We start from the raw sequence: 287,597 nt of genomic DNA on the forward strand, positions 1-287,597 counted from the left end.
CAGACTCGGAGGGCGGAGTTCCAGAGCGGTAAGTATATAAAAAAACTTATCTCGGGGATTCTCGGAGCAGACTCGGAGGGCGGAGTTCCAGAGCGGTGAGTATATAAAAAAACTTATCTCGGGGATTCTCGGAGCAGACTCGGAGGGCGGAGTTCCAGAGCGGTGAGTATATAAAAAAACTTATCTCGGGGATTCTCGGAGCAGACTCGGAGGGCGGAGTTCCAGAGCGGTGAGTATATAAAAAAACCTATCTCGGGGATTCTCGGAGCAGACTCGGAGGGCGGAGTTCCAGAGCGGTGAGTATATAAAAAAACTTATCTCGGGGATTCTCGCAGCAGACTCGGAGGGCGGAGTTCCAGAGCGGTGAGTATATAAAAAATCTTATCTCGGGGATTCGCGGAGCAGACTCGGAGGGCAGAGTTCCAGAGCGGTGAGTATATAAAAAAACTTATCTCGGGGATTCTCGGAGCAGACTCAGAGGGCGGAGTTCCAGAGCGGTAAGTATATAAAAAAACTTATCTCGGGGATTCTCGGAGCAGACTCGGAGGGCGGAGTTCCAGAGCGGTGAGTATATAAAAAAACTTATCTCGGGGATTCTCGGAGCAGACTCGGAGGGCGGAGTTCCGGAGCAGTGAGTATATATAAAAACCTATCTAGGGGATTCTCGGAGCAGACTCGGAGGGCGGAGTTCCAGAGCGGTGAGAAGATAAAAAAACCTATCTCGGGGATTCTCGGAGCAGACTCGGAGGGCGGAGTTCCAGAGCGGTGAGTATATAAAAAAACTTACCTCGGGGATTCTCGGAGCAGACTCGGAGGGCGGAGTTCCAGAGCGGTGAGTATATAAAAAACTTATCTCGGGGATTCTCGGAGCAGACTCGGAGGGCGGAGTTCCAGAGCGGTGAGTATATAAAAAAACCTATCTCGGGGATTCTCGGAGCAGACTCGGAGGGCGGAGTTCCAGAGCGGTGAGTATATAAAAAAAACGATCTCGGGGATTCGTGGAGCAGACTCGGAGGGCGGAGTTCCAGAGCGGTGAGTATATAAAAAAACCTATCTCGGGGATTCTCGGAGCAGACTCGGAGGGCGGAGTTCCAGAGCGGTGAGTATATAAAAAAACCTATCTCGGGGATTCTCGGAGCAGACTCGGAGGGCGGAGTTCCAGAGCGGTGAGAAGATAAAAAAACTTATCTCGGGGATTCTCGGAGCAGACTCGGTGGGCGGAGTTCCATAGCGGTGAGTCGATAAAAAAAGTTATCTCGGGGATTCTCGGAGCAGACTCGGAGTGCGGAGTTCCAGAGCGGTGAGTATATAAAAAAACCTATCTCGGGGATTCTCGGAGCAGACTCGGAGGGCGGAGTTCCAGAGCGGTGAGTATATAAAAAAACCTATCTCGGGGATTCTCGGAGCAGACTCGGAGGGCGGAGTTCCATAGCGGTGAGTATATAAAAAAACGTATCTCAGGGATTCTCGGAGCAGACTCGGAGGGCGGAGTTCCGGAGCGGTGAGTATATAAAAAAACTAATCTCGGGGATTCTCGGAGCAGACTCGGAGGGCGGAGTTCCAGAGCGGTGAGTATATAAAAAAACTTATCTCGGGGATTCTCGGATCAGACTCGGTGGGCGGAGTTCCAGAGCGGTGAGTTTCTAAAAAAACTTATCTCGGGGATTCGCGGAGCAGACTCGGAGGGCGGAGTTCCAGAGCGGTGAGTATATAAAAAACTTATCTCGGGGATTCGCGGAGCAGACTCGGAGGGTGAAGTTCCAGAGCGGTGAATATATAAAAAAACTTATCTCGGGGATTCTCGGAGCAGACTCGGAGGGCGGAGTTCCGGAGCGGTGAGTATATAAAAAAACCTACCTCGGGTATTCTCGGAGCAGACTCGGAGGGCGGAGTTCCAGAGCGGTGAGTATATAAAAAAACCTATCTCGGGGATTCTCGGAGCAGACTCGCAGGGCGGAGTTCCATAGCGGTGAGTATATAAAAAAACTTATCTCGGGGATTCTCGCAGCAGACTCGGAGGGCGGAGTTCCAGAGCGGTGAGTATATAAAAAATCTTATCTCGGGGATTCGCGGAGCAGACTCGGAGGGCAGAGTTCCAGAGCGGTGAGTATATAAAAAAACTTATCTCGGGGATTCTCGGAGCAGACTCAGAGGGCGGAGTTCCAGAGCGGTAAGTATATAAAAAAACTTATCTCGGGGATTCTCGGAGCAGACTCGGAGGGCGGAGTTCCAGAGCGGTGAGTATATAAAAAAACTTATCTCGGGGATTCGCGGAGCAGACTCGGAGGGCAGAGTTCCAGAGCGGTGAGTATATAAAAAAACTTATCTCGGGGATTCTCGGAGCAGACTCAGAGGGCGGAGTTCCAGAGCGGTGAGAAGATAAAAAAACCTATCTCGGGGATTCTCGGAGCAGACTCGGAGGGCGGAGTTCCAGAGCGGTGAGTATATAAAAAAACCTATCTCAGGGATTCTCGGAGCAGACTCGGAGGGCGGAGTTCCGGAGCGGTGAGTATATAAAAAAACTTATCTCGGGGATTCTCGGAGCAGACTCGGAGGGCGGAGTTCCAGAGCGGTGAGTGCATAAAAAAACCTATCTCGGGGATTCGTGGAGCAGACTCGGAGGGCGGAGTTCCAGAGCGGTGAGTATATAAAAAAACCTATCTCGGGGATTCTCGGAGCAGACTCGAAGGGCGGAGTTCCAGAGCGGTGAGTATATAAAAAAAACTTATCTCGGGGATTCGCGGAGCAGACTCGGAGGGTGAAGTTCCAGAGCGGTGAATATATAAAAAAACTTATCTCGGGGATTCTCGATGCAGACTCGGAGGGCGGAGTTCCAGAGCGGTGAGTATATAAAAAAACCTATCTCGGGGATTCTCGGAGCAGACTCGGAGGGCGGAGTTCCAGAGCGGTGAGTATATAAAAAAACCTATCTCGGGGATTCTCGGAGCAGACTCGCAGGGCGGAGTTCCATAGCGGTGAGTATATAAAAAAACTTATCTCGGGGATTCTCGTAGCAGACTCGGAGGGCGGAGTTCCAGAGCGGTGAGTATATAAAAAATCTTATCTCGGGGATTCGCGGAGCAGACTCGGAGGGCAGAGTTCCAGAGCGGTGAGTATATAAAAAAACTTATCTCGGTGATTCTCGGAGCAGACTCGGAGGGCGGAGTTCCAGAGCGGTAAGTATATAAAAAAACTTATCTCGGGGATTCTCGGAGCAGACTCGGAGGGCGGAGTTCCAGAGCGGTGAGTATATAAAAAAACATATCTCGGGGATACTCGGAGCAGACTCGGAGGGCGGAGTTCCAGAGCGGTGAGTATATAAAAAAACTTATCTCGGGGATTCTCGGAGCAGACTCGGAGGGCGGAGTTCCAGAGCGGTGAGTATATAAAAAAACCTATCTCGGGGATTCTCGGAGCAGACTCGGAGGGCGGAGTTCCAGAGCGGTGAGAAGATAAAAAAACCTATCTCGGGGATTCTCGGAGCAGACTCGGAGGGCGGAGTTCCAGAGCGGTGAGTATATAAAAAAACCTATCTCGGGTATTCTCGGAGCAGACTCGGAGGGCGGAGTTCCAGAGCGGTGAGTATATAAAAAAACCTATCTCGGGGATTCTCGGAGCAGACTCGCAGGGCGGAGTTCCATAGCGGTGAGTATATAAAAAAACTTATCTCGGGGATTCTCGCAGCAGACTCGGAGGGCGGAGTTCCAGAGCGGTGAGTATATAAAAAATCTTATCTCGGGGATTCGCGGAGCAGACTCGGAGGGCAGAGTTCCAGAGCGGTGAGTATATAAAAAAACTTATCTCGGGGATTCTCGGAGCAGACTCAGAGGGCGGAGTTCCAGAGCGGTAAGTATATATAAAAACTTATCTCGGGGATTCTCGGAGCAGACTCGGAGGGCGGAGTTCCAGAGCGGTGAGTATATAAAAAAACTTATCTCGGGGATTCTCGGAGCAGACTCGGAGGGCGGAGTTCCGGAGCAGTGAGTATATAAAAAAACCTATCTCGGGGATTCTCGGAGCAGACTCGGAGGGCGGAGTTCCAGAGCGGTGAGAAGATAAAAAAACCTATCTCGGGGATTCTCGGAGCAGACTCGGAGGGCGGAGTTCCAGAGCGGTGAGTATATAAAAAAACCTATCTCGGGGATTCTCGGAGCAGACTCGGAGGGCGGAGTTCCGGAGTGGTGAGTATATAAAAAAACTTATCTCGGGGATTCTCGGAGCAGACTCGGAGGGCGGAGTTCCAGAGCGGTGAGTATATAAAAAAACCTTTCTCGGGGATTCTCGGAGCAGACTCGGAGGGCGGAGTTCCAGAGCGGTGAGTATATAAAAAAACCGATCTCGGGGATTCGTGGAGCAGACTCGGAGGGCGGAGTTCCAGTGCGGTGAGTATATAAAAAAACCTATCTCGGGGATTCTCGGAGCAGACTCGGAGGGCGGAGTTCCAGAGCGGTGAGTATATAAAAAAACCTATCTCGGGGATTCTCGGAGCAGACTCGGAGGGCGGAGTTCCAGAGCGGTGAGAAGATAAAAAAACTTATCTCGGGGATTCTCGGAGCAGACTCGGTGGGCGGAGTTCCATAGCGGTGAGTCGATAAAAAAAGTTATCTCGGGGATTCTCGGAGCAGACTCGGAGGGCGGAGTTCCAGAGCGGTGAGTATATAAAAAAACCTATCTCGGGGATTCTCGGAGCAGACTCGGAGGGCGGAGTTCCAGAGCGGTGAGTATATAAAAAAACCTATCTCGGGGATTCTCGGAGCAGACTCGGAGGGCGGAGTTCCATAGCGGTGAGTATATAAAAAAACGTATCTCGGGGATTCGCGGAGCAGACTCGGAGGGCGGAGTTCCAGAGCGGTGAGTATATAAAAAACTTATCTCGGGGATTCGCGGAGCAGACTCGGAGGGTGAAGTTCCAGAGCGGTGAATATATAAAAAAACTTATCTCGGGGATTCTCGGAGCAGACTCGGAGGGCGGAGTTCCAGAGCGGTGAGTATATAAAAAAACCTACCTCGGGTATTCTCGGAGCAGACTCGGAGGGCGGAGTTCCAGAGCGGTGAGTATATAAAAAAACCTATCTCGGGGATTCTCGGAGCAGACTCGCAGGGCGGAGTTCCATAGCGGTGAGTATATAAAAAAACTTATCTCGGGGATTCTCGCAGCAGACTCGGAGGGCGGAGTTCCAGAGCGGTGAGTATATAAAAAATCTTATCTCGGGGATTCGCGGAGCAGACTCGGAGGGCAGAGTTCCAGAGCGGTGAGTATATAAAAAAACTTATCTCGGGGATTCTCGGAGCAGACTCAGAGGGCGGAGTTCCAGAGCGGTAACTATATATAAAAAAACATATCTCGGGGATTCTCGGAGCAGACTCAGAGGGCGGAGTTCCAGAGCGGTGAGTATATAAAAAAACTTATCTCGGGGATTCGCGGAGCAGACTCGGAGGGCAGAGTTCCAGAGCGGTGAGTATATAAAAAAACTTATCTCGGGGATTCTCGGAGCAGACTCGGAGGGCGGAGTTCCAGAGCGGTGAGTATATAAAAAAACCTATCTCGGGGATTCTCGGAGCAGACTCGGAGGGCGGAGTTCCAGAGCGGTGAGTATATAAAAAAACCTATCTCGGGGATTCTCGGAGCAGACTCGCAGGGCGGAGTTCCATAGCGGTGAGTATATAAAAAAACTTATCTCGGGGATTCTCGTAGCAGACTCGGAGGGCGGAGTTCCAGAGCGGTGAGTATATAAAAAATCTTATCTCGGGGATTCGCGGAGCAGACTCGGAGGGCAGAGTTCCAGAGCGGTGAGTATATAAAAAAACTTATCTCGGGGATTCTCGGAGCAGACTCGGAGGGCGGAGTTCCAGAGCGGTAAGTATATAAAAAAACTTATCTCGGGGATTCTCGGAGCAGACTCGGAGGGCGGAGTTCCAGAGCGGTGAGTATATAAAAAAACTTATCTCGGGGATTCTCGGAGCAGACTCGGAGGGCGGAGTTCCAGAGCGGTGAGTATATAAAAAAACTTATCTCGGGGATTCTCGGAGCAGACTCGGAGGGCGGAGTTCCAGAGCGGTGAGTATATAAAAAAACCTATCTCGGGGAATCTCGGAGCAGACTCGGAGGGCGGAGTTCCAGAGCGGTGAGAAGATAAAAAAACCTATCTCGGGGATTCTCGGAGCAGACTCGGAGGGCGGAGTTCCAGAGCGGTGAGTATATAAAAAAACCTATCTCGGGTATTCTCGGAGCAGACTCGGAGGGCGGAGTTCCAGAGCGGTGAGTATATAAAAAAACCTATCTCGGGGATTCTCGGAGCAGACTCGCAGGGCGGAGTTCCATAGCGGTGAGTATATAAAAAAACTTATCTCGGGGATTCTCGCAGCAGACTCGGAGGGCGGAGTTCCAGAGCGGTGAGTATATAAAAAATCTTATCTCGGGGATTCGCGGAGCAGACTCGGAGGGCAGAGTTCCAGAGCGGTGAGTATATAAAAAAACTTATCTCGGGGATTCTCGGAGCAGACTCAGAGGGCGGAGTTCCAGAGCGGTAAGTATATAAAAAAACTTATCTCGGGGATTCTCGGAGCAGACTCGGAGGGCGGAGTTCCAGAGCGGTGAGTATATAAAAAAACTTATCTCGGGGATTCTCGGAGCAGACTCGGAGGGCGGAGTTCCGGAGCAGTGAGTATATAAAAAAACCTATCTCGGGGATTCTCGGAGCAGACTCGGAGGGCGGAGTTCCAGAGCGGTGAGAAGATAAAAAAACCTATCTCGGGGATTCTCGGAGCAGACTCGGAGGGCGGAGTTCCAGAGCGGTGAGTATATAAAAAAACTTACCTCGGGGATTCTCGGAGCAGACTCGGAGGGCGGAGTTCCAGAGCGGTGAGTATATAAAAAACTTATCTCGGGGATTCTCGGAGCAGACTCGGAGGGCGGAGTTCCAGAGCGGTGAGTATATAAAAAAACCTATCTCGGGGATTCTCGGAGCAGACTCGGAGGGCGGAGTTCCGGAGTGGTGAGTATATAAAAAAACTTATCTCGGGGATTCTCGGAGCAGACTCGGAGGGAGGAGTTCCAGAGCGGTGAGTATATAAAAAAACCTTTCTCGGGGATTCTCGGAGCAGACTCGGAGGGCGGAGTTCCAGACCGGTGAGTATATAAAAAAACCGATCTCGGGGATTAGTGGAGCAGACTCGGAGGGCGGAGTTCCAGAGCGGTGAGTATATAAAAAAACCTATCTCGGGGATTCTCGGAGCAGACTCGGAGGGCGGAGTTCCAGAGCGGTGAGTATATAAAAAAACCTATCTCGGGGATTCTCGGAGCAGACTCGGAGGGCGGAGTTCCAGAGCGGTGAGAAGATAAAAAAACTTATCTCGGGGATTCTCGGAGCAGACTCGGTGGGCGGAGTTCCATAGCGGTGAGTCGATAAAAAAAGTTATCTCGGGGATTCTCGGAGCAGACTCGGAGGGCGGAGTTCCAGAGCGGTGAGTATATAAAAAATCTTACCTCGGGGATTCGCGGAGCAGACTCGGAGGGCAGAGTTCCAGAGCGGTGAGTATATAAAAAAACTTATCTCGGGGATTCTCGGAGCAGACTCAGAGGGCGGAGTTCCAGAGCGGTAACTATATATAAAAAAACATATCTCGGGGATTCTCGGAGCAGACTCAGAGGGCGGAGTTCCAGAGCGGTGAGTATATAAAAAAACTTATCTCGGGGATTCGCGGAGCAGACTCGGAGGGCAGAGTTCCAGAGCGGTGAGTATATAAAAAAACTTATCTCGGGGATTCTCGGAGCAGACTCAGAGGGCGGAGTTCCAGAGCGGTGAGAAGATAAAAAAACCTATCTCGGGGATTCTCGGAGCAGACTCGGAGGGCGGAGTTCCAGAGCGGTGAGTATATAAAAAAACCTATCTCGGGGATTCTCGGAGCAGACTCGGAGGGCGGAGTTCCGGAGCGGTGAGTATATAAAAAAACTTATCTCGGGGATTCTCGGAGCAGACTCGGAGGGCGGAGTTCCAGAGCGGTGAGTGCATAAAAAAACCTATCTCGGGGATTCGTGGAGCAGACTCGGAGGGCGGAGTTCCAGAGCGGTGAGTATATAAAAAAACCTATCTCGGGGATTCTCGGAGCAGACTCGAAGGGCGGAGTTCCAGAGCGGTGAGTATATAAAAAAAACTTATCTCGGGGATTCGCGGAGCAGACTCGGAGGGTGAAGTTCCAGAGCGGTGAATATATAAAAAAACTTATCTCGGGGATTCTCGGAGCAGACTCGGAGGGCGGAGTTCCAGAGCGGTGAGTATATAAAAAAACCTATCTCGGGGATTCTCGGAGCAGACTCGGAGGGCGGAGTTCCAGAGCTGTGAGTATATAAAAAAACCTATCTCGGGGATTCTCGTAGCAGACTCGCAGGGCGGAGTTCCATAGCGGTGAGTATATAAAAAAACTTATCTCAGGGATTCTCGTAGCAGACTCGGAGGGCGGAGTTCCAGAGCGGTGAGTATATAAAAAATCTTATCTCGGGGATTCGCGGAGCAGACTCGGAGGGCAGAGTTCCAGAGCGGTGAGTATATAAAAAAACTTATCTCGGGGATTCTCGGAGCAGACTCGGAGGGCGGAGATCCAGAGCGGTAAGTATATAAAAAAACTTATCTCGGGGATTCTCGGAGCAGACTCGGAGGGCGGAGTTCCAGAGCGGTGAGTATATAAAAAAACTTATCTCGGGGATTCTCGGAGCAGACTCGGAGGGCGGAGTTCCAGAGCGGTGAGTATATAAAAAAACTTATCTCGGGGATTCTCGGAGCAGACTCGGAGGGCGGAGTTCCAGAGCGGTGAGTATATAAAAAAACCTATCTCGGGGATTCTCGGAGCAGACTCGGAGGGCGGAGTTCCAGAGCGGTGAGAAGATAAAAAAACCTATCTCGGGGATTCTCGGAGCAGACTCGGAGGGCGGAGTTCCAGAGCGGTGAGTATATAAAAAAACTTACCTCGGGGATTCTCGGAGCAGACTCGGAGGGCGGAGTTCCAGAGCGGTGAGTATATAAAAAACTTATCTCGGGGATTCTCGGAGCAGACTCGGAGGGCGGAGTTCCAGAGCGGTGAGTATATAAAAAAACCTATCTCGGGGATTCTCGGAGCAGACTCGGAGGGCGGAGTTCCGGAGCGGTGAGTATATAAAAAAACTTATCTCGGGGATTCTCGGAGCAGACTCGGAGGGCGGAGTTCCAGAGCGGTGAGTGCATAAAAAAACGTATCTCGGGGATTCGTGGAGCAGACTCGGAGGGCGGAGTTCCAGAGCGGTGAGTATATAAAAAAACCTATCTCGGGGATTCTCGGAGCAGACTCGGAGGGCGGAGTTCCAGAGCGGTGAGAAGATAAAAAAACCTATCTCGGGGATTCTCGGAGCAGACTCGGAGGGCGGAGTTCCAGAGCGGTGAGTATATAAAAAAACTTACCTCGGGGATTCTCGGAGCAGACTCGGAGGGCGGAGTTCCAGAGCGGTGAGTATATAAAAAACTTATCTCGGGGATTCTCGGAGCAGACTCGGAGGGCGGAGTTCCAGAGCGGTGAGTATATAAAAAAACCTATCTCGGGGATTCTCGGAGCAGACTCGGAGGGCGGAGTTCCGGAGCGGTGAGTATATAAAAAAACTTATCTCGGGGATTCTCGGAGCAGACTCGGAGGGCGGAGTTCCAGAGCGGTGAGTGCATAAAAAAACGTATCTCGGGGATTCGTGGAGCAGACTCGGAGGGCGGAGTTCCAGAGCGGTGAGTATATAAAAAAACCTATCTCGGGGATTCTCGGAGCAGACTCGGAGGGCGGAGTTCCAGAGCGGTGAGTATATAAAAAAACCTATCTGGGGGATTCTCGGAGCAGACTCGGAGGGCGGAGTTCCAGAGCGGTGCGTATATAAAAAAACCTATCTCGGGGATTCTCGGAGCAGACTCGGAGGGCGGAGTTCCAGAGCGGTGAGTATATAAAAAACTTATCTCGGGGATTCTCGGAGCAGACTCGGAGGGCGGAGTTCCAGAGCGGTAAGTATATAAAAAAACTTATCTCGGGGATTCTCGGAGCAGACTCGGAGGGCGGAGTTCCAGAGCGGTGAGTATATAAAAAAACTTATCTCGGGGATTCTCGGAGCAGACTCGGAGGGCGGAGTTCCGGAGCAGTGAGTATATAAAAAAACCTATCTCGGGGATTCTCGGAGCAGACTCGGAGGGCGGAGTTCCAGAGCGGTGAGAAGATAAAAAAACCTATCTCGGGGATTCTCGGAGCAGACTCGGAGGGCGGAGTTCCAGAGCGGTGAGTATATAAAAAAACTTACCTCGGGGATTCTCGGAGCAGACTCGGAGGGCGGAGTTCCAGAGCGGTGAGTATATAAAAAACTTATCTCGGGGATTCTCGGAGCAGACTCGGAGGGCGGAGTTCCAGAGCGGTGAGTATATAAAAAAACCTATCTCGGGGATTCTCGGAGCAGACTCGGAGGGCAGAGTTCCAGAGCGGTGAGTATATAAAAAAACTTATCTCGGGGATTCTCGGAGCAGACTCAGAGGGCGGAGTTCCAGAGCGGTGAGTATATAAAAAAACCTTTCTCGGGGATTCTCGGAGCAGACTCGGAGGGCGGAGTTCCAGAGGGGTGAGTATATAAAAAAACCGATCTCGGGGATTCGTGGAGCAGACTCGGAGGGCGGAGTTCCAGAGCGGTGAGTATATAAAAAAACCTATCTCGGGGATTCTCGGAGCAGACTCGGAGGGCGGAGTTCCAGAGCGGTGAGTATATAAAAAAACCTATCTCGGGGATTCTCGGAGCAGACTCGGAGGGCGGAGTTCCAGAGCGGTGAGAAGATAAAAAAACTTATCTCGGGGATTCTCGGAGCAGACTCGGTGGGCGGAGTTCCATAGCGGTGAGTCGATAAAAAAAGTTATCTCGGGGATTCTCGGAGCAGACTCGGAGGGCGGAGTTCCAGAGCGGTGAGTATATAAAAAAACCTATCTCGGGGATTCTCGGAGCAGACTCGGAGGGCAGAGTTCCAGAGCGGTGAGTATATAAAAAAACTTATCTCGGGGATTCTCGGAGCAGACTCAGAGGGCGGAGTTCCAGAGCGGTAACTATATATAAAAAAACATATCTCGGGGATTCTCGGAGCAGACTCAGAGGGCAGAGTTCCAGAGCGGTGAGTATATAAAAAAACTTATCTCGGGGATTCGCGGAGCAGACTCGGAGGGCAGAGTTCCAGAGCGGTGAGTATATAAAAAAACTTATCTCGGGGATTCTCGGAGCAGACTCGGAGGGCGGAGTTCCAGAGCGGTGAGTATATAAAAAAACCTATCTCGGGGATTCTCGGAGCAGACTCGGAGGGCGGAGTTCCAGAGCGGTGAGTATATAAAAAAACCTATCTCGGGGATTCTCGGAGCAGACTCGCAGGGCGGAGTTCCATAGCGGTGAGTATATAAAAAATCTTATCTCGGGGATTCTCGTCGCAGACTCGGAGGGCGGAGTTCCAGAGCGGTGAGTATATAAAAAATCTTATCTCGGGGATTCGCGGAGCAGACTCGGAGGGCAGAGTTCCAGAGCGGTGAGTATATAAAAAAACTTATCTCGGGGATTCTCGGAGCAGACTCGGAGGGCGGAGTTCCAGAGCGGTAAGTATATAAAAAAACTTATCTCGGGGATTCTCGGAGCAGACTCGGAGGGCGGAGTTCCAGAGCGGTGAGTATATAAAAAAACTTATCTCGGGGATTCTCGGAGCAGACTCGGAGGGCGGAGTTCCAGAGCGGTGAGTATATAAAAAAACTTATCTCGGGGATTCTCGGAGCAGACTCGGAGGGCGGAGTTCCAGAGCGGTGAGTATATAAAAAAACCTATCTCGGGGATTCTCGGAGCAGACTCGGAGGGCGGAGTTCCAGAGCGGTGAGAAGATAAAAAAACCTATCTCGGGGATTCTCGGAGCAGACTCGGAGGGCGGAGTTCCAGAGCGGTGAGTATATAAAAAAACCTATCTCGGGTATTCTCGGAGCAGACTCGGAGGGCGGAGTTCCAGAGCGGTGAGTATATAAAAAAACCTATCTCGGGGATTCTCGGAGCAGACTCGCAGGGCGGAGTTCCATAGCGGTGAGTATATAAAAAAACTTATCCCGGGGATTCTCGCAGCAGACTCGGAGGGCGGAGTTCCAGAGCGGTGAGTATATAAAAAATCTTATCTCGGGGATTCGCGGAGCAGACTCGGAGGGCAGAGTTCCAGAGCGGTGAGTATATAAAAAAACTTATCTCGGGGATTCTCGGAGCAGACTCAGAGGGCGGAGTTCCAGAGCGGTAAGTATATAAAAAAACTTATCTCGGGGATTCTCGGAGCAGACTCGGAGGGCGGAGTTCCGGAGCGGTGAGTATATAAAAAAACTTATCTCGGGGATTCTCGGAGCAGACTCGGAGGGCGGAGTTCCGGAGCAGTGAGTATATAAAAAAACCTATCTCGGGGATTCTCGGAGCAGACTCGGAGGGCGGAGTTCCAGAGCGGTGAGAAGATAAAAAAACCTATCTCGGGGATTCTCGGAGCAGACTCGGAGGGCGGAGTTCCAGAGCGGTGAGTATATAAAAAAACTTACCTCGGGGATTCTCGGAGCAGACTCGGAGGGCGGAGTTCCAGAGCGGTGAGTATATGAAAAACTTATCTCGGGGATTCTCGGAGCAGACTCGGAGGGCGGAGTTCCAGAGCGGTGAGTATATAAAAAAACCTATCTCGGGGATTCTCGGAGCAGACTCGGAGGGCGGAGTTCCGGAGTGGTGAGTATATAAAAAAACTTATCTCGGGGATTCTCGGAGCAGACTCGGAGGGCGGAGTTCCAGAGCGGTGAGTATATAAAAAAACCTTTCTTGGGGATTCTCGGAGCAGACTCGGAGGGCGGAGTTCCGGAGCGGTGAGTATATAAAAAAACCGATCTCGGGGATTCGTGGAGCAGACTCGGAGGGCGGAGTTCCAGAGCGGTGAGTATATAAAAAAACCTATCTCGGGGATTCTCGGAGCAGACTCGGAGGGCGGAGTTCCAGAGCGGTGAGTATATAAAAAAACCTATCTCGGGGATTCTCGGAGCAGACTCGGAGGGCGGAGTTCCAGAGCAGTGAGAAGATAAAAAAACTTATCTCGGGGATTCTCGGAGCAGACTCGGTGGGCGGAGTTCCATAGCGGTGAGTCGATAAAAAAAGTTATCTCGGGGATTCTCGGAGCAGACTCGGAGGGCGGAGTTCCAGAGCGGTGAGTATATAAAAAAACCTATCTCGGGGATTCTCGGAGCAGACTCGGAGGGCGGAGTTCCAGAGCGGTGAGTATATAAAAAAACCTATCTCGGGGATTCTCGGAGCAGACTCGGAGGGCGGAGTTCCATAGCGGTGAGTATATAAAAAAACGTATCTCGGGGATTCGCGGAGCAGACTCGGAGGGCGGAGTTCCAGAGCGGTGAGTATATAAAAAACTTATCTCGGGGATTTGCGGAGCAGACTCGGAGGGTGAAGTTCCAGAGCGGTGAATATATAAAAAAACTTATCTCGGGGATTCTCGGAGCAGACTCGGAGGGCGGAGTTCCAGAGCGGTGAGTATATAAAAAAACCTACCTCGGGTATTCTCGGAGCAGACTCGGAGGGCGGAGTTCCAGAGCGGTGAGTATATAAAAAAACCTATCTCGGGGATTCTCGGAGCAGACTCGGAGGGCGGAGTTCCGGAGCGGTGAGTATATAAAAAAACTTATCTCGGGGATTCTCGGAGCAGACTCGGAGGGCGGAGTTCCAGAGCGGTGAGTGCATAAAAAAACCTATCTCGGGGATTCGTGGAGCAGACTCGGAGGGCGGAGTTCCAGAGCGGTGAGTATATAAAAAAACCTATCTCGGGGATTCTCGGAGCAGACTCGAAGGGCGGAGTTCCTGAGCGGTGAGTATATAAAAAAAACTTATCTCGGGGATTCGCGGAGCAGACTCGGAGGGTGAAGTTCCAGAGCGGTGAATATATAAAAAAACTTATCTCGGGGATTCTCGGAGCAGACTCGGAGGGCGGAGTTCCAGAGCGGTGAGTATATAAAAAAACCTATCTCGGGGATTCTCGGAGCAGACTCGGAGGGCGGAGTTCCAGAGCGGTGAGTATATAAAAAAACCTATCTCGGGGATTCTCGTAGCAGACTCGCAGGGCGGAGTTCCATAGCGGTGAGTATATAAAAAAACTTATCTCAGGGATTCTCGTAGCAGACTCGGAGGGCGGAGTTCCAGAGCGGTGAGTATATAAAAAATCTTATCTCGGGGATTCGCGGAGCAGACTCGGTGGGCAGAGTTCCAGAGCGGTGAGTATATAAAAAAACTTATCTCGGGGATTCTCGGAGCAGACTCGGAGGGCGGAGATCCAGAGCGGTAAGTATATAAAAAAACTTATCTCGGGGATTCTCGGAGCAGACTCGGAGGGCGGAGTTCCAGAGCGGTGAGTATATAAAAAAACTTATCTCGGGGATTCTCGGAGCAGACTCGGAGGGCGGAGTTCCAGAGCGGTGAGTATATAAAAAAACTTATCTCGGGGATTCTCGGAGCAGACTCGGAGGGCGGAGTTCCAGAGCGGTGAGTATATAAAAAAACCTATCGCGGGGATTCTCGGAGCAGACTCGGAGGGCGGAGTTCCAGAGCGGTGAGAAGATAAAAAAACCTATCTCGGGGATTCTCGGAGCAGACTCGGAGGGCGGAGTTCCAGAGCGGTGAGTATATAATAAAACTTACCTCGGGGATTCTCGGAGCAGACTCGGAGGGCGGAGTTCCAGAGCGGTGAGTATATAAAAAACATATCTCGGGGATTCTCGGAGCAGACTCGGAGGGCGGAGTTCCAGAGCGGTGAGTATATAAAAAAACCTATCTCGGGGATTCTCGGAGCAGACTCGGAGGGCGGAGTTCCGGAGCGGTGAGTATATAAAAAAACTTATCTCGGGGATTCTCGGAGCAGACTCGGAGGGCGGAGTTCCAGAGCGGTGAGTGCATAAAAAAACGTATCTCGGGGATTCGTGGAGCAGACTCGGAGGGCGGAGTTCCAGAGCGGTGAGTATATAAAAAAACCTATCTCGGGGATTCTCGGAGCAGACTCGGAGGGCGGAGTTCCAGAGCGGTGAGAAGATAAAAAAACCTATCTCGGGGATTCTCGGAGCAGACTCGGAGGGCGGAGTTCCAGAGCGGTGAGTATATAAAAAAACTTACCTCGGGGATTCTCGGAGCAGACTCGGAGGGCGGAGTTCCAGAGCGGTGAGTATATAAAAAACTTATCTCGGGGATTCTCGGAGCAGACTCGGAGGGCGGAGTTCCAGAGCGGTGAGTATATAAAAAAACCTATCTCGGGGATTCTCGGAGCAGACTCGGAGGGCGGAGTTCCGGAGCGGTGAGTATATAAAAAAACTTATCTCGGGGATTCTCGGAGCAGACTCGGAGGGCGGAGTTCCAGAGCGGTGAGTGCATAAAAAAACGTATCTCGGGGATTCGTGGAGCAGACTCGGAGGGCGGAGTTCCAGAGCGGTGAGTATATAAAAAAACCTATCTCGGGGATTCTCGGAGCAGACTCGGAGGGCGGAGTTCCAGAGCGGTGAGTATATAAAAAAACCTATCTGGGGTATTCTCGGAGCAGACTCGGAGGGCGGAGTTCCAGAGCGGTGCGTATATAAAAAAACCTATCTCGGGGATTCTCGGAGCAGACTCGGAGGGCGGAGTTCCAGAGCGGTGAGTATATAAAAAACTTATCTCGGGGATTCTCGGAGCAGACTCGGAGGGCGGAGTTCCAGAGCGGTGAGTATATAAAAAACTTATCTCGGGGATTCTCGGAGCAGACTCGGAGGGCTGAGTTCCAGAGCGGTGAGTATATAAAAAAACCTATCTCGGGGATTCTCGGAGCAGACTCGGAGGGCGGAGTTCCGGAGCGGTGAGTATATAAAAAAACTTATCTCGGGGATTCTCGGAGCAGACTCGGAGGGCGGAGTTCCGGAGCGGTGAGTATATAAAAAAACCTATCTCGGGCATTCTCGGAGCAGACTCGGAGGGCGGAGTTCCAGAGCGGTGAGTATATAAAAAAACCTATCTCGGGGATTCTCGGAGCAGACTCGGAGGGCGGAGTTCCGGAGCGGTGAGTATATAAAAAAACTTATCTCGGGGATTCTCGGAGCAGACTCGGAGGGCGGAGTTCCAGAGCGGTGAGTGCATAAAAAAACGTATCTCGGGGATTCGTGGAGCAGACTCGGAGGGCGGAGTTCCAGAGCGGTGAGTATATAAAAAAACCTATCTCGGGGATTCTCGGAGCAGACTCGGAGGGCGGAGTTCCAGAGCGGTGAGAAGATAAAAAAACCTATCTCGGGGATTCTCGGAGCAGACTCGGAGGGCGGAGTTCCAGAGCGGTGAGTATATAAAAAAACTTACCTCGGGGATTCTCGGAGCAGACTCGGAGGGCGGAGTTCCAGAGCGGTGAGTATATAAAAAACTTATCTCGGGGATTCTCGCAGCAGACTCGGAGGGCGGAGTTCCAGAGCGGTGAGTATATAAAAAAACCTATCTCGGGGATTCTCGGAGCAGACTCGGAGGGCGGAGTTCCGGAGCGGTGAGTATATAAAAAAACTTATCTCGGGGATTCTCGGAGCAGACTCGGAGGGCGGAGTTCCAGAGCGGTGAGTGCATAAAAAAACGTATCTCGGGGATTCGTGGAGCAGACTCGGAGGGCGGAGTTCCAGAGCGGTGAGTATATAAAAAAACCTATCTCGGGGATTCTCGGAGCAGACTCAGAGGGCGGAGTTCCAGAGCGGTGAGTATATAAAAAAACTTATCTCGGTGATTCGCGGAGCAGACTCGGAGGGCAGAGTTCCAGAGCGGTGAGTATATAAAAAAACTTATCTCGGGGATTCTCGGAGCAGACTCAGAGGGCGGAGTTCCAGAGCGGTGAGAAGATAAAAAAACCTATCTCGGGGATTCTCGGAGCAGACTCGGAGGGCGGAGTTCCAGAGCGGTGAGTATATAAAAAAACCTATCTCGGGGATTCTCGGAGCAGACTCGGAGGGCGGAGTTCCGGAGCGGTGAGTATATAAAAAAACTTATCTCGGGGATTCTCGGAGCAGACTCAGAGGGCGGAGTTCCAGAGCGGTGAGTATATAAAAAAACTTATCTCGGGGATTCGCGGAGCAGACTCGGAGGGCAGAGTTCCAGAGCGGTGAGTATATAAAAAAACTTATCTCGGGGATTCTCGGAGCAGACTCAGAGGGCGGAGTTCCAGAGCGGTGAGAAGATAAAAAAACCTATCTCGGGGATTCTCGGAGCAGACTCGGAGGGCGGAGTTCCAGAGCGGTGAGTATATAAAAAAACCTATCTCGGGGATTCTCGGAGCAGACTCGGAGGGCGGAGTTCCGGAGCGGTGAGTATATAAAAAAACTTATCTCGGGGATTCTCGGAGCAGACTCGGAGGGCGGAGTTCCAGAGCGGTGAGTGCATAAAAAAACCTATCTCGGGGATTCGTGGAGCAGACTCGGAGGGCGGAGTTCCAGAGCGGTGAGTATATAAAAAAACCTATCTCGGGGATTCTCGGAGCAGACTCGAAGGGCGGAGTTCCAGAGCGGTGAGTATATAAAAAAAACATATCTCGGGGATTCGCGGAGCAGACTCGGAGGGTGAAGTTACAGAGCGGTGAATATATAAAAAAACTTATCTCGGGGATTCTCGGAGCAGACTCGGAGGGCGGAGTTCCAGAGCGGTGAGTATATAAAAAAACCTATCTCGGGGATTCTCGGAGCAGACTCGGAGGGCGGAGTTCCAGTGCGGTGAGTATATAAAAAAACCTATCTCGGGGATTCTCGTAGCAGACTCGCAGGGCGGAGTTCCATAGCGGTGAGTATATAAAAAAACTTATCTCAGGGATTCTCGTAGCAGACTCGGAGGGCGGAGTTCCAGAGCGGTGAGTATATAAAAAATCTTATCTCGGGGATTCGCGGAGCAGACTCGGAGGGCAGAGTTCCAGAGCGGTGAGTATATAAAAAAACTTATCTCGGGGATTCTCGGAGCAGACTCGGAGGGCGGAGATCCAGAGCGGTAAGTATATAAAAAAACTTATCTCGGGGATTCTCGGAGCAGACTCGGAGGGCGGAGTTCCAGAGCGGTGAGTATATAAAAAAACCTATCTCGGGGATTCTCGGAGCAGACTCGGAGGGCGGAGTTCCAGAGCGGTGAGTATATAAAAAAACTTATCTCGGGGATTCTCGGAGCAGACTCGGAGGGCGGAGTTCCAGAGCGGTGAGTATATAAAAAAACCTATCTCGGGGATTCTCGGAGCAGACTCGGAGGGCGGAGTTCCAGAGCGGTGAGAAGATAAAAAAACCTATCTCGGGGATTCTCGGAGCAGACTCGGAGGGCGGAGTTCCAGAGCGGTGAGTATATAAAAAAACTTACCTCGGGGATTCTCGGAGCAGACTCGGAGGGCGGAGTTCCAGAGCGGTGAGTATATAAAAAACTTATCTCGGGGATTCTCGGAGCAGACTCGGAGGGCGGAGTTCCAGAGCGGTGAGTATATAAAAAAACCTATCTCGGGGATTCTCGGAGCAGACTCGGAGGGCGGAGTTCCAGAGCGGTGAGTATATAAAAAAACTTATCTCGGGGATTCGCGGAGCAGACTCGGAGGGCAGAGTTCCAGAGCGGTGAGTATATAAAAAAACTTATCTCGGGGATTCTCGGAGCAGACTCAGAGGGCGGAGTTCCAGAGCGGTGAGAAGATAAAAAAACCTATCTCGGGGATTCTCGGAGCAGACTCGGAGGGCGGAGTTCCAGAGCGGTGAGTATATAAAAAAACCTATCTCGGGGATTCTCGGAGCAGACTCGGAGGGCGGAGTTCCGGAGCGGTGAGTATATAAAAAAACTTATCTCGGGGATTCTCGGAGCAGACTCGGAGGGCGGAGTTCCAGAGCGGTGAGTGCATAAAAAAACCTATCTCGGGGATTCGTGGAGCAGACTCGGAGGGCGGAGTTCCAGAGCGGTGAGTATATAAAAACACCTATCTCGGGGATTCTCGGAGCAGACTCGAAGGGCGGAGTTCCAGAGCGGTGAGTATATAAAAAAAACTTATCTCGGGGATTCGCGGAGCAGACTCGGAGGGTGAAGTTCCAGAGCGGTGAATATATAAAAAAACTTATCTCGGGGATTCTCGGAGCAGACTCGGAAGGCGGAGTTCCAGAGCGGTGAGTATATAAAAAAACCTATCTCGGGGATTCTCGGAGCAGACTCGGAGGGCGGAGTTCCAGTGCGGTGAGTATATAAAAAAACCTATCTCGGGGATTCTCGTAGCAGACTCGCAGGGCGGAGTTCCATAGCGGTGAGTATATAAAAAAACTTATCTCAGGGATTCTCGTAGCAGACTCGGAGGGCGGAGTTCCAGAGCGGTGAGTATATAAAAAATCTTATCTCGGGGATTCGCGGAGCAGACTCGGAGGGCAGAGTTCCAGAGCGGTGAGTATATAAAAAAACTTATCTCGGGGATTCTCGGAGCAGACTCGGAGGGCGGAGATCCAGAGCGGTAAGTATATAAAAAAACTTATCTCGGGGATTCTCGGAGCAGACTCGGAGGGCGGAGTTCCAGAGCGGTGAGTATATAAAAAAACTTATCTCGGGGATTCTCGGAGCAGACTCGGAGGGCGGAGTTCCAGAGCGGTGAGTATATAAAAAAACTTATCTCGGGGATTCTCGGAGCAGACTCGGAGGGCGGAGTTCCAGAGCGGTGAGTGCATAAAAAAACGTATCTCGGGGATTCGTGGAGCAGACTCGGAGGGCGGAGTTCCAGAGCGGTGAGTATATAAAAAAACCTATCTCGGGGATTCTCGGAGCAGACTCAGAGGGCGGAGTTCCAGAGCGGTGAGTATATAAAAAAACTTATCTCGGGGATTCGCGGAGCAGACTCGGAGGGCAGAGTTCCAGAGCGGTGAGTATATAAAAAAACTTATCTCGGGGATTCTCGGAGCAGACTCAGAGGGCGGAGTTCCAGAGCGGTGAGAAGATAAAAAAACCTATCTCGGGGATTCTCGGAGCAGACTCGGAGGGCGGAGTTCCAGAGCGGTGAGTATATAAAAAAACCTATCTCGGGGATTCTCGGAGCAGACTCGGAGGGCGGAGTTCCAGAGCGGTGAGTGCATAAAAAAACGTATCTCGGGGATTCGTGGAGCAGACTCGGAGGGCGGAGTTCCAGAGCGGTGAGTATATAAAAAAACCTATCTCGGGGATTCTCGGAGCAGACTCGGAGGGCGGAGTTCCAGAGCGGTGAGAAGATAAAAAAACCTATCTCGGGGATTCTCGGAGCAGACTCGGAGGGCGGAGTTCCAGAGCGGTGAGTATATAAAAAAACTTACCTCGGGGATTCTCGGAGCAGACTCGGAGGGCGGAGTTCCAGAGCGGTGAGTATATAAAAAACTTATCTCGGGGATTCTCGGAGCAGACTCGGAGGGCGGAGTTCCAGAGCGGTGAGTATATAAAAAAACCTATCTCGGGGATTCTCGGAGCAGACTCGGAGGGCGGAGTTCCGGAGCGGTGAGTATATAAAAAAACTTATCTCGGGGATTCTCGGAGCAGACTCGGAGGGCGGAGTTCCAGAGCGGTGAGTGCATAAAAAAACGTATCTCGGGGATTCGTGGAGCAGACTCGGAGGGCGGAGTTCCAGAGCGGTGAGTATATAAAAAAACCTATCTCGGGGATTCTCGGAGCAGACTCGGAGGGCGGAGTTCCAGAGCGGTGAGTATATAAAAAAACCTATCTGGGGGATTCTCGGAGCAGACTCGGAGGGCGGAGTTCCAGATCGGTGCGTATATAAAAAAACCTATCTCGGGGATTCTCGGAGCAGATTCGGAGGGCGGAGTTCCAGAGCGGTGAGTATATAAAAAACTTATCTCGGGGATTCTCGGAGCAGACTCGGAGGGCGGAGTTCCAGAGCGGTGAGTATATAAAAAACTTATCTCGGGGATTCTCGGAGCAGACTCGGAGGGCTGAGTTCCAGAGCGGTGAGTATATAAAAAAACCTATCTCGGGGATTCTCGGAGCAGACTCGGAGGGCGGAGTTCCGGAGCGGTGAGTATATAAAAAAACTTATCTCGGGGATTCTCGGAGCAGACTCGGAGGGCGGAGTTCCGGAGCGGTGAGTATATAAAAAAACCTATCTCGGGCATTCTCGGAGCAGACTCGGAGGGCGGAGTTCCAGAGCGGTGAGTATATAAAAAAACCTATCTCGGGGATTCTCGGAGCAGACTCGGAGGGCGGAGTTCCGGAGCGGTGAGTATATAAAAAAACTTATCTCGGGGATTCTCGGAGCAGACTCGGAGGGCGGAGTTCCAGAGCGGTGAGTGCATAAAAAATCGTATCTCGGGGATTCGTGGAGCAGACTCGGAGGGCGGAGTTCCAGAGCGGTGAGTATATAAAAAAACCTATCTCGGGGATTCTCGGAGCAGACTCGGAGGGCGGAGTTCCAGAGCGGTGAGAAGATAAAAAAACCTATCTCGGGGATTCTCGGAGCAGACTCGGAGGGCGGAGTTCCAGAGCGGTGAGTATATAAAAAAACTTACCTCGGGGATTCTCGGAGCAGACTCGGAGGGCGGAGTTCCAGAGCGGTGAGTATATAAAAAACTTATCTCGGGGATTCTCGGAGCAGACTCGGAGGGCGGAGTTCCAGAGCGGTGAGTATATAAAAAAACCTATCTCGGGGATTCTCGGAGCAGACTCGGAGGGCGGAGTTCCGGAGCGGTGAGTATATAAAAAAACTTATCTCGGGGATTCTCGGAGCAGACTCGGAGGGCGGAGTTCCAGAGCGGTGAGTGCATAAAAAAACGTATCTCGGGGATTCGTGGAGCAGACTCGGAGGGCGGAGTTCCAGAGCGGTGAGTATATAAAAAAACCTATCTCGGGGATTCTCGGAGCAGACTCGGAGGGCGGAGTTCCAGAGCGGTGAGTATATAAAAAAACCTATCTGGGGGATTCTCGGAGCAGACTCGGAGGGCGGAGTTCCAGAGCGGTGCGTATATAAAAAAACCTATCTCGGGGATTCTCGGAGCAGACTCGGAGGGCGGAGTTCCAGAGCGGTGAGTATATAAAAAACTTATCTCGGGGATTCTCGGAGCAGACTCGGAGGGCGGAGTTCCAGAGCGGTGAGTATATAAAAAACTTATCTCGGGCATTCTCGGAGCAGACTCGGAGGGCTGAGTTCCAGAGCGGTGAGTATATAAAAAAACCTATCTCGGGGATTCTCGGAGCAGACTCGGAGGGCGGAGTTCCGGAGCGGTGAGTATATAAAAAAACTTATCTCGGGGATTCTCGGAGCAGACTCGGAGGGCGGAGTTCCGGAGCGGTGAGTATATAAAAAAACCTATCTCGGGCATTCTCGGAGCAGACTCGGAGGGCGGAGTTCCAGAGCGGTGAGAAGATAAAAAAACCTATCTCGGGGATTCTCGGAGCAGACTCGGAGGGCGGAGTTCCAGAGCGGTGAGTATATAAAAAAACTTACCTCGGGGATTCTCGGAGCAGACTCGGAGGGCGGAGTTCCAGAGCGGTGAGTATATAAAAAACTTATCTCGGGGATTCTCGGAGCAGACTCGGAGGGCGGAGTTCCAGAGCGGTGAGTATATAAAAAAACCTATCTCGGGGATTATCGGAGCAGACTCGGAGGGCGGAGTTCCGGCGCGGTGAGTATATAAAAAAACTTATCTCGGGGATTCTCGGAGCAGACTCGGAGGGCGGAGTTCCAGAGCGGTGAGTGCATAAAAAAACCTATCTCGGGGATTCGTGGAGCAGACTCGGAGGGCGGAGTTCCAGAGTGGTGAGTATATAAAAAAACCTATCTCGGGGATTCTCGGAGCAGACTCGGAGGGCGGAGTTCCAGAGCGGTGAGTATATAAAAAAACCTATCTCGGGGATTCTCGGAGCAGACTCGGAGGGCGGAGTTCCAGAGCGGTGAGTATATAAAAAAACCTATCTCGGGGATTCTCGGAGCAGACTCGGAGGGCGGAGTTCCAGAGCGGTGAGTATATAAAAAACTTATCTCGGGGATTCTCGGAGCAGACTCGGAGGGCGGAGTTCCAGAGCGGTGAGTATATAAAAAACTTATCTCGGGTATTCTCGGAGCAGACTCGGAGGGCTGAGTTCCAGAGCGGTGAGTATATAAAAAAACTTATCTCGGGGATTCTCGGAGCAGACTCGGAGGGCGGAGTTCCGGAGCGGTGAGTATATAAAAAAACTTATCTCGGGGATTCTCGGAGCAGACTCGGAGGGCGGAGTTCCAGAGCGGTGAGTGCATAAAAAAACCTATCTCGGGGATTCTCGGAGCAGACTCGCAGGGCGGAGTTCCAGAGCGGTGAGAAGATAAAAAAACCTATCTCGGGGATTCTCGGAGCAGACTCGGAGGGCGGAGTTCCAGAGCGGTGAGTATATAAAAAAACTTACCTCGGGGATTCTCGGAGCAGACTCGGAGGGCGGAGTTCCAGAGCGGTGAGTATATAAAAAACTTATCTCGGGGATTCTCGGAGCAGACTCGGAGGGCGGAGTTCCAGAGCGGTGAGTATATAAAAAAACCTATCTCGGGGATTCTCGGAGCAGACTCGGAGGTCGGAGTTCCGGAGCGGTGAGTATATAAAAAAACTTATCTCGGGGATTCTCGGAGCAGACTCGGAGGGCGGAGTTCCAGAGCGGTGAGTGCATAAAAAAACCTATCTCGGGGATTCGTGGAGCAGACTCGGAGGGCGGAGTTCCAGAGCGGTGAGTATATAAAAAAACCTATCTCGGGGATTCTCGGAGCAGACTCGGAGGGCGGAGTTCCAGAGCGGTGAGTATATAAAAAAACCTATCTCGGGGATTCTCGGAGCAGACTCGGAGGGCGGAGTTCCAGAGCGGTGAGTATATAAAAAAACCTATCTCGGGGATTCTCGGAGCAGACTCGGAGGGCGGAGTTCCAGAGCGGTGAGTATATAAAAAACTTATCTCGGGGATTCTCGGAGCAGACGCGGAGGGCGGAGTTCCAGAGCGGTGAGTATATAAAAAACTTATCTCGGGTATTCTCGGAGCAGACTCGGAGGGCTGAGTTCCAGAGCGGTGAGTATATAAAAAAACCTATGTCGGGGATTCTCGGAGCAGACTCGGAGGGCGGAGTTCCGGAGCGGTGAATATATAAAAAAACTTATCTCGGGGATTCTCGGAGCAGACTCGGAGGGCGGAGTTCCAGAGCGGTGAGTGCATAAAAAAACTTATCTCGGGGATTCTCGGAGCAGACTCGCAGGGCGGAGTTCCAGAGCGATGAGTATATAAAAAAACCTATCTCGGGGATTCTCGGAGCAGACTCGGAGGGCGGAGTTCCAGAGCGGTGAGTATATAAAAAAACTTATCTCGGGGATTCTCGGAGCAGACTCGGAGGGCGGAGTTCCAGAGCGGTGAGTATATAAAAAAACTTATCTCGGGGATTCTCGGAGCAGACTCGGAGGGCGGAGTTCCAGAGCGGTGAGTATATAAAAAAACCTATCTCGGGGATTCTCGGAGCAGACTCGGAGGGCGGAGTTCCAGAGCGGTGAGTATATAAAAAACTTATCTCGGGGATTCTCGGAGCAGACTCGGAGGGCGGAGTTCCAGAGCAGTGAGTATATATAAAATCTTATCTCGGGGATTCGCGGAGCAGACTCGGAGGGCAGAGTTCCAGAGCGGTGAGTATATAAAAAAACTTATCTCGGGGATTCTCGGAGCAGACTCGGAGGGCGGAGTTCCAGAGCGGTAAGTATATAAAAAAATTATCTCGGGGATTCTCGGAGCAGACTCGGAGGGCGGAGTTCCAGAGCGGTGAGTATATAAAAAAACCTATCTCGGGGATTCTCGGAGCAGACTCGGAGGGCGGAGTTCCAGAGCGGTGAGCATATAAAAAAACTTATCTCGGGGATTCTCGGAGCAGACTCGGAGGGCGGAGTTCCGGAGCGGTGAGTATATAAAAAATCCTATCTCGGGGATTCTCGGAGCAGACTCGGAGGGCGGAGTTCCAGAGCGGTGAGAAGATAAAAAAACCTATCTCGGGGATTCTCGGAGCAGACTCGGAGGGCGGAGTTCCAGAGCGGTGAGTATATAAAAAAACTTACCTCGGGGATTCTCGGAGCAGACTCGGAGGGCGGAGTTCCAGAGCGGTGAGTATATAAAAAACTTATCTCGGGGATTCTCGGAGCAGACTCGGAGGGCGGAGTTCCAGAGCGGTGAGTATATAAAAAAACCTATCTCGGGGATTCTCGGAGCAGACTCGGAGGGCGGAGTACCAGAGCGGTGAGTATACAAAAAAACTTATCTCGGGGATTCTCGGAGCAGACTCGGAGGGCGGAGTTCCAGAGCGGTGAGTGCATAAAAAAACCTATCTCGGGGATTCGTGGAGCAGACTCGGAGGGCGGAGTTCCAGAGCGGTGAGTATATAAAAAAACCTATCTCGGGGATTCTCGGAGCAGACTCGGAGGGCGGAGTTCCAGAGCGGTGAGTATATAAAAAAACCTATCTCGGGGATTCTCGGAGCAGACTCGGAGGGCGGAGTTCCAGAGCGGTGAGTATATAAAAAAACCTATCTCGGGGATTCTCGGAGCAGACTCGGAGGGCGGAGTTCCAGAGCAGTGAGTATATAAAAAACTTATCTCGGGGATTCTCGGAGCAGACTCGGAGGGCGGAGTTGCAGAGCGGTGAGTGTATAAAAAACTTATCTCGGGGATTCTCGGAGCAGACTCGGAGGGCTGAGTTCCAGAGCGGTGAGTATATAAAAAAAACTATCTCGGGGATTCTCGGAGCAGACTCGGAGGGCGGAGTTCCGGAGCGGTGAGTATATAAAAAAACTTATCTCGGGGATTCTCGGAGCAGACTCGGAGGGCGGAGTTCCGGAGCGGTGAGTATATAAAAAAACCTATCTCGGGGATTCTCGGAGCAGACTCGGAGGGCGGAGTTCCAGAGCGGTGAGAAGATAAAAAAACCTATCTCGGGGATTCTCGGAGCAGACTCGGAGGGCGGAGTTCCAGAGCGGTGAGTATATAAAAAAACTTACCTCGGGGATTCTCGGAGCAGACTCGGAGGGCGGAGTTCCAGAGCGGTGAGTATATAAAAAACTTATCTCGGGGATTTTCGGAGCAGACTCGGAGGGCGGAGTTCCAGAGCGGTGAGTATATAAAAAAACCTATCTCGGGGATTCTCGGAGCAGACTCGGAGGGCGGAGTTCCGGAGCGGTGAGTATATAAAAAAACTTATCTCAGGGATTCTCGGAGCAGACTCGGAGGGCGGAGTTCCAGAGCGGTGAGTGCATAAAAAAACCTATCTCGGGGATTCGTGGAGCAGACTCGGAGGGCGGAGTTCCAGAGCGGTGAGTATATAAAAAAACCTATCTCGGGGATTCTCGGAGCAGAATCGGAGGGTGGAGTTCCAGAGCGGTGAGTATATAAAAAAACCTATCTCGGGGATTCTCGGAGCAGACTCGGAGGGCGGAGTTCCAGAGCGGTGAGTATATAAAAAACTTATCTCGGGGATTCTCGGAGCAGACTCGGAGGGCGGAGTTCCAGAGCGGTGAGTATATAAAAAACTTATCTCGGGGATTCTCGGAGCAGACTCGGAGGGCTGAGTTCCAGAGCGGTGAGTATATAAAAAAACCTATCTCGGGGATTCTCGGAGCAGACTCGGAGGGCGGAGTTCCGGAGCGGTGAGTATATAAAAAAACTTATCTCGGGGATTCTCGGAGCAGACTCGGAGGGCGGATTTCCAGAGCGGTGAGTGCATAAAAAAACCTATCTCGGGGATTCTCGGAGCAGACTCGCAGGGCGGAGTTCCAGAGCGATGAGTATATAAAAAAACCTATCTCGGGGATTCTCGGAGCAGACTCGGAGGGCGGAGTTCCAGAGCGGTGAGTATATAAAAAAACCTATCTCGGGGATTCTCGGAGCAGACTCGGAGGTCGGAGTTCCGGAGCGGTGAGTATATAAAAAAACTTATCTCGGGGATTCTCGGAGCAGACTCGGAGGGCGGAGTTCCAGAGCGGTGAGTGCATAAAAAAACCTATCTCGGGGATTCGTGGAGCAGACTCGGAGGGCGGAGTTCCAGAGCGGTGAGTATATAAAAAAACCTATCTCGGGGATTCTCGGAGCAGACTCGGAGGGCGGAGTTCCAGAGCGGTGAGTATATAAAAAAACCTATCTCGGGGATTCTCGGAGCAGACTCGGAGGGCGGAGTTCCAGAGCGGTGAGTATATAAAAAAACCTATCTCGGGGATTCTCGGAGCAGACTCGGAGGGCGGAGTTCCAGAGCGGTGAGTATATAAAAAACTTATCTCGGGGATTCTCGGAGCAGACGCGGAGGGCGGAGTTCCAGAGCGGTGAGTATATAAAAAACTTATCTCGGGTATTCTCGGAGCAGACTCGGAGGGCTGAGTTCCAGAGCGGTGAGTATATAAAAAAACCTATGTCGGGGATTCTCGGAGCAGACTCGGAGGGCGGAGTTCCGGAGCGGTGAATATATAAAAAAACTTATCTCGGGGATTCTCGGAGCAGACTCGGAGGGCGGAGTTCCAGAGCGGTGAGTGCATAAAAAAACTTATCTCGGGGATTCTCGGAGCAGACTCGCAGGGCGGAGTTCCAGAGCGATGAGTATATAAAAAAACCTATCTCGGGGATTCTCGGAGCAGACTCGGAGGGCGGAGTTCCAGAGCGGTGAGTATATAAAAAAACTTATCTCGGGGATTCTCGGAGCAGACTCGGAGGGCGGAGTTCCAGAGCGGTGAGTATATAAAAAAACCTATCTCGGGGATTCTCGGAGCAGACTCGGAGGGCGGAGTTCCAGAGCGGTGAGTATATAAAAAACTTATCTCGGGGATTCTCGGAGCAGACTCGGAGGGCGGAGTTCCAGAGCAGTGAGTATATATAAAATCTTATCTCGGGGATTCGCGGAGCAGACTCGGAGGGCAGAGTTCCAGAGCGGTGAGTATATAAAAAAACTTATCTCGGGGATTCTCGGAGCAGACTCGGAGGGCGGAGTTCCAGAGCGGTAAGTATATAAAAAAATTATCTCGGGGATTCTCGGAGCAGACTCGGAGGGCGGAGTTCCAGAGCGGTGAGTATATAAAAAAACCTATCTCGGGGATTCTCGGAGCAGACTCGGAGGGCGGAGTTCCAGAGCGGTGAGCATATAAAAAAACTTATCTCGGGGATTCTCGGAGCAGACTCGGAGGGCGGAGTTCCGGAGCGGTGAGTATATAAAAAATCCTATCTCGGGGATTCTCGGAGCAGACTCGGAGGGCGGAGTTCCAGAGCGGTGAGAAGATAAAAAAACCTATCTCGGGGATTCTCGGAGCAGACTCGGAGGGCGGAGTTCCAGAGCGGTGAGTATATAAAAAAACTTACCTCGGGGATTCTCGGAGCAGACTCGGAGGGCGGAGTTCCAGAGCGGTGAGTATATAAAAAACTTATCTCGGGGATTCTCGGAGCAGACTCGGAGGGCGGAGTTCCAGAGCGGTGAGTATATAAAAAAACCTATCTCGGGGATTCTCGGAGCAGACTCGGAGGGCGGAGTACCAGAGCGGTGAGTATACAAAAAAACTTATCTCGGGGATTCTCGGAGCAGACTCGGAGGGCGGAGTTCCAGAGCGGTGAGTGCATAAAAAAACCTATCTCGGGGATTCGTGGAGCAGACTCGGAGGGCGGAGTTCCAGAGCGGTGAGTATATAAAAAAACCTATCTCGGGGATTCTCGGAGCAGACTCGGAGGGCGGAGTTCCAGAGCGGTGAGTATATAAAAAAACCTATCTCGGGGATTCTCGGAGCAGACTCGGAGGGCGGAGTTCCAGAGCGGTGAGTATATAAAAAAACCTATCTCGGGGATTCTCGGAGCAGACTCGGAGGGCGGAGTTCCAGAGCAGTGAGTATATAAAAAACTTATCTCGGGGATTCTCGGAGCAGACTCGGAGGGCGGAGTTGCAGAGCGGTGAGTGTATAAAAAACTTATCTCGGGGATTCTCGGAGCAGACTCGGAGGGCTGAGTTCCAGAGCGGTGAGTATATAAAAAAAACTGTCTCGGGGATTCTCGGAGCAGACTCGGAGGGCGGAGTTCCGGAGCGGTGAGTATATAAAAAAACTTATCTCGGGGATTCTCGGAGCAGACTCGGAGGGCGGAGTTCCGGAGCGGTGAGTATATAAAAAAACCTATCTCGGGGATTCTCGGAGCAGACTCGGAGGGCGGAGTTCCAGAGCGGTGAGAAGATAAAAAAACCTATCTCGGGGATTCTCGGAGCAGACTCGGAGGGCGGAGTTCCAGAGCGGTGAGTATATAAAAAAACTTACCTCGGGGATTCTCGGAGCAGACTCGGAGGGCGGAGTTCCAGAGCGGTGAGTATATAAAAAACTTATCTCGGGGATTTTCGGAGCAGACTCGGAGGGCGGAGTTCCAGAGCGGTGAGTATATAAAAAAACCTATCTCGGGGATTCTCGGAGCAGACTCGGAGGGCGGAGTTCCGGAGCGGTGAGTATATAAAAAAACTTATCTCAGGGATTCTCGGAGCAGACTCGGAGGGCGGAGTTCCAGAGCGGTGAGTGCATAAAAAAACCTATCTCGGGGATTCGTGGAGCAGACTCGGAGGGCGGAGTTCCAGAGCGGTGAGTATATAAAAAAACCTATCTCGGGGATTCTCGGAGCAGAATCGGAGGGTGGAGTTCCAGAGCGGTGAGTATATAAAAAAACCTATCTCGGGGATTCTCGGAGCAGACTCGGAGGGCGGAGTTCCAGAGCGGTGAGTATATAAAAAACTTATCTCGGGGATTCTCGGAGCAGACTCGGAGGGCGGAGTTCCAGAGCGGTGAGTATATAAAAAACTTATCTCGGGGATTCTCGGAGCAGACTCGGAGGGCTGAGTTCCAGAGCGGTGAGTATATAAAAAAACCTATCTCGGGGATTCTCGGAGCAGACTCGGAGGGCGGAGTTCCGGAGCGGTGAGTATATAAAAAAACTTATCTCGGGGATTCTCGGAGCAGACTCGGAGGGCGGATTTCCAGAGCGGTGAGTGCATAAAAAAACCTATCTCGGGGATTCTCGGAGCAGACTCGCAGGGCGGAGTTCCAGAGCGATGAGTATATAAAAAAACCTATCTCGGGGATTCTCGGAGCAGACTCGGAGGGCGGAGTTCCAGAGCGGTGAGTATATAAAAAAACTTATCTCGGGGATTCTCGGAGCAGACTCGGAGGGCGGAGTTCCAGAGCGGTGAGTATATAAAAAAACCTATCTCGGGGATTCTCGGAGCAGACTCGGAGGGCGGAGTTCCAGAGCGGTGAGTATATAAAAAAACCTATCTCGGGGATTCGTGGAGCAGACCCGGAGGGCGGAGTTCCAGAGCGGTGAGTATATAAAAAAACCTATCTCGCGGATTCTCGGAGCAGACTCGGAGGGCGGAGTTCCAGAGCGGTGAGTATATAAAAAAACCTATCTCGGGGATTCTCGGAGCAGACTCGGAGGGCGGAGTTCCAGAGCGGTGAGTATATAAAAAAACTTATCTCGGGGATTCTCGGAGCAGACTCGGAGGGCGGAGTTCCAGAGCGGTGAGTATATAAAAAAACCTATCTCGGGGATTCTCGGAGCAGACTCGGAGGGCGGAGTTCCAGAGCGGTGAGTATATAAAAAAACCTATCTCGGGGATTCGTGGAGCAGACCCGGAGGGCGGAGTTCCAGAGCGGTGAGTATATAAAAAAACCTATCTCGGGGATTCTCGGAGCAGACTCGGAGGGCGGAGTTCCAGAGCGGTGAGTATATAAAAAAACCTATCTCGGGGATTCTCGGAGCAGACTCGGAGGGCGGAGTTCCAGAGCGGTGAGTATATAAAAAAACCTATCTCGGGGATTCTCGGAGCAGACTCGGAGGGCGGAGTTCCAGAGCGGTGAGTATATAAAAAAACCTATCTCGGGGTTTCTCGGAGCAGACTCGGAGGGCGGAGTTCCAGAGCGGTGAGTATATAAAAAACTTATCTCGGGGATTCTCGGAGCAGACTCGGAGGGCGGAGTTGCAGAGCGGTGAGTGTATAAAAAACTTATCTCGGGGATTCTCGGAGCAGACTCGGAGGGCTGAGTTCCAGAGCGGTGAGTATATAAAAAAACCTATCTCGGGGATTCTCGGAGCAGACTCGGAGGGCGGAGTTCCGGAGCGGTGAGTATATAAAAAAACTTATCTCGGGGATTCTCGGAGCAGACTCGGAGGGCTGAGTTCCAGAGCGGTGAGTATATAAAAAAACCTATCTCGGGGATTCTCGGAGCAGACTCGGAGGGCGGAGTTCCGGAGCGGTGAGTATATAAAAAAACTTATCTCGGGGATTCTCGGAGCAGACTCGGAGGGCGGAGTTCCGGAGCGGTGAGTATATAAAAAAACCTATCTCGGGGATTCTCGGAGCAGACTCGGAGGGCGGAGTTCCAGAGCGGTGAGAAGATAAAAAAACCTATCTCGGGGATTCTCGGAGCAGACTCGGAGGGCGGAGTTCCAGAGCGGTGAGTATATAAAAAAACTTACCTCGGGGATTCTCGGAGCAGACTCGGAGGGCGGAGTTCCAGAGCGGTGAGTATATAAAAAACTTATCTCGGGGATTCTCGGAGCAGACTCGGAGGGCGGAGTTCCAGAGCGGTGAGTATATAAAAAAACCTATCTCGGGGATTCTCGGAGCAGAATCGGAGGGCGGAGTTCCGGAGCGGTGAGTATATAAAAAAACTTATCTCAGGGATTCTCGGAGCAGACTCGGAGGGCGGAGTTCCAGAGCGGTGAGTGCATAAAAAAACCTATCTCGGGGATTCGTGGAGCAGACTCGGAGGGCGGAGTTCCAGAGCGGTGAGTATATAAAAAAACCTATCTCGGGGATTCTCGGAGCAGACTCGGAGGGCGGAGTTCCAGAGCGGTGAGTATATAAAAAAACCTATCTCGGGGATTCTCGGAGCAGACTCGGAGGGCGGAGTTCCAGAGCGGTGAGTATATAAAAAACTTATCTCGGGGATTCTCGGAGCAGACTCGGAGGGCGGAGTTCCAGAGCGGTGAGTATATAAAAAACTTATCTCGGGGATTCTCGGAGCAGACTCGGAGGGCTGAGTTCCAGAGCGGTGAGTATATAAAAAAACCTATCTCGGGGATTCTCGGAGCAGACTCGGAGGGCGGAGTTCCGGAGCGGTGAGTATATAAAAAAACTTATCTCGGGGATTCTCGGAGCAGACTCGGAGGGCGGATTTCCAGAGCGGTGAGTGCATAAAAAAACCTATCTCGGGGATTCTCGGAGCAGACTCGCAGGGCGGAGTTCCAGAGCGATGAGTATATAAAAAAACCTATCTCGGGGATTCTCGGAGCAGACTCGGAGGGCGGAGTTCCAGAGCGGTGAGTATATAAAAAAACTTATCTCGGGGATTCTCGGAGCAGACTCGGAGGGCGGAGTTCCAGAGCGGTGAGTATATAAAAAAACCTATCTCGGGGATTCTCGGAGCAGACTCGGAGGGCGGAGTTCCAGAGCGGTGACTATATAAAAAAACCTATCTCGGGGATTCGTGGTGCAGACCCGGAGGGCGGAGTTCCAGAGCGGTGAGTATATAAAAAAACCTATCTCGGGGATTCTCGGAGCAGACTCGGAGGGCGGAGTTCCAGAGCGGTGAGTATATAAAAAAACCTATCTCGGGGATTCTCGGAGCAGACTCGGAGGGCGGAGTTCCAGAGCGGTGAGAAGACAAAAAAAACTTATCTCGGGGATTCTCGGAGCAGACTCGGTGGACGGAGTTCCATAGCGGTGAGTCGATAAAAAAACTTATCTCGGGGATTCTCGGAGTAGACTCGGAGGGCGGAGTTCCAGAGCGGTGAGTGTATAAAAAAACTTATCTCGGGGATTCTCGGAGCAGACTCGGAGGGCGGAGTTCCGGTGCGGTGAGTATATAAAAAAACCTATCTCGGGGATTCTAGGAGCAGACTCGGAGGGCGGAGTTCCAGAGCGGTGAGAAGATAAAAAACCTATCTCGGGGATTCTCGGAGCAGACTCGGAGGGCGGAGTTCCAGAGCGGTGAGTATATAAAAAAACGTACCTCGGGGATTCTCGGAGCAGACTCGGAGGGCGGAGTTCCAGAGCGGTGAGTAGATAAAAAAAAACTATCTCGGGGATTCGTGGAGCAGACTCGGAGGGCGGAGTTCCAGAGCGGTGTGTATATAAAAAAACCTATCTCGGGGTTTCTCGGAGCAGACTCGGAGGGCGGAGTTCCAGAGCGGTGAGTATATAAAAAAACTTATCTCGGGGATTCTCGAAGCAGACTCGGAGGGCGGAGTTCCAGAGCGGTGAGTATATAAAAAAACCTATCTCGGGGATTCTCGGAGCAGACTCGGATGGCGGAGTTCCAGAGCGGTGAGTATATAAAAAAACCTATCTCGGGGATTCTCGGAGCAGACTCGGAGGGCGGAGTTCCATAGCGGTGAGAAGATAAAAAAACTTATCTCGGGGATTCTCGGAGCAGACTCGGTGGACGGAGTTCCATAGCGGTGAGTCGATAAAAAAACTTATCTCGGGGATTCTCGGAGCAGACTCGGAGGGCGGAGTTCCAGAGCGGTGAGTATATAAAAAAACATATCTCGGGGATTCTCGGAGCAGACTCGGAGGGCGGAGTTCCGGTACGGTGAGTATATAAAAAAACCTATCTCGGGGATTCTAGGAGCAGACTCGGAGGGCGGAGTTCCAGAGCAGTGAGAAGATAAAAAAACCTATCTCGGGGATTCTCGGAGCAGACTCGGAGGGCGGAGTTCCAGAGCGGTGAGTATATAAAAAAACGTACCTCGGGGATTCTCGGAGCAGTCTCGGAGGGCGGAGTTCCAGAGCGGTGAGTGCATAAAAAAACCTATCTCGGGGATTCTCGGAGCAGACCCGCAGGGCGGAGTTCCAGAGCGATGAGTATATAAAAAAACCTATCTCGGGGATTCTCGGAGCAGACTCGGAGGGCGGAGTTCCAGAGCGGTGAGTATATAAAAAAACTTATCTCGGGGATTCTCGGAGCAGACTCGGAGGGCGGAGTTCCAGAGCGGTGAGTATATAAAAAAACCTATCTCGGGGATTATCGGAGCAGACTCGGAGGGCGGAGTTCCAGAGCGGTGAGTATATAAAAAACTTATCTCGGGGATTCTCGGAGCAGACTCGGAGGGCGGAGTTCCAGAGCGGTGAGTATATAAAAAATCTTATCTCGGGGATTCGCGGAGCAGACTCGGAGGGCAGAGTTCCAGAGCGGTGAGTATATAAAAAAACTTATCTCGGGGATTCGCGGAGCAGACTCGGAGGGCAGAGTTCCAGAGCGGTGAGTATATAAAAAAACTTATCTCGGGGATTCTCGGAGCAGACTCGGAGGGCGGAGTTCCAGAGCGGTAAGTATATAAAAAAACTTATCTCGGGGATTCTCGGAGCAGACTCGGAGGGCGGAGTTCCAGAGCGGTGAGTATATAAAAAAACTTATCTCGGGGATTCTCGGAGCAGACTCGGAGGGCGGAGTTCCAGAGCGGTGAGTATATAAAAAAACTTATCTCGGGGATTCTCGGAGCAGACTCGGAGGGCGGAGTTCCGGAGCGGTGAGTATATAAAAAAACCTATCTCGGGGATTCTCGGAGCAGACTCGGAGGGCGGAGTTCCAGAGCGGTGAGAAGATAAAAAAACCTATTTTGGGGATTCTCGGAGCAGACTCGGAGGGCGGAGTTCCAGAGCGGTGAGTATATAAAAAAACTTACCTCGGGGATTCTCGGAGCAGACTCGGAGGGCGGAGATCCAGAGCGGTGAGTATATAAAAAACTTATCTCGGGGATTCTCGGAGCAGACTCGGAGGGCGGAGTTCCAGAGCGGTGAGTATATAAAAAAACCTATCTCGGGGATTCTCGGAGCAGACTCGGAGGGCGGAGTTCCGGAGCGGTGAGTATATAAAAAAACTTATCTCGGGGATTCTCGGAGCAGACTCGGAGGGCGGAGTTCCAGAGCGGTGAGTGCATAAAAAAACCTATCTCGGGGATTCGTGGAGCAGACTCGGAGGGCGGAGTTCCAGAGCGGTGAGTATATAAAAAAACCTATCTCGGGGATTCTCGGAGCAGACTCGGAGGGCGGAGTTCCAGAGCGGTGAGTATATAAAAAAACCTATCTCGGGGATTCTCGGAGCAGACTCGGAGGGCGGAGTTCCAGAGCGGTGAGTATATAAAAAAACCTATCTCGGGGATTCTCGGAGCAGACTCGGAGGGCGGAGTTCCAGAGCGGTGAGTATATAAAAAACTTATCTCGGGGATTCTCGGAGCAGACTCGGAGGGCGGAGTTGCAGAGCGGTGAGTGTATAAAAAACTTATCTCGGGGATTCTCGGAGCAGACTCGGAGGGCTGAGTTCCAGAGCGGTGAGTATATAAAAAAACCTATCTCGGGGATTCTCGGAGCAGACTCGGAGGGCGGAGTTCCGGAGCGGTGAGTATATAAAAAAACTCATCTCGGGGATTCTCGGAGCAGACTCGGAGGGCGGAGTTCCGGAGCGGTGAGTATATAAAAAAACCTATCTCGGGGATTCTCGGTGCAGACTCGGAGGGCGGAGTACCAGAGCGGTGAGAAGATAAAAAAACCTATCTCGGGGATTCTCGGAGCAGACTCGGAGGGCGGAGTTCCAGAGCGGTGAGTATATAAAAAAACTTACCTCGGGGATTCTCGGAGCAGACTCGGAGGGCGGAGTTCCAGAGCGGTGAGTATACAAAAAACTTATCTCGGGGATTCTCGGAGCAGACTCGGAGGGCGGAGTTCCAGAGCGGTGAGTATATAAAAAAACCTATCTCGGGGATTCTCGGAGCAGACTCGGAGGGCGGAGTTCCGGAGCGGTGAGTATATAAAAAAACTTATCTCAGGGATTCTCGGAGCAGACTCGGAGGGCGGAGTTCCAGAGCGGTGAGTGCATAAAAAAACCTATCTCGGGGATTCGTGGAGCAGACTCGGAGGGCGGAGTTCCAGAGCGGTGAGTATATAAAAAAACCTATCTCGGGGATTCTCGGAGCAGACTCGGAGGGCGGAGTTCCAGAGCGGTGAGTATATAAAAAAACCTATCTCGGGGATTCTCGGAGCAGACTCGGAGGGCGGAGTTCCAGAGCGGTGAGTATATAAAAAAACCTATCTCGGGGATTCTCGGAGCAGACTCGGAGGGCGGAGTTCCAGAGCGGTGAGTATATAAAAAAACTTATCTCGGGGATTCTCGGAGCAGACTCGGAGGGCGGAGTTCCAGAGCGGTGAGTATATAAAAAAACTTATCTCGGGGATTCTCGGAGCAGACTCGGAGGGCGGAGTTCCGGAGCGGTGAGTATATAAAAAAACCTATCTCGGGGATTCTCGGAGCAGACTCGGAGGGCGGAGTTCCAGAGCGGTGAGAAGATAAAAAAACCTATTTCGGGGATTCTCGGAGCAGACTCGGAGGGCGGAGTTCCAGAGCGGTGAGTATATAAAAAAACTTACCTCGGGGATTCTCGGAGCAGACTCGGAGGGCGGAGATCCAGAGCGGTGAGTATATAAAAAACTTATCTCGGGGATTCTCGGAGCAGACTCGGAGGGCGGAGTTCCAGAGCGGTGAGTATATAAAAAAACCTATCTCGGGGATTCTCGGAGCAGACTCGGAGGGCGGAGTTCCGGAGCGGTGAGTATATAAAAAAACTTATCTCGGGGATTCTCGGAGCAGACTCGGAGGGCGGAGTTCCAGAGCGGTGAGTGCATAAAAAAACCTATCTCGGGGATTCGTGGAGCAGACTCGGAGGGCGGAGTTCCAGAGCGGTGAGTATATAAAAAAACCTATCTCGGGGATTCTCGGAGCAGACTCGGAGGGCGGAGTTCCAGAGCGGTGAGTATATAAAAAAACCTACCTCGGGGATTCTCGGAGCAGACTCGGAGGGCGGAGTTCCAGAGCGGTGAGTATATAAAAAAACCTATCTCGGGGATTCTCGGAGCAGACTCGGAGGGCGGAGTTCCAGAGCGGTGAGTATATAAAAAACTTATCTCGGGGATTCTCGGAGCAGACTCGGAGGGCGGAGTTGCAGAGCGGTGAGTGTATAAAAAACTTATCTCGGGGATTCTCGGAGCAGACTCGGAGGGCTGAGTTCCAGAGCGGTGAGTATATAAAAAAACCTATCTCGGGGATTCTCGGAGCAGACTCGGAGGGCGGAGTTCCGGAGCGGTGAGTATATAAAAAAACTTATCTCGGGGATTCTCGGAGCAGACTCGGAGGGCGGAGTTCCGGAGCGGTGAGTATATAAAAAAACCTATCTCGGGGATTCTCGGAGCAGACTCGGAGGGCGGAGTACCAGAGCGGTGAGAAGATAAAAAAACCTATCTCGGGGATTCTCGGAGCAGACTCAGAGGGCGGAGTTCCAGAGCGGTGAGTATATAAAAAAACTTACCTCGGGGATTCTCGGAGCAGACTCGGAGGGCGGAGTTCCAGAGCGGTGAGTATATAAAAAACTTATCTCGGGGATTCTCGGAGCAGACTCGGAGGGCGGAGTTCCAGAGCGGTGAGTATATAAAAAAACCTATCTCGGGGATTCTCGGAGCAGACTCGGAGGGCGGAGTTCCGGAGCGGTGAGTATATAAAAAAACTTATCTCAGGGATTCTCGGAGCAGACTCGGAGGGCGGAGTTCCAGAGCGGTGAGTGCATAAAAAAACCTATCTCGGGGATTCGTGGAGCAGACTCGGAGGGCGGAGTTCCAGAGCGGTGAGTATATAAAAAAACCTATCTCGGGGATTCTCGGAGCAGACTCGGAGGGCGGAGTTCCAGAGCGGTGAGTATATAAAAAAACCTATCTCGGGGATTCTCGGAGCAGACTCGGAGGGCGGAGTTCCAGAGCGGTGAGTATATAAAAAAACCTATCTCGGGGATTCTCGGAGCAGACTCGGAGGGTGGAGTTCCAGAGCGGTGAGTATATAAAAAACTTATCTCGGGGATTCTCGGAGCAGACTCGGAGGGCGGAGTTCCAGAGCGGTGAGTATATAAAAAACTTATCTCGGGGATTCTCGGAGCAGACTCGGAGGGCTGAGTTCCAGAGCGGTGAGCATATAAAAAAACCTATCTCGGGGATTCTCGGAGCAGACTCGGAGGGCGGAGTTCCAGAGCGGTGAGTATATAAAAAAACTTATCTCGGGGATTCTCGGAGCAGACTCGGAGGGCGGAGTTCCAGAGCGGTGAGTGCATAAAAAAACCTATCTCGGGGATTCTCGGAGCAGACTCGCAGGGCGGAGTTCCAGAGCGATGAGTATATAAAAAAACCTATCTCGGGGATTCTCGGAGCAGACTCGGAGGGCGGAGTTCCAGAGCGGTGAGTATATAAAAAAACTTATCTCGGGGATTCTCGGAGCAGACTCGGAGGGCGGAGTTCCAGAGCGGTGAGTATATAAAAAAACCTATCTCGGGGATTCTCGCAGCAGACTCGGAGGGCGGAGTTCCAGAGCGGTGAGTATATAAAAAAACCTATCTCGGGGATTCGTGGAGCAGACCCGGAGGGCGGAGTTCCAGAGCGGTGAGAATATAAAAAAACCTATCTCGGGGATTCTCGGAGCAGACTCGGAGGGCGGAGTTCCAGAGCGGTGAGTATATAAAAAAACCTATCTCGGGGATTCTCGGAGCAGACTCGGAGGGCGGAGTTCCAGAGCGGTGAGTATATAAAAAAACTTATCTCGGGGATTCTCGGAGCAGACTCGGAGGGCGGAGTTCCAGAGCGGTGAGTATATAAAAAAACCTATCTCGGGGATTCTCGGAGCAGACTCGGAGGGCGGAGTACCAGAGCGGTGAGAAGATAAAAAAACCTATCTCGGGGATTCTCGGAGCAGACTCGGAGGGCGGAGTTCCAGAGCGGTGAGTATATAAAAAAACTTACCTCGGGGATTCTCGGAGCAGACTCGGAGGGCGGAGTTCCAGAGCGGTGAGTATATAAAAAACTTATCTCGGGGATTCTCGGAGCAGACTCGGAGGGCGGAGTTCCAGAGCGGTGAGTATATAAAAAAACCTATCTCGGGGATTCTCGGAGCAGACTCGGAGGGCGGAGTTCCGGAGCGGTGAGTATATAAAAAAACTTATCTCAGGGATTCTCGGAGCAGACTCGGAGGGCGGAGTTCCAGAGCGGTGAGTGCATAAAAAAACCTATCTCGGGGATTCGTGGAGCAGACTCGGAGGGCGGAGTTCCAGAGCGGTGAGTATATAAAAAAACCTATCTCGGGGATTCTCGGAGCAGACTCGGAGGGCGGAGTTCCAGAGCGGTGAGTATATAAAAAAACCTATCTCGGGGATTCTCGGAGCAGACTCGGAGGGCGGAGTTCCAGAGCGGTGAGTATATAAAAAACTTATCTCGGGGATTCTCGGAGCAGACTCGGAGGGCGGAGTTCCAGAGCGGTGAGTATATAAAAAACTTATCTCGGGGATTCTCGGAGCAGACTCGGAGGGCTGAGTTCCAGAGCGGTGAGCATATAAAAAAACCTATCTCGGGGATTCTCGGAGCAGACTCGGAGGGCGGAGTTCCGGAGCGGTGAGTATATAAAAAAACTTATCTCGGGGATTCTCGGAGCAGACTCGGAGGGCGGAGTTCCAGAGCGGTGAGTGCATAAAAAAACCTATCTCGGGGATTCTCGGAGCAGACTCGCAGGGCGGAGTTCCAGAGCGATGAGTATATAAAAAAACCTATCTCGGGGATTCTCGGAGCAGACTCGGAGGGCGGAGTTCCAGAGCGGTGAGTATATAAAAAAACTTATCTCGGGGATTCTCGGAGCAGACTCGGAGGGCGGAGTTCCAGAGCGGTGAGTATATAAAAAAACCTATCTCGGGGATTCTCGCAGCAGACTCGGAGGGCGGAGTTCCAGAGCGGTGAGAATATAAAAAAACCTATCTCGGGGATTCGTGGAGCAGACCCGGAGGGCGGAGTTCCAGAGCGGTGAGAATATAAAAAAACCTATCTCGGGGATTCTCGGAGCAGACTCGGAGGGCGGAGTTCCAGAGCGGTGAGTATATAAAAAAACCTATCTCGGGGATTCTCGGAGCAGACTCGGAGGGCGGAGTTCCAGAGCGGTGAGAAGATAAAAAAACTTATCTCGGGGATTCTCGGAGCAGACTCGGTGGACGGAGTTCCATAGCGGTGAGTCGATAAAAAAACTTATCTCGGGGATTCTCGGAGCAGACTCGGAGGGCGGAGTTCCAGAGCGGTGAGTATATAAAAAAACTTATCTCGTGGATTCTCGGAGCAGACTCGGAGGGCGGAGTTCCGGTGCGGTGAGTATATAAAAAAACCTATCTCGGGGATTCTAGGAGCAGACTCGGAGGGCGGTGTTCCAGAGCGGTGAGAAGATAAAAAAACCTATCTCGGGGATTCTCGGAGCAGACTCGGAGGGCGGAGTTCCAGAGCGGTGAGTATATAAAAAAACGTACCTCGGGGATTCTCGGAGCAGACTCGGAGGGCGGAGTTCCAGAGCGGTGAGTAGATAAAAAAAAACTATCTCGGGGATTCGTGGAGCAGACTCGGAGGGCGGAGTTCCAGAGCGGTGTGTATATAAAAAAACCTATCTCGGGGTTTCTCGGAGCAGACTCGGAGGGCGGAGTTCCAGAGCGGTGAGTATATAAAAAAACTTATCTCGGGGATTCTCGAAGCAGACTCGGAGGGCGGAGTTCCAGAGCGGTGAGTATATAAAAAAACCTATCTCGGGGATTCTCGGAGCAGACTCGGAGGGCGGAGTTCCAGAGCGGTGACATATAAAAAAACCTATCTCGGGGATTCTCGGAGCAGACTCGGAGCGTGGAGTTCCAGCGCGGTGAGAAGATAAAAAAACTTATCTCGGGGATTCTCGGAGCAGACTCGGTGGACGGAGTTCCATAGCGGTGAGTCGATAAAAAAACTTATCTCGGGGATTCTCGGAGCAGACTCGGAGGGCGGAGTTCCAGAGCGGTGAGTATATAAAAAAACTTATCTCGGGGATTCTCGGAGCAGACTCGGAGGGCGGAGTTCCGGTACGGTGAGTATATAAAAAAACCCTATCTCGGGGATTCTAGGAGCAGACTCGGAGGGCGGAGTTCCAGAGCGGTGAGAAGATAGAAAAACCTATCTCGGGGATTCTCGGAGCAGACTCGGAGGGCGGAGTTACAGAGCGGTGAGTATATAAAAAAACGTACCTCGGGGATTCTCGGAGCAGACTCGGAGGGCGGAGTTCCAGAGCGGTGAGTAGATAAAAAAAAACTATCTCGGGGATTCTCGGAGCAGACTCGGATGGCGGAGTTCCAGAGCGGTGTGTATATAAAAAAAAAACCTATCTCGGGGTTTCTCGGAGCAGACTCGGAGGGCGGAGTTCCAGAGCGGTGAGTATATAAAAAAACTTATCTCGGGGATTCTCGAAGCAGACTCGGAGGGCGGAGTTCCAGAGCGGTGAGTATATAAAAAAACTTATCTCGGGGATTCTCGGAGCAGACTCGGAGGGCGGAGTTCCAGAGCGGTGAGTATATAAAAAAACTTATCTCGGGGATTCTCGGAGCAGACTCGGAGGGCGGAGTTCCAGAGCGGTGAGTATATAAAAAAACCTATCTCGGGGATTCTCGGAGCAGACTCGGAGGGCGGAGTTCCAGAGCGGTGAGTATATAAAAAAACCTATCTCGGGGATTCGCGGAGCAGACTCGGAGGGCGGAGTTCCAGAGCGGTGAGTATATAAAAAAACTTATCTCGGGGATTCTCGGAGCAGACTCGGAGGGCGGAGTTCCAGAGCAGTGAGTATATAAAAAAACTTATCTCGGGGATTCTCGGAGCAGACTCGGAGAGCGGAGTTCCAGAGCGGTGAGTATATAAAAAAACTTATCTCGGGGATTCTCGGAGCAGACTCGGAGGGCGGAGTTCCAGAGCGGTGAGTATATAAAAAAACTTATCTCGGGGATTCTCGGAGCAGACTCGGAGATCGGAGTTCCAGAGCGGTGAGTATATAAAAAACTTATCTCGGGGATTCTCGGAGCAGACTCGGAGGGCGGAGTTCCGGAGCGGTGAGCATATAAAAAACTTATCTCGGGGATTCTCGGAGCAGACTCGGAGGGCGGAGTTCCAGAGCGGTGAGTATATAAAAAAACCTATCTCGGGGATACTCGGAGCAGACTCGGAGAGCGGAGTTCCGGAGCGGTGAGAAGATAAAAAAACCTATCTCGGGGATTCTCGGAGCAGACTCGGAGGGCGGAGTTCCAGAGCGGTGAATATATAAAAAAACTTATCTCGGGGATTCTCAGATCAGACTCGGAGGGCGGAGTTCCGGAGCGGTGAGTATATAAAAAAACCTATCTCGGGGATTCTCGGAGCAGACTCCGAGGGCGGAGTTCCAGAGCGGTGAGTATATAAAAAACTTATCTCGGGGATTCTCGGAGCAGACTCGCAGGGCGGAGTTCCAGAGCGGTGAGAAGATAAAAAAAACCTATCTCGGGGATTCTCGGAGCAGACTCGGAGGGCGGAGTTCCGGAGCGGTGAGTATATAAAAAAACTTATCTCGGGGATTCTCGGAGCAGACTCGGAGGGCGGAGTTCCAGAGCGGTGAGTGCATAAAAAAACCTATCTCGGGGATTCTCGGAGCAGACTCGCAGGGCGGAGTTCCAGAGCGATGAGTATATAAAAAAACCTATCTCGGGGATTCTCGGAGCAGACTCGGAGGGCGGAGTTCCAGAGCGGTGAGTATATAAAAAAACTTATCTCGGGGATTCTCGGAGCAGACTCGGAGGGCGGAGTTCCAGAGCGGTGAGTATATAAAAAAACCTATCTCGGGGATTCTCGCAGCAGACTCGGAGGGCGGAGTTCCAGAGCGGTGAGTATATAAAAAAACCTATCTCGGGGATTCGTGGAGCAGACCCGGAGGGCGGAGTTCCAGAGCGGTGAGAATATAAAAAAACCTATCTCGGGGATTCTCGGAGCAGACTCGGAGGGCGGAGTTCCAGAGCGGTGAGTATATAAAAAAACCTATCTCGGGGATTCTCGGAGCAGACTCGGAGGGCGGAGTTCCAGAGCGGTGAGTATATAAAAAAACTTATCTCGGGGATTCTCGGAGCAGACTCGGAGGGCGGAGTTCCAGAGCGGTGAGTATATAAAAAAACCTATCTCGGGGATTCTCGGAGCAGACTCGGAGGGCGGAGTACCAGAGCGGTGAGAAGATAAAAAAACCTATCTCGGGGATTCTCGGAGCAGACTCGGAGGGCGGAGTTCCAGAGCGGTGAGTATATAAAAAAACTTACCTCGGGGATTCTCGGAGCAGACTCGGAGGGCGGAGTTCCAGAGCGGTGAGTATATAAAAAACTTATCTCGGGGATTCTCGGAGCAGACTCGGAGGGCGGAGTTCCAGAGCGGTGAGTATATAAAAAAACCTATCTCGGGGATTCTCGGAGCAGACTCGGAGGGCGGAGTTCCGGAGCGGTGAGTATATAAAAAAACTTATCTCAGGGATTCTCGGAGCAGACTCGGAGGGCGGAGTTCCAGAGCGGTGAGTGCATAAAAAAACCTATCTCGGGGATTCGTGGAGCAGACTCGGAGGGCGGAGTTCCAGAGCGGTGAGTATATAAAAAAACCTATCTCGGGGATTCTCGGAGCAGACTCGGAGGGCGGAGTTCCAGAGCGGTGAGTATATAAAAAAACCTATCTCGGGGATTCTCGGAGCAGACTCGGAGGGCGGAGTTCCAGAGCGGTGAGTATATAAAAAACTTATCTCGGGGATTCTCGGAGCAGACTCGGAGGGCGGAGTTCCAGAGCGGTGAGTATATAAAAAACTTATCTCGGGGATTCTCGGAGCAGACTCGGAGGGCTGAGTTCCAGAGCGGTGAGCATATAAAAAAACCTATCTCGGGGATTCTCGGAGCAGACTCGGAGGGCGGAGTTCCGGAGCGGTGAGTATATAAAAAAACTTATCTCGGGGATTCTCGGAGCAGACTCGGAGGGCGGAGTTCCAGAGCGGTGAGTGCATAAAAAAACCTATCTCGGGGATTCTCGGAGCAGACTCGCAGGGCGGAGTTCCAGAGCGATGAGTATATAAAAAAACCTATCTCGGGGATTCTCGGAGCAGACTCGGAGGGCGGAGTTCCAGAGCGGTGAGTATATAAAAAAACTTATCTCGGGGATTCTCGGAGCAGACTCGGAGGGCGGAGTTCCAGAGCGGTGAGTATATAAAAAAACCTATCTCGGGGATTCTCGCAGCAGACTCGGAGGGCGGAGTTCCAGAGCGGTGAGAATATAAAAAAACCTATCTCGGGGATTCGTGGAGCAGACCCGGAGGGCGGAGTTCCAGAGCGGTGAGAATATAAAAAAACCTATCTCGGGGATTCTCGGAGCAGACTCGGAGGGCGGAGTTCCAGAGCGGTGAGTATATAAAAAAACCTATCTCGGGGATTCTCGGAGCAGACTCGGAGGGCGGAGTTCCAGAGCGGTGAGAAGATAAAAAAACTTATCTCGGGGATTCTCGGAGCAGACTCGGTGGACGGAGTTCCATAGCGGTGAGTCGATAAAAAAACTTATCTCGGGGATTCTCGGAGCAGACTCGGAGGGCGGAGTTCCAGAGCGGTGAGTATATAAAAAAACTTATCTCGGGGATTCTCGGAGCAGACTCGGAGGGCGGAGTTCCGGTGCGGTGAGTATATAAAAAAACCTATCTCGGGGATTCTAGGAGCAGACTCGGAGGGCGGTGTTCCAGAGCGGTGAGAAGATAAAAAAACCTATCTCGGGGATTCTCGGAGCAGACTCGGAGGGCGGAGTTCCAGAGCGGTGAGTATATAAAAAAACGTACCTCGGGGATTCTCGGAGCAGACTCGGAGGGCGGAGTTCCAGAGCGGTGAGTAGATAAAAAAAAACTATCTCGGGGATTCGTGGAGCAGACTCGGAGGGCGGAGTTCCAGAGCGGTGTGTATATAAAAAAACCTATCTCGGGGTTTCTCGGAGCAGACTCGGAGGGCGGAGTTCCAGAGCGGTGAGTATATAAAAAAACTTATCTCGGGGATTCTCGAAGCAGACTCGGAGGGCGGAGTTCCAGAGCGGTGAGTATATAAAAAAACCTATCTCGGGGATTCTCGGAGCAGACTCGGAGGGCGGAGTTCCAGAGCGGTGACATATAAAAAAACCTATCTCGGGGATTCTCGGAGCAGACTCGGAGCGTGGAGTTCCAGCGCGGTGAGAAGATAAAAAAACTTACCTCGGGGATTCTCGGAGCAGACTCGGTGGACGGAGTTCCATAGCGGTGAGTCGATAAAAAAACTTATCTCGGGGATTCTCGGAGCAGACTCGGAGGGCGGAGTTCCAGAGCGGTGAGTATATAAAAAAACTTATCTCGGGGATTCTCGGAGCAGACTCGGAGGGCGGAGTTCCGGTACGGTGAGTATATAAAAAAACCCTATCTCGGGGATTCTAGGAGCAGACTCGGAGGGCGGAGTTCCAGAGCGGTGAGAAGATAGAAAAACCTATCTCGGGGATTCTCGGAGCAGACTCGGAGGGCGGAGTTACAGAGCGGTGAGTATATAAAAAAACGTACCTCGGGGATTCTCGGAGCAGACTCGGAGGGCGGAGTTCCAGAGCGGTGAGTAGATAAAAAAAAACTATCTCGGGGATTCTCGGAGCAGACTCGGATGGCGGAGTTCCAGAGCGGTGTGTATATAAAAAAAAAACCTATCTCGGGGTTTCTCGGAGCAGACTCGGAGGGCGGAGTTCCAGAGCGGTGAGTATATAAAAAAACTTATCTCGGGGATTCTCGAAGCAGACTCGGAGGGCGGAGTTCCAGAGCGGTGAGTATATAAAAAAACTTATCTCGGGGATTCTCGGAGCAGACTCGGAGGGCGGAGTTCCAGAGCGGTGAGTATATAAAAAAACTTATCTCGGGGATTCTCGGAGCAGACTCGGAGGGCGGAGTTCCAGAGCGGTGAGTATATAAAAAAACCTATCTCGGGGATTCTCGGAGCAGACTCGGAGGGCGGAGTTCCAGAGCGGTGAGTATATAAAAAAACCTATCTCGGGGATTCGCGGAGCAGACTCGGAGGGCGGAGTTCCAGAGCGGTGAGTATATAAAAAAACTTATCTCGGGGATTCTCGGAGCAGACTCGGAGGGCGGAGTTCCAGAGCAGTGAGTATATAAAAAAACTTATCTCGGGGATTCTCGGAGCAGACTCGGAGAGCGGAGTTCCAGAGCGGTGAGTATATAAAAAAACTTATCTCGGGGATTCTCGGAGCAGACTCGGAGGGCGGAGTTCCAGAGCGGTGAGTATATAAAAAAACTTATCTCGGGGATTCTCGGAGCAGACTCGGAGATCGGAGTTCCAGAGCGGTGAGTATATAAAAAACTTATCTCGGGGATTCTCGGAGCAGACTCGGAGGGCGGAGTTCCGGAGCGGTGAGCATATAAAAAACTTATCTCGGGGATTCTCGGAGCAGACTCGGAGGGCGGAGTTCCAGAGCGGTGAGTATATAAAAAAACCTATCTCGGGGATACTCGGAGCAGACTCGGAGAGCGGAGTTCCGGAGCGGTGAGAAGATAAAAAAACCTATCTCGGGGATTCTCGGAGCAGACTCGGAGGGCGGAGTTCCAGAGCGGTGAATATATAAAAAAACTTATCTCGGGGATTCTCAGATCAGACTCGGAGGGCGGAGTTCCGGAGCGGTGAGTATATAAAAAAACCTATCTCGGGGATTCTCGGAGCAGACTCCGAGGGCGGAGTTCCAGAGCGGTGAGTATATAAAAAACTTATCTCGGGGATTCTCGGAGCAGACTCGCAGGGCGGAGTTCCAGAGCGGTGAGAAGATAAAAAAAACCTATCTCGGGGATTCTCGGAGCAGACTCGGAGCGCGGAGTTCCAGAGCGGTGAGAAGATAAAAAAAACCTATTTCGGGGATTCTCGGAGCAGACTCGGAGGGCGGAGTTCCGGTGCGGTGAGTATATAAAAAAACCTATCTCAGGGATTCGCGGAGCAGACTCGGAGGGTGAAGTTCCAGTGCGGTGAGTATATAAAAAAACCTATCTCGGGGATTCGTGGAGCAGTCTCGGAGGGCGGAGTTCCAGAGCGGAGAGTATATAAAAAAACCTATCTCGGGGATTCTCGGAGCAGACTCGGAGGGCGGAGTTCCAGAACGGTGAGTATATAAAAAAACCTATCTCGGGGATTCTCGGAGCAGACTCGGAGAGCGGAGTTCCAGAGCGGTGAGTATAAAAAAAAAACTATCTCGGGGATTCTCGGAGCAGACTCGGAGGGCGGAGTTCTGGAGCGGTGAGTATATAAAAAAACTTATCTCGGGGATTCTCGGAGCAGACTCAGAGGGCGGAGTTCCAGAGCGGTGAGTGCATAAAAAAACCTATCTCGGGGATTCGTGGAGCAGACTCGGAGTGCGGAGTTCCAGAGCGGTGAGTATATAAAAAAAACATATCTCGGGGATTCTCGGAGCAGACTCGGAGGGCGGAGTTCCAGAGCGGTGAGTATATAAAAAAACCTATCTCGGGGATTCTCGGAGCAGACTCGGAGGGCGGAATCCAGAGCGGTGAGTATATAAAAAAACCTATCTCGGGGATTCTCGGAGCAGACTCGGAGGGCGGAGTTCCAGAGCGGTGAGTATATAAAAAACTTATCTCGGGGATTCTCGGAGCAGACTCGGAGGGCGGAGTTCCAGAGCGGTGAGTATATAAAAAAGTTATCTCGGGGATTCTCGGAGCAGACTCGGAGGGCGGAGTTCCAGAGCGGTGAGTATATAAAAAAACCTATCTCGGGGATTCTCGGAGCAGACTCGGAGGGCGGAGTTCCGGAGCGGTGAGTATATAAAAAAACTTATCTCGGGGATTCTCGGAGCAGACTCGGAGGGCGGAGTTCCAGAGCGGTGAGTGCATAAAAAAACCTATCTCGGGGATTCTCGGAGCAGACTCGCAGGGCGGAGTTCCAGAGCGATGAGTATATAAAAAAACCTATCTCGGGGATTCTCGGAGCAGACTCGGTGGGCGGAGTTCCAGAGCGGTGAGTATATAAAAAAACTTATCTCGGGGATTCTCGGAGCCGACTCGGAGGGCGGAGTTCCATAGCGGTGAGTATATAAAAAAATCTATCTCGGGGATTCTCGGAGCAGACTCGGAGGGCGGAGTTCCAGAGCGGTGAGTATATAAAAAAACCTATCTCGGGGATTCGTGGAGCAGACTCGGAGGGCGGAGTTCCAGAGCGGTGAGTATCTCAAAAAACCTATCTCGGGGATTCTCGGAGCAGACTCGGAGGGCGGAGTTCCAGAGCGGTGAGTATATAAAAAAACCTATCTCGGGGATTCTCGGAGCAGACTCGGAGGGCGGAGTTCCAGAGCGGTGAGAAGATAAAAAAACTTATCTCGGGGATTCTCGGAGCAGACTCGGTGGACGGAGGTCCATAGCGGTGAGTATATAAAAAAACCTATCTCGGGGATTCGTGGAGCAGACTCGGAGGGCGGAGTTCCAGAGCGGTGAGTATCTCAAAAAACCTATCTCGGGGATTCTCGGAGCAGACTCGGAGGGCGGAGTTCCAGAGCGGTGAGTATATAAAAAAACCTATCTCGGGGATTCTCGGAGCAGACTCGGAGGGCGGAGTTCCAGAGCGGTGAGAAGATAAAAAAACTTATCTCGGGGATTCTCGGAGCAGACTCGGTGGACGGAGGTCCATAGCGGTGAGTCGATAAAAAAACTTATCTCGGGGATTCTCGGAGCAGACTCGGAGGGCGGAGTTCCAGAGCGGTGAGTATATAAAAAAACCTATCTCGGGGATTCTCGGAGCAGACTCGGAGGGCGGAGTTCCATAGCGGTGAGTATATAAAAAAACTTATCTCGGGGATTCTCGGAGCAGACTCGGAGGGCGGAGTTCCGGAGCGGTGAGTATATAAAAAAACTAAACTCGGGGATTCTCGGAGCAGACTCGGAGGGCGGAGTTCCAGAGCGGTGAGTATATAAATAAACTTATCTCGGGGATTCTCGGATCAGACTCGGTGGGCGGAGTTCCAGAGCGGTGAGTATATCAAAAAACGTATCTCGGGGATTCGCGGAGCAGACTCGGAGGGCGGAGTTCCAGAGCGGTGAGTAGATAAAAAACTTATCTCGGGGATTAGCGGAGCAGACTCGGAGGGTGAAGTTCCAGAGTGGTGAATATATAAAAAAACCTATCTCGGGGATTCTCGGAGCAGATTCGGAGGGCGGAGTTCCATAGCGGTGAGTATATAAAAAAAACCTATCTCGGGGATTCTCGGAGCAGACTCGGAGGGCGGAGTTCCAGAGCGGTGAGTATATAAAAAATCTTATCTCGGGGATTCGCGGAGCAGACTCGGAGGGCGGAGTTCCAGAGCGGTGAGTATATAAAAAAACTTATCTCGGGGATTCTCGGAGCAGACTCGGAGGGCGGAGTTCCAGAGCGGTAAGTATATAAAAAAACTTATCTCGGGGATTCTCGGAGCAGACTCGGAGGGCGGAGTTCCAGAGCGGTGAGTATATAAAAAAACTTATCTCGGGGATTCTCGGAGCAGACTCGGAGGGCGGAGTTCCAGAGCGGTGAGTATATAAAAAAACTTATCTCGGGGATTCTCGGAGCAGACTCGGAGGGCGGAGTTCCGGTACGGTGAGTATATAAAAAAACCCTATCTCGGGGATTCTAGGAGCAGACTCGGAGGGCGGAGTTCCAGAGCGGTGAGAAGATAAAAAAACCTATCTCGGGGATTCTCGGAGCAGACTCGGAGGGCGGAGTTACAGAGAGGTGAGTATATAAAAAAACGTACCTCGGGGATTCTCGGAGCAGACTCGGAGGGTGGAGTTCCAGAGCGGTGAGTAGATAAAAAAAAACTATCTCGGGGATTCTCGGAGCAGACTCGGATGGCGGAGTTCCAGAGCGGTGTGTATATAAAAAAAAAACCTATCTCGGGGTTTCTCGGAGCAGACTCGGAGGGCGGAGTTCCAGAGCGGTGAGTATATAAAAAAACTTATCTCGGGGATTCTCGAAGCAGACTCGGAGGGCGGAGTTCCAGAGCGGTGAGTATATAAAAAAACTTATCTCGGGGATTCTCGGAGCAGACTCGGAGGGCGGAGTTCCAGAGCGGTGAGTATATAAAAAAACTTATCTCGGGGATTCTCGGAGCAGACTCGGAGGGCGGAGTTCCAGAGCGGTGAGTATATAAAAAAACCTATCTCGGGGATTCTCGGAGCAGACTCGGAGGGCGGAGTTCCAGAGCGGTGAGTATATAAAAAAACTTATCTCGGGGATTCTCGGAGCAGACTCGGAGATCGGAGTTCCAGAGCGGTGAGTATATAAAAAACTTATCTCGGGGATTCTCGGAGCAGACTCGGAGGGCGGAGTTCCGGAGCGGTGAGCATATAAAAAACTTATCTCGGGGATTCTCGGAGCAGACTCGGAGGGCGGAGTTCCAGAGCGGTGAGTATATAAAAAAACCTATCTCGGGGATACTCGGAGCAGACTCGGAGAGCGGAGTTCCGGTGCGGTGAGAAGATAAAAATACCTATCTCGGGGATTCTCGGAGCAGACTCGGAGGGCGGAGTTCCAGAGCGGTGAATATATAAAAAAACTTATCTCGGGGATTCTCAGATCAGACTCGGAGGGCGGAGTTCCGGAGCGGTGAGTATATAAAAAAACCTATCTCGGGGATTCTCGGAGCAGACTCCGAGGGCGGAGTTCCAGAGCGGTGAGTATATAAAAAACTTATCTCGGGGATTCTCGGAGCAGACTCGCAGGGCGGAGTTCCAGAGCGGTGAGAAGATAAAAAAAACCTATCTCGGGGATTCTCGGAGCAGACTCGGAGCGCGGAGTTCCAGAGCGGTGAGAAGATAAAAAAAACCTATTTCGGGGATTCTCGGAGCAGACTCGGAGGGCGGAGTTCCGGTGCGGTGAGTATATAAAAAAACCTATCTCAGGGATTCGCGGAGCAGACTCGGAGGGTGAAGTTCCAGTGCGGTGAGTATATAAAAAAACCTATCTCGGGGATTCGTGGAGCAGTCTCGGAGGGCGGAGTTCCAGAGCGGAGAGTATATAAAAAAACCTATCTCGGGGATTCTCGGAGCAGACTCGGAGGGCGGAGTTCCAGAGCGGTGAGTATATAAAAAAACCTATCTCGGGGATTCTCGGAGCAGACTCGGAGAGCGGAGTTCCAGAGCGGTGAGTATAAAAAAAAAACTATCTCGGGGATTCTCGGAGCAGACTCGGAGGGCGGAGTTCTGGAGCGGTGAGTATATAAAAAAACTTATCTCGGGGATTCTCGGAGCAGACTCAGAGGGCGGAGTTCCAGAGCGGTGAGTGCATAAAAAAACCTATCTCGGGGATTCGTGGAGCAGACTCGGAGTGCGGAGTTCCAGAGCGGTGAGTATATAAAAAAAACATATCTCGGGGATTCTCGGAGCAGACTCGGAGGGCGGAGTTCCAGAGCGGTGAGTATATAAAAAAACCTATCTCGGGGATTCTCGGAGCAGACTCGGAGGGCGGAATCCAGAGCGGTGAGTATATAAAAAAACCTATCTCGGGGATTCTCGGAGCAGACTCGGAGGGCGGAGTTCCAGAGCGGTGAGTATATAAAAAACTTATCTCGGGGATTCTCGGAGCAGACTCGGAGGGCGGAGTTCCAGAGCGGTGAGTATATAAAAAACTTATCTCGGGGATTCTCGGAGCAGACTCGGAGGGCGGAGTTCCAGAGCGGTGAGTATATAAAAAAACCTATCTCGGGGATTCTCGGAGCAGACTCGGAGGGCGGAGTTCCGGAGCGGTGAGTATATAAAAAAACTTATCTCGGGGATTCTCGGAGCAGACTCGGAGGGCGGAGTTCCAGAGCGGTGAGTGCATAAAAAAACCTATCTCGGGGATTCTCGGAGCAGACTCGCAGGGCGGAGTTCCAGAGCGATGAGTATATAAAAAAACCTATCTCGGGGATTCTCGGAGCAGACTCGGAGGGCGGAGTTCCAGAGCGGTGAGTATATAAAAAAACTTATCTCGGGGATTCTCGGAGCCGACTCGGAGGGCGGAGTTCCATAGCGGTGAGTATATAAAAAAACCTATCTCGGGGATTCTCGGAGCAGACTCGGAGGGCGGAGTTCCAGAGCGGTGAGTATATAAAAAAACCTATCTCGGGGATTCGTGGAGCAGACTCGGAGGGCGGAGTTCCAGAGCGGTGAGTATCTCAAAAAACCTATCTCGGGGATTCTCGGAGCAGACTCGGAGGGCGGAGTTCCAGAGCGGTGAGTATATAAAAAAACCTATCTCGGGGATTCTCGGAGCAGACTCGGAGGGCGGAGTTCCAGAGCGGTGAGAAGATAAAAAAACTTATCTCGGGGATTCTCGGAGCAGACTCGGTGGACGGAGGTCCATAGCGGTGAGTATATAAAAAAACCTATCTCGGGGATTCGTGGAGCAGACTCGGAGGGCGGAGTTCCAGAGCGGTGAGTATCTCAAAAAACCTATCTCGGGGATTCTCGGAGCAGACTCGCAGGGCGGAGTTCCAGAGCGGTGAGAAGATAAAAAAAACCTATCTCGGGGATTCTCGGAGCAGACTCGGAGCGCGGAGTTCCAGAGCGGTGAGAAGATAAAAAAAACCTATTTCGGGGATTCTCGGAGCAGACTCGGAGGGCGGAGTTCCGGTGCGGTGAGTATATAAAAAAACCTATCTCAGGGATTCGCGGAGCAGACTCGGAGGGTGAAGTTCCAGTGCGGTGAGTATATAAAAAAACCTATCTCGGGGATTCGTGGAGCAGTCTCGGAGGGCGGAGTTCCAGAGCGGAGAGTATATAAAAAAACCTATCTCGGGGATTCTCGGAGCAGACTCGGAGGGCGGAGTTCCAGAGCGGTGAGTATATAAAAAAACCTATCTCGGGGATTCTCGGAGCAGACTCGGAGAGCGGAGTTCCAGTGCGGTGAGTATAAAAAAAAAACTATCTCGGGGATTCTCGGAGCAGACTCGGAGGGCGGAGTTCTGGAGCGGTGAGTATATAAAAAAACTTATCTCGGGGATTCTCGGAGCAGACTCAGAGGGCGGAGTTCCAGAGCGGTGAGTGCATAAAAAAACCTATCTCGGGGATTCGTGGAGCAGACTCGGAGTGCGGAGTTCCAGAGCGGTGAGTATATAAAAAAAACATATCTCGGGGATTCTCGGAGCAGACTCGGAGGGCGGAGTTCCAGAGCGGTGAGTATATAAAAAAACCTATCTCGGGGATTCTCGGAGCAGACTCGGAGGGCGGAATCCAGAGCGGTGAGTATATAAAAAAACCTATCTCGGGGATTCTCGGAGCAGACTCGGAGGGCGGAGTTCCAGAGCGGTGAGTATATAAAAAACTTATCTCGGGGATTCTCGGAGCAGACTCGGAGGGCGGAGTTCCAGAGCGGTGAGTATATAAAAAACTTATCTCGGGGATTCTCGGAGCAGACTCGGAGGGCGGAGTTCCAGAGCGGTGAGTATATAAAAAAACCTATCTCGGGGATTCTCGGAGCAGACTCGGAGGGCGGAGTTCCGGAGCGGTGAGTATATAAAAAAACTTATCTCGGGGATTCTCGGAGCAGACTCGGAGGGCGGAGTTCCAGAGCGGTGAGTGCATAAAAAAACCTATCTCGGGGATTCTCGGAGCAGACTCGCAGGGCGGAGTTCCAGAGCGATGAGTATATAAAAAAACCTATCTCGGGGATTCTCGGAGCAGACTCGGAGGGCGGAGTTCCAGAGCGGTGAGTATATAAAAAAACTTATCTCGGGGATTCTCGGAGCCGACTCGGAGGGCGGAGTTCCATAGCGGTGAGTATATAAAAAAACCTATCTCGGGGATTCTCGGAGCAGACTCGGAGGGCGGAGTTCCAGAGCGGTGAGTATATAAAAAAACCTATCTCGGGGATTCGTGGAGCAGACTCGGAGGGCGGAGTTCCAGAGCGGTGAGTATCTCAAAAAACCTATCTCGGGGATTCTCGGAGCAGACTCGGAGGGCGGAGTTCCAGAGCGGTGAGTATATAAAAAAACCTATCTCGGGGATTCTCGGAGCAGACTCGGAGGGCGGAGTTCCAGAGCGGTGAGAAGATAAAAAAACTTATCTCGGGGATTCTCGGAGCAGACTCGGTGGACGGAGGTCCATAGCGGTGAGTATATAAAAAAACCTATCTCGGGGATTCGTGGAGCAGACTCGGAGGGCGGAGTTCCAGAGCGGTGAGTATCTCAAAAAACCTATCTCGGGGATTCTCGGAGCAGACTCGGAGGGCGGAGTTCCAGAGCGGTGAGTATATAAAAAAACCTATCTCGGGGATTCTCGGAGCAGACTCGGAGGGCGGAGTTCCAGAGCGGTGAGAAGATAAAAAAACTTATCTCGGGGATTCTCGGAGCAGACTCGGTGGACGGAGGTCCATAGCGGTGAGTCGATAAAAAAACTTATCTCGGGGATTCTCGGAGCAGACTCGGAGGGCGGAGTTCCAGAGCGGTGAGTATATAAAAAAACCTATCTCGGGGATTCTCGGAGCAGACTCGGAGGGCGGAGTTCCATAGCGGTGAGTATATAAAAAAACTTATCTCGGGGATTCTCGGAGCAGACTCGGAGGGCGGAGTTCCAGAGCGGTGAGTATATAAATAAACTTATCTCGGGGATTCTCGGATCAGACTCGGTGGGCGGAGTTCCAGAGCGGTGAGTATATCAAAAAACTTATCTCGGGGATTCGCGGAGCAGACTCGGAGGGCGGAGTTCCAGAGCGGTGAGTAGATAAAAAACTTATCTCGGGGATTAGCGGAGCAGACTCGGAGGGTGAAGTTCCAGAGTGGTGAATATATAAAAAAACCTATCTCGGGGATTCTCGGAGCAGATTCGGAGGGCGGAGTTCCAGAGCGGTGAGTATATAAAAAAACCTATCTCGGGGATTCTCGGAGCAGACTTGGAGGGCGGAGTTCCATAGCGGTGAGTATATAAAAAAACTTATCTCGGGGATTCTCGGAGCAGACTCGGAGGGCGGAGTTCCAGAGCGGTGAGTATATAAAAAATCTTATCTCGGGGATTCGCGGAGCAGACTCGGAGGGCGGAGTTCCAGAGCGGTGAGTATATAAAAAAACTTATCTCGGGGATTCTCCGAGCAGACTCGGAGGGCGGAGTTCCAGAGCGGTAAGTATATAAAAAAACTTATCTCGGGGATTCTCGGAGCAGACTCGGAGGGCGGAGTTCCAGAGCGGTGAGTATATAAAAAAACTTATCTCGGGGATTCTCGGAGCAGACTCGGAGGGCGGAGTTCCGGAGCGGTGAGTATATAAAAAAACCTATCTCGGGGATTCTCGGAGCAGACTCGGAGGGCGGAGTTCCATAGCGGTGAGAAGATAAAAGAACCTATCTCGGGGATTCTCGGAGCAGACTCGGAGGGCGGAGTTCCAGAGCTGTGAGTATATAAAAAAACTTACCTCGCGGATTCTCGGAGCAGACTCGGAGGGCGGAGTTCCAGAGCGGTGAGTATATAAAAAAAACCTATCTCGGGGATTCGTGGAGCAGACTCGGAGGGCGGAGTTCCAGAGCGGTGAGTATATAAAAAAACCTATCTCGGGGTTTCTCGGAGCAGACTCGGAGGGCGGAGTTCCAGAGCGGTGAGTATATAAAAAAACTTAACTCGGGGATTCTCGGAGCAGACTCGGAGGGCGGAGTTCCAGAGCGGTGAGTATATAAAAAAACTTATCTCGGGGATTCTCGGAGCAGACTCGGAGGGCGGAGTTCCAGAGCGGTGAGTATATAAAAAAACTTATCTCGGGGATTCGCGGAGCAGACTCGGAGGGCGGAGTTCCAGAGCGGTGAGTATATAAAAAAACTTATCTCGGGGATTCTCGGAGCAGACTCGGAGGGCGGAGTTCCAAAGCGGTGAGTATATAAAAAACTTATCTCGGGGATTCTCGAAGCAGACTCGGAGGGCGGAGTTCCAGAGCGGTAAGTATATAAAAAAACTTATCTCGGGGATTCTCGGAGCAGACTCGGAGGACGGAGTTCCAGAGCGGTGAGTATATAAAAAAACTTATCTCGGGGATTCTCGGAGCAGACTCGGAGGGCGGAGTTCCAGAGCGGTGAGTATATAAAAAAACTTATCTCGGGGATTCTCGGAGCAGACTCGGAGGGCGGAGTTCCGGAGCGGTGAGTATATTAAAAAACCTATCTCGGGGATTCTCAGAGCAGACTCGGAGGGCGGAGTTCCAGAGCGGTGAGAAGATAAAAAAAACCTATCTCGGGGATTCTCGGAGCAGACTCGGAGGGCGGAGTTCCGGAGCGGTGAGTATATAAAAAAACTTATCTCGGGGATTCTCGGAGCAGACTCGGAGGGCGGAGTTCCAGAGCGGTGAGTGCATAAAAAAACCTATCTCGGGGATTCGTGGAGCAGACTCGGAGGGCGGAGTTCCAGAGCGGTGAGTATATAAAAAAAACCTATCTCGGGGATTCTCGGAGCAGACTCGGAGGGCGGAGTTCCAGAGCGGTGAGTATATAAAAAAACCTATCTCGGGGATTCTCGCAGCAGACTCGGAGGGCAGAGTTCCAGAGCGGTGAGTATATAAAAAAACCTATCTCGGGGATTCTCGGAGCAGACTCGGAGGGCGGAGTTCCAGAGCGGTGAGTATATAAAAAAACCTATCTCGGGAATTCTCGGAGCAGACTCGGAGGGCGGAGTTCCGGAGCGGTGAGAAAATAAAAAAACTTATCTCGGGGAATCTCGGAGCAGACTCGGAGGGCGGAGTTCCAGAGCGGTGAGTATATAAAAAAACCTATCTCGGGGATTCTCGGAGCAGACTCGGAGGGCGGAGTTCCAGAGCGGTGAGTATATAAAAAAACCTATCTCGGGAATTCTCGGAGCAGTCTCGGAGGGCGCAGTTCCAGAGCGGTGAGTATATAAAAAAACTTATCTCGGGGATTCTCGGAGCAGACTCGGAGGGCGGAGTTCCAGAGCGGTGAGTATATAAAAAAACCTATCTCGGGAATTCTCGGAGCAGTCTCGGAGGGCGGAGTTCCGGAGCGGTGAGTATATAAAAAAACTTATCTCGGGGATTCTCGGAGCAGACTCGGAGGGTGGAGTTCCAGAGCGGTGAGTATATTAAAAAACCTATCTCGGGGATTCTCGGAGCAGACTCGGAGGGCGGAGTTCCAGAGCGGTGAGAAGATAAAAAAAACCTATCTCGGGGATTCTCGGAGCAGACTCGGAGGGCGGAGTTCCGGAGCGGTGAGTATATAAAAAAACTTATCTCGGGGATTCTCGGAGCAGACTCGGAGGGCGGAGTTCCAGAGCGGTGAGTGCATAAAAAAACCTATCTCGGGGATTCGTGGAGCAGACTCGGAGGGCGGAGTTCCAGAGCGGTGAGTATATAAAAAAACCTATCTCGGGGATTCTCGGAGCAGACTCGGAGGGCGGAGTTCCAGAGCGGTGAGTATATAAAAAAACCTATCTCGGGGATTCTCGCAGCAGACTCGGAGGGCGGAGTTCCAGAGCGGTGAGTATATAAAAAAACCTATCTCGGGGATTCTCGGAGCAGACTCGGAGGGCGGAGTTCCAGAGCGGTGAGTATATAAAAAAACCTATCTCGGGAATTCTCGGAGCAGTCTCGGAGGGCGGAGTTCCAGAGCGGTGAGTATATAAAAAAACTTATCTCGGGGATTCTCGGAGCAGACTCGGAGGGCGGAGTTCCAGAGCGGTGAGTATATAAAAAAACCTATCTCGGGAATTCTCGGAGCAGTCTCGGAGGGCGGAGTTCCGGAGCGGTGAGTATATAAAAAAACTTATCTCGGGGATTCTCGGAGCAGACTCGGAGGGTGGAGTTCCAGAGCGGTGAGTATATTAAAAAACCTATCTCGGGGATTCTCGGAGCAGACTCGGAGGGCGGAGTTCCAGAGCGGTGAGAAGATAAAAAAAACCTATCTCGGGGATTCTCGGAGCAGACTCGGAGGGCGGAGTTCCGGAGCGGTGAGTATATAAAAAAACTTATCTCGGGGATTCTCGGAGCAGACTCGGAGGGCGGAGTTCCAGAGCGGTGAGTGCATAAAAAAACCTATCTCGCGGATTCGTGGAGCAGACTCGGAGGGCGGAGTTCCAGAGCGGTGAGTATATAAAAAAACCTATCTCGGGGATTCTCGGAGCAGTCTCGGAGGGCGGAGTTCCAGAGCGGTGAGTATATAAAAAAACCTATCTCGGGGATTCTCGCAGCAGACTCGGAGGGCGGAGTTCCAGAGCGGTGAGTATATACAAAAACCTATCTCGGGGATTCTCGGAGCAGACTCGGAGGGCGGAGTTCCAGAGCGGTGAGTATATAAAAAAACCTATCTCGGGAATTCTCGGAGCAGACTCGGAGGGCGGAGTTCCGGAGCGGTGAGAAAATAAAAAAACTTATCTCGGGGAATCTCGGAGCAGACTCGGAGGGCGGAGTTCCAGAGCGGTGAGTATATAAAAAAACCTATCTCGGGGATTCTCGGAGCAGACTCGGAGGGCGGAGTTCCAGAGCGGTGAGTATATAAAAAAACCTATCTCGGGAATTCTCGGAGCAGTCTCGGAGGGCGGAGTTCCGGAGCGGTGAGTATATAAAAAAACTTATCTCGGGGATTCTCGGAGCAGACTCGGAGGGCGGAGTTCCAGAGCGGTGAGTATATAAAAAAACCTATCTCGGGGATTCTCGGAGCAGACTCGGAGGGCGGAGTTCCAGAGCGGTGAGTATATAAAAAAACCTATCTCGGGGATTCGTGGAGCAGACTCGGAGGGCGGAGTTCCAGAGCGGTGAGTATATAAAAAAACCTATCTCGGGGATTCTCGGAGCAGACTCGGAGGGCGGAGTTCCAGAGCGGTGAGTATATAAAAAAACCTATCTCGGGGATTCTCGGAGCAGACTCGGAGGGCGGAGTTCCAGAGCGGTGAGAAGATAAAAAAACTTATCTCGGGGATTCTCGGAGCAGACTCGGTGGGCGGAGTTCCAGAGCGGTGAGTATATAAAAAAACTTATCTCGGGGATTCTCGGAGCAGACTCGGAGGGCGGAGTTCCAGAGCGGTGAGTATATAAAAAAACTTATCTCGGGGATTCTCGGAGCAGACTCGGAGGGCGGAGTTCCAGAGCGGTGAGTATATAAAAAAACTTATCTCGGGGATTCGCGGAGCAGACTCGGAGGGCGGAGTTCCAGAGCGGTGAGTATATAAAAAAACTTATCTCGGGGATTCTCGGAGCAGACTCGGAGGGCGGAGTTCCAAAGCGGTGAGTATATAAAAAACTTATCTCGGGGATTCTCGGAGCAGACTCGGAGGGCGGAGTTCCAGAGCGGTAAGTATATAAAAAAACTTATCTCGGGGATTCTCGGAGCAGACTCGGAGGACGGAGTTCCAGAGCGGTGAGTATATAAAAAAACTTATCTCGGGGATTCTCGGAGCAGACTCGGAGGGCGGAGTTCCAGAGCGGTGAGTATATAAAAAAACTTATCTCGGGGATTCTCGGAGCAGACTCGGAGGGCGGAGTTCCGGAGCGGTGAGTATATTAAAAAACCTATCTCGGGGATTCTCAGAGCAGACTCGGAGGGCGGAGTTCCAGAGCGGTGAGAAGATAAAAAAAACCTATCTCGGGGATTCTCGGAGCAGACTCGGAGGGCGGAGTTCCGGAGCGGTGAGTATATAAAAAAACTTATCTCGGGGATTCTCGGAGCAGACTCGGAGGGCGGAGTTCCAGAGCGGTGAGTGCATAAAAAAACCTATCTCGGGGATTCGTGGAGCAGACTCGGAGGGCGGAGTTCCAGAGCGGTGAGTATATAAAAAAAACCTATCTCGGGGATTCTCGGAGCAGACTCGGAGGGCGGAGTTCCAGAGCGGTGAGTATATAAAAAAACCTATCTCGGGGATTCTCGCAGCAGACTCGGAGGGCGGAGTTCCAGAGCGGTGAGTATATAAAAAAACCTATCTCGGGGATTCTCGGAGCAGACTCGGAGGGCGGAGTTCCAGAGCGGTGAGTATATAAAAAAACCTATCTCGGGAATTCTCGGAGCAGACTCGGAGGGCGGAGTTCCGGAGCGGTGAGAAAATAAAAAAACTTATCTCGGGGAATCTCGGAGCAGACTCGGAGGGCGGAGTTCCAGAGCGGTGAGTATATAAAAAAACCTATCTCGGGGATTCTCGGAGCAGACTCGGAGGGCGGAGTTCCAGAGCGGTGAGTATATAAAAAAACCTATCTCGGGAATTCTCGGAGCAGTCTCGGAGGGCGCAGTTCCAGAGCGGTGAGTATATAAAAAAACTTATCTCGGGGATTCTCGGAGCAGACTCGGAGGGCGGAGTTCCAGAGCGGTGAGTATATAAAAAAACCTATCTCGGGAATTCTCGGAGCAGTCTCGGAGGGCGGAGTTCCGGAGCGGTGAGTATATAAAAAAACTTATCTCGGGGATTCTCGGAGCAGACTCGGAGGGTGGAGTTCCAGAGCGGTGAGTATATTAAAAAACCTATCTCGGGGATTCTCGGAGCAGACTCGGAGGGCGGAGTTCCAGAGCGGTGAGAAGATAAAAAAAACCTATCTCGGGGATTCTCGGAGCAGACTCGGAGGGCGGAGTTCCGGAGCGGTGAGTATATAAAAAAACTTATCTCGGGGATTCTCGGAGCAGACTCGGAGGGCGGAGTTCCAGAGCGGTGAGTGCATAAAAAAACCTATCTCGGGGATTCGTGGAGCAGACTCGGAGGGCGGAGTTCCAGAGCGGTGAGTATATAAAAAAACCTATCTCGGGGATTCTCGGAGCAGACTCGGAGGGCGGAGTTCCAGAGCGGTGAGTATATAAAAAAACCTATCTCGGGGATTCTCGCAGCAGACTCGGAGGGCGGAGTTCCAGAGCGGTGAGTATATAAAAAAACCTATCTCGGGGATTCTCGGAGCAGACTCGGAGGGCGGAGTTCCAGAGCGGTGAGTATATAAAAAAACCTATCTCGGGAATTCTCGGAGCAGTCTCGGAGGGCGGAGTTCCAGAGCGGTGAGTATATAAAAAAACTTATCTCGGGGATTCTCGGAGCAGACTCGGAGGGCGGAGTTCCAGAGCGGTGAGTATATAAAAAAACCTATCTCGGGAATTCTCGGAGCAGTCTCGGAGGGCGGAGTTCCGGAGCGGTGAGTATATAAAAAAACTTATCTCGGGGATTCTCGGAGCAGACTCGGAGGGTGGAGTTCCAGAGCGGTGAGTATATTAAAAAACCTATCTCGGGGATTCTCGGAGCAGACTCGGAGGGCGGAGTTCCAGAGCGGTGAGAAGATAAAAAAAACCTATCTCGGGGATTCTCGGAGCAGACTCGGAGGGCGGAGTTCCGGAGCGGTGAGTATATAAAAAAACTTATCTCGGGGATTCTCGGAGCAGACTCGGAGGGCGGAGTTCCAGAGCGGTGAGTGCATAAAAAAACCTATCTCGCGGATTCGTGGAGCAGACTCGGAGGGCGGAGTTCCAGAGCGGTGAGTATATAAAAAAACCTATCTCGGGGATTCTCGGAGCAGTCTCGGAGGGCGGAGTTCCAGAGCGGTGAGTATATAAAAAAACCTATCTCGGGGATTCTCGCAGCAGACTCGGAGGGCGGAGTTCCAGAGCGGTGAGTATATACAAAAACCTATCTCGGGGATTCTCGGAGCAGACTCGGAGGGCGGAGTTCCAGAGCGGTGAGTATATAAAAAAACCTATCTCGGGAATTCTCGGAGCAGACTCGGAGGGCGGAGTTCCGGAGCGGTGAGAAAATAAAAAAACTTATCTCGGGGAATCTCGGAGCAGACTCGGAGGGCGGAGTTCCAGAGCGGTGAGTATATAAAAAAACCTATCTCGGGGATTCTCGGAGCAGACTCGGAGGGCGGAGTTCCAGAGCGGTGAGTATATAAAAAAACCTATCTCGGGAATTCTCGGAGCAGTCTCGGAGGGCGGAGTTCCGGAGCGGTGAGTATATAAAAAAACTTATCTCGGGGATTCTCGGAGCAGACTCGGAGGGCGGAGTTCCAGAGCGGTGAGTATATAAAAAAACCTATCTCGGGGATTCTCGGAGCAGACTCGGAGGGCGGAGTTCCAGAGCGGTGAGTATATAAAAAAACCTATCTCGGGGATTCGTGGAGCAGACTCGGAGGGCGGAGTTCCAGAGCGGTGAGTATATAAAAAAACCTATCTCGGGGATTCTCGGAGCAGACTCGGAGGGCGGAGTTCCAGAGCGGTGAGTATATAAAAAAACCTATCTCGGGGATTCTCGGAGCAGACTCGGAGGGCGGAGTTCCAGAGCGGTGAGAAGATAAAAAAACTTATCTCGGGGATTCTCGGAGCAGACTCGGTGGGCGGAGTTCCATAGCGGTGAGTCGATAAAAAAAGTTATCTCGGGGATTCTCGGAGCAGACTCGGAGTGCGGAGTTCCAGAGCGGTGAGTATATAAAAAAACCTATCTCGGGGATTCTCGGAGCAGACTCGGAGGGCGGAGTTCCATAGCGGTGAGTATATAAAAAAACGTATCTCGGGGATTCTCGGAGCAGACTCGGAGTGCGGAGTTCCGGAGCGGTGAGTATATAAAAAAACTAATCTCGGGGATTCTCGGAGCAGACTCGGAGGGCGGAGTTCCAGAGCGGTGAGTATATAAAAAAACTTATCTCGGGGATTCTCGGATCAGACTCGGTGGGCGGAGTTCCAGAGCGGTGAGTTTCTAAAAAAACTTATCTCGGGGATTCGCGGAGCAGACTCGGAGGGCGGAGTTCCAGAGCGGTGAGTATATAAAAAACTTATCTCGGGGATTCGCGGAGCAGACTCGGAGGGTGAAGTTCCAGAGCGGTGAGTATATAAAAAAACCTATCTCGGGAATTCTCGGAGCAGTCTCGGAGGGCGGAGTTCCGGAGCGGTGAGTATATAAAAAAACTTATCTCGGGGATTCTCGGAGCAGACTCGGAGGGCGGAGTTCCAGAGCGGTGAGTATATAAAAAAACCTATCTCGGGGATTCTCGGAGCAGACTCGGAGGGCGGAGTTCCAGAGCGGTGAGTATATAAAAAAACCTATCTCGGGGATTCGTGGAGCAGACTCGGAGGGCGGAGTTCCAGAGCGGTGAGTATATAAAAAAACCTATCTCGGGGATTCTCGGAGCAGACTCGGAGGGCGGAGTTCCAGAGCGGTGAGTATATAAAAAAACCTATCTCGGGGATTCTCGGAGCAGACTCGGAGGGCGGAGTTCCAGAGCGGTGAGAAGATAAAAAAACTTATCTCGGGGATTCTCGGAGCAGACTCGGTGGGCGGAGTTCCATAGCGGTGAGTCGATAAAAAAAGTTATCTCGGGGATTCTCGGAGCAGACTCGGAGGGCGGAGTTCCAGAGCGGTGAGTATATAAAAAAACCTATCTCGGGGATTCTCGGAGCAGACTCGGAGGGCGGAGTTCCATAGCGGTGAGTATATAAAAAAACGTATCTCGGGGATTCTCGGAGCAGACTCGGAGTGCGGAGTTCCGGAGCGGTGAGTATATAAAAAAACTAATCTCGGGGATTCTCGGAGCAGACTCGGAGGGCGGAGTTCCAGAGCGGTGAGTATATAAAAAAACTTATCTCGGGGATTCTCGGATCAGACTCGGTGGGCGGAGTTCCAGAGCGGTGAGTTTCTAAAAAAACTTATCTCGGGGATTCGCGGAGCAGACTCGGAGGGCGGAGTTCCAGAGCGGTGAGTATATAAAAAACTTATCTCGGGGATTCGCGGAGCAGACTCGGAGGGTGAAGTTCCAGAGCGGCGAATATATAAAAAAACTTATCTCGGGGATTCTCGGAGCAGACTCGGAGGGCGGAGTTCCAGAGCGGTGAGTATATAAAAAAACCTATCTCGGGGATTCTCGGAGCAGACTCGGAGGGCGGAGTTCCAGAGCGGTGAGTATATAAAAAAACCTATCTCGGGGATTCTCGGAGCAGACTCGCAGGGCGGAGTTCCATAGCGGTGAGTATATAAAAAAACTTATCTCGGGGATTCTCGTAGCAGGCTCGGAGGGTGGAGTTCCAGAGCGGTGAGTATATAAAAAATCTTATCTCGGGTATTCGCGGAGCAGACTCGGAGGGCAGAGTTCCAGAGCGGTGAGTGTATAAAAAAACTTATCTCGGGGATTCTCGGAGCAGACTCGGAGGGCGCAGTTCCAGAGCGGTAAGTATATAAAAAAACCTATCTCGGGGATTCTCGGAGCAGACTCGGAGGGCGGAGTTCCAGAGCGGTGAGTATATAAAAAAACCTATCTCGGGGATTCGTGGAGCAGACTCGGAGGGCGGAGTTCCAGAGCGGTGAGTATATAAAAAAACCTATCTCGGGGATTCTCGGAGCAGACTCGGAGGGCGGAGTTCCAGAGCGGTGAGTATATAAAAAAACCTATCTCGGGGATTCTCGGAGCAGACTCGGAGGGCGGAGTTCCAGAGCGGTGAGAAGATAAAAAAACTTATCTCGGGGATTCTAGGAGCAGACTCGGTGGGCGGAGTTCCATAGCGGTGAGTCGATAAAAAAAGTTATCTCGGGGATTCTCGGAGCAGACTCGGAGGGCGGAGTTCCAGAGCGGTGAGTATATAAAAAAACCTATCTCGGGGATTCTCGGAGCAGACTCGGAGGGCGGAGTTCCATAGCGGTGAGTATATAAAAAAACGTATCTCGGGGATTCTCGGAGCAGACTCGGAGTGCGGAGTTCCGGAGCGGTGAGTATATAAAAAAACTAATCTCGGGGATTCTCGGAGCAGACTCGGAGGGCGGAGTTCCAGAGCGGTGAGTATATAAAAAAACTTATCTCGGGGATTCTCGGATCAGACTCGGTGGGCGGAGTTCCAGAGCGGTGAGTTTCTAAAAAAACTTATCTCGGGGATTCGCGGAGCAGACTCGGAGGGCGGAGTTCCAGAGCGGTGAGTATATAAAAAACTTATCTCGGGGATTCGCGGAGCAGACTCGGAGGGTGAAGTTCCAGAGCGGCGAATATATAAAAAAACTTATCTCGGGGATTCTCGGAGCAGACTCGGAGGGCGGAGTTCCAGAGCGGTGAGTATATAAAAAAACCTATCTCGGGGATTCTCGGAGCAGACTCGGAGGGCGGAGTTCCAGAGCGGTGAGTATATAAAAAAACCTATCTCGGGGATTCTCGGAGCAGACTCGCAGGGCGGAGTTCCATAGCGGTGAGTATATAAAAAAACTTATCTCGGGGATTCTCGTAGCAGGCTCGGAGGGTGGAGTTCCAGAGCGGTGAGTATATAAAAAATCTTATCTCGGGTATTCGCGGAGCAGACTCGGAGGGCAGAGTTCCAGAGCGGTGAGTGTATAAAAAAACTTATCTCGGGGATTCTCGGAGCAGACTCGGAGGGCGCAGTTCCAGAGCGGTAAGTATATAAAAAAACTTATCTCGGGGATTCTCGGAGCAGACTCGGAGGGCGGAGTTCCAGAGCGGTGAGTATATAAAAAAACTTATCTCGGGGATTCTCGGAGCAGACTCGGAGGGCGGAGTTCCAGAGCGGTGAGTATATAAAAAAACTTATCTCGGGGATTCTCGGAGCAGACTCGGAGGGTGGAGTTCCGGAGCGGTGAGTATATAAAAAAACCTATCTCGGGGATTCTCGGAGCAGACTCGGAGGGCGGAGTTCCAGAGCGGTGAGAAGAAAAAAAAACCTATCTCGGGGATTCTCGGAGCAGACTCGGAGGGCGGAGTTCCAGAGCGGTGAGTATATAAAAAAACTTACCTCGGGGATTCTCGCAGCAGACTCGGAGGGCGGAGTTCCAGAGCGGTGAGTATATAAAAAAACCTATCTCGGGGATTCGCGGAGCAGACTCGGAGGGCGGAGTTCCAGAGCGGTGAGTATATAAAAAAAACCTATCTCGGGGATTCTCGGAGCAGACTCGGAGGGCGGAGTTCCGGAGCGGTGAGTATATAAAAAATCTTATCTCGGGGATTCTCGGAGCAGACTCGGAGGGCGGAGTTCCAGAGCGGTGAGTGCATAAAAAAACCTATCTCGGGGATTCGTGGAGCAGACTCGGAGGGCGGAGTTCCAGAGCGGTGAGTATATAAAAAAACCTATCTCGGGGATTCTCGGAGCAGACTCGGAGGGCGGAGTTCCAGAGCGGTGACTATATAAAAAAACCTATCTCGGGGATTCTCGGAGCAGACTCGGAGGGCGGAGTTCCAGAGCGGTGAGTATATAAAAAAACCTATCTCGGGGATTCTCGGAGCAGACTCGGAGGGCGGAGTTCCAGAGCGGTGAGTATACAAAAAACTTATCTCGGGGATTCTCGGAGCAGCCTCGGAGGGAGGAGTTCCAGAGCGGTGAGTATATAAAAAACTTATCTCGGGGATTCTCGGAGCAGACTCGGAGGGCGGAGTTCCAGAGCGGTGAGTATATAAAAAAACCTATCTCGGGGTTTCTCGGAGCAGACTCGCAGGGCGGAGTTCCAGAGCGGTGAGTATATAAAAAAACTTATCTCGGGGAATCTCGGAGCAGACTCGGAGGGCGGAGTTCCAGAGCGGTGAGTGCATAAAAAAACCTATCTCGGGGATTCTCGGAGCAGACTCGCAGGGCGGAGTTCCAGAGCGGTGAGTATATAAAAAAACCTATCTCGGGGATTCTCGGAGCGGACTCGGAGGGCGGAGTTCCAGAGCGGTGAGTATATATAAAAACTTATCTCGGGGATTCTCGGAGCAGAATCGGAGGGCGGAGTTCCAGAGCGGTGAGTATATAAAAAAACCTATCTCGGGGATTCTCGGAGCAGACTCGGAGGGCGGAGTTCCAGAGCGGTGAGAAGATAAAAAAACTTATCTCGGGGATTCTCGGAGCAGACTCGGTGGGCGGAGTTCCATAGCGGTGAGTCGATGAAAAAAGTTATCACGGGGATTCTCGGAGCAGACTCGGAGGGCGGAGTTCCAGAGCGGTGAGTATATAAAAAAACCTATCTCGGGGATTCTCGGAGCAGACTCGGAGGGCGGAGTTCCAGAGCGGTGAGTATATAAAAAAACCTATCTCGGGGATTCTCGGAGCAGACTCGGAGGGCGGAGTTCCATAGCGGTGAGTATATAAAAAAATGTATCTCGGGGATTCTCGGAGCAGACTCGGAGGGCGGAGCTCCGGAGCGGTGAGTATATAAAAAAACTAATCTCGGGGATTCTCGGAGCAGACTCGGAGGGCGGAGTTCCAGAGGGGTGAGTATATAAAAAAACTTATCTCGGGGATTCTCGGATCAGACTCGGAGGGCGGAGTTCCAGAGCGGTGAGTATATAAAAAAAACCTATCTCGGGGATTCTCGGAGCAGACTCGGAGGGCGGAGTTCCGGAGCGGTGAGTATATAAAAAATCTTATCTCGGGGATTCTCGGAGCAGACTCGGAGGGCGGAGTTCCAGAGCGGTGAGTGCATAAAAAAACCTATCTCGGGGATTCTCGGAGCAGACTCGGAGGGCGGAGTTCCAGAGCGGTCACTATATAAAAAAACCTATCTCGGGGATTCTCGGAGCAGACTCGGAGGGCGGAGTTCCAGAGCGGTGAGTATATAAAAAAACCTATCTCGGGGATTCTCGGAGCAGACTCGGAGGGCGGAGTTCCAGAGCGGTGAGTATATAAAAAACTTATCTCGGGGATTCTCGGAGCAGACTCGGAGGGCGGAGTTCCAGAGCGGTGAGTATATAAAAAACTTATCTCGGGGATTCTCGGAGCAGACTCGGAGGGCGGAGTTCCAGAGCGGTGAGTATATAAAAAAACCTATCTCGGGAATTCTCGGAGCAGACTCGGAGGGCGGAGTTCCAGAGCGGTGAGTATATAAAAAAACTTATCTCGGGGAATCTCGGAGCAGACTCGGAGGGCGGAGTTCCAGAGCGGTGAGTGCATAAAAAAACCTATCTCGGGGATTCTCGGAGCAGACTCGCAGGGCGGAGTTCCAGAGCGGTGAGTATATAAAAAAACCTATCTCGGGGATTCTCGGAGCAGACTCGGAGGGCGGAGTTCCAGAGCGGTGAGTATATAAAAAAACTTATCTCGGGGATTCTCGGAGCAGACTCGGAGGGCGGAGTTCCAGAGCGGTGAGTATATAAAAAAACCTATCTCGGGGATTCTCGGAGCAAACTCGGAGGGCGGAGTTCCAGAGCGGAGAGAAGATAAAAAAACTTATCTCGGGGATTCTCGGAGCAGACTCGGTGGGCGGAGTTCCATAGCGGTGAGTCGATAAAAAAAGTTATCTCGGGGATTCTCGGAGCAGACTCGGAGGGCGGAGTTCCAGAGCGGTGAGTATATAAAAAAACCTATCTCGGGGATTCTCAGAGCAGACTCGGAGGGCGGAGTTCCATAGCGGTGAGTATATAAAAAAACGTATCTCGGGGATTCTCGGAGCAGACTCGGAGGGCGGAGTTCCGGAGCGGTGAGTATATAAAAAAACTAATCTCGGGGAATCTCGGAGCAGACTCGGAGGGCGGAGTTCCAGAGCGGTGAGTATATAAAAAACTTATCTCGGGGATTCTCGGAGCAGACTCGGAGGGCGGAGTTCCAGAGCGGTGAGTATATAAAAAACTTATCTCGGGGATTCTCGGAGCAGACTCGGAGGGCGGAGTTCCAGAGCGGTGAGTATATAAAAAAACCTATCTCGGGAATTCTCGGAGCAGACTCGGAGGGCGGAGTTCCAGAGCGGTGAGTATATAAAAAAACTTATCTCGGGGAATCTCGGAGCAGACTCGGAGGGCGGAGTTCCAGAGCGGTGAGTGCATAAAAAAACCTATCTCGGGGATTCTCGGAGCAGACTCGCAGGGCGGAGTTCCAGAGCGGTGAGTATATAAAAAAACCTATCTCGGGGATTCTCGGAGCAGACTCGGAGGGCGGAGTTCCATAGCGGTGAGTGCATAAAAAAACCTATCTCGGGGATTCTCGGAGCAGACTCGGAGGGCGGAGTTCCAGAGCGGTGAGTATATAAAAAAACCTATCTCGGGGATTCTCGGAGCAGACTCGGAGGGCGGAGTTCCATAGCGGTGAGTATATAAAAAAACGTATCTCGGGGATTCTCGGAGCAGACTCGGAGGGCGGAGTTCCGGAGCGGTGAGTATATAAAAAAACTAATCTCGGGGATTCTCGGAGCAGACTCGGAGGGCGGAGTTCCAGAGCGGTGAGTATATAAAAAAACTTATCTCGGGGATTCTCGGATCAGACTCGGTGGGCGGAGTTCCAGAGCGGTGAGTTTCTGAAAAAACTTATCTCGGGGATTCGCGGAGCAGACTCGCAGGGCGGAGTTCCAGAGCGGTGAGTATATAAAAAAACTTATCTCGGGGATTCGCGGAGCAGACTCGGAGGGTGAAGTTCCAGAGCAGTGAATATATAAAAAAACTTATCTCGGGGATTCTCGGAGCAGACTCGGAGGGCGGAGTTCCAGAGCGGTGAGTATATAAAAAAACCTATCTCGGGGATTCTCGGAGCAGACTCGGAGGGCGGAGTTCCAGCGCGGTGAGTATATAAAAAAACCTATCTCGGGGATTCTCGGAGCAGACTCGCAGGGCGGAGTTCCATAGCGGTGAGTATATAAAAAAACTTATCTCGGGGATTCTCGGAGCAGACTCGGAGGGCGGAGTTCCAGAGCGGTGAGTATATAAAAAATCTTATCTCGGGGATTCGCGGAGCAGACTCGGAGGGCAGAGTTCCAGAGCGGTGAGTATATAAAAAAACTTATCTCGGGGATTCTCGGAGCAGACTCGGAGGGCGGAGTTCCAGAGCGGTAAGTATATAAAAAAACTTATCTCGGGGATTCTCGGAGCAGACTCGGAGGGCGGAGTTCCAGAGCGGTGAGTATATAAAAAAACTTATCTCGGGGATTCTCGGAGCAGACTCGGAGGGCGGAGTTCCAGAGCGGTGAGTATATAAAAAAACTTATCTCGGGGATTCTCGGAGCAGACTCGGAGGGCGGAGTTCCGGAGCGGTGAGTACATAAAAAAACCTATCTCGGGGATTCTCGGAGCAGACTCGGAGGGCGGAGTTCCAGAGCGGTGAGAAGATAAAAAAACCTATCTCGGGGATTCTCGGAGCAGACTCGGAGGGCGGAGTTCCAGAGCGGTGAGAATATAAAAAAACTTACCTCGGGGATTCTCGGAGCAGACTCGGAGGGCGGAGTTCCAGAGCGGTGAGTATATAAAAAAAACCTATATCGGGGATTCGTGGAGCAGACTCGGAGGGCGGAGTTCCAGAGCGGTGAGTATATAAAAAAAACCTATCTCGGGGATTCTCGGAGCAGACTCGGAGGGCGGAGTTCCGGTGCGTTGAATATATAAAAAATCTTATCTCGGTGATTCTCGGAGCAGACTCGGAGGGCGGAGTTCCGGAGCGGTGAGTATATAAAAAAACCTATCTCGGGGATTCTCGGAGCAGACTCGGAGGGCGGAGTTCCAGAGCGGTGAGAAGATAAAAAAACCTATCTCGGGGATTCTCGGAGCAGACTCGGAGGGCGGAGTTCCAGAGCAGTGAGTATATAAAAAACATACCTCGGGGATTCTCGGAGCAGACTCGGAGGGCGGAGTTCCAGAGCGGTGAGTATATAAAAAAAACCTATCTCGGGGATTCGTGGAGCAGACTCGGAGGGCGGAGTTCCAGAGCGGTGAGTATATAAAAAAAACTATCTCGGGGATTCTCGGAGCAGACTCGGAGGGCGGAGTTCCGGAGCGGTGAGTATATAAAAAATCTTATCTCGGGGATTCTCGGAGCAGACTCGAAGGGCGGAGTTCCAGAGCGGTGAGTGCATAAAAAAACCTATCTCGGGGATTCGTGGAGCAGACTCGGAGGGCGGAGTTCCAGAGCGGTGAGTATATAAAAAAACCTATCTCAGGGATTCTCGGAGCAGACTCGGAGGGCGGAGTTCCAGAGCGGTGACTATATAAAAAAACCTATCTCGGGGATTCTCGGAGCAGACTCGGAGGGCGGAGTTCCAGAGCGGTGAGTATATAAAAAAACCTATCTCGGGGATTCTCGGAGCAGACTCGGAGGGCGGAGTTCCAGAGCGGTGAGTATATAAAAAACTTATCTCGGGGATTCTCGGAGCAGACTCGGAGGGCGGAGTTCCAGAGCGGTGAGTATATAAAAAACTTATCTCGGGGATTCTCGGAGCAGACTCGGAGGGCGGAGTTCCAGAGCGGTGAGTATATAAAAAAACTTATCTCGGGGAATCTCGGAGCAGACTCGGAGGGCGGAGTTCCAGAGCGGTGTGTGCATAAAAAAACCTATCTCGGGGATTCTCGGAGCAGACTCGCAGGGCGGAGTTCCAGAGCGGTGAGTATATAAAAAAACCTATCTCGGGGATTCTCGGAGCAGACTCGGAGGGCGGAGTTCCAGAGCGGTGAGTATATAAAAAAACTTATCTCGGGGATTCTCGGAGCAGACTCGGAGGGCGGAGTTCCAGAGCGGTGAGTATATAAAAAAACCTATCTCGGGGATTCTCGGAGCAGACTCGGAGGGCGGAGTTCCAGAGCGGTGAGAATATAAAAAAACTTACCTCGGGGATTCTCGGAGCAGACTCGGAGGGCGGAGTTCCAGAGCGGTGAGTATATAAAAAAAACCTATCTCGGGGATTCGTGGAGCAGACTCGGAGGGCGGAGTTCCAGAGCGGTGAGTATATAAAAAAAACCTATCTCGGGGATTCTCGGAGCAGACTCGGAGGGCGGAGTTCCGGTGCGTTGAATATATAAAAAATCTTATCTCGGTGATTCTCGGAGCAGACTCGGAGGGCGGAGTTCCGGAGCGGTGAGTATATAAAAAAACCTATCTCGGGGATTCTCGGAGCAGACTCGGAGGGCGGAGTTCCAGAGCGGTGAGAAGATAAAAAAACCTATCTCGGGGATTCTCGGAGCAGACTCGGAGGGCGGAGTTCCAGAGCAGTGAGTATATAAAAAACATACCTCGGGGATTCTCGGAGCAGACTCGGAGGGCGGAGTTCCAGAGCGGTGAGTATATAAAAAAAACCTATCTCGGGGATTCGTGGAGCAGACTCGGAGGGCGGAGTTCCAGAGCGGTGAGTATATAAAAAAAACTATCTCGGGGATTCTCGGAGCAGACTCGGAGGGCGGAGTTCCGGAGCGGTGAGTATATAAAAAATCTTATCTCGGGGATTCTCGGAGCAGACTCGAAGGGCGGAGTTCCAGAGCGGTGAGTGCATAAAAAAACCTATCTCGGGGATTCGTGGAGCAGACTCGGAGGGCGGAGTTCCAGAGCGGTGAGTATATAAAAAAACCTATCTCAGGGATTCTCGGAGCAGACTCGGAGGGCGGAGTTCCAGAGCGGTGACTATATAAAAAAACCTATCTCGGGGATTCTCGGAGCAGACTCGGAGGGCGGAGTTCCAGAGCGGTGAGTATATAAAAAAACCTATCTCGGGGATTCTCGGAGCAGACTCGGAGGGCGGAGTTCCAGAGCGGTGAGTATATAAAAAACTTATCTCGGGGATTCTCGGAGCAGACTCGGAGGGCGGAGTTCCAGAGCGGTGAGTATATAAAAAACTTATCTCGGGGATTCTCGGAGCAGACTCGGAGGGCGGAGTTCCAGAGCGGTGAGTATATAAAAAAACTTATCTCGGGGAATCTCGGAGCAGACTCGGAGGGCGGAGTTCCAGAGCGGTGTGTGCATAAAAAAACCTATCTCGGGGATTCTCGGAGCAGACTCGCAGGGCGGAGTTCCAGAGCGGTGAGTATATAAAAAAACCTATCTCGGGGATTCTCGGAGCAGACTCGGAGGGCGGAGTTCCAGAGCGGTGAGTATATAAAAAAACTTATCTCGGGGATTCTCGGAGCAGACTCGGAGGGCGGAGTTCCAGAGCGGTGAGTATATAAAAAAACCTATCTCGGGGATTCTCGGAGCAGACTCGGAGGGCGGAGTTCCAGAGCGGTGAGAATATAAAAAAACTTACCTCGGGGATTCTCGGAGCAGACTCGGAGGGCGGAGTTCCAGAGCGGTGAGTATATAAAAAAAACCTATCTCGGGGATTCGTGGAGCAGACTCGGAGGGCGGAGTTCCAGAGCGGTGAGTATATAAAAAAAACCTATCTCGGGGATTCTCGGAGCAGACTCGGAGGGCGGAGTTCCGGTGCGTTGAATATATAAAAAATCTTATCTCGGTGATTCTCGGAGCAGACTCGGAGGGCGGAGTTCCGGAGCGGTGAGTATATAAAAAAACCTATCTCGGGGATTCTCGGAGCAGACTCGGAGGGCGGAGTTCCAGAGCGGTGAGAAGATAAAAAAACCTATCTCGGGGATTCTCGGAGCAGACTCGGAGGGCGGAGTTCCAGAGCAGTGAGTATATAAAAAACATACCTCGGGGATTCTCGGAGCAGACTCGGAGGGCGGAGTTCCAGAGCGGTGAGTATATAAAAAAAACCTATCTCGGGGATTCGTGGAGCAGACTCGGAGGGCGGAGTTCCAGAGCGGTGAGTATATAAAAAAAACTATCTCGGGGATTCTCGGAGCAGACTCGGAGGGCGGAGTTCCGGAGCGGTGAGTATATAAAAAATCTTATCTCGGGGATTCTCAGAGCAGACTCGAAGGGCGGAGTTCCAGAGCGGTGAGTGCATAAAAAAACCTATCTCGGGGATTCGTGGAGCAGACTCGGAGGGCGGAGTTCCAGAGCGGTGAGTATATAAAAAAACCTATCTCAGGGATTCTCGGAGCAGACTCGGAGGGCGGAGTTCCAGAGCGGTGACTATATAAAAAAACCTATCTCGGGGATTCTCGGAGCAGACTCGGAGGGCGGAGTTCCAGAGCGGTGAGTATATAAAAAAACCTATCTCGGGGATTCTCGGAGCAGACTCGGAGGGCGGAGTTCCAGAGCGGTGAGTATATAAAAAACTTATCTCGGGGATTCTCGGAGCAGACTCGGAGGGCGGAGTTCCAGAGCGGTGAGTATATAAAAAACTTATCTCGGGGATTCTCGGAGCAGACTCGGAGGGCGGAGTTCCAGAGCGGTGAGTATATAAAAAAACTTATCTCGGGGAATCTCGGAGCAGACTCGGAGGGCGGAGTTCCAGAGCGGTGTGTGCATAAAAAAACCTATCTCGGGGATTCTCGGAGCAGACTCGCAGGGCGGAGTTCCAGAGCGGTGAGTATATAAAAAAACCTATCTCGGGGATTCTCGGAGCAGACTCGGAGGGCGGAGTTCCAGAGCGGTGAGTATATAAAAAAACTTATCTCGGGGATTCTCGGAGCAGACTCGGAGGGCGGAGTTCCAGAGCGGTGAGTATATAAAAAAACCTATCTCGGGGATTCTCGGAGCAGACTCGGAGGGCGGAGTTCCAGAGCGGTGAGTATATAAAAAAACATATCTCGGGGATTCGTGGAGCAGACTCGGAGGGCGGAGTTCCAGAGCGGTGAGTATATAAACAAACCTATCTCGGGGATTCTCGGAGCAGACTCAGAGGGCGGAGTTCCAGAGCAGTGAGTATATAAAAAAACCTATCTCGGGGATTCTCGGAGCAGACTCGGAGGGTGGAGTTCCAGAGCGGTGAGAAGATAAAAAAACTTATCTCGGGGATTCTCGGAGCAGACAAGGTGGGCGGAGTTCCATAGCGGTGAGTCGATAAAAAAACTTATCTCGGGGATTCTCGGAGCAGACTCGGAGGGCGGAGTTCCAGAGCGGTGAGTATATAAAAAAACCTATCTCGGGGATTCTCGGAGCAGACTCGGAGGGCGGAGTTCCAGAGCGGTGAGTATATAAAAAAACTTATCTCGGGGATTCTCGGAGCAGACTCGGAGGGATGGAGTTCCAGAGCGGTGAGTATATAAAAAAACTCATCTCGGGGATTCTCGGAGCAGACTCGGAGGGCGGAGTTCCGGAGCGGTGAGTATATAAAAAAACTAATCTCGGGGATTCTCGGAGCAGACTCGTGGGGCGGAGTTCCAGAGCGGTGTGTATATAAAAAAACTTATCTCGGGGATTCTCGGATCAGACTCGGAGGGCGGAGTTCCAGAGCGGTGAGTATATAAAAAAACTTATCTCGGGGATTCTCGGAGCAGACTCGGAGGGCGGAGTTCCAGAGCGGTGAGTATATAAAAAAACTTATCTCGGGGATTCTCGGAGCAGACTCGGAGGGCGGAGTTCCGGAGCGGTGAGTACATAAAAAAACCTATCTCGGGGATTCTCGGAGCAGACTCGGAGGGCGGAGTTCCAGAGCGGTGAGAAGATAAAAAAACCTATCTCGGGGATTCTCGGAGCAGACTCGGAGGGCGGAGTTCCAGAGCGGTGAGAATATAAAAAAACTTACCTCGGGGATTCTCGGAGCAGACTCGGAGGGCGGAGTTCCAGAGCGGTGAGTATATAAAAAAAACCTATATCGGGGATTCGTGGAGCAGACTCGGAGGGCGGAGTTCCAGAGCGGTGAGTATATAAAAAAAACCTATCTCGGGGATTCTCGGAGCAGACTCGGAGGGCGGAGTTCCGGTGCGTTGAATATATAAAAAATCTTATCTCGGTGATTCTCGGAGCAGACTCGGAGGGCGGAGTTCCGGAGCGGTGAGTATATAAAAAAACCTATCTCGGGGATTCTCGGAGCAGACTCGGAGGGCGGAGTTCCAGAGCGGTGAGAAGATAAAAAAACCTATCTCGGGGATTCTCGGAGCAGACTCGGAGGGCGGAGTTCCAGAGCAGTGAGTATATAAAAAACATACCTCGGGGATTCTCGGAGCAGACTCGGAGGGCGGAGTTCCAGAGCGGTGAGTATATAAAAAAAACCTATCTCGGGGATTCGTGGAGCAGACTCGGAGGGCGGAGTTCCAGAGCGGTGAGTATATAAAAAAAACTATCTCGGGGATTCTCGGAGCAGACTCGGAGGGCGGAGTTCCGGAGCGGTGAGTATATAAAAAATCTTATCTCGGGGATTCTCGGAGCAGACTCGAAGGGCGGAGTTCCAGAGCGGTGAGTGCATAAAAAAACCTATCTCGGGGATTCGTGGAGCAGACTCGGAGGGCGGAGTTCCAGAGCGGTGAGTATATAAAAAAACCTATCTCAGGGATTCTCGGAGCAGACTCGGAGGGCGGAGTTCCAGAGCGGTGACTATATAAAAAAACCTATCTCGGGGATTCTCGGAGCAGACTCGGAGGGCGGAGTTCCAGAGCGGTGAGTATATAAAAAAACCTATCTCGGGGATTCTCGGAGCAGACTCGGAGGGCGGAGTTCCAGAGCGGTGAGTATATAAAAAACTTATCTCGGGGATTCTCGGAGCAGACTCGGAGGGCGGAGTTCCAGAGCGGTGAGTATATAAAAAACTTATCTCGGGGATTCTCGGAGCAGACTCGGAGGGCGGAGTTCCAGAGCGGTGAGTATATAAAAAAACTTATCTCGGGGAATCTCGGAGCAGACTCGGAGGGCGGAGTTCCAGAGCGGTGTGTGCATAAAAAAACCTATCTCGGGGATTCTCGGAGCAGACTCGCAGGGCGGAGTTCCAGAGCGGTGAGTATATAAAAAAACCTATCTCGGGGATTCTCGGAGCAGACTCGGAGGGCGGAGTTCCAGAGCGGTGAGTATATAAAAAAACTTATCTCGGGGATTCTCGGAGCAGACTCGGAGGGCGGAGTTCCAGAGCGGTGAGTATATAAAAAAACCTATCTCGGGGATTCTCGGAGCAGACTCGGAGGGCGGAGTTCCAGAGCGGTGAGAATATAAAAAAACTTACCTCGGGGATTCTCGGAGCAGACTCGGAGGGCGGAGTTCCAGAGCGGTGAGTATATAAAAAAAACCTATCTCGGGGATTCGTGGAGCAGACTCGGAGGGCGGAGTTCCAGAGCGGTGAGTATATAAAAAAAACCTATCTCGGGGATTCTCGGAGCAGACTCGGAGGGCGGAGTTCCGGTGCGTTGAATATATAAAAAATCTTATCTCGGTGATTCTCGGAGCAGACTCGGAGGGCGGAGTTCCGGAGCGGTGAGTATATAAAAAAACCTATCTCGGGGATTCTCGGAGCAGACTCGGAGGGCGGAGTTCCAGAGCGGTGAGAAGATAAAAAAACCTATCTCGGGGATTCTCGGAGCAGACTCGGAGGGCGGAGTTCCAGAGCAGTGAGTATATAAAAAACATACCTCGGGGATTCTCGGAGCAGACTCGGAGGGCGGAGTTCCAGAGCGGTGAGTATATAAAAAAAACCTATCTCGGGGATTCGTGGAGCAGACTCGGAGGGCGGAGTTCCAGAGCGGTGAGTATATAAAAAAAACTATCTCGGGGATTCTCGGAGCAGACTCGGAGGGCGGAGTTCCGGAGCGGTGAGTATATAAAAAATCTTATCTCGGGGATTCTCGGAGCAGACTCGAAGGGCGGAGTTCCAGAGCGGTGAGTGCATAAAAAAACCTATCTCGGGGATTCGTGGAGCAGACTCGGAGGGCGGAGTTCCAGAGCGGTGAGTATATAAAAAAACCTATCTCAGGGATTCTCGGAGCAGACTCGGAGGGCGGAGTTCCAGAGCGGTGACTATATAAAAAAACCTATCTCGGGGATTCTCGGAGCAGACTCGGAGGGCGGAGTTCCAGAGCGGTGAGTATATAAAAAAACCTATCTCGGGGATTCTCGGAGCAGACTCGGAGGGCGGAGTTCCAGAGCGGTGAGTATATAAAAAACTTATCTCGGGGATTCTCGGAGCAGACTCGGAGGGCGGAGTTCCAGAGCGGTGAGTATATAAAAAACTTATCTCGGGGATTCTCGGAGCAGACTCGGAGGGCGGAGTTCCAGAGCGGTGAGTATATAAAAAAACTTATCTCGGGGAATCTCGGAGCAGACTCGGAGGGCGGAGTTCCAGAGCGGTGTGTGCATAAAAAAACCTATCTCGGGGATTCTCGGAGCAGACTCGCAGGGCGGAGTTCCAGAGCGGTGAGTATATAAAAAAACCTATCTCGGGGATTCTCGGAGCAGACTCGGAGGGCGGAGTTCCAGAGCGGTGAGTATATAAAAAAACTTATCTCGGGGATTCTCGGAGCAGACTCGGAGGGCGGAGTTCCAGAGCGGTGAGTATATAAAAAAACCTATCTCGGGGATTCTCGGAGCAGACTCGGAGGGCGGAGTTCCAGAGCGGTGAGAATATAAAAAAACTTACCTCGGGGATTCTCGGAGCAGACTCGGAGGGCGGAGTTCCAGAGCGGTGAGTATATAAAAAAAACCTATCTCGGGGATTCGTGGAGCAGACTCGGAGGGCGGAGTTCCAGAGCGGTGAGTATATAAAAAAAACCTATCTCGGGGATTCTCGGAGCAGACTCGGAGGGCGGAGTTCCGGTGCGTTGAATATATAAAAAATCTTATCTCGGTGATTCTCGGAGCAGACTCGGAGGGCGGAGTTCCGGAGCGGTGAGTATATAAAAAAACCTATCTCGGGGATTCTCGGAGCAGACTCGGAGGGCGGAGTTCCAGAGCGGTGAGAAGATAAAAAAACCTATCTCGGGGATTCTCGGAGCAGACTCGGAGGGCGGAGTTCCAGAGCAGTGAGTATATAAAAAACATACCTCGGGGATTCTCGGAGCAGACTCGGAGGGCGGAGTTCCAGAGCGGTGAGTATATAAAAAAAACCTATCTCGGGGATTCGTGGAGCAGACTCGGAGGGCGGAGTTCCAGAGCGGTGAGTATATAAAAAAAACTATCTCGGGGATTCTCGGAGCAGACTCGGAGGGCGGAGTTCCGGAGCGGTGAGTATATAAAAAATCTTATCTCGGGGATTCTCAGAGCAGACTCGAAGGGCGGAGTTCCAGAGCGGTGAGTGCATAAAAAAACCTATCTCGGGGATTCGTGGAGCAGACTCGGAGGGCGGAGTTCCAGAGCGGTGAGTATATAAAAAAACCTATCTCAGGGATTCTCGGAGCAGACTCGGAGGGCGGAGTTCCAGAGCGGTGACTATATAAAAAAACCTATCTCGGGGATTCTCGGAGCAGACTCGGAGGGCGGAGTTCCAGAGCGGTGAGTATATAAAAAAACCTATCTCGGGGATTCTCGGAGCAGACTCGGAGGGCGGAGTTCCAGAGCGGTGAGTATATAAAAAACTTATCTCGGGGATTCTCGGAGCAGACTCGGAGGGCGGAGTTCCAGAGCGGTGAGTATATAAAAAACTTATCTCGGGGATTCTCGGAGCAGACTCGGAGGGCGGAGTTCCAGAGCGGTGAGTATATAAAAAAACTTATCTCGGGGAATCTCGGAGCAGACTCGGAGGGCGGAGTTCCAGAGCGGTGTGTGCATAAAAAAACCTATCTCGGGGATTCTCGGAGCAGACTCGCAGGGCGGAGTTCCAGAGCGGTGAGTATATAAAAAAACCTATCTCGGGGATTCTCGGAGCAGACTCGGAGGGCGGAGTTCCAGAGCGGTGAGTATATAAAAAAACTTATCTCGGGGATTCTCGGAGCAGACTCGGAGGGCGGAGTTCCAGAGCGGTGAGTATATAAAAAAACCTATCTCGGGGATTCTCGGAGCAGACTCGGAGGGCGGAGTTCCAGAGCGGTGAGTATATAAAAAAACATATCTCGGGGATTCGTGGAGCAGACTCGGAGGGCGGAGTTCCAGAGCGGTGAGTATATAAACAAACCTATCTCGGGGATTCTCGGAGCAGACTCAGAGGGCGGAGTTCCAGAGCAGTGAGTATATAAAAAAACCTATCTCGGGGATTCTCGGAGCAGACTCGGAGGGTGGAGTTCCAGAGCGGTGAGAAGATAAAAAAACTTATCTCGGGGATTCTCGGAGCAGACAAGGTGGGCGGAGTTCCATAGCGGTGAGTCGATAAAAAAACTTATCTCGGGGATTCTCGGAGCAGACTCGGAGGGCGGAGTTCCAGAGCGGTGAGTATATAAAAAAACCTATCTCGGGGATTCTCGGAGCAGACTCGGAGGGCGGAGTTCCAGAGCGGTGAGTATATAAAAAAACTTATCTCGGGGATTCTCGGAGCAGACTCGGAGGGATGGAGTTCCAGAGCGGTGAGTATATAAAAAAACTCATCTCGGGGATTCTCGGAGCAGACTCGGAGGGCGGAGTTCCGGAGCGGTGAGTATATAAAAAAACTAATCTCGGGGATTCTCGGAGCAGACTCGTGGGGCGGAGTTCCAGAGCGGTGTGTATATAAAAAAACTTATCTCGGGGATTCTCGGATCAGACTCGGTGGGCGGAGTTCCAGCGCGGTGAGTATATAAAAAAACTTATCTCGGGGATTCGCGGAGCAGACTCGGAGGTCGGAGTTCCAGAGCGGTGAGTATATAAAAAACTTATCTCGGGGATTCGCGGAGCAGACTCGGAGGGGGAAGTTCCAGAGCGGTGAATATATAAAAAAACTTATCTCGGGGATTCTCGGAGCAGACTCGGAGGGCGGAGTTCCAGAGCGGTGAGTATATAAAAAAACCTATCTCGGGGATTCTCGGAGCAGACTCGGAGGGCGGAGTTCCAGAGCGGTGAGTATATAAAAAAACCTATCTCGGGGATTCTCGGAACAGACTCGCAGGGCGGAGTTCCATAGCGGTGAGTATATAAAAAAACTTATCTCGGGGATTCTCGTAGCAGACTCGGAGGGCGGAGTTCCAGAGCGGTGAGGAGATAAAAAATCTTATCTCGGGGATTTGCGGAGCAGAATCGGAGGGCAGAGTTCCAGAGCGGTGAGTATATAAAAAAACTTATCTCGGGGATTCTCGGAGCAGACTCGGAGGGCGGAGTTCCAGAGCGGTAAGTATATAAAAAAACTTATCTCGGGGATTCTCGGAGCAGACTCGGAGGGCGGAGTTCCAGAGCGGTGAGGAGATAAAAAAACTTATCTCGGGGATTCTCGGAGCAGACTCGGAGGGCGAAGTTCCAGAGCGGTGAGTATATAAAAAAACTTACCTCGGGGATTCTCGGAGCAGACTCGGAGGGCGGAGTTCCAGAGTGGTGAGTATATAAAAAAACCTATCTCGGGGTTTCTTGGAGCAGACTCGGAGGGCGGAGTTCCAGAGCGGTGAGTATATAAAAAAACTTATCTCGGGGATTCTCAGAGCAGACTCGGAGGGCGGAGTTCCAGAGCGGTGAGTATATAAAAAAACCTATCTCGGGGATTCTCGGAGCAGACTCGGAGGGCGGAGTTCCAGAGCGGTGAGTATATAAAAAAACTTATCTCGGGGATTCGCGGAGCAGACTCGGAGGGCGGAGTTCCAGAGCGGTGAGTATATAAAAAAACTTATCTCGGGGATTCTCGGAGCAGACTCGGAGGGCGGAGTTCCAGAGCGGTGAGTATATAAAAAAACTTATCTCGGGGATTCTCGGAGCAGACTCGGAGGGCGGAGTTCCAGAGCGGTGAGTATATAAAAAACTTATCTCGGGGAGTCTCGGAGCAGACTCGGAGGGCGGAGTTCCAGAGCGGTAAGTATATAAAAAAACTTATCTCGGGGATTCTCGGAGCAGACTCGGAGGGCGGAGTTCCAGAGCGGTGAGTATATAAAAAAACTTATCTCGGGGATTCTCGGAGCAGACTCGGAGGGCGGAGTTCCAGAGCGGTGAGTATATAAAAAAACTTATCTCGGGGATTCTCGGAGCAGACTCGGAGGGCGGAGTTCCAGAGTGGTGAGTATATAAAAAAAATTACCTCGGGGATTCTCGGAGCAGACTCGGAGGGCGGAGTTCCAGAGCGGTGAGTATATAAACAAAACCTATCTCGGGGATTCGTGGAGCAGACTCGGAGGGCGGAGTTCCAGAGCGGTGAGTATATAAAAAAACCTATCTCGGGGTTTCTCGGAGCAGACTCGGAGGGCGGAGTTCCAGAGAGGTGAGTATATAAAAAAACTGATCTCGGGGATTCTTGGAGCAGACTCGTAGGGCGGAGTTCCAGAGCGGTGAGTATATAAAAAAACTTATCTCGGGGATTCTCGGAGCAGACTCGGAGGGCGGAGTTCCAGAGCGGTGAGTATATAAAAAAACTGATCTCGGGGATTCTCGGAGCAGACTCGGAGGGCGGAGTTCCAGAGCGGTGAGTATATAAAAAACTTATCTCGGGGATTCTCGGAGCAGACTCGGAGGGCGGAGTTCCAGAGCGGTAAGTATATAAAAAAACTTATCTCGGGGATTCTCGGAGCAGACTCGGAGGGCGGAGTTCCAGAGCGGTGAGTATATAAAAAAACTTATCTCGGGGATTCTCGGAGCAGACTCGGAGGGCGGAGTTCCAGAGCGGTGAGTATATAAAAAAACTTATCTCGGGGATTCTCGGAGCAGACTCGGAGGGCGGAGTTCCAGAGCGGTGAGGACATAAAAAAACTTACCTCGGGGATTCTCGGAGCAGACTCGGAGGGCGGAGTTCCAGAGCGGTGAGTATATAAACAAAACCTATCTCGGGGATTCGTGGAGCAGACTCGGAGGGCGGAGTTCCAGAGCGGTGAGTATATAAAAAAACATATCTCGGGGTTTCTCGGAGCAGACTCGGAGGGTGGAGTTCCAGAGCGGTGAGTATATAAAAAAACTTATCTCGGGGATTCTCGGAGCAGACTCGGAGGGCGGAGTTCCAGAGCGGTGAGTATATAAAAAACTTATCTCGGGGATTCTCGGAGCAGACTCGGAGGGCGGAGTTCCAGAGCGGTAAGTATATAAAAAAACTTATCTCGGGGATTCTCGGAGCAGACTCGGAGGGCGGAGTTCCAGAGCGGTGAGTATATAAAAAAACTTATCTCGGGGATTCTCGGAGCAGACTCGGAGGGCGGAGTTCCAGAGCGGTGAGTATATAAAAAAACTTATCTCGGGGATTCTCGGAGCAGACTCGGAGGGCGGAGTTCCAGAGTGGTGAGTATATAAAAAAACTTACCTCGGGGATTCTCGGAGCAGACTCGGAGGGCGGAGTTCCAGAGCGGTGAGTATATAAACAAAACCTATCTCGGGGATTCGTGGAGCAGACTCGGAGGGCGGAGTTCCAGAGCGGTGAGTATATAAAAAAACCTATCTCGGGGTTTCTCGGAGCAGACTCGGAGGGCGGAGTTCCAGAGAGGTGAGTATATAAAAAAACTTATCTCGGGGATTCTTGGAGCAGACTCGTAGGGCGGAGTTCCAGAGCGGTGAGTATATAAAAAAACTTATCTCGGGGATTCTCGGAGCAGACTCGGAGGGCGGAGTTCCAGAGCGGTGAGTATATAAAAAAACTGATCTCGGGGATTCTCGGAGCAGACTCGGAGGGCGGAGTTCCAGAGCGGTGAGTATATAAAAAACTTATCTCGGGGATTCTCGGAGCAGACTCGGAGGGCGGAGTTCCAGAGCGGTAAGTATATAAAAAAACTTATCTCGGGGATTCTCGGAGCAGACTCGGAGGGCGGAGTTCCAGAGCGGTGAGTATATAAAAAAACTTATCTCGGGGATTCTCGGAGCAGACTCGGAGGGCGGAGTTCCAGAGCGGTGAGTATATAAAAAAACTTATCTCGGGGATTCTCGGAGCAGACTCGGAGGGCGGAGTTCCAGAGCGGTGAGTATATAAAAAAACTTACCTCGGGGATTCTCGGAGCAGACTCGGAGGGCGGTGTTCCAGAGCGGTGAGTATATAAACAAAACCTATCTCGGGGATTCGTGGAGCAGACTCGGAGGGCGGAGTTCCAGAGCGGTGAGTATATAAAAAAACATATCTCGGGGTTTCTCGGAGCAGACTCGGAGGGTGGAGTTCCAGAGCGGTGAGTATATAAAAAAACTTATCTCGGGGATTCTCGGAGCAGACTCGGAGGGCGGAGTTCCAGAGCGGTGAGTATATAAAAAACTTATCTCGGGGATTCTCGGAGCAGACTCGGAGGGCGGAGTTCCAGAGCAGTGAGTATATAAAAAAACCTATCTCGGGGATTCGCGGAGCAGACTCGGAGGGCGGAGTTCCAGAGCGGTGAGTATATAAAAAAACCTATCTCGGGGATTCTCGGAGCAGACTCGGAGGGCGGAGTTCCAGAGCGGTGAGTATATAAAAAAACTTATCTCGGGGATTCTCGGAGCAGACTCGGAGGGCGGAGTTCCAGAGCAGTGAGTATATAAAAAAACTTATCTCGGGGATTCTCGGAGCAGACTCGGAGGGCGGAGTTCCAGAGCGGTGAGTATATAAAAAACTTATCTCGGGGATTCTCGGAGCAGACTCGGAGGGCGGAGTTCCGGAACGGAGAGTATATAAAAAACTTATCTCGGGGATTCTCGGAGCAGACTCAGAGGGCGGAGTTCCAGAGCGGTGAGTATATAAAAAAACCTATCTCGGGGATTCTCGGAGCAGACTCGGAGGGCGGAGTTCCAGAGCGGTGAGTATATAAAAAAACCTACTCGGGGATTCTCGGAGCAGACTCGGAGAGCGGAGATCCGGAGCGGTGAGAAGATTAAAAAATCCTATCTCGGCGATTCTCGGAGCAGACTCGGAGGGCGGAGTTCCAGAGCGGTGAATATATAAAAAAACTTATCTCGGGGATTCTAGGAGCAGACTCGGAGGGCGGAGTTCCGGAGCGGTGAGTATATAAAAAAACCTATCTCGGGGATTCTCGGAGCAGACTCCGAGGGCGGAGTTCCAGAGCGGTGAGTATATAAAAAAACTTATCTCGGGGATTCTCGGAGCAGACTCGCAGGGCGGAGTTCCAGAGTGGTGAGAAGATAAAAAAACCTATCTCGGGGATTCTCGGAGCAGACTCGGAGGGCGGAGTTCCAGAGCGGTGAGAAGATAAAAAAACCTATTTCGGGGATTCTCGGAGCAGACTCGGAGGGCGGAGTTCCAGAGCGGTGAGTATATAAAAAACTTATCTCGGGGATTCTCGGAGCAGACTCGGAGGGCGGAGTTCCAGAGCGGTGAGTATATAAAAAAACCTATCTCGGGGATTCTCGGAGCAGACTCGGAGGGCGGAGTTCCAGAGCGGTGAGTATATAAAAAAACCTATCTCGGGGATTCTCGGAGCAGACTCGGAGAGCGGAGTTCCGGCGCGGTGAGAAGATAAAAAAACCTATCTCGGGGATTCTCGGAGCAGACTCGGAGGGCGGAGTTCCAGAGCGGTGAATATATAAAAAAACTTATCTCGGGGATTCTCGGAGCAGACTCGGAGGGCGGAGTTCCAGAGCGGTGAGTATATAAAAAAACCTATCTCGGGGATTCTCGGAGCAGACTCCGAGGGCGGAGTTCCAGAGCGGTGAGTATATAAAAAAACCTATCTCGGGGATTCTCGGAGCAGACTCGGAGAGCGGAGTTCCGGAGCGGTGAGAAGATAAAAAAACCTATCTCGGGGATTCTCGGAGCAGACTCGGAGGGCGGAGTTCCAGAGCGGTGAATATATAAAAAAACTTATCTCGGGGATTCTCGGAGCAGACTCGGAGGGCGGAGTTCCGGAGCGGTGAGTATATAAAAAAACCTATCTGGGGGATTCTCGGAGCAGACTCCGAGGGCGGAGTTCCAGAGCGGTGAGTATATAAAAAAACTTATCTCGGGGATTCTCGGAGCAGACTCGCAGGGCGGAGTTCCAGAGTGGTGAGAAGATAAAAAAAACCTATCTCGGGGATTCTCGGAGCAGACTCGGAGGGCGGAGTTCCAGAGCGGTGAGAAGATAAAAAAACCTATTTCGGGGATTCTCGGAGCAGACTCGGAGGGCGGAGTTCCAGAGCGGTGAGTATATAAAAAACGTATCTCGGGGATTCTCGGAGCAGACTCGGAGGGCGGAGTTCCAGAGCGGTGAGTATATAAAAAAACCTATCTCGGGGATTCTCGGAGCAGACTCGGAGGGCGGAGTTCCAGAGCGGTGAGTATATAAAAAAACCTATCTCGGGGATTCTCGGAGCAGACTCGGAGAGCGGAGTTCCGGCGCGGTGAGAAGATAAAAAAACCTATCTCGGGGATTCTCGGAGCAGACTCGGAGGGCGGAGTTCCAGAGCGGTGAATATATAAAAAAACTTATCTCGGGGATTCTCGGAGCAGACTCGGAGGGCGGAGTTCCAGAGCGGTGAGTATATAAAAAAACCTATCTCGGGGATTCTCGGAGCAGACTCCGAGGGCGGAGTTCCAGAGCGGTGAGTATATAAAAAAACCTATCTCGGGGATTCTCGGAGCAGACTCGGAGAGCGGAGTTCCGGAGCGGTGAGAAGATAAAAAAACCTATCTCGGGGATTCTCGGAGCAGACTCGGAGGGCGGAGTTCCAGAGCGGTGAATATATAAAAAAACTTATCTCGGGGATTCTCGGAGCAGACTCGGAGGGCGGAGTTCCGGAGCGGTGAGTATATAAAAAAACCTATCTCGGGGATTCTCGGAACAGACTCCGAGGGCGGAGTTCCAGAGCGGTGAGTATATAAAAAGCTTATCTCGGGGATTCTCGGAGCAGACTCGCAGGGCGGAGTTCCAGAGCGGTGAGAAGATAAAAAGACATATTTCGGGGATTCTCGGAGCAGACTCGGAGGGCGGAGTTCCAGAGCGGTGAGAAGATAAAAAGACATATTTCGGGGATTCTCGGAGCAGACTCGGAGGGCGGAGTTCCGGAGCGGTGAGTATATAAAAAACTTATCTCGGGGATTCTCGGAGCAGACTCGGAGGGCGGAGTTCCAGAGCGGTGAGTATATAAAAAACCTATCTCGGGGATTCTCGGAGCAGACTCGGAGAGCGGAGTTCTGGAGCGGTGAGAAGATAAAAAAACCTATCTCGGGGATTCTCGGAGCAGACTCGGAGGGCGGAGTTCCAGAGCGGTGAATATATAAAAAAACTTATCTCGGGGATTCTCGGAGCAGACTCGGAGGGCGGAGTTCCAGAGCGGTGAGTATATAAAAAACTTATCTCGGGGATTCTCGGAGCAGACTCGGAGGGCGGAGTTCCAGAGCGGTGAGTATATAAAAAAACCTATCTCGGGGATTCTCGGAGCAGACTCGGAGGGCGGAGTTCCGGAGCGGTGAGAAGATAAAAAAACCTATCTCGGGGATTCTCGGAGCAGACTCGGAGGGCGGAGTTCCAGAGCGGTGAATATATAAAAAAACTTATCTCGGGGATTCTCGAAGCAGACTCGGAGGGTGGAGTTCCGGAGCGGTGAGTATATAAAAAAACCTATCTCGGGGATTCTCGGAGCAGACTCCGAGGGCGGAGTTCCAGAGCGGTGAGTATATAAAAAACTTATCTCGGGAATTCTCGGAGCAGACTCGCAGGGCGGAGTTCCAGAGCGGTGAGAAGATAAAAAAACCTCTCTCGGGGATTCTCGGAGCAGACTCGGATGGCGGAGTTCCAGAGCGGTGAGATGTTAAAAAGACCTATTTCGGGGATTCTCGGAGCAGACACGGAGGGCGGAGTTCCGGAGCGGTGAGTATATAAAAAACTGATCTCGGGGATTCTCGGAGCAGACTCGGAGGGCGGAGTTCCAGAGCGGTGAGTGTATAAAAAAACCTATCTCGGGGATTCTCGGAGCAGACTCGGAGAGCGGAGTTCCGGAGCGGTGAGAAGGTAAAAAAACCTATCTCGGGGATTCTCGGAGCAGACTCGGAGGGCGGAGTTCCAGAGCGGTGAATATATAAAAAAACTTATCTCGGGGATTCTCGGAGCAGACTCGGAGGGCGGAGTTCCAGAGCGGTGAGTATATAAAAAACTTATCTCGGGGATTCTCGGAGCAGACTCGGAGGGCGGAGTTCCAGAGCGGTGAGTATATAAAAAAACCTATCTCGGGGATTCTCGGAGCAGACTCGGAGAGCGGAGTTCCGGAGCGGTGAGAAGATAAAAAAACCTATCTCGGGGATTCTCGGAGCAGACTCGGAGGGCGGAGTTCCAGAGCGGTGAATATATAAAAAAACTTATCTCGGGGATTCTCGGAGCAGACTCGGAGGGCGGAGTTCCGGAGCGGTGAGTATATAAAAAAACCTATCTCGGGGATTCTCGGAGCAGACTCCGAGGGCGGAGTTCCAGAGCGGTGAGTATATAAAAAACTTATCTCGGGGATTCTCGGAGCAGACTCGCAGGGCGGAGTTCCAGAGCGGTAAGTAGATAAAAAAACCTATCTCGGGGATTCTCGGAGCAGACTCGGAGGGCGGAGTTCCAGAGCGGTGAGAAGATAAAAAAACCTATTTCGGGGATTCTCGGAGCAGACTCGGAGGGCGGAGGTCCGGAGCGGTGAGTATATAAAAAACTTATCTCGGGGATTCTCGGAGCAGACTCGGAGGGCTGAGTTCCAGAGCGGTGAGTATATAAAAAAACCTATCTCGGGGATTCTCGGAGCAGACTCGGAGAGCGGAGTTCTGGAGCGGTGAGAAGATAAAAAAACCTATCTCGGGGATTCTCGGAGCAGACTCGGAGGGCGGAGTTCCAGAGCGGTGAATATATAAAAAACTTATCTCGGGGATTCTCGGAGCAGACTCGGAGGGCGGAGTTCCTGAGCGGTGAGTATATAAAAAAACCTATCTCTGGGATTCTCGGAGCAGACTCCGAGGGCGGAGTTCCAGAGCGGTGAGTATATAAAAAACGTATCTCGGGGATTCTCGGAGCAGACTCGGAGGGCGGAGTTCCAGAGCGGTGAGAAGATAAAAAAACCTATCTCGGGGATTCTCGGAGCAGACTCGGAAGGCGGAGTTCCAGAGCGGTGAGAAGATAAAAAAAACTATTTCGGGGATTCTCGGAGCAGACTCGGAGGGCGGAGTTCCGGAGCGGTGAGTATATAAAAAAACCTATCTCAGGGATTCGCGGAGCAGATTTGGAGGGTGAAGTTCCAGAGCGGTGAGTATATAAAAAAACCTATCTCGGGGATTCATGGAGCAGACTCGGAGGGCGGAGTTCCAGAGCGGTGAGTATATAAAAAAACCTATCTCGGGGATTCTCGGAGCAGACTCGGAGGGCGGAGTTCCAGAGCGGTGAGTATATAAAAAAACCTATCTCGGGGATTCTCGGAGCAGACTCGGAGAGCGGAGTTCCGGAGCGGTGAGAAGATTAAAAAATCCTATCTCGGGGATTCTCGGAGCAGACTCGGAGGGCGGAGTTCCAGAGCGGTGAATATATAAAAAAACTTATCTCGGGGATTCTAGGAGCAGACTCGGAGGGCGGAGTTCCGGAGCGGTGAGTATATAAAAAAACCTATCTCGGGGATTCTCGGAGCAGACTCCGAGGGCGGAGTTCCAGAGCGGTGAGTATATAAAAAAACTTATCTCGGGGATTCTCGGAGCAGACTCGGAGGGCGGAGTTCCGGAGCGGTGAGTATATAAAAAAACCTATCTCGGGGATTCTCGGAGCAGACTCCGAGGGCGGAGTTCCAGAGCGGTGAGTATATAAAAAACTTATCTCGGGGATTCTCGGAGCAGACTCGCAGGGCGGAGTTCCAGAGCGGTAAGTAGATAAAAAAACCTATCTCGGGGATTCTCGGAGCAGACTCGGAGGGCGGAGTTCCAGAGCGGTGAGAAGATAAAAAAACCTATTTCGGGGATTCTCGGAGCAGACTCGGAGGGCGGAGGTCCGGAGCGGTGAGTATATAAAAAACTTATCTCGGGGATTCTCGGAGCAGACTCGGAGGGCTGAGTTCCAGAGCGGTGAGTATATAAAAAAAGCTATCTCGGGGATTCTCGGAGCAGACTCGGAGAGCGGAGTTCTGGAGCGGTGAGAAGATAAAAAAACCTATCTCGGGGATTCTCGGAGCAGACTCGGAGGGCGGAGTTCCAGAGCGGTGAATATATAAAAAACTTATCTCGGGGATTCTCGGAGCAGACTCGGAGGGCGGAGTTCCTGAGCGGTGAGTATATAAAAAAACCTATCTCTGGGATTCTCGGAGCAGACTCCGAGGGCGGAGTTCCAGAGCGGTGAGTATATAAAAAACGTATCTCGGGGATTCTCGGAGCAGACTCGCAGGGCGGAGTTCCAGAGCGGTGAGAAGATAAAAAAACCTATCTCGGGGATTCTCGGAGCAGACTCGGAAGGCGGAGTTCCAGAGCGGTGAGAAGATAAAAAAACCTATTTCGGGGATTCTCGGAGCAGACTCGGAGGGCGGAGTTCCGGAGCGGTGAGTATATAAAAAAACCTATCTCAGGGATTCGCGGAGCAGATTTGGAGGGTGAAGTTCCAGAGCGGTGAGTATATAAAAAAACCTATCTCGGGGATTCATGGAGCAGACTCGGAGGGCGGAGTTCCAGAGCGGTGAGTATATAAAAAAACCTATGTCGGGGATTCTCGGAGCAGACTCGGAGGGCGGAGTTCCAGAGCGGTGAGTATATAAAAAAACCTATCTCGGGGATTCTCGGAGCAGACTCGGAGAGCGGAGTTCCGGAGCGGTGAGAAGATTAAAAAATCCTATCTCGGGGATTCTCGGAGCAGACTCGGAGGGCGGAGTTCCAGAGCGGTGAATATATAAAAAAACTTATCTCGGGGATTCTAGGAGCAGACTCGGAGGGCGGAGTTCCGGAGCGGTGAGTATATAAAAAAACCTATCTCGGGGATTCTCGGAGCAGACTCCGAGGGCGGAGTTCCAGAGCGGTGAGTATATAAAAAAACTTATCTCGGGGATTCTCGGAGCAGACTCGCAGGGCGGAGTTCCAGAGCGGTGAGAAGATAAAAAAACCTATCTCGGGGATTCTCGGAGCAGACTCGGAGGGCGGAGTTCCAGAGCGGTGAGAAGATAAAAAAACCTATTTCGGGGATTCTCTGAGCAGACTCGGAGGGCGGAGTTCCAGAGCGGTGAGTATATAAAAAACTTATCTCGGGGATTCTCGGAGCAGACTCGGAGGGCTTAGTTCCAGAGCCGTGAGTATATAAAAAAACCTATCTCGGGGATTCTCGGAGCAGACTCGGAGGGCGGAGTTCCAGAGCGGTGAGTATATAAAAAAACCTATCTCGGGGATTCTCGGAGCAGACTCGGAGAGCGGAGTTCCGGCGCGGTGAGAAGATAAAAAAACCTATCTCGGGGATTCTCGGAGCAGACTCGGAGGGCGGAGTTCCAGAGCGGTGAATATATAAAAAAACTTATCTCGGGGATTCTCGGAGCAGACTCGGAGGGCGGAGTTCCAGAGCGGTGAGTATATAAAAAAACCTATCTCGGGGATTCTCGGAGCAGACTCCGAGGGCGGAGTTCCAGAGCGGTGAGTATATAAAATAACCTATCTCCGGGGATTCTCGGAGCAGACTCGGAGAGCGGAGTTCCGGAGCGGTGAGAAGATAAAAAAAACCTATCTCGGGGATTCTCGGAGCAGACTCGGAGGGCGGAGTTCCAGAGCGGTGAATATATAAAAAAACTTATCTCGGGGATTCTCGGAGCAGACTCGGAGGGCGGAGTTCCGGAGCGGTGAGTATATAAAAAAACCTATCTCGGGGATTCTCGGAGCAGACTCCGAGGGCGGAGTTCCAGAGCGGTGAGTATATAAAAAGCTTATCTCGGGGATTCTCGGAGCAGACTCGCAGGGCGGAGTTCCAGAGCGGTGAGAAGATAAAAAAACCTCTCTCGGGGATTCTCGGAGCAGACTCGGAGGGCGGAGTTCCAGAGCGGTGAGAAGATAAAAAGACATATTTCGGGGATTCTCGGAGCAGACTCGGAGGGCGGAGTTCCGGAGCGGTGAGTATATAAAAAACTTATCTCGGGGATTCTCGGAGCAGACTCCGAGGGCGGAGTTCCAGAGCGGTGAGTATATAAAAAAACCTATCTCGGGGATTCTCGGAGCAGACTCGGAGAGCGGAGTTCTGGAGCGGTGAGAAGATAAAAAAACCTATCTCGGGGATTCTCGGAGCAGACTCGGAGGGCGGAGTTCCAGAGCGGTGAATATATAAAAAAACTTATCTCGGGGATTCTCGGAGCAGACTCGGAGGGCGGAGTTCCAGAGCGGTGAGTATATAAAAAACTTATCTCGGGGATTCTCGGAGCAGACTCGGAGGGCGGAGTTCCAGAGCGGTGAGTATATAAAAAAACCTATCTCGGGGATTCTCGGAGCAGACTCGGAGGGCGGAGTTCCGGAGCGGTGAGAAGATAAAAAAACCTATCTCGGGGATTCTCGGAGCAGACTCGGAGGGCGGAGTTCCAGAGCGGTGAATATATAAAAAAACTTATCTCGGGGATTCTCGGAGCAGACTCGGAGGGTGGAGTTCCGGAGCGGTGAGTATATAAAAAAACCTATCTCGGGGATTCTCGGAGCAGACTCCGAGGGCGGAGTTCCAGAGCGGTGAGTATATAAAAAACTTATCTCGGGGATTCTCGGAGCAGACTCGCAGGGCGGAGTTCCAGAGCGGTGAGAAGATAAAAAAACCTCTCTCGGGGATTCTCGGAGCAGACTCGGAGGGCGGAGTTCCAGAGCGGTGAGAAGATAAAAAGACCTATTTCGGGGATTCTCGGAGCAGACACGGAGGGCGGAGTTCCGGAGCGGTGAGTATATAAAAAACTTATCTCGGGGATTCTCGGAGCAGACTCGGAGGGCGGAGTTCCAGAGCGGTGAGTGTATAAAAAAACCTATCTCGGGGATTCTCGGAGCAGACTCGGAGAGCGGAGTTCCGGAGCGGTGAGAAGATAAAAAAACCTATCTCGGGGATTCTCGGAGCAGACTCGGAGGGCGGAGTTCCAGAGCGGTGAATATATAAAAAAACTTATCTCGGGGATTCTCGGAGCAGACTCGGAGGGCGGAGTTCCAGAGCGGTGAGTATATAAAAAACTTATCTCGGGGATTCTCGGAGCAGACTCGGAGGGCGGAGTTCCAGAGCGGTGAGTATATAAAAAAACCTATCTCGGGGATTCTCGGAGCAGACTCGGAGGGCGGAGTTCCAGAGCGGTGAGTATATAAAAAAACCTTTCTCGGCGATTCTCGGAGCAGACTCGGAGAGCGGAGTTCCGGAGCGGTGAGAAGATAAAAAAACCTATCTCGGGGATTCTCGGAGCAGACTCGGAGGGCGGAGTTCCAGAGCGGTGAATATATAAAAAAACTTATCTCGGGGATTCTCGGAGCAGACTCGGAGGGCGGTGTTCCGGAGCGGTGAGTATATAAAAAAACCTATCTCGGGGATTCTCGGAGCAGACTCCGAGGGCGGAGTTCCAGAGCGGTGAGTATATAAAAAACTTATCTCGGGGATTCTCGGAGCAGACTCGCAGGGCGGAGTTCCAGAGCGGTAAGTAGATAAAAAAACCTATCTCGGGGATTCTCGGAGCAGACTCGGAGGGCGGAGTTCCAGAGCGGTGAGAAGATAAGAAAACCTATTTCGGGGATTCTCGGAGCAGACTCGGAGGGCGGAGGTCCGGAGCGGTGAGTATATAAAAAACTTATCTCGGGAATTCTCGGAGCAGACTCGGAGGGCGGAGTTCCAGAGCGGTGAGTATATAAAAAAACCTATCTCGGGGATTCTCGGAGCAGACTCGGTGAGCGGAGTTCTGGAGCGGTGAGAAGATAAAAAAACCTATCTCGGGGATTCTCGGAGCAGACTCGGAGGGCGGAGTTCCAGAGCGGTGAATATATAAAAAAACTTATCTCGGGGATTCTCGGAGCAGAGTCGGAGGGCGGAGTTCCTGAGCGGTGAGTATATAAAAAAACCTATCTCTGGGATTCTCGGAGCAGACTCCGAGGGCGGAGTTCCAGAGCGGTGAGCATATAAAAAACGTATCTCGGGGATTCTCGGAGCAGACTCGCAGGGCGGAGTTCCAGAGCGGTGAGAAGATAAAAAAACCTATCTAGGGGATTCTCGGAGCAGACTCGGAAGGCGGAGTTCCAGAGCGGTGAGAAGATAAAAAAACCTATTTCGGGGATTCTCGGAGCAGACTCGGAGGGCGGAGTTCCGGAGCGGTGAGTATATAAAAAAACCTATCTCAGGGATTCGCGGAGCAGATTTGGAGGGTGAAGTTCCAGAGCGGTGAGTATATAAAAAAACCTATCTCGGGGATTCATGGAGCAGACTCGGAGGGCGGAGTTCCAGAGCGGTGAGTATATAAAAAAACCTATCTCGGGGATTCTCGGAGCAGACTCGGAGGACGGAGTTCCAGAGCGGTGAGTATATAAAAAAACCTATCTCGGGGACTCTCGGAGCAGACTCGGAGGGCCGAGTTCCAGAGTGGTGAGTATATAAAAAAACCTATCTCGGGGATTCTCGGAGCAGACTCGGAGGGCGGAGTTCCAGAGCAGTGAGTATATAAAAAACTTATCTCGGGGATTCTCGGAGCAGACTTGGAGGGCGGAGTTCCAGAGCGGTGAGTATATAAAAAACTTATCTCGGGGATTCTCGGAGCAGACTCGGAGGGCGGAGTTCCAGAGCGGTGAGTATATAAAAAAACCTATCTCGGGGATTCTCGGAGCAGACTCGGAGAGCGGAGTTCCGGAGCGGTGAGAAGATAAAAAAACCTATCTCGGGGATTCTCGGAGCAGACTCGGAGGGCGGAGTTCCAGAGCGGTGAATATATAAAAAAACTTATCTCGGGGATTCTCGGAGCAGACTCGGAGGGCGGAGTTCCTGAGCGGTGAGTATATAAAAAAACCTATCTCTGGGATTCTCGGAGCAGACTCCGAGGGCGGAGTTCCAGAGCGGTGAGTATATAAAAAACTTATCTCGGGGATTCTCGGAGCAGACTCGCAGGGCGGAGTTCCAGAGCGGTGAGAAGATAAAAAAACCTATCTCGGGGATTCTCGGAGCAGACTCGGAAGGCGGAGTTCCAGAGCGGTGAGAAGATAAAAAAACCTATTTCGGGGATTCTCGGAGCAGACTCGGAGGGCGGAGTTCCAGAGCGGTGAGAAGATATAAAAACCTATTTCGGGGATTCTCGGAGCAGACTCGGAGGGCGGAGGTCCGGAGCGGTGAGTATATAAAAAACTTATCTCGGGGATTCTCGGAGCAGACTCGGAGGGCGGAGGTCCAGAGCGGTGAGAAGATAAAAAAACCTATCTCGGGGATTCTCGGAGCAGACTCGGAGGGCGGAGTTCCAGAGCGGTGAGAAGATAAAAAAACCTATCTCGGGGATTCTCGGAGCAGACTCGGAGGGCGGAGTTCCAGAGCGGTGAGAAGATAAAAAAACTTATCTCGGGGATTCTCGGAGCAGACTCGGAGGGCGGAGTTCCAGAGCGGTGAGTATATAAAAAAACTTATCTCGGGGATTCTCGGAGCAGACTCGGAGGGCGGAGTTCCAGAGCGGTGAGTATATAAAAAAACTTATCTCGGGGATTCTCGGAGCAGACTCGGAGGGCGGAGTTCCGGAGCGGTGGGAAGATAAAAAAACCTATCTCGGGGATTCTCGGAGCAGTCTCGGAGGGCGAAGGTCCAGAGCGGTGAGTATATAAAAAAACCTATCTCGGGGATTCTCGGAGCAGACTCGGTGAGCGGAGTTCTGGAGCGGTGAGAAGATAAAAAAACCTATCTCGGGGATTCTCGGAGCAGACTCGGAGGGCGGAGTTCCAGAGCGGTGAATATATAAAAAAACTTATCTCGGGGATTCTCGGAGCAGAGTCGGAGGGCGGAGTTCCTGAGCGGTGAGTATATAAAAAAACCTATCTCTGGGATTCTCGGAGCAGACTCCGAGGGCGGAGTTCCAGAGCGGTGAGCATATAAAAAACGTATCTCGGGGATTCTCGGAGCAGACTCGCAGGGCGGAGTTCCAGAGCGGTGAGAAGATAAAAAAACCTATCTAGGGGATTCTCGGAGCAGACTCGGAAGGCGGAGTTCCAGAGCGGTGAGAAGATAAAAAAACCTATTTCGGGGATTCTCGGAGCAGACTCGGAGGGCGGAGTTCCGGAGCGGTGAGTATATAAAAAAACCTATCTCAGGGATTCGCGGAGCAGATTTGGAGGGTGAAGTTCCAGAGCGGTGAGTATATAAAAAAACCTATCTCGGGGATTCATGGAGCAGACTCGGAGGGCGGAGTTCCAGAGCGGTGAGTATATAAAAAAACCTATCTCGGGGATTCTCGGAGCAGACTCGGAGGACGGAGTTCCAGAGCGGTGAGTATATAAAAAAACCTATCTCGGGGACTCTCGGAGCAGACTCGGAGGGCCGAGTTCCAGAGTGGTGAGTATATAAAAAAACCTATCTCGGGGATTCTCGGAGCAGACTCGGAGGGCGGAGTTCCAGAGCAGTGAGTATATAAAAAACTTATCTCGGGGATTCTCGGAGCAGACTTGGAGGGCGGAGTTCCAGAGCGGTGAGTATATAAAAAACTTATCTCGGGGATTCTCGGAGCAGACTCGGAGGGCGGAGTTCCAGAGCGGTGAGTATATAAAAAAACCTATCTCGGGGATTCTCGGAGCAGACTCGGAGAGCGGAGTTCCGGAGCGGTGAGAAGATAAAAAAACCTATCTCGGGGATTCTCGGAGCAGACTCGGAGGGCGGAGTTCCAGAGCGGTGAATATATAAAAAAACTTATCTCGGGGATTCTCGGAGCAGACTCGGAGGGCGGAGTTCCTGAGCGGTGAGTATATAAAAAAACCTATCTCTGGGATTCTCGGAGCAGACTCCGAGGGCGGAGTTCCAGAGCGGTGAGTATATAAAAAACTTATCTCGGGGATTCTCGGAGCAGACTCGCAGGGCGGAGTTCCAGAGCGGTGAGAAGATAAAAAAACCTATCTCGGGGATTCTCGGAGCAGACTCGGAAGGCGGAGTTCCAGAGCGGTGAGAAGATAAAAAAACCTATTTCGGGGATTCTCGGAGCAGACTCGGAGGGCGGAGTTCCAGAGCGGTGAGAAGATATAAAAACCTATTTCGGGGATTCTCGGAGCAGACTCGGAGGGCGGAGGTCCGGAGCGGTGAGTATATAAAAAACTTATCTCGGGGATTCTCGGAGCAGACTCGGAGGGCGGAGGTCCAGAGCGGTGAGAAGATAAAAAAACCTATCTCGGGGATTCTCGGAGCAGACTCGGAGGGCGGAGTTCCAGAGCGGTGAGAAGATAAAAAAACCTATCTCGGGGATTCTCGGAGCAGACTCGGAGGGCGGAGTTCCAGAGCGGTGAGAAGATAAAAAAACTTATCTCGGGGATTCTCGGAGCAGACTCGGAGGGCGGAGTTCCAGAGCGGTGAGTATATAAAAAAACTTATCTCGGGGATTCTCGGAGCAGACTCGGAGGGCGGAGTTCCAGAGCGGTGAGTATATAAAAAAACTTATCTCGGGGATTCTCGGAGCAGACTCGGAGGGCGGAGTTCCGGAGCGGTGAGAAGATAAAAAAACCTATCTCGGGGATTCTCGGAGCAGTCTCGGAGGGCGAAGGTCCAGAGCGGTGAGTATATAAAAAAACCTATCTCGGGGATTCTCGGAGCAGACTCGGAGGGCGGAGTTCCAGAGCGGTGAGTATATAAAAAAACCTATCTCGGGGATTCTCGGAGCAGACTCGGAGGGCGGAGTTCCAGAGCGGTGAGAAGATAAAAAAACCGATCTCGGGGATTCTCGGAGCAGACTCGGAGGGCGGAGTTCCAGAGCGGTGAGTATATAAAAAAACTTATCTCGGGGATTCTCGGAGCAGACTCGGAGGGCGGAGTTCCAGAGCGGTGAGTATATAAAAAAGCTTATCTCGGGGATTCGCGGAGCAGACTCGGAGGGCGGAGTTCCGGAGCGGTGAGAAGATAAAAAAACCTATCTCGGGTTTCTCGGAGCAGACTCGGAGGGCGGAGTTCCAGAGCGGTGAGTATATAAAAAAACTTATCTCGGGGATTCTCGGAGCAGACTCGGAGGGCGGAGTTCCAGAGCGGTGAGTATATAAAAAAACTTATCTCGGGGATTCTCGGAGCAGACTCGGAGGGCGAAGGTCCAGAGCGGTGAGAAGATAAAAAAACTTATCTCGGGGATTCTCGGAGCAGACTCGGAGGGCGGAGTTCCAGAGCGGTGAGAAGATAAAAAAACTTATCTCGGGGATGTGCAGACTCGGAGGGCGGGTTCCAGAGCGGTGAGTATATAAAAAAAACTATCTCGGGGATTCTCGGAGCAGACTCGGAGGGCGGGTTCCAGAGCGGTGAGTATATAAAAAAAACTATCTCGGGGATTCTCGGAGCAGACTCGGAGGGCGGAGTTCCAGAGCGGTGAGAAGATAAAAAAACCTATCTCGGGGATTCTCGGAGCAGACTCGGAGGGCGGAGTTCCAGCGCGGTGAGTATATAAAAAAACTTATCTCGGGGATTCTCGGAGCAGACTCGGAGGGCGGAGTTCCAGAGCGGTGAGTATATAAAAAAGCTTATCTCGGGGATTCGCGGAGCAGACTCGGAGGGCGGAGTTCCGGAGCGGTGAGAAGATAAAAAAACCTATCTCGGGTTTCTCGGAGCAGACTCGGAGGGCGGAGTTCCAGAGCGGTGAGTATATAAAAAAACTTATCTCGGGGATTCTCTGAGCAGACTCGGAGGGCGGAGTTCCAGAGCGGTGAGTATATAAAAAAACTTATCTCGGGGATTCTCGGAGCAGACTCGGAGGGCGAAGGTCCAGAGCGGTGAGAAGATAAAAAAACTTATCTCGGGGATTCTCGGAGCAGACTCGGAGGGCGGAGTTCCAGAGCGGTGAGAAGATAAAAAAAACTTATCTCGGGGATGAGCAGACTCGGAGGGCGGGTTCCAGAGCGGTGGGAAGATAAAAAAACCTATCTCGGGTTTCTCGGAGCAGACTCGGAGGGCGGAGTTCCAGAGCGGTGAGTATATAAAAAAACTTATCTCGGGGATTCTCGGAGCAGACTCGGAGGGCGGAGTTCCAGAGCGGTGAGTATATAAAAAAACTTATCTCGGGGATTCTCGGAGCAGACTCGGAGGGCGAAGGTCCAGAGCGGTGAGAAGATAAAAAAACTTATCTCGGGGATTCTCGGAGCAGACTCGGAGGGCGGAGTTCCAGAGCGGTGAGAAGATAAAAAAAACTTATCTCGGGGATGAGCAGACTCGGAGGGCGGGTTCCAGAGTGGTGGGAAGATAAAAAAACTTATCTCGGGGATTCTCGGAGCAGACTCTGAGGGCGGAGTTCCAGAGCGGTGAGTATATAAAAAAACTTATCTCGGGGATTCTCGGAGCAGACTCGGTGGGCGGAGTTCCAGAGCGGTGAGTATATAAAAAAACTTATCTCGGGGATTCTCGGAGCAGACTCGGAGGGCGGAGTTCCAGAGCGGTGAGTATATAAAAAAACCTATCTCGGGGATTCTCGGAGCAGACTCGGAGGGCGGAGTTCCAGAGCGGTGAGTATATAAAAAAACCTATCTCGAGGATTCTCGGAGCAGACTCGGAGGGCGGAGTTCCGGAGCGGTGAGAAGATAAAAAAACCTATCTCGGGGATTCTCGGAGCAGACTCGGAGGGCGGAGTTCCAGAGCGGTGAGAAGATAAAAAAACCTATCTCGGGGATTCTCGGAGCAGACTCGGAGGGCGGAGTTCCAGAGCGGTGAGAAGATAAAAAAACTTATCTCGGGGATTCTCGGAGCAGACTCGGAGGGCGGAGTTCCAGAGCGGTGAGTATATAAAAAAACTTATCTCGGGGATTCTCGGAGCAGACTCGGAGGGCGGAGTTCCAGAGCGGTGAGTATATAAAAAAACTTATCTCGGGGATTCTCGGAGCAGACTCGGAGGGCGGAGTTCCAGAGCGGTGAGTATATAAAAAAACTTATCTCGGGGATTCTCGGAGCAGACTCGGAGGGCGGAGTTCCGGAGCGGTGAGAAGATAAAAAAACCTATCTCGGGGATTCTCGGAGCAGACTCGGAGGGCGGAGTTCCAGAGCGGTGAGTATATAAAAAAACATATCTCGGGGATTCGCGGAGCAGACTCGGAGGGCGGAGTTCCAGACCGGTGAGTATATAAAAAAACCTATCTCGGGGATTCTCGGAGCAGACTCGGAGGGCGGAGTTCCAGAGTGGTGAGTATATAAAAAATCCTATCTCGGGGATTCTCGGAGCAGACTTGGAGGGCGGAGTTCCAGAATGGTGAGTATATAAAAAAACCTATCTCGGGGATTCTCGGAGCAGACTCGGAGGGCGGAGTTCCGGAGCGTTGAGAAGATAAAAAGACCTATCTCGGGGATTCTCGGAGCAGACTCGGAGGGCGGAGTTCCAGAGCGGTGAGTATATAAAAAAGCTTATCTCGGGGATTCGCGGAGCAGACTCGGAGGGCGGAGTTCCGGAGCGGTGAGAAGATAAAAAAACCTATCTCGGGTTTCTCGGAGCAGACTCGGAGGGCGGAGTTCCAGAGCGGTGAGTATATAACAAAACTTATCTCGGGGATTCTCGGAGCAGACTCGGAGGGCGGAGTTCCAGAGCGGTGAGTATATAAAAAAACTTATCTCGGGGATTCTCGGAGCAGACTCGGAGGGCGAAGGTCCAGAGCGGTGAGAAGATAAAAAAACTTATCTCGGGGATTCTCGGAGCAGACTCGGAGGGCGGAGTTCCAGAGCGGTGAGAAGATAAAAAAACTTATCTCGGGGATGTGCAGACTCGGAGGGCGGGTTCCAGAGCGGTGAGTATATAAAAAAAACTATCTCGGGGATTCTCGGAGCAGACTCGGAGGGCGGAGTTCCAGAGCGGTGAGAAGATAAAAAAACCTATCTCGGGGATTCTCGGAGCAGACTCGGAGGGCGAAGGTCCAGAGCGGTGAGAAGATAAAAAAACTTATCTCGGGGATTCTCGGAGCAGACTCGGAGGGCGGAGTTCCAGAGCGGTGAGAAGATAAAAAAACTTATCTCGGGGATGTGCAGACTCGGAGGGCGGGTTCCAGAGCGGTGAGTATATAAAAAAAACTATCTCGGGGATTCTCGGAGCAGACTCGGAGGGCGGGTTCCAGAGCGGTGAGTATATAAAAAAAACTATCTCGGGGATTCTCGGAGCAGACTCGGAGGGCGGAGTTCCAGAGCGGTGAGAAGATAAAAAAACCTATCTCGGGGATTCTCGGAGCAGACTCGGAGGGCGGAGTTCCAGCGCGGTGAGTATATAAAAAAACTTATCTCGGGGATTCTCGGAGCAGACTCGGAGGGCGGAGTTCCAGAGCGGTGAGTATATAAAAAAGCTTATCTCGGGGATTCGCGGAGCAGACTCGGAGGGCGGAGTTCCGGAGCGGTGAGAAGATAAAAAAACCTATCTCGGGTTTCTCGGAGCAGACTCGGAGGGCGGAGTTCCAGAGCGGTGAGTATATAAAAAAACTTATCTCGGGGATTCTCTGAGCAGACTCGGAGGGCGGAGTTCCAGAGCGGTGAGTATATAAAAAAACTTATCTCGGGGATTCTCGGAGCAGACTCGGAGGGCGAAGGTCCAGAGCGGTGAGAAGATAAAAAAACTTATCTCGGGGATTCTCGGAGCAGACTCGGAGGGCGGAGTTCCAGAGCGGTGAGAAGATAAAAAAAACTTATCTCGGGGATGAGCAGACTCGGAGGGCGGGTTCCAGAGCGGTGGGAAGATAAAAAAACCTATCTCGGGTTTCTCGGAGCAGACTCGGAGGGCGGAGTTCCAGAGCGGTGAGTATATAAAAAAACTTATCTCGGGGATTCTCGGAGCAGACTCGGAGGGCGGAGTTCCAGAGCGGTGAGTATATAAAAAAACTTATCTCGGGGATTCTCGGAGCAGACTCGGAGGGCGAAGGTCCAGAGCGGTGAGAAGATAAAAAAACTTATCTCGGGGATTCTCGGAGCAGACTCGGAGGGCGGAGTTCCAGAGCGGTGAGAAGATAAAAAAAAACTTATCTCGGGGATGAGCAGACTCGGAGGGCGGGTTCCAGAGTGGTGGGAAGATAAAAAAACTTATCTCGGGGATTCTCGGAGCAGACTCTGAGGGCGGAGTTCCAGAGCGGTGAGTATATAAAAAAACTTATCTCGGGGATTCTCGGAGCAGACTCGGTGGGCGGAGTTCCAGAGCGGTGAGTATATAAAAAAACTTATCTCGGGGATTCTCGGAGCAGACTCGGAGGGCGGAGTTCCAGAGCGGTGAGTATATAAAAAAACCTATCTCGGGGATTCTCGGAGCAGACTCGGAGGGCGGAGTTCCAGAGCGGTGAGTATATAAAAAAACCTATCTCGAGGATTCTCGGAGCAGACTCGGAGGGCGGAGTTCCGGAGCGGTGAGAAGATAAAAAAACCTATCTCGGGGATTCTCGGAGCAGACTCGGAGGGCGGAGTTCCAGAGCGGTGAGAAGATAAAAAAACCTATCTCGGGGATTCTCGGAGCAGACTCGGAGGGCGGAGTTCCAGAGCGGTGAGAAGATAAAAAAACTTATCTCGGGGATTCTCGGAGCAGACTCGGAGGGCGGAGTTCCAGAGCGGTGAGTATATAAAAAAACTTATCTCGGGGATTCTCGGAGCAGACTCGGAGGGCGGAGTTCCAGAGCGGTGAGTATATAAAAAAACTTATCTCGGGGATTCTCGGAGCAGACTCGGAGGGCGGAGTTCCAGAGCGGTGAGTATATAAAAAAACTTATCTCGGGGATTCTCGGAGCAGACTCGGAGGGCGGAGTTCCGGAGCGGTGAGAAGATAAAAAAACCTATCTCGGGGATTCTCGGAGCAGACTCGGAGGGCGGAGTTCCAGAGCGGTGAGTATATAAAAAAACATATCTCGGGGATTCGCGGAGCAGACTCGGAGGGCGGAGTTCCAGACCGGTGAGTATATAAAAAAACCTATCTCGGGGATTCTCGGAGCAGACTCGGAGGGCGGAGTTCCAGAGTGGTGAGTATATAAAAAATCCTATCTCGGGGATTCTCGGAGCAGACTTGGAGGGCGGAGTTCCAGAATGGTGAGTATATAAAAAAACCTATCTCGGGGATTCTCGGAGCAGACTCGGAGGGCGGAGTTCCGGAGCGTTGAGAAGATAAAAAGACCTATCTCGGGGATTCTCGGAGCAGACTCGGAGGGCGGAGTTCCAGAGCGGTGAGTATATAAAAAAGCTTATCTCGGGGATTCGCGGAGCAGACTCGGAGGGCGGAGTTCCGGAGCGGTGAGAAGATAAAAAAACCTATCTCGGGTTTCTCGGAGCAGACTCGGAGGGCGGAGTTCCAGAGCGGTGAGTATATAAAAAAACTTATCTCGGGGATTCTCGGAGCAGACTCGGAGGGCGGAGTTCCAGAGCGGTGAGTATATAAAAAAACTTATCTCGGGGATTCTCGGAGCAGACTCGGAGGGCGAAGGTCCAGAGCGGTGAGAAGATAAAAAAACTTATCTCGGGGATTCTCGGAGCAGACTCGGAGGGCGGAGTTCCAGAGCGGTGAGAAGATAAAAAAACTTATCTCGGGGATGTGCAGACTCGGAGGGCGGGTTCCAGAGCGGTGAGTATATAAAAAAAACTATCTCGGGGATTCTCGGAGCAGACTCGGAGGGCGGAGTTCCAGAGCGGTGAGAAGATAAAAAAACCTATCTCGGGGATTCTCGGAGCAGACTCGGAGGGCGGAGTTCCAGCGCGGTGAGTATATAAAAAAACTTATCTCGGGGATTCTCGGAGCAGACTCGGAGGGCGGAGTTCCAGAGCGGTGAGTATATAAAAAAGCTTATCTCGGGGATTCGCGGAGCAGACTCGGAGGGCGGAGTTCCGGAGCGGTGAGAAGATAAAAAACCTATCTCGGGTTTCTCGGAGCAGACTCGGAGGGCGGAGTTCCAGAGCGGTGAGTATATAAAAAAACTTATCTCGGGGATTCTCGGAGCAGACTCGGAGGGCGGAGTTCCAGAGCGGTGAGTATATAAAAAAACTTATCTCGGGGATTCTCGGAGCAGACTCGGAGGGCGAAGGTCCAGAGCGGTGAGAAGATAAAAAAACTTATCTCGGGGATTCTCGGAGCAGACTCGGAGGGCGGAGTTCCAGAGCGGTTAGAAGATAAAAAAAACTTATCTCGGGGATGAGCAGACTCGGAGGGCGGGTTCCAGAGCGGTGGGAAGATAAAAAAACTTATCTCGGGGATTCTCGGAGCAGACTCTGAGGGCGGAGTTCCAGAGCGGTGAGTATATAAAAAAACTTATCTCGGGGATTCTCGGAGCAGACTCGGTGGGCGGAGTTCCAGAGCGGTGAGTATATAAAAAAACTTATCTCGGGGATTCTCGGAGCAGACTCGGAGGGCGGAGTTCCAGAGCGGTGAGTATATAAAAAAACCTATCTCGGGGATTCTCGGAGCAGACTCGGAGGGCGGAGTTCCAGAGCGGTGAGTATATAAAAAAACCTATCTCGAGGATTCTCGGAGCAGACTCGGAGGGCGGAGTTCCAGAACGGTGAGTATATAAAAAAACCTATCTCGGGGATTCTCGGAGCAGACTCGGAGGGCGGAGTTCCGGAGCGGTGAGAAGATAAAAAAACCTATCTCGGGGATTCTCGGAGCAGTCTCGGAGGGCGGAGTTCCAGAGCGGTGAGAAGATAAAAAAACCTATCTCGGGGATTCTCGGAGCAGACTCGGAGGGCGGAGTTCCAGAGCGGTGAGAAGATAAAAAAACTTATCTCGGGGATTCTCGGAGCAGACTCGGAGGGCGGAGTTCCAGAGCGGTGAGTATATAAAAAAACTTATCTCGGGGATTCTCGGAGCAGACTCGGAGGGCGGAGTTCCAGAGCGGTGAGTATATAAAAAAACTTATCTCGGGGATTCTCGGAGCAGACTCGGAGGGCGGAGTTCCAGAGCGGTGAGTATATAAAAAAACTTATCTCGGGGATTCTCGGAGCAGACTCGGAGGGCGGAGTTCCGGAGCGGTGAGAAGATAAAAAAACCTATCTCAGGGATTCTCGGAGCAGACTCGGAGGGCGGAGTTCCAGAGCGGTGAGTATATAAAAAAACATATCTCGGGGATTCGCGGAGCAGACTCGGAGGGCGGAGTTCCAGAGCGGTGAGTATATAAAAAAACCTATCTCGGGGATTCTCGGAGCAGACTCGGAGGGCGGAGTTCCAGAGTGGTGAGTATATAAAAAATCCTATCTCGGGGATTCTCGGAGCAGACTTGGAGGGCGGAGTTCCAGAACGGTGAGTATATAAAAAAACCTATCTCGGGGATTCTCGGAGCAGACTCGGAGGGCGGAGTTCCGGAGCGTTGAGAAGATAAAAAAACCTATCTCGGGGATTCTCGGAGCAGACTCGGAGGGCGGAGTTCCAGAGCGGTGAGAAGATAAAAAGACTTATCTCGGGGATTCTCGGAGAAGACTCGGAGGGCAGAGTTCCAGAGCGGTGAGTATATAAAAAAACTTATCTCGGGGATTCTCGGAGCAGACTCGGAGGGCGGAGTTCCAGAGCGGTGAGTATATAAAAAAACTTATCTCGCGGATTCTCGGAGCAGACTCGGAGGGCGGAGTTCCAGAGCGGTGAGAAGATAAAAAAACCTATCTCGGGGATTCTCGGAGCAGACTCGGAGGGCGGAGTTCCAGAGCGGTGAGTATATAAAAAAACCTATCTCGGGTATTCTCGGAGCAGACTCGGAGGGCGGAGTTCCAGAGCGGTGAGTATATAAAAAAACCTATCTCGGGGATTCTCGGAGCAGACTCGGAGGGCGGAGTTCCAGAGCGGTGAGTATATAAAAAAACCTATCTGGAGGATTCTCGGAGCAGACTCGGAGGGCGGAGTTCCGGAGCGGTGAGAAGATAAAAAAACCTATCTCGGGGATTCTCGGAGCAGACTCGGAGGGCGGAGTTCCAGAGCGGTGAGAAGATAAAAAAACCTATCTCGGGGATTCTCGGAGCAGACTCGGAGGGCGGAGTTCCAGAGCGGTGAGAAGATAAAAAAACTTATCTCGGGGATTCTCGGAGCAGACTCGGAGGGCGGAGTTCCAGAGCGGTGAGTATATAAAAAAACTTATCTCGGGGATTCTCGGAGCAGACTCTGAGGGCGGAGTTCCAGAGCGGTGAGTATATAAAAAAACTTATCTCGGGGATTCTCGGAGCAGACTCGGAGGGCGGAGTTCCAGAGCGGTGAGTATATAAAAAAACTTATCTCGGGGATTCTCGGAGCAGACTCGGAGGGCGGAGTTCCGGAGCGGTGAGAAGATAAAAAAACCTATCTCGGGGATTCTCGGAGCAGACTCGGAGGGCGGAGTTCCAGAGCGGTGAGTATATAAAAAAACATATCTCGGGGATTCGCGGAGCAGACTCGGAGGGCGGAGTTCCAGAGCGGTGAGTATATAAAAAAACCTATCTCGGGGATTCTCGGAGCAGACTCGGAGGGCGGAGTTCCAGAGTGGTGAGTATATAAAAAATCCTATCTCGGGGATTCTCGGAGCAGACTTGGAGGGCGGAGTTCCAGAACGGTGAGTATATAAAAAAACCTATCTCGGGGATTCTCGGAGCAGACTCGGAGGGCGGAGTTCCGGAGCGTTGAGAAGATAAAAAGACCTATCTCGGGGCTTCTCGGAGCAGACTCGGAGGGCGGAGTTCCAGAGCGGTGAGTATATAAAAAAGCTTATCTCGGGGATTCGCGGAGCAGACTCGGAGGGCGGAGTTCCGGAGCGGTGAGAAGATAAAAAAACCTATCTCGGGTTTCTCGGAGCAGACTCGGAGGGCGGAGTTCCAGAGCGGTGAGTATATAAAAAAACTTATCTCGGGGATTCTCGGAGCAGACTCGGAGGGCGGAGTTCCAGAGCGGTGAGTATATAAAAAAACTTATCTCGGGGATTCTCGGAGCAGACTCGGAGGGCGAAGGTCCAGAGCGGTGAGAAGATAAAAAAACTTATCTCGGGGATTCTCGGAGCAGACTCTGAGGGCGGAGTTCCAGAGCAGTGAGAAGATAAAAAAACTTATCTCGGGGATGTGCAGACTCGGAGGGCGGGTTCCAGAGCGGTGAGTATATAAAAAAAACTATCTCGGGGATTCTCGGAGCAGACTCGGAGGGCGGAGTTCCAGAGCGGTGAGAAGATAAAAAAACCTATCTCGGGGATTCTCGGAGCAGACTCGGAGGGCGGAGTTCCAGCGCGGTGAGTATATAAAAAAACTTATCTCGGGGATTCTCGGAGCAGACTCGGAGGGCGGAGTTCCAGAGCGGTGAGTATATAAAAAAGCTTATCTCGGGGATTCGCGGAGCAGACTCGGAGGGCGGAGTTCCGGAGCGGTGAGAAGATAAAAAAACCTATCTCGGGTTTCTCGGAGCAGACTCGGAGGGCGGAGCTCCAGAGCGGTGAGTATATAAAAAAACTTATCTCGGGGATTCTCGGAGCAGACTCGGAGGGCGGAGTTCCAGAGCGGTGAGTATATAAAAAAACTTATCTCGGGGATTCTCGGAGCAGACTCGGAGGGCGAAGGTCCAGAGCGGTGAGAAGATAAAAAAACTTATCTCGGGGATTCTCGGAGCAGACTCGGAGGGCGGAGTTCCAGAGCGGTTAGAAGATAAAAAAAACTTATCTCGGGGATGAGCAGACTCGGAGGGCGGGTTCCAGAGCGGTGGGAAGATAAAAAAACTTATCTTGGGGATTCTCGGAGCAGACTCTGAGGGCGGAGTTCCAGAGCGGTGAGTATATAAAAAAACTTATCTCGGGGATTCTCGGAGCAGACTCGGTGGGCGGAGTTCCAGAGCGGTGAGTATATAAAAAAACTTATCTCGGGGATTCTCGGAGCAGACTCGGAGGGCGGAGTTCCAGAGCGGTGAGTATATAAAAAAACCTATCTCGGGGATTCTCGGAGCAGACTCGGAGGGCGGAGTTCCAGAGCGGTGAGTATATAAAAAAACCTATCTCGAGGATTCTCGGAGCAGACTCGGAGGGCGGAGTTCCAGAACGGTGAGTATATAAAAAAACCTATCTCGGGGATTCTCGGAGCAGACTCGGAGGGCGGAGATCCGGAGCGGTGAGAAGATAAAAAAACCTATCTCGGGGATTCTCGGAGCAGACTCGGAGGGCGGAGTTCCAGAGCGGTGAGAAGATAAAAAAACCTATCTCGGGGATTCTCGGAGCAGACTCGGAGGGCGGAGTTCCAGAGCGGTGAGAAGATAAAAAAACTTATCTCGGGGATTCTCGGAGCAGACTCGGAGGGCGGAGTTCCAGAGCGGTGAGTATATAAAAAAACTTATCTCGGGGATTCTCGGAGCAGACTCGGAGGGCGGAGTTCCAGAGCGGTGAGTATATAAAAAAACTTATCTCGGGGATTCTCGGAGCAGACTCGGAGGGCGGAGTTCCAGAGCGGTGAGTATATAAAAAAACTTATCTCGGGGATTCTCGGAGCAGACTCGGAGGGCGGAGTTCCGGAGCGGTGAGAAGATAAAAAAACCTATCTCAGGGATTCTCGGAGCAGACTCGGAGGGCGGAGTTCCAGAGCGGTGAGTATATAAAAAAACATATCTCGGGGATTCGCGGAGCAGACTCGGAGGGCGGAGTTCCAGAGCGGTGAGTATATAAAAAAACCTATCTCGGGGATTCTCGGAGCAGACTCGGAGGGCGGAGTTCCAGAGTGGTGAGTATATAAAAAATCCTATCTCGGGGATTCTCGGAGCAGACTTGGAGGGCGGAGTTCCAGAACGGTGAGTATATAAAAAAACCTATCTCGGGAATTCTCGGAGCAGACTTGGAGGGCGGAGTTCCGGAGCGTTGAGAAGATAAAAAAACCTATCTCGGGGATTCTCGGAGCAGACTCGGAGGGCGGAGTTCCAGAGCGGTGAGAAGATAAAAAAAACTTATCTCGGGGATTCTCGGACAAGACTCGGAGGGCAGAGTTCCAGAGCGGTGAGTATATAAAAAAACTTATCTCGGGGATTCTCGGAGCAGACTCGGAGGGCGGAGTTCCAGAGCGGTGAGTATATAAAAAAACTTATCTCGCGGATTCTCGGAGCAGACTCGGAGGGCGGAGTTCCAGAGCGGTGAGTATATAAAAAAACTTATCTCGGGGATTCTCGGAGCAGACTCGGAGGGCGGAGTTCCGGAGCGGTGAGAAGATAAAAAAACCTATCTCGGGGATTCTCGGAGCAGACTCGGAGGGCGAAGGTCCAGAGCGGTGAGTATATTAAAAAACCTATCTCGGGGATTCTCGGAGCAGACTCGGAGGGCGGAGTTCCAGAGCGGTGAGTATATAAAAAAACCTATCTCGGGGATTCTCGGAGCAGACTCGGAGGGCGGAGTTCCAGAGCGGTGAGAAGATAAAAAAACCTATCTCGGGGATTCTCGGAGCAGACTCGGAGGGCGGAGTTCCAGCGCGGTGAGTATATAAAAAAACTTATCTCGGGGATTCTCGGAGCAGACTCGGAGGGCGGAGTTCCAGAGCGGTGAGTATATAAAAAAGCTTATCTCGGGGAATCGCGGAGCAGACTCGGAGGGCGGAGTTCCAGAGCGGTGAGAAGATAAAAAAACCTATCTCGTGTTTCTCGGCGCAGACTCGGAGGGCGGAGTTCCAGAGCGGTGAGTATATAAAAAAACTTATCTCGGGGATTCTCGGAGCAGACTCGGAGGGTGGAGTTCCAGAGCGGTGAGTATATAAAAAAACCTATCTCGGGGATTCTCGGAGCAGACTCGGAGGGCGAAGGTCCAGAGCGGTGAGAAGATAAAAAAACTTATCTCGGGGATTCTCGGAGCAGACTCGGAGGGCGGAGTTCCAGAGCGGTGAGAAGATAAAAAAACTTATCTCGGGGATGAGCAGACTCGGAGGGCGGGTTCCAGAGCGGTGGGAAGATAAAAAAACTTATCTCGGGGATTCTCGGAGCAGACTCTGAGGGCGGAATTCCAGAGCGGTGAGTATATAAAAAAACTTATCTCGGGGATTCTCGGAGCAGACTCGGTGGGCGGAGTTCCAGAGCGGTGAGTATATAAAAAAACTTATCTCGGGGATTCTCGGAGCAGACTCGGAGGGCGGAGTTCCAGAGCGGTGAGTATATAAAAAAACTTATCTCGGGGATTCTCGGAGCAGACTCGGAGGGCGGAGTTCCGGAGCGGTGAGAAGATAAAAAAACCTATCTCAGGGATTCTCGGAGCAGACTCGGAGGGCGGAGTTCCAGAGCGGTGAGTATATAAAAAAACATATCTCGGGGATTCGCGGAGCAGACTCGGAGGGCGGAGTTCCAGAGCGGTGAGTATATAAAAAAACCTATCTCGGGGATTCTCGGAGCAGACTCGGAGGGCGGAGTTCCAGAGTGGTGAGTATATAAAAAATCCTATCTCGGGGATTCTCGGAGCAGACTTGGAGGGCGGAGTTCCAGAACGGTGAGTATATAAAAAAACCTATCTCGGGAATTCTCGGAGCAGACTCGGAGGGCGGAGTTCCGGAGCGTTGAGAAGATAAAAAAACCTATCTCGGGGATTCTCGGAGCAGACTCGGAGGGCGGAGTTCCAGAGCGGTGAGAAGATAAAAAAACTTATCTCGGGGATTCTCGGACAAGACTCGGAGGGCAGAGTTCCAGAGCGGTGAGTATATAAAAAAACTTATCTCGGGGATTCTCGGAGCAGACTCGGAGGGCGGAGTTCCAGAGCGGTGAGTATATAAAAAAACTTATCTCGCGGATTCTCGGAGCAGACTCGGAGGGCGGAGTTCCAGAGCGGTGAGTATATAAAAAAACTTATCTCGGGGATTCTCGGAGCAGACTCGGAGGGCGGAGTTCCGGAGCGGTGAGAAGATAAAAAAACCTATCTCGGGGATTCTCGGAGCAGACTCGGAGGGCGAAGGTCCAGAGCGGTGAGTATATTAAAAAACCTATCTCGGGGATTCTCGGAGCAGACTCGGAGGGCGGAGTTCCAGAGCGGTGAGTATATAAAAAAACCTATCTCGGGGATTCTCGGAGCAGACTCGGAGGGCGGAGTTCCAGAGCGGTGAGAAGATAAAAAAACCTATCTCGGGGATTCTCGGAGCAGACTCGGAGGGCGGAGTTCCAGCGCGGTGAGTATATAAAAAAACTTATCTCGGGGATTCTCGGAGCAGACTCGGAGGGCGGAGTTCCAGAGCGGTGAGTATATAAAAAAGCTTATCTCGGGGAATCGCGGAGCAGACTCGGAGGGCGGAGTTCCAGAGCGGTGAGAAGATAAAAAAACCTATCTCGTGTTTCTCGGGGCAGACTCGGAGGGCGGAGTTCCAGAGCGGTGAGTATATAAAAAAACTTATCTCGGGGATTCTCGGAGCAGACTCGGAGGGTGGAGTTCCAGAGCGGTGAGTATATAAAAAAACCTATCTCGGGGATTCTCGGAGCAGACTCGGAGGGCGAAGGTCCAGAGCGGTGAGAAGATAAAAAAACTTATCTCGGGGATTCTCGGAGCAGACTCGGAGGGCGGAGTTCCAGAGCGGTGAGAAGATAAAAAAACTTATCTCGGGGATGAGCAGACTCGGAGGGCGGGTTCCAGAGCGGTGGGAAGATAAAAAAACTTATCTCGGGGATTCTCGGAGCAGACTCTGAGGGCGGAATTCCAGAGCGGTGAGTATATAAAAAAACTTATCTCGGGGATTCTCGGAGCAGACTCGGTGGGCGGAGTTCCAGAGCGGTGAGTATATAAAAAAACTTATCTCGGGGATTCTCGGAGCAGACTCGGAGGGCGGAGTTCCAGAGCGGTGAGTATATAAAAAAACCTATCTCGGGGATTCTCGGAGCAGACTCGGAGGGCGGAGTTCCAGAGCGGTGAGAAGATAAAAAAACCTATCTCGGGGATTCTCGGAGCAGACTCGGAGGTCGGAGTTCCAGAGCGGTGAGAAGATAAAAAAACCTATCTCGGGGATTCTCGGAGCAGACTCGGAGGGCGGAGTTCCAGAGCGGTGAGAAGATAAAAAAACTTATCTCGGGGATTCTCGGAGCAGACTCGGAGGGCGGAGTTCCAGAGCGGTGAGTATATAAAAAAACTTATCTCGGGGATTCTCGGAGCAGACTCGGAGGGCGGAGTTCCAGAGCGGTGAGTATATAAAAAAACTTATCTCGGGGATTCTCGGAGCAGACTCGGAGGGCGGAGTTCCGGAGCGGTGAGAAGATAAAAAAACCTATCTCGGGGATTCTCGGAGCAGTCTCGGAGGGCGAAGGTCCAGAGCGGTGAGTATATAAAAAAACCTATCTCGGGGATTCTCGGAGCAGACTCGGAGGGCGGAGTTCCAGAGCGGTGAGTATATAAAAAAACCTATCTCGGGGATTCTCGGAGCAGACTCGGAGGGCGGAGTTCCAGAGCGGTGAGTATATAAAAAAACTTATCTCGGGGATTCTCGGAGCAGACTCGGAGGGCGGAGTTCCAGAGCGGTGAGTATATAAAAAAGCTTATCTCGGGGATTCGCGGAGCAGACTCGGAGGGCGGAGTTCCGGAGCGGTGAGAAGATAAAAAAACCTATCTCGGGTTTCTCGGAGCAGACTCGGAGGGCGGAGTTCCAGAGCGGTGAGTATATAAAAAAACTTATCTCGGGGATTCTCGGAGCAGACTCGGAGGGCGGAGTTCCAGAGCGGTGAGTATATAAAAAAACTTATCTCGGGGATTCTCGGAGCAGACTCGGAGGGCGAAGGTCCAGAGCGGTGAGAAGATAAAAAAACTTATCTCGGGGATTCTCGGAGCAGACTCGGAGGGCGGAGTTCCAGAGCGGTGAGAAGATAAAAAAACTTATCTCGGGGATGTGCAGACTCGGAGGGCGGGTTCCAGAGCGGTGAGTATATAAAAAAACCTATCTCGGGGATTCTCGGAGCAGACTCGGAGGGCGGAGTTCCAGAGCGGTGAGAAGATAAAAAAACCTATCTCGGGGATTCTCGGAGCAGACTCGGAGGGCGGAGTTCCAGCGCGGTGAGTATATAAAAAAACTTATCTCGGGGATTCTCGGAGCAGACTCGGAGGGCGGAGTTCCAGAGCAGTGAGTATATAAAAAAGCTTATCTCGGGGATTCGCGGAGCAGACTCGGAGGGCGGAGTTCCGGAGCGGTGAGAAGATAAAAAAACCTATCTCGGGTTTCTCGGAGCAGACTCGGAGGGCGGAGTTCCAGAGCGGTGAGTATATAAAAAAACTTATCTCGGGGATTCTCGGAGCAGACTCGGAGGGCGGAGTTCCAGAGCGGTGAGTATATAAAAAAACCTATCTCGGGGATTCTCGGAGCAGACTCGGAGGGCGAAGGTCCAGAGCGGTGAGAAGATAAAAAAACTTATCTCGGGGATTCTCGGAGCAGACTCGGAGGGCGGAGTTCGAGAGCGGTGAGAAGATGAAAAAACTTATCTCGGGGATGAGCAGACTCGGAGGGCGGGTTCCAGAGCGGTGGGAAGATAAAAAAACTTATCTCGGGGATTCTCGGAGCAGACTCTGAGGGCGGAGTTCCAGAGCGGTGAGTATATAAAAAAACTTATCTCGGGGATTCTCGGAGCAGACTCGGTGGGCGGAGTTCCAGAGCGGTGAGTATATAAAAAAACTTATCTCGGGGATTCTCGGAGCAGACTCGGAGGGCGGAGTTCCAGAGCGGTGAGTATATAAAAAAACCTATCTCGGGGATTCTCGGAGCAGACTCGGAGGGCGGAGTTCCAGAGCGGTGAGTATATAAAAAAACCTATCTCGGGGATTCTCGGAGCAGACTCGGAGGGCGGAGTTCCAGAACGGTGAGTATATAAAAAAACCTATCTCGGGGATTCTCGGAGCAGACTCGGAGGGCGGAGTTCCGGAGCGGTGAGAAGATAAAAAAACCTATCTCGGGGATTCTCGGAGCAGACTCGGAGGGCGGAGTTCCAGAGCGGTGAGAAGATAAAAAAACTTATCTCGGGGATTCTCGGAGCAGACTCGGAGGGTGGAGTTCCAGAGCGGTGAGTATATAAAAAAACGTATCTCGGGGATTCTCGGAGCAGACTCGGAGGGCGGAGTTCCAGAGCGGTGCGTATATAAAAAAACTTATCTCGGGGATTCTCGGAGCAGACTCGGAGGGCGGAGTTCCGGAGCGGTGAGAAGATAAAAAAACCTATCTCGGGGATTCTCGGAGCAGTCTCGGAGGGCGAAGGTCCAGAGCGGTGAGTATATAAAAAAACCTATCTCGGGGATTCTCGGAGCAGACTCGGAGGGCGGAGTTCCAGAGCGGTGAGTATATAAAAAAACCTATCTCGGGGATTCTCGGAGCAGACTCGGAGGGCGGAGTTCCAGAGCGGTGAGAAGATAAAAAAACCGATCTCGGGGATTCTCGGAGCAGACTCGGAGGGCGGAGTTCCAGAGCGGTGAGTATATAAAAAAACTTATCTCGGGGATTCTCGGAGCAGACTCGGAGGGCGGAGTTCCAGAGCGGTGAGTATATAAAAAAGCTTATCTCGGGGATTCGCGGAGCAGACTCGGAGGGCGGAGTTCCGGAGCGGTGAGAAGATAAAAAAACCTATCTCGGGTTTCTCGGAGCAGACTCGGAGGGCGGAGTTCCAGAGCGGTGAGTATATAAAAAAACCTATCTCGGGGATTCTCGGAGCAGACTCGGAGGGCGGAGTTCCAGAGCGGTGAGTATATAAAAAAACTTATCTCGGGGATTCTCGGAGCAGACTCGGAGGGCGAAGGTCCAGAGCGGTGAGAAGATAAAAAAAATTATCTCGGGGATTCTCGGAGCAGACTCGGAGGGCGGAGTTCCAGAGCGGTGAGAAGATAAAAAAACTTATCTCGGGGATGTGCAGACTCGGAGGGCGGGTTCCAGAGCGGTGAGTATATAAAAAAACCTATCTCGGGGATTCTCGGAGCAGACTCGGAGGGCGGAGTTCCAGAGCGGTGAGAAGATAAAAAAACCTATCTCGGGGATTCTCGGAGCAGACTCGGAGGGCGGAGTTCCAGCGCGGTGAGTATATAAAAAAACTTATCTCGGGGATTCTCGGAGCAGACTCGGAGGGCGGAGTTCCAGAGCAGTGAGTATATAAAAAAGCTTATCTCGGGGATTCGCGGAGCAGACTCGGAGGGCGGAGTTCCGGAGCGGTGAGAAGATAAAAAAACCTATCTCGGGTTTCTCGGAGCAGACTCGGAGGGCGGAGTTCCAGAGCGGTGAGTATATAAAAAAACTTATCTCGGGGATTCTCGGAGCAGACTCGGAGGGCGGAGTTCCAGAGCGGTGAGTATATAAAAAAACTTATCTCGGGGATTCTCGGAGCAGACTCGGAGGGCGAAGGTCCAGAGCGGTGAGAAGATAAAAAAACTTATCTCGGGGATTCTCGGAGCAGACTCGGAGGGCGGAGTTCGAGAGCGGTGAGAAGATGAAAAAACTTATCTCGGGGATGAGCAGACTCGGAGGGCGGGTTCCAGAGCGGTGGGAAGATAAAAAAACTTATCTCGGGGATTCTCGGAGCAGACTCTGAGGGCGGAGTTCCAGAGCGGTGAGTATATAAAAAAACTTATCTCGGGGATTCTCGGAGCAGACTCGGTGGGCGGAGTTCCAGAGCGGTGAGTATATAAAAAAACTTATCTCGGGGATTCTCGGAGCAGACTCGGAGGGCGGAGTTCCAGAGCGGTGAGTATATAAAAAAACCTATCTCGGGGATTCTCGGAGCAGACTCGGAGGGCGGAGTTCCAGAACGGTGAGTATATAAAAAAACTTATCTCGGGGATTCTCGGAGCAGACTCGGAGGGCGGAGTTCCAGAGCGGTGAGTATATAAAAAAACTTATCTCGGGGATTCTCGGAGCAGACTCGGAGGGCGAAGGTCCAGAGCGGTGAGAAGATAAAAAAACTTATCTCGGGGATTCGCGGAGCAGACTCGGAGGGCGCAGTTCCAGAGCGGTGAGTATATAAAAAAACCTATCTCGGGGATTCTCGGAGCAGACTCGGAGGGCGGAGTTCCAGAGCGGTGAGTATATAAAAAAACTTATCTCGGGGATTCTCGGAGCAGACTCGGAGGGCGGAGTTCCAGAGCGGTGAGTATATAAAAAAACTTATCTCGGGGATTCTCGGAGCAGACTCGGAGGGCGAAGGTCCAGAGCGGTGAGAAGATAAAAAAACTTATCTCGGGGATTCTCGGAGCAGACTCGGAGGGCGGAGTTCCAGAGCGGTGAGAAGATAAAAAAACTTATCTCGGGGATGTGCAGACTCGGAGGGCGGGTTCCAGAGCGGTGAGTATATAAAAAAACCTATCTCGGGGATTCTCGGAGCAGACTCGGAGGGCGGAGTTCCAGAGCGGTGAGAAGATAAAAAAACCTATCTCGGGGATTCTCGGAGCAGACTCGGAGGGCGGAGTTCCAGCGCGGTGAGTATATAAAAAAACTTATCTCGGGGATTCTCGGAGCAGACTCGGAGGGCGGAGTTCCAGAGCAGTGAGTATATAAAAAAGCTTATCTCGGGGATTCGCGGAGCAGACTCGGAGGGCGGAGTTCCGGAGCGGTGAGAAGATAAAAAAACCTATCTCGGGTTTCTCGGAGCAGACTCGGAGGGCGGAGTTCCAGAGCGGTGAGTATATAAAAAAACTTATCTCGGGGATTCTCGGAGCAGACTCGGAGGGCGGAGTACCAGAGCGGTGAGTATATAAAAAAACCTATCTCGGGGATTCTCGGAGCAGACTCGGAGGGCGAAGGTCCAGAGCGGTGAGAAGATAAAAAAACTTATCTCGGGGATTCTCGGAGCAGACTCGGAGGGCGGAGTTCGAGAGCGGTGAGAAGATGAAAAAACTTATCTCGGGGATGAGCAGACTCGGAGGGCGGGTTCCAGAGCGGTGGGAAGATAAAAAAACTTATCTCGGGGATTCTCGGAGCAGACTCTGAGGGCGGAGTTCCAGAGCGGTGAGTATATAAAAAAACTTATCTCGGGGATTCTCGGAGCAGACTCGGTGGGCGGAGTTCCAGAGCGGTGAGTATATAAAAAAACTTATCTCGGGGATTCTCGGAGCAGACTCGGAGGGCGGAGTTCCAGAGCGGTGAGTATATAAAAAAACCTATCTCGGGGATTCTCGGAGCAGACTCGGAGGGCGGAGTTCCAGAGCGGTGAGTATATAAAAAAACCTATCTCGGGGATTCTCGGAGCAGACTCGGAGGGCGGAGTTCCAGAACGGTGAGTATATAAAAAAACCTATCTCGGGGATTCTCGGAGCAGACTCGGAGGGCGGAGTTCCGGAGCGGTGAGAAGATAAAAAAACCTATCTCGGGGATTCTCGGAGCAGACTCGGAGGGCGGAGTTCCAGAGCGGTGAGAAGATAAAAAAACTTATCTCGGGGATTCTCGGAGCAGACTCGGAGGGCGGAGTTCCAGAGCGGTGAGTATATAAAAAAACGTATCTCGGGGATTCTCGGAGCAGACTCGGAGGGCGGAGTTCCAGAGCGGTGCGTATATAAAAAAACTTATCTCGGGGATTCTCGGAGCAGACTCGGAGGGCGGAGTTCCGGAGCGGTGAGAAGATAAAAAAACCTATCTCGGGGATTCTCGGAGCAGTCTCGGAGGGCGAAGGTCCAGAGCGGTGAGTATATAAAAAAACCTATCTCGGGGATTCTCGGAGCAGACTCGGAGGGCGGAGTTCCAGAGCGGTGAGTATATAAAAAAACCTATCTCGGGGATTCTCGGAGCAGACTCGGAGGGCGGAGTTCCAGAGCGGTGAGAAGATAAAAAAACCGATCTCGGGGATTCTCGGAGCAGACTCGGAGGGCGGAGTTCCAGAGCGGTGAGTATATAAAAAAACTTATCTCGGGGATTCTCGGAGCAGACTCGGAGGGCGGAGTTCCAGAGCGGTGAGTATATAAAAAAGCTTATCTCGGGGATTCGCGGAGCAGACTCGGAGGGCGGAGTTCCGGAGCGGTGAGAAGATAAAAAAACCTATCTCGGGTTTCTCGGAGCAGACTCGGAGGGCGGAGTTCCAGAGCGGTGAGTATATAAAAAAACTTATCTCGGGGATTCTCGGAGCAGACTCGGAGGGCGGAGTTCCAGAGCGGTGAGTATATAAAAAAACTTATCTCGGGGATTCTCGGAGCAGACTCGGAGGGCGAAGGTCCAGAGCGGTGAGAAGATAAAAAAAATTATCTCGGGGATTCTCGGAGCAGACTCGGAGGGCGGAGTTCCAGAGCGGTGAGAAGATAAAAAAACTTATCTCGGGGATGTGCAGACTCGGAGGGCGGGTTCCAGAGCGGTGAGTATATAAAAAAACCTATCTCGGGGATTCTCGGAGCAGACTCGGAGGGCGGAGTTCCAGAGCGGTGAGAAGATAAAAAAACCTATCTCGGGGATTCTCGGAGCAGACTCGGAGGGCGGAGTTCCAGCGCGGTGAGTATATAAAAAAACTTATCTCGGGGATTCTCGGAGCAGACTCGGAGGGCGGAGTTCCAGAGCAGTGAGTATATAAAAAAGCTTATCTCGGGGATTCGCGGAGCAGACTCGGAGGGCGGAGTTCCGGAGCGGTGAGAAGATAAAAAAACCTATCTCGGGTTTCTCGGAGCAGACTCGGAGGGCGGAGTTCCAGAGCGGTGAGTATATAAAAAAACTTATCTCGGGGATTCTCGGAGCAGACTCGGAGGGCGGAGTTCCAGAGCGGTGAGTATATAAAAAAACTTATCTCGGGGATTCTCGGAGCAGACTCGGAGGGCGGAGTTCGAGAGCGGTGAGAAGATGAAAAAACTTATCTCGGGGATGAGCAGACTCGGAGGGCGGGTTCCAGAGCGGTGGGAAGATAAAAAAACTTATCTCGGGGATTCTCGGAGCAGACTCTGAGGGCGGAGTTCCAGAGCGGTGAGTATATAAAAAAACTTATCTCGGGGATTCTCGGAGCAGACTCGGTGGGCGGAGTTCCAGAGCGGTGAGTATATAAAAAAACTTATCTCGGGGATTCTCGGAGCAGACTCGGAGGGCGGAGTTCCAGAGCGGTGAGTATATAAAAAAACCTATCTCGGGGATTCTCGGAGCAGACTCGGAGGGCGGAGTTCCAGAACGGTGAGTATATAAAAAAACCTATCTCGGGGATTCTCGGAGCAGACTCGGAGGGCGGAGTTCCGGAGCGGTGAGAAGATAAAAAAACCTATCTCGGGGATTCTCGGAGCAGACTCGGAGGGCGGAGTTCCAGAGCGGTGAGAAGATAAAAAAACCTATCTCGGGGATTCTCGGAGCAGACTCGGAGGGCGGAGTTCCAGAGCGGTGAGTATATAAAAAAACCTATCTCGGGGATTCTCGGAGCAGACTCGGAGGGCGGAGTTCCAGAACGGTGAGTATATAAAAAAACCTATCTCGGGGATTCTCGGAGCAGACTCGGAGGGCGGAGTTCCGGAGCGGTGAGAAGATAAAAAAACCTATCTCGGGGATTCTCGGAGCAGACTCGGAGGGCGGAGTTCCAGAGCGGTGAGAAGATAAAAAAACCTACCTCGGGGATTCTCGGAGCAGACTCGGAGGGCGGAGTTCCAGAGCGGTGAGAAGATAAAAAAAACTTATCTCGGGGATTCTCGGAGCAGACTCGGAGGGCGGAGTTCCAGAGCGGTGAGTATATAAAAAAACTTATCTCGGGGATTCTCGGAGCAGACTCGGAGGGCGGAGTTCCAGAGCGGTGAGTATATAAAAAAACTTATCTCGGGGATTCTCGGAGCAGACTCGGATGGCGGAGTTCCAGAGCGGTGAGTATATAAAAAAACTTATCTCGGGGATTCTCGGAGCAGACTCGGAGGGCGGAGTTCCGGAGCGGTGAGAAGATAAAAAAACCTATCTCGGGGATTCTCGGAGCAGACTCGGAGGGCGAAGGTCCAGAGCGGTGAGTATATAAAAAAACCTATCTCGGGGATTCTCGGAGCAGACACGGAGGGCGGAGTTCCAGAGCGGTGAGTATATAAAAAACCTATCCCGGGGATTCTCGGAGCAGACTCGGAGGGCGGAGTTCCAGAGCGGTGAGAAGATAAAAAAACCTATCTCGGGGATTCTCGGAGCAGACTCGGAGGGCGGAGTTCCACAGCGGTGAGTATATAAAAAAAACTTATCTCGGGGATTCTCGGAGCAGACTCGGAGGGCGGAGTTCCAGAGCGGTGAGTATATAAAAAAGCTTATCTCGGGGATTCGCGGAGCAGACTCGGAGGGCGGAGTTCCGGAGCGGTGAGAAGATAAAAAAACCTATCTCGGGTTTCTCGGAGCAGACTCGGAGGGCGGAGTTCCAGAGCGGTGAGTATATAAAAAAACTTATCTCGGGGATTCTCGGAGCAGACTCGGAGGGCGGAGTTCCAGAGCGGTGAGTATATAAAAAAACTTATCTCGGGGATTCTCGGAGCAGACTCGGAGGGCGAAGGTCCAGAGCGGTGAGAAGATAAAAAAACTTATCTCGGGGATTCTCGGAGCAGACTCGGAGGGCGGAGTTCCAGAGCGGTGAGAAGATAAAAAAACTTATCTCGGGGATGAGCAGACTCGGAGGGCGGGTTCCAGAGCGGTGAGAAGATAAAAAAACTTATCTCGGGGATTCTCGGAGCAGACTCTGAGGGCGGAGTTCCAGAGCGGTGAGTATATAAAAAAACTTATCTCGGGGATTCTCGGAGCAGACTCGGTGGGCGGAGTTCCAGAGCGGTGAGTATATAAAAAAACTTATCTCGGGGATTCTCGGAGCAGACTCGGAGGGCGGAGTTCCAGAGCGGTGAGTATATAAAAAAACTTATCTCGGGGATTCTCGGAGCAGACTAAGAGGGCGGAGTTCCGGAGCGGTGAGAAGATAAAAAAACCTATCTCGGGGATTCCCGGAGCAGACCCGAAGGGCGAAGGTCCAGAGCGGAGAGTATATAAAAAAACCTATCTCGGGGATTCTCGGAGCAGCCTCGGAGGGCGGTGTTCCAGAGCGGTGAGTATATAAAAAAACCTATCTCGGGGATTCTCGGAGCAGACTCGGAGGGCGGAGTTCCAGAGCGGTGAGTATATAAAAAACCTATCTCGGGGATTCTCGGAGCAGACTCAGAGGGCGGAGTTCCAGAGCGGTGAGTATATAAAAAAACTTATCTCGGGGATTCGCGGAGCAGACTCGGAGGGCGGAGTTCCGGAGCGGTGAGAAGATAAAAAAACCTATCTCGGGGATTCTCGGAGCAGACTCGGAGGGCGGAGTTCCAGAGCGGTGAGTATATAAAAAAACTTATCTCGGGGATTCTCGGAGCAGACTCGGAGGGCGGAGTTCCAGAGCGGTGAGAATATAAAAAAACTTATCTCGGGGCTTCTCGGAGCAGACTCGGAGGGCGAAGGTCCAGAGCGGTGAGTATATAAAAAAACTTATCTCGGAGATTCTCGGAGCAGACTCGGAGGGCGGAGTTCCAGAGCGGTGAGAAGATAAAAAAACTTATCTCGGGGATGAGCAGACTCGGAGGGCGAAGGTCCAGAGCGGTGAGTATATAAAAAAACCTATCTCGGGGATTCTCGGAGCAGACTCGGAGGGCGGAGTTCCAGAGCGGTGAGTATATAAAAAAATCTATCTCGGGGATTCTCGGAGCAGAATCGGAGGGCGGAGCTCCAGAGCGGTGAGTATATAAAAAAAACTATCTCGGGGATTCTCGGAGCAGACTCGGAGGGCGGAGTTCCAGAGCGGTGAGTATATAAAAAAACCTATCTCGGGGATTCTCGGAGCAGACTCGGAGGGCGGAGTTCCAGTGCGGTGAGTATATAAAAAAATTTATCTCGGGGATTCTCGGAGCAGACTCGGAGGGCGGAGTTCCAGAACGGTGAGTATATAAAAAAACCTATCTCGGGGATTCTCGGAGCAGACTCGGAGGGCGGAGTTCCGGAGCGGTGAGAAGATAAAAAAACCTATCTCGGGGATTCTCGGAGCAGACTCGGAGGGCGGAGTTCCAGAGCGGTGAGAAGATAAAAAAACCTATCTCGGGGATTCTCGGAGCACACGGAGGGCGGAGTTCCAGAGCGGTGAGAAGATAAAAAAACTTATCTCGGGGATTCTCGGAGCAGACTCGGAGGGCGGAGTTCCAGAGCGGTGAGTATATAAAAAAACTTATCTCGGGGATTCTCGGAGCAGACTCGGAGGGCGGAGTTCCAGAGCGGTGAGTATATAAAAAAACTTATCTCGGGGATTCTCGGAGCAGACTCGGATGGCGGAGTTCCAGAGCGGTGAGTATATAAAAAAACTTATCTCGGGGATTCTCGGAGCAGACTCGGAGGGCGGAGTTCCGGAGCGGTGAGAAGATAAAAAAACCTATCTCGGGGATTCTCGGAGCAGACTCGGAGGGCGAAGGTCCAGAGCGGTGAGTATATAAAAAAACCTATCTCGGGGATTCTCGGAGCAGACACGGAGGGCGGAGTTCCAGAGCGGTGAGTATATAAAAAAACCTATCCCGGGGATTCTCGGAGCAGACTCGGAGGGCGGAGTTCCAGAGCGGTGAGAAGATAAAAAAACCTATCTCGGGGATTCTCGGAGCAGACTCGGAGGGCGGAGTTCCACAGCGGTGAGTATATAAAAAAAACTTATCTCGGGGATTCTCGGAGCAGACTCGGAGGGCGGAGTTCCAGAGCGGTGAGTATATAAAAAAGCTTATCTCGGGGATTCGCGGAGCAGACTCGGAGGGCGGAGTTCCGGAGCGGTGAGAAGATAAAAAAACCTATCTCGGGTTTCTCGGAGCAGACTCGGAGGGCGGAGTTCCAGAGCGGTGAGTATATAAAAAAACTTATCTGGGGGATTCTCGGAGCAGACTCGGAGGGCGGAGTTCCAGAGCGGTGAGTATATAAAAAAACTTATCTCGGGGATTCTCGGAGCAGACTCGGAGGGCGAAGGTCCAGAGCGGTGAGAAGATAAAAAAACTTATCTCGGGGATTCTCGGAGCAGACTCGGAGGGCGGAGTTCCAGAGCGGTGAGAAGATAAAAAAACTTATCTCGGGGATGAGCAGACTCGGAGGGCGGGTTCCAGAGCGGTGAGAAGATAAAAAAACTTATCTCGGGGATTCTCGGAGCAGACTCTGAGGGCGGAGTTCCAGAGCGGTGAGTATATAAAAAAACTTATCTCGGGGATTCTCGGAGCAGACTCGGTGGGCGGAGTTCCAGAGCGGTGAGTATATAAAAAAACTTATCTCGGGGATTCTCGGAGCAGACTCGGAGGGCGGAGTTCCAGAGCGGTGAGTATATAAAAAAACTTATCTCGGGGATTCTCGGAGCAGACTAAGAGGGCGGAGTTCCGGAGCGGTGAGAAGATAAAAAAACCTATCTCGGGGATTCTCGGAGCAGACCCGAAGGGCGAAGGTCCAGAGCGGAGAGTATATAAAAAAACCTATCTCGGGGATTCTCGGAGCAGCCTCGGAGGGCGGTGTTCCAGAGCGGTGAGTATATAAAAAAACCTATCTCGGGGATTCTCGGAGCAGACTCGGAGGGCGGAGTTCCAGAGCGGTGAGTATATAAAAAACCTATCTCGGGGATTCTCGGAGCAGACTCAGAGGGCGGAGTTCCAGAGCGGTGAGTATATAAAAAAACTTATCTCGGGGATTCGCGGAGCAGACTCGGAGGGCGGAGTTCCGGAGCGGTGAGAAGATAAAAAAACCTATCTCGGGGATTCTCGGAGCAGACTCGGAGGGCGGAGTTCCAGAGCGGTGAGTATATAAAAAAACTTATCTCGGGGATTCTCGGAGCAGACTCGGAGGGCGGAGTTCCAGAGCGGTGAGAATATAAAAAAACTTATCTCGGGGCTTCTCGGAGCAGACTCGGAGGGCGAAGGTCCAGAGCGGTGAGTATATAAAAAAACTTATCTCGGAGATTCTCGGAGCAGACTCGGAGGGCGGAGTTCCAGAGCGGTGAGAAGATAAAAAAAACTTATCTCGGGGATGAGCAGACTCGGAGGGCGAAGGTCCAGAGCGGTGAGTATATAAAAAAACCTATCTCGGGGATTCTCGGAGCAGACTCGGAGGGCGGAGTTCCAGAGCGGTGAGTATATAAAAAAATCTATCTCGGGGATTCTCGGAGCAGAATCGGAGGGCGGAGCTCCAGAGCGGTGAGTATATAAAAAAAACTATCTCGGGGATTCTCGGAGCAGACTCGGAGGGCGGAGTTCCAGAGCGGTGAGTATATAAAAAAACCTATCTCGGGGATTCTCGGAGCAGACTCGGAGGGCGGAGTTCCAGTGCGGTGAGTATATAAAAAAATTTATCTCGGGGATTCTCGGAGCAGACTCGGAGGGCGGAGTTCCGGAGCGGTGAGAAGATAAAAAAACCTATCTCGGGGATTCTCGGAGCAGACTCGGAGGGCGAAGGTCCAGAGCGGTGAGTATATAAAAAAACCTATCTCGGTTATTCTCGGAGCAGACTCGGAGGGCGTGTTCCAGAGCGGTGAGTATATAAAAAAACCTATCTCGGGGATTCTCGGAGCAGACTCGGAAGGCGGAGTTCCAGAGCGGTGAGAAGATAAAAAAACCTATCTCGGGGATTCTCGGAGCAGACTCGGAGGGCGGAGTTCCAGAGCGGTGAGAAGATAAAAAAACTTATCTCGGGGATTCTCGGAGCAGACTCGGAGGGCGGAGTTCCAGAGCGGTGAGTATATAAAAAAACTTATCTCGGGGATTCTCGGAGCAGACTCGGAGGGTGGAGTTCCAGAGCGGTGAGCATATAAAAAAATTATCTCGGGGATTCTCGGAGCAGACTCGGAGGGCGGAGTTCCAGAGCGGTGAGTATATAAAAAAACTTATCTCGGGGATTCTCGGAGCAGACTCGGAGGGCGGAGTTCCGGAGCGGTGAGAAGATAAAAAAAACCTATCTCGGGGATTCTCGGAGCAGACTCGGAGGCCGAAGGTCCAGAGCGGTGAGTATATAAAAAAACCTATCTCGGGGATTCTCGGAGCAGTCTCGGAGGGCGGAGTTCCAGAGCGGTGAGTATGTAAAAAAACCTATCTCGGGGATTCTCGGAGCAGACTCGGAGGGCGGAGTTCCAGAGCGGTGAGAAGATAAAAAAACCTATCTCGGGGTTTCTCGGAGCAGACTCGGTGGGCGGAGTTCCAGAGCGGTGAGTATATAAAAAATCTTATCTCGGGGATTCTCGGAGCAGACTCGGAGGGCGGAGTTCCAGAGCGGTGAGTATATAAAAAAGCTTATCTCGGGGATTCGCTGAGCAGACTCGGAGGGCGGAGTTCCAGAGCGGTGAGTATATAAAAAAACTTATCTCGGGGATTCTCGGAGCAGCCTCGGAGGGCGAAGGTCCAGAGCGGTGAGAAGATAAAAAAACTTATCTCGGGGATGAGCAGACTCGGAGGGCGGAGTTCCAGAGCGGTGAGTATATAAAAAAACATATCTCGGGGATTCTCGGAGCAGACTCGGAGGGAGGAGTTCCAGAGCGGTGAGAATATAAAAAAACTTATCTCGGGGGTTCTCGGAGCAGACTCGGAGGGCGAAGGTCCAGAGCGGTGAGTATATAAAAAAACTTATCTCGGGGATTCTCGGAGCAGACTCGGAGGGCGGAGTTCCAGAGCGGTGTGAAGATAAAAAAACTTATCTCGGGATGAGCAGACTCGGAGGGCGAAGGTCCAGAGCGATGAGTATATAAAAAAACCTATCTCGGGGATTCTCGGAGCAGACTCGGAGGGCGGAGTTCCAGAGCGGTGAGTATATAAAAAAATCTATCTCGGGGATTCTCGGAGCAGAATCGGAGGGCGGAGTTCCAGAGCGGTGAGTATATAAAAAAAACTATCTCAGGGATTCTCGGAGCAGACTCGGAGGGCGGAGTTCCAGAGCGGAGAGTATATAAAAAAACCTATCTCGGGGATTCTCGGAGCAGACTCGGAGGGCGGAGTTCCAGAGCGGTGAGTATATAAAAAAACTTATCTCGGGGATTCTCGGAGCAGACTCGGAGGGCGGAGTTCGAGAGCGGTGAGTATATAAAAAAACTTATCTCGGGGATTCTCGGAGCAGACTCGGAGGGCGAAGGTCCACAGCGGTGCGTATATAAAAAACCTATCTCGGGGATTCTCGGAGCAGACTCGGAGGGCGGAGTTCCAGAGCGGTGAGTATATAAAAAAATCTATCCCGGGGATTCTCGGAGCAGAATCGGAGGGCGGAGTTCCAGAGCGGTGAGTATATAAAAAAACCTATCTCGGGGATTCTCGGAGCAGACTCGGAGGGCGGAGTTCCAGAGCGGTGAGTATATAAAAAAACCTATCTCGGGGATTCTCGGAGCAGACTCGGAGGGCGGAGTTCCAGAGCGGTGAGTATATAAAAAAACCTATCTCGGGGATTCTCGGAGCAGACTCGGAGGGCGGAGTTCCAGAGCGGTGAGTATATAAAAAAACCTATCTCGGGGATTCTCGGAGCAGACTCGGAGGGCGGAGTTCCAGAGCGGTGAGTATATAAAAAAACCCATCTCGGGGATTCTCGGAGCAGACTCGGAGGGCGGAGTTCCAGAGCGGTGAGAAGATAAAAAAACTTATCTCGGGGATGAGCAGACTCGGAGGGCGAAGGTCCAGAGCGGTGAGTATATAAAAAAACCTATCTCGGGGATTCTCGGAGCAGACTCGGAGGGCGGAGTTCCAGAGCAGTGAGCATATAAAAAAACTTATCTCGGGGATTCTCGGAGCAGACTCGGAGGGCGGAGTTCCAGAGCGGTGAGAATATAAAAAAACTTATCTCGGGGATGAGCAGACTCGGAGGGCGAAGGTCCAGAGCGGTGAGTATATAAAAAAACCTATCTCGGGGATTCTCGGAGCAGACTCGGAGGGCGGAGTTCCAGAGCGGTGAGTATATAAAAAAATCTATCTCGGGGATTCTCGGAGCAGAATCGGAGGGCGGAGTTCCAGAGCGGTGAGTATATAAAAAAAACTATCTCGGGGATTCTCGGAGCAGACTCGGAGGGCGGAGTTCCAGAGCGGTGAGTATATAAAAAAACCTATCTCGGGGATTCTCGGAGCAGACTCGGAGGGCGGAGTTCCAGAGCGGTGAGTATATAAAAAAACTTATCTCGGGGATTCTCGGAGCAGACTCGGAGGGCGGAGTTCCAGAGCGGTGAGTATATAAAAAAACTTATCTCGGGGATTCTCGGAGCAGACTCGGAGGGCGGAGTACCGGAGCGGTGAGAAGATAAAAAAACCTATCTCGGGGATTCTCGGAGCAGACTCGGAGGGCGAAGGTCCAGAGCGGTGAGTATATAAAAAAACCTATCTCGGGGATTCTCGGAGCAGACTCGGAGGGCGGACTTCCAGAGCGGTGAGTATATAAAAAACCTATCTCGGGGATTCTCGGAGCAGACTCGGAGGGCGGAGTTCCAGAGCGGTGAGAAGATAAAAAAACCTATCTCGGGGATTCTCGGAGCAGACTCGGAGGGCGGAGTTCCAGAGCGGTGAGAAGATAAAAAAACTTATCTCGGGGATTCTCGGAGCAGACTCGGAGGGCGGAGTTCCAGAGCGGTGAGGAAATAAAAAAACTTATCTCGGGGATTCTCGGAGCAGACTCGGAGGGCGGAGTTCCAGAGCGGTGTGTATATAAAAAAACTTATCACGGGGATTCTCGGAGCAGACTCGGAGGGCGGAGTTCCAGAGCGGTGAGTATATAAAAAAACTTATCTCGGGGATTCGCGGAGCAGACTCGGAGGGCGGAGTTCCAGAGCGGTGAGAAGATAAAAAAACTTATCTCGGGGATTCTCGGAGCAGACTCGGAGGGCGAAGGTCCAGAGTGGTGAGAAGATAAAAAAACTTATCTCGGGGATTCTCGGAGCAGACTCTGAGGGCGGAGTTCCAGAGCGGTGAGAAGATAAAAAAACTTATCTCGGGGATGAGCAGACTCGGAGGGCGGAGTTCCAGAGCGGTGAGTATATAAAAAAACCTATCTCGGGGATTCTCGGAGCAGACTCGGAGGGCGGAGTTCCAGAGAGGTGAGTATATAAAAAAACTTATCTCGGGGATTCTCGGAGCAGACTCGGAGGGCGGAGTTCCAGAGCGGTGAGTATATAAAAAAACTTATCTCGGGGATTCTCGGAGCAGACTCGGAGGGCGAAGGTCCAGAGTGGTGAGAAGATAAAAAAACTTATCTCGGGGATTCTCGGAGCAGACTCTGAGGGCGGAGTTCCAGAGCGGTGAGAAGATAAAAAAACCTATCTCGGGGATGAGCAGACTCGGAGGGCGGAGTTCCAGAGTGGTGAGTATATAAAAAAACCTATCTCGGGGATTCTCGGAGCAGACTCGGAGGGCGGAGTTCCAGAGCGGTGAGTATATAAAAAAATCTATCCCGGGGATTCTCGGAGCAGAATCGGAGGGCGGAGTTCCAGAGCTTTGAGTATATAAAAAAACCTATCTCGGGGATTCTCGGAGCAGACTCGGAGGGCGGAGTTCAAGAGCGGTGAGTATATAAAAAAACCTATCTCGGGGATTCTCGGAGCAGACTCGGAGGGCGGAGTTCCAGAGCGGTGAGTATATAAAAAAATCTATCTCGGGGATTCTCGGAGCAGACTCGGAGGGCGGAGTTCCAGAGCGGTGAGTATATAAAAAAACCTATCTCGGGGATTCTCGGAGCAGACTCGGAGGGCGGAGTTCCAGAGCGGTGAGTATATAAAAAAACCTATCTCGGGGATTCTCGGAGCAGACTCGGAGGGCGGAGTTCCAGAGCGGTGAGAAGATAAAAAAACTTATCTCGGGGATGAGCAGACTCGGAGGCCGAAGGTCCAGAGCGGTGAGTATATAAAAAAACCTATCTCGGGGATTCTCGGAGCAGACTCGGAGGGCGGAGCTCCAGAGCGCTGAGTATATAAAAAAATCTATCTCGGGGATTCTCGGAGCAGAATCGGAGGGCGGAGTTCCAGAGCGGTGAGTATATAAAAAAACCTATCTCGGGGATTCTCGGAGCAGACTCGGAGGGCGGAGTTCCAGAGCGGTGAGTATATAAAAAAACCTATCTCGGGGATTCTCGGAGCAGACTCGGAGGGCGGAGTTCCAGAGCGGTGAGTATATAAAAAAACTTATCTCGGGGATTCTCGGAGCAGACTCGGAGGGCGGAGTTCCAGAGCGGTGAGTATATAAAAAAACTTATCTCGGGGATTCTCGGAGCAGACTCGGAGGGCGGAGTTCCGGAGTGGTGAGAAGATAAAAAAACCTATCTCGGGGATTCTCGGAGCAGACTCGGAGGGCGAAGGTCCAGAGCGGTGAGTATATAAAAAAACCTATCTCGGGGATTCTCGGAGCAGACTCGCAGGGCGGACTTCCAGAGCGGTGAGTATATAAAAAAACCTATCTCGGGGATTCTCGGAGCAGACTCGGAGGGCGAAGTTCCAGAGCGGTGAGAAGATAAAAAAACCTATCTCGGGGATTCTCGGAGCAGACTCGGAGGGCGGAGTTCCAGAGCGGTGAGAAGATAAAAAAACTTATCTCGGGGATTCTCGGAGCAGACTCGGAGGGCGGAGTTCCAGAGCGGTGAGTATATAAAAAAACTTATCTCGGGGATTCTCGGAGCAGACTCGGAGGGCGGAGTTCCAGAGCGGTGAGTATATAAAAAAACTTATCACGGGGATTCTCGGAGCAGACTCGGAGGGCGGAGTTCCAGAGCGGTGAGTATATAAAAAAACTTATCTCGGGGATTCGCGGAGCAGACTCGGAGGGCGGAGTTCCAGAGCGGTGAGAAGATAAAAAAACCTATCTCGGGGATTCTCGGAGCAGACTCGGAGGGCGGAGATCCAGAGCGGTGAGTATATAAAAAAACTTATGTCGGGGATTCTCGGAGCAGACTCGGAGGGCGGAGTTCCAGAGCGGTGAGTATATAAAAAAGCTTATCTCGGGGATACGCGGAGCAGACTCGGAGGGCGGAGTTCCGGAGCGGTGAGAAGATAAAAAAACCTATCTCGGGGATTCTCGGAGCAGACTCGGAGGGCGGAGTTCCAGAGCGGTGAGTATATAAAAAAACTTATCTCGGGGATTCTCGGAGCAGACTCGGAGGGCGGAGATCCAGAGCGGTGAGTATATAAAAAAACTTATCTCGGGGATTCTCGGAGCAGACTCGGAGGGCGAAGGTCCAGAGTGGTGAGAAGATAAAAAAACTTATCTCGGGGATTCACGGAGCAGACTCTGAGGGCGGAGTTCCAGAGCGGTGAGAAGATAAAAAAACTTATCTCGGGGATGAGCAGACTCGGAGGGCGGAGTTCCAGAGTGGTGAGTATATAAAAAAACCTATCTCGGGGATTCTCGGAGCAGACTCGGAGGGCGGAGTTCCAGAGCGGTGAGTATATAAAAAAATCTATCCCGGGGATTCTCGGAGCAGAATCGGACGGCGGAGTTCCAGAGCGGTGAGTATATAAAAAAACCTATCTCGGGGATTCTCGGAGCAGACTCGGAGGGCGGAGTTCCAGAGCGGTGAGTATATAAAAAAACCTATCTCGGGGATTCTCGGAGCAGACTCGGAGGGCGGAGTTCCAGAGCGGTGAGTATATAAAAAAACGTATCTCGGGGATTCTCGGAGCAGACTCGGAGGGCGGAGTTCCAGAGCGGTGAGTATATAAAAAAACTTATCTCGGGGATTCTCGGAGCAGACTCGGAGGGCGAAGGTCCAGAGTGGTGAGAAGATAAAAAAACTTATCTCGGGGATTCTCGGAGCAGACTCTGAGGGCGGAGTTCCAGAGCGGTGAGAAGATAAAAAAACTTATCTCGGGGATGAGCAGACTCGGAGGGCGGAGTTCCAGAGTGGTGAGTATATAAAAAAACCTATCTCGGGGATTCTCGGAGCAGACTCGGAGGGCGGAGTTCCAGAGCGGTGAGTATATAAAAAAACCTATCTCGGGGATTCTCGGAGCAGACTCGGAGGGCGGAGTTCCAGAGCGGTGAGTATATAAAAAAACCTATCTCGGGGATTCTCGGAGCAGACTCGGAGTGCGGAGTTCCAGAGCGGTGAGTATATAAAAAAACCTATCTCGGGGATTCTCGGAGCAGACTCGGAGGGCGGAGTTCCAGAGCGGTGAGAAGATAAAAAAACTTATCTCGGGGATGAGCAGACTCGGAGGCCGAAGGTCCAGAGCGGTGAGTATATAAAAAAACCTATCTCGGGGATTCTCGGAGCAGACTCGGAGGGCGGAGTTCCAGAGCGCTGAGTATATAAAAAAATCTATCTCGGGGATTCTCGGAGCAGAATCGGAGGGCGGAGTTCCAGAGCGGTGAGTATATCAAAAAAACTATCTCGGGGATTCTCGGAGCAGACTCGGAGGGCGGAGTTCCAGAGCGGTGAGTATATACAAAAACCTATCTCGGGGATTCTCAGAGCAGACTCGGAGGGCGGAGTTCCAGAGCGGTGAGTATATAAAAAAACCTATCTCGGGGATTCTCGGAGCAGACTCGGAGGGCGGAGTTCCAGAGCGGTGAGTATATAAAAAAACTTATCTCGGGGATTCTCGGAGCAGACTCGGAGGGCGGAGTTCCGGAGCGGTGAGAAGATAAAAAAACCTATCTCGGGGATTCTCGGAGCAGACTCGGAGGGCGAAGGTCCAGAGCGGTGAGTATATAAAAAAACCTATCTCGGGGATTCTCGGAGCAGACTCGGAGGGCGGAGTTCAAGAGCGGTGAGTATATAAAAAAACCTATCTCGGGGATTCTCGGAGCAGACTCGGAGGGCGGAGTTCCAGAGCGGTGAGTATATAAAAAAACTTATCTCGGGGATTCTCGGAGAAGACTCGGAGGGCGAAGGTCCAGAGTGGTGAGAAGATAAAAAAACTTATCTCGGGGATTCTCGGAGCAGACTCTGAGGGCGGAGTTCCAGAGCGGTGAGAAGATAAAAAAACTTATCTCGGGGATGAGCAGACTCGGAGGGCGGAGTTCCAGAGTGGTGAGTATATAAAAAAACCTATCTCGGGGATTCTCGGAGCAGACTCGGAGGGCGGAGTTCCAGAGCGGTGAGTATATAAAAAAACCTATCTCGGGGATTCTCGGAGCAGACTCGGAGGGCGGAGTTCCAGAGCGGTGAGTATATAAAAAAACCTATCTCGGGGATTCTCGGAGCAGACTCGGAGGGCGGAGTTCCAGAGCGGTGAGTATATAAAAAAACCTATCTCGGGGATTCTCGGAGCAGACTCGGAGGGCGGAGTTCCAGAGCGGTGAGAAGATAAAAAAACTTATCTCGGGGATGAGCAGACTCGGAGGCCGAAGGTCCAGAGCGGTGAGTATATAAAAAAACCTATCTCGGGGATTCTCGGAGCAGACTCGGAGGGCGGAGTTCCAGAGCGCTGAGTATATAAAAAAATCTATCTCGGGGATTCTCGGAGCAGAATCGGAGGGCGGAGTTCCAGAGCGGTGAGTATATCAAAAAAACTATCTCGGGGATTCTCGGAGCAGACTCGGAGGGCGGAGTTCCAGAGCGGTGAGTATATACAAAAACCTATCTCGGGGATTCTCAGAGCAGACTCGGAGGGCGGAGTTCCAGAGCGGTGAGTATATAAAAAAACCTATCTCGGGGATTCTCGGAGCAGACTCGGAGGGCGGATTTCCAGAGCGGTGAGTATATAAAAAAACTTATCTCGGGGATTCTCGGAGCAGACTCGGAGGGCGGAGTTCCGGAGCGGTGAGAACATAAAAAAACCTATCTCGGGGATTCTCGGAGCAGACTCGGAGGGCGGAGTTCCGGAGCGGTGAGAAGATAAAAAAACCTATCTCGGGGATTCTCGGAGCAGACTCGGAGGGCGAAGGTCCAGAGCGGTGAGTATATAAAAAAACCTATCTCGGGGATTCTCGGAGCAGACTCGGAGGGCGGAGTTCCAGAGCGGTGAGTATATAAAAAAACCTATCTCGGGGATTCTCGGAGAAGACTCGGAGGGCGAAGGTCCAGAGTGGTGAGAAGATAAAAAAACTTATCTCGGGGATTCTCGGAGCAGACTCTGAGGGCGGAGTTCCAGAGCGGTGAGAAGATAAAAAAACTTATCTCGGGGATGAGCAGACTCGGAGGGCGGAGTTCCAGAGTGGTGAGTATATAAAAAAACCTATCTCGGGGATTCTCGGAGCAGACTCGGAGGGCGGAGTTCCAGAGCGGTGAGTATATAAAAAAACCTATCTCGGGGATTCTCGGAGCAGACTCGGAGGGCGGAGTTCCAGAGCGGTGAGTATATAAAAAAACCTATCTCGGGGATTCTCGGAGCAGACTCGGAGGGCGGAGTTCCAGAGCGGTGAGTATATAAAAAAACCTATCTCGGGGATTCTCGGAGCAGACTCGGAGGGCGGAGTTCCAGAGCGGTGAGAAGATAAAAAAACTTATCTCGGGGATGAGCAGACTCGGAGGCCGAAGGTCCAGAGCGGTGAGTATATAAAAAAACCTATCTCGGGGATTCTCGGAGCAGACTCGGAGGGCGGAGTTCCAGAGCGCTGAGTATATAAAAAAATCTATCTCGGGGATTCTCGGAGCAGAATCGGAGGGCGGAGTTCCAGAGCGGTGAGTATATCAAAAAAACTATCTCGGGGATTCTCGGAGCAGACTCGGAGGGCGGAGTTCCAGAGCGGTGAGTATATACAAAAACCTATCTCGGGGATTCTCAGAGCAGACTCGGAGGGCGGAGTTCCAGAGCGGTGAGTATATAAAAAAACCTATCTCGGGGATTCTCGGAGCAGACTCGGAGGGCGGATTTCCAGAGCGGTGAGTATATAAAAAAACTTATCTCGGGGATTCTCGGAGCAGACTCGGAGGGCGGAGTTCCGGAGCGGTGAGAACATAAAAAAACCTATCTCGGGGATTCTCGGAGCAGACTCGGAGGGCGAAGGTCCAGAGCGGTGAGTATATAAAAAAACCTATCTCGGGGATTCTCGGAGCAGACTCGGAGGGCGGAGTTCAAGAGCGGTGAGTATATAAAAAAACCTATCTCGGGGATTCTCGGAGCAGACTCGGAGGGCGGATTTCCAGAGCGGTGAGTATATAAAAAAACTTATCTCGGGGATTCTCGGAGCAGACTCGGAGGGCGGAGTTCCGGAGCGGTGAGAACATAAAAAAACCTATCTCGGGGATTCTCGGAGCAGACTCGGAGGGCGGAGTTCCGGAGCGGTGAGAAGATAAAAAAACCTATCTCGGGGATTCTCGGAGCAGACTCGGAGGGCGAAGGTCCAGAGCGGTGAGTATATAAAAAAACCTATCTCGGGGATTCTCGGAGCAGACTCGGAGGGCGGAGTTCCAGAGCGGTGAGTATATAAAAAAACTTATCTCGGGGATTCTCGGAGAAGACTCGGAGGGCGAAGGTCCAGAGTGGTGAGAAGATAAAAAAACTTATCTCGGGGATTCTCGGAGCAGACTCTGAGGGCGGAGTTCCAGAGCGGTGAGAAGATAAAAAAACTTATCTCGGGGATGAGCAGACTCGGAGGGCGGAGTTCCAGAGTGGTGAGTATATAAAAAAACCTATCTCGGGGATTCTCGGAGCAGACTCGGAGGGCGGAGTTCCAGAGCGGTGAGTATATAAAAAAACCTATCTCGGGGATTCTCGGAGCAGACTCGGAGGGCGGAGTTCCAGAGCGGTGAGTATATAAAAAAACCTATCTCGGGGATTCTCGGAGCAGACTCGGAGGGCGGAGTTCCAGAGCGGTGAGTATATAAAAAAACCTATCTCGGGGATTCTCGGAGCAGACTCGGAGGGCGGAGTTCCAGAGCGGTGAGAAGATAAAAAAACTTATCTCGGGGATGAGCAGACTCGGAGGCCGAAGGTCCAGAGCGGTGAGTATATAAAAAAACCTATCTCGGGGATTCTCGGAGCAGACTCGGAGGGCGGAGTTCCAGAGCGCTGAGTATATAAAAAACTCTATCTCGGGGATTCTCGGAGCAGAATCGGAGGGCGGAGTTCCAGAGCGGTGAGTATATCAAAAAAACTATCTCGGGGATTCTCGGAGCAGACTCGGAGGGCGGAGTTCCAGAGCTGTGAGTATATACAAAAACCTATCTCGGGGATTCTCAGAGCAGACTCGGAGGGCGGAGTTCCAGAGCGGTGAGTATATAAAAAAACCTATCTCGGGGATTCTCGGAGCAGACTCGGAGGGCGGATTTCCAGAGCGGTGAGTATATAAAAAAACTTATCTCGGGGATTCTCGGAGCAGACTCGGAGGGCGGAGTTCCGGAGCGGTGAGAACATAAAAAAACCTATCTCGGGGATTCTCGGAGCAGACTCGGAGGGCGGAGTTCCAGAGCGGTGAGTATATAAAAAAACTTATCTCGGGGATTCTCGGAGAAGACTCGGAGGGCGAAGGTCCAGAGTGGTGAGAAGATAAAAAAACTTATCTCGGGGATTCTCGGAGCAGACTCTGAGGGCGGAGTTCCAGAGCGGTGAGAAGATAAAAAAACTTATCTCGGGGATGAGCAGACTCTGAGGGCGGAGTTCCAGAGTGGTGAGTATATAAAAAAACCTATCTCGGGGATTCTCGGAGCAGACTCGGAGGGCGGAGTTCCAGAGCGGTGAGTATATAAAAAAACCTATCTCGGGGATTCTCGGAGCAGACTCGGAGGGCGGAGTTCCAGAGCGGTGAGTATATAAAAAAACCTATCTCGGGGATTCTCGGAGCAGACTCGGAGGGCGGAGTTCCAGAGCGGTGAGTATATAAAAAAACCTATCTCGGGGATTCTCGGAGCAGACTCGGAGGGCGGAGTTCCAGAGCGGTGAGAAGATAAAAAAACTTATCTCGGGGATGAGCAGACTCGGAGGCCGAAGGTCCAGAGCGGTGAGTATATAAAAAAACCTATCTCGGGGATTCTCGGAGCAGACTCGGAGGGCGGAGTTCCAGAGCGCTGAGTATATAAAAAAATCTATCTCGGGGATTCTCGGAGCAGAATCGGAGGGCGGAGTTCCAGAGCGGTGAGTATATCAAAAAAACTATCTCGGGGATTCTCGGAGCAGACTCGGAGGGCGGAGTTCCAGAGCGGTGAGTATATACAAAAACCTATCTCGGGGATTCTCAGAGCAGACTCGGAGGGCGGAGTTCCAGAGCGGTGAGTATATAAAAAAACCTATCTCGGGGATTCTCGGAGCAGACTCGGAGGGCGGATTTCCAGAGCGGTGAGTATATAAAAAAACTTATCTCGGGGATTCTCGGAGCAGACTCGGAGGGCGGAGTTCCGGAGCGGTGAGAACATAAAAAAACCTATCTCGGGGATTCTCGGAGCAGACTCGGAGGGCGAAGGTCCAGAGCGGTGAGTATATAAAAAAACCTATCTCGGGGATTCTCGGAGCAGACTCGGAGGGCGGAGTTCAAGAGCGGTGAGTATATAAAAAAACCTATCTCGGGGATTCTCGGAGCAGACTCGGAGGGCGGAGTTCCAGAGCGGTGAGAAGATAAAAAAACCTATCTCGGGGATTCTCGGAGCAGACTCGGAGGGCGGAGTTCCAGAGCGGTGAGAAGATAAAAAAACTTATCTCGGGGATTCTCGGAGCAGACTCGGAGGGCGTAGTTCCAGAGCGGTGAGTATATAAAAAAACTTATCTCGGGGATTCTCGGAGCAGACTCGGAGGGCGGAGTTCCAGAGCAGTGAGTATATAAAAAAACTTATCTCGGGGATTCTCGGAGCAGAGCCGGAGGGCGGAGTTCCAGAGCGGTGAGTATATAAAAAAACTTATCTCGGGGATTCTCGGAGCAGACTCGGAGGGCGGAGTTCCGGAGCGGCGAGAAGATAAAAAAACCTATCTCGGGGATTCTCGGAGCAGACTCGGAGGGCGAAGGTCCAGAGCGGTGAGTATATAAAAAAACCTATCTCGGGGATTCTCGGAGCAGACTCGGAGGGCGGAGTTCCAGAGCGGTGAGTATATAAAAAAACCTATCTCGGGGATTCTCGGAGCAGACTCGGAGGGCGGAGTTCCAGAGCGGTGAGAAGATAAAAAAACCTATCTCGGGGATTCTCGGAGCAGACTCGGAGGGCGGAGTTCCAGAGCGGTGAGTATATAAAAAAACTTATCTCGGGGATTCTCGGAGCAGACTCGGAGGGCGGAGTTCCAGAGCGGTGAGGATATAAAAAAGCTTATCTCGGGGATTCGCGGAGCAGACTCGGAGGGCGGCGTTCCGGAGCTGTGAGAAGATAAAAAAACCTATCTCGGGGATTCTCGGAGCAGACTCGGAGGGCGGAGTTCCAGAGCGGTGAGTATATAAAAAAACTTATCTCGGGGATTCTCGGAGCAGAGCCGGAGGGCGGAGTTCCAGAGCGGTGAGTATATAAAAAAACTTATCTCGGGGATTCTCGGAGCAGACTCGGAGGGCGGAGTTCCGGAGCGGCGAGAAGATAAAAAAACCTATCTCGGGGATTCTCGGAGCAGACTCGGAGGGCGAAGGTCCAGAGCGGTGAGTATATAAAAAAACCTATCTCGGGGATTCTCGGAGCAGACTCGGAGGGCGGAGTTCCAGAGCGGTGAGTATATAAAAAAACCTATCTCGGGGATTCTCGGAGCAGACTCGGAGGGCGGAGTTCCAGAGCGGTGAGAAGATAAAAAAACCTATCTCGGGGATTCTCGGAGCAGACTCGGAGGGCGGAGTTCCAGAGCGGTGAGTATATAAAAATACTTATCTCGGGGATTCTCGGAGCAGACTCGGAGGGCGGAGTTCCAGAGCGGTGAGGATATAAAAAAGCTTATCTCGGGGATTCGCGGAGCAGACTCGGAGGGCGGAGTTCCGGAGCGGTGAGAAGATAAAAAAACCTATCTCGGGGATTCTCGGAGCAGACTCGGAGGGCGGAGTTCCAGAGCGCTGAGTATATAAAAAAACTTATCTCGGGGATTCTCGGAGCAGACTCGGAGGGCGGAGTTCCAGAGCGGTGAGTATATAAAAAAACTTATCTCGGGGATTCTCGGAGCAGACTCGGAGGGCGATGGTCCAGAGCGGTGAGAAGATAAAAAAACTTATCTCGGGGATTCTCGGAGCAGACTCGGAGGGCGGAGTTCCAGAGCGGTGAGAAGATAAAAAAACTTATCTCGCGGATGAGCAGACTCAGAGGGCGGAGTTCCAGAGCGGTGAGTATATAAAAAAACCTATCTCGGGGATTCGCGGAGCAGACTCGGAGGGCGGAGTTCCAGAGCGGTGAGTATATAAAAAAACCTATCTCGGGGATTCTCGGAGCAGACTCGGAGGGCGGAGTTCCAGAGCGGTGAGTATATAAAAAAATCTATCCCGGGGATTCTCGGAGCAGAATCGGAGGGCGGAGTTCCAGAGCGGTGAGTATATAAAAAAACCTATCTCGGGGATTCTCGGAGCAGACTCGGAGGGCGGAGTTCCAGAGCGGTGAGTATATAAAAAAACCTATCTCGGGGATTCTCGGAGCAGACTCGGAGGGCGGAGTTCCAGAGCGGTGAGTATATAAAAAAACCTATCTCGGGGATTCTCGGAGCAGACTCGGAGGGGGGAGTTCCAGAGCGGAGAGTATATAAAAAAACCTATCTCGGGGATTCTCGGAGCAGACTCGGAGGGCGGAGTTCCAGAGCGGTGAGTATATAAAAAAATCTATCTCGGGGATTCTCGGAGCAGACTCGGAGGGCGGAGATCCAGAGCGGTGAGTATATAAAAAAACCTATCTCGGGGATTCTCGGAGCAGACTCGGAGGGCGGAGTTCCAGAGCGGTGAGTATATAAAAAAACTTATCTCGGGGATTCGCGGAGCAGACTCGGAGGGTGGAGTTCCAGAGCGGTGAGTATATAAAAAAACTTATCTCGGGGATTCTCGGAGCAGTCTCGGAGGGCGGAGTTCCAGAGCGGTGAGAAGATAAAAAAACCTATCTCGGGGATTCTCGGAGCAGACTCGGAGGGCGGAGTTCTAGAGCGGTGAGTACATAAAAAAACTTATCTCGGGGATTCTCGGAGCAGACTCGGAGGGCGGAGTTCCAGAGCGGTGAGAAGATAAAAAAACCTATCTCGGGGATTCTCGGAGCAGACTCGGAGGGCGGAGTTCCAGAGCGGTGAGTATATAAAAAATCTTATCTCGGGGATTCTCGGAGCAGATTCGGAGGGCGGAGTTCCAGAGCGGTGAGTATATAAAAAAACCTATCTCGTGGATTCTCGGAGCAGACTCGGAGGGCGGAGTTCCAGAGCGTTGAGTATATAAAAAAATCTATCTCGGGGTTTCTCGGAGCAGACTCGGAGGACGGAGTTCCAGAGTGGTGAGTATATAAAAAACCTATCTCGGGGATTCTCGGAGCAGACTCGGAGGGTGGAGTTCCAGAGCGGTGAGTATATAAAAAAACTTATCTCGGGGATTTTCGGAGCAGAATCGGAGGGCGGAGTTCCAGAGCGGTGAGTATATAAAAAAACTTATCTCGGGGATTTTCGGAGCAGACTCAGAGGGCGGAGTTCCAGAGCGGTGAGTATATAAAAAAATCTATCTCGGGGATTCTCGGAGCAGACTCGGAGGGCGGAGTTCCAGAGCGGTGAGAAGATAAAAAAAACCTATCTTGGGGATTCTCGGAGCAGACTCGTAGGGCGGAGTTCCAGAGCGGTGAGTATATAATAAAACTTATCTCGGGGATTCTCGGAGCAGACTCGGAGGGCGGAGTTCCAGAGCGGTGAGTATATAAAAAAATCTATCTCAGGGATTCTCGGAGCAGACTCGGAGGGCGGAGTTCCAGAGCGGTGAGAAGATAAAAAAACCTATCTCGGGGATTCTCGGAGCAGACTCGGAGAGCGGAGTTCCAGAGCAGTGAGTATATAAAAAAACTTATCTCGGGGATTCTCGGAGCAGACTCGGAGGGCGGAGTTCCAGAGCGGTGAGTATATAAAAAAACTTATCTCGGGGATTCTCAGAGCAGACTCGGAGGGCGGAGTTCCAGAGCGGTGAGAAGATAAAAAAACCTATCTCGGGGATTCTCGGAGCAGACTCGGAGGGCGGAGTTCCAGAGCGGTGAGTATATAAAAAAACTTATCTCGGGGATTCTCGGAGCAGACTCGGAGGGCGGAGTTCCAGAGCGGTGAGAAGATAAAAAAACCTATCTCGGGGATTCTCGGAGCAGACTCGGAGGGCGGAGTTCCAGAGCGGTGAAAAGATAAAAAAACCCTATCTCGGGGATTCTCGGAGCAGACTCGTAGGGCGGAGTTCCAGAGCGGTGAGTATATAAAAAAACTTATCTCGGGGATTAGCGGAGCAGACTCGGAGGGCGGAGTTCCGGAGCGGTGAGAAGATAAAAAAACCTATCTCGGGGATTCTCAGAGCAGACTCGGAGGGCGGAGTTCCAGAGCGGTGAGTATATAAAAAAACTTATCTCGGGGATTCTCGGAGCAGACTCGGAGGGCGGAGTTCCAGAGCGGTGAGAATATAAAAAAACTTATCCGGGGATTCTCGGAGCAGACTCGGAGGGCGAAGGTCCAGAGCGGTGAGTATATAAAAAAACTTATTTCGGGGATTCTCGGAGCAGACTCGTAGGGCGGAGTTCCAGAGCGGTGAGTAGATAAAAAAATCTATCTCGGGGATTCTCGGAGCAGACTCGGAGGACGGAGTTCCAGAGCGGTGAGTAGATAAAAAACCTATCTCGGGGATTCTCGGAGCAGACTCGGAGGGTGGAGTTCCAGAGCGGTGAGTACATAAAAAAACTTATCTCGGGGATTTTCGGAGCAGACTCGGAGGGCGGAGTTCCAGAGCGGTGAGTATATAAAAAAATCCATCTCGGGGATTCTCGGAGCAGACTCGGAGGGCGGAGTTCCAGAGCGGTGAGAAGATAAAAAAAAACCTATCTCGGGGATTCTCGGAGCAGACTCGTAGGGCGGAGTTCCAGAGCGGTGAGTATATAAAAAAACTTATCTCGGGGATTCTCGGAGCAGACTCGGAGGGCGGAGTTCCAGAGCGGTGAGTATATAAAAAATATCTATCTCGGGGATTCTCGGAGCAGACTCGGAGGGCGGAGTTCCAGAGCGGTGAGAAGAAAAAAAAACCTATCTCGGGGATTCTCGGAGCAGACTCGGAGGGCGGAGTTCCAGAGCGGTGAGTATATAAAAAATCTTATCTCGGGGATTCTCGGAGCAGATTCGGAGGGCGGAGTTCCAGAGCGGTGAGTATATAAAAAAACTTATCTCGTGGATTCTCGGAGCAGACTCGGAGGGCGGAGTTCCAGAGCGTTGAGTATATAAAAAAATCTATCTCGGGGATTCTCGGAGCAGACTCGGAGGACGGAGTTCCAGAGCGGTGAGTAGATAAAAAACCTATCTCGGGGATTCTCGGAGCAGACTCGGAGGGTGGAGTTCCAGAGTGGTGAGTATATAAAAAAACTTATCTCGGGGATTTTCGGAGCAGACTCGGAGGGCGGAGTTCCAGAGCGGTGAGTATATAAAAAAACTTATCTCGGGGATTTTCGGAGCAGACTCGGAGGGCGGAGTTCCAGAGCGGTGAGTATATAAAAAAATCTATCTCGGGGATTCTCGGAGCAGACTCGGAGGGTGGAGTTCCAGAGCGGTGAGAAGATAAAAAAAACCTATCTCGGGGATTCTCGGAGCAGACTCGTAGGGCGGAGTTCCAGAGCGGTGAGTATATAAAAAAACTTATCTCGGGGATTCTCGGAGCAGACTCGGAGGGCGGAGTTCCAGAGCGGTGAGTATATAAACAAATCTATCTCGGGGATTCTCGGAGCAGACTCGGAGGGCGGAGTTCCAGAGCGGTGAGAAGATAAAAAAACCTATCTCGGGGATTCTCGGAGCAGACTCGGAGAGCGGAGTTCCAGAGCAGTGAGTATATAAAAAAACTTATCTCGGGGATTCTCGGAGCAGACTCGGAGGGCGGAGTTCCAGAGCGGTGAGTATATAAAAAAACTTATCTCGGGGATTCTCAGAGCAGACTCGGAGGGCGGAGTTCCAGAGCGGTGAGAAGATAAAAAAACCTATCTCGGGGATTCTCGGAGCAGACTCGGAGGGCGGAGTTCCAGAGCGGTGAGAAGATAAAAAAACCTATCTCGGGGATTCTCGGAGCAGACTCGGAGGGCGGAGTTCCAGAGCGGTGAGAAGATAAAAAAACCTATCTCGGGGATTCTCGGAGCAGACTCGGAGGGCGGAGTTCCAGAGCGGTGAGAAGCTAAAAAAACCTATCTCGGGGATTCTCGGAGCAGACTCGGAGGGCGGAGTTCCAGAGCGGTGAGTATATAAAAAAACTTATCTCGGGGATTCGCGGAGCAGACTCGGAGGGCGGAGTTCCGGAGCGGTGAGAAGATAAAAAAACCTATCTCGGGGATTTTCGGAGCAGACTCGGAGGGCGGAGTTCCAGAGCGGTGAGTATATAAAAAAACTTATCTCGGGGATTCTCGGAGCAGACTCGGAGGGCGGAGTTCCAGAGCGGTGAGAATATAAAAAAACTTATCTCGGGGATAATCGGAGCAGACTCGGAGGGCGAAGGTCCAGAGCGGTGAGTATATAAAAAAACTTATCTCGGGGATTCTCGGAGCAGACTCGGAGGGCGGAGTTCCAGAGCGGTGAGTAGATAAAAAAATCTATCTCGGGTATTCTCGGAGCAGACTCGGAGGACGGAGTTCCAGAGCGGTGAGTAGATAAAAAACCTATCTCGGGGATTCTCGGAGCAGACTCGGAGGGTGGAGTTCCAGAGCGGTGAGTATATAAAAAAACTTATCTCGGGGATTTTCGGAGCAGACTCGGAGGGCGGAGTTCCAGAGCGGTGAGTATATAAAAAAATCTATCTCGGGGATTCTCGGAGCAGACTCGGAGGGCGGAGTTCCAGAGCGGTGAGAAGATAAAATAAACCTATCTCGGGGATTCTCGGAGCAGACTCGTAGGGCGGAGTTCCAGAGCGGTGAGTATATAAAAAAACTTATCTCGGGGATTCTCGGAGCAGACTCGGAGGGCGGAGTTCCAGAGCGGTGAGTATATAAAAAAATCTATCTCGGGGATTCTCGGAGCAGACTCGGAGGGCGGAGTTCCAGAGCGGTGAGAAGATAAAAAAACCTATCTCGGGGATTCTCGGAGCAGACTCGGAGAGCGGAGTTCCAGAGCGGTGAGTATATAAAAAAACTTATCTCGGGGATTCTCGGAGCAGACTCGGAGGGCGGAGTTCCAGAGCGGTGAGTATATAAAAAAACTTATCTCGGGGATTCTCGGAGCAGACTCGGAGGGCGGAGTTCCAGAGCGGTGAGAAGATAAAAAAACCTATCTCGGGGATTCTCGGAGCAGACTCGGAGGGCGGAGTTCCAGAGCGGTGAGTATATAAAAAAACTTATCTCAGGGATTCTCGGAGCAGACTCGGGGGGCGGAGTTCCAGAGCTGTGAGAAGATAAAAAAACCTATCTCGGGGATTCTCGGAGCAGACTCGGAGGGCGGAGTTCCAGAGCGGTGAGAAGATAAAAAAACCTATCTCGGGGATTCTCGGAGCAGACTCGTAGGGCGGAGTTCCAGAGCGGTGAGTATATAAAAAAACTTATCTCGGGGATTCGCGGAGCAGACTCGGAGGGCGGAGTTCCGGAGCGGTGAGAAGATAAAAAAACCTATCTCGGGGATTTTCGGAGCAGACTCGGAGGGCGGAGTTCCAGAGCGGTGAGTATATGAAAAAACTTATCTCGGGGATTCTCGGAGCAGACTCGGAGGGCGGAGTTCCAGAGCGGTGAGAATATAAAAAAACTTATCTCGGGGATAATCGGAGCAGACTCGGAGGGCGAAGGTCCAGAGCGGTGAGTATATAAAAAAACTTATCTCGGGGATTCTCGGAGCAGACTCGGAGGACGGAGTTCCAGAGCGGTGAGTAGATAAAAAACCTATCTCGGGGATTCTCGGAGCAGACTCGGAGGGTGGAGTTCCAGAGCGGTGAGTATATAAAAAAACTTATCTCGGGGATTTTCGGAGCAGACTCGGAGGGCGGAGTTCCAGAGCGGTGAGTATATAAAAAAATCTATCTCGGGGATTCTCGGAGCAGACTCGGAGGGCGGAGTTCCAGAGCGGTGAGAAGATAAAAAAAACCTATCTCGGGGATTCTCGGAGCAGACTCGTAGGGCGGAGTTCCAGAGCGGTGAGTATATAAAAAAACTTATCTCGGGGATTCTCGGAGCAGACTCGGAGGGCGGAGTTCCAGAGCGGTGAGTATATAAAAAAATCTATCTCGGGGATTCTCGGAGCAGACTCGGAGGGCGGAGTTCCAGAGCGGTGAGAAGATAAGAAAACCTATCTCGGGGATTCTCGGAGCAGACTCGGAGAGCGGAGTTCCAGAGCGGTGAGTATATAAAAAAACTTATCTCGGGGATTCTCGGAGCAGACTCGGAGGGCGGAGTTCCAGAGCGGTGAGTATATAAAAAAACTTATCTCGGGGATTCTCGGAGCAGACTCGGAGGGCGGAGTTCCAGAGCGGTGAGAAGATAAAAAAACCTATCTCGGGGATTCTCGGAGCAGACTCGGAGGGCGGAGTTCCAGAGCGGTGAGTATATAAAAAAACTTATCTCAGGGATTCTCGGAGCAGACTCGGGGGGCGGAGTTCCAGAGCTGTGAGAAGATAAAAAAACCTATCTCGGGGATTCTCGGAGCAGACTCGGAGGGCGGAGTTCCAGAGCGGTGAGAAGATAAAAAAACCTATCTCGGGGATTCTCGGAGCAGACTCGTAGGGCGGAGTTCCAGAGCGGTGAGTATATAAAAAAACTTATCTCGGGGATTCGCGGAGCAGACTCGGAGGGCGGAGTTCCGGAGCGGTGAGAAGATAAAAAAACCTATCTCGGGGATTCTCGGAGCAGACTCGGAGGCCGGAGTTCCAGAGCGGTGAGTATATAAAAAAACCTATCTCGGGGATTCTCGGAGCAGACTCGGAGGGCGGAGTTCCAGAGCGGTGAGAATATAAAAAAACTTATCTCGGCGATTCTCGGAGCAGACTCGGAGGGCGAAGGTCCAGAGCGGTGAGTATATAAAAAAACTTATCTCGGGGATTCTCGGAGCAGACTCGGAGGGCGGAGTTCCAGAGCGGTGAGAAGATAAAAAAACTTATCTCAGGGATGAGCAGACTCGGAGGGCGAAGGTCCAGAGCGGTCAGTATATAAAAAAACCTATCTCGGGGATTCTCGGAGCAGACTCGGAGGGCGGAGTTCCAGAGCGGTGAGTATATAAAAAAATCTATCTCGGGGATTCTCGGAGCAGAATCGGAGGGCGGAGTTCCAGAGCGGTGAGTATATAAAGAAACCTATCTCGGGGATTCTCGGAGCAGACTTGGAGGGCGGAGTTCCAGAGCGGTGAGTATATAAAAAAACCTATCTCGGGGATTCTCGGAGCAGACTCGGAGGGCGGAGTTCCAGAGCGGTGAGTATATAAAAAAACTTATCTCGGGGATTCTCGGAGCAGACTCGGAGGGCGGAGTTCCAGAGCGGTGAGAAGATAAAAAAACCTATCTCGGAGATTCTCGGAGCAGACTCGGAGGGCGGAGTTCCAGAGCGGTGAGTATATAAAAAAACTTATCTCGGGGATTCTCGGAGCAGACTCGGAGGGCGGAGTTCCAGAGCGGTGAGAAGATAAAAAACCTATCTCGGGGATTCTCGGAGCAGACTCGGAGGGCGGAGCTCCAGAGCGGTGAGTATATAAAAAAATCTTATCTCGGGGATTCTCGGAGCAGACTCGGAGGGCGGAGTTCCAGAGCGGTGAGAATATAAAAAAACTTATTTCGGGGATTCTCGGAGCAGACTCGGAGGGCGAAGGTCCAGAGCGGTGAGTATATAAAAAAACTTATCTCGGGGATTCTCTGAGCAGACTCGGCGGGCGGAGTTCCAGAGCTGTGAGAAGATAAAAAAACCAATCTCGGGGATTCTCGGAGCAGACTCGGAGGGCGGAGTTCCAGAGCGGTGAGAAGATAAAAAACCTATCTCGGGGATTCTCGGAGCAGACTCGTAGGGCGGAGTTCCAGAGCGGTGAGTATATAAAAAAACTTATCTCGGGGATTCGCGGAGCAGACTCGGAGGGCGGAGTTCCAGAGCGGATAGAAGATAAAAAAACCTATCTCGGGGATTCTCGGAGCAGACTCGGAGGGCGGAGTTCCAGAGCGGTGAGTATATAAAAAAACTTATCTCGGGGATTCTCGGAGCAGACTCGGAGGGCGGAGTTCCAGAGCGGTGAGAATATAAAAAAACTTATCTCGGCGATTCTCGGAGCAGACTCGGAGGGCGAAGGTCCAGAGCGGTGAGTATATAAAAAAACTTATCTCGGGGATTCTCGGAGCAGACTCGGAGGGCGGAGTTCCAGAGCGGTGAGAAGATAAAAAAACTTATCTCAGGGATGAGCAGACTCGGAGGGCGAAGGTCCAGAGCGGTCAGTATATAAAAAAACCTATCTCGGGGATTCTCGGAGCAGACTCGGAGGGCGGAGTTCCAGAGCGGTGAGTATATAAAAAAATCTATCTCGGGGATTCTCGGAGCAGAATCGGAGGGCGGAGTTCCAGAGCGGTGAGTATATAAAAAAACCTATCTCGGGGATTCTCGGAGCAGACTTGGAGGGCGGAGTTCCAGAGCGGTGAGTATATAAAAAAACTTATCTCGGGGATTCTCGGAGCAGACTCGGAGGGCGGAGTTCCAGAGCGGTGAGAATATAAAAAAACTTATTTCGGGGATTCTCGGAGCAGACTCGGAGGGCGAAGGTCCAGAGCGGTGAGTATATAAAAAAACTTATCTCGGGGATTCTCTGAGCAGACTCGGCGGGCGGAGTTCCAGAGCTGTGAGAAGATAAAAAAACCTATCTCGGGGATTCTCGGAGCAGACTCGGAGGGCGGAGTTCCAGAGCGGTGAGAAGATAAAAAACCTATCTCGGGGATTCTCGGAGCAGACTCGTAGGGCGGAGTTCCAGAGCGGTGAGTATATAAAAAAACTTATCTCGGGGATTCGCGGAGCAGACTCGGAGGGCGGAGTTCCAGAGCGGATAGAAGATAAAAAAACCTATCTCGGGGTTTCTCGGAGCAGACTCGGAGGGCGGAGTTCCAGAGCGGTGAGTATATAAAAAAACTTATCTCGGGGATTCTCGGAGCAGACTCGGAGGGCGGAGTTCCAGAGCGGTGAGAATATAAAAAAACTTATCTCGGCGATTCTCGGAGCAGACTCGGAGGGCGAAGGTCCAGAGCGGTGAGTATATAAAAAAACTTATCTCGGGGATTCTCGGAGCAGACTCGGAGGGCGGAGTTCCAGAGCGGTGAGAAGATAAAAAAACTTATCTCAGGGATGAGCAGACTCGGAGGGCGAAGGTCCAGAGCGGTCAGTATATAAAAAAACCTATCTCGGGGATTCTCGGAGCAGACTCGGAGGGCGGAGTTCCAGAGCGGTGAGTATATAAAAAAATCTATCTCGGGGATTCTCGGAGCAGAATCGGAGGGCGGAGTTCCAGAGCGGTGAGTATATAAAAAAACCTATCTCGGGGATTCTCGGAGCAGACTTGGAGGGCGGAGTTCCAGAGCGGTGAGTATATAAAAAAACTTATCTCGGGGATTCTCGGAGCAGACTCGGAGGGCGGAGTTCCAGAGCGGTGAGTATATAAAAAAACTTATCTCGGGGATTCTCGGAGCAGACTCGGAGGGCGGAGTTCCAGAGCGGTGAGAAGATAAAAAAACCTATCTCGGAGATTCTCGGAGCAGACTCGGAGGGCGGAGTTCCAGAGCGGTGAGTATATAAAAAAACTTATCTTGGGGATTCTCGGAGCAGACTCGGAGGGCGGAGTTCCAGAGCGGTGAGAAGATAAAAAAACCTATCTCGGGGATTCTCGGAGCAGACTCGTAGGGCGGAGTTCCAGAGCGGTGCGTATATAAAAAAACTTATCTCGGGGATTCGCGGAGCAGACTCGGAGGGCGGAGTTCCGGAGCGGTGAGAAGATAAAAAAACCTATCTCGGGGATTCTCGGAGCAGACTCGGAGGGCGGAGCTCCAGAGCGGTGAGTATATAAAAAAAACTTATCTCGGGGATTCTCGGAGCAGACTCGGAGGGCGGAGTTCCAGAGCGGTGAGAATATAAAAAAACTTATTTCAGGGATTCTCGGAGCAGACTCGGAGGGCGAAGGTCCAGAGCGGTGAGTATATAAAAAAACTTATCTCGGGGATTCTCGGAGCAGACTCGGCGGGCGGAGTTCCAGAGCGGTGAGAAGATAAAAAATCTTATCTCAGGGATGAGCAGACTCGGAGGGCGAAGGTCCAGAGCGGTCAGTATATAAAAAAACCTATCTCGGGGATTCTCGGAGCAGACTCGGAGGGCGGAGTTCCAGAGCGGTGAGTATATAAAAAAATCTATCTCGGGGATTCTCGGAGCAGAATCGGAGGGCGGAGTTCCAGAGCGGTGAGTATATAAAAAAACCTATCTCGGGGATTCTCGGAGCAGAATCGGAGGGCGGAGTTCCAGAGCGGTGAGTATATAAAAAAACCTATCTCGGGGATTCTCGGAGCTGACTTGGAGGGCGGAGTTCCAGAGCGGTGAGTATATAAAAAAACTTATCTCGGGGATTCTCGGAGCAGACTCGGAGGGAGGAGTTCCAGAGCGGTGAGTATATAAAAAAACTTATCTCGGGGATTCTTGGAGCAGACTCAGAGGGCGGAGTTCCAGAGCGGTGAGAAGATAAAAAAACCTATCTCGGAGATTCTCGGAGCAGACTCGGAGGGCGGAGTTCCAGAGCGGTGAGTATATAAAAAACCTATCTCGGGGATTCTCGGAGCAGACTCGGAGGGCGGAGTTCCAGAGCGGTGAGTATATAAAAAAACCTATCTCGGGGATTCTCGGAGCAGACTCGGAGGGCGGAGTTCCAGAGCGGTGAGAAGATAAAAAAACCTATCTCGGGGATTCTCGGAGCAGACTCGCAGGGCGGAGTTCCAGAGCGGTGAGTATATAAAAAAACTTATCTCGGGGATTCTCGGAGCAGACTCGGAGGGGGGAGTTCCGGAGCGGTGAGAAGATAAAAAAACCTATCTCGGGGATTCTCGGAGCAGACTCGGAGGGCGGAGTTCCAGAGCGGTGTGTATATAAAAAAACTTATCTCGGGGATTCTCGGAGCAGACTCGGAGGGCGGAGTTCCAGAGCGGTGAGTATATAAAAAAATTTATCTCGGGGATTCTCGGAGCAGACTCGGAGGGCGAAGGTCCAGAGCGGTGAGAAGATAAAAAAACTTATCTCGGGGATTCTCGGAGCAGACTCGGAGGGCGGAGTTCCAGAGCGGTGAGAAGATAAAAAAACTTATCTTGGGGATGAGCAGACTCGGAGGGCGGTGTTCCAGAGCGGTGAGTTATCAAAAAACCTATCTCGGGGATTCTCGGAGCAGACTCGGAGGGCGGAGTTCCAGAGCGGTGAGTATATAAAAAAACCTATCTCGGGGATTCTCGGAGCAGACTCGGAGGGCGGAGTTCCAGAGCGGTGAGTATATAAAAAAATCTATCTCGGGGATTCTCGGAGCAGAATCGGAGGGCGGAGTTCCAGAGCGGTGAGTATATAAAAAAACCTATCTCGGGGATTCTCGGAGCAGACTCGGAGGGCGGAGTTCCAGAGCGGTGAGTATATAAAAAAACCTATCTCGGGGATTCTCGGAGCAGACTCGGAGGGTGGAGTTCCAGAGCGGTGAGTATATAAAAAAACTTATCTCGGGGATTTTCGGAGCAGACTCGGAGGGCGGAGATCCAGAGCGGTGAGTATATAAAAAAATCTATCTCGGGGATTCTCGGAGCAGACTCGGAGGGCGGAGTTCCAGAGTGGTGAGAAGATGAAAAAAAACCTATCTCGGGGATTCTCGGAGCAGACTCGTAGGGCAGAGTTCCAGAGCGGTGAGTATATAAAAAAACTTATCTCGGGGATTCTCGGAGCAGACTCGGAGGGCGGAGTTCCAGAGCGGTGAGTATATAAAAAAATCTATCTCGGGGATTCTCGGAGCAGACTCGGAGGGCGGAGTTCCAGAGCGGTGAGAAGATAAAAAAACCTATCTCGGGGATTCTCGGAGCAGACTCGGAGAGCGGAGTTCCAGAGCGGTGAGTATATAAAAAAACTTATCTCGGGGATTCTCGGAGCAGACTCGGAGGGCGGAGTTCCAGAGCGGTGAGAAGATAAAAAAACCTATCTCGGGGATTCTCGGAGCAGACTCGGAGGGCGGAGTTCCAGAGCGGTGAGAAGATAAAAAAACCTATCTCGGGGATTCTCGGAGCAGACTCGGAGGGCGGAGTTCCAGAGCGGTGAGTATATAAAAAAACTTATCTCGGGGATTCTCGGAGCAGACTCAGAGGGCGGAGTTCCAGAGCGGTGAGTATATAAAAAAACTTATCTCGGGGATTCTCAGAGCAGACTCGGAGGGCGGAGTTCCAGAGCGGTGAGTATATAAAAAAACCTATCTCGGGGATTCTCGGAGCAGACTCGGAGGGTGGAGTTCCAGCGCGGTGAGTATATATAAAAACTTATCTCGGGGATTTTCGGAGCAGACTCGGAGGGCGGAGTTCCAGAGCGGTGAGTATATAAAAAAATCTATCTCGGGGATTCTCGGAGCAGACTCGGAGGGCTGAGTTCCAGAGCGGTGAGAAGATTAAAAAAACCTATCTCGGGGATTCTCGGAGCAGACTCGTAGGGCGGAGTTCCAGAGCGGTGAGTATATAAAAAAACTTATCTCGGGGATTCTCGGAGCAGACTCGGAGGGCGGAGTTCCAGAGCGGTGAGTATATAAAAAAGCTTATCTCGGGGATACGCGGAGCAGACTCGGAGGGCGGAGTTCCGGAGCGGTGAGAAGATAAAAAAACCTATCTCGGGGATTCTCGGAGCAGACTCGGAGGGCGGAGTTCCAGACCGGTGTGTATATAAAAAAACTTATCTCGGGGATTCTCGGAGCAGACTCGGAGGGCGGAGTTCCAGAGCGGTGAGTATATAAAAAAACTTATCTCGGGGATTCTCGGAGCAGACTCGGAGGGCGAAGGTCCAGAGCGGTGAGAAGATAAAAAAAGTTATCTCGGGGATTCTCTGAGCAGACTCGGAGGGCGGAGTTCCAGAGCGGTGAGAAGATAAAAAAACTTATCTCGGGGATCAGCAGACTCCGAGGGCGGAGTTCCAGAGCGGTGAGTCGATAAAAAAACCTATCTCGGGGATTCTCGGAGCAGACTCGGAAGGCGGAGTTCCAGTGCGGTGAGTATATAAAAAAACCTATCTCAGGGATTCTCGGAGCAGACTCGGAGGGCGGAGTTCCAGAGCGGTGAGTATATAAAAAAATCTATCTCGGGGATTCTCGGAGCAGAATCGGAGGGCGGAGTTCCAGAGCGGTGAGTATATAAAAAAACCAATCTCGGGGATTCTCGGAGCAGACTCGGAGGGCGGAGTTCCAGAGCGGTGAGTATATAAAAAAACCTATCTCGGGGATTCTCGGAGCAGACTCGGAGGGCGGAGTTCCAGAGCGGTGAGTATGTAAAAAAACCTATCTCGGGGATTCTCGGAGCAGACTCGGAGGGTGGAGTTCCAGAGCGGTGAGTATATAAAAAAACTTATCTCGGGGATTTTCGGAGCAGACTCGGAGTTCGGAGTTCCAGAGCGGTGAGTATATAAAAAAATCTATCTCGGGGATTTTCGGAGCAGACTCGGAGGGCGGAGTTCCAGAGCGGTGAGAAGATAAAAAAACCTATCTCGGGGATTCTCGGAGCAGACTCGGAGAGCGGAGTTCCAGAGCGGTGAGTATATAATAAAACTTATCTCGGGGATTCTCGGAGCAGACTCGGAGGGCGGAGTTCCAGAGCGGTGAGTATATAAAAAAACTTATGTCGGGGATTCTCCGAGCAGACTCGGAGGGCGGAGTTCCAGAGCGGTGAGAAGATAAAAAAACCTATCTCGGGGATTCTCGGAGCAGACTCGGAGGGCGGAGTTCCAGAGCGGTGAGTATATAAAAAAACTTATCTCGGGGATTCTCGGAGCAGACTCGGAGGGCGGAGTTCCAGAGCGGTGAGTATATAAAAAAACTTATCTCGGGGATTCTCAGAGCAGACTCGGAGGGCGGAGTTCCAGAGCGGTGAGTATATAAAAAAACCTATCTCGGGGATTCTCGGAGCAGACTCGGAGGGTGGAGTTCCAGAGCTGTGAGTATATAAAAAAACTTATCTCGGGGATTTTCGGAGCAGACTCGGAGGGCGGAGTTCCAGAGCGGTGAGTATATAAAAAAATCTATCTCGGGGATTCTCGGAGCAGACTCGGAGGGCGGAGTTCCAGAGCGGTGAGAAGATAAAAAAAACCTATCTCGGGGATTCTCGGAGCAGACTCGTAGGGCGGAGTTCCAGAGCGGTGAGTATATAAAAAAACTTATCTCGGGGATTCTCGGAGCAGACTCGGAGGGCGGAGTTCCAGAGCGGTGAGTATATAAAAAAGCTTATCTCGGGGATACGCGGAGCAGACTCGGAGGGCGGAGTTCCGGAGCGGTGAGAAGATAAAAAAACCTATCTCGGGGATTCTCGGAGCAGACTCGGAGGGCGGAGTTCCAGAGCGGTGTGTATATAAAAAGAACTTATCTCCGGGATTCTCGGAGCAGACTCGGAGGTCGGAGTTCCAGAGCGGTGAGTATATAAAAAAACTTATCTCGGGGATTCTCGGAGCAGACTCGGAGGGCGAAGGTCCAGAGCGGTGAGAAGATAAAAAAACTTATCTCGGGGATTCTCGGAGCAGACTCGGAGGGCGGAGTTCCAGAGCGGTGAGAAGATAAAAAAACTTATCTCGGGGATTTTCGGAGCAGACTCGGAGTTCGGAGTTCCAGAGCGGTGAGTATATAAAAAAATCTATCTCGGGGATTCTCGGAGCAGACTCGGAGGGCGGAGTTCCAGAGCGGTGAGAAGATAAAAAAACCTATCTCGGGGATTCTCGGAGCAGACTCGGAAAGCGGAGTTCCAGAGCGGTGAGTATATAAAAAAACTTATCTCGGGGATTCTCGGAGCAGACTCGGAGGGCGGAGTTCCAGAGCGGTGAGTATATAAAAAAACTTATCTCGGGGATTCTCGGAGCAGACTCGGAGGGCGGAGTTCCAGAGCGGTGAGAAGATAAAAAAACCTATCTCGGGGATTCTCGGAGCAGACTCGGAGGGCGGAGTTCCAGAGCGGTGAGAAGATAAAAAAACTTATCTCGGGGATGAGCAGACTCGGAGGGCGGAGTTCCAGAGCGGTGAGTCTATAAAAAAACCTATCTCGGGGATTCTCGGAGCAGACTCGGAGGGCGGAGTTCCAGTGCGGTGAGTATATAAAAAAAACTATCTCAGGGATTCTCGGAGCAGACTCGGAGGGCGGAGTTCCAGAGCGGTGAGTATATAAAAAAATCTATCTCAGGGATTCTCGGAGCAGAATCGGAGGGCGGAGTTCCAGAGCGGTGAGTATATAAAAAAACCAATCTCGGGGATTCTCGGAGCAGACTCGGAGGGCGGAGTTCCAGAGCGGTGAGTATATAAAAAAACCTATCTCGGGGATTCTCGGAGCAGACTCGGAGGGCGGAGTTCCAGAGCGGTGAGTATGTAAAAAAACCTATCTCGGGGATTCTCGGAGCAGACTCGGAGGGTGGAGTTCCAGAGCGGTGAGTATATAAAAAAACTTATCTCGGGGATTTTCGGAGCAGACTCGGAGTTCGGAGTTCCAGAGCGGTGAGTATATAAAAAAATCTATCTCGGGGATTCTCGGAGCAGACTCGGAGGGCGGAGTTCCAGAGCGGTGAGAAGATAAAAAACCTATCTCGGGGATTCTCGGAGCAGACTCGGAGAGCGGAGTTCCAGAGCGGTGAGTATATAAAAAACCTATCTCGGGGATTCTCGGAGCAGACTCGGAGAGCGGAGTTCCAGAGCGGTGAGTATATAAAAAAACTTATCTCGGGGATTCTCGGAGCAGACTCGGAGGGCGGAGTTCCAGAGCGGTGAGTATATAAAAAAATCTTATCTCGGGGATTCTCGGAGCAGACTCGGAGGGCGGAGTTCCAGAGCGGTGAGAAGATAAAAAAACCTATCTCGGGGATTCTCGGAGCAGACTCGGAGGGCGGAGTTCCAGAGCGGTGAGAAGATAAAAAAACCTATCTCGGGGATTCTCGGAGCAGACTCGGAGGGCGGAGTTCCAGAGCGGTGAGTATATAAAAAAACTTATCTCGGGGATTCTCGGAGCAGACTCGGAGGGCGGAGTTCCAGAGCGGTGAGTATATAAAAAAACTTATCTCGGGGATTCTCAGAGCAGACTCGGAGGGCGGAGTTCCAGAGCGGTGAGTATATAAAAAAACCTATCTCGGGGATTCTCGGAGCAGACTCGGAGGGTGGAGTTCCAGAGCGGTGAGTATATAAAAAAACTTATCTCGGGGATTTTCGGAGCAGACTCGGAGGGCGGAGTTCCAGAGCGGTGAGTATATAAAAAAATCTATCTCGGGGATTCTCGGAGCAGACTCGGAGGGCGGAGTTCCAGAGCGGTGAGAAGATAAAAAAAACCTATCTCGGGGATTCTCGGAGCAGACTCGTAGGGCGGAGTTCCAGAGCGGTGAGTATATAAAAAAACTTATCTCGGGGATTCTCGGAGCAGACTCGGAGGTCGGAGTTCCAGAGCGGTGAGTATATAAAAAAGCTTATCTCGGGGATACGCGGAGCAGACTCGGAGGGCGGAGTTCCGGAGCGGTGAGAAGATAAAAAAACCTATCTCGGGGATTCTCGGAGCAGACTCGGAGGGCGGAGATCCAGAGCGGTGTATATATAAAAAAACTCATCTCGGGGATTCTCGGAGCAGACTCGGAGGGCGGAGTTCCAGAGCGGTGAGTATATAAAAAAACTTATCTCGGGGATTCTCGGAGCAGACTCGGAGGGCGAAGGTCCAGAGCGGTGAGAAGATAAAAAAACTTATCTCGGGGATTCTCGGAGCAGACTCGGAGGGCGGAGTTCCAGAGTGGTGAGAAGATAAAAAAACTTATCTCGGGGATTTTCGGAGCAGACTCGGAGTTCGGAGTTCCAGAGCGGTGAGTATATAAAAAAATCTATCTCGGGGATTCTCGGAGCAGACTCGGAGGGCGGAGTTCCAGAGCGGTGAGAAGATAAAAAAACCTATCTCGGGGATTCTCGGAGCAGACTCGGAGAGCGGAGTTCCAGAGCGGTGAGTATATAAAAAAACTTATCTCGGGGATTCTCGGAGCAGACACGGAGGGCGGAGTTCCAGAGCGGTGAGTATATAAAAAAACTTATCTCGGGGATTCTCGGAGCAGACTCGGAGGGCGGAGTTCCAGAGCGGTGAGAAGATAAAAAAACCTATCTCGGTGATTCTCGGAGCAGACTCGGAGGGCGGAGTTCCAGAGCGGTGAGAAGATAAAAAAAACCTATCTCGGGGATTCTCGGAGCAGACTCGGAGGGCGGAGTTCCAGAGCGGTGAGTATATAAAAAATCTTATCTCGGGGATTCTCGGAGCAGACTCGGAGGGCGGAGTTCCAGAGCGGTGAGTATATAAAAAAACTTATCTCGGGGATTCTCAGAGCAGACTCGGAGGGCGGAGTTCCAGAGCGGTGAGTATATAAAAAAACCTATCTCGGGCATTCTCGGTGCAGACTCGGAGGGTGGAGTTCCAGAGCGGTGAGTATATAAAAAAACTTATCTCGGGGATTTTCGGAGCAGACTCGTAGGGCGGAGTTCCAGAGCGGTGAGTATATAAAAAAACTTATCTCGGGGATTCTCGGAGCAGACTCGGAGGGCGGAGTTCCAGAGCGGTGAGTATATAAAAAAGCTTATCTCGGGGATACGCGGAGCAGACTCGGAGGGCGGAGTTCCGGAGCGGTGAGAAGATAAAAAAACCTATCTCGGGGATTCTCGGAGCAGACTCGGAGGGCGGAGTTCCAGAGCGGTGTGTATATAAAAAAACTTATCTCGGGGATTCTCGGAGCAGACTCGGAGGGCGGAGTTCCAGAGCGGTGAGTATATAAAAAAACTTATCTCGGGGATTCTCGGAGCAGACTCGGAGGGCGAAGGTCCAGAGCGGTGAGAAGATAAAAAAACTTATCTCGGGGATTCTCGGAGCAGACTCGGAGGGCGGAGTTCCAGAGCGGTGAGAAGATAAAAAAACTTATCTCGGGGATGAGCAGACTCGGAGGGCGGAGTTCCAGAGCGGTGAGTATATAAAAAAACCTATCTCGGGGATTCTCGGAGCAGACTCGGAGGGCGGAGTTCCAGAGCGGTGAGTATATAAAAAAACCTATCTCAGGGATTCTCGGAGCAGAATCGGAGGGCGGAGTTCCAGAGCGGTGAGTATATAAAAAAACCTATCTCGGGGATTCTCGGAGCAGACTCGGAGGGCGGAGTTCCAGAGCGGTGAGTATATAAAAAAGCTTATCTCGGGGATACGCGGAGCAGACTCGGAGGGCGGAATTCCGGAGCGGTGAGAAGATAAAAAAACCTATCTCGGGGATTCTCGGAGCAGACTCGGAGGGCGGAGTTCCAGAGCGGTGTGTATATAAAAAAACTTATCTCGGGGATTCTCGGAGCAGACTCGGAGGGTGGAGTTCCAGAGCGGTGAGTATATAAAAAAACTTATCTCGGGGATTCTCGGAGCAGACTCGGAGGGCGAAGGTCCAGAGTGGTGAGAAGATAAAAAAACCTATCTCGGGGATTCTCGGAGCAGACTCGGAGGGCGGAGTTCCAGAGCGGTGAGTATATAAAAAAACCTATCACGGGTATTCTCGGAGCAGACTCGGAGGGCGGAGTTCCAGAGCGGTGAGTAGATAAAAAAACCTATCTCAGGGATTCTCGGAGCAGAATCGGAGGGCGGAGTTCCAGAGCGGTGAGTATATAAAAAAACTTATCTCGGGGATTCTCGGAGCAGACTCGGAGGGCGGAGTTCCAGAGCGGTGAGTATATAAAAAAGCTTATCTCGGGGATACGCGGAGCAGACTCGGAGGGCGGAGTTCCGGAGCGGTGAGAAGATAAAAAAACCTATCTCGGGGATTCTCGGAGCAGACTCGGAGGGCGGAGTTCCAGAGCGGTGAGTATATAAAAAAATCTATCTCGGGGATTCTCGGAGCAGACTCGGAGGGCGGAGTTCCAGAGCGGTGAGAAGATAAAAAAAACCTATCTCGGGGATTCTCGGAGCAGACTCGTAGGGCGGAGTTCCAGAGCGGTGAGTATATAAAAAAACTTTTCTCGGGGATTCTCGGAGCAGACTCGGAGGGCGGAGTTCCAGAGCGGTGAGTATATAAAAAAGCTTATCTCGGGGATACGCGGAGCAGACTCGGAGGGCGGAGTTCCGGAGCGGTGAGAAGATAAAAAAACCTATCTCGGGGATTCTCGGAGCAGACTCGGAGGGCGGAGTTCCAGAGCGGTGTGTATGTAAAAAAACTTATCTCGGGGATTCTCGGAGCAGACTCGGAGGGCGGAGTTCCAGAGCGGTGAGTATATAAAAAAACTTATCTCGGGGATTCTCGGAGCAGACTCGGAGGGCGAAGGTCCAGAGCGGTGAGAAGATAAAAAAACTTATCTCGGGGATTCTCGGAGCAGACTCGGAGGGCGGAGTTCCAGAGCGGTGAGAAGATAAAAAAACTTATCTCGGGGATGAGCAGACTCGGAGGGCGGAGTTCCAGAGCGGTGAGTATAAAAAAAAACCTATCTCAGGGATTCTCGGAGCAGACTCGGAGGGCGGAGTTCCAGAGCGGTGAGTATATAAAAAAACCTATCTCAGGGATTCTCGGAGCAGACTCGGAGGGCGGAGTTCCAGAGCGGTGAGTATATAAAAAAAACTATCTCGGGGATTCTCGGAGCAGAATCGGAGGGCGGAGTTCCAGAGCGGTGAGTATATAAAAAAACCAATCTCGGGGATTCTCGGAGCAGACTCGGAGGGCGGAGTTCCAGAGCGGTGAGTATATAAAAAAACCTATCTCGGGGATTCTCGGAGCAGACTCGGAGGGCGGAGTTCCAGAGCAGTGAGTATATAAAAAAACCTATCTCGGGGATTCTCGGAGCAGACTCGGAGGGTGGAGTTCCAGAGCGGTGAGTATATAAAAAAACTTATCTCGGGGATTTTCGGAGCAGACTCGGAGTTCGGAGTTCCAGAGCGGTGAGTATATAAAAAAATCTATCTCGGGGATTCTCGGAGCAGACTCGGAGGGCGGAGTTCCAGAGCGGTGAGAAGATGAAAAAAACCTATCTCGGGGATTCTCGGAGCAGACTCGTAGGGCGGAGTTCCAGCGCGGTGAGTATATAAAAAAACTTATCTCGGGGATTCTCGGAGCAGACTCGGAGGGCGGAGTTCCAGAGCGGTGAGTATATAAAAAAACCTATCTCGGGGATTCTCGGAGCAGACTCGGAGGGCGGAGTTCCAGAGCGGTGAGAAGATAAAAACACCTATCTCGGGGATTCTCGGAGCAGACTCGGAGGGCGGAGTTCCAGAGCGGTGAGTATATAAAAAAACTTATCTCGGGGATTCTCTGAGCAGACTCGGAGGGCGGAGTTCCAGAGCGGTGAGTATATAAAAAAACTTATCTCGGGGATTCTCGGAGCAGACTCGGAGGGCGGAGTTCCAGACCGGTGAGAAGATAAAAAAACCTATCTCGGGGATTCTCGGAGCAGACTCGGAGGGCGGAGTTCCAGAGCGGTGAGAAGATAAAAAAACCTATCTCGGGGATTCTCGGAGCAGACTCGGAGGGCGGAGTTCCAGAGCGGTGAGTATATAAAAAAACTTATCTCGGGGATTCTCGGAGCAGACTCGGAGGGCGGAGTTCCAGAGCGGTGAGTATATAAAAAAATCTATCTCGGGGATTCTCAGAGCAGACTCGGAGGGCGGAGTTCCAGAGCGGTGAGTATATAAAAAAACTTATCTCGGGGATTCTCGGAGCAGACTCGGAGGGCGGAGTTCCAGAGCGGTGAGTATATAAAAAAGCTTATCTCGGGGATACGCGGATCAGACTCGGAGGGCGGAGTTCCGGAGCGGTGAGAAGATAAAAAAACCTATCTCGGGGATTCTCGGAGCAGACTCGGAGGGCGGAGTTCCAGAGCGGTGTGTATATAAAAAAACTTATCTCCGGGATTCTCGGAGCAGACTCGGAGGGCGGAGTTCCAGAGCGGTGAGTATATAAAAAAACTTATCTCGGGGATTCTCGGAGCAGACTCGGAGGGCGAAGGTCCAGAGCGGTGAGAAGATAAAAAAACTTATCTCGGGGATTCTCGGAGCAGACTCGGAGGGCGGAGTTCCAGAGCGGTGAGAAGATAAAAAAACTTATCTCGGGGATTTTCGGAGCAGACTCGGAGTTCGGAGTTCCAGAGCGGTGAGTATATAAAAAAATCTATCTCGGGGATTCTCGGAGCAGACTCGGAGGGCGGAGTTCCAGAGCGGTGAGAAGATAAAAAAACCTATCTCGGGGATTCTCGGAGCAGACTCGGAGAGCGGAGTTCCAGAGCGGTGAGTATATAAAAAAACTTATCTCGGGGATTCTCGGAGCAGACTCGGAGGGCGGAGTTCCAGAGCGGTGAGAATATAAAAAAACTTATCTCGGGGATTCTCGGAGCAGACTCGGAGGGCGGAGTTCCAGAGCGGTGAGAAGATAAAAAAACCTATTTCGGGGATTCTCGGAGCAGACTCGGAGGGCGGAGTTCCTGAGCGGTGAGAAGATAAAAAAACTTATCTCGGGGATGAGCAGACTCGGAGGGCGGAGTTCCAGAGCGGTGAGTCTATAAAAAAAACCTATCTCGGGGATTCTCGGAGCAGACTCGGAGGGCGGAGTTCCAGTGCGGTGAGTATATAAAAAAACCTATCTCAGGGATTCTCGGAGCAGACTCGGAGGGCGGAGTTCCAGAGCGGTGAGTATATTAAAAAATCTATCTCGGGGATTCTCGGAGCAGAATCGGAGGGCGGAGTTCCAGAGCGGTGAGTATATAAAAAAACCAATCTCGGGGATTCTCGGAGCAGACTCGGAGGGCGGAGTTCCAGAGCGGTGAGTATATAAAAAAACCTATCTCGGGGATTCTCGGAGCAGACTCGGAGGGCGGAGTTCCAGAGCGGTGAGTATGTAAAAAAACCTATCTCGGGGATTCTCGGAGCAGACTCGGAGGGTGGAGTTCCAGAGCGGTGAGTATATAAAAAAACTTATCTCGGGGATTTTCGGAGCAGACTCGGAGTTCGGAGTTCCAGAGCGGTGAGTATATAAAAAAAATCTATCTCGGGGATTCTCGGAGCAGACTCGGAGGGCGGAGTTCCAGAGCGGTGAGAAGATAAAAAACCTATCTCGGGGATTCTCGGAGCAGACTCGGAGAGTGGAGTTCCAGAGCGGTGAGTATATAAAAAAACTTATCTCGGGGATTCTCGGAGCAGACTCGGAGGGCGGAGTTCCAGAGCGGTGAGTATATAAAAAAACTTATCTCGGGGATTCTCGGAGCAGACTCGGAGGGCGGAGTTCCAGAGCGGTGAGAAGATAAAAAAACCTATCTCGGGGATTCTCGGAGCAGACTCGGAGGGCGGAGTTCCAGAGCGGTGAGAAGATAAAAAAACCTATCTCGGGGATTCTCGGAGCAGACTCGGAGGGCGGAGTTCCAGAGCGGTGAGTATATAAAAAAACTTATCTCGGGGATTCTCGGAGCAGACTCGGAGGGCGGAGTTCCAGAGCGGTGAGTATATAAAAAAACGTATCTCGGGGATTCTCAGAGCAGACTCGGAGGGCGGAGTTCCAGAGCGGTGAGTATATAAAAAAACCTATCTCGGGGATTCTCGGAGCAGACTCGGAGGGTGGAGTTCCAGAGCGGTGAGTATATAAAAAAACTTATCTCGGGGATTTTCGGAGCAGACTCGGAGGGCGGAGTTCCAGAGCGGTGAGTATATAAAAAAATCTATCTCGGGGATTCTCGGAGCAGACTCGGAGGGCGGAGTTCCAGAGCGGTGAGAAGATAAAAAAAACCTATCTCGGGGATTCTCGGAGCAGACTCGTAGGGCGGAGTTCCAGAGCGGTTAGTATATAAAAAAACTTATCTCGGGGATTCTCGGAGCAGACTCGGAGGGCGGAGTTCCAGAGCGGTGAGTATATAAAAAAACTTATCTCGGGGATTCTCGGAGCAGACTCGGAGGGCGGAGTTCCAGAGCGGTGTGTATATAAAAAAACTTATCTCGGGGATTCTCGGAGCAGACTCGGAGGGCGGAGTTCCAGAGCGGTGAGTATATAAAAAAACTTATCTCGGGGATTCTCGGAGCAGACTCGGAGGGCGAAGGTCCAGAGCGGTGAGAAGATAAAAAAACTTATCTCGGGGATTCTCCGAGCAGACTCGGAGGGCGGAGTTCCAGAGCGGTGAGAAGATAAAAAAACCTATCTCGGGGATTCTCGGAGCAGACTCGGAGAGCGGAGTTCCAGAGCGGTGAGTATATAAAAAAACTTATCTCGGGGATTCTCGGAGCAGACTCGGAGGGCGGAGTTTCAGAGCGGTGAGTATATAAAAAAACTTATCTCGGGGATTCTCGGAGCAGACTCGGAGGGCGGAGTTCCAGAGCGGTGAGAAGATAAAAAAACCTATCTCGGGGATTCTCGGAGCAGACTCGGAGGGCGGAGTTCCAGAGCGGTGAGAAGATAGAAAAAACCTATCTCGGGGATTCTCGGAGCAGACTCGGAGGGCGGAGTTCCAGAGCGGTGAGTATATAAAAAAACTTATCTCGGGGATTCTCGGAGCAGACTCGGAGGGCGGAGTTCCAGAGCGGTGAGTATATAAAAAAACTTATCTCGGGGATTCTCAGAGCAGACTCGGAGGGCGGAGTTCCAGAGCGGTGCGTATATAAAAAAACTTATCTCGGGGATTCGCGGAGCAGACTCGGAGGGCGGAGTTCCGGAGCGGTGAGAAGATAAAAAAACCTATCTCGGGGATTCTCGGAGCAGACTCGGAGGGCGGAGTTCCAGAGCGGTGAGTATATAAAAAAACTTATCTCGGGGATTTTCGGAGCAGACTCGTAGGGCGGAGTTCCAGAGCGGTGAGAATATAAAAAAACTTATCTCGTGGATTCTCGGAGCAGACTCGGAGGGCGGAGTTCAGAGCGGTGAGTATATAAAAAAGCTTATCTCGGGGATACGCGGAGCAGACTCGGAGGGCGGAGTTCCGGAGCGGTGAGAAGATAAAAAAACCTATCTCGGGGATTCGCGGAGCAGACTCGGAGGGCGGAGTTCCAGAGCGGTGTGTATATAAAAAAACTTATCTCGGGGATTCTCGGAGCAGACTCGGAGGGCGGAGTTCCAGAGCGGTGAGTATATAAAAAAACTTATCTCGGGGATTCTCGGAGCAGACTCGGAGGGCGAAGGTCCAGAGCGGTGAGAAGATAAAAAAACTTATCTCGGGGATTCTCGGAGCAGACTCGGAGGGCGGAGTTTCAGAGCGGTGAGAAGATAAAAAAACTTATCTCGGGGATGAGCAGACTCGGAGGGCGGAGTTCCAGAGCGGTGAGTATATAAAAAAACCTATCTCGGGGATTCTCGGAGCAGACTCGGAGGGCGGAGTTCCAGAGCGGTGAGTATATAAAAAAACCTATCTCAGGGATTCTCGGAGCAGAATCGGAGGGCGGAGTTCCAGAGCGGTGAGTATATAAAAAAACTTATCTCGGGGATTCTCGGAGCAGAATCGGAGGGCGGAGTTCCAGAGCGGTGAGTATATAAAAAAGCTTATCTCGGGGATACGCGGAGCAGACTCGGAGGGCGGAGTTCCGGAGCGGTGAGAAGATAGAAAAACCTTTCTCGGGGATTCTCGGAGCAGACTCGGAGGGCGGAGTTCCAGAGCGGTGTGTATATAAAAAAACTTATCTCGGGGATTCTCGGAGCAGACTCGTAGGGCGGAGTTCCAGAGCAGTGAGTATATAAAAAAACTTATCTCGGGGATTCTCGGAGCAGACTCGGAGGGCGAAGGTCCAGAGCGGTGAGCATATAAAAAAATCTATCTCGGGGATTCTCGGAGCAGACTCGGAGGGCGGAGTTCCAGAGCGGTGAGAAGATAAAAAAAACCTATCTCGGGGATTCTCGGAGCAGACTCGGAGAGCGGAGTTCCAGAGCGGTGAGTATATAAAAAAACTTATCTCGGGGATTCTCGGAGCAGACTCGGAGGGCGGAGTTCCAGAGCGGTGAGTATATAAAAAAACTTATCTCGGGGATTCTCGGAGCAGACTCGGAGGGCGGAGTTCCAGAGCGGTGAGAAGATAAAAAAACCTATCTCGGGGATTCTCGGAGCAGACTCGGAGGGCGGAGTTCCAGAGCGGTGAGTATATAAAAAAACTTATCTCGGGGATTCTCGGAGCAGACTCGGAGGGCGGAGTTCCAGAGCGGTGAGAAGATAAAAAAACCTATCTCGGGGATTCTCGGAGCTGACTCGGAGGGCGGAGTTCCAGAGCGGTGAGTATATAAAAAAAGCTTATCTCGGGGATTCTCGGAGCAGACTCGGAGGGCGGAGTTCCAGAGCGGTGAGTATATTAAAAAACTTATCTCGGGGATTCTCGGAGCAGACTCGGAGGGCGGAGTTCCAGAGCGGTGAGTATATAAAAAAACCTATCTCGGGGATTCTCGGAGCAGACTCGGAGGGCGGAGTTCCGGAGCGATGAGTATATAAGAAAACCTATCTCGGGGATTCTCGGAGCAGAATCGGAGGGCGGAGTTCCGGAGCGGTGGGTATATAAAAAAACTTATCTCGGGGATTCTCGGAGCAGACTCGGAGGGCGGAGTTCTGGAGTGGTGAGTATATAAAAAAACTTATCTCGGGGATTCTCGGAGCAGACTCGGAGGGCGGAGTTCCAGAGCGGTGAGTATATAAAAAAAATCTATCTCGGGGATTCTCGGAGCAGACTCGGAGGGCGGAGTTCCAGAGCAGTGAGAAGATAAAAAAACTTATCTCGGGGATTCTCGGAGCAGACTCGGAGGGCTGAGTTCCAGCGCGGTGAGTATATAAAAAAATCTATCTCGGGGATTCTCGGAGCAGACTCGGAGGGCGGAGTTCCAGAGCGGTAAGTATATAAAAAAACTTATCTCGGGGATTCTCGGAGCAGACTCGGAGGGCGGAGTTCCAGAGCGGTGAGTATATAAAAAAATCTATCTCGGGGATTCTCGGAGCAGACTCGGAGGGCGGAGTTCCAGAGCGGTGAGAAGATATAAAAGCCTATCTCGGGGATTCTTGGAGCAGACTCGGAGAGTGGAGTTCCAGAGCGGTGAGTATATAAAAAAACTTATCTCGGGGATTCTCGGAGCAGTCTCGGAGGGCGGAGTTCCAGAGCGGTGAGTATATAAAAAAACTTATCTCGGGGTTTCTCGGAGCAGACTCGGAGGGCAGAGTTCCAGAGCGGTGAGAAGATAAAAAAACCTATCTCGGGGATTCTCGGAGCAGACTCGGAGGGCGGAGTTCCAGAGCGGTGAGTATATAAAAAAACTTAACTCGGGGATTCTCGGAGCAGACTCGGAGGGCGGAGTTCCAGAGCGGTGAGAAGATAAAAAAACCTATCTCGGGGATTCTCGGAGCAGACTCGGAGGGCGGAGTTCCAGAGCGGTGAGTATATAAAAAAACCTATGTCGGGGATTCTCGGAGCAGACTCGGAGGGCGGAGTTCCAGAGCGGTGAGAAGATAAAAAAACCTATCTCGGGGATTCTCGGAGCAGACTCGGAGGGCGGAGTTCCAGAGCGGTGAGTATATAAAAAAACTTATCTCGGGGATTCTCGGAGCAGACTCGGAGGGCGGAGTTCCAGAGCGGTGAGTATATAAAGAACTTATCTCGGGGATTCTCGGAGCAGACTCGGAGGGCGGAGTTCCAGAGCGGTGAGTATATAAAAAAACTTATATCGGGGATTCTCGGAGCAGACTCGGAGGGCGGAGTTCCAGAGCGGTGAGTATATAAAAAATCCTATCTCGGGGATTCTCGGAGCAGACTCGGAGGGCGGAGTTCCAGAGCAGTGAGTATATAAAAAAACCTATCTCGGGGATTCTCGGAGCAGACTCGAAGGACGGAGCTCCGGAGCGGTGAGTATATAAAAAAACCTATCTCGGGGATTCTCGGAGCAGACTCGGAGGGCGGAATTCCAGAGCGGTGAGTATATAAAAAAACCTATCTCGGGGATTCTCGGAGCAGACTCGGAGGGCGGAGTTCCAGAGCGGTGAGAAGATAAAAAAACCTATCTCGGGGATTCTCGGAGCAGACTCGGAGGGCGGAGTTCCAGAGCGGTGAGAAGATAAAAAAACCTATCTCGGGGATTCTCGGAGCAGACTCGGAGGGCGGAGTTCCAGAGCGGTGAGTATATAAAAAAACTTATCTCGGGGATTCTCGGAGCAGACTCGGAGGGCGGAGTTCCAGAGCGGTGAGTATATAAAAAAATCTATCTCGGGGATTCTCAGAGCAGACTCGGAGGGCGGAGTTCCAGAGTGGTGAGTATATAAAAAAACCTATCTCGGGGATTCTCGGAGCAGACTCGGAGGGTGGATTTCCAGAGCGGTGAGTATATAAAAAAACTTATCTCGGGGATTTTCGGAGCAGACTCGGAGGGCGGAGTTCCAGAGCGGTGAGTATATAAAAAAATCTATCTCGGGGATTCTCGGAGCAGACTCGGAGGGCGGAGTTCCAGAGCGGAGAGAAGATAAAAAAAACCTATCTCGGGGATTCTCGGAGCAGACTCGTAGGGCGGAGTTCCAGAGCAGTGAGTATATAAAAAAACTTATCTCGGGGATTCTCGGAGCAGACTCGGAGGGCGGAGTTCCAGAGCGGTGAGCATATAAAAAAATCTATCTCGGGGATTCTCGGAGCAGACTCGGAGGGCGGAGTTCCAGAGCGGTGAGAAGATAAAAAAAACCTATCTCGGGGATTCTCGGAGCAGACTCGGAGAGCGGAGTTCCAGAGCGGTGAGTATATAAAAAAACTTATCTCGGGGATTCTCGGAGCAGACTCGGAGGGCGGAGTTCCAGAGCGGTGAGTATATAAAAAAACTTATCTCGGGGATTCTCGGAGCAGACTCGGAGGGCGGAGTTCCAGAGCGGTGAGAAGATAAAAAAACCTATCTCGGGGATTCTCGGAGCAGACTCGGAGGGCGGAGTTCCAGAGCGGTGAGTATATAAAAAAACTTATCTCGGGGATTCTCGGAGCAGACTCGGAGGGCGGAGTTCCAGAGCGGTGAGAAGATAAAAAAACCTATCTCGGGGATTCTCGGAGCTGACTCGGAGGGCGGAGTTCCAGAGCGGTGAGTATATAAAAAAAGCTTATCTCGGGGATTCTCGGAGCAGACTCGGAGGGCGGAGTTCCAGAGCGGTGAGTATATTAAAAAACTTATCTCGGGGATTCTCGGAGCAGACTCGGAGGGCGGAGTTCCAGAGCGGTGAGTATATAAAAAAACCTATCTCGGGGATTCTCGGAGCAGACTCGGAGGGCGGAGTTCCGGAGCGATGAGTATATAAGAAAACCTATCTCGGGGATTCTCGGAGCAGAATCGGAGGGCGGAGTTCCGGAGCGGTGGGTATATAAAAAAACTTATCTCGGGGATTCTCGGAGCAGACTCGGAGGGCGGAGTTCTGGAGTGGTGAGTATATAAAAAAACTTATCTCGGGGATTCTCGGAGCAGACTCGGAGGGCGGAGTTCCAGAGCGGTGAGTATATAAAAAAAATCTATCTCGGGGATTCTCGGAGCAGACTCGGAGGGCGGAGTTCCAGAGCAGTGAGAAGATAAAAAAACTTATCTCGGGGATTCTCGGAGCAGACTCGGAGGGCTGAGTTCCAGCGCGGTGAGTATATAAAAAAATCTATCTCGGGGATTCTCGGAGCAGACTCGGAGGGCGGAGTTCCAGAGCGGTAAGTATATAAAAAAACTTATCTCGGGGATTCTCGGAGCAGACTCGGAGGGCGGAGTTCCAGAGCGGTGAGTATATAAAAAAATCTATCTCGGGGATTCTCGGAGCAGACTCGGAGGGCGGAGTTCCAGAGCGGTGAGAAGATATAAAAGCCTATCTCGGGGATTCTTGGAGCAGACTCGGAGAGTGGAGTTCCAGTGCGGTGAGTATATAAAAAAACTTATCTCGGGGATTCTCGGAGCAGTCTCGGAGGGCGGAGTTCCAGAGCGGTGAGTATATAAAAAAACTTATCTCGGGGTTTCTCGGAGCAGACTCGGAGGGCAGAGTTCCAGAGCGGTGAGAAGATAAAAAAACCTATCTCGGGGATTCTCGGAGCAGACTCGGAGGGCGGAGTTCCAGAGCGGTGAGTATATAAAAAAACTTAACTCGGGGATTCTCGGAGCAGACTCGGAGGGCGGAGTTCCAGAGCGGTGAGAAGATAAAAAAACCTATCTCGGGGATTCTCGGAGCAGACTCGGAGGGCGGAGTTCCAGAGCGGTGAGTATATAAAAAAACCTATGTCGGGGATTCTCGGAGCAGACTCGGAGGGCGGAGTTCCAGAGCGGTGAGAAGATAAAAAAACCTATCTCGGGGATTCTCGGAGCAGACTCGGAGGGCGGAGTTCCAGAGCGGTGAGTATATAAAAAAACTTATCTCGGGGATTCTCGGAGCAGACTCGGAGGGCGGAGTTCCAGAGCGGTGAGTATATAAAGAACTTATCTCGGGGATTCTCGGAGCAGACTCGGAGGGCGGAGTTCCAGAGCGGTGAGTATATAAAAAAACTTATATCGGGGATTCTCGGAGCAGACTCGGAGGGCGGAGTTCCAGAGCGGTGAGTATATAAAAAATCCTATCTCGGGGATTCTCGGAGCAGACTCGGAGGGCGGAGTTCCAGAGCAGTGAGTATATAAAAAAACCTATCTCGGGGATTCTCGGAGCAGACTCGAAGGACGGAGCTCCGGAGCGGTGAGTATATAAAAAAACCTATCTCGGGGATTCTCGGAGCAGACTCGGAGGGCGGAATTCCAGAGCGGTGAGTATATAAAAAAACCTATCTCGGGGATTCTCGGAGCAGAATCGGAGGGCGGAGTTCCGGAGCGGTGAGTATATAAAAAAACTTATCTCGGGGATTCTCGGAGCAGACTCGGAGGGCGGAGTTCTGGAGCGGTGAGTATATAAAAAAACTTATCTCGGGGATTCTCGGAGCAGACTCGGAGGGCGGAGTTCCAGAGCGGTGAGTATATAAAAAAATCTATCTCGGGGATTCTCGGAGCAGACTCGGAGGGCGGAGTTCCAGAGCGGTGAGAAGATAAAAAAACTTATCTCGGGGATTCTCGGAGCAGACTCGGAGGGGTGAGTTCCAGCGCGGTGAGTATATAAAAAAATCTATCTCGGGGATTCTCGGAGCAGACTCGGAGGGCGGAGTTCCAGAGCGGTAAGTATATAAAAAAACTTATCTCGGGGATTCTCGGAGCAGACTCGGAGGGCGGAGTTCCGGAGCGATGAGTATATAAGAAAACCTATCTCGGGGATTCTCGGAGCAGACTCGGAGGGCGGAGTTCCAGAGCGGTGAGAAGATAAAAAAACCTATCTCGGGGATTCTCGGAGCAGACTCGGAGGGCGGAGTTCCAGAGCGGTGAGTATATAAAAAAACTTATCTCGGGGATTCTCGGAGCAGACTCGGAGGGCGGAGTTCCAGAGCGGTGAGACGATAAAAAAACCTATCTCGGGGATTCTCGGAGCTGACTCGGAGGGCGGAGTTCCAGAGCGGTGAGTATATAAAAAAAGCTTATCTCGGGGATTCTCGGAGCAGACTCGGAGGGCGGAGTTCCAGAGCGGTGAGTATATTAAAAAACTTATCTCGGGGATTCTCGGAGCAGACTCGGAGGGCGGAGTTCCAGAGCGGTGAGTATATAAAAAAATCTATCTCGGGGATTCTCGGAGCAGACTCGGAGGGCGGAGTTCCAGAGCGGTGAGTATATAAAAAAACCTATCTCGGGGATTCTCGGAGCAGACTCGGAGGGCGGAGTTCCGGAGCGATGAGTATATAAGAAAACCTATCTCGGGGATTCTCGGAGCAGAATCGGAGGGCGGAGTTCCGGAGCGGTGGGTATATAAAAAAACTTATCTCGGGGATTCTCGGAGCAGACTCGGAGGTCGGAGTTCTGGAGTGGTGAGTATATAAAAAAACTTATCTCGGGGATTCTCGGAGCAGACTCGGAGGGCGGAGTTCCAGAGCGGTGAGTATATAAAAAAAATCTATCTCGGGGATTCTCGGAGCAGACTCGGAGGGCGGAGTTCCAGAGCAGTGAGAAGATAAAAAAACTTATCTCGGGGATTCTCGGAGCAGACTCGGAGGGCTGAGTTCCAGCGCGGTGAGTATATAAAAAAATCTATCTCGGGGATTCTCGGAGCAGACTCGGAGGGCGGAGTTCCAGAGCGGTAAGTATATAAAAAAACTTATCTCGGGGATTCTCGGAGCAGACTCGGAGGGCGGAGTTCCAGAGCGGTGAGTATATAAAAAAATCTATCTCGGGGATTCTCGGAGCAGACTCGGAGGGCGGAGTTCCAGAGCGGTGAGAAGATATAAAAGCCTATCTCGGGGATTCTTGGAGCAGACTCGGAGAGTGGAGTTCCAGAGCGGTGAGTATATAAAAAAACTTATCTCGGGGATTCTCGGAGCAGTCTCGGAGGGCGGAGTTCCAGAGCGGTGAGTATATAAAAAAACTTATCTCGGGGTTTCTCGGAGCAGACTCGGAGGGCAGAGTTCCAGAGCGGTGAGAAGATAAAAAAACCTATCTCGGGGATTCTCGGAGCAGACTCGGAGGGCGGAGTTCCAGAGCGGTGAGTATATAAAAAAACTTAACTCGGGGATTCTCGGAGCAGACTCGGAGGGCGGAGTTCCAGAGCGGTGAGAAGATAAAAAAACCTATCTCGGGGATTCTCGGAGCAGACTCGGAGGGCGGAGTTCCAGAGCGGTGAGTATATAAAGAAACCTATGTCGGGGATTCTCGGAGCAGACTCGGAGGGCGGAGTTCCAGAGCGGTGAGAAGATAAAAAAACCTATCTCGGGGATTCTCGGAGCAGACTCGGAGGGCGGAGTTCCAGAGCGGTGAGTATATAAAAAAACTTATCTCGGGGATTCTCGGAGCAGACTCGGAGGGAGGAGTTCCAGAGCGGTGAGTATATAAAGAACTTATCTTGGGGATTCTCGGAGCAGACTCGGAGGGCGGAGTTCCAGAGCGGTGAGTATATAAAAAAACTTATATCGGGGATTCTCGGAGCAGACTCGGAGGGCGGAGTTCCAGAGCGGTGAGTATATAAAAAATCCTATCTCGGGGATTCTCGGAGCAGACTCGGAGGGCGGAGTTCCAGAGCAGTGAGTATATAAAAAAACCTATCTCGGGGATTCTCGGAGCAGACTCGGAGGGCGGAATTCCAGAGCGGTGAGTATATAAAAAAATCTATCTCGGGGATTCTCGGAGCAGACTCGGAGGGCGGAGTTCCAGAGCAGTGAGAAGATAAAAAAACTTATCTCGGGGATTCTCGGAGCAGACTCGGAGGGCGGAGTTCCAGAGCGGTAAGTATATAAAAAAACTTATCTCGGGGATTCTCGGAGCAGACTCGGAGGGCGGAGTTCCAGAGCGGTGAGTATATAAAAAAATCTATCTCGGGGATTCTCGGAGCAGACTCGGAGGGCGGAGTTCCAGAGCGGTGAGAAGATATAAAAGCCTATCTCGGGGATTCTTGGAGCAGACTCGGAGAGTGGAGTTCCAGAGCGGTGAGTATATAAAAAAACTTATCTCGGGGATTCTCGGAGCAGTCTCGGAGGGCGGAGTTCCAGAGCGGTGAGTATATAAAAAAACTTATCTCGGGGTTTCTCGGAGCAGACTCGGAGGGCAGAGTTCCAGAGCGGTGAGAAGATAAAAAAACCTATCTCGGGGATTCTCGGAGCAGACTCGGAGGGCGGAGTTCCAGAGCGGTGAGTATATAAAAAAACTTAACTCGGGGATTCTCGGAGCAGACTCGGAGGGCGGAGTTCCAGAGCGGTGAGAAGATAAAAAAACCTATCTCGGGGATTCTCGGAGCAGACTCGGAGGGCGGAGTTCCAGAGCGGTGAGTATATAAAAAAACCTATGTCGGGGATTCTCGGAGCAGACTCGGAGGGCGGAGTTCCAGAGCGGTGAGAAGATAAAAAAACCTATCTCGGGGATTCTCGGAGCAGACTCGGAGGGCGGAGTTCCAGAGCGGTGAGTATATAAAAAAACTTATCTCGGGGATTCTCGGAGCAGACTCGGAGGGCGGAGTTCCAGAGCGGTGAGTATATAAAGAACTTATCTCGGGGATTCTCGGAGCAGACTCGGAGGGCGGAGTTCCAGAGCGGTGAGTATATAAAAAAACTTATATCGGGGATTCTCGGAGCAGACTCGGAGGGCGGAGTTCCAGAGCGGTGAGTATATAAAAAATCCTATCTCGGGGATTCTCGGAGCAGACTCGAAGGACGGAGCTCCGGAGCGGTGAGTATATAAAAAAACCTATCTCGGGGATTCTCGGAGCAGACTCGGAGGGCGGAATTCCAGAGCGGTGAGTATATAAAAAAACCTATCTCGGGGATTCTCGGAGCAGAATCGGAGGGCGGAGTTCCGGAGCGGTGAGTATATAAAAAAACTTATCTCGGGGATTCTCGGAGCAGACTCGGAGGGCGGAGTTCTGGAGCGGTGAGTATATAAAAATACTTATCTCGGGGATTCTCGGAGCAGACTCGGAGGGCGGAGTTCCAGAGCGGTGAGTATATAAAAAAATCTATCTCGGGGATTCTCGGAGCAGACTCGGAGGGCGGAGTTCCAGAGCGGTGAGAAGATAAAAAAACTTATCTCGGGGATTCTCGGAGCAGACTCGGAGGGGTGAGTTCCAGCGCGGTGAGTATATAAAAAAACTTATCTCGGGGATTCTCGGAGCAGTCTCGGAGGGCGGAGTTCCAGAGCGGTGAGTATATAAAAAAACTTATCTCGGGGTTTCTCGGAGCAGACTCGGAGGGCAGAGTTCCAGAGCGGTGAGAAGATAAAAAAACCTATCTCGGGGATTCTCGGAGCAGACTCGGAGGGCGGAGTTCCAGAGCGGTGAGTATATAAAAAAACTTAACTCGGGGATTCTCGGAGCAGACTCGGAGGGCGGAGTTCCAGAGCGGTGAGAAGATAAAAAAACCTATCTCGGGGATTCTCGGAGCAGACTCGGAGGGCGGAGTTCCAGAGCGGTGAGTATATATAAAAACCTATGTCGGGGATTCTCGGAGCAGACTCGGAGGGCGGAGTTCCAGAGCGGTGAGAAGATAAAAAAACCTATCTCGGGGATTCTCGGAGCAGACTCGGAGGGCGGAGTTCCAGAGCGGTGAGTATATAAAAAAACTTATCTCGGGGATTCTCGGAGCAGACTCGGAGGGAGGAGTTCCAGAGCGTTGAGTATATAAAGAACTTATCTTGGGGATTCTCGGAGCAGACTCGGAGGGCGGAGTTCCAGAGCGGTGAGTATATAAAAAAACTTATATCGGGGATTCTCGGAGCAGACTCGGAGGGCGGAGTTCCAGAGCGGTGAGTATATAAAAAATCCTATCTCGGGGATTCTCGGAGCAGACTCGGAGGGCGGAGTTCCAGAGCAGTGAGTATATAAAAAAACCTATCTCGGGGATTCTCGGAGCAGACTCGGAGGGCGGAATTCCAGAGCGGTGAGTATATAAAAAAATCTATCTCGGGGATTCTCGGAGCAGACTCGGAGGGCGGAGTTCCAGAGCAGTGAGAAGATAAAAAAACTTATCTCGGGGATTCTCGGAGCAGACTCGGAGGGCGGAGTTCCAGAGCGGTAAGTATATAAAAAAACTTATCTCGGGGATTCTCGGAGCAGACTCGGAGGGCGGAGTTCCAGAGCGGTGAGTATATAAAAAAATCTATCTCGGGGATTCTCGGAGCAGACTCGGAGGGCGGAGTTCCAGAGCGGTGAGAAGATATAAAAGCCTATCTCGGGGATTCTTGGAGCAGACTCGGAGAGTGGAGTTCCAGAGCGGTGAGTATATAAAAAAACTTATCTCGGGGATTCTCGGAGCAGTCTCGGAGGGCGGAGTTCCAGAGCGGTGAGTATATAAAAAAACTTATCTCGGGGTTTCTCGGAGCAGACTCGGAGGGCAGAGTTCCAGAGCGGTGAGAAGATAAAAAAACCTATCTCGGGGATTCTCGGAGCAGACTCGGAGGGCGGAGTTCCAGAGCGGTGAGTATATAAAAAAACTTAACTCGGGGATTCTCGGAGCAGACTCGGAGGGCGGAGTTCCAGAGCGGTGAGAAGATAAAAAAACCTATCTCGGGGATTCTCGGAGCAGACTCGGAGGGCGGAACTCCAGAGCGGTGAGTATATAAAAAAACCTATGTCGGGGATTCTCGGAGCAGACTCGGAGGGCGGAGTTCCAGAGCGGTGAGAAGATAAAAAAACCTATCTCGGGGATTCTCGGAGCAGACTCGGAGGGCGGAGTTCCAGAGCGGTGAGTATATAAAAAAACTTATCTCGGGGATTCTCGGAGCAGACTCGGAGGGCGGAGTTCCAGAGCGGTGAGTATATAAAGAACTTATCTCGGGGATTCTCGGAGCAGACTCGGAGGGCGGAGTTCCAGAGCGGTGAGTATATAAAAAAACTTATATCGGGGATTCTCGGAGCAGACTCGGAGGGCGGAGTTCCAGAGCGGTGAGTATATAAAAAATCCTATCTCGGGGATTCTCGGAGCAGACTCGAAGGACGGAGCTCCGGAGCGGTGAGTATATAAAAAAACCTATCTCGGGGATTCTCGGAGCAGACTCGGAGGGCGGAATTCCAGAGCGGTGAGTATATAAAAAAACCTATCTCGGGGATTCTCGGAGCAGAATCGGAGGGCGGAGTTCCGGAGCGGTGAGTATATAAAAAAACTTATCTCGGGGATTCTCGGAGCAGACTCGGAGGGCGGAGTTCTGGAGCGGTGAGTATATAAAAATACTTATCTCGGGGATTCTCGGAGCAGACTCGGAGGGCGGAGTTCCAGAGCGGTGAGTATATAAAAAAATCTATCTCGGGGATTCTCGGAGCAGACTCGGAGGGCGGAGTTCCAGAGCGGTGAGAAGATAAAAAAACTTATCTCGGGGATTCTCGGAGCAGACTCGGAGGGGTGAGTTCCAGCGCGGTGAGTATATAAAAAAATCTATCTCGGGGATTCTCGGAGCAGACTCGGAGGGCGGAGTTCCAGAGCGGTAAGTATATAAAAAAACTTATCTCGGGGATTCTCGGAGCAGACTCGGAGGGCGGAGTTCCGGAGCGATGAGTATATAAGAAAACCTATCTCGGGGATTCTCGGAGCAGACTCGGAGGGCGGAGTTCCAGAGCGGTGAGAAGATAAAAAAACCTATCTCGGGGATTCTCGGAGCAGACTCGGAGGGCGGAGTTCCAGAGCGGTGAGTATATAAAAAAACTTATCTCGGGGATTCTCGGAGCAGACTCGGAGGGCGGAGTTCCAGAGCGGTGAGACGATAAAAAAACCTATCTCGGGGATTCTCGGAGCTGACTCGGAGGGCGGAGTTCCAGAGCGGTGAGTATATAAAAAAAGCTTATCTCGGGGATTCTCGGAGCAGACTCGGAGGGCGGAGTTCCAGAGCGGTGAGTATATTAAAAAACTTATCTCGGGGATTCTCGGAGCAGACTCGGAGGGCGGAGTTCCAGAGCGGTGAGTATATAAAAAAATCTATCTCGGGGATTCTCGGAGCAGACTCGGAGGGCGGAGTTCCAGAGCGGTGAGTATATAAAAAAACCTATCTCGGGGATTCTCGGAGCAGACTCGGAGGGCGGAGTTCCGGAGCGATGAGTATATAAGAAAACCTATCTCGGGGATTCTCGGAGCAGAATCGGAGGGCGGAGTTCCGGAGCGGTGGTTATATAAAAAAACTTATCTCGGGGATTCTCGGAGCAGACTCGGAGGGCGGAGTTCTGGAGTGGTGAGTATATAAAAAAACTTATCTCGGGGATTCTCGGAGCAGACTCGGAGGGCGGAGTTCCAGAGCGGTGAGTATATAAAAAAAATCTATCTCGGGGATTCTCGGAGCAGACTCGGAGGGCGGAGTTCCAGAGCAGTGAGAAGATAAAAAAACTTATCTCGGGGATTCTCGGAGCAGACTCGGAGGGCTGAGTTCCAGCGCGGTGAGTATATAAAAAAATCTATCTCGGGGATTCTCGGAGCAGACTCGGAGGGCGGAGTTCCAGAGCGGTAAGTATATAAAAAAACTTATCTCGGGGATTCTCGGAGCAGACTCGGAGGGCGGAGTTCCAGAGCGGTGAGTATATAAAAAAATCTATCTCGGGGATTCTCGGAGCAGACTCGGAGGGCGGAGTTCCAGAGCGGTGAGAAGATATAAAAGCCTATCTCGGGGATTCTTGGAGCAGACTCGGAGAGTGGAGTTCCAGAGCGGTGAGTATATAAAAAAACTTATCTCGGGGATTCTCGGAGCAGTCTCGGAGGGCGGAGTTCCAGAGCGGTGAGTATATAAAAAAACTTATCTCGGGGTTTCTCGGAGCAGACTCGGAGGGCAGAGTTCCAGAGCGGTGAGAAGATAAAAAAACCTATCTCGGGGATTCTCGGAGCAGAATCGGAGGGCGGAGTTCCAGAGCGGTGAGTATATAAAAAAACTTAACTCGGGGATTCTCGGAGCAGACTCGGAGGGCGGAGTTCCAGAGCGGTGAGAAGATAAAAAAACCTATCTCGGGGATTCTCGGAGCAGACTCGGAGGGCGGAGTTCCAGAGCGGTGAGTATATAAAAAAACCTATGTCGGGGATTCTCGGAGCAGACTCGGAGGGCGGAGTTCCAGAGCGGTGAGAAGATAAAAAAACCTATCTCGGGGATTCTCGGAGCAGACTCGGAGGGCGGAGTTCCAGAGCGGTGAGTATATAAAAAAACTTATCTCGGGGATTCTCGGAGCAGACTCGGAGGGAGGAGTTCCAGAGCGGTGAGTATATAAAGAACTTATCTTGGGGATTCTCGGAGCAGACTCGGAGGGCGGAGTTCCAGAGCGGTGAGTATATAAAAAAACTTATATCGGGGATTCTCGGAGCAGACTCGGAGGGCGGAGTTCCAGAGCGGTGAGTATATAAAAAATCCTATCTCGGGGATTCTCGGAGCAGACTCGGAGGGCGCAGTTCCAGAGCAGTGAGTATATAAAAAAACCTATCTCGGGGATTCTCGGAGCAGACTCGGAGGGCGGAATTCCAGAGCGGTGAGTATATAAAAAAACCTATCTCGGGGATTCTCGGAGCAGAATCGGAGGGCGGAGTTCCGGAGCGGTGAGTATATAAAAAAACTTATCTCGGGGATTCTCGGAGCAGACTCGGAGGGCGGAGTTCTGGAGCGGTGAGTATATAAAAAAACTTATCTCGGGGATTCTCGGAGCAGACTCGGAGGGCGGAGTTCCAGAGCGGTGAGTATATAAAAAAATCTATCTCGGGGATTCTCGGAGCAGACTCGGAGGGCGCAGTTCCAGAGCGGTGAGAAGATAAAAAAACTTATCTCGGGGATTCTCGGAGCAGACTCGGAGGGGTGAGTTCCAGCGCGGTGAGTATATAAAAAAATCTATCTCGGGGATTCTCGGAGCAGACTCGGAGGGCGGAGTTCCAGAGCGGTAAGTATATAAAAAAACTTATCTCGGGGATTCTCGGAGCAGACTCGGAGGGCGGAGTTCCAGAGCGGTGAGTATATAAAAAAACTTATCTCGGGGATTCTCGGAGCAGACTCGGAGGGCGGAGTTCCAGAGCGGTGAGTATATAAAAAAATCTATCTCGGGGATTCTCGGAGCAGACTCGGAGGGCGGAGTTCCAGAGCGGTGAGAAGATAAAAAAACTTATCTCGGGGATTCTCGGAGCAGACTCGTTGGTCGGAGTTCCATAGCGGTGAGTATATAAAAAAACTTATCTCGGGGATTCTCGGAGCAGACTCGGAGGGCGGAGTTCCAGAGCGGTGAGTATATAAAAAAATCTATCTCGGGGATTCTCGGAGCAGACTCGGAGGGCGGAGTTCCAGAGCGGTGAGGAGATAAAAAAACCTATCTCGGGGATTCTCGGAGCAGACTCGGAGAGCGGAGTTCCAGAGCGGTGAGTATATAAAATAACATATCTCGGGGATTCTCGGAGCAGACTCGGCGGGTGGAGTTCCAGAGCGGTGAGTATATAAAAGAATCAATCTCGGGGATTCTCGGAGCAGAATCGGAGGGCGGAGTTCCAGAGCGGTGAGTATATAAAAAAACCTATCTCGGGGATTCTCGGAGCAGACTCGGAGGGCGGAGTTCCAGAGCGGTGAGTATATAAAAAAACCTATCTCGGGGATTCTCGGAGCAGACTCGGAGGGCGGAGTTCCAGAGCGGTGAGTATATAAAAAAACCTATCTCGGGGATTCTCGGAGCAGACTCGGAGGGCGGAGTTCCAGAGCGGTGAGTATATAAAAAAACCTATCTCGGGGATTCTCGGAGCAGACTCGGAGGGCGGAGTTCCAGAGCGGTGAGCATATAAAAAAACTTATCTCGGGGATTCGCGGAGCAGACTCAGAGGGTGGAGTTCCAGAGCGGTGAGTATATAAAAAAACTTATCTCGGGGATTCTCGGAGCAGACTCGGAGGGCGGAGTTCCAGAGCGGTGAGAAGATAAAAAAACCTATCTCGTGGATTCTCGGAGCAGACTCGGAGGGCGGAGTTCCAGAGCGTTGAGTATATAAAAAAATCTATCTCGGGGATTCTCAGAGCAGACTCGGAGGGCGGAGTTCCAGAGCGGTGAGTAGATAAAAAACCTATCTCGGGGATTCTCGGAGCAGACTCGGAGGGTGGAGTTCCAGAGCGGTGAGTATATAAAAAAACTTATCTCGGGGATTCTCGGAGCAGACTCGGAGGGCGGAGTTCCAGAGCGGTGAGTATATAAAAAAATCTATCTCGGGGATTCTCGGAGCAACTCGGAGGGCGGAGTTCCAGAGCGGTGAGAAGATAAAAAAAACCTATCTCGGGGATTTTCGGAGCAGACTCGTAGGGCAGAGTTCCAGAGCGGTGAGTATATAAAAAAACATATCTCGGGGATTCTTGGAGCAGACTCGGAGGGCGGAGTTCCAGAGCGGTGAGTATATAAAAAAACTTATCTCGGGGATTCTCGGAGCAGACTCGGAGGGCGGAGTTCCAGAGCGGTGAGAAGATAAAAAAACCTATCTCGGGGATTCTCGGAGCAGAATCGGAGGGCGGAGTTCCAGAGCGGTGAGTATATAAAAAAACTTATCTCGGGGATTCTCGGAGCAGACTCGGAGGGCGGAGTTCCAGAGCGGTGAGTATATAAAAAAACTTATCTCGGGGATTCTCGGAGCAGACTCGGAGGGCGGAGTTCCAGAGCGGTGAGTACATAAAAAAACCTATCTCGGGGATTCTCGGAGCAGACTCGGAGGGCGGAGTTCCAGAGCGGTGAGTATATAAAAAAACCTATCTCGGGGATTCTCGGAGCAGAATCGGAGGGCGGAGTTCCGGAGCGGTGAGTATATAAAAAAACTTATCTCGGGGATTCTCGGAGCAGACTCGGAGGGCGGAGTTCTGGAGCGGTGAGTATATAAAAAAACTTATCTCGGGGATTCTCGGAGCGGACTCGGAGGGCGGAGTTCCAGAGCGGTGAGTATATAAAAAAATCTATCTCGGGGATTCTCGGAGCAGACTCGGAGGGCGGAGTTCCAGAGCGGTGAGAAGATAAAAAAACTTATCTCGGGGATTCTCGGAGCAGACTCGGAGGGGTGAGTTCCAGCGCGGTGAGTATATAAAAAAATCTATCTCGGGGATTCTCGGAGCAGACTCGGAGGGCGGAGTTCCAGAGCGGTAAGTATATAAAAAAACTTATCTCGGGGATTCTCGGAGCAGACTCGGAGGGCGGAGTTCCAGAGCGGTGAGTATATAAAAAAACTTATCTCGGGGATTCTCGGAGCAGACTCGGAGGGCGGAGTTCCAGAGCGGTGAGTATATAAAAAAATCTATCTCGGGGATTCTCGGAGCAGACTCGGAGGGCGGAGTTCCAGAGCGGTGAGAAGATAAAAAAACTTATCTCGGGGATTCTCGGAGCAGACTCGTAGGGCGGAGTTCCAGAGCGGTGAGTATATAAAAAAACTTATCTCGGGGATTCTCGGAGCAGACTCGGAGGGCGGAGTTCCAGAGCGGTGAGTATATAAAAAAATCTATCTCGGGGATTCTCGGAGCAGACTCGGAGGGCGGAGTTCCAGAGCGGTGAGGAGATAAAAAAACCTATCTCGGGGATTCTCGGAGCAGACTCGGAGAGCGGAGTTCCAGAGCGGTGAGTATATAAAAAAACATATCTCGGGGATTCTCGGAGCAGACTCGGCGGGTGGAGTTCCAGAGCGGTGAGTATATAAAAGAATCAATCTCGGGGATTCTCGGAGCAGAATCGGAGGGCGGAGTTCCAGAGCGGTGAGTATATAAAAAAACCTATCTCGGGGATTCTCGGAGCAGACTCGGAGGGCGGAGTTCCAGAGCGGTGAGTATATAAAAAAACCTATCTCGGGGATTCTCGGAGCAGACTCGGAGGGCGGAGTTCCAGAGCGGTGAGTATATAAAAAAACCTATCTCGGGGATTCTCGGAGCAGACTCGGAGGGCGGAGTTCCAGAGCGGTGAGTATATAAAAAAACCTATCTCGGGGATTCTCGGAGCAGACTCGGAGGGCGGAGTTCCAGAGCGGTGAGCATATAAAAAAACTTATCTCGGGGATTCGCGGAGCAGACTCAGAGGGTGGAGTTCCAGAGCGGTGAGTATATAAAAAAACTTATCTCGGGGATTCTCGGAGCAGACTCGGAGGGCGGAGTTCCAGAGCGGTGAGAAGATAAAAAAACCTATCTCGTGGATTCTCGGAGCAGACTCGGAGGGCGGAGTTCCAGAGCGGTAAGTGTATAAAAAAACTTATCTCGAGGATTCTCGGAGCAGACTCGGAGGGCGGAGTTCCAGAGCGGTGAGTATATAGAAAAACCTATCTCGGGGATTCTCGGAGCACACTCGGAGGGCGGAGTTCCAGAGCGGTGAGTATATAAAAAAACCTATCTCGGGGATTCTCGGAGCAGACTCGGAGGGCGGAGTTCCAGAGCGGTGAGTATATAAAAAAATCTATCTCGGGGATTCTCGGAGCAGACTCGGAGGGCGGAGTTCCAGAGCGGTGAGAAGATAAAAAAACTTATCTCGGGGATTCTCGGAGCAGACTCGTAGTGCGGAGTTGCACAGCAGTGAGTATATAAAAAAACTTATCTCGGGGATTCTCGGAGCAGACTCGGAGGGCGGAGTTCCAGAGCGGTGAGTATATAAAAAAATCTATCTCGGGGATTCTCGGAGCAGACTCGGAGGGCGGAGATCCAGAGCGGTGAGAAGATAAAAAAACCTATCTCGGGGATTCTCGGAGCAGACTCGGAGAGCGGAGTTCCAGAGCGGTGAGTATATAAAAAAACTTATCTCGGGGATTCTCGGAGCAGACTCGGAGGGCGGAGTTCCAGAGCAGTGAGTATATAAAAAAACTTATCTCGGGGATTCTCGGAGCAGACTCGGAGGGCGGAGTTCCAGAGCGGTGAGAAGATAAAAAACCTATCTCGGGGATTCTCGGAGCAGACTCGGAGGGCGGAGCTCCAGAGCGGTGAGTATATAAAAAAACTTATCTCGGGGATTCTCGGAGCAGACTCGGAGGGCGGAGTTCCAGAGCGGTGAGAAGATAAAAAAACCTATCTCGGGGATTCTCAGAGCAGACTCGGAGAGCGGAGTTCCAGAGCGGTGAGTATATAAAAAAACCTATCTCGGGGATTCTCGGAGCAGACTCGGAGGGCGGAGTTCCAGTGCGGTGAGAAGATAAAAAAACCTATCTCGGGGATTCTCGGAGCAGACTCTGAGGGCGGAGTTCCAGAGCGGTGAGTATATAAAAAAACTTATCTCGGGGATTCTCGGAGCAGACTCGGAGGGCGGAGTTCCAGAGCGGTGAGTATATAAAAAAACTTATCTCGGGGATTCTCGGAGCAGACTCGGAGGGCGGAGTTCCAGAGCGGTGAGTATATAAAAAAACCTATCTCGGGGATTCTCGGAGCAGACTCGGAGGGCGGAGTTCCAGAGCGGTGAGTATATAATAAAACCTATCTCGGGGATTCTCGGAGCAGACTCGGAGGGCGGAGTTCCGGAGCGGTGAGTATATAAAAAAACCTATCTCGGGCATTCTCGGAGCAGACTCGGAGGGCGGAGTTCCAGAGCGGTGAGTATATAAAAAACCTATCTCGGGGATTCTCGGAGCAGACTCGGAGGGCGGAGTTCCAGAGCGGTGAGTATATAAAAAAACCTATCTCGGGGATTCTCGGAGCAGACTCGGAGGGCGGAGTTCCAGAGCGGTGAGTATATAAAAAAACCTATCTCGGGCATTCTCGGAGCAGACTCGGAGGGCGGAGATCCATAGCGGTGAGTATATAAAAAACTTATCTCGGGGATTCTCGGAGCAGAATCGGAGGGTGGAGTTCCGGAGCGGTGAGTATATAAAAAAACTTATCTCGGGGATTCTCGGAGCAGACTCGGAGGGCGGAGTTGCAGAGCGGTGAGTATATAAAAAAACTTATCTCGGGGATTCTCGGAGCAGACTCGGAGGGCGGAGTTCCAGAGCGGTGAGTATATAAAAAAATCTATCTCGGGCATTCTCGGAGCAGACTCGGAGGGCGGAGTTCCAGAGCGGTGAGTATATAAAAAAATCTATCTCGGGGATTCCGGAGCAGACTCGGAGGGCGGAGTTCCAGAGCGGTGAGAAGATAAAAAAACTTATCTCGGGGATTCTCGGAGCAGACTCGTAGGGCGGAGTTCCAGAGCGGTGAGTATATAAAAAAACTTATCTCGGGGATTCTCGGAGCAGACTCGGAGGGCGGAGTTCCAGAGCGGTAAGTGTATAAAAAAACTTATCTCGAGGATTCTCGGAGCAGACTCGGAGGGCGGAGTTCCAGAGCGGTGAGTATATAGAAAAACCTATCTCGGGGATTCTCGGAGCACACTCGGAGGGCGGAGTTCCAGAGCGGTGAGTATATAAAAAAACCTATCTCGGGGATTCTCGGAGCATACTCGGAGGGCGGAGTTCCAGAGCGGTGAGTATATAAAAAAATCTATCTCGGGGATTCTCGGAGCAGACTCGGAGGGCGGAGTTCCAGAGCGGTGAGAAGATAAAAAAACTTATCTCGGGGATTCTCGGAGCAGACTCGTAGTGCGGAGTTGCACAGCAGTGAGTATATAAAAAAACTTATCTCGGGGATTCTCGGAGCAGACTCGGAGGGCGGAGTTCCAGAGCGGTGAGTATATAAAAAAATCTATCTCGGGGATTCTCGGAGCAGACTCGGAGGGCGGAGATCCAGAACGGTGAGAAGATAAAAAAACCTATCTCGGGGATTCTCGGAGCAGACTCGGAGAGCGGAGTTCCAGAGCGGTGAGTATATAAAAAAACTTATCTCGGGGATTCTCGGAGCAGACTCGGAGGGCGGAGTTCCAGAGCAGTGAGTATATAAAAAAACTTATCTCGGGGATTCTCGGAGCAGACTCGGAGGGCGGAGTTCCAGAGCGGTGAGAAGATAAAAAAACCTATCTCGGGGATTCTCGGAGCAGACTCGGAGGGCGGAGTTCCAGAGCGGTGAGTATATAAAAAAACTTATCTCGGGGATTCTCGGAGCAGACTCGGAGGGCGGAGTTCCAGAGCGGTGAGAAGATAAAAAAACCTATCTCGGGGATTCTCAGAGCAGACTCGGAGTGCGGAGTTCCAGAGCGGTGAGTATATAAAAAAACCTATCTCGGGGATTCTCGGAGCAGACTCGGAGGGCGGAGTTCCAGTGCGGTGAGAAGATAAAAAAACCTATCTCGGGGATTCTCGGAGCAGACTCTGAGGGCGGAGTTCCAGAGCGGTGAGTATATAAAAAAACTTATCTCGGGGATTCTCGGAGCAGACTCGGAGGGCGGAGTTCCAGAGCGGTGAGTATATAAAAAAACTTATCTCGGGGATTCTCGGAGCAGACTCGGAGGGCGGAGTTCCAGAGCGGTGAGTATATAAAAAAACCTATCTCGGGGATTCTCGGAGCAGACTCGGAGGGCGGAGTTCCAGAGCGGTGAGTATATAATAAAACCTATCTCGGGGATTCTCGGAGCAGACTCGGAGGGCGGAGTTCCGGAGCGGTGAGTATATAAAAAAACCTATCTCGGGCATTCTCGGAGCAGACTCGGAGGGCGGAGTTCCAGAGCGGTGAGTATATAAAAAACCTATCTCGGGGATTCTCGGAGCAGACTCGGAGGGCGGAGTTCCAGAGCGGTGAGTATATAAAAAAACCTATCTCGGGGATTCTCGGAGCAGACTCGGAGGGCGGAGTTCCTGAGCGGTGAGTATATAAAAAAACCTATCTCGGGCATTCTCGGAGCAGACTCGGAGGGCGGAGATCCATAGCGGTGAGTATATAAAAAACTTATCTCGGGGATTCTCGGAGCAGAATCGGAGGGTGGAGTTCCGGAGCGGTGAGTATATAAAAAAACTTATCTCGGGGATTCTCGGAGCAGACTCGGAGGGCGGAGTTGCAGAGCGGTGAGTATATAAAAAAACTTATCTCGGGGATTCTCGGAGCAGACTCGGAGGGCGGAGTTCCAGAGCGGTGAGTATATAAAAAAATCTATCTCGGGCATTCTCGGAGCAGACTCGGAGGGCGGAGTTCCAGAGCGGTGAGAAGATAAAAAAACTTATCTCGGGGATTCTCGGAGCAGACTCGGAGGGCTGAGTTCCAGCGCGGTGAGTATATAAAAAAATCTATCTCGGGGATTCTCGGAGCAGACTCGGAGGGCGGAGTTCCAGAGCGGTAAGTATATAAAAAAACTTATCTCGGAGATTCTCGGAGCAGACTCGGAGGGCGGAGTTCCAGAGCGGTGAGTATATAAAAAAACTTATCTCGGGGATTCTCAGAGCAGACACGGAGGGCGGAGTTCCAGAGCGGTGAGTATATAAAAAAATCTATCTCGGGGATTCTCGGAGCAGACTCGGAGGGCGGAGTTCATGAGCGGTGAGAAGATAAAAAAAACCTATCTCGGGGATTCTCGGAGCAGACTCGTAGGGCAGAGTTCCAGAGCGGTGAGTATATAAAAAAACTTATCTCGGGGATTCTCGGAGCAGACTCGGAGGGCGGAGTTCCAGAGCGATGAGAAGATAAAAAAACCTATCTCGGGGATTCTCGGAGCAGACTCGGAGGGCGGAGTTCCAGAGCGGTGAGTATATAAAAAAACTTATCTCGGGGATTCTCGGAGCAGACTCGGAGGGCGGAGTTCCAGAGCGTTGAGTATATAAAAAAACTTTTCTCGGGGATTCTCGGAGCAGACTCGGAGGGCGGAGTTCCAGAGCGGTGAGTATATAAAAAAACCTATCTCGGGGATTCTCGGAGCAGACTCGGAGGGCGGAGTTCCAGAGCGGTGAGTATATAAAAAAACCTATCTCGGGGATTCTCGGAGCAGACTCGGAGGGCCGAGTTCCGGAGCGGTGAGTATATAAAAAAACCTATCTCGGGGATTCTCGGAGCAGACTCGGAGGGCGGAGTTCCAGAGCGGTGAGTATATAAAAAAACCTATCTCGGGGATTCTCGGAGCAGAATCGGAGGGCGGAGTTCCGGAGCGGTGAGTATATAAAAAAACCTATCTCGGGGATTCTCGGAGCAGACTCGTAGGGCAGAGTTCCAGAGCGGTGAGTATATAAAAAAACTTATCTCGGGGATTCTCGGAGCAGACTCGGAGGGCGGAGTTCCAGAGCGATGAGAAGATAAAAAAACCTATCTCGGGGATTCTCGGAGCAGACTCGGAGGGCGGAGTTCCAGAGCGGTGAGTATATAAAAAAACTTATCTCGGGGATTCTCGGAGCAGACTCGGAGGGCGGAGTTCCAGAGCGGTGAGTATATAAAAAAACTTACCTCGGGGATTCTCGGAGCAGACTCGGAGGGCGGAGTTCCAGAGCGGTGAGTATATGAAAAAACCTATCTCGGGGATTCTCGGAGCAGACTCGGAGGGCGGAGTTCCAGAGCGGTGAGTATATAAAAAAACCTATCTCGGGGATTCTCGGAGCAGACTCGGAGGGCCGAGTTCCGGAGCGGTGAGTATATAAAAAAACCTATCTCGGGGATTCTCGGAGCAGACTCGGAGGGCGGAGTTCCAGAGCGGTGAGTATATAAAAAAACCTATCTCGGGGATTCTCGGAGCAGAATCGGAGGGCGGAGTTCCGGAGCGGTGAGTATATAAAAAAACTTATCTCGGGGATTCTCGGAGCAGACTCGGAGGGCGGAGTTCTGGAGCGGTGAGTATATAAAAAAACTTATCTCGGGGATTCTCGGAGCAGACTCGGAGGGCGGAGTTCCAGAGCGGTGAGTATATAAAAAAATCTATCTCGGGGATTCTCGGAGCAGACTCGGAGGGCGGAGTTCCAGAGCGGTGAGAAGATAAAAAAACTTATCTCGGGGATTCTCGGTGCAGACTCGGAGGGCTCAGTTCCAGCGTGGTGAGTATATAAAAAAATCTATCTCGGGGATTCTCGGAGCAGACTCGGAGGGCGGAGTTCCAGAGCGGTAAGTGTATAAAAAAACTTATCTCGGGGATTCTCGGAGCAGACTCGGAGGGCGGAGTTCCAGAGCGGTGAGTATATAAAAAAATCTATCTCGGGGATTCTCGGAGCAGACTCGGAGGGCGGAGTTCCAGAGCGGTGAGAAGATAAAAAAACCTATCTCGGTGATTCTCGGAGCAGACTCGGAGAGCGGAGTTCCAGAGCGGTGAGTATATAAAAAAACTTATCTCGGGGATTCTCGGAGCAGACTCGGAGGGCGGAGTTCCAGAGCGGTGAGTATATAAAAAAACTTATCTCGGGGATTCTCGGAGCAGACTCGGAGGGCGGAGTTCCAGAGCGGTGAGTATATAAAAAAACCTATCTCGGGGATTCTCGGAGCAGACTCGGAGGGCGGAGTTCCAGAGCGGTGAGTATGTAAAAAAACTTATCTCGGGGATTCTCGGAGCAGACTCGGAGGGCGGAGTTCCAGAGCGGTGAGAAGATAAAAAAACCTATCTCGGGGATTCTCGGAGCAGACTCGGAGGGCGGAGTTCCAGAGCGGTGAGTATATAAAAAAACTTATCTCGGGGATTCTCGGAGCAGACTCGGAGGGCGGAGTTCCAGAGCGGTGAGTATATAAAAAAACTTATCTCGGGGATTCTCGGAGCAGACTCGGATGGCGGAGTTCCAGAGCAGTGAGTATATAAAAAAACCTATCTCGGGGATTCTCGGAGCAGACTCGGAGGGCGGAGTTCCAGAGCGGTGAGTATATAAAAAAACCTATCTCGGGGATTCTCGGAGCAGACTCGGAGGGCGGAGTTCCGGAGCGGTGAGTATATAAAAAAACCTATCTCGGGCATTCTCGGAGCAGACTCGGAGGGCGGAGTTCCAGAGCGGTGAGTATATAAAAAACCTATCTCGGGGATTCTCGGAGCAGAATCGGAGGGCGGAGTTCCGGAGCGGTGAGTATATAAAAAAACTTATCTCGGGGATTCTCGGAGCAGACTCGGAGGGCGGAGTTTTGGAGCGGTGAGTATATAAAAAAACTTATCTCGGGGATTCTCGGAGCAGACTCGGAGGGCGGAGTTCCAGAGCGGTGAGTATATAAAAAAATCTATCTCGGGGATTCTCGGAGCAGACTCGGAGGGCGGAGTTCCAGAGCAGTGAGAAGATAAAAAAAACTTATCTCGGGGATTCTCGGAGCAGACTCGGAGGGCTGAGTTCCAGCGCGGTGAGTATATAAAAAAATCTATCACGGGGATTCTCGGAGCAGACTCGGAGGGCGGAGTTCCAGAGCGGTAAGTATATAAAAAAACTTATCTCGGGGATTCTCGGAGCAGACTCGGAGGGCGGAGTTCCAGAGCGGTGAGTATATAAAAAAACCTATCTCGGGGATTCTCGGAGCAGACTCGGAGGGCGGAGTTCCAGTGCGGTGAGGATATAAAAAAACCTATCTCGGGGATTCTCGGAGCAGACTCGGAGGGCGGAGTTCCAGAGCGGTGAGTATATAAAAAAACTTATCTCGGGGATTCTCGGAGCAGACTCGGAGGGCGGAGTTCCAGAGCGGTGAGTATATAAAAAAATCTATTTCGGGGATTCTCGGAGCAGACTCGGAGGGCGGAGTTCCAGAGCGGTGAGAAGATAAAAAAACTTATCTCGGGGATTCTCGGAGCAGACTCGTAGGGCGGAGTTCCAGAGCGGTGAGTATATAAAAAAACTTATCTCGGGGATTCTCGGAGCAGACTCGGAGGGCGGAGTTCCAGAGCGGTGAGTATATAAAAAAATCTATCTCGGGGATTCTCGGAGCAGACTCGGAGGGCGGAGTTCCAGAGCGGTGAGAAGATAAAAAAAACTATCTCGGGGATTCTCGGAGCAGACTCGGAGAGCGGAGTTCCAGAGTGGTGAGTATATAAAAAAACTTATCTCGGGGATTCTCGGAGCAGACTCGGAGGGCGGAGTTCCAGAGCGGTGAGTAGATAAAAAAACTTATCTCGGGGATTCTCGGAGCCGACATGGAGGGCGGAGTTCCAGAGCGGTGAGAAGATAAAAAGACCTATCTCGGGGATTCTCGGAGCAGACTCGGAGGGCGGAGTTCCAGAGCGGTGAGTATATAAAAAAACTTATCTCGGGGATTCTCGGAGCAGACTCGGAGGGCGGAGTTCCAGAGCGGTGAGAAGATAAAAAAACCTATCTCGGGGATTCTCGGAGCAGACTCGGAGGGCGGAGTTCCAGAGCGGTGAGAAGATAAAAAAACTGATCTCGGGGATTCTCGGAGCAGACTCGGAGGGCTGAGTTCCAGCGCGGTGAGTATATGAAAAAATCTATCTCGGGGATTCTCGGAGCAGACTCGGAGGGCGGAGTTCCATAGCGGTAAGTATATAAAAAAACTTATCTCGGGGATTCTCGGAGCAGACTCGGAGGGCGGAGTTCCAGAGCGGTGAGTATATAAAAAAACCTATCTCGGGGATTCTCGGAGCAGACTCGGAGGGCGGAGTTCCAGAGCGGTGAGTATATAAGAAAACCTATCTCGGTGATTCTCGGAGCAGACTCGGAGGGCGGAGTTCCAGAGCGGTGAGAAGATAAAAAAACCTATCTCGGGGATTCTCAGAGCAGACTCGGAGTGCGGAGTTCCAGAGTGGTGAGTATATAAAAAAACCTATCTCGGGGATTCTCGGAGCAGACTCGGAGGGCGGAGTTCCAGAGCGGTGAGTATATAAAAAAACTTATCTCGGGGATTCTCGGAGCAGACTCGGAGGGCGGAGTTCCAGAGCGGTGAGTATATAAAAAAATCTATCTCGGGGATTCTCGGAGCAGACTCGGAGGGCGGAGTTCATGAGCGGTGAGAAGATAAAAAAAACCTATCTCGGGGATTCTCGGAGCAGACTCGTAGGGCAGAGTTCCAGAGCGGTGAGTATATAAAAAAACTTATCTCGGGGATTCTCGGAGCAGACTCGGAGGGCGGAGTTCCAGAGCGGTGAGAAGATAAAAAAACCTATCTCGGGGATTCTCGGAGCAGATTCGGAGGGCGGAGTTCCAGAGCGGTGAGTATATAAAAAAACTTATCTCGGGGATTCTCGGAGCAGACTCGGAGGGCGGAGTTCCAGAGCGGTGAGTATATAAAAAAATCTATCTCGGGGATTGTCGGAGCAGACTCGGAGGGCGGAGTTCATGAGCGGTGAGAAGATAAAAAAAACCTATCTCGGGGATTCTCGGAGCAGACTCGTAGGGCAGAGTTCCAGAGCGGTGAGAAGATAAAAAAACCTATCTCGGGGATTCTCGGAGCAGACTCGGAGGGCGGAGTTCCAGAGCGGTGAGTATATAAAAAAACTTATCTCGGGGATTCTCGGAGCAGACTCGGCGGGCGGAGTTCCAGAGCGGTGAGTATATAAAAAAACTTATCTCGGGGATTCTCGGAGCAGACTCGGAGGGCGGAGTTCCAGAGCGGTGAGTATATAAAAAAACCTATCTCGGGGATTCTCGGAGCAGACTCGGAGGGCGGAGTTCCAGAGCGGTGAGTATATAAAAAAACCTATCTCGGGGATTCTCGGAGCAGACTCGGAGGGCGGAGTTCCGGAGCGGTGAGTATATAAAAAAACCTATCTCGGGGATTCTCGGAGCAGACTCGGAGGGCGGAGTTCCAGAGCGGTGAGTATATAAAAAAACCTATCTCGGGGATTCTCGGAGCAGAATCGGAGGGCGGAGTTCCGGAGCGGTGAGTAGATAAAAAAACTTATCTCGGGGATTCTCGGAGCAGACTCGGAGGGCGGAGTTCTGGAGCAGTGAGTATATAAAAAAACTTATCTCGGGGATTCTCGGAGCAGACTCGGAGGGCGGAGTTCCAGAGCGGTGAGTATATAAAAAAATCTATCTCGGGGATTCTCGGAGCAGACTCGGAGGGCGGAGTTCCAGAGCGGTGAGAAGATAAAAAAACTTATCTCGGGGATTCTCGGTGCAGACTCGGAGGGCTGAGTTCCAGCGTGGTGAGTATATAAAAAAATCTATCTCGGGGATTCTCGGAGCAGACTCGGAGGGCGAAGTTCCAGAGCGGTAAGTGTATAAAAAAACTTATCTCGGGGATTCTCGGAGCAGACTCGGAGGGCGGAGTTCCAGAGCGGTGAGTATATAAAAAAATCTATCTCGGGGATTCTCGGAGCAGACTCGGAGGGCGGAGTTCCAGAGCGGTGAGAAGATCAAAAAACCTATCTCGGGGATTCTCGGAGCAGACTCGGAGAGCGGAGTTCCAGAGCGGTGAGTATATAAAAAAACTTATCTCGGGGATTCTCGGAGCAGACTCGGAGGGCGGAGTTCCAGAGCGGTGAGTATATAAAAAAACTTATCTCGGGGATTCTCGGAGCAGACTCGGAGGGCGGAGTTCCAGAGCGGTGAGTATATAAAAAAACCTATCTCGGGGATTCTCGGAGCAGACTCGGAGGGCGGAGTTCCAGAGCGGTGAGTATGTAAAAAAACTTATCTCGGGGATTCTCGGAGCAGACTCGGAGGGCGGAGTTCCAGAGCGGTGAGAAGATAAAAAAACCTATCTCGGGGATTCTCGGAGCAGACTCGGAGGGCGGAGTTCCAGAGCGGTGAGTATATAAAAAAACCTATCTCGGGGATTCTCGGAGCAGACTCGGAGGGCGGACTTCCAGAGCGGTGAGTATATAAAAAAACTTATCTCGGGGATTCTCGGAGCAGACTCGGAGGGCGGAGTTCCAGAGCAGTGAGTATATAAAAAAACCTATCTCGGGGATTCTCGGAGCAGACTCGGAGGGCGGAGTTCCAGAGCGGTGAGTATATAAAAAAACCTATCTCGGGGATTCTCGGAGCAGACTCGGAGGGCGGAGTTCCGGAGCGGTGAGTATATAAAAAAACCTATCTCGGGCATTCTCGGAGCAGACTCGGAGGGCGGAGTTCCAGAGCGGTGAGTATATAAAAAACCTATCTCGGGGATTCTCGGAGCAGAATCGGAGGGCGGAGTTCCGGAGCGGTGAGTATATAAAAAAACTTATCTCGGGGATTCTCGGAGCAGAATCGGAGGGCGGAGTTCCGGAGCGGTGAGTATATAAAAAAACTTATCTCGGGGATTCTCGGAGCAGACTCGGAGGGCGGAGTTCCAGAGCGGTGAGTATATAAAAAAATCTATCTCGGGGATTCTCGGAGCAGACTCGGAGGGCGGAGTTCCAGAGCGGTGAGAAGATAAAAAAACTTATCTCGGGGATTCTCGGAGCAGACTCGGAGGGCTGAGTTCCAGCGCGGTGAGTATATAAAAAAATCTATCTCGGGGATTCTCGGAGCAGACTCCGAGGGCGGAGTTCCAGAGCGGTAAGTATATAAAAAAACTTATCTCGGGGATTCTCGGAGCAGACTCGGAGGGCGGAGTTCCAGAGCGGTGAGTATATAAAAAAACCTATCTCGGGGATTCTCGGAGCAGACTCCGAGGGCGGAGTTCCAGTGCGGTGAGGATATAAAAAAACCTATCTCGGGGATTCTCGGAGCAGACTCGGAGGGCGGAGTTCCAGAGCGGTGAGTATATAAAAAAACTTATCTCGGGGATTCTCGGAGCAGACTCGGAGGGCGGAGTTCCAGAGCGGTGAGTATATAAAAAAACTTATCTCGGGGATTCTCGGAGCAGACTCGGAGGGCGGAGTTCCAGAGCGGTGAGAAGATAAAAAAAACTTATCTCGGGGATTCTCGGTGCAGACTCGGAGGGCTGAGTTCCAGCGCGGTGAGTATATAAAAAAATCTATCTCGGGGATTCTCGGAGCAGACTCGGAGGGCGGAGTTCCAGAGCGGTAAGTGTATAAAAAAACTTATCTCGGGGATTCTCGGAGCAGACTCGGAGGGCGGAGTTCCAGAGCGGTGATTATATAAAAAAACCTATCTCGGGGATTCTCGGAGCAGACTCGGAGGGCGGAGTTCCAGAGCGGTGAGTATATAAAAAAATCTATCTCGGGGATTCTCGGAGCAGACTCGGAGGGCGGAGTTCCAGAGCGGTGAGAAGATAAACAAACTTATCTCGGGGATTCTCGGAGCAGACTCATAGGGCGGAGTTCCAGAGCGGTGAGTATATAAAAAAACTTATCTCGGGGATTCTCGGAGCAGACTCGGAGGGCGGAGTTCCAGAGCGGTGAGTATATAAAAAAATCTATCTCGGGGATTCTCGGAGCAGACTCGGAGGGCGGAGTTCCAGAGCGGTGAGAAGATAAAAAAACCTATCTCGGGGATTCTCGGAGCAGACTCGGAGGGCGGAGTTCCAGAGCGGTGAGTATATAAAAAAACTTATCTCGGGGATTCTCGGAGCAGACTCGGAGGGCGGAGTTCCAGAGCGGTGAGTATATAAAAAAATCTATCTCGGGGATTCTCGGAGCAGACTCGGAGGGCGGAGTTCCAGAGCGGTGAGAAGATAAAAAAACTTATCTCGGGGATTCTCGGAGCAGACTCGTAGGGCGGAGTTCCAGAGCGGTGAGTATATAAAAAAACCTATCTCGGGGATTCTCGGAGCAGACTCGGAGGGCGGAGTTCCAGAGTGGTGAGAAGATAAAAAAAACTATCTCGGGGATTCTCGGAGCAGACTCGGAGAGCGGAGTTCCAGAGTGGTGAGTATATAAAAAAACTTATCTCGGGGATTCTCGGAGCAGACTCGGAGGGCGGAGTTCCAGAGCGGTGAGTAGATAAAAAAACTTATCTCGGGGATTCTCGGAGCAGACATGGAGGGCGGAGTTCCAGAGCGGTGAGAAGATAAAAAAACCTATCTCGGGGATTCTCGGAGCAGACTCGGAGGGCGGAGTTCCAGAGCGGTGAGTATATAAAAAAACTTATCTCGGGGATTCTCGGAGCAGACTCGGAGGGCGGAGTTCCAGAGCGGTGATTATATAAAAAAACCTATCTCGGGGATTCTCGGAGCAGACTCGGAGGGCGGAGTTCCAGAGCGGTGAGTATATAAAATAATCTATCTCGGGGATTCTCGGAGCAGACTCGGAGGGCGGAGTTCCAGAGCGGTGAGAAGATAAACAAACTTATCTCGGGGATTCTCGGAGCAGACTCGTAGGGCGGAGTTCCAGAGCGGTGAGTATATAAAAAAACTTATCTCGGGGATTCTCGGAGCAGACTCGGAGGGCGGAGTTCCAGAGCGGTGAGTATATAAAAAAATCTATCTCGGGGATTCTCGGAGCAGACTCGGAGGGCGGAGTTCCAGAGCGGTGAGAAGATAAAAAAACCTATCTCGGGGATTCTCGGAGCAGACTCGGAGGGCGGAGTTCCAGAGCGGTGAGTATATAAAAAAACTTATCTCGGGGATTCTCGGAGCAGACTCGGAGGGCGGAGTTCCAGAGCGGTGAGTATATAAAAAAATCTATCTCGGGGATTCTCGGAGCAGACTCGGAGGGCGGAGTTCCAGAGCGGTGATTATATAAAAAAACCTATCTCGGGGATTCTCGGAGCAGACTCGGAGGGCGGAGTTCCAGAGCGGTGAGTATATAAAAAAATCTATCTCGGGGATTCTCGGAGCAGACTCGGAGGGCGGAGTTCCAGAGCGGTGAGAAGATAAACAAACTTATCTCGGGGATTCTCGGAGCAGACTCGTAGGGCGGAGTTCCAGAGCGGTGAGTATATAAAAAAACTTATCTCGGGGATTCTCGGAGCAGACTCGGAGGGCGGAGTTCCAGAGCGGTGAGTATATAAAAAAATCTATCTCGGGGATTCTCGGAGCAGACTCGGAGGGCGGAGTTCCAGAGCGGTGAGAAGATAAAAAAACCTATCTCGGGGATTCTCGGAGCAGACTCGGAGGGCGGAGTTCCAGAGCGGTGAGTATATAAAAAAACTTATCTCGGGGATTCTCGGAGCAGACTCGGAGGGCGGAGTTCCAGAGCGGTGAGTATATAAAAAAATCTATCTCGGGGATTCTCGGAGCAGACTCGGAGGGCGGAGTTCCAGAGCGGTGAGAAGATAAAAAAACTTATCTCGGGGATTCTCGGAGCAGACTCGTAGGGCGGAGTTCCAGAGCGGTGAGTAAATAAAAAAACTTATCTCGGGGATTCTCGGAGCAGACTCGGAGGGCAGAGTTCCAGAGCGGTGAGTATATAAAAAAATCTATCTCGGGGATTCTCGGAGCAGACTCGGAGGGCGGAGTTCCAGAGCGGTGAGAAGATAAAAAAAACTATCTCGGGGATTCTCGGAGCAGACTCGGAGAGCGGAGTTCCAGAGTGGTGAGTATATAAAAAAACTTATCTCGGGGATTCTCGGAGCAGACTCGGAGGGCGGAGTTCCAGAGCGGTGAGTAGATAAAAAAACTTATCTCGGGGATTCTCGGAGCAGACATGGAGGGCGGAGTTCCAGAGCGGTGAGAAGATAAAAAAACCTATCTCGTGGATTCTCGGAGCAGACTCGGAGGGCGGAGTTCCAGAGCGGTGAGTATATAAAAAAACTTATCTCGGGGATTCTCGGAGCAGACTCGGAGGGCGGAGTTCCAGAGCGGTGAGAAGATAAAAAAACCTATCTCGGGGATTCTCGGAGCAGACTCGGAGGGCGGAGTTCCAGAGCGGTGAGAAGATAAAAAAACTGATCTCGGGGATTCTCGGAGCAGACTCGGAGGGCTGAATTCCAGCGCGGTGAGTATATAAAAAAAACTATCTCGGGGATTCTCGGAGCAGACTCGGAGGGCGGAGTTCCAGAGCGGTAAGTGTATAAAAAAACTTATCTCGGGGATTCTCGGAGCAGTCTCGGAGGGCGGAGTTCCAGAGCGGTGAGTATATAAAAAAACCTATCTCGGGGATTCTCGGAGCAGACTCGGAGGGCGGAGTTCCAGAGCGGTGAGTATATAAGAAAACCTATCTCAGGGATTCTCGGAGCAGACTCGGAGGGCGGAGTTCCAGAGCGGTGAGAAGATAAAAAAACCTATCTCGGGGATTCTCAGAGCAGACTCGGAGTGCGGAGTTCCAGAGTGGTGAGTATATAAAAAAACCTATCTCGGGGATTCTCGGAGCAGACTCGGAGGGCGGAGTTCCAGAGCGGTGAGAAGATAAAAAAACCTATCTCGGGGATCTCGGAGCAGACTCTGAGGGCGGAGTTCCAGAGCGGTGAGTATATAAAAAAACTTATCTCGGGGATTCTCGGAGCAGACTCGGAGGGCGGAGTTCCAGAGCGGTGAGTATATAAAAAAACTTATCTCGGGGATTCTCGGAGCAGTCTCGGAGGGCGGAGTTCCAGAGCGGTGAGTATATAAAAAAACCTATCTCGGGGATTCTCGGAGCAGACTCGGAGGGCGGAGTTCCAGAGCGGTGAGTATATAAAAAAACCTATCTCGGGGATTCTCGGAGCAGACTCGGAGGGCGGAGTTCCGGAGCGGTGAGTATATAAAAAAACCTATCTCGGGCATTCTCGGAGCAGACTCGGAGGGCGGAGTTCCAGAGCGGTGAGTATATAAAAAACCTATCTCGGGGATTCTCGGAGCAGAATCGGAGGGTGGAGTTCCGGAGCGGTGAGTATATAAAAAAACTTATCTCGGGGATTCTCGGAGCAGAATCGGAGGGCGGAGTTTTGGAGCGGTGAGTATATAAAAAAACTTATCTCGGGGATTCTCGGAGCAGACTCGGAGGGCGGAGTTCCAGAGCGGTGAGTATATAAAAAAATCTATCTCGGGGATTCTCGGAGCAGACTCGGAGGGCGGAGTTCCAGAGCGGTGAGAAGATAAAAAAACTTATCTCGGGGATTCTCGGAGCAGACTCGGAGGGCTGAGTTCCAGCGCGGTGAGTATATAAAAAAATCTATCTCGGGGATTCTCGGAGCAGTCTCGGAGGGCGGAGTTCCAGAGCGGTGAGTATATAAAAAAACTTATCTCGGGGATTCTCGGAGCAGACTTGGAGGGCGGAGTTCCAGAGCGGTAGGTATATAAAAAAATCTATCTCGGGGATTCTCGGAGCAGACTCGTAGGGCAGAGTTCCAGAGCGGTGAGTATATAAAAAAACTTATCTCGGGGATTCTCGGAGCAGACTCGGAGGGCGGAGTTCCAGAGCGGTGAGTATATAAAAAAACTTATCTCGGGGATTCTCGGAGCAGACTCGGAGGGCGGAGTTCCAGAGCGGTGAGAAGATAAAAAAACCTATCTCGGGGATTCTCGGAGCAGACTCGGAGGGCGGTGTTCCAGAGCGGTGAGTATATAAAAAAACTTATCTCGGGGATTCTCGGAGCAGACTCGGAGGGCGGAGTTCCAGAGCGGTGAGTATATAAAAAAACTTATCTCGGGGATTCTCGGAGCAGACTCGGAGGGCGGAGTTCCAGAGCGGTGAGTATATACAAAAACCTATCTCGGGGATTCTCGGAGCAGACTCGGAGGGCGGAGGTCCGGAGCGGTGAGTATATAAAAAAACCTATCTCGGGGATTCTCGGAGCAGACTCGGAGGGCGGAGTTCCAGAGCGGTGAGTATATAAAAAAAACTATCTCGGGGATTCTCGGAGCAGAATCGGAGGGCGGAGTTCCGGAGAGGTGAGTATATAAAAAAACTTATCTCGGGGATTCTCGGAGCAGACTCGGAGTGCGGAGTTCTGGAGCGGTGAGTATATAAAAAAACTTATCTCGGGGATTCTCGGAGCAGACTCGGAGGGCGGAGTTCCAGAGCGGTGAGTATATAAAAAAATCTATCTCGGGGATTCTCGGAGCAGACTCGGAGGGCGGAGTTCCAGAGCGGTGAGAAGATAAAAAAACTTATCTCGGGGATTCTCGGTGCAGACTCGGAGGGCTGAGTTCCAGCGCGGTGAGTATATAAAAAAATCTATCTCGGGGATTCTCGGAGCAGATTCGGAGGGCGGAGTTCCAGAGCGGTGAGAAGATAAAAAAACCTATCTCGGGGATTCTCGGAGCAGACTCGGAGAGCGGAGTTCCAGAGCGGTGAGTATATAAAAAAACCTATCTCGGCGATTCTCGGAGCAGACTCGGAGGGCGGAGTTCCGGAGCGGTGAGTATATAAAAAAACCTATCTCGGGCATTCTCGGAGCAGACTCGGAGGGCGGAGTTCCAGAGCGGTGAGTATATAAAAAACCTATCTCGGGGATTCTCGGAGCAGAATCGGAGGGTGGAGTTCCGGAGCGGTGAGTATATAAAAAAACTTATCTCGGGGATTCTCGGAGCAGACTCGGAGGGCGGAGTTTTGGAGCGGTGAGTATATAAAAAAACTTATCTCGGGGATTCTCGGAGCAGACTCGGAGGGCGGAGTTCCAGAGCGGTGAGTATATAAAAAAATCTATCTCGGGGATTCTCGGAGCAGACTCGGAGGGCGGAGTTCCAGAGCGGTGAGAAGATAAAAAAACTTATCTCGGGGATTCTCGGAGCAGACTCGGAGGGCTGAGTTCCAGCGCGGTGAGTATATAAAAAAATCTATCTCGGGGATTCTCGGAGCAGTCTCGGAGGGCGGAGTTCCAGAGCGGTAAGTATATAAAAAAACTTATCTCGGGGATTCTCGGAGTAGACTCGGAGGGCGGAGTTCCAGAGCGGTGAGTATATAAAAAAACTTATCTCGGGGATTCTCGGAGCAGACTTGGAGGGCGGAGTTCCAGAGCGGTGAGTATATAAAAAAATCTATCTCGGGGATTCTCGGAGCAGACTCGGAGGGCGGAGTTCCAGAGCGGTGAGAAGATAAAAAAAACCTATCTCGGGGATTCTCGGAGCAGACTCGGAGGGCAGAGTTCCAGAGCGGTGAGTATATAAAAAAACTTATCTCGGGGATTCTCGGAGCAGACTCGGAGGGCGGAGTTCCAGAGCGGTGAGTATATAAAAAAACTTATCTCGGGGATTCTCGGAGCAGACTCGGAGGGCGGAGTTCCAGAGCGGTGAGAAGATAAAAAAACTTATCTCGGGGATTCTCGGAGCAGACTCGGAGGGCGGAGTTCCAGAACGGTGAGTATATAAAAAAACTTATCTCGGGGATTCTCGGAGCAGACTCGGAGGGCGAAGTTCCAGAGCGGTGAGTATATAAAAAAACCTATCTCGGGGATTCTCGGAGCAGACTCGGAGGGCGGAGTTCCAGAGCGGTGAGTATATACAAAAACCTATCTCGGGGATTCTCGGAGCAGACTCGGAGGGCGGAGGTCCGGAGCGGTGAGTATATAAAAATCCTATCTCGGGGATTCTCGGAGCAGACTCGGAGGGCGGAGTTCCAGAGCGGTGAGTATATAAAAAAACTTATCTCGGGGATTCTCGGAGCAGAATCGGAGGGCGGAGTTCCGGAGCGGTGAGTATATAAAAAAACTTATCTCGGGGATTCTCGGAGCAGACTCGGAGTGCGGAGTTCTGGAGCGGTGAGTATATAAAAAAACTTATCTCGGGGATTCTCGGAGCAGACTCGGAGGGCGGAGTTCCAGAGCGGTGAGTATATAAAAAAATCTATCTCGGGGATTCTCGGAGCAGACTCGGAGGGCGGAGTTCCAGAGCGGTGAGAAGATAAAAAAACTTATCTCGGGGATTCTCGGTGCAGACTCGGAGGGCTGAGTTCCAGCGCGGTGAGTATATAAAAAAATCTATCTCGGGGATTCTCGGAGCAGACTCGGAGGGCGGAGTTCCAGAGCGGTAAGTGTATAAAAAAACTTATCTCGGGGATTCTCGGAGCAGACTCGGAGGGCGGAGTTCCAGAGCGGTGATTATATAAAAAAACCTATCTCGGGGATTCTCGGAGCAGACTCGGAGGGCGGAGTTCCAGAGCGGTGAGTATATTAAAAAATCTATCTCGGGGATTCTCGGAGCAGACTCGGAGGGCGGAGTTCCAGAGCGGTGAGAAGATAAACAAACATATCTCGGGGATTCTCGGAGCAGACTCGTAGGGCAGAGTTCCAGAGCGGTGAGTATATAAAAAAACTTATCTCGGGGATTCTCGGAGCAGACTCGGAGGGCGGAGTTCCAGAGCGGTGAGTATATAAAAAAATCTATCTCGGGGATTCTCGGAGCAGACTCGGAGGGCGGAGTTCCAGAGCGGTGAGAAGATAAAAAAACCTATCTCGGGGATTCTCGGAGCAGACTCGGAGAGCGGAGTTCCAGAGCGGTGAGTATATAAAAAAACTTATCTCGGGGATTCTCGTGCAGACTCGGAGGGCGGAGTTCCAGAGCGGTGAGCAAATAAAAAAACTTATCTCGGGGATTCTCGGAGCAGACTCGGAGGGCGGAGTTCCAGAGCGGTGAGTATATAAAAAAACCTATCTCGGGGATTCTCGGAGCAGACTCGGAGGGCGGAGTTCCAGAGCGGTGAGTATGTAAAAAAACTTATCTCGGGGATTCTCGGAGCAGACTCGGAGGGCGGAGTTCCAGAGCGGTGAGAAGATAAAAAAACCTATCTCGGGGATTCTCGGAGCAGACTCGGAGGGCGGAGTTCCAGAGCGGTGAGTATATAAAAAAACTTATCTCGGGGATTCTCGGAGCAGACTCGGAGGGCGGAGTTCCAGAGCGGTGAGTATATAAAAAAACCTATCTCGGGCATTCTCGGAGCAGACTCGGAGGGCGGAGTTCCAGAGCGGTGAGTATATAAAAAACCTATCTCGGGGATTCTCGGAGCAGAATCGGAGGGCGGAGTTCCGGAGCGGTGAGTATATAAAAAAACTTATCTCGGGGATTCTCGGAGCAGACTCGGAGGGCGGAGTTTTGGAGCGGTGAGTATATAAAAAAACTTATCTCGGGGATTCTCGGAGCAGACTCGGAGGGCGGAGTTCCAGAGCGGTGAGTATATAAAAAAATCTATCTCGGGGATTCTCGGAGCAGACTCGGAGGGCTGAGTTCCAGCGCGGTGAGTATATAAAAACATCTATCTCGGGGATTCTCGGAGCAGACTCGGAGGGCGGAGTTCCAGAGCGGTAAGTATATAAAAAAACTTATCTCGGGGATTCTCGGAGCAGACTCGGAGGGCGGAGTTCCAGAGCGGTGAGTATATAAAAAAACCTATCTCGGGGATTCTCGGAGCAGACTCGGAGGGCGGAGTTCCAGTGCGGTGAGTATATAAAAAAACCTATCTCGGGGATTCTCGGAGCAGACTCGGAGGGCGGAGTTCCAGAGCGGTGAGTATATAAAAAAACTTATCTCGGGGATTCTCGGAGCAGACTCGGAGGGCGGAGTTCCAGAGCGGTGAGTATATAAAAAAATCTATCTCGGGGATTCTCGGAGCAGACTCGGAGGGCGGAGTTCCAGAGCGGTGAGAAGATAAAAAAACTTATCTCGGGGATTCTCGGAGCAGACTCGTAGGGCGGAGTTCCAGAGCGGTGAGTATATAAAAAAACATATCTCGGGGATTCTCAGAGCAGACTCGGAGGGCGGAGTTCCAGAGCGGTGAGTATATAAAAAAATCTATCTCGGGGATTCTCGGAGCAGACTCGGAGGGCGGAGTTCCAGAGCGGTGAGAAGATAAAAAAACCTATCTCGGGGATTCTCGGAGCAGACTCGGAGAGCGGAGTTCCAGAGCGGTGAGTATATAAAAAAACTTATCTCGGGGATTCTCGGAGCAGACTCGGAGGGCGGAGTTCCAGAGCGGTGAGTAGATAAAAAAACTTATCTCGGGGATTCTCGGAGCAGACACGGAGGGCGGAGTTCCAGAGCGGTGAGAAGATAAAAAAACCTATCTCGGGGATTCTCGGAGCAGACTCGGAGGGCGGAGTTCCAGTGCGGTGAGTATATAAAAAAACTTATCTCGGGGATTCTCGGAGCAGACTCGGAGGGCGGAGTTCCAGAGCGGTGAGAAGATAAAAAAACCTATCTCGGGGATTCTCGGAGCAGACTCGGAGGGCGGAGTTCCAGAGCGGTGAGTATATAAAAAAACTTATCTCGGGGATTCTCGGAGCAGACTCGGAGGGCGGAGTTCCAGAGCGGTGAGTATATAAAAAAACTTATCTCGGGGATTCTCGGAGCAGACTCGGAGGGCGGAGTTCCAGAGCGGTGAGTATATAAAAAAACCTATCTCGGGGATTCTCGGAGCAGACTCGGAGGGCGGAGTTCCAGAGCGGTGAGTATATACAAAAACCTATCTCGGGGATTCTCGGAGCAGACTCGGAGGGCGGAGGTCCGGAGCGGTGAGTATATAAAAAAACCTATCTCTGGGATTCTCGGAGCAGACTCGGAGGGAGGAGTTCCAGAGCGGTGAGTATATAAAAAAACCTATCTCGGGGATTCTCGAGGCAGAATCGGAGGGCGGAGTTCCGGAGCGGTGAGTATATAAAAAAACTTATCTCGGGGATTCTCGGAGCAGACTCGGAGGGCGGTGTTCTGGAGCGGTGAGTATATAAAAAAACTTATCTCGGGGATTCTCGGAGCAGACTCGGAGGGCGGAGTTCCAGAGCGGTGAGAATAAAAAAAAACCTATCTCGGGGATTCTCGGAGCAGACTCGGAGGGCGGAGTTCCAGAGCGGTGAGTATATAAAAATACTTAACTCGGGGATTCTCGGAGCAGACTCGGAGGGCGGAGTTCCGGAGCGGTGAGTATATAAAAAAACTTATCTCGGGGATTCTCGGAGCAGACTCGGAGGGCGGAGTTCCGGAGCGGTGAGTATATAAAAAAACTTATCTCGGGGATTCTCGGAGCAGACTCGGAGGGCGGAGTTCCAGAGCGGTGAGTATATAAAAAAACCTATCTCGGGGATTCTCGGAGCAGACTCGGAGGGCGGAGTTCCGGAGCGGTGAGTATATAAAAAAACTTATCTCGGGGATTTTCGGAGCAGACTCGGAGGGCGGAGTTCCAGAGCGGTGAGTATATCAAAAAACCTATCACGGGGATTCTCGGAGCAGACTCGGAGGGCGGAGTTCCAGAGCGGTGAGTATATAAAAAAACTTCTCTCGGGGATTCTCGGAGCAGACTCGGAGGGCGGAGTTCCAGAGCGGTGAGTATATAAAAAAACCTATCTCGGGGATTCTCGGAGCAGACTCGGAGGGCGGAGTTCCAGAGCGGTGAGTATATACAAAAACCTATCTCGGGGATTCTCGGAGCAGACTCGGAGGGCGGAGGTCCGGAGCGCTGAGTATATAAAAAAACCTATCTCGGGGATTCTCGGAGCAGACTCGGAGGGCGGTGTTCCAGAGCGGTGAGTATATAAAAAAACCTATCTCGGGGATTCTCGGAGCAGAATCGGAGGGCGGAGTTCCGGAGCGGTGAGTATATAAAAAAACTTATCTCGGGGATTCTCGGAGCAGACTCGGAGGGCGGTGTTCCGGAGCGGTTAGTATATAAAAAAACTTATCTCGGGGATTCTCGGAGCAGACTCGGAGGGCGGAGTTCCAGAGCGGTGAGTATATAAAAAAACCTATCTCGGGGATTCTCGGAGCAGACTCGGAGGGCGGAGTTCCAGAGCGGTGAGTATATAAAAAAACTTATCTCGGGGATTCTCGGAGCAGACTCGGAGGGCGGAGCTACGGAGCGGTGAGTATATAAAAAAACTTATCTCGGGGATTTTCGGAGCAGTTTCGGAGGGCGGAGTTCCAGAGCGGTGAGTATATAAAAAAACCTATCTCGGGGATTCTCGGAGCAGACTCGGAGGGCGGAGTTCCAGAGCGGTGAGTACATAAAAAAACTTATCTCGGGGATTCTCGGAGCAGACTCGGAGGGCGGAGTTCCAGACCGGTGAGAAGATAAAAAAACTTATCTCGGGGATTCGCGGAGCAGACTCGGACGGCGGAGTTCCAGAGCGGTGAGTATATAAAAAAACCTATCTCGGGGATTCTCGGAGCAGACTCGGAGGGCGGAGTTCCAGAGCGGTGAGAAGATAAAAAAACTTATCTCGGGGATTCGCGGAGCAGACTCGGAGGGCGGAGTTCCAGAGCGGTGAGAAGATAAAAAAACTTATCTCGGGGATTCTCGGAGCAGACTCGGAGGGCAGAGTTCCAGAGCGGTGGATTCACAGAGTGCGTTCACTCGGGTGGGAAAAAAAAACTGAAAAAGTGAAGTCACAGGAAAGCTATGACCTGATTGGCTGGTAGGGAATCTGCACCGAATTTGAAAATAAAACTAATAAAATTTGATTAAAACACTGATTAACTAATTCATAAGTAGAGTAACTAAACCAGAGGGAGGAGATTACTGTATTTAGACACCATTTAATATTTATTGTAGAAAGTTAGGACCAGGGACCACATAGTGAAGTGTCTCATAATTTAGTAAGGATTTAATAAGTATTTATTTATTTTATATCAATTAACTAATTAGTGATAGAAATGTCAGTTAGAGGGGTGCAATGCTTCACCTGTGAGATGTGGGGGGTCCGTGACGCTTCCAGCGTTCCGGGCGACGACATCTGCAGGAAGTGTACCCAGTCGCAGCTCCTCACATACCGCATGGATCGGTTGGAGAGGCACCTGGATGCACTTAGGAGCATGCAGGTGGCTGAAAGCGTCATAGACAGGAGTTTTAGTGAAGTGGTTACACCCAAGGTGCAGGCAGATAGATGGGTGACCGTTAGCAGGGGCAGGCAGTCAGTGAAGGATTCCCCTGTGGCTATCCCCCTCTCTAACAGGTATACCGTTTTGAATACTGTTGCGGGGGATGGCCTATCAGGGGAAAACAGCAGCGGCCAGAGCCGTGGCACCACGGCTGGCACTGTTGTTCAGCAGGGAGGGACAAAGCGCAGAAGAGCAATAGTTATAGAGGACTCTATAGTCAGGGGCACAGATAGGTGCTTCTGTGGACGTGAAAGAGACTCCAGGATGGTATGTTACCTCCCTGGTGCCAGGGTCAAGGATGTATCTGAACAGATAGGAGGCATTCTGAAGGGGGAGGGTGAATAGCCAGAGGTGGTGATGCACATCGGTACCAACGACATAGGCAGGAAGAGTGATGAGGTCCTGCAGTGGGAGTTTAGGGAGTTAGGTAGTAAGTTAAAAAACAGGACCTCCAGTGTTGTAATCCCTGTGCCACGTGCCAGTGAGGCTAGAAGTAGGAAGATAGTGCAGCTAAACACGTGGCTGAGCAGCTGGTGTAGAAGGGAGTGTTTCAGATATCTGCATTATTGGGCTCTCTTCAGGGACAGATGGGACCTGTATAAGAAGGACGGGTTGCATATAAACTGGAGGGGCACACATATCCTGGCTGCAAGGTTTGCTAGCGTCACTCGGGAGGGTCTAAACTATTGTGGCAGGCGGGTGGGAACCAGAGCAGTAGGACAGCTAGTGAAGTAAATGAGGAGGACATAGTAAATAAGGCCAGTAGGACTTAGAGGAAGAGCAGGCAGGGAGATGTGACTGTGCACAGCGGGACTGGTGACCTGAAGTGCATTTGTTTCAATGCGAGAAGTATAACAGGTAAGGCAGATGAAATTAGAGTTTAGACTAGTACTTGGAAATATGATGTTGTTGCTATTACAGAGACTTGGTTAAGGGAGGGGCAGGATTGGCAGCTAAATGTTCCAGGCTTAAGAAGCTTCAGGCAGGATTGAGGGGCATGTAAAAAGGGTGGGGGAGTTGCATTACTGGTTAAGGAGAATATCACAGCTGTACTGTGGGAGGACACCTCAGAGGGGTCATGCAGCGAGGCAATATGGGTAGAGCTCAGGAATAGGAAGGGTGCTGTCACGATGTTGGGGGATAACTACAGGCCTCCCAACAGCCAGCAGGAGGTAGAGGAGCAGATATGTAGACAGATATTGGAAAGATGTAATGGTAACAGGGTTGCAGTGGTGCGTCATTTTAACTTCCCCAATATTGAATGGGACTCGCTTAGTGCTAGGTGCTTGGATGGGGCAGAATTTGTGAGGAGCATCCAGGAGAGATTCTTGAAACAGTATGTAGATAGTCCAACAAGGGATGGGGCCATTCTGGACCTGACATTGGAGAATGAGCTCGATCAGGTGGTTGAAGTTTCAGTGGGGGAGCATTTCGGGAGCGGTGACCATAATTCCATAAGTTTTAAGGTACTTGTGGATAAGGACAAGAGTAGTCCTCGGGTGAAGGTGCTAAATTGGGGGAAGGCTAATTATAACAATATTAGGCAGGAACTGAAGAATTTAGATTGGGGGCAGCTGTTTGAGGGTAAATCAACATCTGGCATGTGGGAGCCTTTCAAGCGTCAGTTCATTAGAATCCAGGAACAGCATGTTCCTGTGAGGAAGAAAGACAAGTTTGGCAAGTTTCGGGAAACTTGGATAACACGGGATATTGTGAGCCTAGTCAAAAAGAAAAAGGAAGCATTTGTAAGTACTGGAAGGCAAGGAACAGCAGAAGAACTTGAGGAACATAAGGACAGTAGGAATAAACTTAAGCAAGGAGTTAGGAGGGCTAAAATGGGCCATGAAAAGTAATTGGCGAACAGGATTAAGGAAAATCCCAAGGCTTTTTATACATATATAAAGAGCAAGAGGGTAACCAGGGAAAGGGTTGGCCAACTCAAGGACAGAGATGGGAATCTATGCGTGGAGCCAGAGGAAATGGGTGAGGTGCTAAATGAGTACTTTGCATTAGTATTCACCAAGGAGAAGGACTTGGTGGATGATGAGCCGAGGGAAGGGAGTGCAGATAGTCTCAGTCATCTCATTATCAAAAACGAGGAGGTGTTGGGTGTCTTGCAAAGTATTAAGGTAGATAAATCCCCGGGGCATGATGGGATCTACCCTAGAATACTGAGGGAGGCAAGGGAAGAAATTGCTGGGGCCTTGACAGAAATCTTTGCATCCTCACTGGCTACAGGGGAGGTCCCAAAGGACTGGAGAATAGCCAATGCTGTTCCTTTGTTTAAGAAGGGGGGTAAGGATAATCCAGGAAATTATAGGCCGGTGAGCCTTACGTCAGTGGTAGGGAAACTATTAGAGAGGATTCTTTGGGACAGGATTTACTCCCATTTGGAAACAAATGAACTTATTAGCGAGAGGCAGCATGTTTTTGTGAAGGGGAGGTCGTGTCTTACTAATTTGATTGAGTTTTTTGAGAAAATGACGAAGATGATTGATGAGGGAAGGGCGGTGGATGTTGTCTGTATGGACTTTAGTAAAGCCTTTGACAAGGTCCCGCATGGCAGACTGGTGCAGAAGGTGAAGTCACACGGGATCAGAGGTGAGCTGGCAAGATGGATACAGAACTGGCTTAGTCACAGAAGACAGAGGGTAACAGTGGGTGGGTGTTTTTTTGAATGGAGGGATGTGACAAGTGGTGTTCTGCAGGGATCAGTGCTGGGACCTTTGCTGTTTGTAGTACATATAAATGACTTGGAGGAAAATGTAGCTGGTCTGATTTGTAAGTTTGCAGATGACACAAAGGTTGGTGGAGTTGCAGATAATGATGAGGATTGTCAGAGGATACAGCAGGATATAGATCGATTGGAGACTTGGGCAGAGAAATGGTACATGGGGTTCAATCCAAACAAATGTGAGGTAATGCATTTTGGAAGGTCTAATGCAGGTGGGAGGTATTCAGCAAATGGCAGAACCCTTAGGAGTATTGATAGGCAGAGAGATATGGGCGTACAGGTCTACTGGTCACTGAAAGTGGCAACGCAGGTGGATAAGGTGGTCAAGAAGGCATATGGCATGCTTGCCTTCATCGGTCGGGGAACAGAGTATAAATATTTGGCAAGTCATGTTGCAGCTGTACAGAACCTTAGTTAGGCCACACTTAGAATATTGTCTGCAATTCTGGTCGCCATACTACCAGAAGGACGTGGAGGCTTTGGACAGGGTACAGAGGAGGTCTACCAGGATGTTACCCGGTCTGAAGGGCATTAGCTTTGAGGAGAGGTTGGAAAAACTCGGATTGTTTTCACTGGAACGATGCAGGTGTAAGGGCGACATGATAGAGGTTTACAAAGTTATGAGCGGCTTGGACAGAGTGGATAGTCAGAAGCTTTTTCCCAGGATGAAAGATTCAATTACTCGGGGACATAGGTTTAAGGTGCAAGGGGCAAAGTTTAGAGTGGATGTGCGAGGTAAGTTTTTGACACAGAGGGTGGTGAGTACCTGGAACTTGCTGCCCGGGGAGGTGGCGGAATAGCGACGATTAAGAGACATCTTGACAAATATGTGACTAGGAAGGGAATAGAGGGATATGGGCCCCGTAAGTGCAGAAGGTGTTAGTTTCGGCAGGCATCAAGATTGGCGCAGGCTTGGAGGGCCGAATGGCCTGTTCTTTTGCTGCACTGTTCTTTGTTCTTTGTTCTTGTTCAATCCTCTATCAATGCCAGTGTGTTACCCCGTACACTATTAGCTTTTAATTTCCACATTAACCTTTGATCTGGCACCTGATCAAATGCTTTCTGGAAATCTAAGTACAGTACATCCACTGGTTCCCCTTTCTCCAAAGTACATGTTACTAATTCGAAGAACTCCAACAAATTGATTGAACACGATTTCCCTTTCAGAAGACCATGCTGACACTGCCTGATTACTTTGATTTTTTTTCTAACTGTCTGCGATTACGTTTTTAATAATTACGTCTCACATTTCCCGCAAGAGAGATGTGAAGCAAACTGGCCTGTAGTTTCGCTCTCCCTCCCTTTGTGAATAAAGGAGTTACATTGGCAAAAAGGAGTTACATACAGAGTGAAGTAACTCGGGACATGTTAAAAGCTCTCTCTGTTGAAAAGTTGAGTAATGTAGCTGGACAGTTAGGGATTACTCTCTGTCCAAAAGCTAGGAAACCCGAAATCTTAAGACTTGTGGCCAACCATTTTTGACTTGAAGCTGAATACTCAAACAGGTTTAGATCACTAACAGGTTGGGTATTGTTCGCTAAGGTAAAACTAGAACAGAATAGACTAGAATTAGAATTCCAGAGAGAGAGAGAAAGAGCAGAGTGAGTGTCAAGAAAGGGAAGAAAATAAGAGTGTTCCAGAAGGAGAAGGAGGAAAGGGAGTTAAGGCGGCTCAAACAACTAGAGGAAGACCCAGTACACCGAGTGAAGACACAGCTAGTGAGGGAGCTGCCCCTCGCCCAGGACAATGTGCTGAGCTCTTAAAGTTCACCCAGTTCATTCTAAAGTTGAATGAGGAGGATGTGGCAGAATTTTTCATCACTTTTGAAAAGCTTGCAAAGCAGCTGAAATGGCTGGCAGAGAACTAGATACTGTTTTTACAAAACAAAGTAACAGGAAAAGCCCATGAGGTTTATTCAGTGTTGTCAGATGAAAGTTCATCAGATTATGAGATAACTAAAAATTCTATCTTGGGCGCATATGAGATAGTACCAGAGGTGTTCCAGCAAAAATTCCAAACCCTCTGAAAGCAGCCTGACTAAACCGCCTCGAGTCTGAATGAGTTAAGCAGTTTAGGAACATAGGAGCAGAAGTAGGCCATTCAGCCCATCAGGCCTGCTCTGCCATTCAATATGATAGTGGCTGATCATCCACTTCAATGCCTTTTTCCCACATTACCCCCATATCCCTCTCCATCAGTGGTACTTAGAAATCTGTCAATCTCTACTTTAAGCAGACTCAATCACTGAGCTTCCACAACTCTCTGGAGCAGAGAATTCCGAAAGTTCACAATCCTCTGAGTAAAGAAATGTCTCTTCAGCTCAGTCCTAAGTGGCTTCCGTCTTATTTTGAAAGTGTGTCTGCTGATTCTAGTCTCCCCAACCTTGGGGAACATATTACGTTCATCTGCCCTGACTATCCCTTTAAATATTTTGTAGGTTTCAAAGAGATACCCTCTCATTCTTCGAAACTCTAGAGACTACACGCCCAGTTTGCCCAATCACTCTTCATAGGACAGTCCTTCCATCCCAGGAACAAGTCTGGTGAACCTTTCTTGCATTCTCTCGATGGCAATAATATCCTTCCTAGGGTAAAGAGACCAAAACTGCACACAGTACTCCAGGTGAGGTCTAACCAAGGTTCTGTACAATTGAAGTAAGCCTTCACTACCTCTGTACTCAAATATTCTTGCAATAAAGGCGGACATACCATTAGCCCTCTTATTGCTTGCTGAACCTGCTTGTTTGTCTTTAGTGACTTATTGACGACGAAACTGTATACCCAGTAAAAGCATATAAGAACTTAGTTGAGACACAGGGCTAGTCAGACAACAATACACAGTGTTTCCAAACTTAGGGGGGCTTGGTGAAAGGAGGAAGAGCACACAAATGACACAGAGAATTTCAAACAGTCCAGAAAACAGACTGAAACAGAATGAGATGCTTCCAGTGAGTGCCTTGCACACACCAGATAAAGGAGTTGCTGTGGACACGAGATATGATTAGACTAACCGTAGACAATGTGAGAGTGTGAGAAATGAAAGTGCTGACCAGGCCTTTACTGAACCCAATATGGAATTGTCATTATGTCATTACACCAGAACCCTATGAGTAATTAAGAGGGAAGGGGCTTGGAAACAAGATTTAACCACTGACTGAAACTGGGAACGGCACTAGAACCCCGGGTAAGAACACTCGAGAAGACACCCTGAGTTTAGGACTCAGGGATCAGAAGAGCAACCGCAAGTTTGAGACTGGTCACATTGTGTCCTGATAGGTAATATAACGTGCAAGTAGGGAGAGCTTGTACTTTAATGATTTACTGTGTGACTAAAACATTTATATACTTCTGCCAGTCCGCTTCTGTGAATTCTTTAAGAGTAAGTGCAGATTATGCACAACATGATTGGCGATCCCAGATGGGACGGGGTTGCAATACTATTTATGGCTCTTTTCAATAGTCTCGGTAAGTTCGAACTAATTTAAGAATTCAATGGATTGCTGAACGGTTGAGTAATTATGGTCAAGCCAGATTGGGAGTTGGGATTCCAAAAATAATTGATGGGCAAGTGGCCCTCGTGGATAGGTTTTGCAGTTAAACAGTGCACGGGCCAGGGGTCTGTCTTCAGCCAATTCCAGACTCAAGCTGACAATTTTGAATACAGACTCGGTCAGACTGAAAGGGAAGCGGAGAGAGTGAAGGAACAGCTCGCAAGAGTGGAACAGAAATGGTCTGACTTTCAGACCGCATTGCCGGTTCTGCTCTGTTCACAGAAGGAACGGGTGTACTAGTCAGCAGAACATACCAAATGTCAGCAGGAGATAAGTAAATAACAGTCTTAATTCTCAGCGCAATGAGATATAATATGCGCGTTTGCAGCGAAGGATGATGATGACAATGACGGCTTTAATCAGGCCGACTTGACAGATAAGGCCACTAAGTACCATGATGATGGTTACAGTCCTTGGGATGACCATCCCCCGAACCCCCAATCGAGACTTAGACCACCCCCCCCCCCTACCCTGGCCTTATGTATGAACCATTATTTACGGGGGGGGCGGGGTCAGAGGGCTCCATGACGAAGTTTATTGCAGAGTGATATAAAAAGAAAATGATTTAGTGAAATTTCAAATGAGTAAAATCAAGTTACTGAGGCTTATGATTCAAATGTGTGAATGTTGGAAGCTTCCGCGAATGAAATATTATAACAATATTAGGCAGGAAGTGAAGAATTTAGATTGGGGGCGGCTGTTGGAGGGTAAATCAACATCTGATATGTGGGAGTCTTCCAAACGTCAGTTGATTAGTATCCAGGACCGGCATGTTCCTGTGAGGAAGAAGGATATGTGTGGCAAAATTCGAGAACTTTGGATAAGGAAGGATAGTGTGAGCATAGTCAAAAAAGGAAAAGGAAGAATTCGTCAGGGCTATAAGACTGGGAATGGACGAAGCCCTTGAGGAATATAAAGAAAGGAGGAAGGAACTTAAGCAAAGATTCAGGAGGGCTAAAAGCGGTTATGAAAAGTCATTGGCAGGCAGGATTAAGGAGAATCCCAAGACTTTTTATACGTATATAAAGAGCGAGGGTAACCAGGGAAAGGGTGGGACAGAGGATGGAATCTATGTGTGCAGCCAGAGGAAATGTGTGAGGTACTAAATGGCAACTTTACATCAGTATTCACCAAAGAGAAGGACTTGGTGGATGATGTCTCTAGAGAAGGGAGTGCAGATCGTCTCGGTCAGGTCGTTATCAACAAGGAGGAGGTGTCGGGCGTATTGCAAAGCATTAAACTAGATTAGTCCCGAGGGCCTGATGGGATCTAACGCAGAATACTGAGGCAGGCAGGGGAAGAAATTGCTCGGGCCTTGACAGAAATCTTTGCATCCTCATTGACTGCAGGTGAGGTTCCAGAGGACTGGAGAATAGCCAATGTTGTTCCTTTGTTTAAGAAGGGTAGCAAAGATAATCCAGGAAATTATAGGCTGGTGAGCCTTACGTCAGTGGTAGGGAAATTATTAGAGAGGATTCTTCGGGACAGGATTTACTCCCAATTGGAAACAAATGAACTTATTAGTGGCGAGAGGCAGCATGGTTTTGTGAAGGAGAGGTCTTGTCTCACTAACTTGATTGAATTTTTTGAGAAAGTGACGAAGATGATTGATGAAGGAAGGGCAATGAATGTTATCTATATGGACTTCTGTAAAGCCTTTGACAAGGTCCCTCATGGCAGACTGATACAAAAGGTGAAGTCACACAGGATCAGAGGTGAGCTGGCAAGATAGATACAGAACTGGCTCGGTCATGGAAGACAGAGAGTATCAGTGGAAGGGCGCTTTTCTGAATGGAGGGCTGTGACTAGTGGTGTTCCGCAGGGATCAGTGCTGGGACCTTTGCTGTTTGTAGTATATATAAATGATTTGGAGGAAAATGTAGCTGGATACAGCAGGATATATTTCGGTTGGAGACTTGGACGGAGAAATGGCAAATGGAGTTTTATCCGGACTCTCGCTGGCACGAGTGTGTCAATATAAATTTGTGTTTACATTCCCGGACAACTGTACACCTGGATGTGTCTCCCCCATGGATTACATGATAGTCCATCAACATTCCACCAGTGGTTGGCACAGGGGACAGGCACAGTCCTTTCTCCCGATCAGAATGTTTGATACAATATGCAGATGAGCTACTGCTCCAAACGGAGAGTAAGGAGGAGCAGCTAGAGCTACTGGAGGAGTTCCTTCATCTCCTATGGAAGGTCGGAGTGAAAGTTACACCTAAAAAGGCACAGCTAATGAAAGAAAAGATTTCCTGTTTGGGAATGGTGATAACACAGAGAAAGCATGAGACAGAGCAGATACGAGTACAGACATTCCTCAAACTCCACCTGCCACGAGATATTAAGGGTCTGAGATCAATTTTGGGTTGCGTTGGTTATTGCAGGAACCATATTGATTCCTGGTGTCAGCGAAAGTCAGCGGTTACGGAATTAAAACAGGTGCTGGCCATAGCTCAGGTGTTACAGGTGCCAGACACACCCCCACCCTTTTCTCTCGATGTCGCTTCCACAGATACCACCTTATCTGTGGTATTGCTGCAGGAAAAGAAACATGGCTCATTCTGCCCAGCGGCTTACACATCTCACTTGTTAATGTCAGTAGAAAGGGCCTTCACAGTGTGTGAAAAAACATTTGCTGGCCGTCTTCTGGGTGATTCAAAATTGTACTTATATCGTCAGCCTCAGCCCCGTTACTATCCTAACTGAATGCACACCCTTCCAGTTGTTACTGGATGGACGACTGAAGGACGGTAATGTTATATTGTCAGCCTCAGCCCTGTTACTATCCTAACTGAATGCACACCCTTCCAGTTGTTACTGGATGGACGACTGAAGGACGGTAATGTTATATTGTCAGCCTCAGCCCTGTTACTATCCTAACTGAATGCACGCCCTTCCAGTTGTTACTAGATGGACGACTGAAGGACGGTAATGTTATATTGTCAGCCTCAGCCCTGTTACTATCCTAACTGAACACACGTCCCTCCAGCTGTTACTAGATGGAGGACTGAAGGTTGGTAATGTTAGTCAGAATCGTATTGCTCGGTGGACCTTGCGCTTGCAAGTTAGAGATATTTCAGTAAAAAAGGAGAAGACTTTGACATGCTTGGCAGACAATATAATCTACCAGGCTGAACCCCATGTGTGAAAGGTTTTGACAGCAAAGGCCCTCAAGGGACATTTTGTGTCAAAATCACCTGGGCGGGGGTGGGGGGTGGGGGGCGGGGGGGCGGGGTGGGGGGTGGTTGGGGGAGCGGCGTGTAGAAAGCAAGGAACCAGAAATCAAACCAACACTCAAAATTCTTGTTGATGTTTCCTCTACAGTGGAAAATGGGATTAGACAGGCAGAGAGTGGATTACATATACAGGATCATAAATGAAAACCTATCAAAGACATTGCCTTACAGTTACTGGCGAGTTTAACTGTGCAGCGTGCCGAACTAGCTGCAGTCGCTTTGTGGTGACACAACCACATGTTTCCCCCACTGGTTGATATAAATTCTGACAGTATGTACGTGTGTAACAGTTTGACCGAGTACCTACCTCTGTGGGAAGCCAGAGGTTTTGTGTCAGCAGATGGCAAACCTCTTCCATCTGCCCCATTACTGCAGAGAATAGTAGATGGAGCGAGGAAAGGGGAAAGGATTACAGAAAATACTATGATATATTGACCTATGTTGTGAAAATTGGTAAGGAGATAATTGGGACAACTTTGTCTAAGTTTAGTCTGGAAAACCAGGTGGTCATATGTCCTCACCCTATATATATATATATATATATATATACATACATATAAAACAGCAGAATAAAAATGTGGATTTAATACCACTGTCGGAAACTAGGAAGGCATTATCAGGGTTAACCCATGTGGCCGATAAGGCAAAGGGGAGATATTGCTTAACCACCACAATGAAGGAGTACCAGTATGGACATAACCGGATTTGTCTGGTGAGGAACAGTACGTTTCTTTTATACCCACAAATACCAACTAGGGTAGAGAAGATGGATTTGTAGAATACATAAAAGAAAGACAGAAACGATAACTGTGACACAAAGTGTTAAGGACGACTTGATAAATTACCTCCGGGAATATGAATATACTGTTCAGCCATTGCCCATACGTTTAGGTCAAGAGAGGCAGCAACTAGAATCCATTGGTGTAGCGTACTACAATCTGGAACAGGAGTGGAAGATAATACAAGTTGAGATTGACGAGATAAATGATTCGACCTGGTGGCAGGGCTAATGGAACTTGGGGTCAAACGTGCAGATACACCACTAGTTTAGAATTATCTCCCATGTCCTGATAGTTGTTTCGGGTATCATGGTGATATATGTGACATACTTAATTCGGAAACTTAAGAAATTGATAAAGGAATGTGCGAGGATGTATGAATGCAGGTTGGACAGCTACCTTAAAGGCAATCAGTATTCAAACTTGTTCTATAAAAAGATAGACAATTAATTATGTAACACGAGGGTAGTTGTATAACTATTGGTAGATACTTAAAATGAATTAATGAATGACAAATGTATTCTACAAATTAAATTGCGACTGTATTATGATCACACAAGTGATTAATTATGTAACAATGATGTTTAAATTGTGCTCTCTTCAACATTACACTACTTAGGATATTGCATTAACAATGAAATTGTAATTGCACAAGTGTACTACCTAAGAGACGGGAGAGTGTGATCCCTTGCGCATAGCCCTGCAGGATCAAAGGAGGGCGGAGAGGGCTGTAGACTCAGTAAAAACACAGAAGAACTTAGTTGAAACAAAAGGACTCGTCACACAACAATACACAACGTTTTGAAACATAGTGGGGGCTGGATAGAAAGGAGCACAGCAAACAGATGGCCAAGGAATTGTAGACAGTACAGAAAAACAGGCTGAAACAAGAGAGAGATTCTACCAGACAGTATCCATGCACAAACCAGATAAAAGAGTTGCTATGGACACGAGATATGATTAGACTCACAGTAGACAATGGCTGAAACTGGTGACGGCACGAGAACCCCAGGGAAGAACAGTCAAGAAGGTTGCCTGTGTCAAGGACTCAGAGAACAAAAGGGCAGCCGCTAGTCTGAGACTGATCACCTCGTGGCTTGACGGGTAGTATAACGTGCAAGTATTTAGTGCTTGTACCTGATGATTTAATGTGTGAATAAACATTGATATACCTTCCACCAGTCCGCTTCTGTGAATTCTTTCAGAGAAAGTGCAGATTAGGCACAACAACGATCTGCTAGCTCTATATAGGGTCTTACCAGGAACATTAAAAGAAGCAACACCAAGAGAGAAAATTACACGACCAGTAACAAAATTAGCAATGCTTCGTAGAGTTTACAGCCTTTATCAAAGACTCACCAGGAGTAACAACAACAGCAAAGAGGGATGAGAAAATGTCAGGTGCAGTAATGCAGTTAAACACGTTTTATAGAATTAATAGCTGGATAAAGAGTCTTACCAGGAACACCAACAATAGCGAGGATGGGATAGTAAATATATTGAATAATCTGAAGTGCAAAATAGATACGATCATCTAATGAGTACCAGTCATAATATGTGGAAAGAGCGTCAAATTGCAAGATGAAACTCCTGTCCATTGTTGTCACATTACAATCTATTGTTCTCAGATTCTGATCTATCCTCTCCCTCTGTCTGGAGTTGTTGGTCCCTCTTACTGCCGGGTTTGAGGCTCCTGTTGACACTATGTGATAATACATTGAAAGGAGTCCCTTATTAATAGAAGATGGAAACCCTCCAGTGAAACACTTAGGGTCCATGGAGACTGACATTAATTCCAGTCACTGAACAAACAGGTTCAGTTAACCTCTTTCAGTCCAGCACTGTTTGTACAACAATAAAGTACAACATTTATCTGGTCTGGATGGGATGTATGAGAGATGCTGAGGGAAGGAAAGGTGGGAATAGCGGAGGCACTGGACAGAATCTTTCAATCCTCCTTGGATATAGGAGTTGTGACAGAGGGCTGGAGGGTTGTAAATGTTACACCCTATTTGAAAAATAGGAGAGATGGGGTAGACACTGTATTTACTGACCAGACAGTTCAATGTCACTGATGGGGAAATTTCATAACCCAGGACAAATATATTCATTGCTTTGAAAAACATGGAATAATAAATAGACAGCAGGAGGGATATGGTAATTACAAAGCATGCCTGGCAAACCTCAACAACAACTTATATTTATATAGTGCTTTTAATGTTATAAAACATCCCAAAGTACTTCACAGGATCATTATGAAGCAAAGTATGACACTGAGACACAACAGGAGATATTAGATCAGATGGCCAACAGCTTGAACAAAGAGATAGGTTTTAAGGAGTACTTGAAAGGAGGAAAGCGAGACGGAAAGGTGATGACCGTAGCGTCGTGGTAATATTACCAAAATGGTAATACCGAGGATCAGGCTGATTCCCTGAGGACACGGGTTCAAACCCCACCGTGGCAACTGGTGCAATTTAAATTTCAATAAGTTATAAAATTCAATTAATTAATACAAATCTGCATTTGAAAGCTATTCTCAGCAATGCTGCCATGAAACTATCATTGATCATCGTTAAAAAACAACAGCCTGGATTATTGATGTTCTTTTGCAATGGAAATCTGCCATCCTTATACGGTCTGGTCTCCATGTGACTCCAGACCCACAACAATGTGGTTGACTCTAAACTGACTTCTGAAATGTCCAGCAAACCACTCAGTTATCAAGGGCAATTGGGGATGCGAAACAAATGCTGGTCTTGTCAGTGACACCCACATCGCATGAAAGAATGAAAAAAGAAAACTGTGCAGTGAGGATATTCCAGAAATTTGGGCCTTGGCAGCTGAAAGCCCGGACGCCAGTGGTGTAGGGATTAAAATCAGGGCTGCACAAGAGGCTGAAATTAGAGGAGCACATGTATCGCAGTGGGTTGTGGAGTTGGAGGAGATTACAGATATATGGGGGTGGGGTGGGGGAGAGACCATGGCGGCATTTGAAAACGAGGATGAGAATTTTAAAATCAAGACATTGATTGACTGGGAACCAATGTCGGTCAGTGATAGATGAACGGGACTTGGTGTGAGCTGAGGCATGGGCAGCAGAGTTTTGGATGACCTCAAGTTTACAGAGAGTAGAATGTTGGAGATCAGCCAGGAGTGAGTTGGAATAATTACATCTAGAGGTGACAAAGGCATCAATGAGGTTTCAGCAGCAGATGGGCTGAGACAGAGGTGAAGTCGGGCGATGTTACTGAGGTGGAAATAGGCGGTTGTAATGATATCCTGAAATGAGGTTCAAGCTCATTTTGTGGTCAAATGTGACACCAAGGTTGTAAACATACTGTCCGAATTTCAGACTGTTACCAGGCAGAGGGATGGCATCAATAGCAAGGGAACAGAGTTGACGTGGTGTGTGAAAACAATGTCTTCAGTCTTCCCAATATTTAATTGGAGGAAATTTCTGCTCATCCAGTACTGGATGTCGGATAATCAGTCTGATAATTTACCAACAGTGGAGGAGTGGAGAGAGGTGGTGGTGAGGTAAACATGATGGAGTTATTTGATAAAACAATGGAGAGGGTTGATGAGGGTGGTGTGATTGAAGTTATATATATGGACTTTCAAAAGGTGTTTCATTAAGTGACATTCAATAGACAGGTTAGGAAAACTGAACCCTATGGATTAAATGGACAGTGACAGTGTGGATATAACATTGACTAAGGAACAGTAAACAGAGAGAAGTGGTGAAAGGTTGTTGTTCAGACTCAATGACAGTAGACAGTGGTGTTCCCGAGGGCTCGGTTTTAGGACCACTGCTCTTTTTTCTCTTGGAAAACACGAGGAATGTAAGGCAGAGCTGAAACGTTAACTCTGTTTCTCTCCACACAGATGGTGCCAGACCTGCTGACTATTTCTGACAATTTCTGTTCTCATTGCAGAGTTCCAGCAGCCGCAGTATTTTGCTTTCATTTTAGTATTTAATTCACTGTCACTTTTCTTCCAGGAATGCCTACCTTGAAGAAGTTCTGCTCTTCTCTTGAAAAGCTTAGGGCCTCGGCAGCAGAAGGCACGGCCGCCAATGGTAGAGTAATTAAACTCGGGATGTTCAAGAGACCAGAATTATATGACGTTTCAGTGCTACAGTGGAAGCTCAGATTGAGGTCATGAGATCCATGCTTGCTGCCATGCAGGATCAGACTGCTGCCATCATGGCTGTGGATCTCAGTGTTCAAAGGGGTTTGCAGGCTCTCACAGCAGTCCTGCAACCTGTGATCCAGTAGATTACTAGGATTGCTGAGGTGCCGCCCCGTGGGAATGACAGTGTCTCCGTGGGGCAGGAACCTGTTGTCCTCTCTCAGGATGACAGTATTTGTTCTCCATTCACTGTCACTTCACCAGTGTCCTTGCTGTTACCCATCAGCCAGCCCAGGCTGCTGCTGCCCATGTCGAGGTGGTGCAGTCCGATTCCGAGTCCTCAAGTCACAGAGCTGCTCGAGGACATCCTGCAAGGCCATCTGCAGTCTCCCCAGGGAAAGTCAGCAGACTTCCACCAGCCATGCTGCAGTCACTGGAGAAACATTGTATCGGAGCACTAGGCAAGTCGAGGGAACCCACAAGACAGGCACTAAGGGAATACACAAGATTGAATAGTTCAGTAATATAAAAGCAAAATACTGCGGATGCTGGAAATCTGAAACAAAAACAAGAAATGCTGGAATCACTCAGCAGGTCTGGCAGCATCTGTGGAAAGAGAAGCAGAGTTAACGTTTCGGGTCACTGACCCTTCTTCAGAACTGACAAATATTAGAAAAGTCACAAATTATAAACAAGTGAGGTGGGGGTGGGGCAAAAGATAACAAAGGAGAAGGTGCAGATTGGACCAGGCCACATAGCTGACCAAAAGGTCACGGAGAATAGGCAAACAATATGTTAATGGTGTGTTGAAAGACAAAGCATTAGTACAGATTCGGTGTGAATACACGGAATATTGGACAGCAGCAAGGGCAAACCTGAAGAAAAACAACCTGAAAAAAACAGTGGGTAAGCAAACTGAACAAACTAAGATGAAATGAAATAAATGCAAAAAAAGATTGTAAAAAATTTAAAAAGGAATGTAAAAAAAAAGGAAGAAAAAACAACTAAAAATGAAAGTAAAATGGGGGGGGGCTGTCATGCTCTGAAATTATTGAACTCAATGTTCAGTCCGGCAGGCTGTAGTGTGCCTAATCTGTAGATGAGATGCTGTTCCTCGAGCTTGCGTTGATGTTCACTGGAACACTGCAGCAATCCCAGGACAGAGATGTGAGCATGAGAGCAGGGGGGAGTGTTGAAATGGCAAGCAACCGGAAGCTCAGGGTCCTGCTTGCGGACTGAGCGGAGATGTTCCGCAAAGTGGTCACCCAGTCTGCGCTTGGTCTCCCCAATGTAGAGGAGACCACACTGTGAGCAGCGAATGCAGTATACGACATTGAAAGAAGTACAAGTAAATCGCTGCTTCACCTGAAAGGAGTGTTTGGGGCCTGGGATAGTGAGGAGAGAGGAGGTAAATGGGCAGGTATTACAACTCCTGCGATTGCAGGGGAAGGTGCCCTGAGATGGGGACGAGGTGGTGGGGGTAATGGAGGAGTGGACCAGGGTGTCGTGGAGGGAACGATCCCTTCGGAATGCTGACAGGGGAAGGGAGGGGAAGATGCGACTGGTAGTGGCATCATGTTGGTGAATGTCCACTATCCTGGCAGCAGCCAACCAACCTCACACGGTTCGGACTGTGGAAGCATTGCTTCATCACACTGGTGGTCTGTTCCACCATGTTCCTGGTGACTTCATCGTTCATGTTATACACATATTAATTGTGTGAGGTTGGTTGGCGGTGGGAGGAAGTTTGGGGGTGTAGAAACATGAGCTGTGTCTGGAGAAGGCGGGGTGGTTACATTTGTCTCCGAGGAGCCACATTCTGGTTCTGCATGGCAGCCTGATCTGTTGGGACTGGCTGACTGCTTCAGAATGAAGTTATTCTGGCTGCTGCCAGGATAGTGGGACATTCACCAACATGATGCACTGGGCATGCTCACACACCAACTGTACATTAATGGAGTGAGATTTTATTCAGTTCCTGTACCTCTCCCCGTTGACATGGGGACACCGTAGAGACACCGCGACCATCAGGGATGTGGCTCTCCTGACAAAGCCACGGGGCCCGCAGAGGGAGAAAATGATGTATTAACTTCACCCGACATAGATGGCCTCTCTCACGTAGCGGATACATCAATGGACAACACACAGTCCTCACAACTACAGGCCAGTTAGTCCAACATCAGTGGTGGGAAAAGTTTCAGAACAATAATCAGGGATAAAACAGCAGGCATGTTGAGAGGTTTGAGTTAATTCAGGATAGCCGGCATAGATTTACAAAAGGAAAGTCATGCTTGACTAATCTAATTGCACTTTTGATGATGTAACAGAGAAGGTTGATGAAGGGAATGTGATGGATGTTGTCGAGATTGGTTTGAAGAATGTGTTTGATAAAATACCACAAAAAAGGTTAATTACCAACATTGAGTCAAATGGAATGGGAGGGTCAGTGTCCAATTGGATAAAAACAAAGGTTTACATAGAGAAAACAGTGTGTCATAGTAAATGACAGTTTTTCAGACTGGAAGATGTTAGACAGTGAGTGTTCCCCCAGGGTCAGTGCTCGGGCTACTGTTTATTTTTGCTGTGTATAAATGACTTGGATCTTGGAATACAGAGTAGAATTTGAAAATCCGCCTCTGATACCAAACTTGGAGCTGTGACAAACAGTGAGGATGTTCAGAACCACCTGTGACAGGACATAGATACTGAGTAGAATGAGCAGACCAGTGGCAGATGAAGGTGTGAGACAAGTGTGAGGTGAGGCATTTTGACAGAGAGGATAGGAAGGCAATATAGACTTAATAACACAGTTCTAAACAGTGTGCAGGAACAGAGAGACCTGTGGGTGCATGTGTATCCATCTTTAAAGGTGACAGGACATATTGAGAGATTGGTTAGTAAAACACATATAATCTTGGATTTCATAATGAGAGGTATTGAGTTCAAAAGCAGAGAAGTTATGATGAATGTTTAAAAATCTCTGGTTAGGTCTCAGCTGGACTAGTTTGTCCAATTCTGATCATCACACTTCAGAAAGATTGTGAAGGTCTTTGAAATGGTGCTGAAGAGATTTAACAGAATGGTTCCAGGGATGGTGGATTTTAGTTCCAAGGTTAGGTTACAAGATTATGACAGGTCTGGATAATTTAGACAATGAAAAAGTGTTCCCATTAACTGATGGAAGAAGGACGAGGAGCACGGATTCAATGTTTTGGACAAGAGATGCAGGGGGAATATGAGGAAGAACATTTTTCTTTATGCAGCGGGTGTTAATGATCTGGAACTCACTGCCCACAAGTGCGTTAGAAGCAGAGACAATCATTGATTTCAAATGAAAGCTGGTGGGGACCTGAATGAAATAAATTTGCTCCAGGGATTGAGCGGGCGAGTGGGACTGAATGGATTGTTCCATGGAGAGCCAGCATGTACATGATGGGATGAATGGCCTCCTTCTATGTCGTAAATGGCTCTATCAGTCTCTGTGACTCGATGTTGGATACTTCTCCTGCTCCTGCCTGGAAAGATCCAGATACATAGAAGTTCAAATGAAACTGTGACCTTAACAGCCACTGACAGCTCCGTCCTCACCCTGGTGTGAGGCTCCAGGTCGTGTTACAGGAGGTGACACAGCTCTGTGACCACCTCCTTATTGAATCAGAGTCACCTCACACACTGCTCCTGGGTTAGGTGTAGGTAGCAAAAGTGTTCTTGGAAAACCGGAGGTGCGTAGGGCAGAGCCCCCTCTTCCTCCCACTTTACAGAGCTTCCCCTCTATGCAGCCTCTGCTCCATTTGTTACAGACCCAGAGACACTGTAACTACAGTCCCCATACATTGTCCAAATTTGCGTCACCAAATCCTCTGTCCTCCCTGAATGTCGGCAGCAGCTCACAACACAACCTCCAGAGAACCATCCATAGCACCTCCACTAACATTACAATAGCAGAAGTAAGTCAAAAACCCCTCACCTGTAAGTTGGATGCCTGGTCCTTTTTAAATAACACTAGAGGGGCTTCCTCGTGCTGCTGAATGGATGTTCAGCTGAGAGTGACTAGCACAGGCATTCCGTGGACAGTCCAAGTTTCAAAGACGTACATCACAGCTGCTGGAATGGCTGATAGAAGATATATACAGACCCCTCCTCACGCTACCAGCACATGCTTGGTGAACGGGGGCTCGAGCCCTCTCCAGCATGGAACACTTGAAGTGACTGGCAGAGCAGCTCGTATTATTTTATGGATCCAGAGTTACATGGCGTTCGGCCCAGTGGCGCTGCAGAGCTGAAAATCATTGCCAGAGTAGATAAACAGAGAGAACGACGATAGGATCATATGAATTAGGGGCAGAAGTAGGCCATTCAGCCCGTCAAGCCTGCTCCACCATCCAATAAGATCATGGCTGATCTGTTTGCGTTTCGAATTCCACACCCCCATCTACCCCCGATAAACTTGGATTCTCTTGCCTAACAAAAATCTATCTACCTCTGCGTTAAAAATATACAATGACTCCCCCTCAACCACCATCAAAGGCAGAGATTTCCAACATCACACAATCATCTGAGGAAAAGAAAAGTCTCCTCATCTCTGTCTGAAAAGGGCGACCCCTAATTTTCAAACAGTGCCTTTTCAAAAAGTTACTTTTAAAAAGGAATTGAAGAAAAGACTTTCAGGCAAAAGAGTTCGGAATATGGGAATGGAGAGGGGAATGGGATTAATTGGAGGGGTGAGGCCATGGAGAGATTCAACCACAATAATGAGAATATTAAAATTAAGGTGCTGCCAGACCGGTAGCTAATGTAGATCAGTGAGCACAGGGGTGATGGGTGATCGGGATTTGGTGTGAGTTAGAATACAGGCAGCATAGTTATGGATGGGCTGTGGTTTCTGGAGGTTTATAACTGGGAGGGTGACCAGAATTGAATTGGAATAGTCAAGTGTGTATTTAACAAAGGCACAGATGAGTGTTTATGCAGCAGATGGGCTGAGGCAGAGGTGGAGACGTGTGTAAGTACAGAGGTGGTAGTAGGCAGGGTTGGTGAGAATATGGAGATGAACTCAGCTCAGATTTAAATAGAACACAGAGGTTGCAAACTGTCTGGTTCAGCATCAGATATTTGGCAATGAGGAGATCACGGTTCATGGATAGTGGATGGAATTTCTTATGGAGACCAATGAAAACTCCACTCTTCCCAAATTTAAATAGCAAGAACATTATTTCAGTGAAACAAATTTTACAGATGTCATAGCGGGGAATACAGACTTTCCAGGGACAGCAACAGCAGCAAAGATGGGAGAGTAAATTACAGGCACTCTAATGCACTTGGCAATGGTTTATAGAGCTAATACCTGGAGACATATATTTGCCAGGAATAACAACAGCAGCAAGGAGGGCAGAGGAAATGACAAGAATGGGAATGCAGTTAAACATGGTTTATCGAATTAATAGTTAGATACAGAGACTTACTAGGGACACCAATAATAGCCAGGAACGGGTAGTAAATGTATAGAATATTCCTCAGTGCGGAATAGATCCGACTGTTTAATGAGAACTGATCATAATCTGCAGAAAGAAAGTTAAACTCCCAGATGAAACTCCTGCCCATTGTTGTAACATTCCAATCTATTGTTCTCTGATTCTAATCTATCCTCTTCCTCTCTCCAGAGCCGCTGATCCCTATTAGTGCTGGGAGTGATGTGATACTCCCACTGACACTATGCAAAGGCACAGATGAGGGTTAGTGCAGCAGATGGGCTGAGGCAGAGGTGGAGATGGGTGATATTACAGAGGTGGTAGTAGGCAGGGTTTGTGAAGGAGAGAATATGGAGATGAACACAGCTCAGGTTTAAATAGAACACAGAGGTTGCAAACAGTCTGGTTCAGTCTCAGACATTGGACTTGGAGTATGTCGTTCACAGATCGGGGACAGGATTTCTTATGGAGACCAATAACACTGGTTTCGGGCTTCAGAGAAAAAACATTACTTGAACAGTATTTCAGTGAACCAGGGTTTACAGACCGTATTTGTGGAAATGAAGACTTACCAGGGCAGTAACAGCAGGAAAGATGAGAATAAATTACAAGAACTATAATACTATTAGCAATGGTTGTGGAGCTAATAGCTGGAGACAGAGATTCACCAGGACTAACAACAGCAGTAAGGAGGGCACAGTAAATTCCAGGAACATTATTGCAGTTAAATATGGTTTATAATATTAATAGCTGTATTGACAAACGTACCAGGGACACCAACAATAGCAAGGATGGGATAGTAAATGTGTTGTATAATCAACAGTGCGTAATAGATCCGGGATGTTAAAGACAGCGAATCATACGTAGAAAGTATGAAAAGAGGCCATGATAATCCTCTGCCCACTTTTGTAACATTCCAATCCACTGTCCTCAGATTCTGACCCATTGTTGCAACATTCCAATCTATTGTTCTCAGGTTCTGATCTATCCTCTCCCTCTCTCTGGTGCAGCTGATGCCTGTAAGTGGTGAAGCTGACGATCGACTGGCACAATGGTATTAAACATTGAAAGGAATCCCTTATTAATAGAAGATGGAAAACCTACAGTGACACAATTAGGGTCCATGGAGACTGACATTAACTACAGTCACTGAACAAACAGGTTCTGTTAACCACTTTCCATCCAAACACTTTCTGTACCTCAGAGAAGTAGAACATTTACCTGGTCTGTATGGGATGCATGAGGCTACTGAGGAAAGGAAATGTGGAAATAACAGAGGCCCTGGACAGAATCTTTCAATCGTCCTTGGATATGGGAGTGATAACAGAGAACTGGAGGGTTGTAAATGTTACTCCCTGTTTAAAAAAGGAGAGATGGGGTAAAACCTGTATTAATGACCAGTCAGTCTAATGTCGGTGGTTGGAAATTTCTAATGGTCACAAGCAGGATATAAGTATTCCTTACTCATAAAAGGGATAAAATTTGAGAAGCAGCACGCAAATGCGAATTCAAAATCATGTATGGCAAACGACAACAACAACTTATTTTATATAGTGTCTTTAATGTAATAAAACATCCCATGATGCTTCCTCATAAAACAAAACATGACACCGAGAGATATAAGAAATTATTAGGTCAGAGGACCAAAAGCGTGGTCAAAGATGTAGGTTTTGATGGGTGTCTGAAAAGAGGAAAGGGTGGAGAGGTGGCGGGATGGAGAGGCGGAGAGGGGTAAGGAGGGTATTCTAGAGCTTGGAGCACATTTTGCGAGCAAATGTGATACTAAGGCTGCAAACAAACTGTATGAATCTCAGACTGATACAGGGAGAGGGATTCAATCAATAGCAAGGGAACAGAGTTGGAGTGGGGAGTGAAAACAAGGGCTTCAGTCTTCCCAATATTTAATTGGAGGAAGTTTCTGCTCATCCAGTACTGGGTGTTGGATAAGCAGTCTGATAATTTAACAACAGTGGAGAGAGGTGGTGGTGAGGTAAACTTGATGGAGTTCTTTGATAAAACAATGGAGAGGGTTGATGAGCGTGGTGTGATTGAAGTTATATAGATAGACTTTCAAAAGGTGTTTGATCAAATCACATTCAATAGACAGGTTAGGAAAACTGAACCCTATGGATAAAAGGGACAGTGACAGTGTGGATATAACATTGGCTAAGGAACAGTAAACAGAGAGAAGTGGTGAAAGGTTGTTGTTCAGACTCGATGGGAGTATACAGTGGTGTTTTCCATGGCTCGTTATTCGGATCACTGCTCTTTTTGCTATTGGAAAACCCGTGGTGGGTAGGGCAGAGCCCCCTCCTCCGCCCTCTTTGCACAGCTTCCCCTCTCTGCAGCCTCTGCTCCATTTGTTGGTCATGTTACAGACCCAGAGACACTGTAACTACAGTCCCTATAACTTGTCCAGAGTTGGGTCAACAAATCCTCTGTCCTCCCTGAATGTCTGCAGCAGCTCACAACACAATCTCCAGAAAACCATCCACAGCACCTCCACTAACTTTCCAATGGCAGAAGTCAGTAAAAAGCCCTACACCTGTAAGATGGATACCCGGTCTATTTAAATAACACTAGAGGGGGTTCCTCGTGCTGCTGAATGTATGTTCAGCTGAGAGTGACTGACACAAACGGTCAGTGGACATGCAAAGACCAAGTTTCAAAATCGTACATCAAAGCTGCCGGAATGGCTGATTGACACCATATTCAGACCTTCCTCACACGAAAGACACACACACATTACACCCACTCCAGCACCCCGGCCAGCCTGGGTGTCCTGTACAATGTACTAGATGTGACTGGCAGTACAGCTCACACCATTTTATGGATCCAAACTTCCACAGCACCAGTGGAGCTGGAGAGATGAAATTTGTGGTCAGGGATAGAGACAGAGGGAAATAAACTCACTTCAAAAAGGGAATTAGAAAAATACTTTACGATGAACAAGCTTCAGGAATATTGGAAATGAAAAAGGGATTGGGATAATCAGAGGGGTGAGGACATGAGGGATTTGATCATACGAGTGAGAATATTAAAATTGAGGTGTTACTGGACCACGAGCCAATGTAGATCAGTGAGCACAGGGATGTTGGGTGAACAGAATTTAGTGTAAATTCGAAGGTGACAGCAGAGTTTTGGATGACCACAAGTTTACAGAGAATAGAATGTGGGAGAGCAGCCTGGAGTGTGTTGGAATAGTTAAGTCTCGAGGTAACAGTCAGGTCCTCCAGCCAAAATGGACAGTTTGACCTTTTCTCACATTATACTCCATTTGCCAGTTCTTTGACCACTCATTTAACCTATCTATATCCCTTTGTAACCTTCTTATGTCCTCTTGAGAACTTACCTTCTTACCTATCTTGGAGTCATTAGCAAATTTCGCAAGCATACCTTCGGTCCATTCATCAAAATCATTTATATCAATTGTAAAAAGTTGAGGCCCCCGCACTGATCGCGGTGGCACACCACTCGTTGCAGCTTGCCAACCAGAAAATAACCCATTTATGCCTACTCTGTTTCCTGCTGGCTAGCCAATCCTCTATCCATGCCAATTATATTACCCCCTACACTATGAGCTTTTATTTTCCACAATGACGTTTGATGTGGTCTGTAAATCTAAGTACGGTAGATCCACCAGTTCCCCTTTATCCACAGTACATGTTACTTCTTCAAAGAACTCCAGTATATTGGTTAAACATGATTTCCCTTTCACAAAACCATGTTGACTCTCCCTGATCACCTTGATTTTTTCGACGTGCTTTAACGTCTTTCGAACGTCTTTAATAATAGCTTCTAACATCTGATCCATAGCTGAAAGCCATTCTCACCTGCCACAGGTCCTATGTGTACTATGTCTCTTCTGATGTTATGCTCTATTTGAACTGTTACTCCTCAAAGAGCATAGAATTATAGAGATATACAGCACAGAAACAGGACCTTCAGCCCACTGTGTCTGTGCCGGCCATCAAGCACCGAACTATTCTAATCCCAATTCCCAGCACTTGACCTGTAGCCTTGTTTGCCATGGCGATTCAAGTGCTCATCTAAATACTTCTGAAATGTTGTGAGGGTTCCTGCCCGGACCATCTCTTAAGGCAGTGCCTTCCAGATTCCAACCACCCTCTGGGTGAAAATTATTTTCCTCAAATCCCTTCTAAACCTCCTGCCCCTTACCTTAAATCTATTCCCCCTGGTTATTGACCCTCCGCTAAGGGAAAAAAGATTCTTCATATCTACCTATCAATGCCCCTCATTATTTTGTGTAGCTCAATCATGACACCCCTCATCCTTTTCTGCTCTGAGGAAAACGACCCGAGCCTTTTCTGTCGCTCTTCATAGCTGAAACGCTCCAGCCCAGGCAACACCATGGCGAATCTATTCTGCACCCTCTCCATTGAAATCACATCATTTCGATAGTGCGGCAACCAGAACTATACACATTCCTCCAGTTGTAGCCTAACTGGAGTTTTATGCTAAATCATAACCTCCCTGCTCTTATATTCTATGCCTCGGCTAATAAAGGCAGGTGTCCCATACGTCTTCCTGACCGCATTGTCTACCTGTGCTGCTGCCTTCATGATCTATGGACAAGTACACCTAGGTCCCTCTGACCTTCAGTACTTCCTAGGGTCCTACCATCCATTGTATATTTCCTTGCCTTGTTCGCCCTCCCAAAATGCATCACCTCACACTTCTCAGGATTAAATTCCATTTGCCACTCCTCTGCCCATCTTTCCAGCCCATCTGTATCATCCTGTAATCTAAGGCTTTCCTCCTCACTATTTACAACACCACCAATTTTCTTGTCAGCTGTGAACTTACTGATCAGACCTCCTATCTTCACGTCTTAATCATTAATGTACACTACAAACAGCAAGAGTCCCAGCACCGATCCCTGCAGTACACCACGGGTCACAGGCTTCCACTTGCAAAAATAACCCTTGACCATCACCCTCTGCCTCCTGCCACTAAGCCAATTTTGGATCCAATTTGACAAATTGCCCTGGATCCCATGGGCTCTTGCCTTCTTAACAATTTTCCCATGGGGGATCCCATCAAAAGCCTTACTGAAGTCCATATAGACTACTGCTTTACCCTCCTTTACACCCCTAGTCACCGCCTCGAAAATAATCAATCAATTTAGTTAGACACGAACTCCCCTTGACAACGCCATGCTGACTATTCCGGATTAATCCCTGCCTCTCCACGTGGAGATTAATCCGGTCCCTCCGATTTTTTCCAATGGTTTCCCTGCAATAAATTGCTTGTGACCCTTCGACCTCCTTTCTGTTAATCTGTGACACTCGATCAGATGTGACAGTGGTGTAGGAGTGGCAACAGAGTTCCTGCCTCCCTTTTATATGATTTTGCAGGGTGGAAGATGAAGAGATGAAATGTGTGGTCAGGGATAGAGACAGAGGGAAAGAAACCCACCTTAAAAAAGGGAATTAGCAAAAGACTTTAAGATGAACAAGTTTCAGGAATATTGGAAATGGACAGGGGATTGGGATAATCAGAAGGACGAGTACATGGAGGGATTTGATCTCATGGTTGGAATATTAAAATTGTGGTGTTACTGGACCAAGAGCCAATGTCGGTCAGTGAGCACAGGGATGTTCGGTGAACAGAATTTGGTGTAAATTAGAAGATGGCAGCAGAGTTTTGGATGATCACAATGTTACAGCGGGTAGAATGTGGGAAACAAGCCAGCAGTGTGTTAGAATAGTCAAATCCCGAGGTAACAAAGGCATGGATGAGGTTTTCAGCAACCGATGAGCTCAGCTCTCTCTTTCTCTCTTTCTCTATCTCTCCCTCTCTCTCTCTGTCGCCCTCACTTGCTCTATCCCACGCTCAGAATCTTCAATGTTTCAATCAATTCGCCCCTTACCCTTCTAAACTCCAGCTGATATAATCCTAGCCTGTCCAGCCTTTCCTCATAAGACAGTCCGCCCATATTATTCTAATAAACCTTCTCTGAACTGCTTGCAACGCATTTACATGTTTCCTTAAATAAGGAGACCAGTACTGAACACAGAATTCCAGATAATGTCTCACCAATGCCCTCCCTACCTTTGTATTCAATTCCACTCACAATAAATGATAACATTATATTAGCTTTCCTAACTACTTTCTGAACCGACATACTAACCTTATGCAATTCATGCACCAGGACAGCCAGATACTCCTGCATCTCAGAGTCCTGCAATCCCTCACCATTCAGATAATATGCTTAGTTTAATTTCATTATTACTACCAATATGGACAATTTCACATTTCACCACATTCTACTCCATTTCCCAGATCTTTGCCTTCTCACTCAATCTATCTATGTCCGTTTGTAGCCTCCTATGTCCTCTTCAGAACTTTGTTACGTCAACAGATTTAACAACCACACCTTCGGTCCTTGCATCTAATTCATTTAAATAAACTGTAAAAAGTTGAGGCCCCAGCACTGATACCTATGGCACAGTTCTCGTTACGTCCTGCCAATCAGATATTTACCCATTTATGGCTGCTCTCTGTTTCCTGTTAGCTAACTAAACGTCTATCCATCGCAATGTGTTACCCCCTATACCACGAGCTTTTATTTTTCGCAATGACCTTTGATGTGGCACCTTATCAAATGCCTTCTGGAAATCTATGTACAGTACATCCACCAGTTCCCCTTTATCCACAGCACAAGTTACTTCTTCAAAGAACTCCAGTTAATTCATTAAACGTAATTTCCCTTTCACAAAACCATGTTGACTCTGCCTAATCACCTTTATTTTTTCTACCTGCCCTGCTATAACATCTTTAATAATAGCTTCTAAAAAATCTAATCCACAGCCAGAAAGACGTTCTCATATGTCACAGATTGTTTCTCTACTGTGTTTATTCTGATTTTGTGCTGTATTTGAACCGCCACTCCTCAATAAACTGCTTGTGACCCTTTGACCTCCTTTTGGGTAATCTCTGACCCTAGATCAGACCTTACAGTGGTTAGGAGAGAGAACACAGACATCGGGATGATCGGCTTGGTTTACTTGGCTTGTGCGAAATTGTAAACTCAGTTGAGTGATGAATGAGTAGGAGATTTGGCAACAAAAAGAGTTTACACTCTTTCAAACGTGTGTGTTCATCACTAAGAGCGTGGGTGGGGTGGGGGGGGGGCGGTTCTTCCAGAGAGTTTTGAATAAGTAAAGCCAGAAATACAATCTCACTAGCATATCAGAGGAAATAGTCAGTTGATAACCTGGTAGAGAAGAAAAACAGGCACACCTGGGGAGTCGGACATCCTAAGGCTTTTCGCGGTGTATGATTGTAATTACGATTTCATTCTCAATGAAATATTTGCGTATGTCCAGAAATGCAAATTTAAGCTAAAAAACGGGCTGAGATAAGTTTGTCAATGGGGCACATCTGTGTACCTGAACAGAAAGTGCTGGAAATACTCAGTGGGTCTGGCAGCATCGGTGTAGAGAGAAACAGAGTTAATGTTTCAGATCTGTGACCCTTCATCAGAACTGGTAAACATTAGAAATGTTGATGTACAAGCTGGAGATAGTGAGACCATGGACCTCCTGCTTTCCATTCCACACCCAATCATTCACCCCAAACCTCCCCTTCTGATTTTATACTTTCCAATTATAACCCAATACTGCCAGCTTCCCAGTCATAGCAGCTTCAGGAGACAGAAAGAAAGCAGCAAAAGAGCAACAAAGCCCCATCACTAGGTCTGACACTCACAGCCACCAGATCAAATACTTATAGTGCGTGTACCTTAGAGGCTGGTATCGAGTCAGAATCTGCACGTGGTGAGTCACCGAGCACGAGTGAGCTGCAGCCAGGCCAGGGGGAAAGGATAGTTCATGTGTCAGATCACCGGAGGGCGAGGTCACAAACGAGTTATAATACACAGGACTCAGATGTGAACATTGCTGGAGCTGCTGCCCATGTCGAGATGGTGCAGTCTGAATCCGAGCCCTCAAGGCCCATAGTTGTTCGAGGACGTCCTGCAAGGGCATCTGCAGTCTCCCTCAGTGAAAGACAGCAGCCTTCCACCAGCCATGCTGCAGTCACTGGGAAACACTGTGTAGGAGCACTTGGCAAGTTGGGGGAACCCACAAGACAGGGACTAAGGGTACACACAAGGGTGAATAGTTCAGTTTTGTTCGTACAATTGCATGTGTTGTTGGAGAAAGATGATCATGAAAAACATTTTGTTGGTGTTTTTATTGCAGGATGCTTACCTCGGGGACGCTGTGATGGGGCATCTCAGATGGATGTAATGGTGGAGAAGAGGGGGATCCATGGTGGGAAAGGGAAGTTGTCCTATGGGAACTGGAATCTTAGCAGCGTCTCTACGACAGTCTGTCCGGTTTGAAATCATCCAGGAAATATCCTCCCTGCCTCCTCCTCCTCCTACTGAGGTAGCCTGCGGATTCCTGGTGCCAATGCCTGTGTCCACATGATGGTGATGATGTGAAGGGTGCAGCACAACACCATGAACTTGGACACCTGTTTCAGTATGTACTGGAGGGCTCCCCCCAAGCGGTTCAGACATCGGAAGCATTGCTTCACCTGGTGGTTTTGTGTGGGGGAGGGGAGTGTCTAGGGTTCAGAGGTCATGAGCCACATTTTGGTTCTGCATGGGGGCCCGATGTGTTGGGACCGGCTGACTGCTTCAGAATGAAGGTATGGTGGCTGTTGCCAGGATAGTGGACATTTACCAACATGATGTACTGGGCATGCTCGCACACCAACTGTACATTGATGGAGTGAGAGTTCTATCATTTCCTGTACCTCTCCCCGTTGCCATGGGGATCCCGCAGAGACACCTAGACCATCAGGAATCCCGCTATCATGACAAAGCCACGGGATCTCTCACCTGCTTCTCCCTGCTGATGGGCAGACAGTACAATTCACCTCATCCGACATAGATGGCCTCCGTCACACAGCAGATACATGAATGGACAACATAGAGAGAGATACTGGATACGTCACCCGCTCTTGTCTGGAAAGATCCAGATAAGAACATAATAAAATAAGAACTAGGAGCAGGAGTAGGCATTCAGCCCCTCGAGCCTGCTTTGCCATTCAATATGATCATGGCTGATCTCATCTCGGCCTCAACTCCACTTTCCTGCCCGTTCTCCATAACTCTTCAACCCATTACTAATTAAAAATCTGTCTATCTCCTCCTTAAATTCACTCAATGACCGGGCATCTACCACACTCCGGGTAGTGAATCCCACAGACTCACGACCCTTTGAGAGAGGAAATTTCTCTTCATCTCTATTTTAAATCCTTATCCCTTATCCTAAAACTATGACCTCTCATTCTAGATTGTCCCACATGAGGAAACGTCTTCTCTATGTCTCCTTTGTCAATCCCCTTAATCATCTTCTCTACCTCAATTAGATCGACTCTCATTCTTCTAAACTCTGGCGAGTAAAGGCATAAGGTGCTCAATCTCTCTTCAGAAGACAAACCCCTCATCCCTGGAATCAATCTATGGACTCTCCTCTGATCTGCCTCCAATGCAACTACATCCATCCTCAAGTCAGGAGACTAAAACTATACACAATACTCCAGGTGCTGTCTCATTAATGCCTTGTACAGTTGCAGCAACACTTTCCTACTTTTATATTCTATTCCTTTAGCAAGAAATACCAAAATTCCATTTGCCTTCCTTTTCACCTGCTGTACCTGAAAACTAGCTTTCTGCGATTCATGCACGAGGACACCAAGATCCTTCTGCACCGAAGCACTCTGAAGTTTCTCTCCAGTTAGGTAATAATTTGCCTTTCTATTCTTCCGACCAAAATGGATAACCTTACACTTACCCACGTTAAACTCCATCTGCCAAATTTTGGATCATTCACCGAACCTATCCATATCAATTTGTAAATTTCTTATTTAATTATTGCAACTTACTATCCCACCTATTTTAGTGTCATCTGCAAATTTGGCAACAGTACTTTCTATCCCTGCATCCAAGTCATAAATATATATTGTAAATAGCTGGGGACAAGGACCAAACCCTATGGTACCCCACTCGTTACATCTTGCCAACCAGAAAAGGACCCATTTATCCCGACTCTCTGTTTTCTGTTGGTTAGCCAATCCTCTATCAAAGTTAATAAATTGCCCCGAACCCCATGTAATCTTACCTTGTGTATTAACCTTTTGTGCAGCACCTTATCAAATGTCTTCTGGAAGTCCAGATATACATCTGCAGGATCCCCATTTTCCTCTTTTCTTGTCACAGCTTCGAAGAACTCTAGCAAATTCGTCAAATAGGATTTACCCTTCATAAAACCATGCTGACTCTGATGGATTGCGTTTTGACTTTCTAAATATCCAGTTATTACTTCCTTAATAATGGGTTCTAACAATTTCCCAACGATAGATGTTTCCTACTTTCTGCCTTCCTCCCTTTCACCCAGTTCATTTCAAAGTTCAATGAGGAGGATGTGGCAGAATTTTCCGTCACTTTTGAAAAGCTTGTAAAGTAACTGAAATGTCCGGCGGAGAGCTGGACACTGTTCTGACAAAACAAAGTAACAGGAAAATCCCATGAGGTTTATTCACTGTTGCCAGATGAAAGTTCATCAGATTATGAGATGACTAAAAATGCAATGCTGGGCGTACATGAGATAGTACCGGAAGTGTACCGTCAAACATTCCAAACCCTCCGAAAGCAGCCTGACTGAAGTGATCTCGAGTTTGAAAGAGTTAAGCAGCTTCCGAACATAGGGACATAGGAGCAGGAGTAGGCCATTCAGCCCATCGAGGCTGCTCCACCACTCAATATGACCATGGCTGATCATCCACTTCAATGCCTTTTTCACACATTATCTCCATATCCCCTTTTTGTCATTTGCAGTTAGAAATCTGTCAATCTATAGTTTAAACATACTCACCGACTGAGATTCCACATCCGTCTGGGATGCAGAATTCCAAAGATTCAGAAACCTCTGAGTCAAGAAATTTCTCCTCATCTCTGTCCTAAGTACCTTACCCCTTATTTTGAAATTGTATCCATTAGTTCTAGACTCTGCAACCAGGGGAAATATCGTACACGCATTTATGCTGTTTATCTCTTTAATTATTTCGTGGGTTTCAATGAGATCCCGACACATTCTTTGAAACTCTAGAGAATACAAGCCCAGTTTCTCTCTTCATAGAACAGTCTCGCTATCCCGGGAACAAGTCTGGTGAACCTTCATTGCACTCCCTCTATGGCAATAATATCCTTCCTAAGGTAAGGGGACCAAAACTGCACACAATATTCCAGGTGTGGTCTAAGCAAGGTTCTATACACATGAAGTAAGACTTCACTACTCCTGTACTCAAATCATCTTGTGATAAAGGCTAACTGAACATTAGCATTCCGAATTGCTTGCTGCACCTGCATGTTAGTTTTCAGTGACTTACTGACACATGGTTCCCTTTGTACATCTACACTTTCTAATCCCTTACTAATTAAGAAATACTCTGCACTTCTGTTCCTCCTACCAAAATGGATAATGTCATATCTGTTCATATTATATTCCATCTGCCATGTTCTTGCCCAGTCACAATGTCTGTCCAAATCCCCTTGAAGACGCTTTGCATCTTCATCACAACATACATTCCCACCTAGTTTTGTGTCATGTGCGAACTTGGAAATATTACATTTGGTCCCCAAATCCAAATCATTGACATATATTGTTAACAGCTGGGGCCCAAGTCCTGATCCTTGCGGTACACAACTAATCACAGCCTGCCAAAGTGAGAATGACCCGTTTCTTCCTACTCTCTGTTTTCTGCCTGTTAACCAATCTTTAATCCATGCCAGTATATTACCTCCTATCCCATGTGCTTTAATGTTGCTAACCAACCTCCTGTGGGGTACTTTATCAAAAGCCTTCTGAAAATTCAAGTATAACACGTCTACCGACTCCCCTTTATCAATTCTGTTCGTAACATCCTCAATAAAATCTCCAACAGGTTCGTCAAAGATGATTTCTCATTCATAAATCCATGTTTACGATGCCCAAACAGATTATTATCCAACTGTCCATTTATCACATCCTTTAGAATACAGTTCCAGCATTTTCCCAACGACTGATGCACGAAAGCAGGTCTATAATTCCCTGTTTTTACTCTCCCTCCATTCTTAAATAGTGGGGTGACATTTGCTACCTTCCAATCTGCAGGAACCGCTCCAGAATCTATAGAATTTTTGAAGATAGTCATCAATGCAGCCACAATCTCCATAGCTATCTCTTCCCACACCCTGGAATACAGAATATCAGATCCTGGGGCCTCATCAAACTTCAGCCACATTAATTTCTCCAATGCAACATTATTACGAATATTAATTTCCTTCATGTCCTCATTCTCCCTAATCCCTTGGATCTCTAATCCTGGAAATTTCCTTGTATCTTCCTCAATGAGGACAGACACACAGTAATCATTTAGCTTCACTGCCATTTCTCTGTTCACCATTATAAATTCCCCTGACTCTGCCTGTATTGGACCCACATTTGTCTTCGCCAAACGTTTCATTTTTAGGAAGCTATAGAAGATTTAAAGTCAGTTTTTGTGTTTACTTTTGACCAGTGGATACGAACACTCAAATTACAGCCCACAAATCTGAACCTTAGAGTGGTGATCCATCTCAAGGAGTTCAAAAACTCGCTCTCCCTACCATTAAAACCCACAAAGAGGAACGAAAGGTTCAAAGAGCCTTGCAGGTTGCAATTCTGGCTGATGAATTTTCCTTTGTACACAAAGCATTAGCTCCAAAGGGAAACCCTTCCCTAGTCACCACAAAGCCCCAAGAATAAAAGGTGGGAGGGTGATAGGAGCCCAATCAGCCTTGGGCAAGGAGGAAAAGCTTGACACCCAGGGGACCATCCTCAGGCCAAATAGGACGGCACTGAGAGCAGGTGTAATGGCCGAAGACCTGCGCGTTTCCATTGGAATAAGGCAGATTACCATCGAGCTGAATGCTGCAAGTTATGGAAAATCCTGTAGCATTAATCAGGGACCACCAGATCAGTGCAGGATAATGGGACCTGATGGAAAGCACAACAGATCAGGCTGTGCCTCCAAATGCGGCAGTCAGACCCAGTAAACCCACCACAGAGAGTGTGGGAAAAATAAACAAAATCCCTGAGAGGTACCAGGAATTTGTATCCAAAGGAAAAGTGACCCCATACCCCTTGAGTGAGGCAAGTAAAACAATAGTCATACTCAAGGATACAGGGGCCACCCAATCCCTTCTGCTGGGAAAAAGAAAGTGCAGTGAATGCTAGAGCGTTAGTGAATGGTATCGGAAGACAGTATATGTCCATACCCTTATATCCGGTGTACTTGGAGTGTGACCCAGTTTCATGACCCTTTACCATGGGGATTGTACCTAGTTTACCGGGTGATGGGTCGAACTGCTCCTGGGTAATAATCTGACAGGGGAAAAGGTGGCAGCTTCCCCAGTAGTTCTAGAGAGTCCAAAAGAGGTCCGGGAGACAGAGTAGTTACAGGAGAAGGTCCCTGACATTCTCCCTGATTGTGTGGTGACTCGGTCCATGGCCAAACAATCCCCTGAACTGACGCTGCAGACGGATTACCCTACATTCTGGTTGTCTGAAACCTTCTTTGGGAAGTTAGAGGAGGCAAAGAATGTGTTAAACAGTTCTTCCTTATTTGAGGCTCAACAACCCGACCCAGTGTTAAAAAATAGCACAGACTGTCCAAACCAAAACTGAAGCAGAGGGAGTTGCAGAGTGTTACTATTTAAATAATGAGGTGCTGATGAGGAAGTGGAGACCTCCTCACAGAGCAGAGGATGAAGAGTGGACAGTGTTTCACCAGATAGTGGTGCCACTGAGGTCCCTTAAAGAAATATTAAGAATGACCCACGACCTTCTAATGGATGGACATTTCGGTGTATGAAAAATCAAAGCCCGCAGAAGACACTATTTTGACTGGCCACAAATTCACAAAGATGTGGTGGCGTTTTGTAAAACTAGCCACATGCGCTAGGTGGTGGGGAAGCCCCAACCTGCAATAAAGCCTGCACCCTATTTCACATACCAGCTTTTGGGGAACCCTTCAGCAGAGTGCTGGTGGATTGTGGGGTCACCTGCTGAAAACAAAACGGGATACCAGTATCTTCTGACCATTATGGATGTGGTGACACGATTCCCAGAGGCCTTTCACCCGAAGAACTATCCCTGCCAAGGCTGTGGTGAAGGGGCTAACCCAATTCTTTACCCGATATGGGCTGCCTGCTGAGATCCAGTCGGATCAGGACACACAGTTTATGTCCATTTTTTTTTATTAGGTCATAGGTAATCTGGAGGACCGCAGCCTCACAGCTCCAGCGACCCGGGTTCGATTATGTGTACTGCTTGTGAAGAGTTTGTAAGTTCTCCCTGTGACAGCGTGGGTTTTCACCAGGTGATCCGGTTTCCTCCCACAGCCAAAGATTTGCAGGCTGATAGGTAAATTGGCCATTATATATTGCCAATAGTATAGGTTGGTGGGAGGGGAGTTGAGGGATGGTGGGGATGTGGTAGGAATATGTGATTAATGTAGGATTAGTATAAATGGGTGGTTGATGGTCGGCACAGACTCGGTGGGCCGAAGGGCCTGTTTCAGTGCTGTATCTCTAAATAAATAAAATAAGTAAATAAATAAAGTCCTCAGCCTACCATCCATATTCACAAGGGTCTTTGGAGCAGCACCACCAGACCCTAAAGACAATGATCAGGCCATACTGCTATGAGCAACCCCATGACTGGGACAAAGGGATGGGATTTCTCCTGTTGGTTTCCAGGGACTTATCCAATGATTGCACTGGCTTTAGTCTCTTTGAATTAGTTTATGGACACGAGGTGTGAGGTTCTTCTTAAACTAATCAAGGAGAGGTTTTTGGGACACAGGGATGAGTCTTCCATGTTAGACTACATTTCTATGCTGTGGGTGCACCTAAAGACCTCCCAGGCAGCCATGAAAAGGTAAGGAGACAGAAATGCCAAGGCTAAAACATTTCAAGACAGAGACCATGTATTGTTGCTATTCCCACTGCAGGGTGAACCCCTGAAATCCCGGTTCAGTGGTCCATATCGAGTGGCAAAAGGAATAGTCAGGTACATTATTTAATTGACACTCCAGACCAAAGGCAAAAAGCAAAGGCTGTGGAGGGAACAGCCAAGTACAGATCTGTCAGGCAGTCAGGAGGGAAGGATTGTGAAGGGCGGTGAGGACAGGTTCGAGGAGGGCCAGGAGGATTCCCAACTGGAACCCCCTACTCTCCGAATAGCCAACCCTGAAATGTGGGATCCATCAGTCCCTACACTCTCCTCCTTAAATGCAGGTCAAAGAGGCAGCCTAAAAAGGCTGCTAACAGCATTTACAGAAAAGTGCAAGGACAAGGAAAGGTCCCAAAAAGGCATGTCAATGGTGAGGGAGATGCCTCACATAGTCGAAGTGCTGCTGCAGAGTGCAACGAAAGCTGGACAAAGACCTGCGAGCAGTAATGTCCCAGAGGACATAGGGTAGATAAAAAAATGACTCTTCCCATAGTAAAGGGAAAAGTGAAGGGAACGTACCCTAAAGTAAACAGCACTTGTGTACCTCACCAGAAAGCTAAAAGTAAGGTCAGTGTGGATCTACCCACTGAAGAACCCAATGATCAGGTCCCAAACCCAAAGCTAATCAAACACAACAATTTCAAAGGCATACTCAGCAAGAACAATGGCCCAGAGGAAATCTCAGACACCTCACAGGGTCCAAAAAAACAATTTATTACACACTGTCTGTTGAGGGAGAAAGATTGTTAAGGTGCGGGAACCTGAGTAGTTAAAACATCATTAGAGGAGATTAAAGGTAAACAATGCAATCGTTGATGCATTGTCCAGCGTCGAACCCGACACATAACCATCCCAGACAATACGCCAAAAAAGTTAAATCAGTACAGCTGTAACAGACAATGTCAGCTGCAATAATTCTAAGATTAATGTGTGAGTTTGAGAAGTGATTATTGAGAATGCATGTGTATTTCTTTCTTTTTCTTCCCACAGTTCTGAAATGAAATGTTCCCGTTATCACATTTCTTTCCATGTGCTGCGCCGGTGTTAAGATAACACAACATGCCAAATGAGGAATTTTAATTCATCGATTGGAAACTTACACTAACCTTTTCATAGAAAAAATCCTACAGTTAACCTTGAAAAAACTGGCAACCAAGATGGCCACCGTAATTGGCATCTGAAGCACATTTTCACATTCTAAGGCCTACAACAGGAGACACATGTCTGATGAGCCTGGACCAATATCATTGGCTTGCTCTAGTGATTGAATTACCTAAGATTACATTCATTAACACGGCATGCAAGACTACCCTGACACATTGACTTTGAAAGAGCCATCTCCTCCAAGTACTGGTATCCTGAGCCCTGGGGGGATAGAAGTTTCTAACCTTGAATCTCATTAGAAGGGTCCAGAGAATACACTGAGGCAGTCATGAGACCTTCTGTCCATCTCTGTGAAAGCTAGGAGTTTCCCCTGGACAAAGACAGACAAGCCAATGATTCAAACTGTGCAGAAGCAGAAGGGCTGTGACCCCCCTCTCTCTCTGTCTCTCTCCATCTCGCTCTCCACCTAACATCACAAGTTTGAAAACCACATGTGACTGCGGGCCCCTCAAGCCTATGCATTGCTGCAGACAGAGTAACCAGGGGAAGAAAGCCTCAAAGAAAATCCTGAGCAATGTGGACTAGCCACATATTGCACTTCGACAAGCAAAAGACTTAAAGAATGTAAATTCAGCTGGAAGACCACGGAATCGCCCAACATCACAGAATGAGATTTTTGAAATTTATTCTGGACTCAAATCCAACCACAAATTTACTTCTCACTCTGTAATCTATTTGAGTGTGTGTGATTCTCGTATTAGTGTGAACGTAACTGTGTGTTCCTTTTTTTATGATTTTATTCAGATCGGGTTTCTCTTGTTAAGTTTAATAAACTCACCTCTTTCATGTTTAAACTCAAGAGAACCTATCCAATCGGTTTCTTCACCATCACACCAAAGGTAAGATGTAAAAGACTCATTGAGACGTTAAGCATATTCACTGTTTATAAAGGACAAACATTGTTGCAGTCAAATAAAGAAGAGCCACTCTGACCCCTCCTCACATTGCCATAACAATTGGCTGGGCTGGGGATGGAGAGAATTTGGGGATGAACTCAGCTCAGCATTAAGTAGATACCAGCGGTTGTAAATTTCCTGATTCAGCCTGAGACAATGGCCAGCGAGGGGGATGCAGATCATCGACAGGGAATGGAGTTGTGACAGAAACTGAAGACAATGGTTTCAGTCTTCTCACGATTTAAATGGCAAGAACACTAAATCAGTGAAATATGGTTTATGAAACTAATAGTTGGACACAGAGACTTACCAGGGACACCAATAGTAGCGAGGATGGAATAGTAAATAAATTGAATCATCTTCAGAGCATAATAGATCCGGCGATCTAATGTAATCCAATAATAATCCGCAGTAAGACGGTCAAACCAATAGAATAAACTCCTGTCACTTGTTGTAACATTCCAATCTATTGTTCAGATTCTGATCTCTCCTCTCCCGCTCTCAGCAGCCCATGGATCCCTTTTAGTGCCGGAGCTGATGATCCCGCTAATACTATCGGAAAACACATTGAAAGGAGTCCTGTATTAATAGAAGAGGGAAACCCTCCAGTGACACCATTAGGGTCCATGGTGACTGACATTAATTACAGTCACTGAACAAACAGGTTCAGTTAACCCCTTTCAATTCAACACTTTTTGTACCACAATAAAGTAGAACATTTATCCAGTCTGCATGGGTTTTGTGGGGGTTAATGAGGGAAGGAATGGTGGAAATGACAGAATCTTCCAGTCCTCCTTGGATATGGGAGTGACGCCAGAGTTCTGTAGGATTGTCAATGTTACACCCTGTTTAAAACGGAGAGGTTCGGTAAACCCTGTAAGTATCAGTCTAATGTTGGTGGTTGGAAACTTCAAGAGGTCATAACCCAACACAAAAATATATCTTGCTTGTAAAACACGGGATAATAACTGACAAGCAGCACGGAAAGGTTAATGAAATATAATTTCTGATAATCTTGATCAAGTTCGTTGAGGACGTAACTGTGATTGTTTCATGTAATATAATCATAGAAAGTTTCAGATACAGAAAGCGGCCGCTTGGCCCATTGTGTCTGCAGCGGCCGAAAAATGATCCACCTATCCTAATCCCATCTTCCAGCATTTGATCCACAGCCCTGCAGATAATGACAGTTGAGGTGAACATCCAGTTTCCTTTTCACTGAGTGGAGGGATTCTGCTACAACTATTCTTTCAGGCAGTAAATTCTAGACTCTCACTGTAAACAGCGGACGCAGTACTGAACCCTGTGGAACGCCACTGTAAACAGTCCTCAGGTCAGTAAAATATCCGTCATCAACTACCCTTTAATAAAAACAAGACATGCTGGAAATACTCAGCAGGTTTGGCAGCATCTGTGGAGAGAGAAGCAGAGTTAACGTTACAGGTCAGTGACCCTTCATCATTGACCTGAAACGTTCACTCTGCTTCTCCCTCCACAGATGCTGCCAGACCTGCCGAGTATTTCCAGCATTTCGTGTTTTACTTCAGATTTCCAGCATCCGCAGTATTTTGCTTTTATTATAACAATTACCCTTTGTTTCCTGCCACTGAGCACAATTTGTATTTTTGGGTGAACAAGTTTCTCCTCAACTCCCCGCTAATCCTTCTACCAAGCACTTTAAGTCACTGCCCCCTAGTCACTGATCTCTCTGCTAAGGTGAATAGACTCTTCACCTCCACTTTATCCAGGCCCCACAAAATTATGTCCATTTCAATCAGATCTCCCTTCAGCCTTCTCTGTTCCAAGAAGAACAACCCCAGCCGATCTAATCTTTCTTCATAGCTGCATTTTTCCAGTCCTGGCAAACATCCTTGTAAATCTCCTCTGTACCCTCTCTAGTGCAATTCCATCCTTTGTGTAATTAGGTGACCAGAACTGCAGAGTACTCAGGTTGTGGCCCAACCAATGATTTATACAGTTCCAGCATAACCTCACTGCTCTTGTATTCGATACCTCAGCTAATAAGGGAAAGGATTCCATATGCCTTCTTAACCACCTATCGCCCTGACCTGCTACCTGCAGGGATCAGTGGACATTGACTCCAAGGTCCCTCACTTCCTCTACACTTCTCAGTATTTTCCGATTGATTGTCTATCCCTTTGCCTTGTTTGACCTCCTCAATTGCATCGTCTCATAATTAACCAGGCTGAATTCCATTTGGCACTTTTATTTTAGATTAGAGATACAGCACTGAAACAGGCCCTTCGGCCCACCGTGTCTGTGCCGACCATCAACCACCCATTTATACTAATCCTACACTAATCCCATATTCCTACCAAACATCCCACCTGTCCCTCTATTTCCCTACCACCTACCTATACTCGTGGCAATTTATAATGGCCAATTTACCTACCAACATGCAAGTCTTTTGGCTTGTGGGAGGAAACCGGAGCACCCGGAGAAAACCCACGCAGACACAGGGAGAACTTGCAAACTCCACACAGGCAGTACCCAGAATCGAACCCAGGTCCCTGGAGCTGTGAGGCTGCAGTGCTAACCACTGCGCCACTGTGCCGCCCCATCAATATTTTCTGCCATCAATATTTTCCTGCAGCCTAGCTATCCTCCTCGCTACCTACCGCACAGCCAATCTGTGTACCATCTGCACACATCTTGATCATGCCCCCTACATGTACGTTCAAATCGTCAATATATACTACTAAAAGCTGGGGACCCAGTACTGAGCCCTGTGGAATGCCACTGGAAACAGACCTCAAGTCAGTAAAACGCCCGTCAACAATTACCCTTTGTTTCCTGCTACTGAGCCAATTTTGTATCCAGCTTTCTGCATTTCCCTGGATTTCATGGGACTGTATTTGTTTTACCTGGTCTGCCACATGGGACCTTGTCAAAAGCCTTACCAAAATCCACGGAGACCATATCATCTGCACTACCCTCATCTATCATCCTTGCGACTTGCTCGAAAAATTCAATCAGGTTGGTCAACATTATCTTCCCTTATCAAATCCATGCTGACTGTCCTTGATTGACCTGAGCCTTTCGAAGTGACAGTTCATCCTGTCTCTCAGAATACTTTGCAATAATTTGCCCACAGGTTACACTGATTGGCCTGCAATTATTCGGTCTATCCTTTGCTCCTTTTTAAAGAGGTACAATGTTAACAGTTCACCAATCCTCTGGCACTACACCTGTATCCAGTGAGGACTGGGAAATGATGGTCAGACCCTCTGCTATTTCCCCTCTCACTTCATTTGACAGCTTGGAATACATTTCATCTGGCCCTGGTGATTTATCAACTTTCGAAGATGCTAATCCCATTAATACTTCCTCTCTCCCTATGTATATCAGATCCAATAATTCACTCTCCTCCTCCTTAACCACAGTATCTGCATCGTCCCCTCTTCTGTTCAGACAGATACAAAGTATTCATTAAGAACCATATCAACATCTTTCGTCCCGACTCATGTATATCCCCTTATGTATATAGATTTTCAAACGGCCTGTGATCAACTGACATTTCATAGACTTGTCATGACATGGATTAATGTGACAGTGATAGTGTGGATATTTCATAGACTTGTTATGACATGGATTAATGAGACAGTGATGGTGTGGATATGACACTGACTCAGGGACAGAAAGCAGAGAGAAGTGGTGAACAGTCATTGTTCAGACTGGATGTGGAGGGGAGTATACAGTACTGCTTCTCATGGTTGGATTCACTCAGCGTGATATCAAGAAACGATTGAAGGCACGGGATACTGCAAAGGCTATGGGCCCTGACAATATTCCGGAAATAGTACTGAATACCTGTGCTCCAGAACTTCCGTTCCCCCATCAAACTGTTCAAGTACAGCTACAACACTGGCATCTACCCGTCAATGTGAAAAATTGCCCAGCTATGTCCTGTACACAAAAAGCAGGACAAATCCAACCCAGCCAATTACCGCCCTATCAGCCTATTCTCAATCATCAGTAAAGTGATGGAAGATGTCATCGACAATGCTATCAAACAGCACTTGATTAGCAATAACCTGCTTAGTGACGCTCAGTTTGGGTTCCGCCAGGATCACACAGCTCCTGACCTCATTACAGCCTTGGTGAAAACATGGACGATGGAGCTGAATTCAATAGGTGAGGTATGAGTGACTGCCTTGACATCAAGGCAGCATTTGACTGAGTATGGCATCAAGGAGCCAGAGCAAAAATGAAGTCCGTGGGAATCAGCAGGAAAACTCTCTGCTAGTTGGAGTCATACTGAGCGCAAAGGAATATGGTTGTGGTTGTTGCAGGTCAATCAGCTCAACTCCAGGACATCACTGCAGGAGTTCCTCAGGGTAGTTTCCGAGACCCAACCATCTTCAGCTGCTTCATCGATGACCTTCCTTCAATCACAAGACCAGAAGTGGGGATGTTGGCTGATGATTGCACAATGTTCAGCACCATTCGTGACTCCTCACATACTGAAGCAGTCCGTGTAGAAATGCAGCAAGACCTGGACAATATCAAGGCTTGGGCTGATAATTGGCAAGTATCATTCGCACTGCCATAGTGCCAGGCAATGACCATCACCGACAAGAGATAATCTAATCATCTCCCTTGACATTCAATGACATTACCATAGCTGAATCCACCACTATCAACATCCTAGGGGCTACCAATGACCAGAAACTGAACAGGAGTAGCCATATAAATACCATGGCTCAAAGAGCAGGTCATAGGCGAGGAATGCTGAGGCGATTAACTCACCTCCTGACTCCCCAAAGCCAGTCCACCATCTATAAGGCACAAACCAGGAGTGTGATGGAATACTCTCCGCTTGTCCTCATGGGTGCAGCTCCAACAACACTCAAGAAGCTCGGCACCATCCAGTACAAAGCAGCCCGCTTGATTGGCACCCCATCCACAACATTCACTCCCTCCACCACCGACGCACAGTGGCAGCAGTGTGTCCCATCTACAAGATGCACTGCAGCAACACAACAAGGCTCCTTAGACAGCACCTTCCAAAACCGTGACCTCTACCACAGAGAAGGGCAAGGGCAGCAGATGTATGGAAAATCACCACCTGCAAGTTCCCCTCCAAGCCACACACCATGCTGATTTGAAACTATCTTGCCGTTCCTTCACTGTCGCTGGGTCAAAACACTGGAACTTCCTTCCTCACAGCACTGTGGGTGTACCGACCCCACATGGACTGCAGTGGTTCAAGAAGGCAGCTCATCACCACCTTCGCATGGGTAATTAGGGATGGGCAATAAATGCTGGCCTGGCCAGCGGTGTCCACATCCCATGAATGAATTTTTAAAAATGCTGCCAGAGAACTGGAGGGCTGTAAATGCTACACCCTGTTTCAAGAAGGGGAGGTTGGATAAGCCTTGTAACTATCAGCCTCATGTTGATTATTGGAAAATTCTGGAGGCCATAACCCAGCACAAAAATATTTCTTACTTGTAAAATCATATCTTAATAAATGACAAGCAGCACGGATAGCTTCATGGAAAATCATTTCTGATCATCTTGATAGTTTCTTGACAGAATTGTGACTGTTAACGAGGATAGCGTGATTCGTGTTATAGAATCATAGAATCGTAGAAAATCTAAGGCACAGAAAGAGGTAACTTGGCCCATCGTGACTGTGCCAGCCGAAATGTTATCCACCTATTCTGATCCCACATTCCAGCACTTGATCCATAGCCCTGCAGATTATGATACTTGAGGTGCACATCCAGACTCCTTTTGAATGAGTGGAGGGTTTCTGCCTCAACCATCCTTTCATGAAGTGAGTTACAGACCCTCACTAAAAGCAGGGCACACAGTACCGAGCCCTCTGGAACACGACTGGTAACAGTCCTCCAGTCAATACCCGTCAACAATTACCCTTTGCTTCCTGTCACTGAGGCAATTTTGTATTTCTGGGTGAACATGTTTTTCCTCAACTCCCTTCTGATATTTCTGCCAATCACTTTAAATCTATGTCCCCTAGTCACTGACCTTTTTGCTGAGGTGAATAGACCCTTCACCTCCACTCAATGCAGGCCCCACAAACTGTTGTTCATTTCAATCAGATCTCCCCTCAAGCCTTCTCTGTTCCATGAATAACAACCCCAGCCTATCCAATCTTTCCTCATAGCTGCATTTTTCCAGTCCTGGCAACATCCTCGTAAATCTCCTCTGTACCCTCTCTAGTGCAATTGCATCCTTCCTGTCATGTGGTTACCAGAACTGCACACAGTATTCAAGTTGTGGCCTTACCAATGATTTATACAGTTCCAGCTCTTGCATTCTATACCTCGGCTGAAAAGGGAAATGATTCCATATGCCTTCTTAACTGCCTTATTGACCTGTCCTGCTATCTTCAGGGATCTGTGGGCATTCACTCCAAAGTCCCTTACTTCCTCTACACTTCTCAGTATTGTCCTAGTAATCGTGTATTCCTTTGCTTGTTTGAGCTCCCCAATAGCATCACCTCACACTTATCCAGGTCGATTCCCATTTTTCTGCCCGTCTGACCAGACCATCAGTATCTGCCTGCAGCCGACAGTTATCCTTCTCGCTATCCACCGCATGGCCAATCTTTGTGTCGTCTGCAAAAATCTTGATCATACCCCCTAAATGTACGTCTAAATCTTTAATATAGACCACATAAAGCATGGGACCCATTACTGAGCCCTGTGGAATGACAATGGGGACAGTCCTCCAGTCGCAAAAATACTTGTCAATAATTACCCTGTGTTTCCTGCCACTGAGCCAATTTTGTATCCGCTTTGCTGCATTTCTCTGGATGCCATGGGATTTTATTTTTTGAACCAGGCTGTCATGTGGGACCTTGTCAGAAGCCTTGCTAAAATCCATGGAGACCACATCAACTGCACTACCCTCATCTATATTCCTTGTAACAGCTGCAAAAAATTCGATCAATTTGGTCAAACAAGTGAGTCACTTAACAAATCCATGCTGACTGTCCTTGATTGACCTGAGCCTTTCTAATTGACAGTTTATCCTGTCTCTCAGAATAGATTCCAATAATTTGCCCACTACTGATGTTATACTGACTAGCCTGTAATTATTCAGACTATCCTTCGCTCCCTTTTTAAACAGAGGCACAACGGTAGCAATTCTCCAATACTCCAGCATCACAACTGTATCTAGTGAGATTGGGAAATGATGGTAGGCAGACCCTCTGCTATTTCCTCTCTTGCTTCTTTGAACATTACATCCGGCTCTGGTGATGTTTCAACTTTCAAGGATGCTAATCCCATTAATTCTTCCTCTCTCCCTATGTTTATTATATCCAATAATTCACACTCTTCGTCCTTAACGACAATATCTAAATCCCCCTTCTTTTCTGAAGACATACGCAAAGTGCTCAATAAGAACCATACCGATATCTTCTACCCTCATACAAAGGTTACCTTTCTCATCTATTGTGGGTCTTACTCTCTCCTTAGTTATCCTCTTACTCTTAATGTATTGAGAAAGCATCTTTAGGTTCACCTTGATTTTGCTTGCTAATATTCTTTCATACCTTCACTTTCCTTTCCTCACTTCCTTTTTGATTTGATCCCTCCACTTTCTATGCTCCTCTCGGCTTTCTGCAGTATTAAGTTCTCAGTGTCGGACAGAAGCTTTCCTTTTCTGCGTTATCCTACCCTGTCGGCTCCTTGACATCCATGGGACTCCAGATTTGGCCGCCTCACACTTTTTCTTTGTGGGAACATGTTTATCCTGAACCTCTGGAATCTCCCCTTTGAATGACTCCCACTGCTCTGAGACTGAACTACCTTCAAACAGCTGTTTCCAGTCCACTTTCACTCCTCAGTTTAGTAATATTCGCCTTTCCCCATTGAGAACTCTAACTCCTGATGTATCTCTTGTCCTGTTCCATAATTAAGTTAAAACTAACTGAATTATGATCACTCCCACCAAAATGCTCTTCCCTGCCACTCCTTCCACCTGCCCATCTTCATTTCCAAAAACAATGTCTAAAACTGCACCCTCTGTTGTTGGACTTGCTACATCCTGGCCAAAAACGTTATCCTGAATGCACCTCAAGATTTCTGTTCCATTAATTCTTTTCATACTAAAATTATCCCAGTTAATATTGGGGTAATTAAAATACCCTACTATTACTGCCCTATTGTTCTTGCACTTCTCAGAGACTTGCCTACATATCTGCTCTTCTATCTCCCTCGGACTGTTTGGCTGACGGGATCACACTAACAGCAATGAGATTTATCCTTTTTGGTTCCTTAGCTCAATCCATATCGCTTCAGTTGATGTACCTTCCAACATATCATCCCTCCTCACAGCTGCAATAGATTCCTTGACCAAAATTGCCATTCCCCTCATTTCTTAACCCCCTCCCTATTGCGTCTGAAAACCCTGTAACCAGGAACGTTGAGCTGCCATTCCTGTCCCTCCTTTAGCCATGTTTCTGTAATAACTATGATATCATACTGCCACATGTCTATCTTTGCCCTCAGCTCATCTGCTTTATTTGCTGCACTCCTTACATTGAAATAGATACCCCTGAGCACTGCCAAACCTTTTTTATTTACTCACCCTCATTTCCTCTGTCTTCCAGACTCATCCATTAATTTTCCACCTTCCATTTTCATTTCTGATTTTGTCCCAGCTGAGTCTATCCTCAGGTCCTCATCCCCACTGGTAAACTAGTTTAAACCCTTCCAACAGTACTAGCAGTGTGACCATTAAAGAGACGGGGATATCACAGGGGCAGGAATGGATGTTGGATGTCACTGGGTTTAGATGTTTGAAAAGGAATAGGTAGGTAGGTTATAGAGGTGGGGGAGTGGCATTGCTAATCAGGGATAGTATCACAGTTGCAGAAAGGGAGGTCGTCGAGGAGGGTGTGTCTACTGAGTCATTATGGTTGGAAGTCAGAAACAGGAAAGGAGCAGTCACTTTGTTGGGAGTTTTCTGTAGACCCCCCAGTAACAACAGAGACACGGAGGAACAGATTGGGAGGCAGATTTTGGAAAGGTGCAGAAGTAACAGGGTTTTTGTCATGGGTGACTTCAACTTCCCTAATATTGATTGGAACCTCCTTAGTGCAAATAGTTTGGATGGATCAGTTTTTGTCAGGTGTGTCCAGGAAGGTTTCCTGACTCAATATGTAGATAGGCCGACTAGAGGGGAGATTATGTTGGGCTTGGTGCTTGGCAACGAACCAGGCCAGATGGCAGATCTCTCGGCGGGAGAGCATTTCGGTGGTAGTGATCACAACTCCCTGACCATAGTCATGGAGAGGGACAGGAGCAGACGGGATGGGAAAATATATAATTGGGGGAAGGGAAATTACAAGGCTATTAGACAGGAACTGGGGAGCATAAACTGGGAAAAGATGTTTTCAGGCAAATGCATAACAGAAATGTGGAGGTTGTTTAGGGAGCACTTGCTGCGACTGCTGGATAGGTTTGGCCCGATGAGGCAGGGAAGGGATGGTAGGGTGAAGAAACCCTGGATGATAAGTGATGTGGAACAGCTAGTCAAGAGGAAGAAGGAAGCTTACTTAAGGTTGAGGAAGCAAGGATCAGACAGGGCTCTAGAGGGTTGCAAGGTAGCCAGGAAGGAACTGAAGAATGGACTTAGGAGAGCTAGAAGGGGACTTGAAAAAGTCTTGGTGGGTAGGATTAAGGAAACTCCCAAGGCGTTCTACATTTATGTGAGGAACAAGAGGATGGCCAGAGTGAGGGTAGGGCCGATCAGGGATAGTGGAGGGAACTTGTGCCTGGAGTCGGAGGAGGTAGGGGAGGTCCTAAATGAATACTTTGCTTCAGTATTCACTCGTGAGCGGAGGATGGTCGTTTGTGAGGACAGCGTGGAACAGGCTGATATGCTAGAACAGGTTGAGGTTAAAAGGGAGGATGTACTGGAAATTCTGAATGATATGAGGACAGATAAGTCCCCGGGGCCAGACGGGATATACCCAAGGATATTACGGGAAGCGAGGGAAGAGATTGCGCGCCTTTGGCGATGATCTTTGCGTCCTCAGTGTCCACTGGAGTAGTACCGGATGATTGGAGGGTGGCAACTGTTGTTCCCTTGTTCAAGAAAGGGAATAGGGATAACCCTGGGAATTTTAGACCAGTCAGTCTTACGTCGGTAGTGGACAGATTATTGGAGAGGATTCTGAGAGACAGGATTTATGATTATTTGGAAAAGCATGGTTTGATTGGAGACAGTCAGCATTGCTTTTTGAGGGGCAGGTCATGCCTCACAAGCCTTATTGAATTCTTTGAAGATGTTACAAAACACAGTGACGAAGGAGGAGCAGTGGATGTGGCGTATATGGATTTTAGCAAGGCGTTTGATAAGTTTCCCCATGGTAGGCTCATTCAGTAAGTGAGGAGGCATGGGATACAGGGGAAGTTGGCTGTCTGGATACAAAATTGGCTGGCCCATAGAAGACAGAGTGTGGTAGTATTCAGCATGGGGCTCGGTGACCAGTGGTCTTCCGCAGGGATCTGTTCTGGGACCTCTGCCATTTGTGATTTTTATAAATGACTTGGATGAAGAAGTGGAAGGCTGGGTTCGCAAGTTTGCCGATGACACGAAGGTTGCTGGAGTTGTGGATAGTGTGGAAGGTTGTTGCAGGTTGCAGCGGGCCATTGACAGGATGCAGAGCTGGGCTGAGAAGTGGCAGATGGAGTTCAACCTGAAAAAGTGTGAAATGATTCATTTTGGAAGGTCGAATTTGAATGCAGAATACCAGCTTAAAGACAGGATTCTTGGTAGTGTGGAGGAACAGAGGGATCTTGGGGTCCATGTCCATAGATCGCTCAAAGTTGCCACCCAAGTTGATAGGTTTGTTATGAAGGCGCATGGTGTCTTGGCTTTCAATAACAGGGGGATTGAGTTTAAGAGCTGCGAGGTTATGCTGCAGCTCTATAAGGCCCTGGTTAGACCACACTTGGAATATTGTGTTCAGTTCTGGTTGCCTCATTATAGGAAGGATGTGGAAGCTTTAGAGAGGGTGCAGAGGAGATTTACCAGGATGCTGCCTGGACAGGAGGGTATGTCTTACGAAGATAGATTGAGGGAGCTCGGGCTTTTCTCATTGGAGCGAAGAAGGATGAGAGGTGACTTGATAGAGGGGTACAAGATGATGAGAGGCATAGATAGAGTGGATAGCCAGAGACTTTTTCCCAGGGTGGAAAGGGCTATCACCAGGGGGCATAATTTTAAGGTGTTTGGAGGAAGGTTTCGGAGTGATGTCAGAGGTAGGTTCTTTACACAGAGAGTGGTGGGTGCGTGTAATGCGTTGCCAGCGGTGGTAGTAGAAGCAGATACATTAGGGAAATTTAAGCGACTCTTGGATCGCTACTTGGATGATAGTAGATTGAAGGGTAGGTAGTTAGTTTGAACTTAGAGTAGGTTAAAGTTTCGGCACAACATCGAGGGCCGAAGAGCCTATACTGTGCTGTACTGTTCTGTGTTCTATTTTCTAAAACGTTCCGCAAGGAATCCAGTCCTGGCTCTGTTCACGTGCAACCCGTTCGGCCTGTAAAAGTCCCATCTCCCACAGAGCCGGTCCCAGTGTCCCAGGAATATGAATCCCTCCCTCCTGCAGCAACTTTCCAGCCAGGTATTCATCTGCCTTATCTTTCTATTTCTATACTAAGTTGCACCTGGCACTGCGAGTAATCTGGAGAATTCCACATTTTGACTATGTTTGAGGTCCTGCTTGCTAATTTCTTCCCCACCTCCCTATATTTTGACTGCAAGATCACATCCCTCTTTCTACCTATGTCATTGGTTCCCATGTGGTCCACGACGTATGGCTGTTCCCCTCCTGCTTCAAGATGTTCTGCCGTTGCTGACTGAGCTCCTTGACCCTGGTACCAGGGAGGCAGCACACCATCCTGTATTCACGTCTGTGGCCACAGAAACGTCTGTCTGTTCCCCTGACTATTGACTCACCTATCACTATGGCTCTTCCATTCATCCCTGTATCCCACTCTGCAGCTGAGCCACCCGTGGCGCCATGGACTTGGCTCTGGCTGTACTCCCGAGGTGAAGCATCACTTCCCTCAGCATTCAGAACTGAATACCTGTTAGAGAGTGAGATGGACTCAGTGGTCTCCTACACTACCTGACTGGTTCTTTTTTACTGCCTGCTGATCACCCATTCCCTCTCTCCCTGCATACTCTAAATCTGTGGGGTGACCACATCTATAACCATGCTGAAGCTGAACAAACTGGTCTATGAGAAGGAAGAATATGTAGGGTTATGGGAAAAAGGCAGAGGATGGGATTAGGTGAATTGCTTATTCGGAGAGCCACAGCAGACACGATGGGCTGAATAACTCCTCTTTGCTGTAATAATTCTGATTGTTTTATTGCAGGAGGATGCCCACGGGGACGCTGTGATGGGGTGTCTCAGATGGGTGCAATTGTGGAGAATGGGGGATCCATGGTGGGAAAGGGAAGTCGTCCTATGGGAACCGGTATCTTAGCAAGGACTCTCCGACAGCCTATCCGGGTGGAAGGCATCCAGGAAATATCCTCCCTGCATCCTTCTCCTCCTCCTCCTGAGGTAGCCTCCGGATTTCTGATGCCAATGCCTGTGACCTCATGATGCTGTTGATATGAAGGGTGCAGCAGAACACCATGAACTTGGACACCTGCTCCAGTGTGTACTGGAGGGCTGTCCCCGAGCGGTTCAGACATCAGAAACATTGCTTCATCACACCGATGGTCTGTCCCACCATGTTCCTGGTGACTCCATTGCTCACGTTATACACAAGTTAATTGTGTGAGGTTGGTTGACGGTCGGAGGTGGTTTGGGGATGTAGAAACATGAGCGGTGTCTAGAGGGGGATTGTCTTTGTTGCGATTAGCCACATTATTGTTTTCCATGGAGCCCCGAAGTGTTGGGACCGGCTGACTGCTTCAGAATGAAGGTCTGGTGGCTGCTGACAGGATAGTGGACATTCACCAACATGGTGTACTGGGCATGCTCACACACCAACTGTACATTAATGGAGTGAGAGTTCTTCCAGTTCCTGTACCTCTCCCCGTTGACATGGGGGCCTCTCAGAGCCACCTACACCATCAGGAATCCCGCTATCCTGACAAAGCCTAGGGATCTCTCATCCTGCTTCTCCCTGCTGAGGGAGTAAATGATGACATCGATGGTCACCCTCACCTCCCAGAATTATCAATGCACAACAGACAGGCCTAGTAACTACTGGTCAGTTCGTGTAACATCAGTGGTAGGTAAGGTTTTAGAAATAATAATCAGGGAAAAAGGACAACACACACTTGGAGAGGTTTGAGTTAATTAAGGATTGTCAACACGGATTTCCAAAAGGCAGATTATGCTTAATGAACTAATGGAATTAATTTCGATCATCAGAGAAGGTTGATGATGGGAATGTGGTGGATGTTGTCTACATGGATGTTATGAAATTATTTGATGAAGAACCAAACAAAAGCTTGATTAACAAAATTGAAGTTCAGGGAATAGCATCCAATTGGATCAAAAATTGTCCAAAGGACAGCAAAAAGAGAAATGTGAAAATGGTTGTTTTTCAGACTGGAGGATGGTAGACAGTGATGTTCCCCAAGGATCAGTGCTCGGAACGCTGATCTTTTTTTCCTTGATAGATATAAATGACTTGTACCTTGGAATGCAGAGTAGAGTTTCAAAATTTTCCGATGATACCAATCTTGTAGGTGTGGTAAACAGGGGGGATGATACAAACCTTCTGCAACAGGACATTGATAGGCTGGCAGAATGGACAGAGAAGTGGCAGGTGGAATTTAATACAGAGGAATGTGAGGTGATGTATTTCGTCAGAAGGAATAGGAAGGCAATATAGACTCAATGACACAGTTTTGAACGTTGTGCAGGAATAGATGGACCTGGGCCTCCATATGCATTCGTCTTTGAAGGTACCAGGAAATATCAGGAGGGTGTTTAGCAAAGCATATCAGATCTTGGGCTTCATCATTAGAGGCAAAGATACAAAAGCAGGGAAGTTATGCTGAAACGTTATAAAGCTTTGGTAAGGCCCCACCTGGAGAATTTTGTCCAGTTCTGGTCACCACACGTTACGAAGGACGTGAAGGTCCCTGACAGGGTGCAGAGGAGATTTAACAGAATGACTCCAGTGATGGCGGGGCTTTAGTTACAAGGTTTGAGAAAGGACGTTCGAGGACTCGTCTACTGAGGTAGTATGAGCCGAGGTTAGAAACAGGAGAGGTGAGGTCACCCTGTTGGGAGTCTTTTATAGACCTCCGAATAGTTCCAGAGATGTAGAGGAAAGGATAGCGAAGATGATTCTCCACAAGGCGAGAGTAACAGGGTAGTTGTTATGGGGGACTTTAACTTTCCAAATATCGACTGGAAATACTATAGTTCGAGTACTTTAGATGGGTCAGTTTTTGTCCAGTGTGTGCAAGAGGGTTTTCTGACACAGTATGTAGACAGGCCAACCAGGGGCGATGCCACATTGGATTTGGTACTGGGTAATGAACCTGGCCAGGTGTTAGATTTAGATGTAGGTGAGCACTTTGGTGATAGTGATCACAATTCGGTTAGGTTTGCCTTAGAGATGGGCAGGGACAGGTATATACCGCAGGGCAAAAATTATAGCTGGGGGAAAGGAAATTATGATGCGATTAGGCAAGATTTAGGATGCGAAGGATGGGGAAGGAAACTGCAGGGGATGGGAACAATCGAAATGTGGAGCTTATTCAAGGAGCAGCTACTGCGTGTTCTTGATAAGCATGTACCTGTGAGGCAGGGAGGAAGTTGTCGAGTGAGGGAGCCGTGGTTTACTAAAGAAGTTGAAGCACTTGTCAAGAGGAAGAAGAAGGCTTATGTTCGGATGAGACGTGAAGGCTCAGTTAGGGCGCTTGAGAGTTACAAGCTAGCCAGGAAGGATCTAAGGGGAGAGCTAAGAAGAGCAAGGAGAGGACACGAGAAGTCATTGGCGGATAGGATCAGGGAAAACCCGAAGGCTTTCTTTAGGTATATCAGGAATAAAAGAATGACTAGAGTTAGATTAGGGCCAATCAAGGATAGTAGTGGGTAATTGCATGTGGAATCAGAGGAGATAGGGGAAGTGTTAAATGAAAATTTTGCGTCAGTATTTACAGTAGAGAAAGAAAATGTTGTCGAGGAGAATACTGAGATTCAGGCTACTAGGCTAGATGGGATTGAGGTTCACAAGGAGGAGGTGTTATCAATTTTGGAAAGTGTGAAAATAGATAAGTCCCCTGGGCCAGATGGGATTTATCCAAGGATGCTCTGGGAAGCTAGGGAGGAGATTGCAGAGCCTTTGTCCTTGATCTTTATGTCGTCATTGTCGACAGGAATAGTGCCGGAAGACTGGAGGATAGCAAATGTTGTCCCCTTGTTCAAGAAGGGGAGTAGAGACAGCCCTGGTAATTATAGACCTGTGAGCCTTACTTCGGTTGTGGGTAAAATGTTGGAAAAGGTTATAAGAGATAGGATTTACAATCATCTTGAAAAGAATAAGTTCATTAGCGCCAGTCAGCACGGTTTTGTGATGGGTAGGTCGTGCCTCACAAACCTTATTGAGTTTTTCGAGAAGGTGATCAAACAGGTGGATGAGGGTAAAGCAGTGGATGTGGTGCATATGGATTTCACAAAGGCGTTTGATAAGGTTCCCCATGGTAGGCTATTGCAGAAAATACGGAAGTATGGGGTTGAAGGTGACTTAGATCTTTGGATCAGAAATTGGCCAGCTGAAAGAAGACAGAGGGTGGTGGTTGATGGCAAATGTTCATCCTGGAGTTTAGTTACGCGTGGTGTACCGCAAGGATCTGTTTTGGGGCCACTGCTGTTTGTCATTTTTATAAATGACCTGGAAGAGGGTGTAGAAGGGTGGGTTAGTAAATTTGCGGATGACACTAAGGTCGGTGGAGTTGTGGATAGTGCCGAAGGATGTTGTAGGGTACAGAGGGACATAGATAGGCTGCAGAGCTGGGCTGAGAGATGGAAAATGGAGTTTAATGCGGAAAAGTGCGTGGTGATTCACTTTGGAATGAGTAACAGGAATGCAGAGTACTGGGCTAATGGGAAGATTCTTGGTAGTGTAGATGAACAGAGTGTCCAGGTGTCCAGGTGCATAAATCCCTGAAGGATGCTACCCAGGTTAATAAGGCTGTTAAGAAGGCATATGGTGTGTTAGCTTTTTTTAGTAGGGGGTTCGAGTTTCGGAGCCACGAGGTCATGCTGCAGCTGTACAAAACTCTGGTGAGACCGCACCTGGAGTATTGCGTGCAGTTCTGGTCACCGCATTATAGGAAGGATGTGGAAGCTATGGAAAGGGTGCAGAGGAGATTTACTAGGATGTTGCCTGGTATGGAGGGAAGGTCTTACGAGGAAAGGCTGAGGGACTTGAGGTTGTTTTCGTTGGAGAGAAGGAGGAGGAGAGGTGACTTAATAGAGACGTATAAGATAATCAGAGGGTGAGATAGGGTGGATAGTGAGAGTCTTTTTCCTCGGATGGTGATGGCAAACACGAGGGGACATAGCTTTAAGTTGAGAGGTGATAGATGCCGGACAGAAGTCAGAGGTAATTTCTTTACTCAGAGTAGTAGGGGCGTGGAACGCCCTGCCTGCAACAGTAGTAGACTCGCCAACTTTACGGGCATTTAAGTGGTCATTGCATAGACATATGGAGGAAAATGGAATAGTGTAGGTCAGATGGTTTCACAGGTCGGCGCAACATCGAGGGCCGAAGGGCCTGTACTGCGCTGTAATGTTCTAATTCTAATTCTAATGGTTAGTTTGGAGAAGATGGAGTTGGTCTCCCTGGAGTAAAGGAGACTGAGAGAGATTTGATAGAGGTGTACAAGGTTATGATAGGCTTAGATACGATTGACAAGGAAAAACTGTTCCCATTAACTGATGAAACACAGACTAGGGGACACAGATGGAAGGCTTTGGGTAAGAGATGCAGGGGGAATATGAGCAAGAACCTTTTTACACAGTGGATGGTAATGAGCTGGAACTCACTGCCCATGAGGGTGGCCTAGACAATCAATGATTTCAGAAGGAATCTGGATGGACACCTGAAGGAAATGAACTTGCAGGGATACGGGGATTGAGTGGGGGATTGGGACTGTCTGGATCGTTCCAGAGAGAGCTGGCATGGAGGGGCCGACTGGCCACCTTCTGTGTCGTAAATATCTCCATCACTCTCTGTGACTCGATGTTGGATATGTCTCCTGCTCCTGTCTGGAAAGATCCAGAAACATAGAAGTTCAATGAAACTGTGACCTTAACGGCCACTGACAGCTCTGTGCTCACCCTGGTGTGAGGCTCCAGGTTGTGTTACAGGAGGTGACACTGCTATGTGACCACATCCTTATTGAATCGGAGCCACCTCACGCACTGCTCCTGGGTTAGGTGTAGGTAGCAAAAGTGCTCTTGGAAAAGCAGGGGTGAGTAGGGCAGAGCCCCCCACTCCTCCCTCTTTACAGAGCCTCCCCTCTCTGCAGCCTCTGCTCCATTTGTTGTTCATGTTACAGACCCAGAGACACTGTAACTACAGTCCCCATTGCTTGTCAAGACCTGGGTCACCAAATCCTCTGTCCTCCCTGCATGTCTGCAGCAGCTCACAACACAATCTCCAGAAAACCATCCACAGAACCGCCACTAACATTAGAATAGCAGAAGTAAGTCAAAAGCCCCTCACCTGCAAGTTGGACGCCTGGTCCTTTTAAATAACACGAGAGGGGGTTCCTCGTGCTGCTAAATGTATGTTCAGCTGAGAGTGACTAACGCAGGTGGTCAGTGGACATGCACAGACCAAGTTTCAAAGAAGTACATCAAAGCTGTCGGAATGGCTGATCTATGTCAATGCAAACCCTTCCTCACAGTAACAGCACATGCATGGTATACCCAGGCTAGGTCCCTGCCCAGCACGGGGCACCAGCAGGGAGAGATGGAGAGGGAAGGAAATTCACTTTAAAGGGGGACATGGAAACAGGTTTTTCTAGAATATGGCAATGTACAGGGGAATTGGACTAATGGAGGGGTGAGGCCATGGATGGAGATCAAACACAAGAATGAGAATATTAAAATTAAGATGCTGCCAGACCGGGAGCCAATGTAGATCAGTGAGCACAGGGGTGATTGGTGATCGGGATTTGGTGTGAGTTAGAATACAGGCAGCGGAGTTCTGGATGGGCTGTGGTTTACATATATTTATAACTGGGAGGGTGACCAGGATAGAATTGGAATAGTCAAGTGTGGATTTAACAATGACAGGGATGAAGGTTTATGCAGCAAATGGGCTGAGGCAGAGGTGGTGATGGGTAATATTACAGAGGTGATAGTAGGTAGCGTTTGTGATGGAGAGAATACGGAGATGAACTCAGCTCAGGTTTAAATATAACAGATGTTGTAATCAGTCTGGTTTGCCTCAGATATTGGGCAGGGTGGGGTATGCTGTTGACTGATAGGAGATGGACTTCGTGACGGAGACCAATTACATTTGCTTCAGTCTTCCCAAAATTTGCATTGCAGTACAACATTTCAGTGAAATAGGGTTTACAGATCTCCTAGCCTGAAATAGAGACAGCAACAGCAGCAAAGAAGAGAGAGTAAATGACAAGAACTGTAATACAGTGAGAAATGGTTTATCGAGCTCATAGCTGGAGATATTCACCAGGAATACAACGGCAGCAAGAAGGGCAGAGTAAATTACAGGAGCAGTAATGCACTTAAACATGGCTTATAGAATTAATAACTTGATAGAGGGACTTACCAGGGACACCAATAGCAGCCAGGATGGGATAATAAATGTATTGAATAATAATCAGTGCACGATAGATACAAGTGTTAAATGAGTACCGATCATAATTTGTAGAAAGATAGTAAAGCTCCGACGATAAACTCCTGTCCATTGTTGTAATATTCCAATCTATTGTTCTCAGTCGCTGTCCAATTGTTGTAACATTCCAATCTACTGCTCTCAGATTCTGATCCATTGTTTTAACATTCCGATCTATTCTCCTCAGATTCGAATCTATCCTCTCTCTCTCGCTCTCTGAAGCTGCTGATCTCTGTTGGTGCTAATTTTCCCGCTAACACTATGATCTAACACATTGAAAGGAATCCCTTATTAATAGAAGATGGAAAACTTCCAGTGACACAATTAGGGTCCATGGAGACTGACATTAATTACAGTCACTGAACAAACAGATTCAGTTAACCCTTTTCAATCCAATAATTTTTGTACCACAATAAACCCGACCATTTACCCGGTCTGGATGTGGAGAATGATGGTTGCTGTGGGAAGCATTGGTGGTAATAGCAGAGGCATTGGCCAGAATTTTCCAATCCCCCTTAGATAGAGGCGTGATGACAGAATTCCACAGGCTCACCACTCTCTGGGTGAAAACATTTCTCCTCATCTCAGTCCTGAAAGTTTTATCCTTAGACGATGACCCCTGGATCTGGACTCCCCCACCATCGGGAACATCCTTCCTTCATTTGTCCTGTCAAGCCCTGTTAGAATTTTATGGATTTCTATGAGATCCCTCCTCACTCTTCTGAACTCCAGCGACTTTAATCCGAACTGACTCAATCTCTCCTCATACGTCAGTCCCGCCATCACAGGAATCAGTCTGGTTTTCCTTCGCTGCACTCCCTCAATAGCAAGAACATCCTTCCTCAGATAAGGAGACCAAAACTGCACGTAATATTGCCGCTGTGGCCTTACCAAGGCCCTGTATAATTGCAGCAAGACATCCCTGCTCCTGCACTAGAATCCTCTCGCTATGAAGGCCAACATACCATTTGCCTTCTTTACTGCCTGTTGCACCTGCATTCTAACTTTCAGCGACTTATGTACGGGAACACCCAGGTCTCATTGCATCGTCCCCTCTCTCAGTTTATAGCCGTTCAGATATTAATTTGCCTTGCTGATTTTGCTACCAAAGTAGATAACCTCACATTTATCCGCATTGTACTGCATCTGCCATGCATTTGCCCACTCGCTCAACCTGTCCCTATAACTCTGAAGCCTCTCTGCATCCTCCTCACAACTCACCCTCCCACCCAGTTTTGTGGCATCTGAAAATTTGGAGATATTACAATTAGTTCCCTCATCTAAATCATTAATATATATTGTGAATAGCTGGGGTCCTAACACTGATCCCTGTGCTACCCCACGAGTCACTGCCTGCCATTCAGAAAAAGACGGGTTTACTCCTACACTTTGTTTCCTGTCTGCCAACCAATTTTCTATTCATCACAATACATTACCCCCAATCCCATGCTCTTTAATTTTACACCCTAATCTCTTATGTGGGACTTTGTTGAGAGCCTTCTGAAAGTCCAAATAAACACATCCACTGGCTCCCCGTCATCAACTTTACTGGTTGCATCCTCGAAGAATTCCAGTAGATTTATCAAGTATGATTTCCCTTTCGTAAATCCATGATGACTCTGTCGGATTCTACCACTGTTCTCCAAGTGCTCTGCTATAAAATCTTTGATAATGGACTCTGGAATTTTCCCCACTTTCGACGTCAGGCTGACTTGTCTATAATCCCCTGCTGTCTCTATACCTCCCTTTTTAAATAGTGGGGTTACGTTACCTCCCCTTCAATCTGTAGGAACTGTTCCAGAGTCTATAGAATCTTGAAAGATGACCACCAATGCATCCACTATTTCTTGGGCCACTTCCTTATGTACTCTGGGATGTAGATTATCAGGCCCTGGGGATTTATCCGCCGTCAATCCCATCAAATTCCCCAACACAATTTATCTATCAATAATGATTTCATTCTGTTTCACTCTCTCACTAAGCCCTGTGTTCCCCAACATTTCTGGTATGATATTTGTGTTCTCCTTTGTGAAGACAGAACCAAAGTATGCATTTAGTTGGTCAGCCATTTCTTTGTTCCCCATAATAAATTCCCCTGTTTCTGACTGTAAGGGACCTATATTTGTCTTAAACAATCCTTTCCTCTTCACATACCTATAGAAAACTTTACAGTCAGTTTTTATGTTCACTGCAAGCTTGCTCTCGGACTTTATTTCCCCTTTTTAATAAATTCCTTGGCCTTCCTTTGCTGAATTCTAAACTGCTGCCAATCCTCAGGTCTCTTGTTTATGCTGGCGAATTTGGATGCCTCTTCCTTGGATGTAATACTATCTCTAATTTTCCTTGTAAGCCATGGATTGGCTACCTTTCACGTTTTACTTTTGTGCCAGAAGAGAGCAAACAATTACTGTGTTCATCCATGCACACTTTAAATGTTTGCCATTGCCTATCCACCGTCATCACTTTAAATAACGTTTCCCAATCCATCATAGCCAACTCGCGCCTCATAAGTTCGCAGTTTCCTTTATTAAGATTCAGGACCCTCGTCTCAGAATCCATTAGGTCACTCTCCACTTTGATGAAGAATTCTATCATATTATGGTCGCTCAACCCCAAGGGATGTCACACAACTAGATTGTCAATTATTCATTTCTCATCACACAATACCTAGTCTGGGATGGCCTGTTCTCTAGTTGGTTCCTCAATGTATTGGTCCAGAAAGCCATCCCGTATACACTCCGTGAATTCCTCCTCTACGGTATTGTGACGAATTTGATTTACCCAATCTATATGCAGGTTAAAATAACTCATAATTACAGATGTTCCTTTATCGCATGCATCTCTAATTTCCTGTTTAATGCCATTTCCAAGATCGCCACTATGGTTTGGGAGGCGGTGGCGCATTGGTATTGTCACTGGACTCGGAACCCACAGACGCAGGTTATTGCTCTGGGGGGCATGAGTTCAAATCCCACTACAGCAGAAGGTGGAATTTGAATGCAATTAATAAAAATCTGAATTAAAAAGCTAGTCAAATGATGGCCATGAAACCATTGCTGATTGCTGTAAAAACCCATCTGGTTCACTAATGTCCTTTAGGGAAGGAAATCTGCTGTCCTACCTGGTCTGGCCGACATGTGACTCCAGAATAACAGCAATGTGATTGACTCCTGCATGCCCTCTGAAAAGGCCTAGCAAGTCACTCAGTTGTATCTAACTGCTATGAAGTCAATAAAAAGGAATGGAAAACTCCCTTCCGAACAGCACAGTGGGTGTACTTACCCCACATGGTCTACAGCGGTTCAAGAAGGCAGCTCTTCTCAAGGGAAATTCGGGATGGGCGATAAATGCAGGCCTGGCCAGTGACGCCCACATCCCATGATGAATAAAAAAACATATACTACCCCCACTAACGTTTGTTGCCCCTTCGTGTTTCTCAGCTCTTCCTATACAGATTAAATATTGTCAGAGCTAATATCATTCCTCACTATTGCGTTAATTTCCTCTTTAACCAGCAAGGCAACTCCACCGGGGGTGGAAATACGCCGTGTTACTGATGGTGTGAATATTTGGTAGGAAGCTCATCCCAAGACATCCCAAGGTTAACTATGTAACCAATTGTGTGAACAGTTTGCCTTGCAGTCAAACATTTACAAAGGAGAGGGATGTAGTTAGGAAATCTTTGGAACAGAGACAGAAAATAATGACATCGGTCTTCTCAATATTTAATTGGCATTGCAGATGTGTGATGCAATACAATTTCGAAGGATAAATGACCAGAGACAATGCAAGTTAAATGGTACAACGATAAAGGTGGCGAAAGAACAGACACCTGGGATGGTTGTACACAAATCGTTGAAGGTGGCAGGAAAGATTAACTAAACAGTTAATAAATACACAGGAACCCAGGTTTTATAAATAGAGGCAAAAAGAACAAAAGCAAGGACATTATGTGAAACATATATAAAATAATAGTTCAGCTGCACCTGGAGTCTTGTGTCGAATACTGGGAACCACACTTCAGGAAGGAAATGAAGCCTTCGGAGAGGGGACAGAACTGTTTTATTAGAATTTGTCCAGGCATGAGGGATTACAGTTATGTAGCTGGGGTTGTTCTGCTTAGAGCAGAGAACTTTCAGAGGAGATTTGATTAAGGTGTTTAACATTAGGAAGGGTTTAGATAAATTAAATAAAGAGAAACTGTTTCCAATGTCCAAGGGACCGGTAATCAGAGACACAGATTTATGGCGATTGGTAAAAGAAGCAGATATGAGGGTTTTGCTTCTGAGTGGTTTGGATTTGGAATGAACTGTCTGATAGGCTGATGGATACAGATTCAATAATAGATCCCAAAAGGGAATTGGATAAATACCTGATGCAGAAAAAATGTTAGGAGTTAGTGAAAGAGTCAGGGAGTGGGAGTAACTGGATTGCTCTTTGAAAGGGCCAGCACTGACTTGATGGGCAGAATGACATCATTCAGGTTGTGCGATTCTATCATTCTGTGATGGTTCCCACCTGGACTTTCACAATTTTCCTATCCTTTCAACAGATGTTTGATGAAGTACCACATAACAACCGTGTTCCCGAATTAGAAACACATGGGATTAAAGGACCAATGTCAGCCGTGGCTCAGTTTGCATCTCTCTCCCCTTTCAGATTCGAAGATCAAGTGTCACTGTAGGACTTGATCACAAGGATCAAGGCTGACACTGCAGTGCAGCACTGAGGAAGTGTTGCACTGTCAGAGGTGCCGTCCTTTGAACAAAAAGTTAAGCCAACGCCCCACCTGCACTAAAATAAAAGCAAAAGCACTCTCAGGTGGAAGTTAAAGATCCCATTGGATTATTTCGAAGAAGCAGAGGGGAATCATCCCCAGTGCCCTGGTCAAGATTTACCATTCAATCAACATCACAAAAACAGATCTGATCATCATCACATTGCTACTTGTGGGATCTTACAGTGCAGAAGTTGTCTGCCTGTTTCCCACATTACAAGAGTGACTACGATTTAAAAAGTTCTGATTGTGTGTCAGATGCTTTGTAACGTCTGATGGCCATGAAAGGCACTATATAAATGCAGCTTTTTAAAAACATCAATGCCAGCATGCAGGAAATTATCTCAGTGACAGAAAGCATAGAGTAGTGGAGAATGGTTATTGTTCAGTCTGGAGGGAAGTACACAGTGGGGTTCCCCCAGGGTCACTGTTGGGATCTCTGTTGCTGTATGTTAATGCCGTTGGGTTGTGTACAGGGGGGATAATGTCAACGTTTTCAGATGGACATAAGCGCAGAAATGTTAATAAACAGTGAGAAGGATAGTAACAGACTTCAGGAAGACAGAAACTGACTGGTGAAATGTACAGGAACATGGCAGATATAACTTAACACAGTGAAGTGTGAAGTGAGACATTTGGGTAGGAAGTATGAGGAGAAACAATATAAACTAAATGGTACCATTATAAAGTGGGTGGAGGATTAGAGAGACTGGGGGTGGACACACACACAGATCTTTGAAGGTAACATGTAGTGTCCTCGGTGTTAGAGAGAGAGATACAGAGTAATAAAATTCAGGAGGAAATGCTGATCTTTATACATCATTGGTTAGGTCCCAACTGGAGAATTGTGTCTAATCCTGAGCACCATACTTTGATAAGGATGTCAAGGACTTAGTGAAGATACAGAGGTGATTTCCTGGAATGGTACCAGGGATCTGGGAATTCAGTTATGTGGAGAGATTGGAAAAGCTGGGATTGTTCTCTTTAGAGCAGTGAAGAGCAAGAGGAGATTTAATATAGAATTCAAAATCATGAGGGGTTTTGATAGAGTATTTAATGTGAAACTGTTTCCAGTGTCAGAAAGTTCAGTGTTAAGAAGACACAGATTGAAGGTAATTGACAAAGAAGCAGAGGTGAAATGAGGAGAATTTTCTTACACAGCAACTTGTTGGGATCTGGAATTCACTGCCTAAAAACATGGTGGAAGCAGATTCAATAATATTTTCAGAAAGAAATTTAACAAATACACGAAAAGAAAAAATAAATGGGAGTCTGTGGAAAGAGGATGGGATAGGAACTAATTAAACACCTCTCTCACAGAGACAGCACTGACACAATGGGGCGAATAACCTCCTTCTGTGCTACATAATCTCTGATTCTGAGAGTAAGAGACAGATAATGAAGAGAAAGGGAGAGAGAGAGTGAGAGGGTTGGTGAAAAGGGGAAAGGGAAATAGAGACAGAGTGAAAGAAAACTTTGCACCCGTTTTCAGGGCGTAGGGATTGTGATTCGTGATCTTTCCATGCCCGTTCCTGTTGAGGCAGGTGACACACAAACTTCATGCTGCCTCCTCATTGCCATGAATTCTACGTGACCCCCAGGGTGAACTACCCTGCTCACTGTCTGCACATTTAACAGGAACCTAACTGAATGTGAGGCTGGCATGTGTTTCAGGCAGGATTCAGCTCTTAAAGGCAGTCTGTCCCTCTTAAAGAGAAGCTGCAGAGATTCACAGGAGGCTGCTGTTGCTGACTGTGAATGCTGCAATTGGAGACAAGGTAAATGGAACAATAGGACAGAGAGAGGTCTCTGCGGTTCATGGATGAGGTGCTAGATGCCTTAGTCATGACGGGTGACAGGAGAAGAGAGCCCATGTTTCTGTGGGGTGGGGTGCAGACCCTCAAGCAACGCCCTCCTCAGTGAATGGGAGCAGTTGGCCAGGGAGGTCAATGCAAGAGTTCTGGCCCCGAGGACCTGGCAGCAGAGCCAGAAGAAGTTTAATGAGCTCACAAGGGTGGTCAATGTCACTGAATTCATCACCACATGACATCTCCTACCCACAACACCACCAACTTCTCATACTGCTCAATGTACCACACCCCCATCACTCACCCATCAGCAGTCCCTAAACTCAGTACTCACACTCAACATTCACGTACACCCGCTCACCATCACACACCTTCCACTGATACCAGCCTCACACCCACCTCTCACTGCCTCCACATACCTCCAGCTATTCAGCTATGGTAGGCACATCACCCAAACACAGAGCAACACAATCACTGACATTCTGCTCTCTCTCTTACAGGACAAGGTGACCCATAATCACAGGGAGCAGCAGTGAACCGATGGCTGCCAGATATTCATTCATCACCTGAGCCTGAGGGAGGAGAAGGTTCTCCATATCATGGGACCGGCTGTGACAGAGCCCGTAGCCTCCGGCATCACCGACAGCATTCAGCATGATGCTATGTTCATGCCTTATGTCCCTTCTTAACTCCCACCTCCCCTCATCCTGCTGTCTGGGATGACCTACAAGTTGTCGACATTGATAGTGTCATAAAGTCATTGAGTTATTTTGAGCACAGAAGGAGGCCATTCGGCTCATCGTGTCCATGCTCAGGCTCCACGGAACTGTCCAGTGGGTGCCGCACTCCCCCCCACCCCCGCACCCCCCGCATGATCCCCGTATCTCTGCAAGTCTATTTCACTCAGATGGCCAACCAATTTCCTCTTGAAGTCATTTTTTTTGTCTCCTCATCCACCACCCTTGTGGGCAGCGAGATCCAGGTGATTAATACCAACTGTGTCAGAAGGTTTTTCCTCATATTCCCCCTTCATCTTCAGACCAAAACCTTCAATTTGTATCCCCTAGTCTTTGTATCATTTGTTAATCGGAACATTCTTTCCTTGTCTAACTGATCTAAGTGAGATTAACAGCCTGAGTAACAGGAACCAGAGAGTAGTGATGAACAGTTATTTCTCAGATTGGAGGAAGGTTTATAGTGGGGTTCCCCAGGGGTCGGTGATAGGGCCACTGTTTTTCTTGATCTATATTAATGACCTGTACTTTGGTCTACAGGGCACAATTTCAAAATTTGCAGCCGACAGAAAACATGGCATTATTGTGAACAAAAAGGAGGATAGTGATGGACTTCAAGAGGACAGAGATAGGCAGGTGGAATGGGAGGACACGTGGCAAATGAAATTTAATGTGGATACATGTGAAGTGATTCATTTTGGCTGCAAGACCGCGAAGAAGCAATAGAAGATAAAGGATACAATTCTAAAGGGTATGCAGGAGCAGAGAGACCTGGGGGCTATATATGATCCTATTGTTGGAGGTGGCAGGCAGGTTGAGAAAGCAGTCAGTAAGGCATTCAGAATCCTGGGTTTAATAAATAGAGAGAGAGAGTACAATAGCAAGGAAGCTTTGATGAAACTTTATAAAACACTGCCTCAGTCTCAACTGGAATATTGTGTCCAGTCCTGGGCATCACAGTTCAGGAAGGTTGTGAAGGCATTAGAGAGAGCGCAGCAAAGATTTATGGGAATAGATTCAGGAATGAGGAATTCTGTTCTATGGATAGATTGGGGATGCTGGGGCTGTTCTGCTTGAAGAAAAAGTGAAGAGGACATTTGACAGAAGTGTTCAAAGTTATAAGGGATCTGGAATGGGTGGATAGGGAGAAACTGTTGCCATTGGCGGATGGATCAAGATCAGATGACACTGATTTAAGGTGATTGGTTGAAGAACTAAAGGTGACATGAGGATAAACACAGTGAGTGGTTAGAATCTGGAATGAACTGCCTGAGAGTGCGGTGGAGGCAAATTCAAACGTAATTTTCAAAAGGTAATTGGATAATTATCTGAAGATAAAAAAAATGAAGGTCTTTGGGAAGAGGCAGGGGCAGTGGGAGGAGCTGCGTGGCTTTCACAGAGATCCAACATGGACATAAAGGGGCGAATGGACTCCTACTGTGCTGTAACAATCCTATGAGACTGTGACTCGCTACGTGCAGATTCCGGCTCTACACCAGCCTCGAAGGTACACGCAGTGTAAATATTTGAGCTGGTGACTGTGAGTATCAGACCACGTGATGGGGATTCACCATCAGTGCTGTGCTGCTGCTCTCTCTCTGTCTCCTGGAGCTGCTGTGACTGGGAAGCTGGTAGTTTTGGGTGATCATTGGAAAGTATGAAACCATCTGCTTCACGAATGTCCTTTAGGGAAAGAAATCTGCTGTCCTTACCTGGTCTGGCCGACATGTGACTCCGGACCCACAGCAATGTGGTTGACTTTTAACTGCCCTCTGAAATGGCCTAGTAAGCCACTCAGTTCAAAGGCAAATCGGGATGGGCAGCAAATGCTATTCTTGACAGTGACACACAAATTCATGGAAGAATTTAAAAAAAAGATCATAAGGTTTGGGGTGAGGAATTGTGGTGGGATGGAAAGCAGGACGGCCATGGTTCCATGACTGGAGTCTCAAAATTTCCGATGACACAAAATTTGGAGGAGGGCAAAGAATCAGGATGATATGAAGCACCTGCAACAGGACACAGACAGGCAAGCAGAATGGGCAGACAACTGGCAGATGGAATTTAAAAGAGAGGAGTGTGAGGTGATGCATTTTGGCAGCAGGAATAGAGGGAGGTTACATAGTCTAACAGTACAGTTCTAAAGAGTGTGCATGAGCAGATAAACCTGCCGGTGGATTGATCTGTGAAGGTAACAGGACATATTGAGAATGGTCAGCAAAGTATATGGGATTTGGGTTAAAAACAGAGGCATTGAGGACAAAAGCAGGGACGTATGCTGAACATTTACAGAACAATGGTTAGGCTCCAACTGGAATATACTGTCCAGTTCTGGTCACCACACGTGGGGAAGGGTGTGAGTGTCCTTGAGAGGGGGAGCGGAGGTTAGATACAAAGTTAGTTTAGAAAATGTGCCTTTGTTTGCCTTCGAACAAAAGTGATTGGAGATTTTATCGAGGTGTATGAGATTATGACAGGCTTAGATAAGTTAGACAAGGAAAACTGTCTCTATTAACTAATAGTACAATGACTAGGGACATAGATTGAACGTTCTGGCAAGAAATTCAGGGAGAATATGAGGAAGAACTTTTTTGTTTTACACATAGCGAGTGGTAATGATCTGGAACACACTACCCACAATGGTGGTGGATGTGGAGACGAACAATGATTTCCAGAAAAAACCGGATGGACAGTTGAAGGAAAGAAACTTGCTGAAACACGGGGATTGAATGGGGGAATGGGCCTGACTGGATTACTCTGCAGAGAGACAACATGGTCCCAATCTGTACCATAAATGACTCCGTGACTCCAGCACCAGTCAGAGTGACATCAGTGTGTACAACCTACACTATGTCCAGCAGCAACTCATGAAGCCTCCTTAGAAAGCACCTTCCAAATCCGCGACCTCTACCACCTGGAAGGACAAGTGCAGCAAATGCATGGGAACACCACCAGCTGCACGTTCCCCTTCAAGTCACACACCATCCTGACTTGGAACTATATCGCCGTTCCTTCACTGTCGCTGGGTCAAATTCCTGGAACTCCCTTCCGAACAGCACTGTGGGTATACCTACCCCACATGGACTGCAGCGGTTCAGAAGGCAGCTCACCACCACCTTCTCAAGGGTAACTAGGAATGGGCAACAAATACTGGTCTAGGCAGCGACGCCCACATCACATGAATGAATAACAAATGCTGCAGGCACTGGGGTAGCAATGTATCGAAGCACTAGGCAAGACTGGCTGGAAGGCATCCAGGAAATATCCTCCCTGCCTCCTCCTCCTCTGCTTCCTGAGGTAACTTCCGGATTCCTGGTCCCAATGCCCGTGTGCTCATGATGGTGATGATATGAAGGGTGCAGCAGAACACCATGAACTTGGACACCTGCTACACTGTGTACTGGACGGCTCTGTCTGAGAGTTTCAAACATCGGAAACATTGCTTCATCACACCGTGGATCTGTTCCACCATGTTCTTGCTGGCTGGCAGTGGAAGGTGGGGTTTGGGGTGTGGAATCTTGAGCCATGTATGGGGGTGGGGTGTATTAATTGTCTCCCAGTAGGCACATTCTGATTCTCCCTGAAGGCATGAAGACGTTGGGAAAGGCTGACTGCTTCAGAATAGAGGTATGGTGGCTACTGCCAGGATAGTGGACATTCACCAACATGATGTACTGGGCATGCTCACACACCAACTGTACATTAATGGAGTGAGAGTTCTTCCAGTTCCTGTACCTCTCCCCGTTGATATGCGGGCACCGCAGAGCCACCGACACCATCAGGAATCCCGCTATCCTGACAAAGCCACGGGATCTCTCATCCTACTTCTCCCTGCTGAGGGAGCAGACAGTATAATTCACCTCACCCGGCCTCTGTCACACAATAGATACATCAATGGGCAACCTAAAGAGAGATAATGGAGACGTCACCCGCTCCTGCCTGGAAAGATCCAGATCCATAGAAGTTCAATGAAACAGTGAACTTAACCGTCGCTGACAGCTCCGTCCTCACCCTGGTGTGAGGCTTTAGGTCATGTTACAGGAGATGACACTGCTCTGTGACCACCTCCTTATTGAATCATAGACACCTCTCACACTGCTCCTGGGTTAGATATAGGTGGAAACAGTGTTCTTGGAAAACCCGGGGTGGTTAGGGCAGAGGCCCCTCCTCTTCCCACTTTACAGAGCATCCCCTCTCTGCAACCTCTGCTCCATTTATTGGTCACGTTCGAGACCCAGTGACATTGTAACTACAGTCCCCATACCTCGTTCAGAGTTGGACCACCAAATCCTCTTTCCTTCCTAAATGTCTGCAGCATCTCACAACACAACCTCCAGAAAAACATCCACAGCACCTCCACTAACTTTATAATCGCAGAAGTAAGTCAAAAGATCCTCATCTGTAAGTTGGATGCCTGGTCCTTTTAAATAACACTAGAGGGGGTTCCTCGTACTGCGGAATGCATGTTCAGCTGAAAGTGACTAATACAGGTGGTCAGTGGACATGTACAGACAAAGCTGCAAAGAGAAAGAACAAGAACAAAGAACAAAGATCAGTACAGCACAGGAACAGGCCATTCGGCCCGCCAAGCCAGCGCCGATCTTGATGCCTGCCTAAACTAACACCTTCTGCACTTCCGGGGCCCATATCCCTCTATTTACTTCCTATTCATGTATTTGTCAAGGTGTCTCTTATACGTCGCTATCGTATCTGCTTCCACTGCCTCCCCTGGCAGCACGTTCCAGGCACTCACCACCCTCTGTGTAAAACACTTGCCTCGCACATCCCCTCTAAACTTTGCCCCTCGCAACTTAAACCTATGTCCACTAGTAACTGACTCTTCCACCCCGGGGAAAACTTCTGACTATCCACTCTGTCCATGCCGCTCATAACTTTGTAAACCTCTATCATGTTGCCCCTCCACCTCTGTCGTTCCAGTGAAAACAATCCGAGTTTTTCCAACCTCTCCTCATAGCTCATGCCCTCCACACCAGGCAACATCCTGGTAAACCTCCTCTGTACCCTCTCCAAGGCCTCCACGTCCTTCTGATAGTGTGGCGACCAGAATTGCACACAATATTATAAGTGTAGCCTAACTAAGGTTCTGTGCAGCCACAACATGACTTGCCAATTTTTATACTCTATGCCCCGACCGATGCAGGCAAGCATGCCGTATGCCTGTTTGACTTTCCTTATCCACCTGCGTTGCCACTTTCAGTGACATGTAGACCTGTACGCCCAGATCTCTCTGCCTGTCAATACTCCTAAGGGTTCTGTCATTTGCTGTCTACCTCCCACCTGCATTAGACCTTCCAAAATGCATTAACTCACCTTTGTCTGCATTGAATTCCATGTATCATTTCTCTGCCCAAGTCTCCAACTGATCTATATCCTGCTGTATCCTCTGACAATCCTCATCATTATCCGCAACTCCACCAACCTTCGTGTCGTCCGCAAACTGACTAATCAGACCAGCTACATTTTCCTCCAAATCATTTATATATATATACTACAAACAGCAAAGGTCCCAGCACTGATCCCTGCGGAGCACCACTAGTCACAGCCCTCCATTCAGAAAAACACCCATCCACTGATACTCTCTGTCTTCTGTGACCAAGCCACTTCTGTATCCATCTTGCCAGCTCACCTCTGATCCCATGTGACTTCAGCTTTTGCACCAGTCTGCCATGCGGGACCTTGTCAAAGGCTTTACTAAAGTCCATATAGACAACATCGACCACCCTTCCCTCATCAATCATCTTCATCACTTCCTCAAAAAACTCAATCAAATTAGTAAGACACGACCTCCCCTTCACAAAACAATGCGTTTTAATACCACAATAAATTGGACCCGGTCTACATGGGATATATGAGGGTTGTTGAGGGAAGGAATGGTAGAAAGATCAGAGACAATGGCCAGAAGCTTCCAATCCTCCTTGTATATGAAAGTGTTATCAAAGGACTGGAGTGTTGTAAATGTTACACCCTGTTTACAAAAGGAGACATTAGATCAACCCAGTAACCTCTGACCAGTCCCTCTAAAGTCGATGGTTGGAAATTTCCAGAGGCCGTAACCGAGTACAAAAATATATCTTTCTTGGATAACATGGGATAATAAATGACAACCAGCACCATAGGTTAATGCAAAATCGCGTCTGATCATCTTGATCAAGTTCATTGATGACTTAACTGTGAGTGTTGATGAGGATAGCGTATTTCGTGTTATGTATGTGAACTTTCAAAAGGCTTGTGATCAAATGACATTTCATACACTTGTTATGAAAAGTGGAACATATGGATTAATGTGACAGTGGATATGACACTGACTCAGGGACAGAAAGCAGAGAGATGTGGTGAACAGACACTGTTCAGACTGGGGGAGGGGGTGTATAAAGGGCTGTTTCTCAGAGGTCGCATTTTGGAAACAGTGCAGCTCCTGACAAATCAATAGATATATAAAGGAAAGAGACGTTTATGTAAAAATAAAACAATTTCAACTCTTGCAGATGATATGAAACTCATAACTAAGGGTGGGAAAAATACAGACCACAGAATGATCCAACCTCACAGAACTTTTATTTATTTATTCTGGACTCTATCCAAAACAAATTTATTTCTCACTCTGTAATTTATTTGTGTGAGATTTTCGTGCGAATGGGTGCGTGAATGTGGAGCGTATATTTTTACGAATTTATTCAGATCCAGTTTAGATTGTTAAGTATAATAAACTCACCTCTTGTTTCAACACGAGAAAACCTGTCTGATTGGTTCTTTCACGATCACAATAATGGTAAAAGGTAAAAAACGCACTGAGGTGGTCAGCATGTCCACTGCTAAAATGGAATAAACCTAGTTGTGATCAAATAAAAGATAGGACAAGAAGAGAGCCTGTCACCACTCCTCACCTGGCTACATCAGAAATGTGGAGGTTCCAGGGATTGTAACGCAATGACAAACGAGAAATTAGTAGTGGTAAAAATAATTGATCCTGAGAATAAAAATTTAAAGTTTCAATGCAGATTTTATTGTGGTTTTCACTGCTAGACAACAAAAATGTCCACATTCGAAGACAGTACCTTCTGATGCCAGAGTATACGAATATATGAACATACGAATTAGGAGCAGGAGTAGGACACTCAGATATTCAATAAGTTCATGACTAATCTGATTGCAACCTCGACTCCACATTCCCAACTATCCCTTATAACCTTTCAACCCCTTGCTTATCAAGAATCTATCTACCTCTGCCTGACAAATATTTAAAGACTCTGCTTTCACTGCCTTTTGAGGAAGAGATTTCCAAAGACTCACGGCTCCTCAGAGATAAAATATTCTCCTCAACTCTATTTTAAATGGGCGACCCATTAATTTTAAATAGTGACCTTTAATTCTAGATACTCCCAGAACGGGAAACATTCTTTACACATCCACCCTGTCAAGACCCCTCAGCATCATATCTGTTTCAATCAATTCGCCTCTGACTCTTGTAAATTTCGGTGGATATAAGTCTCAAATGGCTGTAACAGAAATGTGGAGGTTCTAGAGATCGTAACCCAATGACAAACGAGAAATTGGAAGTGTCAGAGTCACCGAGTTAAACAGCACAGAAACAGTCCCTTTGGCCCACTGTGTCTGTGTCGGTTATCAAGCCTATCCATTCAAATCCCATTTTCCAGAACTTGGCCCATAACCTTGTATGCTATGGCGTTTTATGTGCTCATCTAAATACATCTTCAATGTTGTGAGTGTTCCTGCATCTACCACCCCTTCCGACAGTGTATTCCTGATTCCAACCACCCTCTGGGTGATTTCCTTTTCCTCAAATCCCCTCTAAACCTCGTGCCCCTTACTTTAAATCACCTCTCTGGGTTACTGACACCGCCGCTATGGGGAATACGTTTCTTCCTATCTACCCTATCAATGTCCCTCATAATTTTGTGTACCTCAATCATGCCTCCCCTCCCTCAGCCTTCTCTAAGGAAAACAACCCGAGTTTATCCAGTCTCTCTTCATAGCAGAAATACTCCAGCCCATGCAACATCCTGGTGAATCTCCTTTGCACCCTCTCCAGTGCAATCACATCCTTCTTATCGCGTGGTGCCCAGAACTATACACAGTACTCCAGCTGTGGCCTTACTTGCGTTTTGTACAGCTCCATCATAACTTCCCCACTCTTATATTCGATGCCTCAGCTAATAAAGGCAAGCATCTGATATGCCTTCCAAACCACTTGTGCTGCTGCCTTCGGCGATCTATGGACAAGTCCACAAATATCCCTCTGACATTCTGTACTTCTCAGCGTGCGACCATCCATTGTATATTCCCTTGCTTTGGTAGTCCTCCTAAAATGCATCACGTCACATTTCTCAGGATTAAATTCCATTTGTCGCTGCTCTGCCCATCTTACCAGCCCATCGCGCAGTGGTTAGCACCGCAGCCTCACAGCTCCAGGGACCCGGGTTCGATTCCGGGTACTGCCTGTGCGGAGTTTGCAAGTTCTCCCTGTGTCTGCGTGGGTTTTCTCCGGGTGCTCCGGTTTCCTCCCACAAGCCAAAAGACTTGCAGGTTGGTAGGTAAATTGGCCATTATAAATTGTCACTAGTATAGGTAGGTGGTAGGGAAATACAGGGACAGGTGGGGATGTTTGGTAGGAATATGGGATTAGTGTAGGATTGGTATAAATGGGTGGTTGATGGTCGGCACAGACTCGGTGGGCTGAAGGGCCTGTTTCAGTGCTGTATCTCTAATCTAATCTAATCTAATCTATATCGTCACTATCTATGACACCACCAATTTTTGTGTCATCTGTGAACTTACTGATCATACCTTCTACATTCACGTCTAAATTATAGATGTACACTACAAACAGCAATGGTCCCAGCACCGATCCCTGTGGTACACCACTGGTCACAGGCTTCCAATCACAAAAACAACCCTCGACCATCACACTCTGCCTCATGCTAGTAAGCCAATTTTGGATCCAATTTGCCAAATTGAGCTGGATCCCATGGGCTCCTACCTTAGAAACATAGAAAATAGGAGCAGGAACAGGCAATTCGGCTCTTCAAGCCTGCTCCGCCATTCATTAAGATCATGGCTGATCATCCAACTCAGCAACCTGTTCCCGCTCCCCCGCTCCCCCCTCCATATCCTTTGATCCGTTTTAACCCAAAAGTATATCTGACTCATTTTTGAAAATATACAATGTCTTGGCCTCAACCGCTTTCTGTGGCAGCGAATTCCACTGGCTCACCATTCTCAGGGTGATGAAATTACTCGTCATCTCAGTCCTGAAAGGTTAAACCCTTATCCTTAGTCTATGACCCCTGGTTCTGGACTCCCCCACCATCGGGAGAATCAGTCCTGCATCTACCCTGTCAATTCCTTTCAGAATTTTATAGGTTTCAATGAGATTCCCCCTCACTCTTCTGAACTCTTGTTAAATCCTAATCCTCAATCTCTTCTCATACCTCAGTCCCACCATCCCAGGGATCAGTCTGGTAAACCTTCGCTGCACTCCCTCTATAGCAAGAACATCCTTCCTCAGAGAAGGAGAACAAAATTTCACACAATATTCCAGATATGGCCTCACCTTGAATACTCATGGACAAAGACGAGAGTGGTCCTAAAGGAAGAGTGCTAAATTGGGGGAAGGCAAACTATACCAAAATTCGGCAGGAGCTGGGGAATGTAGATTGGGAGCAGCTGTTTGAAGGTAAATCCACATGTGATATGTGGGAGGCTTTTAAAGAGAGGCTGATTAGCGTGCAGGACAGACATGTTCCTGTGAAAATGAGGGATAGAAATGGCAAGATTAGGGAACCATGGATGACAGGTGAAATTGTGAGATCAGCTAAGAGGAAAAAGGAAGCATACATAAGGTCTAGGAGGCTGAAGAAAGACGAAGCTTTGAAAGAATATCGGGAATGGAGGACTAATCTGAAACGAGGAATTAAGAGGGCTTAAATGGGTCATGAAATATCTTTAGCAAACGGGGTTAAGGAAAATCCCAAAGCCTTTTATTCATATATAAGGAGCAAGAGGGTAACTAGAGAAAGGATTGGGCTACTCAAATACAAAGGAGGAAAGTTATGCGTGGAGTCAGAGAAAATGGGTGAGATTCTAAATGAGTACTTTGCATCGGTATTCACCGAGGAGAGGGACATGACGGATGGTGAGGTTAGGGGCAGATGTTTGATTACTCTAGGTGAAGTCGGCAGAAGGAGGGATGAAGTGTTGGGTATTCTAAAAGGCATTAAGGTGGACAAGTCCCCAGGTCCGAATGGGATCTACCCCATGTTACTGAGGGAAGCAAGAAAGGAAATAGTTGGGGCCTTAACAGATATCTTTGCAGCATCCTCAAACACGGGTGAGGTCCCAGAGGACTGGAGAATTGCTAATGTTGTCCCCTTGTTTAAGAAGGGTAGCAGGGATAATCCAGGTAATCATAGACCAGTGAGCCTGACGTCAGTGGTAGGGAAGCTGCTGGAGAAGATACTGAGGGACAGGATCTATTCCCATTTGGAAGAAAATGGGCTTATCAGTGATAGGCAACATGGATTTGTGCAGGGAAGTTCATGTCTTACCAACTTAATAGAATTCTTTGAGGAACTGATAAAGTTGATTGATGAGGGAAGGGTTGATGAGGCGCATGGGGTCCAAGGTGTACTAGCTAGATGGATAAAGAACTGGCTGGGCAACAGGAGACAGAGAGTAGCAGTGGAAGGGAGTTTCTCAAAATGGAGACGTGTGACGATTGGTTTTCCACAGGGATCCGTGCTGGGACCACTGTTGTTTGTGATGTACATAAATGATTTGGAGGAAAGTATAGGTGGTCTGATTAGCAAGTTTTCAGACGACTCTAAGATTGGTGGAGTAGCAGATAGTGAAGGGGTCTGTCAGAGAATACGGCAGAATATAGATAGATTGGAGAGTTGGGCAGAGAAATGGCAGGTGGAGTTCAATCAGGGCAAATGCGAGGTGATGCATTTTGGAAGATCCAATTCAAGAGTGAACTATACAGTAAATGGAAAAGTCCTGGGGAAAATTGATGTACAGAGAGATTTGGGTGTTCAGGTCCATTGTTCCCTGAAGGTGGCAACGCAGGTCAATAGAGTGGTCAAGAAGGCATACGGCATGCTTTCCTTCATTGGACGGGGTATTGAGTACAAGAGTTGGCAGGTCATGTTACAGTTGTATAGGACTTTGGTTCGGCCACATTTGGAATAATGTGTGCAGTTCTGGTCGCCACATTACCTAAAGGATGTAGATGCTTTGGAGAGGGTGCAGAGGAGGTTCACCAGGATGTTGCCTGGTATGGAGGGCGCTAGCGATGAAGAGGGGTTGAGTAGATTAAGATAATTTTCATTAGAAAGACGGAGCTTGAGGGGGGACCTGATTGAGGTGTACAAAATCATGAGAGGTATAGACAGGGTGGATAGCAAGAAGTTTTTTCAAAGAGTGGGGGATTCAATTACTCGGGGTCACGAGTTCAAAGTGAGAGGGGAAAAATTTAGGGGGGGATATGCGTGGAAAGTTCTTTATGCAGAGGGTTGTGGGTGCCTGGAATGCGTTGCCAGCGGAGGTGGCAGACGCGGGCACGATAGCGTCTTTTAAGATGTATCTAGACAGATACATGAATGGGCAGGAAGCAAAGAGATACAGACCCTTAGAAAATAGGCGACATGTTTAGGTAGAGGATCTGGATCGGCGCAGGCTTGGAGGGCCGAAGGGCCTGTTCCTGTGCTGTAATTTTCTTTGTTCTTTGTTCTTTGTTCACCGAGGCCCTGTACAATTGTCGTAATGCATCCCTGCTTCTGTACTCGAATCCTCTCGCTATGAAGGCCAACATACCAGTTGCCTTTTTTACAGCCTGTTGCACCTAAATGCTACCCTTCAACGACTGGTGTACGGGAACACCCAGCTCTTGTTCCATATTCCCCACTCTCAGTTTATAGCCATTCAGATAATAATCTGCCTTCCTGTTTTTGCTGCCGAAGTGGATAACCTCACATTTATCCATATTATACTGCATCTGACATGCATTTGCCCACTCACTCAACTTTTCCAAATCACCCTGAAGCCACACTGCATCCCCCTCACAACTCATCCTCCCACTCAGTTGTGTGTCATCTGCACATTTGTACATATTACATTTAGTTCCCCCACCTAAATCACCAATATATATTGTGAATAGCTGGGTTCCCAGCACCAATCCCTGCGGTACCCAACTCGTCACTGCCTGTCATTCAGAAAGAGACCCGTTTATTCCTGCACTTTGTTTCCTGTCTGACAACCAATTTTGTATCCATCGCAATACAGTACCTCCAATCCCATGTGCTTTAATTTTACACGCTACACTCTTATGTGGGACTTTGTCGAAAGCCTTCTGAATGTCCAAATAAACCACATCCACTGGCTCCCTCTCATCAACTCTATTAGTTACATCCTGGAAGAATTCTAGTAAATATGTCAAGCATGATTTCCCTTTCGTAAATCCATGTTGCCTCTGTCCGATTCTACCACTGTTCTCAAAGTGCTCTACTATAAAACCTTTGAGAATGGACGACAGAATTTTCCCCACTACTAACGTCAGGCTGCCTGGTATATAATTCCATGTTTTGTCTCTACCTACCTTTTTAAAATAGTGGGGTTACATTATCTATCCTCCAATCTGTAGGAACTGCTTCAGAGTCTGTAGAATCTTGAAATATGACCACCAATGCATCCACTATTTCTAGGACCACGTCCTTATGTGCTCTGGGACTTATTAAGTACTTCTTAACCCTAGTCCCATGCGGAACCTTATCAAAAATCCTCATCTACACATCTCGTCACTTACTTGAATAATTCAGTCAAATTTTGAGATATGATCTCCCTCTGACAAAGCCTGACTATCCCTGATTAATCCCTGCCTCTTCATGTGGAGATTAATCCTGTCTGTCAGGTTTTTTCTCGAATAGTTTCCCTACCAATGATGTTAGACACACTGGCCTGTAATTACATGATTTATCCCTGCTTCTTGAATAATGGTAACCTCTTCACTATTCGCCAGTCCTCTGGCACCTCTCCTGTGGCCAGAGAAGTGGTAAAAACAATTGACTCTGAGAAAAAGAAATCATTTCATTGCAGATTTTAATGTGGTTTTCACTGCTATAACACTCAAATGTCCACATTCAAAGCCAGTACCTTCTGAAGCCAGAGCACACGAACATATGAAGAAAGGAATTAAGAGCCGGAGTTGGCCACTCGGCCCCTCGAGCCTTCTCTGCCATTCAATAAGATCAGGGATAATCTGACTGCAAACTCGACTCCACATTCCCCCCTACCCCCAATATCCACATTCCCGCCTACCCCCGAAACCCCCTTTCTGATCAAGAATCTATCTACCTCTGCCTTAAAAAATATTGAAAGATCCTGCTTCCACTTCCTTTTGAGGAAGAGAGTTCCAAAGACCCACGACCCTCTGAGAGAAACCAATTCTCCTCTTTCCTGTTTTAATAGGGCGACCCTTTACTGTTTAATAGTAACCCCGAATTCTAGATTCTCTCACAAGAGGAAACATCCTTTCCACATCCACCCTGTCAAGATCGCTCAGGATCATATATGTTTCAATCACGTCGCCTCATACTCTTCTATACTGCAACGGATACAAGCCTGCCCATTCTTTCGTCACAAGACAATCCACCCATTTCAGGTATTAGTCAAGTAAACCTTTCCTGAACAGATTCCAATGCATTTGCATCCCTCCTTACATAAGGTGACCAATATTGTACACATTCCTCCAGATGTGATCTCACCAATGCCCTGTATAGCTGAAGCATAATCTCCCTACTTTTGTATTCAGTTCCCCTCACAATAAACAACATTCCATTAGCTTTCCGAATGAATTGTTGTACCTGCATACTAGCCTTGTGCGATTCGTGCACTAGGATACCCAGATCCCTCTGCATCTCAGAGCTCTGCAGTCTCGCACCATTTAGATAATATGCTTCTTTTTTACTCTTTCTGTAAAAATGGACAATTTCCCACTTTCCCACATTGTACTCCATTTGCCAGGTCTTTGGCCACCCACTTAACCTATCTATATTCCTTTGTAGCCTCCTTATGTCCTCTTCACAACTTATTTCCTTATCTATCATTGTGTCATCAGCAAATGTAGCAAACATACCTGCTTTCCCTTCATCCAAGTCATTCACATAAATTGTAAAAAAGTTGAGGCCGCAGCACAGATCCCTGTGGCACACCACTCGTTACATCTTGCCAACCAGAAAATGACCCATTTTTGCCTAATTTGTTTCCTGTTAGCTCGCCAATCCTCTATCAATTCCAGTATGTTACCCCCTACACTATAAGCTTTTATTTTCCACACTAACCTTTGATCTGGCACCTTATCAAATGCTTTCTGGAAATCTAAGTACAGTACATCAACTGGTTCCCCTTTCTCCAGAGCACATGTTACGTCTTCAAAGAACTCCACCAAATTGATTAAGCATGATTTCCCTTTCAGAAGACCATGCTGACTCTGCCTGATTCCTTTGATTTTTTTTCTAACTGTCTGCGATTACGTCTTTAATAATAACGTCTCACATTTCCCGCAAGAGAGATGTGAAGCTAACTGGCCTGCAGTTTCTGTCTACCTCCATTTTTGAATAACGAGTTACATTGGCAATGAAGGTGTTACATACCGAGTGAAGTAACTCGGGACAGGTTAAAAGGCCTCTCTGTTGAAAAGTTGAGTAATGTAGCTGGACAGTGAGGGATTACTCTCTATCCAAAAGCTAGGAAAACCGAAATCCTATGACTTGTGGCCAACCATGTTTCACTTGAAGCTGAAAATTCAAACAGGATTAGAATCACTAACAGATAAAGTAATGTTAGCTAAGGTAAAACTAGAACAAAAGAGACTAGAATTAGAATTCAAGAGAGAGAGAGAAAGAGCAGAGTGAGTGTCAAGAAAGGGAAAAAATAAGAGTGTTCCAGAAGGAGAAGGAAGAAAGGGAGTTAAGGCGGCTCAAACAACTAGAGGAAGACCCAGTACACACAGTGAAGGCACAACTAGTGAGGGAGCAGCCCCGAGATCAGGACCATGTGGTGAGCTCTTAAGGTTCACCCAGTTCATTCTAAAGTTGATTGAGGAGGATGTGGCAGAATTGTTCATCACTTTTGAAAAGCTTGCAAAGCAGCTGAAATGGCTGGCAGAGAACTAGATACTGTTTTCACAAAGCAAAATAACAGGAAAAGCCCATGAGGTTTATTAATTGTTGTCAGATGAAAATTCATCAGATTACGAGATAACTAAAAATTCTATGCTGGGCGCATATGAGATAGTACCAGAGGTGTTCCAGCAAAAATTCCAAATGCTCCGAAAGTAGCCTGACGAAACTGCCTCGAGTCTGAATGAGTTAAGCAGCTTAGGAACATAGGAGCAGAAGTAGGCCATTCAGCCCAACAGGTCTGCTCTGCCATTCAATATGATAGTAGCTGATCATCCACTTCAATGCCTTTTTCCCACATTATCCCCATATCCCCTTCTGTCCGTGGTACTTAGAAATCTGTCAATCTCTACTTTAAGCAGACTCAATCACTGAGCTTCCACAACTCTCTGGAGCAGAGAATTCCGAAGGTTCACAATACTCTGAGTAAAGAAATGTCTCCTCAGCTCAGTCCTAAGTGGCTTCCGTCTTATTTTGAAAGTGTGTCTGCTGATTCTAGTCTCCCCAACCTTGGGGAACATATTAGCTGCATCTACCCTGTCTATTCCTTTAAACAGTTTGTAGGTTTCAAAGAAATCCCCTCTCATTCTTCGAATCTCTAGAGACTACACGCCCAGTTTGCCTAATCACTCTTCATAGGGCAGTCCTTCCATCCCAGGAACAAGTCTGGTGACGCTTCCTTGCATTCCCTCTCTGGCAATAATATCCTTCCTGGGGTAAAGGAACCAAAACTGCACACAGTACTCCAGGTGCGGTCTAACCAAGGTTCTGTACAATTGAAATAAGCCTTCACTACTTCTGTATTCAAATATTCTTGCAATAAAGGCGGACATACCATTAGCCCTTTTATTGCTTGCTGAACCTGCTTGTTTGTCTTTAGTGACTTATTGACGACGAAACTGTATACCCAGTAAAAGCACATAAGAACTTAGTTGAGACACAGGGCTAGTCAGACAACAATACACAGTGTTTTCAAACTTAGGGGGGCTTGGTGAAATGAGGAAGAGCACACAAATGGCACATGGAATTTCAAACAGTCCAGAAAAACAGACTGAAACAGAATGAGATGCTTCCAGACAGTGCCTTGCACACACCAGATAAAGGAGTTGCTGTGGACACGAGATATGATTAGACTCACAGTAGACAATGGGAGAGTGTGAGAAATGAAAGTGCTGACCAGGCTCTTACTGAACCCAATATGGAATTGTCATTATGTCATTATACCAGAACCCTATGAGTAATTAAGAGGGAAGGGGCTTGGAAACAAGATTTAACCACTGGCTGAAACTGGGAACGGCACTAGAATCCCGGGAAAGAACACTCGCGAAGACACACTGAGTTTAGGACTCAGGGATCAGAACAGCAACCGCAAGTCTGAGACTGGTCACCTTGTGTCCTGATAGGTAATATCACGTGCAAGTAGGGAGAGCTTGTACTTTGATGATTTACTGTGTGACTAAAACATTTATATACTTCTGCCAGTCCGCTTTTGTGAATTCTTTAATAGTTAGTGCAGATTATGCACAACATGATTGGCGATCCCAGATGGGACTGGGTTGCAATACTATTTATGGCTCTTTTAAATAGTCTTGGTAAGTTCGAACTAATTTAAGAATTCAATGGATTGCTGAACGGTTGAGTAATTATGGTCAAGCCAGATTGGGAGTTGGGATTCCGAAAATAATTGAAGGGCAAGTGGCCCTCATGGATAGGTTTTGCAGTTAAATAGTGCACGGACCAGGGGTCTGTCTTAAGCCAATTCCAGACTCAAGCTGACAAGGTTGAATACAGTCTCGGTCAGACTGAGAGGGAAGCAGAGAGAGTGAAGGAACAGCTCACAAGAGTGGAACAGAAATGCTCTGACTTTCAGACGCATTGCCGGTTCTGCTCTGTTCACAGAAGGAGCAGGTGTACTAGTCAGCGGATCATACCAAATGTCAGCAGGAGATAAGTAAATAACAGTCTGAATTCACAGCGCAATGAGATATAATATGCGCGTTTGCAGCGAAGGATGATGATGACAATGACGGCTTTAATCAGGCCGACTTGACAGATCAGGCCACTAAGTACCATGATGATGGTTACAGTCCTTGGGATGACCATCCCCCGAACCCCCAATCGAGACTTAGACTCCCCCCCCCCCCTACCCTGGCCTTATGTATGAACCATTATTAATGCGGGGGGGGGGGGGGGGGGTCATGACGAAGTTTATGACAGAGTGATATAAAAAGAAAATGATTTAATGAAATTTCAAATGAGTAATATCAAGTTACTGTGGCTTTTGATTCAAATGTGTGAATGTTGGAAGCTTCCACGAATGAAATATTAATATTAGGCAGGAACTGATAAATTTAGATTGGGGGCGGCTGTTTGAGGGTAAATCAACATCTGACGTGTGGGAGTCTTTCAAACGTCAGTTGATTAGAATCCCAGACCGGCATGTTCCTGTGAGGAAGAAGGATACGTTTGGCAAAATTCGGGAACTTTGGATAAGGAAGGATAGTGTGAGCATAGTCAAAAAAGGAAAAGGAAGCATTCGTCAGGGCTATAAGACTGTGAATGGACGAAGCCCTTGAGGAATATAAAGAAAGGAGGAAGGAACTTAAGCAAAGATTCAGGAGGGCTAAAAGCGGTTATGAAAAGTCATTGGCATGCAGGATTAAGGAGAATCCCAAGGCTTTTTATACGTATATAAAGAGCAAGAGGGTAACCAGGGAAAGGGTGGGACAGAGGATGGAATCTATGTGTGCAGCCAGAGGAAATGGGTGAGGTGCTAAATGGCAACTTTACATCAGTATTCACCAAAGAGAAGAACTTGGTGGATGATGTCTCCAGAGAAGGGAGTGCTGATCGTCTCAGTCAGGTCGTTATCAACAAGGAGGAGGTGTCGGGCGTCTTGCAAAGCATTAAGCTAGATTAGTCCCGAGGGTCTGATGGGATCTAACGCAGAATACTGAGGCAGGCAGGGGAAGAAATTGCTGGGGCCTTGACAGGAATCTTTGCATCCTCATTGGCTGCAGGTGAGGTTCCAGAGGACTGGACAATAGCCAATGTTGTTTCTTTGTTTAAGAAGGGTAGCAAAGATAATCCAGGAAATTATAGGCTGGTGAGCCTTACGTCAGTGGCAGGGAAATTATTAGAGAGGATTCTTCGGGACAGGATTTACTCCCATTTGGAAACAAATGAACTTATTAGCAGCGAGAAGCAGCATGGTTTTGTGAAGGAGAGGTCTTGTCTCACTAACTTGATTGAGTTTTTTGAGGAAGTGACGAAGATGATTGATGAAGGAAGGGCAATGGATGTTATCTGTATGGACTTCCGTAAAGCCTTTGACAAGGTCCCTCATGGCAGACTGATACAAAAGGTGAAGTCACACAGGATCAGAGGTGAGCTGGCAAGATGGATACAGAACTGGCTCGGTCATAGAAGACAGAGAGTATAAGTGGAAGATCGCTTTTCTGAATGGAGGGCTGTGACTAGTGGTGTTCCGCAGGGATCAGTGCTGGGACCTTTGCTGTTTGTAGTATATATATAAATGATTTGGAGGAAAATGTAGCTGGATACAGCAGGATATATTTCGGTTGGAGACTTGGACGGAGAAATGGCAAATGGAGTTTTATCCGGACTCTCGCTGGCACGAGAGTGTCAATATAAATTTGTGTTTACATTCCCGGACAACTGTACACCTGGATGTGTCTCCCCCATGGATTACATGATAGTCCATCAACATTCCATCAGTGGTTGGCACAGGGGACACGAGGTCCTTTCTCCCGATCAGAATGTTTGATACAATATGCGGATGAGCTACTGCTCCAAACGGAGAGTAAGGAGGAGCAGCTAGAGCTACTGGAGGAGTTCCTTCATCTCCTCTGGAAGGTCGGAGTGAAAGTTACACCTAAAAAGGCACAGCTAATGAAAGAAATGATTTCCTGTTTGGGAATGGTGATAACACAGAGAAAGCATGAGATGGAGCAGATACGAGTACAGACATTCCTCAATCTCCACCTACCACACGATATTAAGGGTCTGAGATTAATTTTGGGCTGCGTTGGTTATTGCAGGAACCATATTGATTCCTGGTGTCAGCGTAAGTCAGCGGTTACGGTATTAAAACAGGTACTGGCCATAGCTCAGGTGTTACAGGTGCCAGACCCACCCCTACACTTTTGTCTCGATGTCGCTTCCACAGATACCACCTTATCTGTGGCATTGCTGCAGGAAAAGAAACATGGCTAATTCTGCCCAGCGGCATACACATCTCACTTGTTAACGTCAGTAGAAAGGGCCTTCACAGTGTGTGAAAAAACATTTGCTGGCCGTCTTCTGGGTGATTCAAAATTGTACTTATATCGTCAGCCTCAGCCCCGTTACTATCCTAACTGAACACACACCCTTCCAGTTGTTACTGGATGGACGACTGAAGGACGGTAATGTTATATTGTCAGCCTCATCCCAGTTACTATCCTAACTGAACACACGTCCCTCCAGATGTTACTGCATGGATGACTGAAGGATGGTAATGTTATATTGTCAGCCTCATCCCAGTTACTATCCTAACTGAACACACACTCTTCCAGTTGTTACTGGATGGACGACTGAAGGACGGTAATGTTATATTGTCAGCCTCAGCCCTGTTACTATCCTAACTGAACACACGTCCCTCCAGTTGTTACTAGATGGAGGACTGAAGGTTGGCAATGTTAGTCAGAGTCGTATTGCTCGGTGGACCTTGCTCTTGCAAGTTAGAGATATTTCAGTAAAAAAGGAGAATACTTTGACATGCTTGGCAGACAATTTAATCTACCAGGCTGAACCCCATGTGTGAAAGGTTTTGACAGCAAAGACCCTCAAGGGACATTTTGTGTCAAAATCACCTGGGCGGGGGTGGGGGTGGGGGGGGGGGGTGGTGGTGGCGGGGTGGTGGGTGGTTGGGGGAGCGGCGTGTAGAAAGCAAGGAACCAGAAATCAAACCAGCACTCAAAATTGTTGTTGATGGTTCCTCTCCAGTGGAGGATGGGATTAGGCAGGCAGAGAGCGGATTACATGTACAGTATCATAATGGAAAACCTATTAAAGGCATTGCCTTACAGTTAATGGTGAGTTTAAGTGTGCAGCGTGCCGAACTAGCTGCAGTCACTTTGTGGTGACACAACCACATGTTTCCCCCACTGATTGATATAAATTCTGACAGTATGTACGTGTGTAACAGTTTGACCGAGTACCTACCTCTGTGGGAAGCCAGAGGTTTTGTGTCAGCAGATGGCAAACCTCTTCCATCTGCCCCATTACTGCAGAGAATAGTAGATGCAGCGAGGAGAGGGGAAAGGATTACAGAAAATAGTATGATATATTGACCTATGTTGTGAAAATTGGAAAGGAGATAATTGGGACAACTTTGTCTATGTGTCGTCTGGAAAACCAGGTGGTCATATGTCCTCACTATATATATATATATATATATATATATATATATACACATACTTATAAAACAGCAGAATAAAAATGTGGATTTAATACCCCTGTCGGAAACCAGGAAGGTATTATCAGGGTTAACCCATGTGGCCTATAAGGGAAAGGGGAGATATTGCTTAACCACCACAATGAAGGAGTACCAGATTGGACATTACCGGAATGGTCTGGTGAGGAACAGAACGTTTCTTTTATACCCACAAATACCAACTAGGGTAGAGAAGATGGATTTGTAGAATACAGAAAAGAAAGACAGAAACGATAACTGTGACACAAAGTGTTAAGGACGACTTGATAAATTACCTCCGGGAATATGAATATACTATTCAGCCATTGCCCATACGTTTGGGTGAAGAGAGGCAGCAACTAGAAACCATTGCTGTAGTGTACTACAATCTGGAACAAGAGTGGAAGATAATACAAGTTGAGATTGATGAGATAAATGATTCGACCTGGTGGGAGGGCTTATGGAACTTGGGGTCAAACGTGCAGATACACCCTGGTTTAGAAATATCTCCCATGTCCTGATAGTTGTTTCGGGTATCATGGTGATTTCTGTGACATACTTAATTCGGAAACTTAAGAAATTGATTAAGGAATGTGCGAGGATGTATGAATGCAGGTTGGACAGCTACCTTAAAGGCAATCAGTATTCAAACTTGTTCTATAAAAAGATAGACAATTAAATATGTAACACGAGGGTAGTTGTATAACTAATTGGTAGATACTTAAAATGAATTAATGAATGACAAATGTATTCTACAAATTAAATTGCGACTGTATTATGATCACACAAGTCATTAATTATGTAACAATGATGTTTAAATTGTGCTTTCTTTAACATTACACTCCTTAGGATATTACGTTAACAATGAAATTGTAATTGCACAAGTGTACTACCTAAGAGACGGGAGAGTGTGATCCCTTGCGCATAGCCCTGCAGGATCAAAGGAGGGCGGGGAGGGCTGTAGACTCAGTAAAAACGCATAAGAACTTAGTTGAAACAAGGGGACTCGTCACACAACAATACACAACGTTTTGAAACATAGTGGGGGCTGGATAGAAAGGAGCACAGCAAACAGATGGCCAAGGAATTGTAGACAGTACAGAAAAACAGGCTGAAACAAGAGAGAGATTCGACCAGACAGTATCCTTGCACAAACCAGATAAAAGAGTTGCTATGGACACGAGATATGATTAGACTCACAGTAGACAATGGCTGAAACTGGAGATGGCACGAGAACCCCAGGGAAGAACAGTCAAGAAGGTTCCCTGAGTCAAGGACTCAGAGAACAAAAGGGTAGCCGCTGGTCTGAGACTGATCACCTCGTGACTTGACGGGTAGTATAACGTGCAAGTATTTAGTGCTTGTACCTGATGATTTAATGTGTGAATAAACATTGATATACCTTCCACCAGTCCGCTTCTGTGAATTCTTTAAGAGAAAGTGCAGATTAGGCACAACAACGATCTGCTAGCTCTATAAAGGGTCTTACCAGGAACATAAACACAAGCAACACCAAGAGATAAAATTACACGACCAGTAACAAAATTAGCAATGCTTCGTAGAGTTTACAGCCTTTATCAAAGACTCACCAGGAGTAACAACAACAGCAAAGAGGGATGAGAAAATGTCAAGAGCAGTAATGCAGTTAAACACGGTTTATAGAATTAATAGCTGGATAAAGAGTCTTACCAGGAACACCAACAATAGCGAGGATGGGATAGTAAATATATTGAATAATCTGAAGAGCAAAATAGATACGATCATCTAATGAGTACCAGTCATAATATGTGGAAAGAGCGTCAAATTGCCAGATGAAACTCCTGTCCATTGTTGTAA

This window comes from Heterodontus francisci, unplaced genomic scaffold (assembly GCF_036365525.1).
Source record: "Heterodontus francisci isolate sHetFra1 unplaced genomic scaffold, sHetFra1.hap1 HAP1_SCAFFOLD_200, whole genome shotgun sequence".
Taxonomy (NCBI): domain Eukaryota; kingdom Metazoa; phylum Chordata; class Chondrichthyes; order Heterodontiformes; family Heterodontidae; genus Heterodontus; species Heterodontus francisci.